This window comes from Bos indicus x Bos taurus, chromosome 15, assembly GCF_003369695.1.
Source record: "Bos indicus x Bos taurus breed Angus x Brahman F1 hybrid chromosome 15, Bos_hybrid_MaternalHap_v2.0, whole genome shotgun sequence".
In the NCBI taxonomy this organism is placed as follows: Eukaryota; Metazoa; Chordata; class Mammalia; order Artiodactyla; family Bovidae; genus Bos; species Bos indicus x Bos taurus.
Genome location: NC_040090.1, coordinates 48,857,029 through 49,131,792, shown reverse-complemented (window position 1 = coordinate 49,131,792; position 274,764 = coordinate 48,857,029). Strand labels below are relative to the sequence as shown.

General features: G+C 39.2%; 3 protein-coding genes, 1 long non-coding RNA gene, 1 other non-coding gene and 1 pseudogene across 6 annotated transcripts; 4 read left to right on the top strand and 2 right to left on the bottom strand.

Annotated features, from left to right (window-relative positions):
- Window positions 1-4,766: 4,766 nt before the first annotated feature.
- Window positions 4,767-44,999, bottom strand: NUCB2 (nucleobindin 2). Of its 2 annotated transcripts, none has more exons than XM_027563399.1 (14): window positions 44,858-44,999; window positions 39,553-39,706; window positions 26,140-26,283; window positions 25,447-25,554; window positions 21,523-21,649; window positions 16,043-16,146; window positions 14,632-14,817; window positions 14,244-14,334; window positions 13,599-13,657; window positions 13,409-13,501; window positions 12,173-12,262; window positions 5,672-5,842; window positions 5,317-5,399; window positions 4,767-4,907 (listed from the first exon to the last, which is right to left on the bottom strand). In XM_027563399.1, the coding sequence occupies exons 3-13, from the start codon at window positions 26,281-26,283 to the stop codon at window positions 5,325-5,327; spliced, it is 1,248 nt and encodes a 415-aa protein (XP_027419200.1). In that variant the 5' UTR covers window positions 39,553-39,706; window positions 44,858-44,999; the 3' UTR covers window positions 4,767-4,907; window positions 5,317-5,324. The 2 variants fall into 2 exon arrangements, with proteins under 2 accessions (XP_027419200.1, XP_027419201.1); XM_027563400.1 differs by having other exon boundaries at window positions 5,321-5,399.
- Window positions 45,000-143,256: 98,257 nt separating this feature from the next.
- On the top strand, window positions 143,257-250,497 carry PIK3C2A (phosphatidylinositol-4-phosphate 3-kinase catalytic subunit type 2 alpha). Its single transcript, XM_027563398.1, has 33 exons — window positions 143,257-143,394; window positions 179,307-180,441; window positions 193,066-193,169; window positions 198,021-198,178; window positions 200,157-200,277; window positions 200,896-201,007; window positions 202,155-202,234; window positions 202,367-202,430; window positions 210,301-210,444; window positions 212,082-212,130; window positions 212,211-212,421; window positions 214,908-215,030; window positions 216,095-216,262; window positions 224,183-224,294; window positions 224,668-224,813; window positions 226,950-227,138; window positions 227,605-227,698; window positions 228,194-228,288; window positions 228,642-228,822; window positions 231,405-231,509; window positions 232,351-232,443; window positions 233,863-233,992; window positions 235,953-236,089; window positions 238,959-239,128; window positions 239,959-240,115; window positions 240,792-240,901; window positions 242,868-243,075; window positions 244,260-244,384; window positions 245,570-245,687; window positions 245,777-245,849; window positions 246,077-246,186; window positions 246,274-246,399; window positions 247,337-250,497. The coding sequence occupies exons 2-33, from the start codon at window positions 179,371-179,373 to the stop codon at window positions 247,517-247,519; spliced, it is 5,067 nt and encodes a 1,688-aa protein (XP_027419199.1). The 5' UTR covers window positions 143,257-143,394; window positions 179,307-179,370; the 3' UTR covers window positions 247,520-250,497.
- Window positions 148,690-149,837, top strand: LOC113905715 (annotated as a pseudogene).
- Window positions 250,498-255,712: 5,215 nt separating the features above from the next.
- RPS13 (ribosomal protein S13) lies at window positions 255,713-258,500 on the top strand. The gene is made up of 6 exons (XM_027563397.1): window positions 255,713-255,819; window positions 255,966-256,014; window positions 256,189-256,267; window positions 257,230-257,399; window positions 257,715-257,815; window positions 258,423-258,500. The coding sequence occupies exons 1-6, from the start codon at window positions 255,797-255,799 to the stop codon at window positions 258,454-258,456; spliced, it is 456 nt and encodes a 151-aa protein (XP_027419198.1). The 5' UTR covers window positions 255,713-255,796; the 3' UTR covers window positions 258,457-258,500.
- On the top strand, window positions 256,985-257,074 carry LOC113906082. Its single transcript, XR_003514772.1, has one exon. It is a non-coding gene; the product is annotated as a small nucleolar RNA SNORD14 (small nucleolar RNA).
- An 8,752-nt stretch (window positions 258,501-267,252) lies between the features above and the next one.
- On the bottom strand, window positions 267,253-272,716 carry LOC113905712. The gene is made up of 2 exons (XR_003514711.1): window positions 272,221-272,716; window positions 267,253-267,766 (listed from the first exon to the last, which is right to left on the bottom strand). It is a non-coding gene; the product is annotated as an uncharacterized LOC113905712 (long non-coding RNA).
- Between the last annotated feature and the right edge of the window lie 2,048 nt (window positions 272,717-274,764).

Here is a 274,764-nt window from a genome sequence, read left to right as displayed (position 1 = left end):
TGCTCTCCTCCAATTAATTTTTTTACTTAAATATATTTGATATATGATACTGTGTAAATTTAAGATGTAGAACATGTTATTGTTTAGTTGCTAAGTCATGTCTAATTCTTTGCAACCTCATGGACTGTAGCCCATCAGACTCCTCTGTCCATGGGATTCCACCAAAGTGGGTTGCCATTTTTCTTCTTCAGTAAAACGTGTTACTTTGATATATTTAATGTATTGTAATACAACTGCGTGGATCACAATAAACTGTGGAAAATTCTGAAAGAAATGGGAATACCAGACCACCTGACTGGCCTCTTGAGAAACCTATATGCAGGTCAGGAAGTAACAGTTAGAACTGGACATGGAACAACAAACTGGTTCCAAATAGGAAAAGGAGTACGTCAAGGCTGTATATTGTCACCCTGCTTATTGAACTTATATGCAGAATACATCATGAGAAATGCTGGGCTGGAAGAAGCACAAGCTGGAATCAGGATTGCTGGGAGAAATATCAATAACCTCAGATATGCAGATGACACCACCCTTATGGCAGAAAGTGAAGAGGAACTAAAAAACCTCTTGATGAAAGTGAAAGAGGACAGTGAAAAAGTTGGCTTAAAGCTCAACATTCAGAAAACTAAGATCATGGCATCCGGGTCCCATCACTTCATGGGAAATAGATGGGGAAACAGTGGAAACAGTATCAGACTTTATTTTTCTGGGTTCCAAAATCACTGCAGATGGTGATTGCAGCCGTGAAATTAAAAGACACTTACTCCTTGGAAGGAAAGTTATGACCAACCTAGATAGCATATTCAAAAGCAGAGACATTACTTTGCCAACAAAGGTCCATCTAGTCAAGGCTATGGTTTTTCCAGTAGTCATGTATGGATGTGAGAGTTGGACTGTGAAGAAAGCTGAGTGCTGAAGAATTGATGCTTTTGAACTGTGGTGTTGGAGAAGACTCTTGAGAGTCCCTTGGACTGCAAGGAGATCCAACCAATCCATTCCAAAGATCAGTCCTGGGTGTTCTTTGGAAGGAGTGATGCTAAAGCTGAAACTCCAGTACTTTGGCCACCTCATGCGAAGAGTTGATTCATTGGAAAAGACTCTGATGCTGGGAGGGATTGGGGGTAGGAGGAGAAGGGGATGACAGAGGATGAGATGGCTGGGGATGGCATCACTGACTCGATGGACATGAGTTTGAGTGAACTCCAGGAGTTGGTGATGGACAGGGAGGCCTGGTGTGCTGCAATTCATGGGGTTGCAAAGAGTCGGACATGACTGAGCGACTGAACTGAACTGAACTGAACTGAATACGACTGCTAGGTTTCCCAGGTGGTGCTAGTGGTAAAGAACCTACATGCCGATGCAACCGTAACAGACACGGTCTCCATCCCTGGTTCAGGAAGATCGCCTGGAGAAAGGCATGGCAACCCACTCCAGTATTCTTGCCTGGAGCATCCTATGGACAGAGGAGCCTGGCAGGCTGCAGTCCATAGGGCTGCACAGAGTTGGACATGACTGAAGCGACTTAGCACATATGCAATACGATGGCTGTTGTATTGATATTTGTCACATAAAAGTACAATATCATTGCCTCCATTACTTTCTGATTTGACCCCAGTCCACCATCTAAAATGTTTTATCATATGTGAATCCCTGTCTTATCACAATAAAGTCATCAACAAAAGTATACCCCAGACCATTTAAAAATATTTCCTATAATTTAAACAACAGAGTTAGGAATTCTTCCCCATCTCTAGAAAAATAGCATTACTCTGCTGAGTGATTTTTGTAGGTTTTTTTTTAAGATACATATAAGTAGAACTTTTCTAGATTGCTATAGTCAATTCTAGGATCCATGATTTAAGGGGAAAAAATCTGAAGTGTTTGGAGGAGTATACAATGATTATTTTAAAGTTTATAAAATGAGAACTGTTTCTAAAATTATTAATGTTAAGAGAAGCAATTAAAATTTGGAATTATTAGTACAGATTTGTTCACTTAGCAGCTGTAAGCATGCTACAATAGGGGTAGGAAATTAAATATTATTTCCCAACCTCCCTTGCAGCTAGGATCCCATATATGATTGGTTCAAACAATTGGTTGCACTCACTTGAAACTTTTACTCAGAGCTGAGTTCCATGGGGAAAGAAGAGAAGCACGACATGAAGTATCCACTTGTGCTGATCTAAAGTGTGTCAATGGTGGTGTCTGGAGCTGGCAACTTCATGGCTTCCTAATCCAGTGGGTGGCTTCCTGATTTAGCAGACAGCTTCTCAATTATTCCCAAAGCAGCAGCTTCTTCGGCAGCCTAGTCTTGTGATGCAGTTCCTAGAAACTCAGCCTAAGTTCCATTCTTTCAGCCCTCCCAAAGATGCTGTGAGCTATCTATACACCCCTCCCACATTAATTCCATTCTGTTTGACAGCTGAAGAGGATTCAATGAGCTGCAACGAAGAATCTTAACCTATACAGAATTTGGTAACTAGAAGTAAGGTATAGCAAGTAAAGAGATAATAAGAATGGAACTTGCTTAGTTGAGGAGGTCAGGTTTGGGGCAGTGATATCTCATGCAAACTCAGGATAAGGTATCAGAGAAAATGGTAATAGAATTTCAGAATGCTAGCACGTGTAGGCTCTGCCTTCCCTCTTTCAGCAAAGTCCAACAAGACAGATGTGACTTAGGCTAAGGATGGTCAGGTCTAGAGAGATGGAAGGGAATGTAGCTTTGCTGAGAGAACTGCTCTCTATCTACCAAATAAATTGATAAAGTCCCAAATCTGGAGCCCTGAAGAACTAAAAAAGGCAACTACTGTACTACCATACTCCAGACTGAAACAATTATAAATAAAGGTTCTGAGGAAGTTGCTAAAGCTTTCACAACCTTTCCAAGAACCTTCCCTTAAGAATTTTCTGCCAAGTAATGGGAACCATCCTAAAGAAAAAGATCAGAGTAAGACTGTTGTTATCCCATCCCAGCCTACAGTTCAAAACAATACTAAGTAGGTCCCACTCATTTAAGACCCAAAGGGAGAGCAAGAACACAGAGGCCAGCAAGTAAAAGATGAGGTTCTTTGCTAAAAGCAATCTTCATAAGATCTTTGTGCTTTCTCATGGTAATAATTGAAGAAAACAGACCAGAGACCTACTAAGTTTTTAGGGAACTGTTTTTCCAAAAAGCAGAAGAAAACAAAAAACAAATAAAAACCCTAAGCCCAAGCTGAAATAGCTTGTAACTTTCTAAAACAATTCCCAAGGCCCTAAACCCATAATAACAGGAAAAAAAGTGTGAAAGCTGTCCACTCTTCAGGAAGGGGACACTTTTCAAAGGCCACTTGTGTCCTTGAAGGTTAGTGGGCAATAAAAACATCCCAGAGGGCAATGCCAAGGGCCCCTGAGGACATAAGACGAGGGAGTTCCTCCCAGAAAGGTGAAGCAGGGGTTGCCTGATAGAAAAACCAAAGAATGTATTTATGGATAGAGCAGAGAGCTATTAGCACCTTGCTATTTTTGCCACAGAGTATTTTTTTTAATTTCCATGGATATATGACTGCTATGTTTCCTGTTTTCCTCTTTTCTAAAAGGTTGATTTTACTGCAGTTACCCTGTACCTATTTTATTATGCATACGGTGCTCAGGGGGCAGACACACTGCTTTTTAGTTTGCACGTGGTGGGAATGTAAGAAACCACATTCTATCCTCATAAAGGGGACTATACTCAGATATCATAGGCTTGTGTTACAGTTATTAATGGATTCGATTTTGGTGGTTTCCTTTTGTGGTGGGGGATGTGAGAGTTCTCTGTTTCAGAAGAATGCACACAGATGTTTAGGTCACCAAAAGGCTGATTAAGTGTTCAGAGCTGTAGTTGCCCATCAAACATTCCCCCTTCCCTTCTGAAATGAAATTTTTCCCTAGTTAAAAAATCCTGATTTTTAGCTAGTCTCACTTACACTGGACTTCTCAGCTTCCCTAGCAGCTAGATGGCAATGTGACACAGCTCTGGCCAATGAGATGTAAATTCAAACTCTGTGTGGTTCTCTGAGAAAACCGAATCCAGGACACTGACTCAGCTGGGGAAATTTCCTTTGGTTGCCCTTCACCCACTGCTTCCAAAAGCCACTTTGGACAATGAAAATGAAATAACTTGAGAATAAAAACCATGCAATGAGGAGAGCAGAGTAGAAAGATGGGAACCTGGACACTACCTACTTACAGATTTCTTTTATGTAAAAGGCAAAAACTCTTCTTTAGTTAAACTAGCATTCTCTTTGGATTTTCTGTTACATGTAGCAAAACCTGATCTTGAATGATAGAGCATAAGGCAAAAATACTGTAAATGAAAAATGACCTTAAGGGGTAGGAGAGGCTGTTTGGTAGAAGAATTTCTAGCAGTTAATATTGCTGAAAGTTAAAAGTTTCAGGGAAAAGTTACCAGCAAACACTGGGGAATACTATGGTATTCTCAGGAGAAGAATCATTAATATCAAAGAGACTTTTATTGAGAGAAGGGATGATAAGCACCCATAAGAGTATCTATATTTATGAATAAGTGAGAGCAATTTATTTTAAAAGCAATGGATGGAGCTTTCTCACTTAAATAGTTACTAATAATTTCATTAAATTATGGCACAGGCTGCTTAAATAACTAAAGGAGAACAAGGGGAAAGGAAGGGAGGTATGAAAATGACAGCAGGTATTGAGTTTGCTTCCTTCCTGGTTCTGATAGGCTTCAATCCTTAAATATCTGTGTTAAAAGAAATATGTTCCCATTTAAAAAGTATCTTCCTTTATTCCACATATGCTTTAAAATATTTATTGAGCAGAGGAGAAGGAAGGGAGGTAAAAAGATGACACAGATGATGATTCAACAATTTTCTTCCAAGTTCTGGTGGACTTCAAACTTTAAATGTCTGTACAAAAGAAAAATAAATGCCCTCATTTTAAAGGTATCTTCCTTTACTCTGAATATTCTTTTACACATAGACATATTGAGTATTTGTTTCTTAACTATGCTTAACCACAGATCACAATTTAAAAACATGTTCTCTGATAATATCAATAATTGATTAGGAAGAATTATGAGTAATATTGGAAACCATCATTTCACCATGTATATGGCTATCAAATTACATAGCTTTTGAAATGTACTAATATATAAAGATTTTAGAGGCCTTTTCATTTTTCTATAATACAAATTGCTCTATTTCTACACATAAAGAGAAAGTAGCACAGATATTAATGATTTGAAATCGTATTTGTAACAAAAGTAAATTTCTATTTATTCCATTTTTAAAAATTTTCTCAAACAAACAAAATTACCTATGTGGCTAGATCTTTGATTCTCCACCAGGTGCTGATGGGGAAATCTGTTGTAATTTTTTTTGTTCCATCTGCTGTACAACCTAGTGAATGAAAAAAGAATGTCTTAAAAGTAAGTATTATTTGATTTTCTCTGCTATGGATGACCTTTGCCAAAGCACAACAAACTAATTAAAAATTGTTTTCCAAAATGAGATATTCATATTCTAAAATTTAGGGCAGTCAACAATGCCATTTAAAAAATACTAAAATTTAAATATAACATCTAATTGAAATATTATAGTACCAAAACAGAGGCATGTAGCAAAGACCCTAGAATCCTTTTCAATGCCACAAGCATTTTACAGAATACCACCTGATGGTATTCCAGCTTCTGAGCCTCAAGTTGGTCATGCTGACGTTGTAGGTCTTCTTTTTGTTTCTGAAGCTCATCTGCCTTTTTCTTAAGTTTACTTTCTTGTACAGAGATAAGATTTTCATATTCCTTCAGTTCTTCCTCTGTGAAGAACTGTTGATGGTCCAATGTCTAAAAGACAAAAAAAATGAGAAAAGAATAACCTTAGAAATAAAACAAAAAGCTCTGATTCAGCTTTCAAATTCTGTGATTAACAAAGTACAAAAGAATATCTATAGTATTATATCTTTGGGGTAAGAAAGAAGGGGAAAAAGAAAATACATACTTATATTTATCCGGGCAAAAAGTATGACAGGAAGGAAAAATCCAGAAACTACTGAGACTGGTTATTGGTCCATGAATCAAGGTAAATTGGAAGTGGTCAAACAGGACATGGCAAAAGAAAACATCGACATTTTAGGAATCAGTGAACCTAAATGGACTGGAATGGACAAATTTAATTCAGATGACCATTATATCTACTACTGTGGGCAAGAATCCCTTAGAAGAAATGGAATACCCTCATAGTCAACAAAAGAGTTTGAAATGCAGTACTTGGGTGCAATCTCAAAAACAACAGAATGATCTCTGTTCATTTCCAAGGCAAACCATTCAATATCACAGTAATCCAAGTCTATGCCCCAACCAGTAATGCTGAAGAAGCTGAAGTTGAACGGTTCTATGAAGACCTACAAGACCTTCTACAACTAACACCTAGAAAAGACGTCCTTCTCATCACAGGAGACTGGAATGCAAAAGTAGGAAGTCAAGAGATACCTGGAGTAATAGGAATATTTAGCCTTGGAGTACAAAATGAAGCAGGGCAAAGGCTAACAGAGTTTTGCCAAGAGAACGCACTGGTCAAAGCAAACACCCTCTTCCAACAACACAAGAGAAGACTCTACACATGGACATTACCAGATGATCAATACCAAAATCAGATTGATTATATTCCTCAAAGCCAAAGATGGAGAAGCTCTGTACAGTCAGTAAAAACAAGACCAGGATCTGACTGTGGCTCAGACCATGATTCCTTATTGCAAAATTCAGACTTAAATTGAAGAAAGTAGGGGAAACCACTAGACCATTCAGGTATGACCTAAATCAAATCCCTTACGATTATACAGTGGAAGTGATAAATAGATTCAAGGGATTAGATTGCCTGAAAAACTATGGACAGAGGTTTGTGACACTGTACAGGAGACAGGGATCATGACCATCTCCAAAAAAAGAAATGTAAAAAGGCAAAATGGTTGTCTGAGGAGGCCTTACAAATAGCTGAGAAAAGAAAAGAACTTAAAGGCAAAGGAGAAAAGGAAAGATATACCCATTTGAATGCAGAGTTCCAAAGAATAGCAAGGAGAGGTAAGAAATAGATGAAAACAATAGAATGGGAAAGACTAGAGATCTCTTCAAGAAAATTAGAGATACCAAGGGAACACGTCATGCAAAGATGGGCACAATAAAGGACAGAAATGGTATGGACCTAACATAAGGAGAAGATATTAAGACTAGGTGGCAACAATACACAAAAAACTATACAAAAAAGATCTTCATAACCCAGATAAACACGATGGTGTGATCACACCTAGAGCCAGGCATCCTGAAATGCGAAGTCAAGTGGGCCTTAAGAAGCATCACTACAAACAAAGCTAGTGGAGGTGATGGAATTCCTATTGAGCTATTTTAAATCCTAAAAGAGGATGCTGTTAAAGAACCACACTCAATATGTCAGCAAATTTGGAAAACTCAGTAGTAGCCACAGGACTGGAAAAGGTCAGTTTTCATTCTAATAGCAATGCCAAAGAATGTTCAAATTATCACACACAATTGCACTCATCTCACAGGCTAGCAAAGTAATGCTCAAAATTCTCCAAGTGAGGCTTCAACAGTATGTGAACTATGAACTTAAAGATGTTCAGGCTGTATTTAGAAAAGGCAGAGGAACCAGAGATCAAATTGCCCACATCAGTTGGATTATCAAAAAAGCAAGAGTTCCAGAAAAACATCTATTTCTGCTTTATTGATCATGCTAAAGCCTTTGACTGTGTGGATCACAATAAACTGTGGAAAATTCTGAAAGAGATGGGAATACCAGACCATTACCTGCCTCCTGAGAAATCTGTATGCAGGTCAAGAAGCAACAGTTAGAACTGGGACATGGAACAACAGATTCCAACAGGGTTTCAAATTGGAAAAGGATTACGTCAAGGCTGTATATTGTCACCCTGCTTATTTAACTTATATGCAGAGTACATTATGCGAAATGCCAGGCTGAATGAAGCACAAGCTGGAATCAAGATTGCCAGGAGAAATATCAGTAACCTCAGATTCACAGATGATACCAGCCTTGGGGCAGAAAGTGAAGAACTAAAGAACCTCTTGATGAAAGTGAAAGAGGAGAGTGAAAAAGTTGGCTTAAAGCTCAACATTCAGAAAACTAAGATCATGGCATCCGGTCCCATCACTTCATGACAAATAGATGGGGAAACAGTGGAAACAGTGGCTAACTTTATTTTTGGGAGGCTCCAAAATCACTACAGATGGTGACTGCAGCCATGAAATTAAAGGACACTTACTCCTTGGGAGCAAAGTTATGACCAACCTAGACAGCATATTCAAAAGCAGAGACATTACTTTGCCAACAAAGGTCCGTCTCGTCAAGGCTATGGTTTTTCTAGTAGTTGTGTATGGAGTTGGACTATAAAGAAAGCTGAGAGCTGAAGAACTGATGCTTTTGAACTGTGGTGTTGGAGAAGACTCCTGAGAGTCCCTTGGACTGCAATGACCCCAAACCAGTCAATCCTAAAGGAAATCAGTCCTGAACATTCATTGGAAGGACTGATGCTGAAGTTGAAACTCCAATACTTTGGTCACCTGATGCGAAGAACTGACTCATTGGAAAAGACCTTGATGCTGGGAAAGACTGAAGGCAGGAGGAGAAGAGGACCACAGGGGATGAGATCATTGGATGGCATTACCAACTCAATGGACATGAGTTTGAGCAAGCTCCAGGGGTTGGTGATGAACAGGGAAGCCTGGCATGCTACAGTCCATGGGGTTGCAAAGAATTAGACAGGATGAACAACTGAACTGAACTGAATGAGATTGGTTACCTACAGAATAAATAGAGAACTGGGTGGTAAGGACAAAGAAAATCATACTTCTTTGAATAAATCTTTTTTGCACAGATGTGATTGCTGGTAATATGTCAGTGTTTCACATGCTCAATAAATAAATAAAATTCATAAAGACAGAAAACTTTTCCATATTGAATACAAATAGAAACAAATAAATAATATTTTTAAGTGAACAAAATATTTCACAGAAGGGGGAGGGGAAAAAAACAACTAATCCAAGAAACTTGTGATCACAGTATTTAGACTATATGCACTTAGGCTAAAACAATGACAAAAAATGTAAACAAATATTAAAGTCTGGTTTTTCAGAGATATTGATTAGCAAGTCTGAAACTCTTTGTAAATCCTATGATTGAAGAAATAAGTAAATATTATTCCCATCAAAAACCTTACAAATATTCCCTTGGTCCTGGTAATACTACATTGAGAATCAATTTTATAAAATAATCCTGAACACAAAAAACTTTATATAAAAATGTGTTAATAGCAGCACTGTCTTTTTAAGTAACAATAAAAGACTGGAAATAACCTAAATGTCTAACACTCAGAAAACAGTTAAGTACCTCCAAAGTTATTAAAACAATGCTCACCAATACTTTTGATATGATGTTGAATGATTCTTTTTTAAGGATTCTGGCACTGGATTAGACAAGTTACTTTTCATATTACCAAAGGTAAAATAGTAATTTTACATTCAGAAAACCTGGATGACACCACCTTAACCAAATAATCAAAGTTAACCTAGCCAGTTATGGAAATAATCAGCAGCCTATGCTTCTTGACATGATGCCTTTAACATCAGTGATATTCCTACCAAAAGTAGGAATCATAAAGAAAACAGCAGACAAATTCAAACTGAGGGTCATTCCACATAATAACTGGTCTGTACTTTTTAGAAATATCAGTTACTTCATGACTTCGCTGATGGCTCAGAAGGTAAAGCATCTGTCTACAATGCAGGAGACCTGGATTCGATCCCTGGGTCGGGAAGTTCCCTGGAGAAGGAAAAGGCAACCCACTCCAGTACTCTTGTCTAGCAAATCCCATGGACAGAGGAGCCTGGTGTCCATGGGTCGCAAAGAGTCGGACACGACTGAGCAACTTCACTTCACTTCACTTCATGCAAATAGAGGGAGAAAAAGAGGGAGGTAGTGACAGATTTCCTCTTCTTGGGCTCTAAAATCACTGCGGATAGTGAATGCAACCATGAAATCGAAGACATTTGCATCTTGGCAGGAAAGTTATAACAAACCTAGATAGTGTGTTGAAAAGGAGAGACATTACTCCTCCAACAAAGGTCTGTATAGTAAGGCTATGGTCTTCCCAGTGGTCACATACGGCTGTGACAGCTGGACTGTAAAAAAGGCAAAGTGCCAAAGAATTGGTACCTCTGAACTGTGGTGCTGGAGGAGACTCCTGAGAATCCCTTGGACAGCAAGGAGATCAAACTAGTCAATCTTAAGAGAAATCAACCCTGAATACTCGTTGGCAGGACTGATGCTGAAGCTGAAACTCCAGTATTTTGGTCATCTGGTGGGAACAACTGATTCATTGGGAAAGTCCTTGATGCTTGGAAAGATTGAGGGCAGAAGGAGAAGAGGGTATTGGAGGATGAGATGGCTGGATGGCATCACCAATGCAATGGACATGAACTTGGGCAAACTTCGGGAGATGGTGAGGGACACAGAGGCCTGGCGTGCTGCAGCCCATGGGGTCACAAAGTCGGACCCAACTGGGTGACTGAACAACTTTTTAGAAATATCAATGCTATGAGATACAAAGACTCAGAAACTTTCAGATTCACTAGAAAGACAGTGCAACTAAATCCAATGCATGATCCTGGATTTTCCTTTGTGAAGGACAATACAGGGAAAATTGACAAATATCTCGACAAAATCTAGAGATGAGAGAATAGTATTGTGTGTAGCATTGATAATCTTACTGTGATTATATAAGATATTTCTTTGCAGAAAAAACACCCTCAAGTATTTAAGGTTAAAGCAGCATCATGCAGAACTCTCAAAACAAAAAGGTGTTCAGGAATTCCTTGTTTATTCTTGCAGCTTTTTTTGTAAATCTGAAATTAAGTCAACGTGAAAAAGGTATGTAATTATCTATTGATCCAGTTCAAGGGAATTCATGTTCAAATAATCTGAACATTCTTCTTCTTCACCCATGTCCAGAAATAGTTCAAATGTTAGACAAAAACTTAAAACCAACAAAGAAGCTGATTTTTTTAGTTTCAAACTAAGATGGCCAACTGTCCCAATTTGTCCAAGACCATCCAGGTTAAAACGCTGAAAAGTTACACATCCTGGGAAACTCCTCAATCCAAGGTAAACCAGGACAGTTGTCACCTTATTTCAAACTAACTAAAAAGGTAATTGTATTTTATATAGGAAAAGACAATGTTCTCCTTTCAGTCTACTTTGGTTGGTATCTCTCGACCATTCTTTTCAAGACGTGTCTGCACTCATACACAGTAAACTGTAATATAAATTCAAATACCTTTGGTGGGGAGCAATTTGGCAGCTATGTTTAGAAACTAAAACCTGCTCATAAAACTTGAGAAAAGTTCTATTCCTAGGAATTAATCTTAGGGAAATCATCACAGATGCCCCAAAATACATGAACAAATGGATAGTTATCACAATGTTATTTATCACAGCAAAAAAAAAAAAGTCTAAAACCTGGAAGAATGGCTATAAAAATTATGCTATCACACAACTGCATACTAAGTGGTCATTTTTTAAATCATGATTTTGAGACATGGCTTTGGAAATTTTTCATGAAATATCACTAAATTTTACAAAACAGAATTTCACAAAGTCATTTATATAGTATAAAGCCATTTAAAACATATATAGATATGAATTTATACATATATGTAAACGAAAAATGGGACAGACACTATTTATACACTGTATGCTATATATATGCATAATACTAAATACACAAAGGATTTCCAAACTTGCATAACACAATGCATAATTTGTGTCTACTTCTGGATGGTACAATTACATGTAACTTCCAATTCACTCTTTGAATGTATCCATATTTTTAATTTTCAAGAATGAACATTATTTTACACGTAAGTACAATTTTAAAAAGACTTCTAATTACATGCAATGTGATTATTAGTAGAGATCAGCTGCCACAGCTTTTCAAGAAATCGAGTTCATTATTTTATAGTGACATTTTATGTGAAAAGCCAAGATGGTATAACTATCCATGCAAACATAATGGCAAATAAAAGTTAAAAGGGAATAAACTGAAATAAATTTCTTGAACCATACATCCCATTTCAAGTAGGTTCTCTTACCTCCCAGCTATCCGGCTCTAAAAATTCCTTTTTTTCTGTAGCCTTTAAAAATTCATCTAGCGTCACCAATCGGTCTTTGTTAGTATCAACCTGATTAAAGGAAAATGTATATGGAAAATAAAATAACTCTTTCTCATTATTTAGACACTAGAAATTCTTCTAATAGATGCTGCTACATAAACATACAGCAATTAGCATTAGCCTAACATCCATAGAAACTGAGGAAAAAAAAACAGAACACTCAATATCATACTTGAATCAGAAAATAGATAACTTTCTCTTCTATATAATTCAAATTTGAAAATACCTGAAATCCCCAAAGATCACCAAGTTTGAGTCTGCTGATATGGCTGGTTAGACTAATATTATTTTCCTTCCTCCCTACACCATTTATAATTCCTTTTGAAGCTAAGTGCTTGGGCACTTAGTCCTCTTTCCAGAAAGAGGACTTTTTTAGGCAAGAATAAAGGAGTTTAAGTTAAATGCTCACAGCGTTTTTTTCCTAAAAACAAACAACTAACTAAATCAAAGATGAAGTTGACAACCTTTCCAAATCCTTTTCAGTGCCTCTTATAAACTATGGCAAATTCAGTTACAAAATTGAACTCTATGATGGCCAAAGAAATTCATTCGTTATGTAAGATGCCAGCACTCAACAGAAATCCCAGTTTACCATGAATAGCTCAAATATCAGGTGAAAAGCACTGAAGCAAAGCAGTGGGGCTTGGGGAATTCCCTGGTGGTCTAGCAGTTAGGACTCCACACTTTCACTGCCAAGGGTCTGGGTTCAAGCCATGGTCAGGGAACTAAGATCCCACAAGCTAATCACATAAGCTGTGCAGTACAAACAAAAACAAAAACCATGGGCTTAAGTTATCCTGTCTATGATAGTTCTTTGAGAGTTTTTAGCTTAATAACATGAACAAGAAATAAATATTTATTGTTATAAACCATTAAGGCATTGAGTTTTTAATTTCTTAGCAAAAATTAATTTTTTACTTCTAAAGAATGTTTTATAGCATTCTTTTATATGCAGAGCATCTTAATCTTTTAAAACACTTTAAAGTAGTTACAAAATAATTTTATTTACACTAAGGGAATATACTGACTTATAAATCAAAAATGCAAAATACAATTATATATCTATTCTGTATATTTGTTTTCCATTTAACAATAAGATTTATTGCAAGAACTTGAATCATCCACAGAAGTAACAGGTAAACATTTCAAACATACCTCATTCATTACATGTTCCCTCATTCTAAGCCTTTCTTCCTCCATTTCTACCATATCATCCTCTTCATTTTTGGGGTCATATACTTTCTCCAACTAAAAAGAAAATTTTAAAACCAACATAAAAGAAAGGAAGATAATAAAAGGAAAAAAGAGAGAGCAAAGCCACTGAATACTTAATGAACTCATTTACCTCTTTAGTAAATAGGGCTTCTAATTCTTGTTCATCTAGGAAGCCATCACTATTGACATCTAAAGTTTAAAAGTTACAAATGCAAAAACTGGTTTTAATGCCTTAGAAAATAGATAATTAAAGTACAACTAATTACAAGTGGTTTGCAAAAATATTACTTACATAAAGCAACAACATGCTACAGAAAAAGGTTTCTTTCTTTTTATGAAGCCTCCAATCAGTCCAACTGATAACAATTCACTACTTACTCATAATTCACCATAGTCATTGAGAAAAATACATGTTAACCAATTTTTCCCAAAATATAAAGCAATGTGCTTTAAGACTATATTTTAGTATTACAGCCTAATGTCTGTGAGATGCAACCTAGCTAGTCACAGAAATACCTTCACTTTACAGAGAAACTTGCAGGAAGTCATATAATGATTAAAAATAAAAGCAAGTATAAAGACAGCTACTGAACTAAAATATTTTATACTACAGACCAGTAATAAAGACTATTATACTACCCTTGAGAAAAACTCTAAAGATTTACTACCAATAGGACTCAACTAGAAAAGTTTAGCAGAAATCAATTAAGACTAAAGCATCTATTATTTTTCAAACAGAAGATATAAATATTAATATTTGTATCAACTCTGTTACCATGTAATTTGAAAAATGTCTTGGGGTCGAAGTCATTAGGATCCAATCCATCAGCCTCTTCCCACACTTCTTTAAGTTGATCTTTGCTTCCCTGTGAATCAATTTTTAAAAAAACACATAAGACAAACTGTAATCCATATATAGAGACTCAAATGCAAAATTGAAAAACTATAAAAAATTAACTCAAGATTTTAAGAACTAATAACATGATAAAATTCTACTATCTGGCACAAAGAACTATCTTCATTTAATTATGATTTTATATATATTTTGTTTTGTTTTAGTTAATTCATTTATTTTTAATTGAAGGATAATTGCTTTACAATATTGTGTTGGTTTCTGCCATACATCAACATGAATCAGCCATAGGTAAAGTCACAGTCCTTACTGGATGATTAACTTTAGGATGATTTTCATGTTTTTTCTTCATTTCTGCAAATTTAGATTCTTCTTCTTTTCTCTTTTCTTCACTCAGTGTTTTTAAATATTCTCTCCTTTCATGTTCCTTCATCATTTCATATTTTTTAAATTCTTCATGCCGAGCTTTATCGTAGTGTTCCAGATCACTTGTAGCCTATAAAGCAATATTTAAATTAAATAAGAAGATGTGCTTACAAATATGAATAAAATCTTCTTCCATATAGCATACTCTCTAACAGAAGGTAGTATTCAGTTCAGTTCAGTCGCTCAGTCGTGTCTGACTCTTTGCGACCCCATGAATTGCAGCACGCCAGGCCTCCCTGTCCATCACCAACTCCCGGAGTTCACCCAGACTCACGTCCATTGAGTCAGTGATGCCATCCAGCCATCTCATCCTCTGTCGTCCCCTTCTCCTCCTGCCCCCTATCCCTCCCAGCATCAGAGTCTACATACTCAACTTTTGTTTTAAATTCTACCCTTCTAATTCAGTCATTATTATTGTTAGAGATGGGCTTCCCAGGAGGCTCAGTGATAAAGAATCCATCTGCCAGTGTAAGAGACGCAGGTTCATGCTCTGGGTCGGGAAGATCCCCTAGAGAAGAAAACATCAACCCACTCCAGTATTCTTGCCTGGGAAATCCCACGGACAGAGGAGCCTGGAGGGCTACAGTGCATGGGCTCAAAAAGGAGTTGGACATGACTCAGCAACTAAACCAATCAACACTATCAGAGGTGTAGGCATTCAAAGAAGCTAAAAGTTCAAAGCTAGTTTCAACCTTAGAAAGTTCCACATAAGCAAGTAATATACAAATTTACTTTAAAAAGAAGAAAGAAGAGACTGTATCAAATCGGTATCATATAGAGAACTAGAATAGTTTCTAACAACTTAACTAAATGTAAGAATACCCAGACTAGAACATCTAGTCTGCTAACTCCATACAGTATAACACAGGAGGTCTACGAACTGCTATCTAAAATTCCTGAGGCCAGATATATTTCAATATCTTCAAGATTTTAGAAAAGATATGGCATATATGCAATATTATGTAACACTAATGAAGAGTATAAATAGATTAGTACTTCCTTATCAAAATCTATGAGTACTCATATTAAGTAAGCTAGGAAAAAAACTATAAACAGCCTTATTAGAATTCAAGCCAGGTGTCCATTTTTATAGTATTTTGGATTTTGGAATTGTTGGCAAGGGATTACATATCTGTATGTCCACATTATTATCTGTACTAATAAGGGTTATACTATCTCCCTTTAAAGATATTCTAGACAGTATATAAAAGTTATACTACCATTTCATGGAATTTGTCAAATTACAAAATCTCAAAGGTACAATAAAAACAATACATTTTGACAATTATTCTCACCGCTTTGATTAGCATATCTAAATCTGTAGATTCAAACTTGTCAGGATTCAGGTGGTTTAGATGATCAAATTGTTTTAGAAGAGCATGGTGGTCCATACCTGTATCTGAAAGAAAATGCGAAAACTGTAAACAATAAGCTACTAGAAGCTAGAATCATTAATATAAATGATACATAAGAATAAAAATTCATATTTTATAAGAAAATTTGACATTTTAGATTAAAGGTTAATTATTTTTTTAAGAATATTGCATACATTGTTATTCTAGGCAAAGATAATACCCCTGAATCTGGAATGGAATACAATTTAATGTGTGCATTTTAATGTTATTTCAAGAAAGACTAGTTGACTATCAGTGTAACTTCCAGTAAAATCTTTTTTCTTCTTTTTAATTTATTTTTTATTGAAGGATAATTGCTTTATAGAATTTTGTTGTTTTCTGTCAAACCTCAACATGAATCAGCCATGCTGCTGCTGCTGCTGCTAAGTCGCTTCAGTGGTGTCCAACTCTGTGCGACCCCATAGATGGCAGCCCACCAGGCTCCACCGTCCCTGGGATTCTCCAGGCAAGAACACTGGAGTGGGTTGCCATTTCCTTCTTCATGAATCAGCCATAGGTATATATATATATTCCCTCCCTTTTGAACCTCCCTCCCGTCTCCCTCCCCATCCCACCTCTCTAGGTTGATACAGAGCCCCTGTTTGACTTTCCTGAGCCACACAGCAAATTCCCATTGGCTATCTATTTTACTTATGGTAATGCAAGTTTCCATGTTACTCTTTCCATACATCTCACCCTCTCCTCCCCTTTCCCCATGTCCCAAATATCCATCAACAGGGTTCTGGTAAATAAATTATGATATATCTATATAATGGAAATATATGCAGCTGCTAAAAAAAAAAAAGATGGTCTCTGCATATTAATACAGAAAGATCTCCAAAATATATTATTAAAGGAAAAATACATGGCAGAAAATGTATATTGTATATATTGTTTGCATAAAAAGAGAGGAAAAATGAGAACTTTCATTTGTATTTGATTATGTATGAGTAAAGAAACTCAGGAAGGATGGTATTAGGGGGCAGTGGAAACTAATAATGTACAAAACTATCCAGGAACTTTCTTATACTCTCTTGTTTTAGGCCATATGAATCTATTGCCTACCTTAAAAATTACACCCCCCCAATCCCTGTGGCTCAGCTGGTAAAGAATCCACCCGCAATGCAGGAGACCTGGGTTCGATCCCTGGGTTGGGAAGATCCCCTGGAGAAGGGAAAGGCTACCCACTCAAGTATTCTGGCCTGGAGAACTCCATGGCCTGTATAGTCCATGGGGTCGCAAAGAATCAGAAATGACTGAGCGACGTTCACTTTCAAATTAAGCCCTTCTTCAAATTATCAGAAATTTTAACTCATAAATTGTGAATCAAGGAGAAAATATTTATAACCTTTCTAAGGATGTAAGTCAGTTTACTTTAGATAATGAAATCTAGCCCCTGTTTTGGAATAAAGAAAACATTGCCAAGATTAAGGAGATGGAAGTTGTCTAAATGCAAAGAAATCTCAAACCACCTTAAGCCTGGCTTCAAGGACAGAATTGCCTTGTGTGTCTGACTACAGGAAGTAGGATGGTATGAGTTAATTTACCTCTCACTGATGTCCTTAGTTTCAGGATAATGAGTATTTGGTACTTGTTTTCTAAGTCTATTCACCAGCAGAGAGTTTACCCTCTACACTGAAGTGAAGTGAAGAAGTGAAGCGAAGTCGCTTAGTCATGTCTGACTCTTTGCAACCCCATGGACTGTAGCCTACCAGGCTCCTCCATCCACAGGATTTTCCAGGCAAGAGTATTGGAGTGGGTTGCCATTTCGTTCCCTAGAGGATCTTCCCGACCCAGACGTCGAACCCCGGTCTCCCACATTGTAGGAAGATGCTTTACCGTCTGAGCCACAAGGGGTCGCCAACCTCCAGGACCTAATGCCTGATGATCTGAGGTGGGATGAATGAATGAATGAAAATCGCTCAGTCGTGTCCAACTCTTTACAACCCCATGGACTACACAGCCCATGGAATTCTTCAGGCCAGAATACTGGAGTGGGTAGCCTTTCCCTTCTCCAGGGATCTGAGGTGGAGGCAATGTAATAATAATAGAAATATAGTATACAGTAAATGTAATGCACTTGAATCATCCTGAAACCATCCCCACCACCTCCAGTCTATGGAAAAACTGTCTTCCACGAAACTGGTCCTTGGTACCAAAAAGTTTGGGAACCACTGCCCTACACAATCGGAGAAGGCAATGGTACCCCACTCCAATACTCTTGCCCGGAAAATCCCATGGACAGAGGAGCCTGGTAGGCTGCAGTCCATGGGGTCGCTAAGAGTCGGACATGACTGAGCAACTTCACTTTCACTTTTCACTTTTCACTTTCACACATTGGAGAAGGAAATGGCAACCCACTCCAGTGTTCTTGCCTGGAGAATCCCAGGACAGAGGAGCCTGGTGGGCTTCCGTCTATGGGGTCGCACAGAGTCGGACACGACTGTAATGACTTAGCAGCAGCAGCTCCACACAATTTCTCCAATATGACCCACTGACCAGAGGTACATGTTTAAAATGCATATTACTTATCCCCAGAATCAGCATATATAGAGGTGAGATTCAGTAATTTGTGTTTTTAAACTAGCTTCCCAGGTGATTTTTATGCAACTGGAGTTTAAAAACTGATACTCTGCCCTTAGTAAATATTCAGATATTTATTGATGACAATGAACCACCCAGATAACCAACCTATACAGGCATATTATAAGGATACAGGAGGCAGCTTGTAGGGTATCTCACTTGCCAAATCTGGCCCCTGGGTTTTGATTCATAATTAGAAAGGCCATTCCAAGACAATAAGGGAATTCATTTATGTTGTCAACTTTGCTTTTATGGTTTTATTTTCTACACTTAAATCTTTGATTTACATAAGCACTTATCCTGATATATATGAGATATAAATCTAACTATACCTTTTTCCAAATGGCTATCCAACTCTATTAAGACCACTTATCTCACTAATGAGATACCACCATAGCACATGAAATTCCATATGTATTTAATTTTATTTCTGGAATTTTTATTTTGTTTCACTGGTCCTTCTACTTACATGACAAAATTATAGAATTCTAATGTCTGATGCTCAGTGATATGTTTTGATATCTAATATAACAAGTCCTTCTTCTTTGTTCTTCTTAAGAGGCATATTGCTTTTCTTGTTTGTTTTCCTTTTCATATGAATTTTAAAATTAATTTGGCCAGTACCAGGGGGAAAATGTACATCTTTTTTATTTGGATCATGTTAAATTTATAAATTAACCTAGGAAGAATTGACATGTTTATAATACTGAGTTTTGTATCAGAAAAATGCTATGTCTTTCTTGTTTTTTCAAGTCTACTTTTGTGTCTTTCAGGAGCATTTTCAAGTTTTTATCTGTAAGTCTTTCATATCTCTTAATAGGTTTATTTTGGGTATTTTATTTTTGTTGGTATTGTGCAATAGTCTTCTTTTCCATTACATCTGCTAACTGGCTGTTGTTTGCACATATGAAAAAACACTGATTTCTATATATTGCTTGTGTGCATGCTAAGTTGTTTCAGTCGGATCCAACTCTTTGAGACCCTATGGACCATAGACCACCAGGCTTCTCTGTTCATGGGATTCTCCAGGCAAGAATATTGGAGTGGGTTGCCATTCCCTCCTCCAGGGGATCTTCCCTACACAGGGATTAAATTCGTGTCTCTTACATCTCCTGCATTGGCAGGAGGGTTCTTTACCACTAGCACCACCTGGGAAGCCCTCTGTATATTGTTTAACTTGCTGAATTTTCCTGTTGTATATACTAAGTTCTTCAGACAATTACATTGAGTTTTCCAAGTGTCTATTATCTGCAAATAGAGATGATTTTATTGCCTACTTTCCATTTACTTCACCTCCAATTTTTTCATTTGTATAATTGATTAGTACCCTCCAATACAATATTAATTAGTAGTGGTGACACAGTGAGCATTGTTTTGTTTCTGATTTTAGTTAAAATACATATTTGTGTTTCTCCAATAAGTATGTGTAGCTGAGCTGGACATACGTGATCGTGTTACAGAAGTATCTATTGATTACTACTTTATGACTTAAAAAAAATTAATTAGATGTGTTAATTCTTGTCAAATGCCTTTTCTGAATATATGGAGGTGATCGTATGAACTTTCTTTGAGATAGCTTCACATTTCAAAAACTCTGTTTCTTAGCTGTATAATCTCCTCATAGTCTAAATTAGAATATGGGAAGATAAATAGGCAGAGCCAGAGGAGTTTTAGGGCAGTGAAACTATTCTGTATGGTACTATAATGGTAGATACATGTCATCATAAATTCACGTGGACCCATAAACTGTACAACCCCAAGAGTGAAATATAAACTATGGATTTGGGGGTACCATGATGTGTCAGTGTAGGTTCATCAGTTGTTGGGAGATGTTGGTATTGGGGTAGGCTGTGAACGTTGGGGGACAGGAGGTATATGGGAAATATCCGTACCTTCCCCTCAATCTTGCTACGAACCTTCTATTCTACCAAAAATAATTATCTTAATTTTTTTTTAAAAATTGAGGAGAATTCCCTAGTAGTCCAGTGTTTTAGAGTCCACACTTTCAATGCAGGGAACCCAAGTTCGATCCTTGGTCAGGGAACTAGATCCCACGTGCCACAGTGAAGTTCAAAGATACCCCATGCCACAACTGAGACCAGGCACAGCCAAAGAAATGCATAAATAGATAAATATAATTTTTTTTAAATACAAACTTGAAAGGTTTATTCCAATTAATTATTTGTCCTTTGACTTTGCAAGTTCTTTTGTCACCAAAAAATTTTTTCTTCCTGTATCTACACATATAATAATTTATAATATTAGATTTCCTAAAAAGTTAATCTTGCATTCCTAAAATAAATCCACTTGCTATGACAGAGTATTCTTTTAATATCCAATAATTTTGGTTTTGGCATCAATACATGATAAGAGTGTGGAAGTTTCCTTCTTCATCTGTGCTCTGGAATACTTTAAATAGCACTGACAATCTGCCCCCTAATGGTTTAGTGGAATTGCCTTTGGTATTGTCTGAACCTGGTGTTTTTGTGGAGCTAACTCTGACAATTTTTCTATTTCATCTATGGAAATTATTCTAATTAGTTTCTCTCCCCTACTTTCTTTTGGTCTCCCTTGATGTTATTTTTCCTCTTTAAAGCAATGGCTTAATTCATTATTTTTCATTCTTCCTTTTTTGATATAATTATTTAAGGGCAATCATTTTGATTTTTGAATGACATTTTAAAAATTAAGAGAAGCCAAATCAATTCTAACATTAAATTTTGACTAAAGGAACATGGTCTGTAAACTGACCTCAAAACCAAATATTGGAATTTTCTGACCTTTTCTTTAGTACTTACCTTGAAAAGAATCTAATTTAGCTTTAATCAGCATTCTTAACCTTGCCACTTCTTGCCTTTTCAGTTCATCAAGTTTTGTCCTCACATGATGACTTACTAAATCCAGTTCTTTGCTTAGCCTCCCACTCTGTTAACAAAAATGATAAATTAATGTTATCTATTCCATTGGATTTTTATATAAGATACAATATATCTAAAATAGGGTTATGATAAAATAGTGATAAATGCTTTGACTCATTGAGATAAATTTGATATTACAAACAACATTTCTTTCAGAAGAAATTCAGTTTTTAACTCTAAATTAAGGCATCTAAAAGCCATAATTAAAGCAAAAACAAGAAACTCAAAAAGTAACTTAAATTATAAAATGGTACAGCCACTTTGGAAAACAATTTGACAGTTCCTCAAAAAGTTAAACACTGAGTTACCATATGATCCTGCAAATACATTCCTAGATATATACCTAAAGAGTAGAAACATATGTTCACGTAAAGTCTTAAATATGAATGTTCACAGCAGCAATTTCACACTAAAAAAAGTAGAAATAACCCAATTTATCAGTCCGTCAACTGATAAATTGATAAAATATGGAATAGCCATATAATGGAATATATCAATACATGCTACAATATGCTGAACATTGAAACCACTATGCTAAGTCAAAGAAGCCAGGCACAAAAGGCCAAATTTTGTATAATTCCACTCATATGAAATGTCCAGAACAGGCAAAACCACAGAGATACAAATTAGATTAATGTTGGCCAGGGGCTGAGGAGAGGAAAGGGGGAGAGATTGCTTAATGGATACAGGGTTTCATTTTAGAGGAAACAAAAATGTTCTAAAATTAGATAGTGGTGATAGTTATATAACTCTGTACATGTATCAAAACCACTGCATTGTACACTTTAAAGGGGCAAATTTTATGGTATATTAATTATATTTTGATAAAGCTTTTTAAAGTAACATAGCTTCCTTAAGCTTTAGTCATCCCATATATTAAAAACTTATCAAAATTCATCTTTTTTGGTTGTCTCCTTTGATTACTTTTTTCATAGATGAATATATACATGCTTCAAAATTTAAGAAACAAAATAGTTAGTGGTTTACTTTCTCTTGTTATAAATGCATTTGCAATCATAAACTGCAAGTCTAACTAGCAATCGGGCACACAAACCCTTCAGGATTGAGTCAAGGGGGCCTGCTGAGGAAGGGAAGGTAAAGAAACTCCACAAGAGAGACCAAGAAAGAATGTTCAGAGTGGGGAAAGGAGACCAAGAGAATAGTCTGCTACAGAAGAAAAAGAGTAGTATATTTCAAGGAGAGATGGTCACTATTATTGATAAAACAACAGTTCTCAAGCAGAAGCACCAACATCACTTGGGAACCTCAGATCCGCAGGCCCTAGACTTACTGAATCATAAAGTTGGGAGGTGGGGCCCAGAAATCCGTTTTAACAATTTAAAATTTTGAGAACCACTGAGATAAAATAAAGGAGTCTAGTAAGAAGAGGAATAGAATGTGTGCATTAGATCTGGCAATGAAGAAGTCATGACATCCTTCACAAAAGCACACTCAGGGAAGCGGCACAGGTATTGCCATGATCCTCCCAGTTAGCAATGTTTGGTAAGGGAAGAAATGCAGTATGAATCTCCTTTCAAAATGCTTAGCTGAAAAGGAAAGGACAACTTCTAACTTTTTTCCCAGTTTTTCCTGAGAAAAGAGGAATTGCCTAGCTGTTTGTAATGATTCTCTTGGGTTAGGTTTTGTCGTCTAGTTTTACTCATTTCTTTTTCATTAAATAACTGTTTAACTCACTCCATTTTGTCTCCCCCCCTTACCCGATACAACCCCATAAAGAAAAGGACCTGACTGTGAAAGGGAGACAGTTATAAAAGTATTCCCATACCAAATAAGACAAGCTAGTTGCCTTCCCTTCCCTGGTTATCTCTATATAGCAACTCCCATTATCCACATTTTTGTTAGCCCTCAAATAATGCTCTTAGTCCTAACTGAAGTATTGTAGATAAGAGACACTGAAAGCTCTATATTAGATATCATTCATCCCAGGAAATTAGTTCCATAGCTCAAATAAATTTTTCAAGGAAACACAAGATTATTCAGGAGATTGTGGGTATTATCTAAGTGAAATAAGTCAGGCAGAGAAAGAAAAAATGCTGCCTGACGTATGTGGAATCTAAAAAAACAGAACAAACCAACTAAACCAAACGAAAAACAGACACATGCAGAGAATAAATTGGTGGTTGCCAGAGTGGAGGGAGGCTGGGGAAGAAATGAAATGGGTGAAGAGGGGTCAAGAGGTACAAACTCCCAGATGTAAAATAAATAAGCCATGGGGATATAACATACTACATGGGGTGTGCAGTCAATAATATTGTATTAATTTTGTGTGGTGACAGATGGTTACTAGACCTATTGTGGTAACTATTTCCCAAAGTATACAAATGTCAAATCACTATGTCCTAAACATTAAACTAATATAATACCATATGTCAAATATATGTCAATTAAAAAAAAAAAAGGTTATTCTAAAATAAAATAGAGATAATTCAAGGGAATTATTGGCATAAGGCTGTTACCATTCTCCCAGAAATGTTCACAGCTTCCAAGAGGAAAGCTGTGAACTAAAAGCCACACACAGGCTCTGATAGTAGCCACAACCTTATGCACGTCAGACTTTCAAAAGGGGCCCAGAGCAGGGACAGAAACTAAAATAAGAAGGATGCTTGATCCAGAATGTTTCCTTCAAACAAAGTTCACTAATTCTGATTTTAGAAACAGCTGAGACAATTTTTTAGGAAAGTTAAAAACAGATAAAAATAACATAAGCAAACCAATAAAACTATCTTGAGAGATATAACTGAAAGTTTAAAATTAAATCATTGGATTTTTTTTTTTTTACTTCTGACTCTAAGATAAACCAAATTAAATGGATTCATTACCCTTCAAGGATGGGCTTCCCTAGTGGCTCAGATGGTAAAGAATCTCCCTGCAAGGCAAGAGACCCAGGTTCAATCCCTGGGTCAGGAAGATCCTCTGGAGAAGGAATGGCAACCCACTCCAGTATTCTTGCCTGGAGAATCCCTTGGACAGAGGAGTCTGGCGGGCTACTGTCCATGGGGTCACAAAGAGTCGGACACAACTGAGAGACTACACTTTCACTTTCACCCTTCAAGGATGGGCTTTTAAAGAATCTCTCATGTCAGATCTTGTTTTTTACAATCTCTTTTCTTTATTATGAGTACTAAGGAGAGGTCTAGGACTAAGATAATGTCTAATAAATGGACTAAGATAATGTCCAATAAATGCTTCTTAGGATAGAGGCAAATTAAACCTCCCCTATTGAGATAAGATATGGGCCATGACATCTTCTATTAATCTGGATCTGATTAAACACCAGAACTAAACTTATTCTAAACCTTTGAATAGCTTCCTGCTGGCCTCCCATCATGTTTTGAGTCTCTTACCATGATGTACAAGACCCTCTGTCATCTAGCCCATGATGCCTTCCAAGCTCATCTTTAGGCCAATCATGGCCTCCACTTCCCAGGCTAGCTTCCAGAAACATTTCCTACTCCCAGGTTTCTATATGTCTCCTGCACCTTGGCCTGGGATGCCTCCCAGTCTTTCTCCTTTTCTCAGCCACATCTTCAAGAAATAGACATAATCTCTAGGAAGAAAGATGACCCACATTCCCCCACTGCTTTATACTGAATTAGGTGTCCAATCTTATATCTCCAAAATACTTTATACACTTATCATATATTCATTGTAGTAATCTTTTTCTTGGTATTAGTCTCCCTTGAGTTAAGGGCTGCAAATGAGACTCATCTTTGTAATCCCAATACTTAGCTCAGTGTCTGGCATGCTTAAATATTTGTCAAACAATTATTTAATTACATTTACCTTTATTTCCTCTATGTCTGCTTTCTGGAGCTTTTCTCTGAAATGACTATCTGTTTCCAGCACATCAATCACTTGCTTGAGGTATTCATCATAATAAAGTCCAGTATCCTTCAAATTAAGAAACAAACAATAACTCTTCTGAAAGTTTTTCCTTCCCTGTATCTAAAGATCTCAATCCTAAAAAACAAAACAAACAAAAAAATGTCTAGAAATATGGTATTGAGACAAACCTACTTTGACAGTTTGGGCAGTCAAAGTTAAAAAACTATTTCTCAAATGAAGAATGTTATATCAGAACCAATGTCATGTTTTACTCCTATGTAAAAGCCAATTTTCTATACCACTTAGACAATGTAGACTTAACCAATAATATTAAAATTATTGAGTTTACCCCATTGTTACCTGTCTCGTTCATTGTTATCTGTCTCTTCTCTGAACATAATGTTTTCTTGGCTGGTTATCTCCATCTTGGAAATGTATTATGGTTAATTCTCTTATATACTATCTAATATACTAATTAGATATATGTATCTAATATAACTACATTAAATAAATTTTTTCTCATATTAAACAACAACATATTCATTATACTTTTTACTACTTTTTGAAAAATAGTTCCTAAATTTCCAATTTTATAAATAATAAATTTAGTTAAAGTTCTTCCCACAAGGTTATCTTTGTCATTTCACTTACTGGTGGTTCTATCTTTGCACTGTCCACAGGCTGAGTAGTTTTCACTTTTGTCTTGTCTATGTCTATAGGCACAGATTCAAGAGCAGGAAGCGCACACGTAACCAGGAGCAAACAGCACTGTGGAAGGATGGTCCTCCACTTCATCTGAAAGAAAGGTACAATTATATTAAGGTTCTGAAAAAACATTGTCAAACTATATATATATATACCACATTATCACATTAATACCACATTAATAATACCACCATTAATAATATAATATACTCAACTTTAGGGAGCTTCATTCTAGGAATTAAAATTTCTAGGAATTCTAGAATTCTAAGAAAGGGGTTAAGAATACATTATAACATCAAAAATAATGCTTAAAATAGATCACTAAAGAAAATCAGGAAAGAAATGCTTTTCAGCTAAGATTAAAAAGACAAGTAAACAAAATTTTAAAGTTTAAACTGCTTATATAAGAAAACATTTGGTTAATTTAAAAAGTTTCAAATAAAGATGGTAATGAGGAACTCTATTTTTAAAAAAATAAACAGCCCAAGTTTAAGAAAGGGAGAAGGGAAAACTATATATTTTTTCTCAATTAAAATACAAAAGAGCCAAAATTACTTCTGGATATGATATTTAAATTAGCTTTGATCTAATTTTGAAAGTAATTTGCTCTATGAACATAAATTGATTTAAAAAGACAAATAACTGACTACAAATATTCTCTTAACCTTACCAGACATTATTTTATCATAGCCAATGTTGTTCAGTCGTTAAACCATGTCCGACTCTTTGTGACCCCATGGACTGCAGCATGCCAGGTTTCCTCATCCTTCACTATCTCCCGGAGTTTGATCAAACTCATGGCCATTAAGTTGGTGATGCCATCCAACCATCTCATCCTCTGCTGCCCTCTTCTCCTCTCACATATGACAAAGTTCTTTTTGGTCATTAATTTTTCAAATAAATAGGTCAATAAAATATCAAGCAGGATGTAACAGGGTTGAAGCAAAAGAGTAACAACTAGTGCTGGTCCCACAATATTATTCAAATCTTGGGGATCCCTGGTGTTCCAGTAGTTAAGAATCCACCTTGCAAGGCAGGGGACATCAGTTCAATCCCTGGTCCAGGAAGATCCAACATGCCACTGGGCAACGAAGCCTATGTGCCACAACTCCTGAGCCCATGTGCTGCAGCTACTGAAGCCTGTATGCCTAGAGCCCGTGCCCGCAACAAGACAGCCACAATAATGAGAAGTCCAAGCGCCACAACTGGAGATAACCCCCGCTCTCCACAGCTAGAGAAAGCCTGCACATAGCAACCAAGAGCCAGTGCAGCCAAAAATAAATAAGTAAATCTTTAAAAGAAATACATTGTTCAAATCTTGCTTATTAATTTTCTACTTCATAAGGATATTTGTAGCTCTAATTCTACTACAAGAATTAGAATGAATGAAAAGCTCATACTTAATTTATTTGATATACATAGACTGATAACAGGATCTAAGTAAAAAATAATGGTCTGACCATCAATCTGGAATATGCATTATTTAATTCAGAGACTTCCAAACTTAGCTGACCATGGACTTAATTTTTTAAGTAACATGTCTTTATCCACAGAACACAGTTTGGGAGAATACACTGCCTCATTTTCACCACAACCCTAGGTAGGATATAGCAGTGACTCATTTTACAGATGAAGAAATTTTTAATGGAAATAATTCACCCACACAGCATTGTCTTGAATTAACAAAATCACTAGAATTCACATTTTAGTGCTATTTCTAGTATATCAAAATTTTTAGCATCATTATTGAGATACAATTCACTTGCCAGAAAATTCTCCCATTTAAGGTACAGGATTTGTCTATTCTATAAAGATGCTACTCAAAGTTTAGTTCTCAAACTTAAAGGATAAAATTATCTGGGAGCTTGTTGGAAATGCAAATTCTCAGGTTGCATCCAACACTTCTAGAGTCAGAATCTCTGGGGTGGGACCCTGGAATCTGCTTTAACAAACATTCCAAGTGATCCTTACATAAGTATACTCAAGTCCAAGACTCACTCTTCTCTAGGACACTAGTCCTTCAACACGACTGTTGTGAGTAAATGTTACTTATAATGAAATGTTGGAGAGATACTGGCTCAATGTAGTTAAATATGTTCCCATCTTCGTAAGACTTTGAGGACTTGTGACGGGCTACTCAGTGTTAGGAATCTCTAACAGAAGGATGATTTGTTTTTCCACAGAATCTTTTCCTGGCCATGAATCACCTCCTCTTCTCACAACGATTTTTTATGATAACAAAGGTTTATTTCTCATTCATGCTTCATGCCCACTATAGGTATATGTTTTGCCTTTGTTCTTTTGAGATATAATTTACATGCTATAAAACTTATCCTTTCCAAACACACAATTCAGTGGTTTTTAGTATATTCCAAAGGCTGTGCAATTATCAACATAATCCAATTTTAGAACATTTTCATCATACCAAAAAGAAACCACATACCTATTAGCAGTCATTCCCCATTCCCTCTATTCTCTCAGTCTGTGGCAACCACAAATCTACTTTCAGTCTATATAGATTTGCCTACTCTGGACATTTTATATAAATGGAATCATATAACATATGGCCTTTTCTGTATCTGGCTTTTTTCATTTAGCATTATGCTAAATGTTGTAACATGTTGTAACATGAATCAGCACTTCATTTTTTTTTTTTTTTACAGCTGAATAGATATTCTACTGTATGGATATTCTACATTTTATCAGTTCATCAGTTGATGAAAATTTGGGTTATTTCTGCTTTCTTTTTTTAATTAAAGATTACAATAAACGGTCTCCTTTTTTGTTTTTGCTTTAAAATTTTATTTATTTTTTGGTCACATTCAGTCTTTGCTGCTACGAGTGGGCTTTCTCTAGTTGCAGGGAGTGGGGGCTACTCTTCATTGTGGTGCACGGGCTTCTCATTGTGGTGGCTTCCCCTGCTGCGGGGCACAGGTTCTAGGCTCCAGGGCTCAGAAGTTGCAGCTCTCAGGCCCTAGAGCATGGGCTTAGTAGTTGTGCCACACAGGTTTAGTTGCTCCACAGCATGTGGAATCTTCCCAGACCAGGAATCGAGCTCATGTCTCCTGTACTGGCAGGCAGATTCTTAGCTACTGCACCACCAGGGAAGTCCTACTTGTACTTTTTTTGGCTAGTATGAATAATACTACTATGAATATTTATGTTCCAGTTACTGTGTTTGATGCAGCAACTTGAATTCTTTTTGTTGTATATCTAGGAGGAGAATTGCTAGATCAATTCTGTAACTCCATTTATAATTTCTTGAGGAACTGCCAAACTGTTTTCCATGGCAGCTAGATCTTTTCCCACTACCACCAGCACTACATAAGGGCTCCAATTTCTACATCCTTACTAACACACGCTATTTATTGTCTATCTTTTATTATAGCCAACCTACTGGGTGTGAAGCAGTATCTTATTGTGAGTTTGTTTTATTGGCTACTGATGTTGACCATCTTTTCAAGTGTTTATTAGCTATACCTTTTACCTTTTAAAAAACTAATTTAAAAAGTGTGAGTTAGTTTTTTTTTAATTCTGAATTGAAATTTTTGTTTACCTTTGCAAGTCCCCTATGCCACTGTAAACAGGCTGACCAATCTAATGACTATTAGACAACACTAGAGTTTTAAGTGTAATCACGACTGAAAAGCCCAAGTTATGACTTAACTGCTCAAGTCAATTTTGATGTTTTCTACATATACTTCTGGGGCTTAATTGAGTCTCAATGGCCCCTAACATGGTACACATATAGTTAGAAAATGAATAATTGCTAAAATGATTTGGGCATGCATGCTAAGTTGCTTCAGTCATGTCCGACTCTTTGTGACCCTATGGATTGTAGCCCACTAGGCTCCTCTCTCCATGGGATTCTCCAGATAAGAATACTGGAGTAGGTCACAATGTCCTCCTCCAGGGACTCTTCCCAACCCAGGGATTGAACCTGCATCTCCTGCAACTCCTGCACTGCAGCCAGATCCTTTACTGCTAAGCCATCAGGGAAGCTCAATGACTTGAATAGTCTCTACAATGTGCATGTGGAAAGTCAGCTCGGTGATACACCTCCATAACTTCACTTTGCAAACCCTACCAGGAGCTGTGACTGCTATCACTTGATACAGTAAATCCAGAGTTTAAAAGACCCTTTCACACAGACTCCTTCCTCCACCCTGGGTTCATCTCCCACGTTACTCAGGCTCTCCTTTTCCCACCATATAGCACATACATTAATAAACAGTTCTGCTTAGCAATTGGAAGCTAAGTTGCATGGTGTTAAATATGCCCTTTTTTACAGTGTCCACCTTTACTTCAATACACAATAGAAGCCTGAGAGTAATGAAAATAAACCTTAGTTAAATACAGTCTTGGAAGTGGAATCGCTTCACCAATTTGTCATTTCTACTCTCTCATTCTTTTTTCAAGTCTATCATAAAATGAAGAGAGTCATGGAGGAATGTGTGTATATGAAAATGTCTGTGTGCATGTGTCCTGATAGAATCTCCAAGTGACAAAAAGTCTCTGAGCATCTGCTCTAAAACAGTGGATGAGTTTATGGTGCATAAACATATAACTGAGTCCTGCTGCTGCTGCTGCTAAGTCGCTTCAGTAATGTCCGACTCTGTGCGACCCCATAGACAGCAGCCCACAATGCTCCCCCGTCCCTGGGATTCTCCAGGCAAGAAAACTGGAGTGGGTTGCCATTTCCTTCTCCAATGCATGAAAGTGAAAAGTGAAAGTGAAGTTGCTCAGTCGCCTCCGACTCGTAGCGACCCCATGGACTGCAGCCTACCAGGCTCCTCCATCCATGGGATTTTCTAGGCAAGAGTACTGGCGTGGCTTGCCACTGCCTTCTCCAAACTGAGTCCTAGGCTTATTATAAATAACAACAGAAACCATCTATTGAGTGTCTACTAAGTACTTCCCTGGTGACTCAGCTGGTAAAGAGTCCTCCTGCAAAGTGGGAGACCTGGGTTTGATCCCTAGGTTGGGAAGCTCCCCTGGAGAAAGGAACAGCTACCCACTCAAGTATTCTGGCCTGAAGAATTCCATGGACTGTATAGTCCATGGGGTCGCAAAGAGTCGGACACAACTGAGCAACTTTCACACACACACACACTACATACTAATCATGCTAAATTTTTTTATTACATTAATTTAATTCTTACAATGGCCCTGTGAAATAAATACTATCATTCCCATTTTAAAGTACAGGAATCTGAAACATATCAGTTAAAAAATTTGAACTGGGTCACATGGCAGTAAGTGGTAGATCCAGAGTTTGGACCTGGGAGTGACTGACTCCGAAGCCTATGTCTGCTTTTACACAGTGATTCTCAAAGCGTGGTGGTCCCTGAGCCAGCAGCACCAGCACCACTTGGGAATTTGTTAGAAATGCAAATTATTAGGGTTTACTCCAGATCATCTAAATCAAAGAATCTTTGAGGGAGGTGGGGGGGTGAGGGGTGCAAACTCTATTTTAACAAGCTCTACAGGTGGTTCTGAAGCAGCTAACATTTGAAAGCATACTGCTTCCCTTAGCTCTGTTATTCACAAACCTCCTCTGCAATGAGAGACAAAGAGAATGCTTATCTGAAAAGTAAATTTGGATCCTCAAGGAAAAGAAAAATGGATGATACTACCACGTGTAAAATAGACAGCAAGTGGGAAGATGCTCTCTAATACGGGGAGCTCAGCTTGGTGCTCTGTGATGATCTAGAGGGATGAGACAGGGGAGGTGGGAGGCTCAAGCGGAAGGGAATGCGTGCATGCTCAGTCACTTCAGTCGTGTGTCTTTGCAACCCCATCGACTGTAGCCCGCCAGGCTCCTCTGTCTATGGAATTTTCCAGGCAAGAATACTGGAGTGGGTTGCCATTTCCTTCTCCAGGGGATCTTCATGACCCAGGGATCAAACCCCACATCTCTTAAGTCCTGCATTGGCAGGCAGGCTCTTTACCACTAGCAGGAAGTAGAAGGCTCAAAAGGGAGGGGATATATGTATACATATAACTGATCTACTTTGTAGTACAGCAGAAACTAACACAATATTGTAAAGCAATTATACTCTAATTTTTGTAAAAGGTGTTATACCTAAGAAGAGTAAGGCAAATTAAATTTAGGTGTATACACTATCCACTTGCTATGTGATCATAGGTCAGTCAATTAACTTTCCCTGCTTGTTTCCTCATTTTTTAAAATAATGAATTTTTTAAAAGAGAATTCAATTAGACCTCAGTATTATTTACACTCTTAGATTCTATTATTAGTTAATTCCATTGAATAAAGTGTAGATCTTTTCTGCTACATTATCAGAAATACTAATAAAATTGTTTGTATTCACACCAATTGTAAGAAATGATTAAGCTATATGATTTATAAATGCCTTTTAAACCAAACACTGCTTATTCAGCCAGCTGAAAACTACCTTGGTAGGTCAAATAGAAGATTTAGGTGGTGGGATACAAAGAACACAAAAATCAACTACCAATAAAATTTCCTGTCTAGATATAGTAAAAATGAAGTAAAGCCAGGAACGTCTCACACTTTGGACAGAGTGTGAGACACTGTACACTTTTTAAAGAGTGAATTTTAAGATATGTGAATCATACTTCAACTTTTTTTTAAAGTAATGAAAAATAGAGCAAAAAACCTGAGCTTGTAAAAGAAGTGTGAGCATTAAAAAAGGAACAATTACAATTTCAAGCATAATTTACTCTAAAAGTATGTAAGTTTTAAAATTATCTAAGCTCTATAACTTTTCAATAATTATCCAGTTTTTACATTCTTAATCATTTTTGTCTAGATAAAATGACTATTATCATACTAGAAAAGTGAAAATCTTGCACTTTAATTTTGGATTTATCTGTTTTTCCTTATAATTCTGTCCATTTTCCTTTAAATATTTTGAGGCTGTGTTTTTAAATGTACACAAACAAGATTTTCTAGGTTTCTGGTAGATTTAATCTTTTTCACATTTGAGTGACCTTTATATCCTAATTTGCCTTAAGGTCTCTTTTGATAATTTTTAAACCAATTTTCTTTTGATTAGTGTGTAGATACACATACACACCCACACACACATTCTCACACGCTTTCTTAAAATTCAGCATAAAAATCTTTCCAACTAGAATATTTTCTCTGTTTATATTATCAAATTACTGACAATGAACTTAATTCCTCAGTTTAACATCTCAGAAAGCAGAGTGGTTTTCAATTAACAGAACATTAAAAAGTGGTTGACTAAGTGGCAGTAGCAACATAATCTTTACTGCCAGCACATACATGAACTTTATTATAGCTATTTCTACTGCCATTACTTTAGACTGAGTTTTTGCATTTTTTGGTCTCTCACAAATTGAATTTAATTGCCATTTAATACATCTTCAAAAGGATTAAATTATGATTTGGCATTAAAATGAAAGGCTATTTGGGGGAGTTCCCTAGTGGCCTGGTTTGACCAGTCAATCCTAAAAGAAATCAATCCTGAATATTCTTTGGAAGGACTGATGCTAAAGCTGAAGCTCCAATTCTTTGGTCACTTGATGCAGAGTCAATTCATGGGAAAAGACCCTGGCATTGTGAAAGACTGAAGGCAGAAGAAGAAGGGGACGACAGAGGATGAGATGGTTGGATTGGCATCACCAATTCAATGGACGTGAGTTTGAGCAAAATCTGGGGGATAGTGAAGGACAGGAAGCCTGGCGTGCTGCAGATCCTGCCTTCACCAAGAGGACACGATGAAGCAACTGAACAACAACAAGGACAACTGGTTGCCTAGTGGTTAGGACTTTGGGCTTTCACTGCCCAGGGTCAATCCCTGTTCAGCAAACAAGATGCCGCAAGCCTTCTGGCCAAAAAAAAAAAAGAAAGAAAGAAAGAAAAAGCTATTTTGTAAACATAGAAATGAAGTAGCTGATACTAATAAAGCAAATATTTGATGTTAAAGGAATAATTGCAACTTTACACTTTCTTGTAAAGGAACATCTAAGTGTTTCACCTGACTACAGACAGGAAGATACCCACAAATAGACAAAACTACCTTACATTTTGAGATAGAACAAGATTATTTATAAGCAGCCAAACAATGCAAATGAAGGCAGCAGAAACTATGTCTCCAATAAAAAAAATTATATAGAATATAAGACTGATTTCATGGATTCATGAACAAAGTCAACTTGTCAGAGACTTCCAACCAACACTGAACAGAAGCCACATAACTTCCAAGTAATTTTGAGGAAAAAACAAAGATGAATTTAGTCCATAGGAAATGCTGAAAAAATCCTGCTGCCCTTTTACAGGTCTCCAAATGATACAGTAATGCTAAAGGTGCTAAAGAGACTGATACTCCAAGAATGAGTTACACAAGGAATAGCACACTGTTCTTGCCTGGAGAATCCCAGGGACGGGGGAGCCTGGTGGGCTGCTATCTATGGGGTCCACAGAGTCGGACACGACTGAAGCGACTTAGCAGCAGCAGCAGCAGTAACACTGGCATAGGCATCTATGGCCAAAAGTTCTTGCCATATTAAAATTTAAACTACAAAAGAATTTCTCAAAAATGTTACTATACATGTAAAAGAGGGATTATGGCTAAGAAAGGAAAGTTAACTAAAGCTGGCTTGAATGTCCAAGAGCCTTTAGTAGCCTTTCAAGTGTGTGAGTTTAGTTCTGGATGCATTCTGAGGCTGCATACCTGAATATTTGAAGAATAGGTTGCCTGAAAGGTATCCCAACTGGATGTTATTTCTGATGCATGTCTAGACAAACTGTAACCCCTCAGTGGTAAATAAATCACTGATGGAGGGACTGGGGAAAGAAGATGAATCTGACAACTTTCCATCATCATCTTTTGAAAAGCACCAGCATCAAAGTTTGTAAGATGATGATCATCTTCAGGAATGCACTGGCATCAAAGCTTGCAAAATGAAGGTCAGAAGCTTAGAAGAAAATTCCAGGCAAATGGTTTTAAAGAAACTCCTAGAATTAAATCACCATCACTCTCCACAGTAGAGAGGAAAATGTCATGTGGAAAACACTGCTGCTGCTGCTAAGTCGCTTCAGTCATGTCCGAATCTGTGCGACCCCATAGATGTCAGCCCACCAGGCTCCCCCGTCCCTGGGATTCTCCAGGCAAGAACAGTGGAGTGGATTGCCATTTCCTTCTCCAATTCGTGAAAGTGAAGTCGCTTGGTCGTGTCCGACCCTCAGCGACCCCATGGACTGCAGCCTACCAGGCTCCTCTGCCCATGGGATTGTCCAGGCAAGAGTACTGGAGTGGAGTGCCATTGCCTTCTCCGGTGGGAAAACACAAACAGTCACAATTATGAATCAAGGAAGCATTTCAGAAGACTTAGGTTATGAAGGTGAAAGAGTCTTAGAAATACCTTAACTGATTTATTTAGCTTCTTTAAATTTCTTAATGTATCTGAAAATGCAATGTAAGAAAAATCTGTATGTTTAAATGTATCTTAAAAGCACAGAATGAAATTTTAAGTGATAAAGAACTCAGTTTTATGGGCAATATGTATTCTATATGGTATAAAATGGTGTGTCTTAATATCAGTGTGTTAGGGGAAGCACACTGACTGAAACCTTGCACCCTAGCCAGGCACCATAGTAACCATTTGCATGAGCTGTTTTAGGATAGGAGGTAGTAACAAACACAGAGCTAATAAGCCACCATCAATCAGAAGAGTTCAGGAAAGATAGAAAGGAGACACCACATGTCCGACCACCTCCCAGAATCCTTGCTGGCATCCATCTTGGCTAAGCAATGCGCGTGTCACCAAGGACCCTGAGTCAGAATGACTGGCCAAAGACAACCTGGAAACTAACCCCATGACCATAAAACCCAAGACTCAGAACCACGTGGCAGAGCAGTTCTCCTGGGTTCCTTTACCCTACTGCTCTCCCCTTGGGCTCCCTTTCCAAAAAAATCTCTTGCTTTGTCAGCTCATGCGTCTCCTCAGGCAATTCATTTCTGAGTGCTAGATAACAGCCCACTTTTGGGCCCTGGAAGAGGTTCTCCTTCCTGCAACAAATGGAGTCTTAGAGTCAATGAAACACCACCTTTTTGGGGGCTTTCTATGTATCTTGCCTCTTTACTATTTATTTCCTTTCCTTTCTTGCCTGTATTTAAATTTTGTTTTTGATTGATGAAGAATTTTTTAAATATACTTTTCCCTTCTATTACTTTTGAATCTTTTAGTGTTTATTTTATAAATAATTAGGACAATTAACTTACTGGAGCCTAAAGCTAATAAAAACATTTACTTCTTAATAAGGCCTCAATAAAAGTTAACTGTTATCATAACAAAAGAAATGAACATTTTTCTAGCTCATTAGGTATAAAAGTAATGTTATAAAAATCTCTTTAAATGCCAAGATAATGTCAAATGTGTCAGAGACAAGTTTCCAGATTTTCGTGAATCCAGTATACAAATGTCCATACAAAAGAAGGAGAGATGAATGACAAAGACAATCAATGGGGAAAAAAGGAAACTAATTTATTGATACTTTTCTTCCACTATCAGATCAGTAAGAATGGCCTTCTCCTTTCTTTTATCAACCTCTTTGTCCATAAGAACAGAGACCTAAAGAGAAAATACTGGGCTAAATGAGGTTGACACAGTAGACTGATCCAAACCAGGATAGGCTGAAATTAACAGTCTAAAGTAGGATAATGGAGGGAGGAGGGAGGAGGGTTCAGGATGGGGAACACATGTATACCTGTGGCAGATTCATTTTGATATATGGCAAAACCAATACAATATTGTAAAGTTAAATAAAATAAAATTTTAAAAAAAGGAAAAAAAAAGAAGAAAAAAATAAAAGTAGGATAATGTAAAATTCTAAATCAGGCAGTGATCTCAAGACAGCATGGAAAGCACTGATCCCAAAGGCATTAGAGCCTTAAGCAAAAGCACAAAATAAACAGAGTTCTTAAGCCTCTCCGAACATTCAGTAGATACAAAATAATTTCCCTCAATTTCCAAGTCCTAAAAATAAGCTTCTCTATTCTTCCCTGTCTCCACCAAAACAAAATTCCCATTCATACACAGAGGCACATTTCTCAACTACTGATTCTTACCAGTAATTATCTGGATTAAGTCTACCTGGGGTGGGTGTGGATGGGTGGGTGTGGGTGTGAGTGGGTAGGGGTGTCTGTGTGTGTGTATCTGTGTGTGTGTGTGCTTCCTGTTTTGCTTATAGGGACAAATATCCTGAGTGGTTAACAAGAATGGTCGTGGGTAAGAAGGGTGAAGAATACAGAAAACTGAAACTGGTTTGTCTCGCTTTGCTTTCAACAGTCTCTCTTCCTTCTTCATTTATCGGTTTTTCCCTCCAACCTTCTTCTTTTACTCCTATTGCTCTTAAATTTAAGACTGAACTGAAGTATGTTTTCTTTACTCTGTTATCTGTTATTTATTAATTTAACAAACACTTAACTAAGTACCTACTATATTCCAGACATTATGCTGGATACAAAGGTAAGTGAGATAGACATGGTCTCTACCCTCGTCGGGTTTTCAATCCAATGTGGAAGGCAGCCTATTAAGTAAACAACTGCAATTTGAAAAAAGCTGCTTACAAAACAACATATAGCATTATTCTTTCTATTAATTGAAAAAAATTTAAGGCATTAAAATTGTATTCAGCAACTAAGAGATTTTCGGTCAGATGACTTACAATGCTAAATGCTCCTTACAGTCTTTCTAATATCCCTAAATGATGGAATCTTTAAGTTCTTCCCTCACCAATTTCCATTCCCTAAATTTCAGTTTCCTTTTCTCAAAATTTTTTCAATTCACTGTCTTTACAGATAAAATGGCAATTGAGGCATTTCATGTGGCAAGTATAGGATATATTTGGGCTTCCCTGGTGGCTCAGACTGTAAAGTGTCTGACTGCAATGAGGGAAACCCGGGTTCAACACCTGGGTCGGGAATATCCCCTGGAGGAAGTAATGGCAACCCACTCCAGTACTCTTGCCTTGAGAATTCTATGGACAGAGGAGCCTGGTGGGCTACAGTCCATGGGGTCACAAAGAGTCAGACACAACTGAGCAACTTCACTTCACTTCTATCCAAAAACTTCTAGAAGGAAATAAAATATTGGTATACCTAAATAAGTTAGGCAAGGGACAGTAGTTAAGTAAAAGGAAATTTCAAGACAGTTAACAGTTGAGTGGTTAAAAAAACACACACACAAAACCACAACATCTTTTAACCAACAAAGGCAACAATGTTCCTTGCATGACAACATTGAACTTAAAAGTATCTTAAGGTGGATAACAATTTTCAACATAAATTTACTTACTGATGATTTATTATGTGATACTCTTTGGATAACTTATCTGTCTTTTTAGTACTTTGCATAAAGCAAGTGGCTCAATAAATGTTAGCTATACAACAAACATCTACTATTGAATATTTATGGGTAATTTTTTTAAATAACCAGAACAAATACCCAATTAAGACAGAAAGCCTTCTACAGTGAATCCTGGGATAAACATAAAAAAAGAAAAACAGTTTGTTAGATGAAAGTTATTTCCTTCTGGAGATAATGGCCAAACTTAAAACTCTCACATGACAAATTACTGAAGCTTCTTTAAATGCTTATCACAGCACACAGATCTCAGGGATGAAAGAGAAAAAGATTCATATTGTACAAACACTTCTATTTGCCAGTCAATATCCAAATCTTCCCTTCCTCTGCAATAACAAAAGCCCAATTTTATTCAAGGCAACCATGCATTCAGCTACATTTCTCTGCTTCCCTGGTACAGGATAATCTTTTGGTTATTATTATAACCAAAGGATAATTCCTTTGGTTCAGAATAATCTCCTTAAAGGGAGAGGTTGCATCTTTCTTTGTCTTTGCCTTGCTACCTGGAACTTTGTTTTGGTGGATACAGCTCTGGCAGCTATTTTGGACTATGAGGACCAGGGCCACATTTTAGGGATAACAGATCAAAGAAGTGGAAAAAGTTTAGGTCCCTGGAAACTTTATGAAGCTACTATCCTAGATTGCCTCCTTTAAGAATTATTTTACATGAGGAAATAAATTTTTTATGTTTAAGCCACCACTAAGTCTGTTTTCATTTTTGCTTTCTTAAATGATCCTGCAAGTGTGCTAAGTTGCTTCAGTCATGTCTGACTCTTTGCAATCCTATGGACTGTAGCCTGCCAGGCTCCTCTGTCCATGGGATTTTCCAGGCAAGAATACTGGAGTGGGTTGCCATGCCCTCCTCCAGGGGATCTTTCCGACCCAGAGATCAAACCCATGTCTCTTACATCTCCTGCACTGGCAAGAGGGTTCTTCACCACTGAGCCACCTGGGAAGCCCTCTTAACTGATCACTTACCTTCAAACAGGTAAAGAATTTCTATCTCCTTTTTACAGATGAGGCAACTGAGATCCAGAGAGGTAAGATGACTTGCACAATATCAAATTGGTGAAGAGGTGGGTCTGGCTCCTGTCTCAATGCTTTTTCACTAAGAACTGACTCTTCACAGGTTCTAAATATAAAAAATAAATAAAAATAAACATAAACATAAATTTAGGCTTATTACAGTGGTAGTAGCACATTACAGTGTATATATGTGTCAAATTCTGTGAAAATAAAAGGTGCCAACATTTCTATACTGTGGAAGGAGTCTATATCATATCCCAGTGGGGAAGGAAAAGAAATATATTATCCAAATAGAATCAAAGACCAAAATAAGCAAAGATATTTATTTATATGCCAAGGTTTTACCATATTGCTCTTCTTTTAAATAGTTAAGAAAAGTTCAAACTAAAAGCTTATTTTTTCCTCTTCAATGAGACTTCATTATACATTCTAAGTTTCCCCATTCAATCCTTAACTGAATTTTTTCTTAAAATCTTTATCTAGAATCCTTTTTTACTCTTATTACCACTTTTAAAAATTAAGCTTGGCCCATGCCTTAAACACAGAGATCAGTAATAAAGCACAACATCTCAAATTCTTTTTTGAAACCCACCACCCAACTGTAAAATATAAGGCAGTTATATTGCAAACTCACCAGTGAATATAATAAATTATTTCTAAGCAGTATATAAAGAAAATAAGGAAATAAAATATCTTCAAATTTTAAGAACACATATTTATTTCTTTTCATGGTACTATAATTAACATAAAATTATCTAAGCAGGAGAATGATCATATGCAACTTATGTTGGAAAGGCACATGACTTTTATTAGCATGGTCAAAAATAAACTGCAGATTGAATCCTAACCACTCCCATTTACTGCCAAGCTACTTGACTCTCTGAGTCTCGATTTTCCTATCCATAAATCAAACTAATACTTCTTCATAAGTTTTTGACTGGATGAAAATAAGAATGAATACAATGGAATTAGCACAGTACATGGCAACAGTAAATGCTTCAGAAACAGTAATGCCCTTCCTGTCTTGAAAATTTAATATCTATATATTTAAATAATAAAAATCTGTGTTGTAAACACCCAAAGTCATCGAACTTTAACAGCAATAAGCCAGTTTGACATATAACCTTAAAATGTCATTTTTTTTGGAAAGGCCATGTTAGAGCTCTCCCTAGAGCATGCCACAGCCAAAGTCTTGATGCAGGTCAATGAAAAAAATACAACCCACAAAAGAAGAATACAATCTCTTCCTCCCTGACATTAAAATAAAGTTTCTGAAAGAGACCCAGGTTTCTTCCTTCAAGTCAGGAAACTTGGGTTGCTTCAACCTACTTACTGTCAGTGTCAGAATTCCGACAGAGAAAAGGGGTGGGGTGGAGAAAAACAGATGGCTTCTAAATTTCTCCATGGCAGCAGCGAAAAGGGCAAAAGCCAACCTACGGCTCAACTCCATTTTTCCATTTGAAAGTGACAGTCAATAGGAAAGTGAGATTCACAATAAAACATCAGATGTATGACCAGCTGAGCTGTATTCTAACCCTTCCCTGTATCAAGATATCAGTATAGATCTTAGTGTCTTTGATGCTCGTATCTGTAGAAAAGGACACCAATCAAGAAAACCAGGATTTTGCCTTTTTTCTCAATCTTAACAGATGGCTATAGTGTTAATTTTTTTTAAATCAACTCTTTTTAAAAACTGAAGTATAACTAACTAATTTACAATGTTGTGTTCCTTTCAGGTACACAACAAAGTGATTCAGGTATATCTATATCTATATCTATATATATATATATATATATGTATATTCTTTTCAGGTTATTTTATATTATAGGTTATTAAGATATTGAATATAGTTCCCTATGATATACAGCAGGTCCTTGCTGCTTATCTGTTTTATAATTAATAATGTGTGTATTAATCTCAAACTCCTAATTTATCTCTCCCCAACCCGTACAGCATGCTTGATAATGAGTTTCTGAAAAACAAATACCATTGCTCATGTGTATATTCAATAAACATAAAAGCAACAGCAAAATTTTTAAATTTATTAAAATTATAATGTCTTCATTATTTACATGTACTGTACTTCAGAGCCTCTTGAAAGTGGAAGAGGAGAGTGAAAAAGCTGGCTTAAAGTTCAACATTCAAGAACAAAGATCATGGCATCCAGTCCCATCACTTCATGGCAAATAGATGGAGAAACAGTGGAAACAGTGTCAGACTTTATTTTTTGGGGCTCCAAAATCACTGCAGATGATGACTGCAGCCATGAAATTAAGACATTTACTCCTTGGAAGAAAAGTTATGACCAACCTAGACAGCATATTAAAAAGCAGAGACATTACTTTGCCAACAAAGGTCCGTCTAGGCAAGGCCATGGTTTTTCCAGTAGTCATGTATGGATGTGAGAGTTGGACTGTGAAGAAGGCTGAGAGCCGAAGAATTGATGCTTTTGAACTGTGGTGTTGGAGAAGACTCTTGAGAGTCCCTTGGACTACAAGGAGATCCAACCAGTCCATCCTAAAGGAGATGAGTCCTGAGTGTTCATTGGAAGGACTGATGCTGAAGCTGAAACTCCAATACTTTGGCCACCTGATGCAAAGAGCTGACTCATTTGAAAAGACCCTGATGGTGGGAAAGACTGAAGTCGGCAGGAGAAGGGGACGATAGAGGATGAGATGGTTGGATGGCATCACTGACTCAAAGGACATGAGTTTGAGTGAACTCTAGGAGTTGGTGATGGACAGGGAGGCCTGGCATGCTACAGTCCACGGGGTGGCAGAGTCAGACACGACTGAGGGACTGAACTGAACTGAACTGTACTTCAGATAACTAAAATACTGTATGTTAAAAAATTCTGCCACAAAATAAAAGAAATGCAGCTACTATTTAACTTTTCATTAGGTTGCTTTAGATTTTTAAAATCAGAGCATGCTGGAACCAGAAATGATCTTAGAAGTGGTTCAGTTCAGATCCTACTTTTATAAAAGGTTTAAGGCACAAGGAAGTTAACTGACTTGGCCAAGATCACCTGGCAGAGCCAGGATTGGAATCTGGCCTTTAGAATTAATTCTAATGAAATACACTTTTTACCAGATTGTGGTGGTTTTAGAAAATTTAGATTAATCATTAAAGTTATCAAGGTTTTTCCTTGAATAAATTATTTTAAATTGTTAGAAGCCTGTTTTTTAAAGTCTATAAACTAACTGCATGTATTAAGCATAAGAATAACAGTTTCCCCATTTTAGATCTTCAATTATTTTTAAAAAGTTAATCATCTTTCATGTCAAATATAGTCAACTCAATTACTTACAATACTTAGAGGAGTAATTACTTTCAGAATTATTTTTGATACATTTTTAAATTTTACACTTGATTCCTCTAGCTACCCAGTACTTAAAATGGTATTTTGCACACTTCAGTCACCCAAACAGTCCTTAGAATGTGGAAAACACTTAGAAAGTGCATATTCTAAATAACACAAAAATTAGTTTGGTATGTCTAGGAGGTATATAATATGCCCCCAAATAAAAAGACACTGGTATCAAGCATGCTACTGATATTCTATATTAGTGCCCATAATCAATTATCGCTGTTTTGAAGCATACCTTTATTGCCTTAATTGTGCAAGTCATTTTAACTGGTATTTACAGAACACAAACCAACTTGGCAAAAAGCATACTGAAAGGGTATATACAAAATGTGTGGTATAAACAATAAATACCTCAGGAAATCAGAGATATGTAAATGCAACATGGACTCCACCCTTGCAAAACAGATAAAGTTAGAATAGATGGAGAACAGCATGGATAACTACAAGGAGACACATGAATTTTTCACTCATCTTGGAAAGCTGGAGCAGGTCATGGGGAGTTTCAAGACCAAGGTGAGAAACAGAAGTTCCTATGTTCACCCTAACAACAAGAGGGATATTATTTGATATTTCATTTCTAATTCTAAATTTCCATGTTTTTTCTTAAACTTTGGACTCTACTAACTGAGGAAGAATTGTTGAAATATCTGTTTGTTCAACATTTGTTGAACTTAGTTTTCAAATTTTATAAAACAAGAAATACAACTTGGCTTAAATCTGAACTAATCCAAGGCATTATCTATGAGGGACAAGATGCAAAAATCTGGAGACTGCCTCACACTATTCAACCGAATTTATGAGGAAGGATCGTAAGTAACAAGTAATTTAAGTAGGCTGTTAAAAAATATATATACTATAAGCTACCCGATCCAAATCTATTATACCACTAATCATATTACTTTTCATGCATTCCTGAAAGCAACCATCTCATCAATTCAGTTCTTATAAGGAAAGTCCACAAAGTTTGAAAGTTCCTTCAAACAAAATTGACAATCAGATATAATTGCATTTAACCTCTCTTCTCCCTCCTCCTCCCTTTTCTAACGAAAGTAATACATAGTTTGGTGTTCATATTCACCCATGGATTTAATAGCTTTAATAAAAGGCTTAGATGGCAGCATTCTTATTCAATTGTGTAAATGGACACTATCCAGTTTAGGAGTTTGGTAGACACTTTGAGACTTTCAAGAGGTTTCTGTCTCCAAGAAACGAGAATGGTTCAATGGTTCAAGTTCATATTTCCTCTCTTACTTAACTTTATAAAAATAATTGTCATCCAAAACCACTGCCCGGAACCATCCACAACAATAACCACATTTAGTCACTCAGTTACCATTTAGCAGGTGCAACAAGAAAGTACCGTCTTTCTCAAACTCCATACCACCATCTTACATCTAAAGATTTGTCACTTAGGGAAAACAATACCACAACTGGCACCAACTTTCTCCTCTCCTGATGTCAGCGGCTGCCGGCTTAACAGAAGCGGCAGAAGAGCAGGATTCACCGGCCTAGCTTAGCTCGGCGTCGCGGGATGTGGTGAGCATCAGCCTGGAAGTGGTAGGTGTACCCTGTTCACCAGTGAGCACCTCCCTCGCCCATCGCCCTGCCAAGGCCAGGCTGGAGCCCACCCCGGGACTCGGTCCTGCACTTACCGACCCTCGCCTGCTCTTCTCCAAGAGCCTGCCCCTTGATAGACCCCAAAGAAAGCACCGGTGCCCTGCAGCGGGTGGAACGGAGAAAGGGACCCCGCGCCTCCAGCTAGAGCTGGAACCTACTCCCCACTGTGCCCGTCCATAGTGGAGCTCCCACCATCCTCACTGCTGGGGCAGGGCAGGCGAACTGAGCTTTATCTCAGGACCTGCCCCAGCCTCCCGATCCTCACCCACCTTGAGGCCGCCAGCTTTACGAAGCCGGGTCTCCAAGCGCGAGGCTCCGCCTGCTGAATGCTTGCAGGGAACAGGCTGGCCTCTAAAGCCCCCAGCCGCCGGCTCTGCACTGTACTTCTACCCACGGCGCGCTCCCGCCTCCTTGCTGCCATGGCGACAGCCCGGGTCCCCGGCAGCCGCTGATTGGTCCCACCGGGAGAGTGGAAGGCGCCGATTGGCTAGGGCGGAGACCAGGCCGCGCCGGAGGGCTAGGAGGCGGGCGGTGTGGAGCTCTAAGGCGTAGGAGCCTCGGGGAGGGTGAGCCAAGAGGGACGTGGCGCTCTGCGGCGCGGACTAGGAAGCCGCGCCCCTTCCTTCTCGGGCTTTCATGGAGAATCCTGTGGAGCAGGATTTGGGTGGGTGAGGTGCTTACCCGCGACCGGGACAAAAAAACAGGTGTCTCCTCGCCCTCGGCCGCCGGTGCGCGCTGGCAGCGCCCATACTGGTCAGGCGGTCAGGCGATTTTCGCCCGCAGGCCTCCTTTGGGTCTAATACCCCGGGCCTCCTCCTTGGCGGGAATCTTACCTGTATTTGTAAGCTCACCTACCCCGGTTTTGTTATGCCGTGGGCCACTGTGGCTTGATTGCTTTTTGTTTCACCTTCTCTCACACCCGTCTGCGGTATCTTTCTTTTCTCCGCACCCTCCTTATAGAACTAAGACATCTGCTCCACACCCATCATTTTAAAGATGGGGGAACTGATCCTCAAAGATACTCGTGGCTCGAGGATTAGAGAAACTTTTGGAGCCTCAAGGCTGGTTTCGATTGAGTCTGCTAAGTAATGGCATCTTTCTCTGAAGCTGTTTTCTTGCTTGTAAAAATGGTGTTTATCTCAGAGTTGTTAGTGACGCTTAGATGAGATTCCAGAAAACCAGTATAGAACCTGCTGCATATGTTAGTAATGTTAGCTGCTTTTTATCAGGAAATAATACAGGATAGTAGCTAAATCACCTATTTGGAGCCCAACTGCCCACGTGAAACCAATTCCTTGACTCGCTTAAGCGCTGTGTGCCTCACTCTCCTTGTCTGTAAAATGAGAATAATAATAGTATCCTCCTCTTTACAGCATAAGTAAATAGAAGAGTGACAGGCACATAGTAAGTGTTCTATAAATGTTAGTACTTCTCATGTTAGTGGCTGAGCCAGGGCTGCAATTCAGCTCTCTAGATTCCAAGACTGGCGATCTCTACTCTTACACAACTCTCATCTGTACATGAAGAACAGTGCCTAGAAATTCAGCTTTTTTTAAGGTTCAGGAGGAAGTGCTTGTCCCTTTTCTTCAAATCTCAAACTATCTCCCTTACTGTCATGAAAGTCCTAGTATGTTGTGACTGCCTCCACTGAAGGTTTAATAGCAGAGGCAAATGCAAGGAAAATAATCATAGTTCTGATGGAGATATTGAAGAATGAAAGCACTAGAATAAGAAAGGATGTTCAAAAAGTTATGGTGTAGGAACACTAAATCTCTATCTGAAAAATATAAATACTAATGTGAAGGTATTGGTAATATTAATATGTCATTAGTAACCAATGTTAGTGTTAGATTAGGAGACAAGCCACATCCCGTCTCTGTGGAAAATACTAAATTGTAAATACATCAAAAGCAGGAAGTATCTTCCACATTTTTATTACCCATTATCTACCACAGGGCCAAACACACTGTGCTTGATCTAAGCCCTGACATTTGAGATAAACCCTTTAAGGGGAAGCCCTGAAAGATCTGGTAATTTTCTACACTATTATCAAGATAAATATTATTTATTATTATTATCTAGTAACCCAATGGAAAATAAGAAATTGGATTAGTCCAACAACACAATGGAAAGAGAAAGAACCATAGCTGGGTGACTGAGATGTCAGCAATATTCTCAGCAATATTCTGGGGTGAAGGAAGAATAAAACAGGAAGACAGGGCAAACAGATGAAACAGCAAGATTCAGGATTAGGAAAGATCACTAAGGAAGATATTTCAGTATGTCGTGTGCCTGTAAAGCAGGCAACAGCATCTATACTAGTAAAGATGCTTTTGTGATGGAGAAAAATAAGAACATTAATCCTGAACCCTGGAACTATGGGCTGAGGGACTTATAAGGAAATGTTACTTTATTTAATAGGTAAAACTCCAAACTTGGGGCTTTGGCACTAATGGAAAATCTCCTGATGGGGAGAAGGACGAAGAACACACTACTGCACTGTTCAAGGAAGAAAACAAGGCTTTGGAGTCAAAACTAGGTCCCAACCCTGCCTAAATTAAAAACCCGGTTCTATCTTTATTAGTTGAGTGTCCTCTGCCAAGTAACTTAACCTTTGTCCATAGTATAGCTTCCTTATTTATAACATGGAGGCAATAATAGTTCCCACATCATAAACATGTGAGGATTAAATGAGTTCATATTTGTAAAGCAAAGAGGTTCTTGGCACATAGTAAGCCCATAGTCCATATATTAATGTTGGATAAAATACTGATATCAGTTTCTCTATCTGCAACCTGGGATCATAATAGTGAACTTACTATAAGGTTCAAATGATGTGTGTAAACTGTTAGAGAAGAGATGCTCAAAGACATTATTTCTCTGCCCCTCCATCCCTACAAGCCTCCAATCTGTTACCTCTGAACTCCTTTCTGATTCACACTGCCACTGCCATCAAGGGGCTATTGCTCAACCTGGTCTAAGCAGGGATAAAATATCATTGCATAATTTTTCTTGACTCAGGTGAAAAGCTCAAAATGAGTTTACTGGAGGCCAGGAGAAAATGAAAGGGAAACAATTCCAGAGAACCAGCTGATGTGAAGCCTACCCCCATACTTTGGGTCCTCCAGGAAAAAACAAAAACAAAAAGGTGTCGGGGGGATTCTGGCTTTTCAATACTTCTACTTTCCCCTTCTCACTGTTTCTAGGGTCCCACAGGATATAACCTGACCAAGTTCCTCATTGCATTTAGAATGGAAGAGAGGGAGGCAGTAATACTTATAAGAAACAGTAAGTAATCTGAAGGAAGAAAACAACAGTACACTCTACATGGCCATCAAGACTTAGTAGTTTTATACGGTCTAGGTCAGTGGTCAGCAAACTATGGCCCTTGGGCCAAATTACCCAACTGCCTGTAAGGTATAGTTTGGGCCGAGGCAGAAAAGAAGGAGAGACGACCTCAACGGAAGTAGGTTACCTTTATTCAGGCAAGGAGGAGTGACAGTCAGCCTAACGACCAGGCTGAGTGCAAGAGGGATCAGGGAGGCTTCATATTTAAAGGGAGGTTTGTGGAAGCGATAAAGGAAACATTAGTCAGGTGGGATGTTTTGGGTATTCTTTAGTTGAGATGGCATTTGTAGTTGGGCAGGGGGTGATAAGTCCCCTGGGCAGGGGGTGTTAAGTCTCAGTTAGATACAACCGGCCTGGAGCATCAGGGTGAGACCTAAAGTTCGGTTTTGTTTTCTCTGAAGTTAGATGATTCAGCGAGGGCCTTTGACACTGTTGTTTTCTTTTCTAGGCCCAAAGACTCCTTCATTCCAGACCCTGAAATCATAAAAAATGGGGGAAAGGGCACTGTATCTCTCTGGCTACTACCTGCTCAATAGGGGTGACGATTTTGTGTCTGGAACAGAGGATTGTCCTAGGGCCCAGGGTCTCCTTTTCCTGAGCTTGGGATGAGGCTCTTGAGAAGAAGAATGGTCTTGACCTGGTCTCAAGAGATGGCCCGAGTCAGTTCTTGGAGAAATCTTTGAAACAGATTGAAGAGACAGGGTCCAAATAAGAGGAATAAAATGATAAGTACCAATGGTCCCAGGAAAGGGAGCAACCAAGGGAGGGCCTGTTGGAACAGGTTTTGGGGACTATAAAGGTTTTGTAACTTTTTTCTGTAGCGTTCAATTCTAAGTTCTTTGACTCTGCCCTGGACTATGCCCTTTTCATTAACAAAATAGCAGCAGTCCTCTCCTAGGAAAAGGCAGGTCCCTCCCTTTTTCACGGTGAAAAGGTCCAGGACTCGCCTATTTTGTAGGGCCACAGAAGCTAATGAGTTAATTTGTCTTTGAATTGAAACGAAGGACTCCACTACCTGCTCCATGTCTTCATTAAGTTCTTGGGATATGCTAAGTCACTTCAGTCGTGTCCAACTCTGTGCGACCCCATAGACGGCAGCCCACCAGGCTCCCCCATCCCTGGGATTCTCCAGGCAAGAACACTGGAGTGGGTTGCCATTTCCTCCTCCAATGCATGAAAGTGAAAAGTGAAAGTGAAGTCGCTCAGTTGTGTCCAACCCTCAGCGACCCCATGGACTTCAGCCTTCCAGGCTCCTCTGTCCATGGGATTTTCCAGGCAAGAGTACTGGAATGGGGTGCCAATGGGCCGAGGTCGAGATGCCCCCAGTCCCAGTGCCTAGGGCTGCTGCTATGCCGGTACCAATCAGGAGGGGGGCTATGACAGCTCATCTTTTCCTGTTGGAAATTTCCCCTTGTGGGTAGACTATTTGTTCTACCTCTTCTTCTTTGAGGAATGTTAGACCTGGGGTCAGGAAGACCAAGATGCAAGGTCCAAGGGGGTCCGGGGGAGACATGAATATGCATAGGTCCTGCAGAGAATGAAGAGTCTCAGATTGGTGCAATTATTTGTGCTGTTCCAGAGAACCCAAGTGGAACAGAAGGAGGGAGCAGAGTTTGTAAGACCAGTGTAGTTGGGACTAGAGTAGTTGATACAGGTTAGGTTTCAAAAGGCTGAGAGTAGGACATTGTCAGAGACTGGTCCAATGAGTTGTGTAGTTTTTTGTTGGGAAGGGGAGGTATAGTTGCCCTGTGACAGCCAGGTTGAGGGTAAGGGAATTGCTATGTGTGGTGAGGGAGACAGTGACATGCATATCCAACACTGGGATGTGTGTTGTGTGTAAAAAGAAGAGTTGAGAAGGTGGGTAAGGTGTTGGTTGCCAGAGAGAGGTTTTAGGAGAGGCCATAATTGGGAAAGGAGGTCTAGGCATTTATAAGGTTCAGGAGTCGCCTGTAACCAGGAAATTATGTTCTTTATGACTTGTTCTTGGTTTTTTTTTCCCGATTTTGATCTAGTACCCCCCGCGTCTGAGTACCCCCAGTGGGTAATGGAATAGAAGCATGTTTCTTTCATTTGGCTTACAGCAGGTGCTCATGAAACTCCTCTTTTGTACTTTAACAATGAGTAGGGATTTGGACTCCCCCCCACCGAGGTTCATGGTGCATGGTCTTGGAGCTGTATTATAACATGAGGAATTAACGTAAGAATAAATGTCTGAGCAGCGGCAGGGAGTAGCCAGAAGGCTGGGGAGTGCAGAAGGATCAGGAACGAGGGAGTCATGGGGCTGTTAGTTAGGCAGTGCGGAGGAAGTAGCACCCTAGGAGTAGAACACAGCTAACAACGTAGGCGATACCTACGGAAAGACGAAGAATAGGTGACCAGTCCTGAGGGGAGACAGTTACTAGGCATATAGCAAGGACTAAAATTAAGAGGGCAGTTATAGTTAGAGAGATGGGGAGAGGCCAGTCAGGGTGAGGGGCAGAAGGCCCCAAGTTGGAGGTTGCTTGAATCTGAGGAGGAACAGTGTTCATTAGGATGTAGAATGATGTAGAGAATGAGAGTAAAGAAATCAATTTCGTCTGGAGTCAGGTCATAGAAGGTTCCCTGAAGCCTTGAGACACCAGTTGAGACATCAGTTTGGTCAGGTCTTTGAAGGAGGTTCCTGTCGGGGCGCTGGTCCAGAGGTCTTGTAGTAGTTGGGTCGGAAACAGTTGTAGGTTGAAGAGAGTCCAGGTCATGCAGTGTCTTCTTGGATGGTTAACAGGTGTTGTTTCCGGGTGAATTTTAAGGAGGTGGGTCCTGTGAGGGAGACCTGATAGGGGTCAGTTAAGGAGGGCAGTGCAGGATTGGGGGTGACCCATTTTAGTTGAGAGAGGTGTACCCAGGAGGTGATCTTTTCGAGTTTAGCTGCAGTTGGGGTAAGGAGGATGATTTTGAATGGTCCCTGCCACTTTGGGGTTAGGTCACCCTGGGGATTATTACACAGATAGACCATGTCCCCAATTTGTAAAGGGGGCAGGGAGGCTTGGGGTCAGGGGCAGGGAAGTTGTGGTTGATGTATTTCCAGAGGGCATTGCGGAGTTCTGCCAGCAGAGGGGAATGTAGGAAGCTTGGTATGGGAGGAGGTTCAGGGGGTAGTCCAGGAGGGAGTATGGGCCTTCCAAACATTACCGCAAAGGGGCTCAGCCCTAGGGGCTTTCTGGGCAAAGCCCGTACTCTGAGAACAATCGGCAAAAGTTTAGTCCAATCCAGATGTACCTCGAGGGTTAGTTTGGTAAGAGTTTCTTTGATTATTCTATTCATCCTTTCTACCTTTCCTGAGGACTGGGGATGATATGGAATGTGAAATTTCCAGGGTATCTGTAAGAATTGGACAAGTTGTTGGGTGACCTTGGACGTAAATTCCGGGCCATTATCAGACTGTAGGGATGAAGGCAGGCCAAACCTGGGGATAATTTCTGTGAGGAGGATTTGGGCCACGGTGTGGGCTCTTTTGTGTGTAGTGGGAAATGCTTCTACCCATCCTGAAAATGTGTCCACAAGGACCAGGAGGTATCTGACTCTCCAGACCGGGGGCATATGAGTAAAGTCTATCTGCCATTCCTATGCTGGGAGGCTGCCTCGCATTTGATGGGTTGGAAAGGATGTTGATTTAAGGTTGGAATCGGGATTAGTACGTTGACATGTTTGACAGGAGCGGGTAAGGTTATCTAAATATTGTTGGTCAGCAGTGGATATGGGGAAGTGGTTATGGAGGAACTGTTGGAGTGTCTTGGATGAGGAATGAAAGAGTGAGTATAGATAAGAGAGGATTTCTCTGGTGGTGGGAGGGTCGGATGGAGTCAGGGCTAAGAATATAGGGGACTGGAGGGAAGGATGGAACAGGGCTATCTCCTTTGCCTTCTGGTCTGCAGCATTATTGTAGGCTGATATGAGACTTCCTTTTTGATATCCCCTACAGTGGAGGATGGTGGCTTTGTTTGGTAAGAGTGCTGCCTCTGGAAGTTTGTGGATCAGGTCTGAATTAATAATGGGGGATCCCTTTGGGGTTAGGAAACCTCTTTCCATATTAGGATGTTTGAGTGAAGTATGTTATAGGCATATTTGGAGTCTGTGTGGATGTTAACCCTTCGATTTTTAGCCAGAGTCAAAGCTCTGGTGAGAGCTATCGGTTCTGCCTGTTGGGAGGTGGTGTGAGGTGGCAGAGGTGAAGCTTCAATTGTCTGGGTCCCATGATTATGACAAAGATCTCCCAGATGATGGCATATCGTACCACGAAGGGTGGGGATTTTTGAGAGCTGCCATCAACGAACCAGTGTGAGGTGTCTGGGTCTAGGATGGGCTGATCTGTTAAATTGTTGGAAGGGATTTTGGGTAAGATCTACTGTTAGGCTGCAGCTATGTAGAAGGAGGTCTGTTGTAGAAGATGTGGGTAACAAGCTGGCGGGGTTAACGGGAAAGCACGGGGAGAATGAGAGCTGAGGGTCAAGGAGAAGAGGCATGTAGGACCTGTACCCTGGAAGGGGGAAGGGAGAGGAAAGACGGATGTGATAGTAAGTCTCGGAAGGTGTGTGGAGAACAAACTGTTAAAGGGGCATGCCTAGAGAGTTTATTTGCTTCTGGTATAAGGGCTGCGATAGCAGCCATGGCCTGTATACAGGGAGGCCACCCCTTGGTCACCATGTCCAGCTGTTTTGATAAATAGGCTATGGGAGCCCAGGTGCCTCCAACCTGCTGACATAGAAGTCCCAGGACCTGTTCTTGGTTGGAATGGGCAAAGAGAAAGAATGGTCTGGTGTGATCCTGCAGGTAGAGAGTTGGTATTCGGAGGAGGCTCTGGGTGAGCTGGCGAATAGGATTGGCCAGCAAGGAGGGCTTAACGAGGGGCTTATCCAGATATCCTTTAGTTGCTTCACAAAGTGGCTTTGTAATGAGGGAGAAGTTAGGGATCCAGATACGGAAAAAGTTTAGGAGGCCAAGGATAGACAGGAGTTCCCTTTTTGTTTTTGGAAGTGGACAGTTAATTAAGGCCTGGATTCTATATGGGTGAATAGTTCTTTGTAGGTGGGATATGGAGAGCCCCAGGTAGGTGACTTCTGTCTGGGTTATTTGGGCCCTGGATCGGGACACCCGATAACCCCAGGATCCCAGGGCCCCAAGGAATTTGGCAGTATGTTGGAGGCAGAGTTTTCGGGTTGGGCTATAAAGGAGGAGGTCATCTACGTATTGGAGGAGATGACTCGGGGCTAGGTCGAGTGTCTGTAGGTCCTTTTGTAAAGCCTGTCCAAAAAAGTGGGGGCTGTCTCTGAACCTCTGGGGGAGAACTGTCCATGTTAGTTGTTGGGAAACATGAGTCTCGGGGTCTTTCCAGGTGAAGGTGAAAAGGGGTTGGGAGAGGGCATGGAGGGAGATGGTGAAAAAGGTGTCTTTGAGATCTAGTACTGTGAAGTGGGTTGCAGTCAGAGGTATGGCAGACAGAAGGGTGTAAGGGTTAGGGACTACTGGGAATGTTGGCGTGATGGCCTCATTGATTTTTCGCAGATCCTGGACCAGACTCCAAGAGTTTGGTCCCTTCCTTACTCCCAAAATAAGGGTGTTGTGTGGTGAATGGGTAGGAGTTAAGGTACAGGCTTGAAGAAGACAGTCTATGATAGGCTTAAGTCCCTTGTGGACCTCCGGGGTGAGACAGTACTGTTGTTGGGTGATTATAGTCCAGGGGTCCTTTAGGGTAATGTGGACTGGGGGATGATGTTTGGCTATAGATTGGTGATCAGTGTCCCAGATTTGGGTGTCTAAGGTGGGTAGATCCAAGGGAAGGTCAAGGGTGAGGGATAGGGATGGTCCAGGTGCCATCTGCATGCAGAATATAGAGCCTGTATCAAAGTGGGGTATGGTAATAAAGACCCCCATTTTGGATAATGAATCTCTCCCTAGGAGTGCCATCAGGCACTGAGGCATTATGAGGAATGAGTGTATGAGGGTCGATTTTCCAAATTGACAGAGTAATGGAAGGCTGATTTTTGGCCTTCAGGGAACTCCAGAGACCCCCTTGATTGTGAGTTCTGAGTCTTGAGTTGGGCCAGAATAGGAAGTTAAGAGAGAGAAAGCAGCTCCAGTGTCTACTATAAACGAGGTCTTTTTTCCCACCACTACCCTATCTACCCTAAGTTCCAAGCTCGTGTCTGGGACACAGGCCGGGGGACTGGAACCTGGACCTTGTCATTGGAACAACTCTCATAGGGTTGGGCTGGGGTTTTGGGGAGAAGTGGGGATATCCCCAGGGGTGCCAGGGCGACCCTGTGGACATTCCACTCTCCAGGTCTGGGAGGTGGGGACATCCCCAGGGGTGTCAAGGTGTCCCTGGGGACAGTCCATCTTCCAGTGTCCCCACTGGCTACAGGTTGGGCATGCTTTTGTTGGGGGGCCATGGGTTTGGGCATGCCTTTGACCAGTGTCCCAACTGGTTGCATCAGAAGCAGGGTCCCGGGAGGCATCTTAACCCCCGTTCTGGGAGACTTGGGCCAGGCTGATCTCTTCCCTTAATTGCTGCTGCCAAAAAGGCATATTTAGCTTTTCTCTCATGGTCTTTTTCTCTCTTAGCCTCCTCCTCTCTATTATTGAACACCTTGAAGGCTACTTCTAGAAGGTCTCTTTGGGGGGTCTCAGGGCCCTTCTCTAGTTGAAGCTTGCATCTAATGTCAGGGGCTAACTGACTGATGAATTGAACACGAAGGTAGAGGAACCCAGCAGGGGTGGTAATATCTAGGTTGGTATACTTCTGGACTGCCTCTGTGAGGCATGCCAAGAATAAAGCTGGATTTTCATCTGCCCCTTGGGTGATTTCCCTGACTTTATCATAATTGACATGGATATGAGTATTTTTCTACATTCCTTTTAGAAGGCAGGTAATCATATGATTGAGTCTCCTGAAACCTGGGTCACCAGGCTGGTAGGTCCAATGGGGATCTAACTGAGGTACCGCTTCATCAGCAACTGGGCCATCTGGTCTTGGTTATGTAAGTGATCAGCATGGGCTTTTGCTGCTTGCCAGATACGGTCTTTCTCATCTGGGGTGAGAGTGGCATTTAGGATATAATGTACATCACTCCATGTGAGGCTATAGGCCTGGGAGAGTCTCAAGAATTTTTTTCTATATCTGGTAGGATTTTCAGAAAATGATCCTAACTTTTCTTCTATCTGACTCATGTCTGACAATGAAAATGGCACATGGTTGTGGGGGGCGGGGGTCCTAAGATGGCAGAGGAATAGGATGGGGAGACCACTTTTCCCCCCACAAATTCATTGAAAGAGCATTTGAACGCTGAGCAAATTCCACAAAACAACTTCTGAATGCTGGCAGGGGACATCAGGCACCCAGAAAGGCAGTCCATTGTCTTTGAAAGGAGGTAGGACATATTTTGTCTTTTATATTTTAAAAGATAAAAACAGAGACAAAAGAGTTAGGGATGGAGAACAGTCCCGGGAAGGGAGTCCTAAAAAAGAAGTTTCCAAACACCAGGAGACCCTCTCATCGGCGGGTCTGTGGGGAGTTTTGGAATCCCAGAGGGCAACATAACCAGGAGGAAAAATAAATAAATAAAACCCACAGATTACATTCCTAATGGCAACTCCCAGCAGAGAAGTAGCCCAGACTCTTGCATCCGCCACCAGCAAGCAGAGGCTGAACAGGGAGGCACAAGCTGCACTGCTTAGGATACCGGGCCTGAATGCCCTGTGGGCAATCTATGGGAACTGACGTGAGATAGCAACCCAAACTGTGGGATAGCCAGAGAGAGAGAAAAAATAGAGAGAGAGAGAACTATCCCACAAAAAGCCCTAACCTAAGTCACTGCCAAGCTCACAGAACAAAGGACTGAGCAAATATCAGAGGAGAGCTAGTCGTGGATCAGCCCATCCCCCACCAGAGGCAGGGAGGCAGGGAGGCAGGGGGACCGGGGTGTGCAGCCAGACCCAGAAAGGGGCAATCTTGGCCCCAGAGATGGCATCCTCTACCAAACTTCAAGAAGGTTCCCAGTTGTTAACCAAGACTTCTTGGGGTTCTGGACATTTGACATCTACCAGGAGGGTTGCAGCCAGAGATCAGCCCTCCAGAGGAGACACATGGCACATCTGAGACAGGCACGCCCGCTGCCACCCAGGAAACCGAGCGGCTGGAACCAGGGAGGTGATAAGACGCACTGCACCTGGGGAGAGTGCGCTTGGCAAGCACCTGGTCGCCTGAGCTGCTCGAACCTGGGAAGGGCACAAAATGCAGGCCCAACCGAGTCTGTACCTTTGTGGAGTACCCAAGAACCTGAACCTGAGCGGCTTAGACCTGGGAAGTGCACGCAAGCCAGGGCCCACCTCAGACAGTTCCCCGGCAGAGCAACCTAGAGCCTGAGAAGTGTAGACTGGGAAAGCACATACACCATGAGCGGGGGCAAACCCAGTGAGGCCGAGACACTGCATGCACTCCCCACACACGCCAGTGATATTTGTTTGCAGTGTTCCTCCCTTCCCATAGCACGACTGAACAAGTGAGCCTAAATAAGTGACCACCTTCGCCGCCTTATGTCAGGGCGGAAATTAGACACTGAAGAGACCAGCAAACAGAAGAAGCTAAAATAAACAGAGAGAACCACTTTGGAAGTGACAGGTGCAACAGGTTAAAACCCTGAAGTTAGCACCGACTACATTGGAAGGGGCCTATAGATCTTGAGAAGTATAAGACAGATCAAGGAACTATCTGAAACTGAACTGACTCCACACTGCCCACAACAGCTCCAGAGAAATTCCTAGATATATTTTTACTATTATCATTAAAAAAAAATTTTTTTTAGTTTTTTTTATTTTTAGGTTCTCTATTACTCCTTTAATTTTCATTTTCATAACCTATTATTACCTTGTGACTGCAGCCATGAAATTAAAAGACGCTTACTCCTTGGAAGGAAAGTTATGACCAACCTAGATAGCATATTCAAAAGCAGAGACATTACTTTGCCAACAAAGGTTCGTCTAGTCAAGGCTATGGTTTTTCCTGTGGTCATGTATGGATGTGAGACTTGGACTCTGAAGAAGGCTGAGCGCCAAAGAGTTGATGCATTTGAACTGTAGTGTTGGAGAAGACTCTTGAGGGTCCCTTGGACTGCAAGGAGATCCAACCAGTCCATTCTGAAGGAGATCAGCCCTGGGATTTCTTTGGAAGGAATAATGCTACAGCTGAAACTCCAGTACTTTGGCCACCTCATGTGAAGAGTTAACTCATTGGAAAAGACTCTGATGCTGGGAGGGATTGGGGGCAGGAGGAGAAGGGGATGACAGAGGATGAGGTGGCTGGATGGCATCACTGACTCGATGGACATGAGTCTGAGTGAACTCCGGGAGTTGGTGATGGACAGGGAGGCCTGGCGTGCTGCGATTCATGGGGTCGCAAAGAGTCCGACACGACTGAGCGACTGATCTGATCTGATCTGATTACCTTGCAAAAAAAAGACCCTATTTTAAAAGCAAACTTCATATATCTATTTTATAATTTTTTTAACTTTGTTTGTTTTTTTTGAGATTGTATTTTCAAGAGTCTAACCTCTACTCTAGATTTTTAATCTTTGCTTTTTGGTATTTGTTATCAATTTTGTACCTTTAAGAATCTAATCTTTAGTATCCATTTTTACTTAGGGGTGTGATTACTAACTTAATTGCTGTCTTCCCTTTTGATTCTCCTTTTTCTCCCCCAAGTCACCTCTATCTCCTCCCTCCCCCTTCTCTTCTCTACCCAACTCTGTAAATTTCTTTGTGTGTTCCAGGCTGTGGAGAACACTTAGGGAACTGCTTATTGGCTAGATCTGTCTCTCTCCTTTTGATTCCTCCTTTTCTCCTCCTGGTCACCTCTATATCCCTCCTCCCTCTTCTCTTCTCGATGTAACTCTGTAAACTTCTCTGGGTTCCCTAACTGTGGAAATCTTTTCATCATTAACCTACATGTTTTATCATCAGTGCTGTATGGATGGAGAAGTCTTGAGGCTACTATAAGAATAAGACTGAAAAACAGAGGCAGGAGGCTTAAGTCCAAAACCTGAGAACACCAAAGAACTTCTGACTCCAGGGAACATTAATCAATAAGAGCTCATCCAAAAGCCTCCATAACTACACTGAAACCAAGCACCACCCAAGGGCCAACAAGTTCCGGAGCAAGACATACCATGCAAATTCTCCAGCAATGCAGAAACATACCCTGAGCTTCAATATACAGGCTGCCCAAACTCACACCAAACCCATAGACACCTCAAAACTCACTACTGGACACATCATTGCACTCCAGAAAGAAGAGATCCAACTCCACCCACCAGAACGCTGACACAAGCTTCCCTAACCAGGAAACCTTGACAAGCCACTCATCCAACCCCACCCACAGTGAGGAATCTCCACAATAAAGAGGAACCACAAACTGCCAGAGTACAGAAAGGCCACCCCAAACACAGCAATCTAAGCAAGATGAAAAGGCAGAGAAATACTCAGCAGGTAAAGGAACATCATAAATGCCCACCAAACCAAGCAAACAAGGAGTCTACCTGAAAAGAATTTAGAATAATGATAGTAAAAATGATCAAAAATTTTGAAAACAAAATGGAGTTACGGATAAATAGCCTGGAGACAAGGATTAAGAAGATGCAAGAAATGTTTAACAAGGACCTAGAAGAAATAGAAAAGAGTCAATCAATAATGAATAATGCAGTAAATGAGATCAAAATCACTCTGGAGGGAACCAACAGTAAAATAACTGAGGCAGAAGATAGGATAAGTGAGGTAGAAGATAGAATGGTAGAAATAAATGAAGCAGAGAGGAAAAAAGAAAAAAGAATTAAAAGAAATGAGGACAACCTGAGAGACCTCTGGGACAATGTTAAATGCCCCAACATTCAAATCATAGGGGTCTCAGAAGAAGACAAAAAGAAAGGCCATGAGAAAATACTTGAGGAGATAATAGTCAAAAACTTCCCTAAAATGGGGAAGGAAATAGCCACCCAAGTCCAAGAAACCCAGAGAGTCCCAAACAGGATAAAGCCAAGGTAAAACACCACAAGACACATATTAATCAAATTAACAAAGATCAAACACAAAGAATAAATATGAAAAGCAGCAAGAGAAAAACAACAAATAACACACAAGTGAATTTCCATAAGGATAACAGCTGATCTTTCAATAGAAACGGTTCAGGCCAGAAGGGAATGGCAGACATACTTAAAGAGATGAAAGAGAAAAACCTACAACCCAGATTACTGTACCCAGCAAGGATCTCATTCAAATATGAAGGAGAAATCAAAAGTTTTACAGACAAGCAAAAGTTCAGAGAATTCAGCACCACCAAACCAGCTCTTCAACAAATGCTAAAGGATCTTCTCTAGACAGGAAACAAGAAAAGGTTTATAAACTTGAACCCAAAACAACGAAGTAAATGGCAATGGAATCATACTTATCGATAATTACCTTAAATGTAAATGTGTTGAATGCCCCAACCAAAAGACAAAGACTGGCTGAATGGATACAAAAATAAGACCCCTATATATGTTGTATACAAGAGACCCACCTCAAAACAAGGGACACATTCAGACTGAGATTCAAGGGCTGGAAAAAGATATTCCACGTAAATGGAGACCAAAAGAAAGGGGGAGTAGCAATACTCATATCAGATAAGATAGACTTTAAAATAAAGGCTGTGAAAAGGGACAAAGAAGGACACTACATAATGATCAAAGGATCTCTCCAAGAAAAAGATATAACAATTATAAATATATATGCACTCAACAAAGGAACACCGCAATATGTAAGGCAAATGCTAACAAGTATGCAGATGACACCACCCTTATGGCAGAAAGTGAAGAGGAACTAAAAAGCCTCTTGATGAAGGTGAAAGAGGAGAGTGAAAAAGTTGGCTTAAAACTCAACATTCAGAAAACGAAGATCATGGCATCTGGTCCCATCACTTCATGGCAAATAGATGGGGAAACAGTGGAAACAGTGTCAGACTTTATTTTTTGGGGCTCCAAAGTCACTGCAGATGGTGATTGCAGCCATGAAATTAAAAGACACTTACTCCTTGGAAGGAAAGTTATGACCAACCTAGATAGCATATTGAAAAGCAGAGACATTACTTTGCCAACAAAGGTTCGTCTAGTCAAGGCTATGGTTTTTCCAGTAGTCATGTATGGATATGAGAGTTGGACTGTGAAGAAAGCTGAGTGCTGAAGAATTGATGCTTTTGAACTGTGGTGTTGGAGAAGACTCTTGAGAGTTCCCTGGATGGCAAGGAGATCCAACCAGTCCATTCTAAAGGAGATCAGTCCTGGGTGTTCATTGGAAGACTGATGCTAAGGCTGAAACTCCAATACTTTGGCCACCTCATGTGAAGAGCTGACTCTTTGGAGAAGACTCTGATGCTGGGAGGGATTGGGGACAGGAGAAAAAGGGGACGGCAGACGGTGAGATGGCTGGATGGCATTACCAACTCTATGGACATGAGTCTGAGTGAACTCCGGGAGTTGGTGATGCACAGGGAGGCCTGGCATGCTGCAATTCATGGGGTCGCAAAGAGTTGGACACGACTGAGTGACTGAACTGACTGAACTGAACAAGTATGAAAGGGGAAATTAACAATAACACAATAATTGTGGGAGACTTAATACCCCACTCACACCTTTGGATAGATCAACTAAACAGAAAATTAACAAGGAAACACACCTATACACCAACAATGAGAAAACAGAAAGAGAAATTAAGGGAAAAATTCCATTCACCACTGCAATGAAAAGAATAAAATACTTAGGAATAAATCTACCTAAAGAAACAAAAGACATATATAGAAAACTATAAAACACTGATGAAAGAAATCAAACAGGACACAAATAGATGGAGAAATATACCGTGTTCATGGATCGGAAGAATCAATATAGTGAAAATGAGTATACTACCCAAAGCAATCTATAGATTCAATGCAATCCCTATCAAGCTACCAACGGTATTCTTCACAGAACTAGAACAAATAATTTCACAATTTGTATGGAAATACAAAAAAACTCAAATAGCCAAGGCAATCTTGAGAAAGAAGAATGGAACTGGAGGAATCAACCTGCCTGACTTCAGGTTCTACTACAAAGCAACTGTCATCAAGACAGTATGGTACTGGCACAAAGACAGGAATATAGATCAATGGAACAAAATAGAAAGCCCAGAGATAAATCCATACACCTATGGTCACTTTATCTTTGACAAAGGAGGCAAGAATATACACTGGAGAAAAGACAATCTCTTTAACAAGTGGTTCTGGGAAAACTGGTCAACCACTTGTAAAAGAATGAAACTAGAACACTTTCTAACACCATACACAAAAATAAACCAAAAATGGATTAAAGATCTAAATGTAAGACCAGAAACTATAAAACTCCCAGAGGAAAACATAAGCAAACACTCTCTGACTTAAATCATAGCAGGATCCTCTATGACCCACCTCCCAGAGTAATGGAAATAAAAACAAAAATAAACAAATGGGACCTAATTAAAACGTAAGCTTTTGCACAACGAATGAAACTATAAGCAAGGTGAAAAGGCAGCCTTCAGAATGGGAGAAAATAATAGCAAATGAAGCAACTGACAAATAATTAATCTCAAAGATATACAAGCAACTCCTGCAGCTCAGTTCTAGAAAAATAAGCGACCCAATCAAAAATGAGCCAAAGAACTAAACAGACATTTCTCCCAAGAAGACATACAGATGGCTAACAAACACATGAAAGATGCTCAACATCAATTATCAGAGAAATGCAAATCAAAACAAAAATGAGGTACCATCTCATGCCAGTGAGAATGGCTGCTATCCAAAAGTCTACAAACAATAAATGCTGGAGAGGGTGTGGAGAAAAGGGAACCCTCTTAAACTGTTGGTGGCAATGCAAACTCGTACAGCCACTAAAGAGAACAGTGTGGCGATTCCTTAAAAAACTGGAAACAGAAGTGCCATATGAGCCAGCAATCCCACTGCTGGATATACACATCTAGGAAACCAGAACTGAAAGAGACACATGTACCCCAATATTCATCACAGCACCATTTATAATAGCCAGTACATGGAAGCAACCTAGATGTCCATCAGCAGACGAATGTATAAGAAAGCTGTGGTACATATTCACAATGGAATATTACTCAGCCATTAAAAAGAATACATTTGAATCAGTTCTAACGAGGTGGATGAAACTGGAGCCTATTATACAGAGTGAAGTAAGCCAGAAAGAAAAACACCAATACAGTATAATAACTCATATATAAGGAATTTAGAAAGATGGTAACGATAACCCTATATGTGAGATAGCAAAAGAGACACAGATGTATAGAACAGTCTTTTGGACTCTGGGAGAAGGTGAGGGTGGGATGATTTGAGAAAATAGCATTGAAACATGTATATTATATGTGAAATAGATCACCAGTCCGGGTTCAATGTATGAGAAAGGGTGCTCAGGATTGGTGCAATGGAATGACTCAGAGGGATGGGATGGGGAGGAAAGTGGGATGGGGGTTCAGGATGGGGAACACATGTACACCCATGGCTAATTCACGTCAATGTACGGCAAAAACCACTACAATATTGTAAAGTACTTAGCCTCCAATTAAAATAAATACAATTTTTAAAAATTGGAAAAAAAAATGGCACATGGACTTGGGTGGGGCCCTCTGATGCTGCCACCTCTCTCAGGGGAAACATGTGTTGGGTACATGACTATGTAGGGAGGAGGGGAGAGAAGGGGGGAGGGGGAGTCAGGGAGATGGGGTAGGGTAGCGGGGTCTATGGGGAGTCAGGAGATGTTTTGGGGTCAGCAGGTGAGTTGGATGAGGGGGAAAGAGAGGGTTGGTGGGGTGGCGGGTAGGAAGGGGGCTCATCCTTGGGGTCGAACTCCTGGGGTGTGGAAAGTTGCAGTCGGCTGTTAGTTGAAGAAGAAGAGCCCTTTTACTTGGGAAGCAAGGTGCATAGAAGGATATCGTGAGTGGAACGGCCTTGCATAGAGAGGGCCTGCTCCGAAGGGCCCAAAAGGCTTAGGCATATGGGACCTTCGACCACTCACCATTCTGTTTAAGGAAGTTGGTGAGATTTTGAAGATTGTTAAAGTCAAATGAGGGGCGGCAGTGAGGAGTTACCCCTCGTCCAAGGTAAGGAGCAGTGGCTGTGCTTTGCTGGAGCAGCCCCGAAGAGATACCCCACGTCCAAGGTAAGAGAATCCCAGGTAAGACGGTAGGTGTTGCAAGAGGGCATCAGAGGGCAGACACACTGAAACCATAATCACAGAAAACTAGTCAATCTAATCACACAGACCACAGCCCTGTCTAACTCACTGAAACTAAGCCATGCTCTGTGGGGCCACCCAAGATGCGCAAGTCATGGTGGAGAGGTCTGACAGAATGTGGTCCACAGGAGAAGGGAATGGCAAACCACTTCAATATTCTTGCCTTGAGAACCCCATGAACAGTATGAAAAGGCAAAATGATAGGATACTGAAAGAGGAACTCCCCAGGTCTGTAGGTGCCCAATATGCTACTGGAGATCAGTGGAGAAATAACTTCAGAAAGAATGAAGGGATGGAGCCAAAGCAAAAACAATACCCAGCTGTGGATGTGACTGGTGATAGAAGCAAGGTCCGATGCTGTAAAGAGCAATATTTCATAGGAATCTGGAATGTCAGGTCCATCAGTCAAGGCAAATTGGAAGTGGTCAAACAGGAGATGGCAAGAGTGAATGTCGACATTCTAGGAATCAGCAAACTAAAATGGACTGGAATGGGTGAACTTAACTCAGACGACCATTATATCTACTACTGTGAGCAGGAATCCCTTAGAAGAAATGGAGTAGCCATCATGGTCAACAAAAGAGTCTGAAATGCAGTACTTGAATGCAATCTCAGAAACGACAGAATGATCTCTGTTCATTTCCAAGGCAAACCATTCAATATCACAGTAATCCAAGTCTATGCCCCAACCAGTAATGCTGAAGAAGCTGAAGTTGAATGGTTCTATGAAGACCTACAAACCTTTTAGAACTAACACCCAAAAAAGATGTCCTTTTCATTATACGGAAATGGAATGCAAAAGTAGGAAGTCAAGAAACACCTGGAGTAACAGGCAAATTTGGCGTTGGAATATGGAATGAAGCAGGGCAAAGACTAATAGAGTTTTGCCAAGAGAACACACTGGTCATAGCAAACACCCTCTTCCAACACCACAAGACAAGACTCCACACATGGACATCACCAGATGGTCAACATCGAAATCAGATTGATTATATTCTTTGCAGCCAAAGATGGAGAAGCTGTATACAGTCAGCAAAAACAAGACCGGGAGCTGACTGTGGCTCAGATCATGAACTCCTTATTGCCAAATTCAGACTTAAATTGAAGAAAGTAGAGAAAACCACTAGATCATTCAGGTATGACCTAAATCAATCCCTTATGATTATACAATGGAAGTGAGAAATAGATTTAAGGGCCTAGATCTGATAGAGTGCCAGATGAACTATGGACTGAGGTTTGTGACATTGTACAGGAGACAGGGATCAAGACCATCCCCATGGAAAAGAAATGCAAAAAAGCAAAATGGCTGTCTGGGGAGGCCTTACAAATAGCTGTGAAAAGAAGAGAAGTGAAAAGCAAAGGAGAAAAGGAAAGATATAAGGATCTGAGTGCAGAGTGCCAAAGAATAGCAAGAAGAGATAAGAAAGCCTTCCTCAGCCATCAATGCAAAGAAATAGAGGAAAACAACAGAATGGGGAAGACTAGAGATCTCTTCAAGAAAATTAGAGATACCAAGGGAATATTTCATGCAAAGATGGACTCGATAAAGGACAGAAATGTCATGGACCTAACAGAAGCAGAAGATATTAAGAAGAGGTGGCAAGAATACACAGAAGAACTGTACAAAAAAAGATCTTCATGACCCAGATAATCACGATGGTGTGATCACTCACCTAAAGCCAGACATCCTGGAATGTGAAGTCAAGTGGGCCTTAGAAAGCATCACTACGAACAAAGCTAATGGAGGTGATGGAATTCCAGTGGAGCTATTTCAAATCCTGAAAGATGATGCTGTGGAAGTGCTGCACTCAACATGCCAGCAAATTTGGAAAACTCAGCAGTGGCCACAGGACTGGAAAAGGTCAGTTTTCATTCCAATCCTAAAGAAGGGCAATGCCAAAGAATGCTCAAACTACCACACAATTGCACTCATCTCACACTCTAGTAAAGTAATGCTCAAAATTCTCCAAGCCAGGCATCAGTAATAAGTGAACCGTGAACTTCCAGATGTTCAAGCTGGTTTTAGAAAAGGCAGAGGAACCAGAGATCAAATTGCCAACATCCGCTGGGTCATCGAAAAAGCAAGAGAGTTCCAGAAAAACATCTATTTCTGCCTTATTGACTATGCCAAAGCCTTTGACTGTGTGGATCACTATAAACTGTGGAAAATTCTGAAAGAGATGGGAATACCAGACCACCTGACCTGCCTCTTGAGAAACCTATATGCAGGTCAGGAAGCAACAGTTAGAACTGGACATGGAACAACAGACTGGTTCCAAATAGGAAAAGGAGTACATCAAGGCTGTATATTGTCACCCTGCTTATTTAACTTCTATGCAGAGTACATCATGAGAAACGCTGGGCTGGAAGAAGCACAGGCTGGAATCAAGATTGCTGGGAGAAATATCAATAATCTCAGATATGCAGATGACACCACCCTTATGGCAGAAAGTGAAGAGGAACTCAAAAGCCTCTTGATGAAAGTGAAAGAGGAGAGTGAGAAAGTTGGCTTAAAGCTCAACATTCAGAAAACTAAGATCACGGCATCCGGTCCCACCACTTCATGGGAAATAGATGGGGGAAACAGTGGAAACAGTGTCAGACTTTATTTTGGGGGGCTCAAAATTACTGCAAGATGGTGATTGCAGCCATGAAATTAAAAGACGCTTACTCCTTGGAAGGAAAGTTATGACCAACCTAGATAGCATATTGAAAAGCAGAGACATTACTTTGCCAACAAAGGTCCGTCTAGTCAAGGCTATGGTTTTTCCAGTAGTCATGTATGGTTGTGAGAGTTGGACTATGAAGAAAGCTGAGCGCCGAAGAATTGATGCTTTTGAACTGTGGTGTTAGAGAAGACTCTTGAGAGTCCCTTGGACTGCAAGGAGATCCAACCAGTCCATTCCAAAGGAGATCAGTCCTGGGTGTTCTTTGGAAGGAATGATGCTAAAGCTGAAACTCCAGTACTTTAGCCACCTCATGTGAAGAGTTGACTTATTGGAGAAGACTCTGATGCTGGGAGGGATTGGGGGCAGGAGGAGAAGGGGTCGACAGAGGATGAGATGGCTGGATGGCATCACTGACTCAATGGACGTGAGTTTGAGTGAACTCCAGGAGTTGGTGATGGACAGGGAGGCCTGGCGTGCTGCAGTTCATGGAGTCGCAAAGAGTTGGACACGACTGAGCGACTGAACTGAACTGAACTGAAAGTCAAATGTGCCAAATTCAGGTCAGCGGTCTTGATTGTCTAATTAGTATTGAGGCCAGATCTGTATACAGAGTTGTTTTAAGTGGTTAGCTTTGAGTTCAGTGAGTAAGAGCGACTTGAGATTTTTGAGAACATAGGCCAGAGGGGAATCTTTTGAGACAGATTGGCCAGACTCCTTAATTGAAAGGCAAGCAGAGGCTCCTATTGGGAGTTCGAGTCATCACCCGTAGTCGAAATAGGAGTTATGAGAAGAGAGCTCTGTGTTGAGGTGGAGTGTCCTCCACCGTCACCTACAGAGTGGCCCTAGACCAGGGTCCCCAAGACCCGGAGAGGACTGAGTTCTAGGGCACCTCTAGAACACGGTCCAGATCTTACCTTAATCTAGGGGCCGGCTTGAGTGGAGTGTTGCATGTAGAGTGGTCGAATGGCAAGAGTTCCCTATTTCACTGGTCATCAGAGAGAGAGAGAGAGAGAAAGTGGGTAGAGCCGAGGCCTGGGGGTACGCAAAGCACCGGTAAAGCCTTAGAACAAGGCTTGTACCACTCACAAAGGCACTAGGCATCCCCGAGGGGATCTTATGAGCCCTGGCAGAAAGTGAGCTCGGTGGGTGTTCATGCTCCCAGACTCCAGGAAAAGGGAAAACAGTGAGAGGGAGGGAGTGTAAGAGAAACAGAGAGAGTGAGACAAGTGCCTCACCCTCTCCCGGGTTTTGGCACCAAGAATGTAAGGTATAGTTCGGGTCAAGGCAGAAAAGAAGGAGAGAGGACCTCAACGGAAGTAGGTTACCTTATTCAGGCAAGGAGGGGCGACAGTCGGCCTAACAACCAGGCTGAGTGTAAGAGGGATCAGGGAGGTTTCATATTTAAAGGGAGGTTTGCGGAAGCGATAAGGGAAACATTAGTCAGGTGGGATGTTTGGGGTATTCTTTAGTTGAGATGGCACTTGTAGTTGGGCAGGGAGTGATAAGTCCTCTGGGCATGGGGTGATAAGTCTCTGGCAGATGTAGAGGGTGGAAGGTTTCTGGACAGGGGGTGATAAGTCTCAGATAGATATAACCAGCCTGGAGCATCTGGGCGAGACCTAAAGTTCTGTTTTGTTTTCTCTGAAGTTAGATGATTCAGCAAGGACCTTTGACACTGTTTTCTTTTCTAGGTCCAAAGACTCCTTCACTGCCTGTTTTTTATAAATAGTTTTATTGGAACACAGCCATTCTCAGCAGCCACACTCACCTGCCTATGTCGTGTCTCTGATTACTTTTGTACTACAAGAGTAGGGTTCAGTGGTTATAATGTAGAATGTATGGCTCTCAAAGCCAATATATTTACTATCTGACTCTTTACAGAAAAAGAAAGAAAATTGCTAACCTCTGATCCTGACAATTCACCCAGAATTATCTCAGTATTCTGATTGCAAAAATTTTCACCTTCATCAAAACCCCTAATCCACTGCTTCTCAAATTTAAATGAACATACAGATTACCTGGGGGTCTTGTTAAAAATGCAGATTCTGATTCAGTAGGTCTACAGTGAGGCCTGAGGTGCTGCATTTCTCATAAATACCAAGGTGATACCAGTATTGCTAGTCCCTAGATCAAAATGATAACCACAATATCTAGTTAAATGTCCATCACCACACCTAGATAAGATTTTTTTTTCTTGTGATGAGACTTAAGATTTACTCTCTTAGCAACTTTTAAATATGAAATACAGTATTTAAACTATATAAACAACTGACTGTATAGCACAGAGAATTCTATGCAATAGTCTATAATTACCTATATGGGTAATTATAATTACCCTATGGTTTTTCCAGTGGTCTTGTATGGATGTGAGAGTCGGACTGTGAAAAAAGCTGAGCGCCAAAGAATTGATGCTTTTGAACTGTGGTCTTGGAGAAGTCTCTTGAGAGTCCCTTGGACTGCAAGGAAATCCAACCAGTCCATTATGAAGGAGATCAGCCCTGGGATTTCTTTGGAAGGAATGATGCTAAGGCTGAAACTCCAGTACTTTGGCCACCTCATGCGAAGAGTTAACTCATTGGAAAAGACTCTGATTCTGGGAGGGATTGGGGGCAGGAGGGGAAGGGGACGACAGAGGATGAGATGGCTGGATGGCATCATTGACTCAATGGACGTGAGTCTGAGTGAACTCCGGGAGTTGGTGACGGACAGGCAGGCCTGGCGTGCTGCGATTCATGGGGTCGCAAAGAGTTGGACACAACTGAGCAACTGAACTGAACCTGTGTGGGAAAAAAATCTTTTAAAAAAGCGGGTATATGTATATGTATAACTGATTCACTTTGCTGTTCACCTGAAGCTGCTGCTGCTGCTGCTAAGTCGCTTCAGTCGTGTCCGACTCTGTGCGACCCCATAGACGGCAGCCCACCAGGCTCCCCTGTCCCTGGGATTCTCCAGGCAAGAACACTGGAGTGGGTTGCCGTTTCCTTCTCCAATGCATGAAAGTGAAAAGTGAAAGTGAAGTCGCTCAGTCGTGTCTGACCCTCAGCGACCCCATGAACTGCAGCCTTCCAGGCTCCTCCATCCATGGGATTTTCCAGGCAAGAGGACTGGAGTGGGGTGCCATTGCCTTCTCCGTCACCTGAAGCTAGCACATTATAAATCAACTATACTCCAATGAAAATTAATATAGAATAATAAAAATAAGCTATAGTCACCATGCTTTACTTGACATCTCCAGGATTTATTTTATAATTGGAAGTTTGTACCTTTTGACTACCTTCACCCATTTCACCTGATCTTGATCCACATTGCCTCTGGCAACCACCAATGTGTTCTCTGTATCTGTGAGTTCCTGTTTTCATGTTTGTTTTTTAGATTCCATATATAATGAGATCATATGGTATTTGTCTTTTTCTGTCTGACTTATTTCACTTAGCATAATGTTCTCAGGGTTCACCCATGTTGTCAGAAATGGAGGAATTGTCTTCTTTTTTGTGGCTCAATAATATTCTATTGTTTTATATGTTTATTTTATTTATCCATTCATTCATTGATGGGCATGTAGATTGTTTCCATGTCTTGGCTATTGTAAATAATGCTGCAGTGAACACAGGGGCGCAGATAACTTTTTCAAGTTAGTGTTTTCATTTCCTTTGGATAAATACCCAGAAGTAGAATTGCTGGATTATATGGTAATTTGTATGGGGGTTTGCAACATTGTTCAGGAGGCAGTGATCAAAATCATCCCCAAGAAACAGAAATGCAAGAAGGCAAAATGGTTGTCTGAGGAGGCCTTGCAAATAGCTGAAAAAAGAAGAGAAGTGAGAGGCAAAGGAGACAAAGAACAATATACCCATCTGAATTCAGAGTTCCAAAGAATAGCAAGGAGAGATAAGAAAGCCTTCCTAAGTGAACAGTGCAAAGAAATAGAGGAAAACAATAGAATGGGAAAGACTAGAGATCTCTTCAAGAGAATTAGAAATACCAAGGGAACATTTAATGCAAATATGGGCACAATAAAGGACAGAAATGATATGGACCTAACAGAAACAGAAGATATTAAGAAGAGATGCCAAGAATACACAGAAGAAACATACAAAAAATGATCTTCATGACGCAGATAACCACAATGTTGTGATCACTCACCTACAGCCAGACATCTTGGAGTACAAAGTCAAGTGGGCCTTAAGAAGCATCACTATGAACAAAGAGGGTGGAGGTGATGGAATTCCAGTTGAGCTGTTTCAAATCCTTAAAAATGATGCTGTAAAGTGCTGCATTCAATATGCAAGCAAATTTGGGAAACTCAGCAGTGGCCACAGGACTGGAAAAGGTCAGTTTTCATTCCAATCCCAAAGAAAGGCAATGCCAAAGAATGTTCAAACTACCGCACAATTACACTCATTTCACATGCTAGCAAAGTAATGCTCAAAATTCTCCAAGCTAAGCTTCAACTGTACGTGAACTGAGAACTTCCAGATGTTCAAGCTGGTTTTAGAAAAGGCAGAGGAACCAGAGATCAAATTGCCAACATCTGTTGGATCATAGAAAAAGCAAGAGAATTCCAGAAGAACATCTGCTTCATTGACTACGCTAAAGCCTTTGACTGTGTGGATCACAAAAAGCTGTGGAAAACTCTTAAAGTGATGGGAATACCGGACCACCTTACCTGCCTCCTGCAAAACCTGTATGCAGGTCCAGAAGCAACAGTTAGAACCAAACATGGACTGGTTCCAAATTGAGAAAGGAGTACGTCAAGGCTGTATATTGTCACGCTGCTTATTTAACTTATATGCAGAGTACATCATGAGAAACGCTGGGCTGGAGGAAGCACAAGTTGGAATCAAGATTGCAGGGAGAAATATCAATAATCTCAAATATACAGATGACACCACCTTTATGACAGAAAGTGAAGAGCTAAAGAGCCTCTTGATGAAAGTGAAAGAGGAGAGTGAAAAAGTTGGCTTAAAGCTCAACATTCAGAAAACAAAGATCATGGCATCTGGTCCCATCACTTCATGGCAAATAGATGGGGAAACAGTGGAAACAGTGTCAGACTTTATTTTTGGGGGCTCCAAAATCACTGCAGATGGTGATTGCAGCCATGAAATTAAAAGGCGCTTACTCCTTGGAAGTAAAGTTATGACCAACCTAGATAGCATATTGAAAAGCAGAGACATTACTTTGCCAACAAAGGTCCATCTAGTAAAGGCTATGGTTTGTCCAGTAGTCATGTATGGATGTGAGAGTTGGACTGTGAAGAAAGCTGAGCGCCGAAGAATTGATGCTTTTGAACTGTGGTGTTAAGAAGTCTCTTGAGAGCCCCCTGGACTGCAAGGAGATCAAACCAATCAATCCTAAAGGAACTCAACCCTGAACATTCATTGGAAGGACTGATGCTGAAGCTGAAGCTTCGATACTTTGGCTGCCTGATATGAAGAGACAACTCACTGGAAAAGACCCTGATGCTGGGAAAGACAGAAGGCAAGAGGAGAAAGGGACAACAGAGGATGAGAGGTTTAGGTGGCATCACCGACTCAATGGACATGAGTTTGAGCAAGCTCCAGGAGATGGTGAAGGAAAGGGAAGCCTGGTGTGCTGCTGTTTTTAGTTGGACATGACTGAGCAACTGAACAACAAAATGGTAATTCTAGTTTTCATTTTTTGAGGAACCTCCATATCATTTTCCATAGTGGCTGTAACAATTTACATCCCCATCAACAGTGCACTAAAGTGAAAGTGAAAGTGTTAGTCACTCAGTCATGTCCAACTCTTTGTGATCCTGTGGATTGTAGCCCTCCAGGCTCCTCTGTCTATGGGATTCTCCAGGCAAGAATACTGGAGTGGGTTGCCATTCCCTGCTCCAGGAGATCTTCCTGACCCAGGGATCGAATCCAGGTCTCCAGCATTGCAGGCAGATTCTTAACAATCTGAGGCTACAAAGAAGCCCTAGGTACACTAGGGTTCCCTCTTTTCCATATCCTTACCAACACTTCTTTTTCTCTTTTTAACTGAAATATAGTTGATTTACAATGTTGTTAATCCCTGCTTTACAGCAAAGTGCTGAAATTATAAATACATATATATTCTTTATACACATATATATATATATCTTTTTCCTCTATGGTTTATCATAGGATACTGAACCAACACTTATTTCTTATCTTTTTGATAACACCCTTTCTAGTAGATGTGAGATAATCTCATTGTGATTTTGATTTGCATTTCCCTGAGGATTAGTGATGCTGAGCACCTTTTCATATAGCTGTTGACTGTTTGAATATCTTCTTTAGAAAAATGTTTACTCAAGTCCTTTGCCCATTTTTAAATTGGATTATTTGATTCCTTGCTATTGAGTTGTATGAGTTCTTTATATATTTGGATATGAACTGTTTATCAGATTTAGGATTTGCAAACATTTTCTCCCATTTCACAGGTTGCCTTTTTGTTACTGTTTTTCTTTTTTGACCCTGCCACAATGGCCTGTGGTTTCTTAGTTTCCTGACCAGAGGTAGAACCTCTGCCCCTTGCAGTCGAACCACGGAGTCTTAACCCCTCAACCACTAGGGAGGTCCCTGCAAATGCTTTTTAATTTGATATAGTCCAACTTATTTATTGTTGCTTTTATTACCTTTGTTTTTTAAAAAAATCATCAATAAGATTGATGTTCAGGAAGTTACCACCTGTGTTGAAGTTCTTCTAGGAGTTTTATTGTTTCAGGTCTTACACTCATGTCTTTAATCCATTTTGAGTTCATTTTTGGTTATGGTGTAAAACAGTGGGCTAGTTTTATTGTTTTGCATGTGGCTGTCCAGTTTTTCTGACCATTTATTAAAGAAACTGTCCTTTCCCCAGTGCATATTCTTGTCTCCTTCGTAAACCTTATTTCTTGGCTCTCTATTTTCTTCCATTGATCTGTTATGTCTATTTTGTACTAATATACTGTTTTTATTGCTATAACATTGTAATATAATTTGAAATCAGGACGTGTGATGGCTTCAGCTTTGTTCTTCTTTCTCAAGATTGTTTTGGCTACTCAAAGTCTTTTGTGGTGGTTGTTGTTCAGTTGCTAAGTCATGTCTGACTCTTTGCAACCCGATGGACTGCAGCATGGCAGCCTTCCCTGTCCTTCCCTATCTTCCAGGGTTTGCTCAAACTCATGTCCAGTGAGTCGGTGATGCCATCCAACAGTCTCATCCTCTGTCATCTCCTTCTCCTCCTACCCTCAGTCTTTCCCACCATCAGGTTCTTTTCCAATGAATCGGCTCTTTGAATCAAGTGACCAAAGTATTGGAGCTTCAACTTCAGCATCAGTCCTTCAGATGAATATTCAGGGTTGATCTCCTTTAGGATTGACTGGTTTGATTTCCTTGGCTTCCCTGGTACTTATGATAAGGAATCTGCCTGCAATGCAAAGGCCTGGGTTTGATTCCTGAGTCAGGGAGATTTTCTGGAGAAGGGAATGGCTACCCACTTCCATATTCTAGCCTGAAAACTCCATGGATAGAAGCCTGGCAGGCTACAGTTCATGGAGTTGCAAAGTCCGACAAAACTGAGTGACTAACACTTTCACTTTCACTTTTGTGGTTACACAGACATTTTAGGATTGTTTGTTTTGTTCTGTGAAAAATGACATTAGAATTTCATTAGAAATTGTATTCAATCTGTATATTGCTTTGGGTAGTATAAACATTTTAATAATATTAATTTTTCTGATTTATGAGCACAAAATATCTTTGCATTTATTTGCATTTGTGTGTATTTCCAATTTGTTTCATCAGTGTCTTGTAGTTGTCAGTAAACAGATCTTTAACCTCCTTGGTTTAGTTTATGCCTAGGTAATTTAATCCTTTTGATGCAACTGTAAATGGGATTGTTTTCTTAATTTCTTTTTCCCACCAGTTTTGTTTTCAATTCTCTTATTATTTCTCTTGTTATCCACCTTAATTTCTCTGGTTCATCAACTCCTTTGCCTTTCTTTCCCTCTGTTGCTTTCACCTGACAAAAACTCAGTTCTGGATGAACCCAAATTATGCCTTCTCTTTATCTGTACCAACATAGCTCTACATAGCAGGAGAAATATCAATAAACATTCCCCTGGAGAAGGAAATGGCAACCCACTCCAGTATTTGTACCTGGAGAATCCAATGGTTAGAGGAGCCTGGCAGGCTATGGTCCATAAGCTTGCAGAGTCAGACACAACTGAAGTGACTTAGCATGGGCATCTCTAAATTCAGTCACTGACCTTAGACAGACCCTCCCCATTGCTCCTCAGTTCTCCAGTTTCCTTAGCATGCTCTCTCTTCCACACTGTCAAAGTCCATTCCACACTTCCCCTTGCTGCTCAGACCTCCCATTCTTCCTTCCCACTCATTATGCGCTGATCCTGTCAGATTTGTTGAGAACCTCCTTGTCCAGATTAAAGAACCCCTGTTTTAAAGCAGGTTTTTTCAACAGCACTATTTATACTTTGGGCCAAATATGTTTTTGTTATGGAAGATTGTCCTAAGTGTTATAGGATGTTAACAGCTTTCCTGGTATCTACTCAAGATGCCAGTAATACCCCAGGTGTCAAACAAAAATATCTCTAGACATTGCCAGGTATCTGTTGAGTGGTAAAATCTCCCCTAATCACAACCACTGGTTTAAAGCAACAGAAATCAATTCCAGCTAACTTCAAGAAAAAAGTATTCCCTGGTATTCCAGTGGTTAAGAATCCACCTGCCAATGCAGGGGACATGGGTTCATGGGTTCAATCCCTGGTCCAAGAAGATTCCACATGCCATGGTGCAACTAAGCCCATGTGCCTCAAGTACTGAGGCCCATGTGCCTACAGCCTGTGGTCTGCAAAAGAAGCCCTCATACCGCAACTAGAGAATAGCCTCCTCTGCCCACGACTAGAGAACGCCCATGTGCAGCAACAAAGACCCAGCAGGGCCAAAAATAAATTTTAAAATTAATTCAATAAATGGGAATTTATTGGAAAGATAGAAGAGTAATTCATAGACTGAATGGGAAAAGAATCCCAGGGCCAGGAGATTCTGGGTTTTCATTCTAGAGGTGACAATTAGGTGTCTCCTTCTGTATTTTGGTGTTCCTAATTAAGTTTAAAATTCTCAGTAAGAAAAATCTAAGTCCTGTTAGGTCAGGTATTCATTCCTGTGGCCTAGGGAATAGAGTCTATAACCAGAATCAAGCTAGGGAGGGCTGTTCAGCAGAAAAAAGAATAGCTGTCACACACCTCCCATATTCTGTATCTTTATTCACCTAAAATGATGGAAAACCTGATGACAGAAGCTTCAGTGAACTGAAGTTTAATTTTCTATCATAAAGGTAAGTCTGGAGGTAGGTAGTTGTTGGCATTGCTTCAGTTGCTAAACAATATCATCACAGTCTTTTTCCTTTTCTGAGCTCTGGCTTTTCATCTTCAAGTTTATGGAAAGTTGAAAGATGGCTCTCATACTTCCTGACATCATGAATCATGACCACATTCAAAAGTAGGAAAAACACAAGGGTGGAGGAAGCAACAGAGGACCTTATGTGAGAAGTTCCCTCTCCTTTTATCAGCAAAGGAAAAGCTTTCATTGAAGCCCCCTCAGCCAAAAACCCTTAAGATCTATTGACCAGAAATAGGTTATATGGCCATTCTCTTACCTTCAAGATATGATGGGATAGTTAGTATGTGGCAGAAGGGAATGTAATAGTCATGACTGACTTAGACCATTGTTAATCCTCCTGATCTGGGCTTGTTGGTACCAAATTTTGGGTTCTATTAGCAATAGAAGAGGATCTAAGCTGTTAGTTAGCCAATGGTATAGTGCTTGCTAAATTTGCTCAACATTAAATCCACAAACCTACATGATTCAGTAACTATTTCCTCTTTTTTCCATTCTGTAACAGCAAAGTTCAGTTTAGTTGCTCAGTCGTGTCCAACTCTGTGACACCATTAACTGCAGCACACCAGGCCTCCCTGTCCATCACCAACTCCCAGAGTCCACCCAAACCCATTTCCATTGAGTCAGTGATGCTATCCAACCATCTCATCCTCTGTTGTCCCCTTCTTCTCCTGCCCTCAATGTTTCCCAGCATCTGGGTCTTTTCAAATGAGTCAGCTCTTCGCATCAGGTGGCCAAAATATTACAGTTTCAGAATCAACATCAGTCCTACCAATGAACACCCAGGACTGATCTCCCTTAGGATGGACTGGTTGGATATCCTTGCAGTCCAGGGGACTTTCAAGAGTCTTCTCCAACACCACAGTTCAAAAGCATCAATTCTTCAGTGCTCAGCTTTCTTTATAGTCCAACTCTCACATCCATACATGACTACTGGAAAAGCCATAGCCTTGACAAGACAGACCTTTGTTGGCAAAGTAATGTCTCTGCTTTTTAATATGTTGTCTAGGTTGGTAATAACTTTTCTTCCAAGGAGTAAACATCTTTCATGGCTGCAATCACCATCTGCAGTGATTTTGGAGCCCTCAGAAATAAAGTCAGCCACTGTTTCCACTGTTTCTCCATCTATTTGCCATGAAGTGATGGGACCAGATGCCATGATCTTCGTTTTCTGAATGTTGAGCTTTAAGCCAACTTTTTCACTCTCCTCTTTCACTTTTATCAAGAGGCTCTTTAGTTCTTCATTTTCTGCCATAACAGTGGTGTCATCTGCATATCTGAGGTTATTAATGTTTCTCCCAGCAATCTTGATTCCAGCTTGTGCTTCCTCCAGCCCAGCATTTCTCATGATGTACTCTGCATAGAACTTAAATAAGCAGGGTGACAATATACAGCCTTCACGTGCTCCTTTTCCTATTTGGAACCAGTCTGTTGTTCCATGTCCAGTTCTAGCTGTTGCTTCCTGACCTGCATACAGGTTTCTCAAGAGGCAGATCAGGTGGTCTGGTATTCCCATCTCTTTCAGAATTTTCCACAGTTTATTGTGATCCACACAGTCAAAGGCTTTGGCATAGTCAATAAAGCAGAAGTAGATGTTTTTCTGGAACTCTCTTGCTTTTTCAATGACCCAGCGGATGTTGGCAATTTGATCTCTGGTTCCTCTGCCTTTTCTAAAATAAGCTTGAACATCTGGAAGTTCATGGTTCACTGAACCATGGCTTGCTGAAGCCTGGCTTGGAGAATTTTGAGCATTACTTTACTAGAGTGTGAGATGAGTGCAATTGTGCGGTAGTTTGAGCATTCTTTGGCATTGCCTTTTTTGGGGATTGGAATGAAAACTGACCTTTTCCAGTCCTGTGGTCACTGCTGAGTGTTCCAAATTTGCTGGCATATTGAGTGCAGCACTTTCGCAGCATCATCTTTCAGGATTTGAAATAGCTCCACTGGAATTCCATCACCTCCACTAGCTTTGTTCATAGTGATACTTCCTAAGGCCCACTTGACTTCACATTCCAGGATGTCTGGCTCTAGGTAAGTGATCACACCATTGTGATTATCTGGTAACAACAAAAGACGTCTCTTTGCCTGTACTGTGAATCCTGTTCCATTCCCTCAGTTCTCAAAGACTTCATTTTTTTTTTTCACTTGGTTATCCCCTTTCTTTCCTGTATCATTCATCTTCCCTAGCTATTGAATCATATTCTAAGCATACAAACATGCTCTAGGAATGTTATCCATCTTTAAAGAGTCCTTCCTTATGGGTAGATAAAGGGATATGATAAAGCAAGCATAGTAAAATGTTAATTACAGAGCTCAGTGAGACTGCAACATTCTTTCAACTTTTCTGTATGTTTAAAACTTTGATAATAAATATTCGAAATAAAATCCTTCCCTTAACTCCCAGTCACCTTCAAACTTGTTCCTCTGCTTATTATTTATTCAGATTCCTTTTAAAAGTTATTTTCTCTGCTTGCTTCCGTCTCTTTACTCTCAGTTCAGTTCAGTTCAGTCACTCAGTCGTGTCCAACTCTTTGCGACCCCATGATCACAGCACGCCAGGCCTCCCTGTCCATCACCACCTTCCAGAGTTCACTCAAACTCACGTTCATTGAGTCGGTGATGCCATCCAGCCATCTCATCCTCTGTCGTCCCCTTCTCGTCCTGCCCCCATCCCTCCCAGCATCAGAGTCTTCTCCAGTGAGTCAACTCTTCACATGAAGTGGCCAAAGTATTGGAGTTTCAGCTTTAGCATCATTCCTTCCAAAGAACACCCAGAACTGATCTCCTTTAGAATGGACTGGTTGGATCTCCTTGCAGTCCAAGGGACTCTCAAGAGTCTTCTCCAACACCATAGTTCAAAAGCATCAATTCTTCAGCACTCAGCTTTCTTCACAGTCTAACTCTCACATGCATACCTGACCACTGTGAAAACCATAGCCTTGACTAGACGGACCTTTGTTGGCAAAGTAATGTCTCTGCTTTTCAATATGCTATCTAGGTTGGTCATAACTTCCCTTCCAAGGAGTAAGCGTCTTTTAATTTCATGGCTGCAATCACCATCTGCAGTGATTTTGGAGTCCCCAAAAATAAAGTCTGACACTGTTTCCACTGTTTCCCCATCTATTTCCCATGAAGTGATGGGACCAGATGCCATGATCTTCGTTTTCTGAATGTTGAGCTTTAAGACAACTTTCTCACTCTCCTCTTTCACCTTCATCAAGAGGCTTTTGAGTTCCTCTTCACTTTCTGCCATAAAGGTGGTATCATCTGCATCTCTGAGGTTATTGATATTTCTCCCAGCAATCTTGATTCCAGCTTGCGCTTCTTCCAGTCCAGCGTTTCTCATGATGTACTCTGCATATAAGTTAAATAAGCAGGGTGACAATATACAGCCTTGATGTACTCCTTTTCCTATTTGGAACCAGTCTGTTGTTCCATGTCCAGTTCTAACTGTTGCTTCCTGACCTGCATATAGGTTTCTCAAGAGGCATATCAGGTGGTCTGGTATTCCCATCTCTTTCAGAATTTTCCACAGTTTATTGTGATCCACACAGTCAAAGGCTTTGGCATAGTCAATAAAGCAGAAGTAGATGTTTTTCTGGAACTCTCTTGCTTTTTTGATGATCCAGCAGATTTTGGCAATTTAATCTCTGGTTCCTCCGCCTTTTCTAAAACCAGCTTGAACATCTGGAGTTTCACGGTTCATGTATTGCTGAAGCCTGACTTGGAGAATGGGAACAGGAGACAGGGATCAAGACCATCCCCATGGAAAAGAAATGCAAAAAAGCAAAATGGCTGTCTGAGGAGGCCTTACAAATAGCTGTGAAAAGAAGAGAAGTGAAAAGCAAAGGAGAAAAAGAAAGATATAAGCATCTGAATGCAGAGTTCCAAAGAATAACAAGAAGAGATAAGAAAGCCTTCCTCAGTGATCAACGCAAAAAAATAGAGGAAAACAACAGAATGGGAAAGACTAGAGATCTCTTCAAGAAAATGAGAGATGCCAAGGGAACATTTCATGCGAAAATGGGCTCGATAAAGGACAGAAATGGTATGGACCTAACAGAAGCAGAAGATATTAAGAAGAGATGGCAAAAATACACAGAAAGGAAAGTGAAGTTGCTCAGTCGTGTCTGACACTTTTCAATCCCGTGGACTGTAGCCTACCAGGCTCCTCTGTCCATGGGATTTTCCAGGCAATAGTACTGGAGTGGATTGCCATTTCCTTCTCCAGGGGAATCTTCCTGACCCAGGGATCAAACCCAGGTCTCCCTCATTATAGACAAACACTTTACCGCCTGAGCCACCAGGGAAGTCCTAAGTGACCAAGATAATCACAATGGTATGATCACTCACCTAGAGCCAGACATCCTGGAATTTGAAGTCAAGTGGGCCTTAGAAAGCATCACTATGAACAAAGCTAGTGGAGGTGATGGAATTCCAGTGGAGCTATTTCACATCCTGAAAGATGATGCTGTGAAAGTGCTGCACTCAATATGCCAGCAAATTTGGAAAATTCAGCAGTGGCCACAGAACTGGAAAAGGTCAGTTTTCATTCCAATCCCCAAAAAAGGCAATGCCAAAGAATGCTCAAACTACTGCACAATTGCACTCTTTACTCTCAGCTTATATCAGTTTGGCTTCCATCTCCACCACTCCTCTGAGATGGCTCTTATTAAGCTTGCCTTTGAATGGACATTTTTCTGGCCTCGTCTTATTCAACTGTTCAGCATCCTTCTTTGCTGCTGACCTGTGTCTCCTTGAAACAATTTGTGCCTTGGCATCTGACACCACTTGTTCTAGTTTTCTTTCTACCTTTCTATGTACTCCTTTTTCAGTCTGCTTTGCCAACTTCTTCTCCATTGTTGTTTAGTTACTAACTCACATCCATCTCTTTTGTGACCACATGGACTATAGCCCACCAGGCTTCTCTGTCTGTGAGATTTCCCAGGCAAGAATTCTGGAGTGAGTTGCCATTTCCTTCTCCAGGAGATCTTCCCCATGCAGGGATCAAAGCCACGTCTCCTGCATTGGCAGGCAGATTCCTTCTTGCTGAGCCACCAGGGATCTTCTCCATTACCCAACTTCTAAGAGTTGGAATGTCCCAAGGGTTGGTTCTAGGACTACTTCTCTATCTACAGCCAATTTCCACACACAGGCACTTTTGGCATTTTCTGCTGGATACTTCTTCATTGAGTAGGATTTCCCACGCATTCTAGGGTGTGGTGCAGTCCTAGGCCCTGTGCACTAAATGCCAGCAGTGTTCCTATTGTCCCTTCAGTCAATGTGTCAACCCGAGTTGCCTCTTAACAGTCCCTACGGAAGTGATATTTCTCAGGGTTAAAAACTATTTTGTCTCTTAATAGGAGATACCAACCAGTCTATGGGGTCGCACACAGTCGGATAAGACTGAAGCAACTTAGCAGCAGCAGCAAGCAGTCTGTGACCTTAAATGTCATATATATGCTAATTTTCAAATATCTCTGCCCCAAACATCTCTTTTGAACTCTCAACTGTCTCCAGGTATGTGCATGACATTTTTATTTGAGTGGTCTATTTAGAAGCTCAATAAGTATTTGATGAGTGAATGATCTAATTAATTGTCTTAGTCCCTCCCTCCTATTGAAAACTAAATTCTTGATCTTTTCCTACCTGTTGTTCCCTGTGGGGACATGGAGATGTGCTTACTCAAATCCCTCTTCAAGAAAGGACTGGCTGGCTGCCCAGGTATGAAGCATGTGGTTAGCTGAGAGCTTCCAGTTCTTACCTGCTTCAGGGTCCACCTCACCTTTAAAGCCAACATTATACGCCATATAACTGATGGCATGCTCTTCTTGGGGAGATTCCCAGCCAATGAATGAGCAAAGTGGTAGCAAAAGGACCTAAAGCAGTGTTAGACACCAAGCAGTCTAACACAGAACTCTACTAACTAGCAGCCTTTGCTCTGGTACTTGCCACTGGGCTGGCAGAGACTGTCAGGTTTCATCACTGCTTACAACTTTCCCTGTACCATTCTGCTCCTGCTTCTTTTCCTTTTACAAGTGTTCTTTCCTGAGAAACTTGTGGCACACCTAACTCTGTTTCAGCATCTGCTTTCCAGAGAACCTATTCAGCACTCTGTCTTTTACATTTCGGTAAATGGAATGTACCTAGTTGCTTAAGCCAAACCCTGTGAGTCATTTCTGATTCTTAATGCTCCTTCATACTGTATAACTCATCAACAAGTTCTGTTGACTCTACTCTGACATACATAATCTACTTGTCTCTCTCCTCCCACCAACCCAGTCCAAGTCATCATCATTTCTCACTAGAATACTGCAAATAGCTACAAAAGTCATGTCTGAAACTCACTCTGATCTCCTATATCCCATTCTCCACACAGTAGTTGTGGGGAAGTGGTGGGTGGGGGTGGGGGTGATCTTTAAAACATAGCCTGGCTTTACTTGAAAACAATGGCTTCTAATCCAAACTCCATCCAGCATCTATCAAGACTCTTCATGAGGTCTCCTAGCTTTCTGTTCAGCCTTATTTCTCACTAATATCCTTCTCAATCACTGTACTCTAGCCATGTTTATTGTTGTTCTGAGAAGCCATTCCTAGCAAGGCCATTGCCCAAGCTATACCCACTTCATAGACCACTCTTTCCTCTACATTTTACATAGTCAGATCCTTCTCCTTCACTAGTACTTAAGTGCCATTGCCTCAGAAAAGCCCACTCTAACCACTCAACCTAAAGTAATTTTCCTCTCCTCCTTCCCATTATTCTTCCTAATAGTATACATGTACATATGTATGAAATTCATTTATATATAGGTATACATATATTTGGGCTTCCCTGGTGGCTCAGTTGGTAAAGAATCCTCCTGCAGTGTGGGAGACCTGGCTTCAACCCCTGGGTTGGGAAGATCCCCTGGAGAAGGGAAAGGCTACCTAATCCAGTATTCTTGCCTGGAGAATTCCATAGACTGTATAGTCCATGAGGTTGCAAAGAGCGACTTTCACTCACTCACTCACTCATACATATATATGCACTTTTTTCTTTAATTGTTTTTGTTTTAATTTGATTAACTTATTTTCGGCTGTGCTGGGTCTTCATTGCTGCTCAACTTTTCTCTAGTTGTGGCAAGCGGGGGCTACTCTCTGGTTGTGGTGTGAGAGCTTCTCATTGTGGTAGCTTCTCTTGTTGCAGAGCATAGGCTCTAAGGCAGAGCATAGGCTCTAAGGCGCGTGGGCTTCAGCAGTTGCAGCACATGGGCTCAGTCGTTGTGGCTCCTGGGCTCTAGGTCACAGGCTCAATAGTTGTGGAGCACCATGGGGTTAGTTGCTCAGAGATATGTGGAATCCTCCTGGATCAGGGATCAAACCCATGTCTCCTGCATTGGCAGGTGAATTCTTTACCACTGAACCACCAGGGAAGCCCCTCCTTAATTGTTTTTTGTCTGTCTCTGTCACTTGGCCAGAAAATCTGTAAGACCATGGACAATATTTGGTTTATCACCATTTACCCAGAGTCTGATACATATAATAGGCAATTAATACATATTTGTTGAATGAGCAAATAAGTGAATAAAAGGAAAATTACCAAATTATCTTAGGTATTCTAAGGATGTTTTTCTCAGTATTTTGACAAGGGGATTTGATTTTGATTTTTATCTTTTTAAAATATTTTATTTATTTATTTGATTCCACCGAGTCTTAGTTGTGGCATTCAGGATCTTTAATTGTGACATGTGGGATCTAGTTCCCTGACTAAGGGTCAAACCTGAGACCCCTACATTGGGAGTGTGGAGTCTTAGCCACTGGACCACCAGAGAAATCCCTGCTTTTATCTTTTTTCCTTTAGAAAAAGAATGGAAATTGTATCCTCTGCCTGCTGATATTAGTGATCATCACATAGGAGACACATATTAATAAGAGTAAATCAAACAGTAAAAACAGTATCTAGATCCATGTTACAATGACAATAATTTCAAAAGTCCTTTCAGTTCAGTTCAGTTCAGTCACTCAGTCGTGTCCGACTCTTTGTGACCCCATGAATCGCAGCATGTCTGGCCTCCCTGTCCATCACCAATTCCCGGAGTTTACTCAAACTCATATCCATTGAGTCGGTGATGCCATCCAGCCGTCTCATCCTCTGTTGTCCCCTTCTCCTCCTGCCCTCAACCCCTCCCAGCATCAGGGTCTTTTCCAATGAGTCAATTCTTCACATGAGGTGGCCAAAGTATTGGAGTTTCAGCTTTAGCATCAGTCCTTCCAATGAACATCCAGAACTGATCTCCTTTAGAATGGACTGGTTGGATCTCCTTGCAGTCCAAGTTTTATTTTACAAATTAAACTATCTCTACTGAGAATGCTTTATAATATCCTAAGAACAATAATTTTACTCCCACTTAGCAATCCCTGGGTTTCCCTGGTGGCTCAGACAGTAAAGAATCTACCTGCAATGCCAAAGACCTGGGTTCGATCCCTGGGTCAGGAAGATCCACTGGAAAAGGGAAAGGCTACCCACTCCAGTATTCTTGCCTGGAAAATTCCATGGACAGAGGAGCCTGGCGGGCTACAGTCCATGAGGTTGCAAAGAGTTGGACATGACTGAGTGACTAGCACTGCTGCTAAGTCGCTTCAGTCGTGTCCGACTCTGTGCGACCCCAAAGACGGCACCCCACCAGACTCCCCCATCCCTGGGATTCTCCAGGCAAGAACACTGGAGTGGGTTGCCATTTCCTTCTCCAATGAATGAAAGTGAAAAGTGAAAGTGAAGTCGCTCAGTTGTGTCCAACTCCTAGCAATCCCATGGACTGCAGCCTACCAGGCTCCTCTGTCCATGGGACTCTCCAGGCAAGAGCACTGGAGTGGGGTGCCATTGCACCCCATGGTGGGGTGCACTGGAGTGACTAGCACTAGCAATCCTTAAAAAAGGAAAGAACAAACTAGAAACAAAGTAGTATGAAGTATTTGTTCCATAGATTATAAGAATTTAGTGAGAAAAAAATTCAGTCATGCTGCAGTAAGGAACATTATCAAGTAGTGTGTGCTACATTCATAATTTTTGTTTCTGTTCAGCAAAAAACTAAAATGTGCAATGACTGTAGTTATATAAATCTTATTCCCAATCACTAGATTTTTATTTTTATTTTATGAAGTTAAAAAAAAAGATAACCTCTTGTTCCCCTAAGGAATAGACAGAATATCCAGAAAGTAGTCACTTTAGAGATCTCCTATAAAACTTCACTATGAAAGATGTTTACCTGAAATACTTGTAAAACTGAGTTTGTACTTTTACTCACTCTAAATAGATCTGACTCACAGCATTTACGCATCCTTCTCTAACTTTTATGATTCTTTTTAAAAAGTATTTATTTGCACCAGCTCTTAGTTGTGGGACACAGGACCTTCAGTCTTTGATGTGGCATGTGGGATCTTTATTTGTGGCATGCGAACTCTTAGCTGCAGCATGTGGGATCTAGTTCCCTGACCAGGGATCGAACCTGGGCCCCCTGCATTGGGAGCATGGAGTCTTAGCCACTGGACCACCAGGGAGGTCCCTCTAACTTTTATGATCCTTTTAATGTAGACATTTTCTAATGACATCATGAACTTTCCCAAGCAACTCACCCTTTTGTGGTGCCATACAAATACACTGGACATGATACAAAGAAATTGGCAAATGATTGCAGTAGTATGAAGGCATTAGTTGACATTCCAAAGTGGTAAGGCAATTCATGAGGTAAAGGGTGTGGCCAGGCAAATTCAGAAATGTAGAAGATTGTTAGTATAGTTCCTGCTATCACAAAAGAGGGGTAAAACTTGATGCTTAAAGGGGTGGACAAACTGAAATTACTAAAGGGTAGTGCAAAATAATTCTTGACAAGAGGAGAAGGATGAGGCCTTATTTGGGAAACTAGTAATGTCAGAAGGAGATGGAACAGTCCTTTATTCCTTTAAACATGATATCATAGAAAACTAGAAAAGTTGTAGGGCTGAGGTTACCAACTGGTGCCCAGGGGTACAATTAGACCTATAGACACATTGTATTGGCCTGCCTACAGAATTGGGGTTTTTCCCAACTAGTTACCAAATCACAAGTTTTCATAATAAAAATTAGGATGTCTGGCTTCTCTTGAAAATGTTGGTGTTCTGACAGTCCTTAGCCTGCATTCCTACCTGGCAGCAACTGGCTGGAGCAAAGTAACAGCTTCTCTCTTTGGACAAGGCAGATAGTTGTTACAATCCCCACTTGTCAGCTTTACTTACATCATCCACCTAGCACTTGTAGGCATTTAAGTGTGTGACACTGGTTTGGGGAATTCCATGTAATAAAGAGATGAATCAACGTTGTAGGAGGGGAATCTATGACATAAGATATATAGACCTTGGAAAATTCATTGCGACAAGAGTAGAAGCATCAGAATATTTATATCCTGCCATTTTAATCCCAATAGTATTCTTTCTAAACCTGCAACTCTAACCTCAGAGCATTTGCCTCCATCATGCAGTCTATGCATCAATCAAGGAACTAAACTGGATCAATGAAATTTAATTTATAAGATATTTGCTTTCCTCCCAAATTTACTAACATTGGCATGATTTTTATTATGTGCTATTGTCAGGTGTCCTTTGTGTCAAACATCTTTGGGTCAAGTTTAGAACAAATCTCATTGTCCTCAAGTGTAATAAACCATTATGTCTCCAACAGATAACACATTTCAAAGCATCACCAACTATTTGTCCTTGGGGTATCCAATTCTCCTTACTGCCTGCATGGCTTGGCACAGAGTGCTTTTCTTGTAATGTCTTTCTCTCTCACTAAACTCCTAGTCATTTTTCAAAAAAAATAGTGGATAAATCACTTCCCCTAACTACACCCTCCTAACATTAAAAAATAATTCCTCTGAGGAATTATTTATTATTTTAGGCTCTGAGAGAATTTTTTTTTTTAGGCAAGGAATATGACTTTATTTGGAAGGCCAGCTGACCAAGAAGATGGAAGACTGATGTCTCAAAATAACCATTTTATCAGCGTCTGGATGCCAGGTTCTTTTTGGACAACAGAGGATGAGATGGTTGGATGGCATCACCGACTCGATGGACATGAGTTTGAGCAAGCTGTGGGAGTTGGTGATGGACAGGGAAACCTGGCGTGCTGCAGATCATGGTGTTGAAGAGTCGGGCACAACTGAGCAACTTAACCAAACTGAAAGAAGAGGAAGTGAAGAAGTTAAGTAAAAAGGTCATTAATTTTGCAAATATCTTCCAGAATGGCAAGCTTTGGGGAGGGGATGTGTTAATCTCTTCTTTCTTGCATAGGCTCTCATAGAATTTTAATTAATTAATTTATTTATTTTTGGCTGTGCTGGGTCTTTGTTGCTGCGTGGCTTTTGTCTGGTTGCAGCAAGTGGTGCTACTACCTGGTTGTGGCACACAGGCTTCTCATTGCAGTGGCTTCTCTTGTTGCAAAACACAGTCTCTAGGGTACACAGGCTTCAGTAGTTGTGGCACATGGGCTCAGTAGTTTCCACTTCTGGACTCTAGAGCACAGACTCAATTGTTGTGGTGCATGGGCTTAGTTGTTCTGTGGCATATAGGATCTTCCCAGACCAGGGTTTAAATCTGTGTCTCCTGCACTGGCAAAAAATCAAATCTCTCATGCTTATACAGTGGAAGTTAGAAATAGATTTAAGGGACTAGATCTGATAGACAGAGTGCCTGAAAAACTATAGATGGAGGTTTCTGACGTTGTACAGGAGACAGGGATCATGACCATCCAAAGAAAAAGAAATGCAAAAAAGCAAAATGGCTGTCTGAGGAGGCCTTACAAATAGCTATGAAAAGTAGGGAAGTGAAAAGCAAAGGAGAAAAGGAAAGATATACCCATTTGAATGCAGAGTTCCAAAGAATAGCAAGGAGATATAAGAAAGTCTTCCTCAGTGATCAGTGCAAAGAAATAGAGGAAAACAACAGAGTGGTAAAGACTAGAGATCTCTTCAAGAAAATTAGAGATACCAAAGAAACATTTCATGCAAAGATGGGCACAATAAAGGACAGAAATGGTATGGACCTAACAGAAGCAGAAGATATAAAGAAGAGGTGGCAAGAATACACAGAACTGTACAAAAAAGATCTTCATGACCCAGATAATCACGATGGTGTGATCACTTACCTATAGCCAGACATCCTGGAATGTGAAGTCAAGTGGGCCTTAGGAAGCATCACTACAAACAAAGCTAGTGGAGGTGATGGAATTCCAGTGGAGCTATTTCAAATCCTGAAAGATAATGCTGTGAAAGTGCTGCACTCAACGTGCCAGCAAATTTGGAAAACTCAGCAGTGGCCACAGGAATGGAAAAGGTCAGTTTTCATTCCAATCCCCAAGAAAGGCAATGCCAAAGAATGCTCAAACTACCGCACAATTGCACTCATCTCACACTCTAGTAAAGTAATGCTCAAAATTCTCCAAGCCAGGCTTCAGCAAGCCATGGTTCAGTGAACCATGAACTTCCAGATGTTCAAGCTGGTTTTAGAAAAGGCGGAGGAACCAGAGATCAAATTGCCAACATCTGTTGGATCATGGAAAAAGCAAGAGAGTTCCAGAAAAACATCTACTTCTGCTTTATTGACTGTGCCAAAGCCTTTGACTGTGTGGATCACAATAAACTGTGGAAAATTCTGAAAGAGATGGGAATACCAGACCACCTGATCTGCCTCTTGAGAAACCTGTATGCAGGTCAGGAAGTAACAGGTAGAACTGGACATGGATCAACAGACTGGTTCCAAATAGGAAAAGGAGTATGTCAGGGCTGTATAATGTCACCCTGCTTATTTAACTTATTTGCAGAGTACATCATGAGAAACATTGGGCTGGAGGAAGCACAAGCTGTAATCAAGATTGCCAGGAGAAATATCATTAACCTCAGAGATGCAGATGACACTACCGTTATGGCAGAAAGTGAAGAACTAAAGAGCCTCTTGAAAGTGAAAGAGGTGAGTGAAAAAGTTGGCTTAAAGCTCAACATTCAGAAAACTAAGATCATGGCATCTGGTCCCATCACTTCATGGCAAATAGATGGGGAAACAGTGGAAACAGTGTCGGACTTTATTCTCGGGGCCTCCAAAATCACTGCAGATGGTAACTGCAGCCATGAAATTAAAAGACGCTTACTCCTTGGAAGAAAAGTTATGACCAACCTAGACAACATATTAAAAAGCAGAGACATTACTTTGCCAAAAGAGGTCCATCACGTCAAGGCCATGGCTTTTCCAGTAGTCATGTATGGATGTGAGAGTTGGACTATAAAGAAAGCTGAGTGCTGGAGAATTGATGCTTTTGAAGTGTGGTGTTGGAGAAGACTCTTGAGAGTCCTTTGGACTGCAAGGAGATCCAACTGGTCCGTCCTAAAGGAGATCAGTCCTGAGTGTTCATTGGAAGGACTGATGTTGAAGCTGAAGCTCCAGTACTTTGCCCACCTGATGCAAAGAGCTGACTCATTTGAAAAGACCCAGATGCTGGGAAAGATTGAGGGCAGGAGGAGAAGGGGACGACAGAAGATGAGATGGTTGGATGGCATCACTGACTCAATGGACATAAGTTTGGGTAAACTCCGGGAGTTGGTGATGGACAGGGAGGACTGGCATGCTGCAGTCCATGGGGTCTCAAAGAGTCGGACATGACTGAGCGGCTGAACTGAACTAAACTCCTGCATTGACAGGCAGATTCTCTACCATGGAGCCACCAGGGAAGCTCACTCTCATAGAATTTTGAAGATATCTTTATTAAAGAACTTATACCATTATTTTAGAATTTCAGTAGTTTTTTTTTTAATGTATTAATCTTTGGGGATAGAATTAAAGACTGAGTTACTTAAAAGCAGTATTTTAGTGTCTCCAGAACCTAGCAATCTAAAGACATTTAATAAATATGTGTTGAATGAATGGTCATAAGCAGGTAATAGAAATCTACTAGGTCAAGTGTTATGGGATGAGGCCATAATGTGACATGCTATTATGTAATAAAAATTTGCCATAAGGGAATAAAGCAGAATATGACATCATGAGAAAAAATCTGTGAGAATTTATCTGTTGACAATAGTCTGGAAACGTTGACTACAACAGGAAGAGGAGCTGGACCATGCATTTAGCTCACTAGGGCGATGCAAGCCTCTCTGGAATCCTGCCATGCCCAGATAAGCATTAACACTTACATAGTGCCTGGAGCCTAGTAAACCTGCAATAAATACTTGTTGAATAAATTAATGTGTGAATGATCTGGGAATGATCTAGCATATTTTGGACTCTGGGTCATCATAAATCAGACTTTTGTTCTATTAATAATCTGGGTTAGTCAAGGGTGGTTTGGTTTCTGTGTCAAGCTGGACTGGCATATAACTGTGTTTTGAGTTGGGCTGATCTCTTTGCTGAGGACATGGTGGTCTATCTATGTCAACACAACTCTGAGTACTACGTTGTATTAAGACAGTACCAGCTGTGAGTCTGAGTGGATTGTAAACTAGTTTCTGAACTGATATGCTAGGATTGGTCAGCAGGTCTAATCCTGGATGTAAGGAGGAGGGGAGGAAGGAGGAGGGAAGAAAAGGACAGAAGAAAGGAAGGAAGGCAGAGTGGAGTGCATAAACAAATTAGCAACTGTAAGAAAAGTTTGTCAGATGTACACACTGCTATATTTAAAATGGATAACCAATAAGGACCTGCGGTACAGCACATAGAACTCTGTTCAATGTTTTGTGGCAGCCTGGAAGGGAGGGGAGTTTGGGGGAGAATGGATACATGCATATGTATGGCTGAGTCCCTTTGCTGTTCACTGAAACTATGACAACATTGTTTTTGTCAATCAGCTATGTGCTGTGCTGTGCTTAGTCACTCAGTCACGTCTGACTGGGACCCATGGACTGTAGTTCTCCAGGCTCCTTTGTCCATGGGGATTCTCCAGGCAAGAATACTGGAGTGGGTAGCCTTTCCCTTATCCAGGGGATCTTCCTGACCCAGGGATGGAACCCAGGTCTCCTGCATTGCAAGTGGATACTTTACCATTTGAGCCACCAGGGAAGCCCAAGAATACTAGAGTAGGTAGCCTATCCCTTCTCCAGGGGATCTTCCCAAGCCAGGAATCGAATTGGGGTCTCTTGCATTGCAGGTGGATTCTTTACCAGCTGAGCTAGAGAATAGCCCATTAATCAGCTATGAAAGTGAAAGTGAAAGTCGCTCAGTCCTGTCTGACTCTTTGCAACCCCACCAACTATAGAGTCCATGGAATTCTCCAGGCCAGAATACTGTAGTGAGTAGCCTTTCCCTTCTCCAGGGGATCCTCTCAACCCAGGGATCAAACCCAGGTCTCCCACATTGCAGGAGGATTCTTTACCAGCTGAGCCACAAAGGAAGCCCATTAATCAGCTATACCCCAATATAAAATAAAAAGTTAAAAAAAAAAAAACAAAGAAAAACTTGTCATGCCATCAAGTAGTCTTCCAGCTGAAATCTCTGTAAGAAAAGAAACAAGTAAAATGAATAAATTAATTAAAATTTTAAAAAGAAAAGAAAAAAGAAAAGCAACAAGTCTCTCACGAAAGGGCCTACCTTATTATCCTCGCTGTGCTCAGTCATCAGCTAGGGAATCATGGACGTGTGAGTTGCCAAGCACAGCAGCGGAGGCCTACAGTCAGTCATGCTCCCTGTAGTGAGAGACCCAAGAGGCACCTTCTCATCGCTGCCATAGTGCACCCATTGTACCACGCAGACCCACTTGTCTATTCAGGTTCAGGGGCACCTCCTCCATGCTGCCCATGGGTCTCTCTTCTTGAGGGAAACTTCCTTCCTGTGGGAAGTGTGTTGGAAGAACTACAGCATCTACTCCTGCATTTGTTCTCAAGGTCTCAACTAGTACTCATCCTCTCCTCCCTCCATTATGGGTTCTAAATTCCCCTCACCCTCAGCTACCACCTCAGCAGGTCTGCATGGCCTTCCTGATCCTGCAACTCAAACTTCTATGTCTGAGGGTCCTGAACCCATTGGTAATCATACCCCTCTCACTCCACGTTTGCTACATGTAACCGTTCGTAGTTATAATGGAGCAAAAGGATTCCAGGAGGTGCTCAAGCTGATAGAAGAGGCCTGATACACTCAACCTGCCCCAAAATGGCTGACTGGTCTCTTGGAGGAATAATGTCATAAAAGCAAGCAGTTCAAGACAGGGTGAACGTCACTAAAGCCCTCGTCCATTTCACAGCTTCCTTTCAAACTCAGGTAGCATAAATCAAAGTGCTGTGGTCTGAATGATATATCGTGTCCTCCCCCCACCCCTGGAATTTATATGTTAAAAACCTAACACCCAAAGATGATAATATTTTCAGAGCTGCAAACGTTGAGAAGTGCTTAGGGTGGAATGAGTGCCTTATGAAAGGGACTCCACAGGGATCCCTGGCCCCTTCCACCACGTGAGGACACAGGGAGAAGGTGCCTGCTAATGTTGTGATAGTTTCAGTGAACATCCCTTTTCAGCTTCTTAAAGTGGCAAATGAACATGTTTATTATCATGACCCAAGTTACAACCTCTCTACAGCACATGAGGTCTGGTGAGGTCACCCTCACCAGAAAGTGACCTTTCTGGTCACTCCAAGGTCAAAGTGACCTTTGGCACTTGATCTTGGACTTTCCAGCCTCTAGAACTGTGAGCAATAAATTTCTGTTGTTTGTAAGCTGCCTAGTCTGTGGTATTTTGTTAAAACAGCCTGGGTGCATAGGCAAATAAAATTAATTTTTAAGGTTTGTGCTGAATTATGCCCTTTAATATTCTGGAACTAACTGACACTCTAATAATGTTTAGTACAGTTGTTCTCTCTTGAATCCATGAGATCAAAGCTATTTTATGGTAATACTGTGATGTTATTTACATTATCATACATGGAGTCATCTTTGCTAAATCAATCAATCAATGAAAAGGTCTTTAAACTTCCTTTGGTTCCATTTCCAACGTGCTAAGTGTTCAGAAACCTAGAGACGAAAAAACCAGAGGACTTCTGCTTTAGGACAAAAGCTTTTTCTTTTTCCCTCTTGCAAAACAAAAAGACATTCACAGTTTTATTTCTCTATTACTATTGCTTATAGAATGCTGCTGCTGCTAAGTCGCTTCAGTCGTGTCCGACTCTGTGCGACCCCCTAGATGGCAGCCCACCAGGCTCCCCTGTCCCTGGGATTCTCCAGGCAAGAACACTGCAGTGGGTTGCCATTTTAGTCCCAACTATTTATGTTGACTACCTTTAACCACAGCAACTAATTTCTGTTGTATGGACAAAACCAGGGGATGGGTAAATAAGAACTGCTTCTTGTACAGGAGCATTTTAGCAGATGAGCAAAGCTCATGAGCACATATAATACAACTTTCTACAACCACATACATCCCTTTTCAGCTTCTTAAAGTGGCAAAGTGAACATGTTTATTATCATGACCCTCTACAGCACATAAAAATAAGCAAAACTATGTATACTTAAAACTATGCCTAGTAATAATCAACAATCCAGTATTCTACATTACTGAGGAGTTGTCTAGGTATTCAGTGACTATCTATTAATTTATCTAATACCAGTCCAGTGTTTTTGTTTGTTTGCTTTTTGTGTGTGTTTTGTTTAGGGCTGCATCTCATGGCTTTTGGGGTCTTAGTTTCCTGACCAGGGAACTAACCTGTGCTCTCTGCAGAGGAAGCACTCTGGAGTCCTGACCACTAGAATTCCCAGTCCAATGTTTTAAGCTAAAAAGAACTTAAACATTAACTTCAGGTTACTACAAACATACATACTACAAAATGTAATTACTATTGAAATAAAAATGTTGTCAGTGTGATGATTCAATGTATTTGATTACAAATTTACATTTCACAGTCTTAAATATTGTTTATGCCCTTCAGGCAAAGACCATCAGGAACACTCCTGTAGTTGAGCAAGTCTGGTTTGTAACTCACTGAAGCAGAAGAGAATATATATCATAGGGAACTGTGGGGCAACTCAGTACAAGAGTGTAAGAAAGGACTTACAGTACTAGAGATTTGGTTGGGTGATTTTGGAGAAGGTACAGGAAGAGAGGGTTTACTCTCGGTGAAAGAGGGGACAAACTAGAATTATCTCAATACCTCTTATTCCTAGGGAGGGCGCACTAAGCCTAGAGCTATCATTGGTGAAGCAGCATCAGTTACTCACACTAGCTGGTACAGGCAGATATTTGGTATTTTACAGCTTGGACAATATTCTTGTTTTGTCTGTGTTCAGACATTATTGGAATGGGCTTGTTATTGCCCTAATCCATCCTGGTCACAGGGTGGTCTTGTCTGTTGTTGATTGTTCGTGTCCACCAGGAGCACATTAAGATCTAGCTGTGAGTGCCAAGCCAGCCTGCATTGGCAGGTGATTCTTAACCTATAGATTTAAATCTACAATTTCAGCTGTAAGTCAAGAGTAAAAACAGAAACCAAAAAACTTACTAGTTTGGATGTCAAAAAGCTGTTTCCCCTCCTGGTCAAAGGTTGTTCTCCTTCCTAGTTTGCATGGTCTTAAGATGGACAAATAGATAAACAAATATGACGAGCAAAATTTGGGGAATAACTTAGCCATAAGCAATCCAGAAACAAAAATAAATCACAGAACTAATAGTGGCTACAAGATACTAGAGAAACATGTGTTACCTAACTCGAGTTTGGCTGATTGCCACTCAAAAGCCAATTCTGAAGAGACAAATGTTGGTTGGAAAAGAAAGATTGCTTTATTCAGGAGGCCAGCAACCTGGGAAGAAGGCAGACTCGTATCCAAGAACCAACTCTCAAGATTCTGCTTGACCATGAACATTTTTAAAGAGAGAAAGGGGGATTTAATCACAGTTAATCATTTAGGGAGGCGGTCAGAGTCTTTTATCGTCCACTGTGTGCAGATTTTTTCTGGCTGGTTAGTGGTGAGGTAACAGGGCGGGGCCCCAGGAATCTTGTACTCAGATGAAGTGTACTCACCAGGTGGGAGCCTTAGCTCCTGCTGAAGAAGCCGAATATATTGTCAAATATATTCCTTGAGGAAGAACCAGGATGATGCTTTTTACTACACTACTGTTTCTTGACTGCTCCTCGTTTGTTTCTTCACTCCCTCCCTTCCCTGATAAGCAACTCTTTGAATCTGCCCTTTGGTATTCAGGGAAGGTCTAAGAGGCTGAAGCCTCTTAAAAACAAGAAATGGGGAGACAGAAAGGATGTGTACCTGGGAGAGCTCCATAGTGTCCATATCAGTTCCGCATAGTGGCAGCAAAGTTCATGTTCTTTTGCCACTTGGCATTCATCTCTAGAAGCCAAAAAATAAGTGTCTGAGTTTAAGACACCCATGAGGTTCCTTCTCCAGCAATATAATACACCTGGCCCTTTGATGTTAATGCACTGGACATCATGGTGGATAACCTCCATAGCCTGTGGCACAGGTTCAAATTCCTGGTTGAGGAAGTAAGATCTTGCAGGCCAAGTAGCATGCCAGTTCAGTTCAGTTCAGTTGCTCAGTTGTGTCCAACTCTGCGACTGCATGGACTGCAGCATACCAGGCTTCCCTGTCCATCACCAACTCCTGGAGCTTGCTCAAACTCATATCCATTGAGTCAGTGATGCCATCCAACGATCTCATTCTCTGTCATTCCCTTCTCCTCCTGCCTTTAATCTTTCCCAGCATCAGGGTCTTTTCCAATGAGTCAGTTCTTTGCATCAGGTGAACAAAGTATTGGAGTTTCAGCTTCAGCATCAGTCCTTCCAATGAATATTCAGGACTGACTTCCTTTAGGATGGACTGGTTTGATCTCCTTGCAATCCAAGGGACTCTCAAGAGGCTTCTCCAACACCACAGTTCAAAAGCATCAATTCTTCGGCACTCAGCTTTCTTTATAGTCCAACTCTCACATCCATACATGAGTACTGGAAAAACTATAGCTTGCCCCATCCCCCCCAAAAAAATTTGTGTATGATATTATCATATTTATCATATACCGTATATGATATACTATATTTCTTAGTCAAACCCTGAGGAGGGGAAGCATATCTTACTGTCTACAATAATATGATTTTGTGCTATTCCTGTCTTCATTAGCTTGATTTCGTTATTCTTCTGTGTTCATTAGCATCACTTAATTTCCAGGAGTCTCCCATCCAGATGAATGGCTTGAGTGTTCATTATAGTAAATTCTTGAAAGGACCATCAATACTTTGATGGAAAGCATCAATAGTTTGCCCCTTAAGATTCTTTGAATTCCTCCCCTCAAAATTCTCCTCTTGGCTGTTTCTACCATTCCTCAACTGTTATACCATGATCCTTGCCTAATTGTAATTAAGCACTTATTTTGAAAGACTCACCCTCAATCAAACCTCCAATTCTCCATAAAGTCTGTCCTTGCTTTTTCCCTTCAAAATACTGCCAAAGCTTTTTGGGGTGGTATTCTCCTCTATGCAATAAGCTCTACTTGTCTTACTACAGATTGTATTGGTGGTATATGAGGAGCCACATGTAAAATGCACATATAAAAGCCATCAGGAATACTGACAAGACTCATTTAGTAAATGCAAAACTGACTTCCTCCACAGTGGAGCAGGGAAATTGAGTGAACCTCTACCCAACAAAATTAGTGAACAAAACAATGAAGGTCAACAATTCCACATGCAGCAACTAAGACCTTGTACAGCCAAATTAATAAATAAATAAAAATTTTAAAATCTATATTAAAAAAAAAACCTATACACCAGGGCTTCCCTGATGGCCCAGTGGTAAAGAATGCACCTGCTAATGCAAGAGACATGGGTTCAATCCGTTGTCCAGGAAGACCCCGCATGTTGCAGAACCACTAAGCTCACATGCCACAAGGAGTGAGCCAGCGCCCTAGAGCCCGGGAGCCTCAGCTGCTGAAGCCCACACACCACGACTACTGAAGTCCTTGCACCCTAGAGCTGTGCTCCACAGCAGGAGAAGCCACCACAGTGAGAAGCCCGTGCACTGCAACTAGAGCAGCCCCCACTTGCCACAACTAGAGAAAATCCCGAGCAGCAACAAAGACCCATCATAGCCAAATAAATTGTTTAAAAAAAAATACCTATACACCAAGGCAAACTCTTTACAAAAGCCTTGAAGATTTTCTAATAGTTGCCACCTCGCTTCTGAGTCTCACCAGCTTCTCTGTTCTGCTTCCGGTGCCAGGCACCTTCCTCTGCAGTAAAGTCTTGCACTTACACTTACCTGCCAAGCTTGCTCATACTTCCTTCCCTTTCCTTAAATGTATCATTTTGCCCAAGATTCTCTCCACTCTTCTTTCAATGTATGTTCTTTAGAGTTTTCAAGGCTGATTTCAAAATTAGTCCTTTACAGGAAGTCATCCTTGATTGACTCATCCCAAAGCCCTCCTCTGTATTCCTCTTGGTAACTTCTCACTTTATCAAGTCCAGTCTTCATACAATTCTTAGTCTTCTTGGCCTCTTGGCCGCATTTGATGCTTTTGGACAGTCCCGTCTTGGCACTCTCTCCTCCATTGGCTTCCTTAATAGGTCATTCTTCTTCCTTCCCTGACCTTTCTCCTGTTTCCTAGCCTGCGTTCTGTCACCTAAATGGAGAGATTCTCCGGTGATATGCTTGAGTTGAGCAGACTTGTTTATCTGCAGTGCCCGGCACCTCACTCAACCTCTCTTGCATTATTTGTACTATTTCCAGTGTTCACCACAGTCATCTGGCGAAGAAAGAGACCGACTAAGAGCAAACATGGACGTCCACGTTGTACTGAGACTTGCCTTGAGAAATGCCCCATGGAGCCCTTGTTAGGGCTGCAGCATGGTGTGCATTGGCCAGTGGGGAAAGCACCGCCTTTGTAGGGGAAGAAAAACTTTCCTAGGGTCCCTGGCTGGATCTGAAAATTAAACTGAAAAAGACAGACTAATAGGAGAAAAGCAAACTAACTTATTTGATACTTATGTGTCACAGGAGCCTGCATAAAGAAATGAAGGTTTAAGGAAACAGAGCTGAGTATTTTATGCTAGGTTTGAGGGAGCAAGGACTGTTATGGAGGAATGTGATAGATTAAGGAGTATGAGGTAAATACAGTAAACTGGGAAAAACTTACCAAGGACTGTTTGTTAGGATGCTTCTTGGCATCCCTTTGTCTTCAGGTAAGGATGCTCCTTCCCTCTGAATATAAGGAAGGTAACTCTCACATGAACGTTTTACGACATTTCAGGGGAAAAGGATGAGGGGAGGGTCACAGTGACCTTCCTACTTCTGTCATTTTCTCAAAACTCCTTCAGTTTAAAGTATTCAGGATGCTAAGGTGCCATATTTTGGGGTAGTGTGTCCAGCATTCCATTGCCTTCCATGGGTTAGTCTTGCCAGTACTTCTCTAACATAAGAAGTGGGTGTAGCCAAAAGAACAAATGTCCCCTCTCAGCACTTGCTTTATAGTCCTTTCTTAATGGGAAAGCAAGGCACGGACTTGGGAGAAGACCACCTGGACTCTGCCACTTACTAGCTGTGCGATCTTGGGCAAGCTACTTATCTTTTCTGTACTCCAGTTTCCTTATCTATAAAATGGGGATAACAGTAGTGATGATCTCTCATAGAGTTGTTACAAGGACTAGATGATCTAATATTTATTTGGAAAATACTTAAAACAATGCCTAGCACATATTAAGTGTTATACAAATATTATATAAAGATATGTGAATAATTTTGCTGCCTAGTTAATCCATTTTCAAATAATATGTTCAGGTACACTAATGCTAAGTATAAAGTGAAGTGAAAGTGTTAGTCGCTCAGTCATGTCCGACTCTCTGTGACCCCCTGGACTGTAGCTCGCCAGGCTCCTCTGTCCATGGGATTCTCCAGGCAAGAATACTGGAGTGGGTTGTCATTCCCCTTCTTCAGGGGATCGACCCAGGGATTGAAGCCGGGTCTCCTGCATTGCAGGAAGATTCTTCACCATCTGAGTCACCAGGGAAGGCCTGGTGCTAAGTATTATGAGAATGTTAAAACTTTCTCAAAGGAAAAGGAGTGGGGAGGGACGAGGTATATCTACAAAAAATGGGTGGGTATTTTTAAATATTATTTTTTTATTTGGCTGAGCTGGATCTTAGTTTCAGCGCTCAGTGTCTTTGGATCTTCGTTGCAGTATACAGAATCTTTAGTTGTGGCATACGGGATCTAGTTTTCTCACCAGAGATCAAGCCCAGGCCTCCTGCAATGGGAGCGTGTAGTCTTAGCACTGAACCACCAGGGGAGTCCTAATGGGTTTTTTCACACCACCATCCCTTTCCTATTCTCTGGTTGTGAGTAATTTTGTTGAGAACACCTGACATCCCTGCTCACATATGTGTGCAGAGGACAGACTCTTGTTCGGTTCCATTGCAAGATATTCCATAGCCTGCTTTGTCCTCCTGAAAGTAACCTTCTTTTCAGTTCCTCTCCCTAATGCTGCAGACCTGCTCCTTTGCCCCAGCCCTGCCCACTGTGCCCCTGAACTAGGGAGACAATCTCCTAGATGCAGAATGCCTGCCTGGCTAACCACACAGATGCAGTGGACATGGCTTCAACCTTCCAGTCACTCACAGACCAAGAGGATCAGTACTGTGAAGTCTTGAAACTAGCCATTTTGGTAGTAAATGAGAACTTAACTTGCTTTCATGTGGTTCTCTAGCATAATTTTGGAGAAGGCAATGGCACCCCACTCCAGTACTCCTGCCTGGAAAATCCCATGGACGGAGGAGCCTGGTAGGCTGCAGTCCATGGGGTCGCTGAGTGTCGGACACGACTGAACGACTTCACTTTCACTTTTCACTTTCATGCATTGGAGAAGGAAATGGCAACCCACTCCAGTGTTCTTGCCTGGAGAATCCCAGGGACAGGGGAGCCTGGTGGGCTGCCGGCTATGGGGTCACACAGAGTCGGACACAACTAAAGTGACTTAGCAGCAGCAGCATAATTTACATCCACACCTCTGACCATAATCAGTCAGTTATGACTTACATTAAGTTACCCAGAAAAACACCCACTTCCTTAGAGGAAATTATGTTAGACCAACGTCTTCTGTGGTTTTTTCCTGGTGCATTTTTATTTTAATTTCAGAGAAAGAAGTTCACCTCTGAAAAGAATTAAGTCACTTGACTTTGTAGAAAATGTCCTGAGCTGGAAGTCAGGCATTTTGAATTATAATCCTTGTTCTCCCCTTTTAGTGCCAGGAGTGAGTTGCTTCACCTTTTCAGGTCCCCACTTACTGAAACATTCAGTGGTAAAGAAAACCACAAATGCTTTTTGATGCTCTCACAAAATCAAGCTTCTGTATCAGTGAAGCACTGGGACTGGATACCAACTAGTCTAATCTCTCATTTTACAGAGGATAAAATGAGGCTTGATACTTGATAAAGTGGCTTACCAAGGTCAGAATCTAGCTAAGATCAAAGACAAGACTGTGTGATGAAGAACTGTGTTCTGTTCTTTGCTAGACCTCAAGCCATTGTGTGCCTACTGGTTATTATGTAGCAGCAAACAAGAATATGCTTAGCTTAAAAACACACTTTTCTTCTTTTATCTAGACAGTTTCCTTTGAAGGAAATAAAGTCCTTGCATTCATTGTGGTGTACTTTGAGGGATTACAGCTTTTATCTTATGTTGTTGATTGTAATAATTAAAACTTTGAATAGCTTTAAACATTATTTGTGGCATACAAAAAAATTAAAGTAAAAGTTTCTTTAAGATGAAAAATGTTTAATTTTGTAACTCAACAAGATGCTTAGCCTGCAGAAAAAAGAGAATATTAAAGTATCTTTATTTGAATATAAGAATCATAACAGGATTTCCCTTGTGAGAGAAAAAAAACATAGGGACAAGTTTTAAAGACTTGAAGGTTTTTTGATAGTTAACACAGTGGTAATTAATTTTCTTCTGATTTCTTGCACTTTATTATTGTATAACAACATTCATCTAAAGACTATACATGAGTTTTAATCTTGTCTATACTTAAGTTTCATACAACCTGCTTTTTAATCTTTTATTGAAGTATAGTTGATTTACAATGTCATGCTAATTTCTGCTGTACAGCAAACTGACTCAGACACATACATACATTCTTTACTATATTCTATTCCTTTATGGTTTATCTATAACCTATTTATTTCTCTTAGCTTTCAGATAACCAAATCAAAAATTTCAAAAGCAAGATACTCTCAAAAGCCCTGCATTGCCTGTTTCTTACTTTAACAAACTCACGCCTGGATATGACTTGATTCAAATTTAGCCTTGCCTGTTATAGGAGTGATGATTCCATCATGCAGCCTGCAAGTTCAGGCTTTGCCAGATAAGCTGAGATCTCCTAACTCCTAAGCAATCACCTACCACCATCTTTTCACCCCTTTCTCAGGTTCTCTTCCCATTCCCTCAAATAACTTTACTTCAGCTTCCTCTGGTTTGCCTTAGGGCTTCCTGTGGGACCCCTGTTCAACCACCTTTTTCTCTCTCTCAGCTTCAGTCTACCTCAAACAAGATACCTGGCTAAAACAGCCTGAGCTAGTGCCCTGCCGTGGTTTAGAGAGAGGGAGATTTAGACACCCATTATTGCCCAATGTATAAGGCAAGGTATGCCCATAACTCTAAGTATGAGGGAACAAGAAGAGGAGGCAAGTCAAAGACTTGCTCCAGCGACCTCCCTGGTGGTCCAGAGGCTAAGACTCCATGTTCCGAATGCAGGAGGCCTGGGTTCAATCCCTGATCAGGTAACTAGATCCCACATGCCACAATCAAGAGTTCACACGCCGCAACTGAAGATTCCACATGCTGCACCGAGACCCGGTGCAGCCAGATGGATAAAAATATTTTAAGACAACAACAACAAAGGCTTTCTCCAGTCCCTGGATGTAGAGTACTTGGGCAGCAAGCATTAGGTTCCGGGTTGGAAACTTACAACCCCCAAAAGAAAGAGATGATAAATACTGTTCCTGAATTCTTGTAGAAAGTAGAAGTGCACTGGAAGCGGGGATGTGTTTTCAGCAGCTTTGTCACTCAGTGTGATTGAGGGACCAGCAGAATAACCATCACCTAGGAGCATCTCAGGCCCCACCCCAGGTCTTCCGAACCCACATCTGCATTTTATAAGACCTCAAGGTGATTGGTATGCACACTGCCTAAGGTGAGTCTGGCTCCATCTGACCTTTACTATGAAAGGCCTCAGAATGTTCAGGGCTGAGAGACAGACTTGGGCACCTCAACATGTACCAGAGTCAAGTGCTAATCCAGTCATCCACAGAGAGACTCACTGCCACAGGGCTTACATACTTGGAGGCTGAGTGCCTGCTCATTTCTCCCTATTGGCAAACTTAACCTAGGTGGCTAGATCCTCATCAAGTTACCGGGAGAACCTGGGATATTTACTCTCCCCTCCTAAATAATTCAGTGTTCCTCCAAATACATTATTTCCAACCTAAGAACTTTTCAGTCTCCTTCTTTCACTTGTGAAAAACAACTGTACTTTGCCTCATTTTCTCAAGCTTTGGGGACATCTCTGAGTAACTCCCAAATACTTTTGATACTTATAAGTCAGTTACACAACCTCATTAAATCCTTATAACAGCCAACTATTCAATAGGTACTATTATCCCCATTTCACAGATGCAGAAACTGAGGCTCAGAGATGCTAAGCAACATGTTCGAGGTCACACATCAGAATCCTTGCTGACTCCAAAGTCAGTGGTTTTAGCACCTGCAACATACACAACCACCTCTTTAGCCTTTTCCTCAGACAAGTTCCAAAGCTGCTCTGCAAGCTGTTATTTACAGACATATGACTTGTTTTCCTGCTCCTTCGCGTGGTTCATTTGTCATGTGTCAACCTCTTCATTATGATTACTATCATTTTCATCATCATCAATTAACATTAGTTGAAAGCTGTTGTGGTGCTGGGCACTATACTTTTAATTCCTTGTCTGCAGTCTCTACCTATATACACTTCCTTTTAAGTAACCACATTGCTAAGAATATTTTCTTTTGAAAGTATGACAAACCATGCAGATGCTGAGGTACCTGTTTCAGTGCTGGAAACTGGAGGAAAAAAGACATTTACTGAGTTATTCACTGTGTACAAAATCTGAGCAATTGATGTCTGCTTTCACACTTCATGTTTGATGACTTCAAAGATCAAAATAAATCCTTTCAACCAGAGGAAAAATAAATCCATAGGAGCTTAATCTGTGGTTTATCACTGTTTAATGTTGAACTCATATGCTTTTACTCTATTCTGAATTCTTTTTTTATTTTTATTGGAGTATAGTTGATTTCCAATGTTGTGTTGTTTTCAGGTATAGAGCAAAGTGAATTATACACACATTTATGTGTGTGTGCTCAGTTGTGAAGTTGTGTCCAACTCTCTGGGCCCCATGGAGTGTAGCCCACCAGGCTCCTCTGTCCATTGGATTTTCCAGGCAAGAATACTGGAATGGGTTGTCATTTCCTTTTCCAGGGGATCTTCCCAAACCAGGGATCGAGCCTGTGTCTCCTGCAGCTCCTGCATTAGCAGGCACATTCTACATGTATTCAGTCTGTTTTAGATTCTTTTCACATATAGGCCATTATAAGTATTGACTTACATGTGAAATGTATTGGGTAGAGTTGCCTGGGCTGTATTTATTTTAAAATTTTATTTTTTTCTAAGACATTTTATTTTATTTTTACACTCTCTTTTTTTAATTGAAGTATAGTAGCCTCCTAAGTGGCTTAGTGGTAAAGAATCCATCTGCCAAGAAGAGATGCAGGTCCAATCCCTGGTTGGGAAGATCCCCTGGAGAAGGAAATGGTAACCCACTCCAGTATCCTCGGCTGGGAAATCCCATGGATAGAGGAGCCTGGTGGGCTACAGTCCATGGGGTCCCAGAAGAGTCAGCCACAACTTGGCAACTAATAAACAACAACAACAATCCAAATCTAGGGGAAAAGTTCGGTGGGTGTACAAGTGAAACAAAACTGGCTAATATGTTGATAATTGTTGAAGCTGGGTGATGAGTACCTAGGGATTCATTATACTATTCTCTCTACTTTTGTATATCTGAAATTTTTCAGTTAAAAGAATGAAAAAAAATCCTCACAGGTCCCATGAATGTTAGAAAATATACGTGAGAGTGCTGTAGTTTGGAATAATGCCATTTTCAAGCACTTAGTGTGTGCCTTAAGCCACAGAACACTTTATGTACATTATTTCATTGAAGTATCAGAACAGTTGCATGAATTAGGTAATTGTTATTATCCGCATTTTAGAGATGAGGAAAAAGACACAGAATCTAAGCAACTCACCCAAGGTCACATAGCTAATTTACCAAAATCAGATTCAAACCTTAGCGGACCTCCAGAGCCCAGGCTCCACTGCCTCTCATCTGATGAGCATTTCAGTAATAACCAATAAGAGCTGCCATTCTTTGTGTTCCATCTAATGCCTCCTCGACATTATCTCTGACTTGTTCACTTTTTCCCTTTTCCTCCTTATGCCCACTGTTTAAAAGTATCTTTCCTAAACAGTGGAGAAACAAAATAATTTCCTTGACATCATTAGCTAACAATTCAGGAGTATTGATCAAGAATATTATATTTCTCAGAGAGGAAAAGGTCAGTAAGGCTTGAAGAAGTAAGAAAAAACCCTTCTGGACTTGGAGCTTCAGCATCCCACAGACTCACTTTGAGAAGCTGAGAAATCTCTGAACCTTCTTCCCCAGAGAAAGCACATGTATACATATACACATGAAATTTGCATTGCATATCAAGAAGCTTGTGAATTCCCTGAAAGCCATCTGTGAATCCCTGGCCTAGATAAGAGAGGGGAGAATATTCCAGGCAAAGGTCACAGTACTATTAGTTACAGGAAGTGAGGGGAACCATCTGCTGGACCGCTTAGTGCTTGTAAGGAAATAGGAAATCAGACCAGAGGGGCAGAGAGGTAACCAGGCAAAGAGGACACTGGAGAGCCCACTGTTCTTACACTTGGATCCCACCCCTGGGAATTTATCTTAAGAAAAAAATTCATATAATCATTATTTCCAACACTAAAATATCTACATAAGATAGTATCACAATACAATCTAATACTGTAACTAAGAAAAAACTGGAAACAACCTAAATTTTGATAATAGATATTAAAAATTAGGGTGCTTCAAATTGCTAGAATAATGTTTAGCCATTAAACACAGTAATTCTAAATCCTTTGCATAAGTGTCTAGAAAAATTGGCCAAGATTTTAAAATAGGCAGAAGAGATTACTGGCATCCTTTCTGTGGAATGCTAGGCATTATCTAGTGAATCAGCTGAGGATAAATTGATTCTGTAGGGATGTGCACTTCCAATTGTCTTTCTTCTAACCAGGCTATTTTACAGTTCTTTGGGAAGTTAAATTATATAAAACTGATAGTGATGCAAAAGATCTTTGTTCACAAAAATGCACATGAATTTTGTTGATAGAAATATAATTAATTTCCACTCTGTAAACAGATGACCCAAAACATTATATTGCCCTGTAAGATATTAATCAGATTTTCATCTCTTAGCAAATTTATTTCAGCATTCCTAATTGCCTCTGTTTATCTACTCTTCAAATTCTCCTTTGAATTGGTCTTAATATCTTACTGATCATGTTAATTAGGTGAAAAATCCTTAGCATCTGTGTTAGTTATTTATTGCTTCATAACAAATAACCCCCACTCTTAGTGGCTATAAGTGGTGTGTGCTAATTTGTTTCAGTATTGTCTGACTCTTTGTGACCCAATGAACTGTAGCCCATCAGGCTCCTCTGTCTAAGGAATCTTCCAGGAAAGAAGACTGGAGTGGGTAGCCATGTCTTCCTCCAGGGGATCTTCCTGACCCAGGGATTGAACCTGTGTCTCTTATTTCTCCTGCATTGGCAGGTGGATTCTTTACCACTAGCATCACCTGGGAAGCCCAGTGGTTAAAAAGCAGACATTTATTATGTCATAATTTCTATGAAACACAAGCTGGAATCAAGATTGCAGGGAAAAATATCAATAACCTCAAATATGCAGATGACATCATTCTTATGGCAGGAAGTGAAGAAGAACTAAAGAGTCTCTTGATGAAAGTGAAAGAGGAGAGTAAAAAGGTTGGCTTAAAACTCAACATTCAGAAAACTAAGATCATGGCATCCAGTGCCATCACTTCATGGCAAATAGATGGGGGAAACGATGGAAACAGTGAGAGACTTTATATTTTGGGGCTCCAAAATAACTGCAGATGGTGACTGCAGCCATGAAATTAAAAAATGCTTGCTCCTTGGAAGAAAAGCTATGACCACCTAGATAGCATATTGAAAAGCAGAGACATTACTTTGTCAACAAAGGTCTGTCTAGTCAAGGCTATGGTTTTCCCAGTGGTCATGTATGGATGTGAGAGTTGGACTATAAAGAAAGCTAAGTGCCAAAGAATTGATGCTTTTGAAGTGTGGTGTTGCAGAAGACTCTTGAGAGTCCCTTGGACTGCAACGAGACCAAACCAGTCAATCCTAAAGGAAATCAGTCCTGAATATTCATTGGAAGGACTGATGCTGAAGCTGAAACTCCAATACTTTGGTGACCTGATGTGAAGAACTGACTCACTGGAAAAGACCCTGATGCTGGGAAAGGCTGAAGGCAGGAGAATGGGATGACAGAGGATAAGATAGTTGGATGGCATCACCGACTCAATGGGCATGAGTTTGAGCAAGCTCCAGGAGTTGGTGATGGACAGGGAAGCCTGGCATGCTGCAGTCCATGGGGTAGCAGAGTCGGACATGACAGAGCGAATGAACTGACCTGAACCGAATTTCTGTGAGCTAAGAATCTGCAAGTAACTTAGTTGGGTGTGTGTCAGGGTATCTCATGAGACTGTAGCCTTCTCAAGGCTTGACTGAGAAAGGGTCCAATTCTAAGCTCATTCATGCAGTTTTTGACAGGTTCCAGAAGATCTACTTCTAAACTCACTCACGCGGGCATCTTCACAGTGCTGTCTCATGATATGCCAGCTGGCTCCTCTCGGAGCTGAGGGATCCAAGACAGACACACACACGCAGAGAACACACCACGTGAAAGCCACAGTCTTTTTATAACCTGGTGTGACATTGTCATTTCTGTCATACTCTATTCGTATGAGGCTTCCAGCTAAAATTTGTTTCGAGCTGAAGATATTTGATAATAAACAGGTACAAGAAGAGGTTTTTTCTCCCTGAACTCCCTTTGTCTGCCTAAAAGCAGAGCCTCCCAATAGAAGCTTCTTCCAAGGAAGAAAACTAATCAGGGAAGGTTGACCCTATCACCAGAGAGGGCTGACAGCACCAGGATAAGAGATTACCTAAACAGACATTTGATAGATTTTATCTTCTTGGGCTCCAAAATCACTGCAGATGGTGACTGCAGCCATGAAATTTAAAAAATGCTTGCTCCTTGGAAGGAAAGCTATGAAAAACTTAGTTGTGTTGTGTTAGTTGCTCAGTCATGTCTGACTCTTTAAGACTGCATGGACCGTAGCTCGCAAAGCTCCTCTGTCTGTGGGATTTTTCAAGCAAAAATACTGGAATGGGTTGCCATTTATTTTTTAATTGGCCATGCTGTGCAGCTTGCTGGATCTTAGCTTCCCAACCAGGGATGGAACCCGAGCCCCCTTCAGTGGAAGCACAGAGTACTAACCACCGGAGCCAGGGAATTCCCTGCTTCCCCTATTGAGATGGTATACAAGCTCCAAATTCTAACTGCCTCCTTGACTCACATTTTCCTGTGTGCCCCTGCAAATATATGTGATTTAGAATTTGTCTTTTCTCCTGTTAATATGTCTTTTATCAGTTTAATTCATAGGCTCCCAATCACTAAATCTAAGGGAATGGAGGAAAAGGTTTTCCTTCCTGACACTTAGAAGCCAGTCAATAAAAGCAGCCAAGCTCAAGGTGAGGGGACTACACAAGGTCATGACAAGAAGGAGGCAGAAATCATCGGGGTCATTTTAGAAGCTACGTCACAACACGTTTGCACAAAAGTCAGGCTTTTAAGTCTGAAATACTGTAGCACAAAGAAAAGATTTATGATATAAAATCACACAAAAAGAACAGACTATGAAAATGAATACATACCATTATTTCAAACATCGAAATAATACTATGCCTATGGACAAGTACTGGCAGAGAAACAGAAAAAGAAATATCTAAGAATGTAACAGCTATGTGAGAGCAGAGTTTAAAATCTGGGGTTCTCTTTCATTCTTTCATTAATTCTTTTTTTTCTTTAAAATTATTTCAAATATTATTTTGTTTTCAACTCAAAAGCAAAAATCAAAAGAAGGCTTGATCTTATCAGGATACAAAATATGAAGTCCTAAATTGATCAAACAGGAATGCATCAGGATGAAAGCAAGATTTCTTTAAGTGAGAAAAAAAGAAACTGTATTTCAGGAAAGCAATCAAAGGGTAGTCACTTGAGATTTGAATGTGAAAAAAAGAAAATGAAAAGCGATTTCACTGTACTATTGGAATCTTTCTTCTTAGCAAACTTTGAGTCAGAACGATAGGCAGATTGGAATAATTGAGAGGAAGGAGGTCCCCTGGGGAGCCGCCTCAGTCTTAGAGAGCCCAGGCTCTGAGCCTCAGCACATCTGTGATCACCTGTGAAACATTCTCCCACCAAAGCTGCAGAAGAAATCCAAGTCAGGAGATGGAAATCTTAATTATTCCAGCTGTGAAAACAGCATGTCCTTTGAAATCTTCTAATTGATTTGCATACCACTGGGTTCATTGAGTTTAAGATACATAGCCACCATTGCTGCTCCAAAGCCAGTTCTGAATAAAGGAATTGTCTTCAGTTTCTGTTGCATTTTCTCTAAATTAATAAACTGAGGCAAATTTAGAGCCGGAGGGACTAAGTACTCTGAACTCTTTTTGAATAAGTGAGTTGGCTAGGTCTGCTCCCTAGCCAACACATCAATAATGGATAGAGTGCTAGTTCATGGTTAACAGCTGTTTTTCTGAGAGGTGGAGACAGAAAAGCCCTGAGCTGTGGCATTTGCTGGGATAATACTCCTAGTAGGGGCATGTTTGCAAAGTCATTGAGTGAAGAACTGGGGAGAGATATGCAGTTATTATACACTGTTGTACAGGACTTTCACCCTGCAGAATCAGTCAATATAAATACCTTCAAGAAGGTAGGTAATGGCAAAATGTAGCAGAATAAGGAAGTGGTGAGTTTTGATTGTTTTTTGGTCTTTGTTCTTGATGAAATTATTTAATTGTAGTGTATATAAGTTAATTTTTAATAATGGCATTGTTTAACAGCTGGCTCACAAAATTCCTGAAAATTGAACAGTTGGCTCTCGTGAGCTGTTATTAATATAGAACAGTTCTAACATAACACTAAAAGCCAAAAGTTTGCTCTCTATCAGTTAAGTAATAGTGAAAGGTAAGTGGTTATTGGCAGCAAAAATCATTGGCCTAAAAATTAGGAATTTGCAGAAGACAGTTTTATCACCAGATTTCTTTTCATTTAGAATTAGTTTCCCAGGTATAAATACAAATGTATGTGTTGATCTGAGACTTCAATTTGGAGGAACTTGTGAGTGGAGACATGAATGACTTTAGAAAAAGGTAATTTCTGCTAGAATCTAACAACCAAATGGCTCTAAAATACAACCCATCAAGAGATCTAAATAGGAAGTTCATAGAAAAGAACTAGAAAGGCCCTTCATCATATAATAAAAAGACTCATCTTTCAAGAGAATGAGAAGACAAGCCACAGACTGGAAGAAAATATTTGGAAGAGACATATCTGATATAGGAATGTTACTCACAATATACAAAGAACTCTTTAAACTCAACAGTGAGAAAACAGTCTAATTTAAAAATGAGCAAAAGACCTGACAGCTCACAGAGAAGATATACAGATGGCAAATAAACACGTGAAAAGATGCTCAACATCATACATCATTGTGAAAGTGAAATCGCTCAGTTGTGTCCTACTGTTTGCCACCCCGTGGACTATACAGTCCATGGGATTCTCCAGGCAAGAATACTGGAGTGGGTAGCCTTTCCCTTCTTCAGGGGATCTTCCCAACCCAGAGATTGAACCCAGGTCTCCCACATTGCAGGGGAATTCTTTACCAGCTGAGCCATAGTGAATTGCAAATTATAACATCAATAAGATACCATACTATACACCTATTAGAACAGCCAAAATCCAAAACACTAATAACACCAAGTTCTGAAAAGGATGTGGAACAATAGGAACTCTCATGTATTGTAGTGGAAATGCAAAATGTTAAGTCACTTTTTGGAAGACCATTAGAAAATGAAATGTATTCATCATATGATCCAGCAATTGAACTCCTTATCAAAATGAGCTGAAAACTTATGTTTGTACAAAACTCTATATGCAGACATTTCTAGCAATATCATAGTTTTATTCATAATTGGCAAAACTTGGCAGCAACCAAGATATCTTTCAATAAATACATGAATGAATAAACCGTGGTACATCCAGACAGTGGAATGTTATTCAGCACTAAAAAAAAAATGATCTACCAAGCCATGAAAAAATAAAGAGATATCTTAAATGCATATCAGTTTGTGAAAAAAAAAGCTAATCTGAACAGTCTACATACAGTGCGATTCCAACTATGTGACATTCTGAAAAAGGCAAAACTATGGAGAGAGTGAAAAGATCAGTGGTTGTCACAAGTTAGGAGGGTGGAAGGGATGAATTAGCAGAGCACAGAGTATCTTTAGGGCAGTGAAACTACTCTGTAGGATACTATAGTGGTAGATACATGTCATCATAAATTTGTCCAAATTCAAAGAATGGGCAAGAGTGAACTAGAATGTAAACTATGGAATTTAGGTGATGGTGATGTGTCAGCATGGATCAGTTGTAACAAATGTATCACTCTCGTGGGAGATGATGCTAGTGGGGGAGGCTATGCCTGTGTGGGAGCAGGTGATATAGTATAATGGAACTCTGTGTCTTGTACTCAATTTTGCTGTGAACCTAGAAGTGTTCTAAAAAAAATGGCTCATCTAGACTAAAAAAGGCAATGGCACCCCACTCCAGTACTCTTGCCTGGCAAATCCCATGGATGGAGGAGCCTGATAGGCTGCAGTCCATGGGGTCACTAGGAGTCGGACACGACTGAGCAACTTGACTTTCACTTTTCTTTTTTTTTTAATTTAATTTAATTTTATTTTTAAACTTTACATAATTGTATTAGTTTCGCCAAATATCAAAATGAATCCGCCACAGGTATACATGTGTTCCCCATCCTGAACCCTCCTCCCTCCTCCCTCCCCATACCATCCCTCTGGGTCGTCCCAGTGCACTAGCCCCAAGCATCCAGTATCGTGCATCGAACCTGGACTGGCATCTCGTTTCTTACATGATATTTTATTCACTTTCATACATTGGAGAAGGAAATGGCAACCCACTCCAGTGTTCTTGCCTGGAGAATCCCAGGGACGGGGGAGCCTGGTGGGCTGCTGTCTATGGGGTCGAACAGAGTCGGACACGACTGAAGCAACTTAGCAGTAGCAGTAGTAGACTAAAAAAAGAACTCATCTAAAAAAAGAACTCATCTAGACTCATAATAGACATCAAATTAGAACCACTGAAATGTTATCTCCTACTATCTGATTAGCAAAAAACAGAAAGTTTGATAACACACTGTGGTGAGTCTGTGGGAAAACAGACACTTGCTTACTTCACTGATAAGACTGTCAATTTCTATAACCCCAGTGGAGGACAGCCTGGCAATAACTCTCAAAATTACAAGTGCATGCACCCTTTGACACAACAGTTCCATTTCAGGGAACTTACACTAAGGCTCTGCTCCTCCATGTGTGAAATGACGATGGACAAAGGTATCCATTGCAATGATTCTTGTGGTGGCAAAGATTGAAAAGAGATAACATGTTCATCATTAAATAAAGTTCAAAAAAGACTTCCCTAGGAATGCAGAAGGTTTTGAGGTACTAAAACAGAAATATTTCCTGGATGGATTAATAGAAAAGGAAGAGGCAAAACTGAGTGGTTATCTGTTTTAAGTTGAAAAATGAAACACTAGGAGATACATTCACATTCCTATATATTATCAACATAAAGAATATCTCTGGAAAGATATACAATTAATAATAGTAGCTACCTATTGGGAGAGTGTGGGGATTGAACAGATAAGGGAGGGACAGAAAGAAGACTTCTCTGTATTTTTTTAAATCATGTGAATATACTTACTATGCAATAAAGCAAATATATAAGCACAGACTCAGAAAAAATATATACATAGCCCATGCCCAAGCCGTAAATATACATGCCACCCCTAATAAAGTGGAAAACATCTCAAATATCAGTTTTTCTTTGAATTTTATAGTTGGAATTTTGGATGATTTTCATAGACATATGCATGTATACATATGCACACATGTACACACACACATGCATACATATATATAGGTTTAGAAAAGAAAAAAACATCCTTTGACACCCAGGAACTGATCTGGTACTACCAGCTGCTGGACCTTAGAGTTATTAATACTATGAGCTGGGCTGACACTCACAGCTAGGTCTTAATGTGCTCCTGTTGGACATGAACTATCTCATAGAACATCAACATCAGACAAGGCCACTCTATGACCATGATTAATACAAAAACAGGACCTCTCCATAACCAAGTCTGAACACAGACAAAACATGAACACTATCCAAGCCATAGAATGCCACACATCCTCCTAGCCTGGCTAATGGATGCTGCTGTTGCTGTTCAGTCTCTCAGTCGTGTCCGACTCTTTGCGACCTCATGGACTGCAGCGCTCCAGGCTTCCCTGTCCATCACCATCTCCCGGAGCTTGCTCAAACTCATGTGCATTGAGTCGGTGATCCCATCCAACCATCTCGTCCTCTGTTGCCCCCACTCTTCCTGCCTGAACCTCTAGGCAAAGTAGGATATTTCTTTTTCACTGATATAATTTCAAACAATGACATTTTGGATGCTCTATGATGTTAGAAAACAAGGTTTTTCAGTAAGAAAATAGTGGTCACTCCAGAACGGGACCATTATAACACTTTGTAGTTACAGTGTGTCTTTGGGAGAAACTATGGTTCTTGCCAACTTTGCAGCAAGCTTTATCTGTGTCTGTCCTCCCAACTCCCACCTTGCCTGCCAGCTTGATGAGCTGCAGGACAGACTTACTTTCTCAGATTCCATCTGTGCCTCTGACTACGCATTTTCACACGAGTAGCTTGACCTCTCATACTTCAGTTACCTCCACTGTAAACTGAGGATACCGACTACATAGGGCTGAGAATTAAACAAGATAATGTTTGTAAAGAGTCCAACATGTTACATGAATATAGTGTATACTCAAAAAAAAAAAAAAAAATCGTCTGTCTCCACACAACTTAGTGGCTGAACAACAACCACAGAGGTAGACTTCATAGGCCAGATAAGTTGTTAACTCCTGGTCTAGGATATAAAAACAAATCCTGTCTAATGAAAGTCTGTTAGATTTCATCCTGCCATATGATACTCTGTTTACTGAGTGCCTGTACTCTTGCCAGCAATGAGGAGAGAAACTTCATTACACAAGGAAAAGTTCAGCCCTTTGTCAGAGCCATCAATGCAATCTGAAAGGTAAAGAGTTTACCACTCAGGGAAATGATGGATGCAGGATTCTTTTTTTTGTTTTCTTTCAATTTTACTGAGATATAATTGATATATAACACATTCATTTTCAGTTCAGTTCAGTAGCTCAGTCGTGTCCGACTCTTTGTGACCTCATGGACTGCAACACGCCAGGACACCCTGTCCATCACCAACTCCCAAAATCATGTCCATTGAGTCGGTGATGCCATCCAATCATCTCATCTTCTGTTGTCCCCTTCTCCTCCCGCCTTCAATCTTTCCCAGCCTCAGGGTCTTTTCAAATGAGTCAGCTCTTCGCATCAGGTGGCCAAAGTACTGGAGTTTCAGCTGCAACATCAGTCCTTCCAATGAACACCCAGGACTGATCTCCTTTAGGGTGGACTGCTTGGATCTCCTTGCAGTCCAAGGGACTCTTAAGAGTCTTCTCCAATACCACAGTTCAAAAGCATCAATACCTCGGCGCTCAGCTTTCTTTATAGTACAACTCTCACATACATGACTACTGGAAAAACCATAGCCTTGATGAGATGGATCTTTGTTGGCAAACTAATGTCTCTGCTTTTCAATATGTTATCTAGGTTGGTCATAACTTTTCTTCCAAGGAGTAAGCGTCTTTTAATTTCATGGCTGCAGTCACCATCTGCAGTGATTTTGAAGCCCCAAAAAACAAAGTCTGCCACTGTTTCCACTGTTTCCCCATCTATTTGCCATGAAGTGATGGGACCGGGTGCCATTATCTTAGTTTTCTGAATGTTGAGGTTTAAGCCAACTTTTTCACTCTCCTCTTTTACTTTCATCAAGAGGCTTTTGAGTTCTTCTTCACTTTTTGCCATAAGGGTGGTGTCATCTGCATCTCTGAGGTTATTGATATTTCTCCCAGCAATCTTGATTCCAGTTTGTGCTTCCTCCAGCCCAGCCTTTCTTATGATGTACTCTGCATATAATTTAAATAAGCACAGTGACAATATACAGCCTTGATTTACTCCTTTTCCTATTTGGAACCAGTCTGTTGTTCCATGTCCAGTTCTAACTGTTGCTTCCTGACCTGCATACAGCTTTCTCAAGAGGCAGGTCATGTGGTCTGGTATTCCCATTTCTTTCAGAATGTTCCACAGTTTATTGTGATCCACACAGTCAAAGGCTTTGGCATAATCAATAAAACAGAAATAGATGTTTTTCTGGAACTCTCTTGCTTTTTTGATGATCCAGCGGATGTTGGCAATTTGATCTCTGGTTCCTCTGCCTTTTCTAAAACCAGCTTGAATATCTGGAAGTTCACAGTTCATGTATTGTTGAAGCCTGGCTTGGAGAATTTTGAGCATTACTTAACTAGTGTGTGAGATGATCATGAACTCCTTATTGCAAAATTCAGACTTAAATTGAAGAAAATAGGGGGAAACACTAGACCATTCAGGTATGACCTAAATCAAATCCTTTATGATTATACAGTGGAAGTGACAAATAGATTCAAGGGATTAGATCTGATAGACAGAGTGCCTGATGAACTATGGACGGAGGTTCACTATATTGTACAGAAGACAGGGATCAAGACCATCCCCAAGAAAAAGAAATGCAAAAAAGCCAAATGGCTGTCTGGGGAGGCCTTACAAATAGCTGTGAAAAGAAGAGAAGTGAAAAGCAAAGGAGAAAAGGAAAGATATATGCATTTGAATGCAGAGTTCTAAAGAATAGCAAGGAGAGATAAGAAAGCCTTCCTCAGTGATCAGTGCAAAGAAATAGAGGAAAACAATAGAATGAGAAAGACTAGAGATCTCTTCAAGAAAATGAGAGTTGCCAAGGGAACAATTCATGAAAAGATGGGCACAATAAACGACAGAAATGGTATGGACCTAACAGAAGCAGAAGATATTAAGAAAAGGTGGCAGGAATACACAGAAGAACTGTACAAAAATGCTCTTCACAACCCAGATAATCACAATGGTGTGATTACTTATCTAGAGCCAGACATCCTAGAATGCGAAGTCAAGTGGGTCTTAGGAAGCATCACTATGAACAAAGCTAGTAGAGGTGATGGAATTCCAGTTGAGCTATTTCAAATCCTAAAAGGTGATGCTGTGCAAGTGCTGCACTCAATATGCCAGCAAATTTGGAAAACTCAGCAGTGGCCTCAGGACTGGAAAAGGTCAGTTTTCATTCCAGTCCCTAAGAAAGGCAATGCCAAAGAATGCCCAATTCCTATTCATTTTAGGTGTACAGTATAAACATCAGTATTCTGATTAATAACAGTTTAGCATACCTCCAGTTCCAATAGCTACTAGAATTTACATTATATGCTGTTTTAAGTGGGGTTTCCCAGGCGGCTCAGTGGTAAAGAATCCACCTGCCAATGCAGGAGATGCAGGAGACGCAGTATGATGATGAAATGGCAACTCACTCCAGTATTCTTGCCTGAAAAAAAATCCCATAAACAGAGGAACTCTGGGGTCCATGGGGTCTCAAAGAGTCACACAAGACTGAGCACACACACATGCTGTAATAATATGTTGTTAAAAGAAAGAAAGAGAGAGAGGGAGGGAGGAAAGAAAAGAAGAGGGAAGGAGGAGAAAGGAGAGAGGGAGACTATAAACACAAGCCCAGAGATGGATTTTCTTTGTGATGTCCTAGAAGGCAGAGCACTTCTGATAAACTTGTATCTGATCCTACCTGTAACATTTCTGAACCACTTTATCTTAAGCATCTTCTAAGATTTGATCTTTTTCTTTTTGTCCTGAACTATACATAATTAAATCTGGTTGACCTACGATCCAGCAATCCCACTGCTGGGCACACACACTGAGGAAACCAGAATTGAAAAAGACACGTGTACCCCAATGTTTATTGCAGCACCGTTTACAATAGCCAGGACATGGAAGCAACCTAGATGTCCATCTTATCCAATGGACATCTATTGGATGCCCATCTAAAACATCTATTTCTGCCATCCATCTAGACAAATGGATAAGAAAGCTCTGGTACATATACACAGTAGACTATTACTTAGCTATTAAAAAAAATGCATTTGAATCAGTTCTAATGAGGTGGATGAAACTGGAGCCTATTATACAGAGTGAAGTAAGTCAGAAAGAAAAACACCAATACAGTATATTAATGCATATATATGGAAGTTAGAAAGATGGTAACGATGACCTTATATGTGAGACAGCAAAAGAGACACAGATGTAAAAAACAGAGTTTTGGACTCAGTGGGAGAAGGTGAGGGTGGGATGATTTGAGAGAAGAGCATTGAAACATGTATATTATCTTATGTGAAATAGATCGCCAGTCCAGGTTTGATGCATGAGACCGGGTGCTCAGGCTGTTTCACTGGGATGACCCTGAGGGATGGGGTGGGGAGGGAAGTGGGAGGGAGGGTCAGGATGGGGAACACATGTACACCCTTGGCTGATTCATGTCAATGTATGGCAAAAACCACTACAATATTTTAGAGTAATTAGCCTCCAATTAAAATTAATTAATTAATTAAAAATAAATAAATAAATCTGGATAACTGACCATCCAATTCTCTAATACTAGCTGCATTCAAATGTAGCCAGGAAAAAAGTACAAAATACATCATGACCATTTAAGTATGAGTGTCAAATACATCTTTGAAGAAAACTCATCAAGCAAAAAAAAACAAACCTTCTTTCAGCCTAAAAAATATTTATATCCTTTGACTTAATAAAAATATATCTGAAGGAAAGAATTACAACTATGCAAACACTTTTATGACAAAATATTTACCAAACATTATTTATAATGGTGGAACATTGGTAACAATCTAAAGATACAACAGTTGAAGATTTATTAATTAGGGTATTTCAACTGCATGGGCTATTATGCAGCCATTTTAAAAAGTTTTATTTCTGAATAATTTATAAGCCCCTAGAAAAATGCTTATATAAAATTGTTATTTAAAATGCAGAAAGTAGGGACTTCTCTGGTGGTTCAGTGACTAAGACTCTGTGCTCCCAATGCAGGGGGAGCAACCCTATGAACTGTAGCCTGCTGGACTCCTCTGTCCATGGGATTTCCCAGGCAAGAATACTGGAGTAGGTTGCCATTTTCTTCCCCAGGGGGTTTTCTCAACCCTGGGATCAAACCAGTGTCTTAGGCATTGCAAACAGGTTCTTGCATTGCAGGCAGATTCTTTACCACTGAGCCACCAGGAGGGCTGAGATTATGTCCCTCATTTTTTCCACATTTTGGTATTTTTGCAACTTTTTTGTGATGAGCACACTATATTTTCCTCTTGCTGTTTCTTCATCTATTTTTTATTATCCTTACATAACTCTTAAGAGCCCTGAGCAACAGCACCCTCAAGGAGTTGTGCTGTGGAGAAGCGAGTACAATACTAAAGAAATGGAGGCTAGAACTCACCATCCTAAGAACTCAAGTAGGACGCATCCAAAGCTAACTAATGTCAGGCATTGTTTTTCACATGAGACTTTAATTTGCTTAGAATTTTTTTAAGTTACTGTAATTCCAACTCCCAGAGAGAGTTAGAAGGGAAGTCTAGATAATAAATATGTAGCAGGTTTATAAGACAACACATCTAGATTGGAAGTGTACAAGAACAGGAGGCTCCAGGAGGAGTATCTCCAGGAAAGCATGGAGATCATGAGTTGTCTGATATGTTTGGTTCTATAAAATCCTATAATAAGAAGCTGCTGTAGTATATGGCAAGAATTAACAATTGATATAGAGAAAATTGAGCAAATAAAATAATTATTAAATCTGGAAAAAAGAAATATGTATCAGAAAAGAAACATAATTTATGTATAATTCATGCTTCAATAGTCAATTATACTTAGTCATGTTGGATTAACTAAACTTGTCTACATAATTATATTGGAATGATGGGAGGAGTGGAAGAAGAGAATAGTTGAAGAATGCTAAATCTCTGTTTGCTGCAATTGCAAACTAATGTAATAATAATAATAAGTGAAACAGATAAATCAAGAAATAACAGTCTTAGCATATTATTTAGGACCATGGAGTTGAGGACCAGAAGACCAACTGAAATAGATGGGGAAAAAAGTTGGTCTAATGAGCAGGATTGGGGCAGAAAGGGATGGGATAGGAATGAGGACATTAAAGCCTTTTAGAATCACATTATTTGACTTTTTAACTTCATATAGCCATTAAAAATGGTTTTATTTTTATTTTTTTAAATTAACCACAGAACCACAATGAGATATTACCTCATATTTATTGAGATGGCTACTATAAAATGAACAAAAGCAATTAGAAAATAACAAGTGCAGCTGAAGATGTGGAGAAATAACAATCCTTGTGCACTGTTGTACACTGTTGGTAGGAATGTAACATGGTGCAGCCACTATGGAAAACAGTATGCAGTTCCTCAAAAAAATCAAAAATAGAATTACCATATGATCCAGAAATTCTGCTTCTGGATGTATAACCCAAAAGAATGTATACCAAGGTCTCAAAGAGATATTTGTATACGCATGTTCACAGCAGCAGTATTCACAACAGCCAAATGGGGGAAGCCACCCAAGTGTCCATAAATGGGTAAATAAAATGTGCTATATACATACAATTGTATGTCATTCAGCCTTAAAAGGCAAAGAAATTCTGACACATGCTACAACATGGATGAATCCTGATGACATTATACCAAGTGAAATAAGCCAGTCACAAAAAGATAAACACTTCTGTATCATTACACTTATATGAGGTTCCCAGCGTAATCAAATTCATAGAGACAGAAAGCAGAAAGGTGGTTGACAGGAGCTGAAAGGAAGGGGAATGGTTAGTTGTCGTTTAATGAGGGTAGAATTTCAGCTTTGCAAGATGAAAAGAGCTCTGGAGATTGCTTGTACAACAGTGTGAACATACTTAATGCCATGAACTATATACTTAAAAATGGTTAAGATAGTAAATGACATGCTATGTGTATTTAACTGCAATTAAATTTTTTTTTTAATTAATCAAAGTAGTTGGAATTCAGACTGCATAGGATTAAGATATGTGCTCTGCTGTTATACTCTCCTGTGGAGTGTAATAATCTTTAGCTGAGCTCTGGAATGCAACTGCACATATTAAGACAGCAAGAAATTACAAACATACCCCAAGAATATGCAATATATTTTCCTTTTAAATGATGAATAGGCTTAGAGTCAGGTCAGTTGCTCAGTTGTGTCCGACTGTTTGTGACCCCATGGACTGCAGCACTCCAGGCTTCCCCGTCCATCGCCAGCTCCCGGAGCTTGCTCAAACTCACGTCCATCGAGTTGATGATGCTATCTAACCACCTCATCCTCTGTTGCCCCCTTCTCCTCCTGCCTTCAATCTTTCCTAGCATCAGGGTCTTTTCCAATGAGTCAGTTCTTCACATCAGGTGGCCCAAATATTGGAGTTTCAGCTTCAACATCAGTCCTTCCAATGAATATTCAGGACTGATTTCCTTTAGGATTGACTGGTTTGGTCTCGTTGCAGTCCAAGGGACTCTCAAGAGTCTTCTCCAACACCACACTTCAAAAGCATCAATTCTTTGGTGCTAAGCTTTCTTTATGGTCCAGCTCTCACATCCATACATGACTACTGGAAAAACCATAGCTTTGACTAGACAGACCTTTGTCAGCAAAGTAATGTCTCTGTTTTTTAATATGCTGTCTAGGTTTGTCATAGCTTTTCTTTGAAAGAGCAAGCATCTTTTAATTTCATGGCTGCAGTACCATCCGCAGTTATTTTGGAGCCCAAAAAAATAAAGTCTGTCATGATTTCCATTGTTTCCCATCTATTTGCCATGAAGTGATGGGACCGGAGCCATGATCTTAGTTCTTTTGATGTTGAGTTTTAAGGCAGCTTTTTCATTCTCCTCTTTCACTTCCATTAAGAGGCTCTTTACTTCCTCTTCTCTTTCTGCCGTAAGGGTGATATCATCTGCATATCAAGTTATTGATATTTCTCCCAGCAATGTTAATTCTGGCTTGTGCTTCATCTAGCCCAGCATTTTGCATGATGAACTCTGCATATAAGTTGAATAAGCAAGCTTACAACATCTGACCAAATTTAGAATGTAAAAGGAAGTAGTTTTAGTCATCCTAACTAATACCTGGAAACTAGCTTGACATCAAGCTAACATCAGTGTCAAATTAATTGATGGTCACGTTCAATATTCATTCAACAAATGTTACTTGACCACTGACGATGTGCCAGGCACTGTGCTGGACACTGAAACTATCTTGTAATTCATGAGCCAACTTAAGAAAGAGAGTTTAAATCAGGAAGAGCAAGGTCTGAGTGCCTATGGGGTACCATGCACTCTGCCAGCTTTATACACATTATCTCCACTAAGTTACAATCCATGATATACATGGAGTTATACTTCATTAGTTATCAAACTATAAGCCAATTACTTTTATGCAATAGGCATCCTGGATGTCTATGATATTTTTTCCAGTCAACATATAATGGATTTATCTATTACTGAAGAACACATATCTAAGTATGCCCCATCTTCTAAACCACATTTACTTTAATGCCTTTCTGGTTTTCAGGTTGACAGTTTCTGCTTCAATAACTTTTCTTTGCAATCCCACCACAGCTCCTCCTTAATTCCCATAGCTGGATGTTTTCACACTTCTGTGCTTTATAGTTTTGAATCTCCTTTTCGTATTGCCCCTGAGTTGCAGGGATCAGGGGTTGATGTGTTCACTGCAAGTGTCTCATCTCACAGAGACAACTAATTGTTCCATTTTGCCCCAGAACTGAACAGGTTCTCAGGTCGTGACTCAGCTTTAAAACTGAGAAAGTACTCGGCAAACTCACTTTCAGCCAAGTGAAGTCCCATGTTCTGGGAACCCCTTAGTCCTGAAGTTGGTCATCCTAACTCTCAGTTTTCTCTTCTCATTGTCTGTCTTGATCTTGTGTGTGTGTGTGTATTTATATAAAGTCAAGGGCTCAGCTGAGCAGGAGAGAACTGAGCTACCAGATATTCAGAGTGCTCAATTAAAGCAAGAAGCTATTAATAAAATAAAAATAAGAGTCAAGCCTTTCATCACTTACTGTGATATTATAAGCAAGAGACTAAAACCAAAGTTCTGACTCCCTCTCCTTGCATTTTCCCCAGGGGAACACGACAGGTCAGGTAGATCAGCACAGATATGGGGGGTGAGGAGTAAGGGGGTTTATAGGATGGCTAGGAGTGGAAAAGTACTGAGTCACAGTGGGAAAGTACTAGTACTGAGTCACATGGAGAAATTATCTTCACTGCCTCTCCCTCCCACTTCTCCCACCAATAAGGAAACCTAAGCAAAGGCACAAGGAAAATCTTAGAGAAAAAGACCTCCAAGTGATGGCTCCTTGTCTAGAAATGCAGATATGTAAAACCAGGGACAGCTCATCCTTGACTAAAACTCCCTTCAGAGGCTGCAGTGTCCTGCCTGTGCAAGTCTAGTAGGGGGCAGTATTCCCCTCAAGACTTGCCAAGTAAGGCCTTTGTAATTGCCTACGGCTGGGCCTGGAAAAAAAAAAAAAAATTACACACAGGTTTTTGGCCAAGAGCTGGAATATTAATATATCTCTCTTTCTCTCTATGACCCAATAGAAAAATGGTCAAAGATTAATATCAAATGGTCCACACACACGAAAAAAAATGTTAATAATTCTTAAATACATGGAATGATATTTGAAAGTGATACAAATTAAACCTGCCCTGAGATGATAATTTTTTACTTAACACACTGTGATGGTAAAGAAATGGGGAAACAGATACTCCTGTTTTACAAAGGCATATATACTGGTAACCACTGCCTCTACTTCGAGCAATTTCACACCTTCAATCACAATTACAGATCCAGGTATCTTGGACCAGTAAATACATTCTAGGACTTTATCCTGCATATAGGCCATACCTGTGGAGGACGACATATACACGAGTTTTTCCTTGCCATTTATTGCTTATGATAGCAAAAGGTTGGAAAAAACTTAACAGTTAGGGACTGGTAAAACACAAATATAATACATCCATACACAGAAATACTGCACAGCCATTCAGAAGATACGTATTTTAACTGATTTTTAATTTTTGGCTGCACTGGATCTTTGTTGCTGCGCGGGCTTTCTCTAGTTATGGTGATCAGGCGCTACTCTGTACATTGTGGAGCATGGGCCATAGGGCGGGTGGGCTCAGTAGTTGTGGCCCACGGGCTTAGTTGCTCTAAGCATGTGGAATCTTCCCAGACCAGGGATTGAACCAGTGTACCCTGCGTTGGTAGGCAATTAACCACTGGACCACCAGGAAAATCCTATCGTTGTGTTTTAAAAGCAAATATGAAACTGTATGTACCATATACACAGTTTGTGTGATAATACGGAGGAAATAAAATGTATTTTCTGCTTGGATATAGAAAGATACATAAGAAACTAATAGCACTGGTTTTCCGGGAGAGAACTAGGTAGCCGGCAACAATAATGGAAAGAGCCATTTCATCATATACTATTTTACACCTTTTGAATTTTGAATCATTTTGAATGTAAATCAGAATTTAAGGGACCTCCTTGATGGTCGAGTGGCTAAGACTCCACACTCCCAATGCAGAGGGCCTGGGTTTGATCCCTGGTTAGGGAGCTATATCCTGCATGCCTCAACTACAGATACCATATGCTGCAACTAAGACCCAGCACAGTCAAGTGAACAAATACGTTTTTGGAGAAGAAAATGGCAAACCACTCTAATATTTTTGCCTGGGAAATCTCATGGACAAAGGAGCCTGGCGGGCTACAGTCCATGGCATCTCAGAGAGTCAGACACAACTTAGCAACTGAACAACAACAACAACACAGAATCAGGCAGATTGTGATTCGGGGAAATAGTTCTTGATGGAAATGCGGCATAAAATGGAGAGCGAAGTGACCTAGCAATACGGAATACACAGTTTTGTAAGAAATTAAAATTTGTGTATAGAATAATGGTTGCAAATACTCAAACAATAAAATCCATGGCTAACGGGGAAAAAAAGAATTTAAACAACAACAACCAGCAAACCAACCACAAAAACATGGGCTCTCGTGTCAGACTGCCTAGCTTAAACCTTTCTCCATCACTTACCAGTTGTGTGTGACCTTAGGCAAATTACTTAACCTTACTTTTCTTTCCACATCTATAAAATAGGCACAATGATAGCACTTATTTCAAAGAGTTGTTGTGAGAATTAAAGTCGATCACGGGAGTCAAATATCAGATCAGTGGCAGAGACTCTGGAGCCAGACTTCAGGGCTCAAATGCCGGCTCCACCCCTCCTATGTTGCGTGACCTTGGGCAAGTTATTCAGCCCCACTTTTTCTCAGTTTCTTCATTTCATTTGCAAATGGGGATAATAATCAAATTGTGTGAAGATTAAATTGGATAATACTTATAAAGTACTTACAACTGCACTTGGAATATATTAAGTGCTATGTATGTATTTGTTGAGTATTAAATATTTATTTAACACAAATATTAGTTATTACGATTAGCTGTTACCCATCATTGTTGGATTAAACCCTTCTTAGGTTACTTTTCAGAATTATCTTACCTACTCTCAACCTTGCTCCTCTCCTAACTATAATTCTACAAATACACTGCATTTGCTCATATTATTCTGATTCTGGAATGCCATTTCCAACCATAACCGACTGGAGAATGCTAAACTTTCCTTCAAAATCCAGTTCAAAGGTGTCTTCCCCGCTGAAGGCGGTGGCTCTCTCCTATGACCTGCCCCATCGCAGATCTCTAGTCTGACGTTTCCCACTTGGCTGAATCGCCTCCTGCCCCAGACCAGCAGGCGGAGCAGGCAATAATTCATGCCTGTGGGGATAGATGGGTAAATGGAATACTGACATTTTCAAAGGAACTCAAAAAGGTGAAAGTTTTCTGCTGTGACAAGTATCAACTTCATTATTATGCTCAAAAGTCTCTGACTGAGACAAAAGAAAGAGCTGTTCGGGGACATTTAAAGGAAAGTAGGAATAGAATACTTTGGAAACTAGAAGGTATTTTTTTAGGTGACTTTTTTGGGGGCTTGAGGCGGGTTCTGGTTTGTTTTTTGCCTTTGATCAACGTGGACCTGGCTCCCCCTGCTGGATTTAAAGTAAAATATGAATGGACTTGGAGAGTATTGGTGAAATGTCAGACAAATACTGTATGATATCACTTACACATAGAATCTAAAAAATAAAACAAACTAGTGAATATAGCAAAAAAGTAAAAATCACAGATATAGATATCAAGGGAAGGGGGAAGGGCAAAATAGGGGTAGGGGATTAAGGAATACAAACTACTATGTATAAAATAAGCAAATTACAAGGATATATTGTACAGCGCAGAGAATATAGCCAATATTTTATAATAACTATAAATGAAGCATGTATTTTAAAAATTGTGAATCACTATGTTGTATACCTGAAACTTGTATGATATTGTACATCAACTGTACTTCAATTTAAAAAATCAATTCATTTATGTAAATGAAGGCAAAGGAAACAGAACTTGTCGCATATTTAAAGTAGTATCTAGAGCTTTCATCAAGGTTCTTATTACAGATGACATCGTTGTAGCTATGACATTCCAGCATTCCCATAATGACTGGCTACATAACAATTACAGTTACCTCATGTAACTAGTGAAGTGACTTAGCAGCAGCAGCATGTAACTAGGGCAAGAGGTGTGGCTTTGAAATCTAAGCCCAGGACTGCAGGCCAGAAAGTCCTGAGTGTATATCCTGCTTTGGCAACAGCTGCAAAAAGTGGCCTCTGGCAAATAATTCAGCTTGTTTTTCTTTTTAATTGCACTGTTAATTTTTATTTTACTGTCTGAGTGATGGGCATAAGAATGCTAGTATCATCTTGTTACCATTGAAGCACTTGAATGATATCAATTGTCAATTGAATACAAGATGTCTCCTATGTGCACAGCAACACTCAGGGCCCTGAGGAATGCAAGAGCAGTACAGTGTTCCTCCCCTCAAGGATCTGTGTGTCCTAAGGGAACACGGAGGCTCTGTATGGTGCTTTGAAAGGTGTCTGATGTACAGTAAGTCTTCGAGAAACATACATTCACTTCCTTCTTCCACCCTTAAATATAGCTTCTGCTCAGAGCTAGAATCCGTGATTCCAGGCCTGATAGAACACTTTCTGAGGTGGATTCCTCCCATCTAGATTGCTTGGATTGACTAGATTGTCAACGCCATGACAACAGGAACCAGGTCTTATTCACACTCCATTCCTAGTACCAGGACAATGGCTGGCACATGAAATGTGCTCAGTACAGTTAGTTGAGTGAATGATTTTCCAAGGAAACTCATTCTATTTTTGGCTTACCCTCATTGTTAAAGAAATGAGCTGAAATCTGCCTCCCTGTCACTTGCCTTCACTAGTTCTTATCTTCCCTAATCTAAATAGTTCTCAATAAATGTAAGCTCTCTTTCTACCTCCCCTTCTTGCCTTTCTGTCATCACTGCCCTCATGAATATCACAAGAGACTATTTAGAGCCCTTGCTAAAATCTAGATACTACTGGCTATACCTCCAGCGTTCCTCTAATCCATTAGCCAAATAATTTAAAACTCACAATGTAATTGAGGAAATTCATTCCGAAACATGAAACAAAGAGGAATCAAAGCCCTTAAATGTGATGAGTGATTGTGGTCAGGGAGGAGTAAATTCGGGAGTCCAGAAAATGAAACTATCCTTAAGTATAAAAGTGTGAGAAGAGATTTTCTGCAGTTTTGGTGCTGAAACGTTTATTCATTCATCTTAAGACCTAGATAAGCAAACAACACGGTACATCCTCTCACACGTTCACTCTCTAGTGGAGGAGACAGTTAACTAGCAGGAGAATTAATCAAATGAACTTAAAAGGTGGTGCTATGAAGAAAAAGGCCGCGTGCTGGGAGGGAAAAAAAATGAGGTGAGGTAGGTAGGGGACAAACATCAGCTTTAGGAAGAACAGGGATCAGAAAGCCTCTCTGAAGAGCCATCAAGAAGGAGCTTGAGGGACTTCCCTGGTGGGTGGTCCAGTGGTTGAGACCTTGCCTTCAATGCAGGGTGTGCGGTTCGATCCTTGGTCAGGGAGCTGAGAGCCCACATGCCTCCCGGCCAAAAAACCAAAACATAAAATGGAAGCAATATTGTAACAAATTCAATACAGGCTTTAAAAATGGTCCACAGCCAAAAAAAAAGAAGCTTGAGAAAAAGCAAGGGTGGGAGGGATTGAAAGCTTAAATTAGACAGATGTTAGAAGCAGACAAGTATAAGAAAAGAAACGAACATGAATTCCAAGAAAAACTTGTATGTAAGCAAATATCTAGTTCAAAATCTTTTGTTTCTTATTGCAGATATTTGAGCATGCCAATAGTTTATATGCTCCCAAAACAATTTGAAGAAACTTATAGAAATATAACAGGAAATTATACAGAAATTAGGATGAAGGCAAAAAGTAAAGACAAACAGGAGAAGAAAAATAAAGTCAATTGTTAGAACTGACATGCAAAAGTGCATATTATACAGTTCTAAACAGTGGCTAGGTCTGGGCTGTATATTTGATTCTGAGCTTCCAGGAACAAAGCAATAGGGAAATACGAACAATTATGAAATTCAGTGTGCCAGTAATAAAAAAAAAATGAAGTAGTTCTAAGAGAATTATAACTTCCTGGTATTAGTATCTGAGAGAAATGTTCCTTCATCATGAGTCACTCTATGACATAATGGTCAAAGTCCTTAACAAAGCCCCACAATAAACTCAACAGCAAGATTCTTAGGGCCATTTCTCAGAACTAGCTTCAGTACATAAAACCAAAGAGCAACTAAGTAAAAGCAACTCTATAGGAGACCAGAGGCAATCCAGCTACACAGCTGATAGCAGCTGCTGTGAATCAGGGATAACATTTAGAATGTCTAGAGAAATGGATGGATTACTTATCTTTCAAGTTATGCTCAATGAATATTACTTCTTTTACCTGAACTTTTGATGAACAATGTGTAGTAGAGAATTTGAAGTCATTTCTGTGGCAAGAAACTAGAAGAATGGAAATGATCGTGCTGCTAATTAGTAATTGTTTTGAAAATCAGTGGTGCTGACTAACATTTTTTCAGGGAAGTAAGGGGTCTAACAATGCGATAGCTTGAAAAAATGCCATTTGGAAGTGGACCTAACGTGTTCCTCAAAAAATAGATCTGGACCCACATAATCACATGGATGGAGGAGGGGATGGGAACCCACTCCAGTATTCTTGTCTGGAGAATCCCATGGACAGAGAAGCCTGGTGGGCTACAGTCCATAGAGTCGAAAAGAGTTGGACACAACTGAAGTAACTTAGCATGCATGCAATCACATGGACAGATAATGCCTCAGGCTCCAAAGTTCTTCCACTCACATGTGGTCAAGATCATCTTAGCCTCCGTTAGTCAAGAGAAAACCTTAGTAAATAAGTTAAGAAATTTTACTTTCCAGATAGCTGCATAGTTTATGTGCTGATAAATTTTTGGCAATAAATCAATTAAATGTTGGAAGATAGCTACCAAAAACAATATTCAATTGTAAGAAGAGCTGATCTCAAGCCATGCTTTCTGACAGTAATTATATAGAAAAAATCAGAGCCTGCTTAGTGGTAAAAATACAGTATCTTCAGCTTAAAGGCGAATAATTATCTTTCCCTTCTTTAAAAAAAAAAAGCCATGCACTAAGCTCATTTAAAAATGGTTTTAGAGGAGGGAGGAGTTTCTCTGGAGGTTCAGTGGTGAAGACTATGTTCAGGGGGTACAGGTTCCATCCCTGGTCCAGGAACTAAGATCCTGCATGCCATTCAACATGACAAAAAAAAAAAAAAGTGGTTTTAGTTCTTAATGAGCATATTTTGAAAAAAAAAAAAAAAGGGAAGCTTCCTGCTTGAACCAATAGTTATCTGATCTGTTGGCTTGACAGAGACTGGCTAGCTTGTTGCTGTAGCCCACCAGGCTCCCCAGTCTATGACATTCTCCAGCCAAGACTGGAGTTGATTGCCATGCCCTCCTCCAGGGGATCCTCTGGACCCGGGATTGAACCCGCATCCCTTACTTCTGCAATGGCAGGTGAGTTCTTCACCACTAGCACCACCTGGAAGCCCTTAGCTCAACCAAATTTCCCAGCATCCCTTGAAGTTAAGTTTAGGCAAGAGAATTCTGGCCAGTTGAACTGGGTGTATTTCACCTTCAGGATGATGCAAGAAACCTCAGAGTGACTTTGGATGCAGTGTATCAAAGATGACAGACCTTTCTGTCAGTCTGAGTCATTTAACACCCAAGCCCTTACTGAGCTTACGTGAGAAAGAAATAACTTTATATTGTGTCAAGCCACTGAGATTTCAAAGTTGACTGTTAACAGCAGCTAGTGTATAGTCAATATGACATTTAAATCAAATCATGAATATGCTGCTACCTCTCTGTACCTCAGTTTTCTTGACTGTAAAATGGAGATATTAATAGCATTCACCTATTAAATTTGATCTAACAATTGAATATGTTAATGTATGTTAATGTTTCAAACTGTGTCTAGCACATAGTAAACATTCAATTCATGTTAACTATTATGGTTATTATTATTACAAATTTTCCTGGTACTATTAAAATGCAAGTTCCATATAACTCAGATTTCCTTTGACCATTCAGATTGTTGTAACAAGTGATGTCACGTTTATGTTACCGACTGCACTGTGCTGATCTATGCCCCCATGACTGCAGGGTTTCAGTACATTTCTTGGTCCCCTTGGGTTGTCCTATACATGCTCTGAAATCATTCTCCTCTGATCTCCATTTCGTTCTCTGCTAACCACTGTTGAAGTTACTGGCAAGGAGGGGTGACAGAATGAGGAAGGCTTGCTGTCATCGTGTGGTGACCCTGAGGAAGGCACTGTCTCTCATTTGTCCCAAAGCTGTAAACCCTCAAAATGCCAAAACAGACTCCCATCCATTTGTTTCTTTCTTAAAATTTTATTAAATTTTTTTAAATTTGTAAACTCTGTGAAATAACATACTGCATTTCAGGAAATGTCAGAAGCACATTTAAAGAGTTGTTTGCAAATATCACAGAAAAAGTTGTAATTTATTTAATTTTCCATTGTCAATCAATGTCAATCATTCAGCCCACACCACTGAATCCATGAATTTTCAGTCAGTTGCCAGGGCCTCTTTTTAACCCACTTCTTGTCCATACAGTAGGTCATCACAGTATACCCAGAAACTGCTCTTAGGTTTGGCTCACAGGAATTTTTAACCTGAGGCCCACAGACCTCCTTACCCAGCTGGAATAATCCCCAGGATATCCATGGACAGAAATCAGGAGGCCTGTGATCTTGGATGAGAAAAAAAAAACCATGTTTTAACTTTTACTAATCTCTAATAGACATTTAGCAATCCCTTTCATCACTAATGAAGGCAACGCTATAGTACAATTAGCAGTATCTGTGACCTTATCACCAATAGCTATACCAATAGATATTTCTATGTCATATTATAGCAGTTAAAAGTATTCTGAAAGATCACTTATGTTCACACTACTATGAAATTACAGTAGTCACTAGAGTTGCCACTGTCCTCCCATTTGTCTTATTTCATATGTCAATAAGGATGTATATTATTATAGCAAGGGCTGGGTAATATTCTGAGAACTATATTTTAATTTAATTGGCTTCCAGATGTTTGTATGTAAAAACATTATTCTGGGAAAGGAGTCTATAGACTTCACGTGACTGCCAAAAGGGTCTACAGCACAAAAAAGAAGAATTTTAACTCCACACTCCCATGTGTTTTTTTTAACTTTTTTTTTTGTATTGAGGTAGCCAATTAACAATGTTACAGTATTTCCAGTGAACAACAAAGGGACTCAGCCATACATAAACATACACCCATTCTCCCCCAAACTCTCCTCCCATCCAGGCTGCCACGTAACATTGAGCAGAGTTCCCTGTGCTATATAGGAGGACCTTGTTGGTTATCCATTTTAAATATAGCTCGATGTGTACATGCTGATTCCAAACTCCCTAACTATCCCTTCCCCTCATTCCTCACCCCCTGGCAACTATAAATTGGTTCTCTAAGTCTGTGAGTCTCTTTGTGTTTTGTAAATAGGTTCATTTGTATTATGTCTTTTCAGATTCCACATGTAAGCAATCATCATATAATATTTCACCTCTCTCTGACTTAGTATGACAATCTCTAGGTCCATCCAGGTTGCCCCATGTCTTTTTTCTTACTCACTCTCCTCTAGTCTCAAAGAGGACTGTGCTGGTAACAGACAATCAGACACATTGAAATGTCATGCCCTAGGACAGCATGGTAGGTGACTGAGTTTGGGCACTTGAGTCAATTTGTTCTGCTCCAGCATTTATTAACTGTGTGACCCAGGGCAAGTTACTTAACCTCTCTGTGCCTTATGTCTACAAAATGGGAATTATAATTGTTTCTTCCTCATAGGGTTATTGTGAAGAAAAATGAGTTGATCCATTAAATCTCTTAGAGTCTACCACATAGTAAGCTCTCAGAAAATGTTAGCTGCTCTTTCAAGTGCCTGTCACAGCTGTTTCTTTATGATATTTTTAGGGAAAGGAGAAGAGGAGAGAAAAGAGTAGGTTAGCCATTCCTCTTGTGAGTCATAGCCTACACATAAAATAACTTGTATGATGCACAAAATTGATATCTTTTTTAAAGCACACGAAGGAAACTGTTGATAGTTCTTCCTTGAAAAGTTTCCAATTTAATTTTATATTCTATATAGATACTCCCAACTGAATGCTTTTTTTTTCCAACTGAATCTTTTTTAATGCTTCAGAGGCAGTACAAATGTTCCCTGCCTTTGATTTACAAAGCAGGGCTTATATTTAGACAATATTAAGGTTGGTACAAAAGTAATTATGGTTTTGCATTGTTGAACGTTGCTGTTTGATATTGGAATACATTCTTAAACAAAGGTGGCTATGTTATGCATCATTTTAATGTACATTTCTTGCTTTATTTATTTACTTTTTGCTAATGACATTACTTGCTGTGTATTTTATATTTATTTTAGACTATGGAAATGATGTTAGACAAAAAGCAAATTCAAGCGATTTTCTTATTTGAGTTCAAAATGGGTTGTAAAGCAGCAGCGACAACTCACAACATCAACAATCCATTTGGCCCAGGAACTGCTAAGGAACGTACAGTGCAGTGGTGGTTCAAGAAGTTTTGCAAAGGAGACGAGAGGCTTGAAGATGAGGAGAACAGTGACCAGCTATTGGAAGTCAACAACAACCAACTGAGAGCATCATCTAAGCTGACCCTCTTACAACTACACGAGAAATTGCTGAAGAACTCAAGCTCAAGCATTCTAAGGTCGTTTGGCATTTGAAGCAAATTGGTAAGGTCAGTAAGTGGGTACCTCATGAGCTGACCAAAAAAAAAAAAAGTCATTTTGAAATGTTGTTGTCTATATTTCTAGGCAACAACAACGAACAATTTCTCAATTGGATTGTGATATGCGATGAAAACTGGACTTTATTTGGCAAATTCTGATAACCAGCTCCATGGCTGGACCAAGAAGAAGCTCCAAATCACTTCCCAAAGCCAAACTTGCACCAAAAAAATGTTATGGTCACTGTTTGGTGGTCTGATCCATCCCAGCTTTCTGAATCCTGGTGAAACTATTATATCTGAGATGTATGCTCAACAGATCGATGAGATGCACTTAAAAGTGCACCACCTACAGCCAGCATCGGCCAACAGAAAAGGCCCAATTCCTCTCCATGACAACACCTGACCACATGACAGCCAAGGCTTCAGAAGTTGAACAAATTGGGCTACGAAGTTGTCTTATCCACCATATTCACCTGAACTCTCACCAACTGACTGCCACTTTTTCAAGCAACTTTTTGCAGGGAAAATGCTTCCACAACCAGCAAGAGGCAGAAAATGCTTTCCGAGAGTTCCTCCAGTTCCTGAGGCACAGATTTTCCCACTACAGGAATAATAAAACAACTTATTTCTCATTGGCAAACATGTGTTGATTGAAATGGTTCCTATTTTGATTAATAAAGATCTGTTTGAGCCTCATTATGATTTAATATTCATGGTTCAAAACCACAATTACATTTGCACCAACCTAACAGTCTTTCAAAATTCATGCTCATTTCTAAGCCTTTAAAAGGTGAATATTGGCTATGTCATTTTAACTGAAGGACAGAAGACACTAAAAGTAAATGGAAGTAGATTCATTCATTTATGCATCTAACAATTATTACATTCCTGCTCTGTGCCAGGCACTACTCTAAATGCTAGGGAATTAGTGATACAAAGTCCCCACTGTCATTGAGTTTACATTCTAGTGTGGACAGTGAAAAGTATCACGAGGTGATCAGTGCTTCACAGAGCATTAAAATAAAGTGATGTTATATGCATAAGAACCAGGCAGTGATTTTAGTCTGCGCAGTCGGATATTCTCCTTAATGAGGTGTTAAGCAGAGCTCTAAAGAACAAAACAGAGCTAGCCAGCAAGGAGACAGCATTCCAGGCAAAGGGAATAGTGCAAATTCACTGGAGCAGGACTGAGGTTACCTATTCTTACCTCTTTAGGAATGTAGAGAAGGCTGATATTGCTTCCCAGGTGGTGCTAGGGGTAAAGAACCCACCTGCCAATGCAGGAGACATAAGAGACATAGGTTCAATCCCTGGATCGGCAAGATCCCCTGGAGGAGGAAATGGTAACCCACTTCAGTATTCTTGCCTGGAGAATCCCATGAAGAAAGGAGGCTGACAGGCTACAGTTCATGGGGTCGCAAAGAGTTGGACACGACTGAACACACAAGCATGTTGCTAGAACAATAAGTGTGCAAGGGGTGGAGCCATTCAGGAGAGGTAAACAGATCAGATAGTGTGAGGTTTTGCAAGTAAAGGCAAGGTTTTCAGTGCGATGGGAAGCTACTGCAGAGTTTTAGTCAGAGGCAAGGTGATCTGATGTGCCATTTTAAATCACTCCAAGATACGGAAGGAGGGTTGAAAAACAAATAAAATAGACTCCCAGTTACTCATGGGGAATGGATTTAGTGGGGCAAAACTAGATATGGGAAGGCTGGTTAGATGGTGGTTTGGACCAGGATTACAGCAGAGAGATGGCAAAGAGGGTCAGTTTACCCATTAGAGTATATTTTGGAGGTAATGCCAGGAGTATTTACTGATTGGGATGTGAAGAAATGAGAGGAATCAAGGATAACTCCTGAGCTGTTAGCCTATATAATTGTATTGATGGTGCCAAATAGAGGTGGATAAATCCTGGGAGAATGAGAGGATGAGGAAGTGAGAACAAATATGATGTAATGAGTTGCAATCTCTCATTTTGTGCTCATCTTAATTTTGAGTTGCCTATCAAATATCCAAACGGAGATATCAAATATACAGTAAACACAAGTTTAAAGTTCGGGGGATAAGGCAGGGACTGGAAACATAAGTTTAAGAATCACTGGCCTAAGAATGGTATTTAAAACCAAAAGAGTTGAAGTGTCTTGGGGCACTCCTAACTTTGATAAAGGGGAAGGAGCTGATAAAAGACTAAGAAATAAGCAGAAAGACAGAAGGAAAACAAGAGGAACCTGGTATCATGGACACTTTGAGAACAAAGTGCTTCCAGGAGGGAGTGATAACTACTGTCAGGAAATGCTGAGTGGTTCTGTCTTTGGCCAGATGTATGCCAATGGTGACTTGGTAGATGTTTCAGTATATGGAGGGGATGAAAGTCCAGTGGGATGAGAAAGTAAAGTCAGCAAATATAGATAGTTCTTTTGAGGCTCTGAAATCAGGTGGAAGCTGGAGTTGGTGTATGATCAAGGGAGAGAGGAAAGTTATGTGTACAAGGGGAGGGCTGGGTAGAGAAGTTGTGAAAAGGGAAAACATAGATCTAAACTTTATTTTCTGCCCTCAGGGAGTTTATGATCTTATCTGGGAGAAGTTGAGGATAGCATTGGTCAAAAGGTCAAAGGATAGCTTTGGATTAAATACAACAGTATCCATTAACGCTAAGCATGATGCCTAACAGTAAGAACTCAATAGATGAGAGGAAGCCATAATTACAAAACAATTTGAAAACACTCTAAGATATGAGATAATTAAGGATTAAACTGGGTAGGTAATTAAATGTTAGGATTCCAGAAAATGGAGAGATTACTGTCAGCCACAATGATGGAATTCCCCAATGAAAAATCAGAATCTACCATATGATAGTGGCTTAAAAAAATCTGTTACTATATGTATGTGTACAAATTTGCAAAGCTCTACAGATTTAGAACATTTTCAGCCACCTACTTAATTGCCTTTATTGGAAATATTTAAATTTCATGTATCCCCAAATACCCTGAGCCTTTTTGAGGCCTCTGCACCTGTGCTCATGCTTTCTCCTCTGCCTGAAACCCCATTCCCCATCTTTACCTTTCTGACTTCCGCTCCTCGGGGCTACTTCCCCTGGGAAGCCTCCCTTGCCCTGCCCTCCCCTCCAGCAGGGCTGGGAGGTCCTGTGTTGGGACCTTGTGTGCAATTTTACCACAGCTTGTACCACAGAGTACTGACATTTTGTATTTGTGTACCTGTTGTGTTTTTTTTCTGTTGCTTTGGGGTTTAACTGACAGCAAGCTTTCCAAGGGCAGTGTCAAGATTGTATTCACCTGTTTCCTTTGCACCCAGCCCAACTTCTGGCTGGTCTCAATCAATGTCTATTGAACCAACTGAATTTACTATTAGGGCTAGCGTGGAATATCCTGGACACAAGTCCCTGAAGGTCTGATAACTAACTTAACACCCCATGTAAGGTTATAACAGGTTTATAGCGTGAGAACCATTCAGGACCCCATCCTTCATCAGTCCCTCTGAGTCTGCACAACTCCACACACTTCTTGAGCTGTTTTAAATCACTTCCCAATAAATTTTTTCAAAAATCCTATTCTTTTATTATTCAACTTCTAATCAAAATGTATTAACATCCAGTACAGTCTAACTATACTTCATGTTGTTAAAGTTGCAAAGTTGCCAAGTTCTCTTATTTTTTTTCTCCCCTATTTGAAAGGAATACATGCTCATAGCAACAAAGCCAATCCGTATGAAAGGAATATACAGTAAGAAGGAAGGCTCCATCCTGTTTGCTGATCCACACTCTGCCAGGTCCTCTTTGTAGAGGCAGCCATTACTACAAACTTCTTGTGTGTCCTTCTAGAGGTACACTATGCTATTATAACACACTCCATTTTTTAAAACATAAGCGCCAGCATTGCACAAATTATTTGTAACCTAGCGTTTTCCTTTAACAGAATGTACTGGAGATTATTCTATATTGGAGATTTTTCCTTACTAGTACATATTTTCAACAGCTCTATAGTATCCTAGCTCCCATTTTATGACATATCAAATCTATTTGACCCATTCCCTATTGATGGAAATTTAGGTGGGTCTCACTCTTTTCCTACTATGTGATTATTATAGACTAACCTGTGCTACCCCCCAAATTCATATGTTGAAGTTCTAACCCTTAGTATCTCAGTAAGTGAACTTACTTGGAGATAGAGTCATTATAGTCAAATTAGAATAAGGTCATTAGGGTGGGTCCTAATCCAATATGACTGATGTCCTTATAAGAAGAGGAAATTTGGAAGGAGACACTTAGGAAGGAAGAGATCTAAAGCCACAGGAAGAAGACAGTCATCTGCAAGCCAAGGAAAGAGACCTAGAACATATCCTTCCCTCACAGCTATCAGATGAAACCAACCCTGCCAGCACCTTGATCTCAGACTTGTGGCCGCTGGGACTGTGAGACAATAAATTTATTGTTTAAACCACTCAGTCTGTAGTACTTTGTGGTGGCAGCCCTGGCAAACCAATTACAATGATGCTTTGATGAATATCTTTGTACATATATTTACAGAAGCAAATTTATCATCTTTCAATCATGGCATTTTATCTCCTGGTCAATTTCTTCAACTGAATCAGTGATATTCCCTAAGTCCACCTCACCTGCTCATGGAATGACCAACAGCAGACCCTTGAACACGTGAAATTCTTTCATAACTCTGTATCTTTGCACATATCCTTTGCTTAGAATGCCCTTCCTCCTGAGATGTTCTTGAAAAACTCCAGTACAGTCACTTCAAGTGCTGCCTCCTCTGTGAAACCTTTAATCAGCCTCTGGGATGGCACCCTGTGATTTCCACCTCCTAGTATTCAAGCCTTTGTGTATTCTCCATCTTTGTGTATTGCCCTTCTCTTTATTGTGGACTGGACTTACTGTCTCACTTCTAAAGAACAGAGTACGGCAGAAGTGATGGGACATCAATTAGATTACAAAAAGACCTTGGCTCCTGTCCAGAGGTGATTGCTGTCACACACGCTTGTTCTCTCTTCTTCTTTCTTGGTCACTAACACTGAGGGGAGCCTGATGTCATACTGTGAGGAGGCAGCTTTGTGGAAAGGTTCTTGTTTCAAGAGATCAAGTCCCTTTAACAACCACATGAGTGAAAATGGAAGTGGATCTCTCCTCTCATTCAAGCCTTTAGATGAAACTAGACACAGATAGCTTGACTACAACCTCATGAGAAAAGCCTTGAGGCAATCCCACCTAAGTCATACCTGGATTCCTGACCAAAGAAATTATGAGATAGCAAATCTTTGTTGCTATGAACTGCTAAGCTTTGGGATAATTTGATATGCAGCAGTAAATAACTAGTCTACTTTCCATCCTCCTGTCTTTTCCCCAAGTTCCTTAGACGTATTTCCAGTAGTGCTCTTAGCACACTACAACATATTTGTTTTGAAATCTTTTCCTCCAATTGCCTAATTCCAAGGACAGGAATCCTGGCTCAGTTAGCTTTATATTTACTGTGTCTTACACAACAAAGTTCAAGCTACCATCATCCCTTCCCTAGACTGTTTCAATAACCTCCAAACTGAGCTGTCCAAATCCCCTCTAGCCTCTGACTAATCCATTCACTACCTAGCACTAAGAACCTTTTTAAAATGCAATTTGGGTTATCTGAGAGCTTAAAATCCTTCTCCTCATTCTTAGGATAAGGACCTAAATTTGTAATACAGCCCCCCAGGCCTGGCAGGGTCTGCCTGCCTCACCACCACATCCAAAGCCACTTCCGCATTGTTCCCAGCATGACAGCAACACTGGTCTTTCAGTTCCTCAGTTGAACCATGCTTCTTCCTCCCTTGCTATCTTTGCTCACACTGTTCCCACTGTCTGGGATGCTTTTTCCCCCTCCTCCTCAATTTCTACTCATTTCTCTAAATCTGAGCTCAATACCTTTCTGCCTTCCCTTCTAAAGCAAAGAACCCTGTAGTTTTCCTGCATATCACTTTTCACAATTGAGATTAAATGACTTTAATTAGATGTTTAATATTTGTCTCCTGTGTTGGACTCTGAGTTCTATGAGGGCAGGGACACCTTGTCTTGTTCACTATTGTATCCCCAGCACAGACCATGGTGTCTGACCTATTGAAAATAAGGGCTCGGTAATTTTTTCCCTCTATTTTTTTGCTGAATGAAACACAGGACAAACACTTCCTATTCTTTACACAAACTTGAAATCTTTTCATCATCTACACATTTAATCTTTTGAGTGTCATCCCTCTATGCAACAAATAGAGGAAAACAATAGAATGGAAAAGATTAGAGATCTCTAGATACCAAGGGAACACTTCATGTAAAGGTTGGCACAATAAAGGACAGAAATGGCAAGGACCTAACAGAAGTAGAAGAGATTAAGAAAAGGTGGTAAGAATACACAGAAGAATTATACAAAAAAGGTCTTAATGACCCAGATAACCACGATGGTGTGGTCTCTCACCTAAAGCCAGACATCTCAGAGTGTGAAGTCAACTGAGCCTTAGGAAGTTTTACTACAAACAAAGCTAATGGAAGTGATGAAATTCCAGCTGAGCTATTTCAAATCCTAAAAGATGATACTGTGAAAGTGCTGCACCCAGCATGTCAGCAAGTTTGGAAAACTCAGCAGTGGCCACAGGAGTGGAAAAGGTTAGTTGCCATTCCAGTCCCAAAGAAAGGCAATGCTAAAGAACATTCAAACTACTGTACAGTTCAGTTCAGTCACTCAGTCGTGTCCAACTCTTTGAGACCCCAAGGACTGCAGCACACCAGGCTTTCTTGTCCATCACCAACTCCCAAAGCCTGCTCAAACTCATGTCCATCGAATAAGTGATGCCATCCAACCATCTCATCCTCTGTCATCCCCTTCTCTTCCTGCCTTCAATCTTTCCCACCATCAGGGACTTTTCCAATGAGTCAGTTCTTCACATCAGGTCACCAAAGTATTGGAGTTTCAACTTCAGCATCAGTCCTTCCGATGAATATTCAGGACTGATTTCCTTTAGGATTCACTGGTTGGATCTCCTTGCAGTCCAAGGGTCCAAGGGACTCTGAGGAGTCTTCTCTAACACCACCGAACAAAAGCATCAATTCTTCTGCGCTCAGCTTTCTTTATAGTCCAACTCTCACACCCATACATGACCACTGGAAAAACCATAGCCTTGATGAGATGGATCTTTGTTGGCAAAGTAATGTCTCTGCTTTATAATATGCTGTCTGCGTTGGTCATAGCTTTTCTTTCAAGGAGCAAGCGTCTTTTAATTTCATGGCTGCAGTCACCATCTGGACTGATTTTGGAGCCCAGAAAAATAAAGTCTGACACTGTTTCCACTGTTTCCCCATCTATTTCCCATGAAGTGGTGGGACCGGATGCCATGATCTTCGTTTTCTGAATGTTGAGCTTTAAGCCAACTATTTCCCTCTCCACTTTCACTTTCATCAAGAGGCTTTTGAGTTCCTCTTCACTTTCTGCCATAAGGGTGGTGTCATCTGCATATCTGAGGTTATTGATATTTCTCCCAGCAATCTTGATTCCAGCTTGTGTTTCTTCCAGTCCAGCGTTTCTCATGATGTACTCTGCATAGAAGTTAAATAAACAGGGTGACAATATACAGCCTTGACGAACTCCTTTTCCTGTTTGGAACCAGTCTGTTGTTCCACGTCCAGTTCTAACTGTTGCTTCCTGACCTACATACAAATTTCTCAAGAGGCAGATCAGGTGGTCTGGTATTCCCATCTCTTTCAGAATTTTCCACAGTTTATTGTGATCCACACAGTCAAAGGATTTGGCATAGTCAATAAAGCAGAAATAGATGTTTTTCTGGAACTCTCTTTTCTATGATTCAGCGGATGTTGGCAATTTGATCTCTGGTTCCTCTGCCTTTTCTAAATCTAGCTTGAACATCTGGAAACTCATGGTTCATATACTGTTGAAGCCTGATTTGGAGAATTGTTCCATGTCCGATTCTAACTGTTGCTTCTTAACCTGCACTACTGTACAATTGCACTCATTTCACATGCTAGCAAGGTATTGCTCAAAATCCTTCAAGCTAGGCTTCAACAGTTTGTGAACTGAGAATTTCCAGATGCTCAAGCTGGATTTAGAAAACGCAGAGGAATCAGATTAAACTGCCAACATCTACTGGACCATAGAAAAAGCAAGGGAATTGCAGAAAAACATCTACTTCAGCTTTATTGACTATGCCAAAGCCTTTGACTGTGTGGATCACAACAAACTGTGGAAAATTCTTAAAGAGATGGGAATACCAGGCCACCTTACCTGCCTTCTGAAAAACCAGTATGCAGGTCAAGAAGCAACAGTTAGAACTGGACATGGAACAATGGACTTGTTCAAAATTGGGAAAGGCTGTATATTGTCACCCTGCTTATTTACCTTCTATTCAGAGTACATCATACGAAATGCCCAGCTGGATGAAGCACAAGCTGGAATCAAGATTTCTAGGAGAAATATCAACACCCTAAGATATGTAGATGATTTTACTCTAATGGCAGAAACAGAAGAGGAACTAAAGAGCCTCTTGATGAGGGTGAAAGAGGAGAGTGAAAAGGGGGCTTAAAACTCAACATTCAAAAAACTAAGATCATGGCATCTGGTCCCATCACTGCATGGCAAATAGATGCAGAAAAAGTGGGAACAGTGACAGATTTTATTCTTTTGAGCTCCACAATCACAGCAGATGGTGAATTAAGCCATGAAATTAAAAGACGTTTACTTCATGGAAGGAAAGTTATGACCAACCTAAATAGCATATTCAAAGACATTACTTTGCCAACAAAAGGTCCATCTGGTCAAGGCTATGGTTTTTCCAGTGGTCATGTATGGATGTGAGAGTTGGACTATAAAGAAAAGTTGAGTTCTGAAGAATTGATGCTTTTGAACTATGGTGTTGGAGAAGACTCTTGAGAGTCCCTTGGACTGCAAGGAGATCCAACCAGTGAATCCTAAAGGAAATCAGTCCTGAATATTCACTGGAAGAACTGATGCTGAAGCTGAAACTCCAATACTTTGGTGACCTGATGTGAAGAACTGACTCATTGGAAAAGTCCCTGATGGTGGGAAAGACTAAAGGAGGGAGGAGAAGGGGATGACAGAGGATGAGATGGTTGGATGGCATCACTGACTCAATGGACATGAGTTTGTGATGGACAGGGAGTTTGTGATGGGAGTTGGTGATGGAGAGGAAGGCCTGGCATGCTGCAGTCTATGGGGTCGCAAAGAGTCAGACACAACTGAGCAACTGAACTGAACTGAACTGGAACTGTCATGGCACCTCTGGGTGTGTCACTTCACTTAGTGATTGAGGATCAAGGTCTAGTCTTGTCTGCCATCAAGGTCTAGTCTTGGTCCCATTTGATTCTAATCAGTTTATGTTGTGTCCTCGGGCTACGTCATTCTTTCAAAAGTTGTGCCCTGCCCCTTTCCCTCCTGTTACAGCATCACTGACTTAATGGACATGAGTTTGAGCAAACTCCAGGAGACAGTGAAGGACTGGGTAGCCTGGAGTGCTAAAGTCCATGGGGTCACAAGGAGTTGGACATGACTTAGCGACTAAACAACAGACTATTGAGTAACTGTGTAACCCTGGACAAATTATTTATGTCCTCTGTTCCTCAAATTCCTCAGCTATAAAATAAGGATATCATAATGGTATCATTTTATAAGCTTGTTGGAGGGATTCTTGTAATTTCCTCTCCATGACTCATAAAGCACTAAGAACAGGGGCTGGCCTTCAAAAATGCTCAATAAATGTCAGTCAGTATTGTTTACCTGTGGCAAAACAGGGTTGTCCATTTCTCATTTAGTATTGAAAGAAGTTTAGGGATATTTATGGTGCTGTGACATTCTCTGTTAGGATTGGAAGGTTAGGATTGGAATGTTAGGGAGGTTAGGATTGGAACACTTAAAAATATAATGCCTCCTCATCAATTCTTTCCTCTACCTTTAAATCTTAATATTGAAGCCAGTGGGAGAAGGGAAAGAGGAGAAATGGTGCCAGCTATGTCCTATTTGGTTCCAAAAGATAGCAGCATCAGTTGGCACTTTCTCCTAGAAGTTTGTTTCTATTGTTCACACATGCATCTTCATATGCTCATTGTCAGAGATGAGATGAACTAAGAGAGGGCTACCATTTCAGATTCTTGACACTTGGCAGTTTGTGAATGCTGCTTTTTTGGAATCTGGAGAACCATCAAGCTGCCTTTCTTCTTCTTATTATTAGGACCCTTTTGATTGATCAGAGCCTATGAAGGAAATATTGGCTATTCAAGAGCCATAATAAAACAGTAGTAAAATAATGAAGTCTGAATTGCAACAAGGAGCTCACTCAAGCAAGGGCCCTCTGCTGCTGGGTCCCAGAGAAAATATTTCTCATAAGAAAAATATAAGATACAAAAAAGTCAAACAGATAACCTTCCCTCAAAACATGTAAGAAAGATACAAAAACGTCAGATAATCTTCCCTCAAAACACAGTGTTCTCTAAAATCCCCTTCCTTCTTTTAGAAGGCACACTCAGTTCTGGAACAGAAGCTAGGAAACCAGCCTGAGACAATTAGTTTTCCCCTCCCCTTTTAATCTCTTGAGAAAGAGCTGCCAATTTTAGAAATTCCTCCTTTGATCAGAAGATAAAGCAGAACAATGCTGTAGCACTAAGCGGATTCCTAAGGGACATTTTTCAAGGGTGTGTAAAGCCTGCCTGGAAGTGTGTATACAGGGAGGGAGAAGGGGAGTTGGTGGAAATGGAAGGGTGGGTAGACTAGAGATGATAGTCACAGCGAGAATGAATAATCATACAGTTGCTTCTAGATTCCATAGAGGAGCAACTCCAGTCAGTCTTATTTCCTGGGAGTCTTAGGCATGTATATTACAATGATTAAAGGGCTTCATCTAATTAACATCCTCCCTCAAAAAAAAAAAAAAAAAAAAGGAAGAAAGAAAAAATCAGATTTATTTTTCACCGTTTGTCGGAGGTGACTTTTTGTTCTTGTTTTTACTGAAAATTACAAACTAGTCTATCACATTAAGATTGTGAATCTCTGAAAGGAGGTCTGTTTAAAAGATAAAAATACTATGGGTTAGAGCTAGGACTAAGTTTGAATCATGCCGCCAACTTCACTGTCTGTAAAACGGGGGTAATTTTCCTATCTGTTTAACATGGCCATGTAATTTTTTTTTTTAATGTAACACTTGAAGACTAAATATTTTATGAGCATAAGCTCATTCAATTCTCATGAGGAAGGTATTATTATGGAGACTGTATGTAAAGATATTTTGTGATGTAGAAAAGAGCCGTCTGGTTATGAGTTATCATTGGGCCACCTTCTCACCTGGCTGTTGTGAGGATTAAATATGATGCGAAAGCACTTTAAACACTCCACGTGATGGGCGGACTACTAATTACACACTCCGCAGCACCTGATCCACTGTGAGGAAACGGTAGACGCTGGTTGGAGTGAACGATTTTATATCTTCCCTGTTCCTTTCAATCCTCCAATCACAAGCTAATGTCCGCAGGCCTGGGGCCAAAACCACGAATCTGGGAGCTGCCGTCCGGATGGAGACGAGCGCAGAGTCCAAGAAGAGGGCACGGGAACAGTAAAGTAGTTCAGTGGCTGGGGGGCGCTTTGGACGCTGGGTTTGAGAGGTGGCCGACTGGGGTCCCCGGAGTCCCTCTCCTCTGGTCTGGGGCTGCACAAAGAGACATCCCAAGCCTGCTGGGCACTATACCCCAGGAGCCCGACTCATTCGCAGCTACGGGAGTTAGAGCCTCACGCGACTCACCCAAGCCCCGCCCACTACCTCAGGTAGGCCCTCCGCACCAGCCAATCCGAAAGAAGCCTGGGTGCGGAAGGCGGTGCTTTCCCGACCGGAAGTGACGTCTATGCTTGGCTGGCCGCGGTGTCCGCCGAAGCTCTCGGCAGCGGCTGAGGCGACTGAGTGGAAAATGGCTCGGATTTTTGCGGCTGTGGCGCCTTGGGTTGTGGTGGAGGCAGAGGCTCAGGCAGCGTGAGGTGAGGAACAGTAGGTGCGGCGGGGGCCGGAACCGGGGACCCTGCTCTCCAAAGGCGCTGAAGGGCCCCTGGGGTCTTGGATGGGAGAGTCTCTTGCCGCGGCCCCAAGTCCCCCGGGTGTCCGCTTCTGACCCTCCATCCCGTACTCTTGGCGCTGCCCCAGTCCGACTCACCTCTCCCTGGGCCTTGCTTCCATCCGGGCCGTTGCCAGCTTCCCCTCCGAAGGTGCCCGCATCCCACCAGGACCCTTTTGTCGGGGGTGGTGGGTGGAGGGGGCTCCTGGGAGTTAGTATTGTCCGAAAGGGCGAGGGGAAGCCACCCCCTTGTTCTCGGGACCGGGCTGGAGCCGCAGTGGCGGGTCCTATTCTCTGGTCGAATTGTTGAATTCTGCCGAGTGCGTGTGTTGCACTTCTCAGTTGTGAACCGTCCCCCGTCCCCTCCCCGCTTCTTTTCGCCTCCTTGTCCCATCTCCGGCTTTGGGGGCTACAGATCCTTTTTCTTCTCCACCCACCCCCCTTCCCCGGTTGCTTTTTTTTTTTTTTTTTTTTGCCGCGAATCCAATCCACTTGCTTCAGGAAGACAGTATTATTTCTGTGTGTATTTAGCGCATCATCTTTCTGGGAGGGCGGTCAGATTAAAAATATTTGCCTAAGTCTTCTTGAGTGACGGAGGAACAATAAATAATTGAAGGAAAAAGAGCGCATGCTTTATGGTTTGGCTTTAAAAACGAGATTCTGCAGCTTTGGAGTTTTTTGGGGGGGCGGGTGGAGCAGGCATTGCGGAGGGAAATGAGAAAGGAGAAAAATAAGGAGTAAAGTCTGGAGATAAGGAACGTGGAAGAGGGAGCCTGTGCTAGTTCTTTCCTTCTGTTAGTCTGATGGGAGTTCAGGTTGTAATTATATTTTTATTTTGAACAGTGGGTGTTGAATTGAGTGTAAAGAAGGAGACCTTTGTTTTTGAACAAGATTATTTATTAAAGCAGTACCCCCAAATCTTTGCAGGTTGGTGTCAGGCAGAAAGATGCTGTTGGAAAAATTGTGTAACATTGGTGCAGCAAAGCCACAGATTAGAAGAGATTCAGAAAAAAGAAAGCTATTCTTAGAAGAGTGGTGAAGGAAGGCTGTAGGGAGATCCAGGAACACTGATTCCAGGCTAGACTTTGTACCTTTGCCTCCTTGGCTTGTGGTTAAGTTTCCACATAAGACGCCTCTCAGCAACTCAGCCAGGGCTGGGGCTGATGCTCTTATTCAGAGGAGCAAATTAGACCGAAGTGCTTTAGTTGAGGTCTGTACTGTTGAAGATAACTGCTTGTTTAATATTATGATAGTCTTTAAGTACTGAAAAACATTTTGACTGGATTATTTAACTCAAACCTATTTCAAGAGTGATTTTACATAGGTACAAAGTACATATAGAGCTGCTTCAAGTAATTTTGCCTAAATTAGTAGATTCCAAACCAGTTTTTTTCTTAGGAAAGTCTCTGTTGTGTTGTGTTTTGTATGCATGTCGCTTGCAGTTTTTCTTGGCAAGCAATATATGTACATTGTTTTCATCCATAGATTTTACAGTTTTTTCTGTTTCATGGGATATAAAAGTTGGCATGCTTGCATTTAGGAATTCTAGAAACTATAACTTTATGTAATAATTAGTTGTATATTAAGCATATGATTCATTGTTTCTTCCTTCTGCTGTAAATGATTCTAAAATTTTCAATTAATTGAAGATTGGTACATCAGTTCCCATGTCCAGGAATCATTCTTTAATCCAGCCCAGTGTTTTTGCACTTAGTAAGCACATTCAGTAAATGAACTTATACCTAACCAAGAATGTTGAATTTCCCAAGAGTTCAGAGTTCTTATCAGAGCATTGGACCAAATTTTTCAGAGCAACAGGGCGAAGCAGTTTTTTTTATGCTGTGTAACTTGTGTTTCTTTGATAGTATAAATTACCCATTTTATTGTATTTGCCATATTCCAAAAATAATTTAAGGCATGTAAATTATAAAGGTGAATATTTCAGTACAGTTCATTTACTTGATTTGTGGTGTACCTGACTAAGGCTAAAAGTCCATTTTATGGAAGATCTGGTTGTATCCAGAGGGCCTACAGGGTGCCTGGTACAGCAGTGGTTCTAGGAATAGAAAAACGAATGAGATAGTACTTGTCCTCAATAAGTTCTCTAGTCCATTTGGGGAGACAAACACAAATTATAACAGTATGGATATAATGGCATGTAAGGATGGTGGATCCAAAATACTAAGAATGATATGATCACCTGGCTTGAGAGATGGAGAGAGAATGAGTGCATCTGATGAGGATGGAGGTGCTCAAATTGAGTATTAAAGGATTAATTCTTTTTATTAATGAGGGAAAGTTAGACGTTATCAGCTTCCAGACCCTGCCGAGATACTACCAAGCTGTTTAATACCTCTGGTATCTTGTTTCTTTCATGTGAGAGTTGGACTACATCTAAATCACTGCTGTTTAGTAGAAATATTAAATGAGAGCCACGTAGGTAAGGTATTTTACATTTTCTTGGTAAATCTTTGAAATCTGGTGTTCATTTTACACTTAGAACACATCTTACTTTGGACTAACTACTTGTCAAGCTCTCAGTAGCTGTTGTGTTTATTGTTTAATTGGTAAGTCGTGCCCACTACTCTTTTGGGATCCCATGGACTGTAGCCCGCCAGACTCCTCTGTCCATGGGATTTCCCAGGCAAGAACACTGGAATGGGTTGCCATTTCCTTCCCCAGGGGATCGTCCCTACTCAGGGATTGAACCCGAGTGTCCTGCATTGGCAGGTGGACTCTTTACCATTGAGCCATCTGGGAAGCCCTGTTTGTGTTTAGCATATACAATACTGGACAATACAGTTCAAGAATATGAAAATTCTGCTTTTCTGTCTCGGATTCTTGCTTGAAAAGAAAAAACAACTCCTATGAGAATAGTATAAATGTAGTCATTTATAATTTCTACTCCTTTTGATAGTATTCATACATGCCTTTAGATTGGAATTATACTTGAAAGTGATTTGCTAAAAAAAAAAAGAAGAAGAAGAAATTGATTTGCTGTAGGATATCGTTCAGGTTGTTCATAGAGTTTTTTTTGGGACTGTTTTCCCTGTGTCTGGTGCAGTCAGGTTTTGAAACATCTTTCTTTTGTGCTTTTATGTATACTTTGTATCTCTCTTGGTCTCTGCAGTCTGTTCTTTATAACAAGTGATGGATTCAAAGCACAGTGAGAGAATGTACATGGACATTTTGCTGCTGCTGCTAAGTCGCTTCAGTCGTGTCCGACTCTGTGTGACCCCATAGACGGCAGCCGACCAGGCTCTCCGGTCCCTGGGATTCTCCAGGCAAGAACATTGGAGTGGGTTGTCATTTCCTTCTCCAATGCATGAAAGTGAAAAGTGAAAAGTGAAAGTGAAGTTGCTCAGTCTTGTCTGACTCTTAGCGACCCCATGGACTGCAGCCCACCAGGCTCCTCCATCCATGGAATTTTCCAGGCAAGAGTACTGGAGTGGGGTGCTGTTGCGAATGGAGATTTGTACAATTTTAAACAACTTTTTGGATTTCTTAAAAACATTTAAAAAATATTTTTATTTATTTAGTTTTGGCTGTACTGGGTCTTTGTCGCTGTGCGGGCTTTTCTCTATTTGCGGCAAGTGGGAGCTAGTCTCTAGTTGCGGTGCAAGGGCTCCTCACTGCGGTGGCCTCTTGTCGCTAAGCATGGCTCTAGGGTATGTATGTTGCAGCTCTGGGGTCTAGAGCACAGTTCAATAGGCTCAGTAGTGGCGCATGGGCAGAGTTGCTCTGTAGCATGTGGAGTCTTCCTGGACCAGGGATTGAACCTGTGTCTCCTGCATTGGCAGGCAGATTCTTTACCACTAAGCAGCCACCAGGGAAGCCCAGAGTTTCTTAAATTTTTTAATTCAGCTATTTGGGTACAAAAGTGAATGGGGTATTTAAACACTCTTGATTGTAATAGATTTGAAGGCAATTATTTAGCAGAGTATTTATCTTTTCACCTTGAGAATGAATTAATATACTATAAAATTGACAACCCTATTGTTAAACACATAGCTTTCATTAGTCTTATAATACAAAAGTTACTTTATTGATGAATAAATGATGTACAATGCTGATTCATTTAATTTGTTGTGCATTGAGTTTGGTTTTAAAAAAAAATAGGCTTATTTTAGTCATGATAACTATGACTAACAATGATAAAGTAAATAACGTCCTTACATTTGTGTTGATTGATGATTATAGAGCCTTTAATTCTCCCCCTCCACCAGCCTTATTCTTTGTGAAGTAAATAGAGCAGGTATTTTTTTCATTTTCTTGAAGAGGAAAATGAGACCCAGTGAAGCTGTGACTTGTTTTGGATAATACATTACAGATACTGCTTGAACATAGCAGGCTTACAATGCTAGCCTAGAGTTCTCTTCATTGCATCTCTTCTATGGTGCTTGAGTGTTTAGATACATAGCCCTTAACAGATTTTGGAGTGTATTGATGGGTAATTCCTGCCTTGAAGCAGAAAGTAGTTTAGTTATTAAAAAATTATTAATGGGAAAGAAAAATGTAAGGGGTGGTATTGTTGTTTAGTCGCTAAGTCGTACCCAACTCTTTTGCCACCCTATGGACTGCAGCCTGCCAGACTCCTTTGTCCATGGGATTTCCCAGGCAAGAATACTGGAGTGGGTTACCACTATGGTTTAGTTACACTTAAAATTGGGCTTCCATCGTAGCTCAGGTGGTAAAGAGTCTGACTGCAATGCAGGAGAACTGGGTTTGATCCCTGGGTTGGGAAGATTCCCCTGGAGAAGGAAATGGCAACCCACTCCAATATTCTTGCCTGAAGAATCCCATGAACAGAGGAGCCTGGCTGGCTGCAGTCTATGGGGTCGCAAGAGTCGGACGTGACTGAGCAACTAAGTGCACGCACACACACTTAAAATAGATGAGAGATAACTAGGCAAGATTTTTTATTTTGAGCAAAGAATTTAGATTTTAAACTATTATTGTAGGAAGAAAGTGATGAAGTGTCAAGGACAGAGCTATATCAGTGTTCAGGGAACAACTTGGGGAAAACTTAGATAAGAGAAGAAATTTAGCTTTAAGGAAGGATTTGCATGGCTCATTTAAAAACATAAAAACGGGGGGCCGCCTGCATGCAGGGTGTGTGAGGACGCGCTCCCCGGTCGTGGAGTGCTTGAGCTCAGAAGCGGTGGCTGTGGTACCTGCTGCTGCCACCTGTGCGGACGCAGAGCATCGGACATGAGCGCTGTCGAGTGGGGCTGGAAGGTGAAGCTATGATGGCCATCAGTGAAAATATTCTCTTTGGAATGGGAAATCCTCTTCTTGACATCACTGCTGTAGTGGATAAGGATTTCCTTGGTAAGTATTCTCTTAAACCTAATGACCAGATTTTGGCTGAAGAGAAACATAAGGAACTGTTTGATGAACTTGTAAAAAAATTCAAAGTTGAATATCATTCTGGTGGCTCTACCCAGAATTCAATTAAAGTGGCCCAGTGGATGATTCAGCAGCCACACAAAGCAGCAACATTTTTTGGATGCATTGGGATAGATACATTTGGGGAGATCCTGAAGAAAAAAGCTGCTGAAGCCCATGTGGATGCTCATTACTATGAACAGAATGAGCAGCCAACAGGAACTTGTGCTGCATGCATCACTGGTGGCAACAGCTCACTTGTAGCTAATCTTGCTGCTGCCAACTGTTAGCAAAAGGAAAAACATCTTGATATGGAGAAAAACTGGATATTGGTAGACAAAGCGAGAGTTTATTATATAGCAGGTTTTTTCCTCACAGTTTCTCCAGAGTTGGTTTTAAAAGTGGCTCACCATGCTTCTTGAAACAACAGAATTTTCACTTTGAATCTGTCTGCACCATTTATTAGTCAGTTCTACAAGGAATCATTGATGAAAGTTATGCCTTTTGTTGACATACTTTTTGGAAATGAGGTGGAAGCTGCCACTTTTGCTAGAGAGCAAGGCTTTGAGACTGAAGACATTAAAGAAATAGCCAGAAAGACACAGGCTCTGCCAAAAGTCAACTCAAAGAGGCAGCGAATCGTGATTTTCACCCAAGGGAGAGAGGACACCATACTGGCTACAGAAAGTGAAGTCACCACTTTTGCTGTCTTGGATCAAGACCAGAAAGAAATTGTCGATACCAGTGGAGCTGGAGATGCATTTGTTGGAGGTTTTCTGTCTCAGCTGGTCTCTGACAAGCCCCTAACTGAATGCATCTGTGCTGGCCACTATGCTGCAAGTGTCATAATTAGGAGGACTGGCTGCACCTTTCCTGAGAAGCCAGACTTCCACTGATGGAAAAGCATGAAACTGCATCCCAGGAGTACAGACACTGCCTTGATTGTTTCCTGAGAATTCCCATATTAATAAAGAAGAAAATGCCACCTTTCCTACTATAATAATGTTGAATCTTAATATAGGGGGTACAGTAATACACAATAGAATCTTTATTCTCTCAACAACCTAAAGTAGGAGGTTTATTTCCATAGTCTGATAGTGCCAGGTAAATGTCAATTAAACAGAAATATAGTATTTCAATTGAAATTTTTGTTTCATTTTCCATTACATTGTAAATTCATGTGTACTAAGCAAAGTGATCATTTTTTTACATTTCTGCTTTGAATGCAGATGCAATTTAATAGAATAGATTTTTTTAAAGGAATTAAAGATAATACATAAATCTTTAGCTTTTATACAAGTATATTTAATTCAGAAGTGTTTGTACACATATACACACACATGTGTTCATATATGTACCACATATATACATGACAAATGGTTAAGGTACAGAAATATTTATCTTTCCAAGTTATGCCAAGTAATTTCATCAGTGTGTACTCAAATATGTAATAAATTTTGGATAATTAATTTGCCAAATTATAAGCTATATTAAAATATTCAAGTCATAATCTTATATTTACTTATGGTACTCTGTATTTGATACAAATAAAAACTTGTCATAAAGGGAAAAAAAATAAAAACATAAAAACAACACAGGTGAAGTAGGAGATGAGGATAAATAGACATCTGCAATAAATATTTAGAGGCCAGTGGTCAGAATTTTTATATTATTTGGATGATTCAGGAAATCTTAGCACGTGCTCTAAACTTGTGGCTTGAGTAGTGTGGAAGACATGGCTAAGAGTATGGAAAGACAGGTTGTTGACTAATGAGCAGCAGAGTAATTTGAGTTCCTATTGTGAAATCAGTAGGGATTTGATAAGAATTTTACTATGAGAAAAGAATAGGCAGTGTTCATAAAGGAGAATTGGTTTAAAAATTTGCAGTATGGGAAATTCTAATTGAAACAGGTAATTTTTAGAAGTATTTTCCTATAAAAAAACTGAAATTGACAATTTACTTTCAGAAAATGCTCAGAGAAACAGGAAGATGTTAAGTATTGTTAAAGTTCTACTGTGGAGTGGGAGGAAAAAGCAGACGATCTTTCTAGATAAAAGGGGAAAATGAGAAGAGACAATAGAAGGAAGTCAAAGATAAGGGGTACTTACCTTCTGGTGAGGTGGGAAAAGAACTTGGATATTGTTGGGAGAGCTACATCCCATTGGGCTTCCCTTGTAGCTCAGTTGGTATAGAGTCTGAAAGCAATGCAGGAGACCTGGGTTCAATCCCTGGGTTTCGAAGATTCCCTGGAGAGGGAAATGGCAGCCCACTCTGGTATTCTTGCCTGGAGAATCCCGTGGACAGAGGAGCCTGGCAGGCTATACCATTTATGGGATCGCAAGAGTCAGACGAGACTGAGCAACTAAGCACAAAGCATCAATACCTGTCTAATTAGGGAATGGGAGAATACTTTTTCAAATGTTTTATTTGCAGTTTTGGAAATCATACAAAGCAGGTATACACCCCACGTCAGCCCCCATAAACTCTGAAGGAGTTGCTGCTGCTGCTGCTGCTAAGTCACTTCAGTCGTGTCCGACTCTGTGTGACCCCATAGACGGCAGCCCACCAGGCTCCCCCGTCCCTGGGATTCTCCAGGCAAGAACACTGGAGTGGGTTGCCATTTCCTTCTCAATGCATGAAAGTGAAAAGTGAAAGTGAAGTCGCTCAGTTGTGTCCGACTCTTAGCGACCCCTTGGACTGCAGCCTACCAGGCTCCTCCATCCATGGGATTTTCCAGGCAAGAGTACTGGAGTGGGGTGCCATTGCCTTCTCCACCCCAGCCCCCATAAACTCTGACGGAGTTACCTGTAATTAAAACCATAGTGCTGTGAGTAGCCATAACCAGATTGATTTATTAAATCACTTTGTATGTGTTCATAATGTAATTTATAACTGTTCTGACTTTTCTTTTTTGTTTAGTGTGTACATGAATTGAGCAAAGCACTCTTTGGCTTGAGAATGTAGCCTGCTTTCATCTGACTAGATTGCATGATGATATTTATCAGACTAGAATTCTGCGTATATTAAAATACATGACATGAGATTGTAGCTGTACAGGTTTTTTTTTAAAGACAGTTATTAATATATAATTTACTTATAGTAAAATGCATCTGTTTTGGGTGTACAACGCTATTGTTGTTGCTAAGTCACTTCAGTCGTGTCCTAATGTGTGTGACTCCATAGACGGCAGCCCACCAGGCTCCCCTGTCCCTGGGATTCTCCAGGCAAGAACACTGGAGTGGGTTGCCATTTCCTTCTCCAATGCATAAAAGTGAAAATTGAAAGGGAAGTTGCTCAGTCGTGTCCGACTCTTTTCGACCCCACGGACTGCAGCTTACCAGGCTCCTCCGTTCGTGGGATTTTCCAGGCAAGAGTACTGGAGTGGGGTGCCATCGCCTTCTCCGAAGATGCTATAAATTATAAGAAATAGTAACAGTATGTAACTGCCTCTACCACAGTTAAAATATGAAATAATTGCATCACTTTAGAAAGTGTCCTTATGCCCTTTGTAAATTGGTCCCTCCCACTCACCCTCCAGTCTCTGGCAGCAACAGATTTTTCTTTTGCATTTCTATAGTTTTGCATTCCCAGAATGGCATATAAAATTGGCATCATCCTATACCTGTAGCCTTCTGAATCTGGCTTCTTTCACTTAGCATGTTTTGAGATTCAATATACCCTTTCAACAAAAAGCCAAATTTTTATAACAGTTTTAGACTACAGAAAAATTGTTAAGATAGTACAGAGAATCCCGACAAACTCTGGACCTGGTTTCCTGTATTACTTTTTATGTATGTAAACTATATTTGCTAACTGTCAAGAACAAGATTCTAGAATTAAGTTTTTTGTGTGGAAGGTGTGTGAAGGTTTCTGTCAAGATAACTATCTAATAACTTTTTATTGTAAATTATATATACCAAAATTTGTCATTTAATCATTTTTAAGTTATATTTCAGTGACATTATATTTACGATGTTAATGCAGCCATCACCGCTTTCTATTTCCACAGTTTTTCATCACCCCAAACAGATACTCTGTACCATTAAGCAGTAACTACCCAGTCCCTTTCTTCCTGCTGCTGCTGCTAAGTCACTTTAGTCGTGTACAACTCTGTGCGACCCCATAGACGGCAGCCCACCAGGCTCCCCCGTCCCTGGGATTCTCCAGGCAAGAGTACTGGAGTGGGTTGCCATTGCCTTCTCCACCTCTTCTTCCTAGCTCCTGGTAATTGCTAATCTACTTTTCTGTCTCTTTGACTTTACTTAATTGCCAGGATATGGAGGCAACCTCAACTGCCAGTCAACAAATGAATGGATAAAGATACTCTGTGTGTGCGTGTGTGTGTGTGTGTGTGTGTGTGTGTGTGTGTGTACACACCATGGAATACTACTTGGGCATAAGGAAATTTTGTCATTTGTAACAATATGGATAGACTTGGCAGATATTATGTTAAGTGAAATAAACCAGACAGAGAAAGACACATGTATATCACTTAAATGTAGAATCTAAAAATTCAACAAACTATTGAATACAACAAAAAAAGAAACAGACTCACAGATATAGAGAACAAATAAGTGGTGAAGGGCAACATGAGGGTAGAGGATTGAGTGTTACAAACTATTATGTATAAAATAAGCTATAAGGATATATTGTACAATACAGGGAATATAGCCAATATTCTATAATAACTATAGAGTATAACCTTTAAATAATGTGGGGACTTCTCTGGTGGTCCAATGGTTTGGACTCTATTGTCACTGCTGAGGGCTCGGGTTCAATCCCTGGTCAGGGAACTAAGATCCCACAGACCACACGGAGTTTTGGGCCAAAAAAATGGGGAAAAAACAAATTGTGAATCACTATATTGTATACCTGTAACTTATGTAATATCATACATCAACTATACTTCAATTTTTTTTAAAAGTGTTAAAATGTGGCTGCAACATTTTATATTCCTATTGGCAAAGTGTGAGGGTTTCAGTTTCTCTATATCCTTGTCAATGCTTCTTTTCCTTTATTTATTTATTTACTTATATTGAACTATAGTTGATTTACAATCTTGTGTTAACTTCAGGTGTATGTGGTTATCTTCCCTGGTGGCTCAGCAGTAAAGAATCTGCATGCCAACACAGGAGATGTGGATTTGATCCCTGGTTGGGGAACATCCCCTAGAGAAGGAAGTGGCTACCCACTCCAGTATCCTTGCCTGGAAAAATCTCATAAACAGAGAATCCTGTGGGCTGCAGTCCATGGGGTTGCAAAGAGTCAAGCATGACTTAGTGACTAAATAACAATGTACAGTTATACACACACACACACACACACACCCACACACCCACATATATTCTTCAGGTTCTCTTCCCTTCAGTTCAGTTCAGTTCAGTCACTCAGTCGTGTCCGACTCTTTGCGACCCCATGAATCGCAGCACGCCAGGCCTCCCTGTCCATCACCAACTCCCGGAGTTCACTCAGACTCACATCCATCGAGTCAGTGATGCCATCCAGCCATCTCATCCTCTGTCGTCCCCTTCTCCTCCTGTCCCCAGTCCCTCCCAGCATCAGAGTCTTTTGCAATGAATCAGCTCTTCGCATGAGGTGGCCAAAGTACTGGAGTTTCAGCTTCAGCATCATTCCCTCCGAAGAAATCCCAGGGCTGATCTCCTTCAGAATGGACTGGTTGGATCTCCTTGCAGTCCAAGGGACTCTCAAGAGTCTTCTCCAACACCACACTTCAAAAGCATCAATTCTTCGGCACTCAGCTTTCTTCACAGTCCAAGTCTCACATCCATACATGACCACTGGAAAAACCATAGCCTTGACTAGATGGACCTTTGTTGGCAAAGTAATGTCTCTGCTTTTCAATATACTATCTAGGTTGGTCATAACTTTTCTTCCAAGGAGTAAGTGTCTTTTAATTTCATGGCTGCAGTCACCATCTGCAGTGATTTTGGAGCCCCCAAAAATAAAGTCTGACACTGTTTCCACTGTTTCCCCATCTATTTCCCTTGAAGTGATGGGACCAAATGCCATGATCTTCGTTTTCTGAATGTTGAGCTTTAAGCCAGCTTTTTCACTTTCCTCTTTCACTTTCATCAAGAGGCTTTTTATTTCCTCTTCACTTTCTGCCATAAGGGTGGTGTCATCTGCATATCTGAGGTTATTGAAAAATACTGAGTGTAGTTCTCTGTGCTATATAAGTAGGTCTTGGTTGATTGTCTATCCTTTTTAAAAATTATAGTCATTCTAGTAGGTGTGAAATGGTATCTCATTGTGGTTTTGATTTGCATTTGGGTAAACTCCAGGAGTTGGTGATGGACAGGGAGGCCTGGCGTGCTGAGATTCATGAGGTCGCAAAGAGTCAGACACGACTGAGCGACTGAACTGAATGAACTGAACTGAACTGAATGAGTAGTGGTGTTGAGCATCTTTTTATATGCTTATTAGCAATAAGCAGCCTTTTTTTTTTGGAATCTTAACCACTGGACCACCAGGGAAGTTCCTAAGCTACCTTTGTTCTAATATTTGAACAAATGTAATGAAAAGACTCTGATGCTGGGAGGGATTGGGGACAGGAGGAGAAGGGGATGACAGAGGATGAGATGGCTGGATGGCATCACTGACTTGATGGACGTGAGTCTGAGTGAACTCCGGGAGTTGGTGATGGACAGGGAGGCCTGGCGTGCTGCGATTCATGGAGTCGCAAAGAGTTGGACACGACTGAGCGACTGAACTGAATGTATTTTTTAAATGCCTTTTATATATATTATATATGTATATAATATTATTATATATATATTATTTTATCTGATCCTGACAACACTATATCTGTGCTTTACATATGAGAAAACTAAGAAAAAGACAGATTAAATAAATTATTTAGGAATACACAGTTAATAAGAAGGAGTTATGATATTTGAGCTTGGGTCTACTCAAAAAAAATGCAACTTCATTTTTTCTTCTTTGTTATCACTTGTTTTTATAAAACTAGTAATTTTCATGCATTACTTGAAAAAAATTACGTATTTCGAAATGTAATTACATTACATTTCACAAAAACTTGTGAAAACAAGTTTTTGTTAGCCATAGAAATTGACAGTTTGGGAGAAAAATTTCAGAAGTATTCACGTCATTTTCATTATTATTCCTTATTTGGGGGCTCTCAGTTGTATTTTTTCCTACCTTAAACCATGTTGGAAATGGAAGCATATACCATAACAACGCAAAAAGCTTACTGTTATTTGCCATGTTGGAATTGGGGTAATATCAGAGTATATTTAATGATTCATGTTAAATGAATGAACAATAAAGTAGTCCAAAGTTCACTAATTATCTTCACAAAGCAGTACTACTGTTGGGATTCTGGGTTAGATTGAAAACTGCTTTGTCAGTAAAGTGTCTTTGTACAGGACCTCTTGCTAATAACAGTGTTTCCCTCTCTGTCCCCCTCCCAAACACACACAGTGATACACATATGCAGATACAGAAAGTTGCTCTGGGCGAATGCTCTGATTGTGAATCTCCTATGTGTAGAATGTGCTAAGGGCTGAAGGTGATACAGTGACTGCCAGTGCTTATTAGACTCCAGTGTAGCTGTTGCTTTTTGTCAAAATGGAAGAATTAAGCCCTTTATTAGTTGTTTATAATCCTTGGGCAAAGCATAATTTTAAGTGTGGTATAGAGGTTAAAGAATACAAGATCCAGGCTAAGGCCATACATCTTTAAACTTGTGGAGAACCTTGGGAAGACTGTTAACTTTTCTCCATGACTTCACTGGTTTCTTATGTCCAGGTTATGGCTCCAGTTTCATCTTTTCCCTCATTCCACTATTAAAAATACTATCCCCTATCTAAATCACTCTCTATCACGCTACTTTCCCCCCCCACTTTATTTACTATCTAAACTTCTTTTCATTTGTTTAAACGAAGCCACTTATTTCCAGAATTGTCATTCTAATTCAGGTTATTGCTAATTTTTTCCTATACCGGTTCAGTTGTTTGTTAATTGGTTTCCTGGTTTCTGTTTTTGTTTTTCTTACATCTGTTTTTTGCAGAGCAAATAGAGATCTTTGAACAATGCAAATCAGATCACGTGAATGTCTGTGCATAAAACATACCTTCAGCTTCTTAATCTAATAATTGAGTATACTGGTTTTCCCCTCCTTGGAGGTATATTAAGTTTGACTATAAAAGTTCATATTGGTAGATGGAAATTTTAGGTTTTTTTTTTTTTTAGAGAGGATTTTTAGGTGGAGAGAAATTGAGCTTGATGGTTTAACTTATTCTTAATTTTTATTTAAAAAATTTCACTAAAAATCTACAGAGTAAAATTAAGTTAGGTTGAAATGAAGAAGTTTGATTGTGGCATACCCTAAACCTAGAAATATAACTCTACACATTTAACATATCTAAATTTGGAGAAAAATGATTAAACTGTACCAGAGAAATTATTATCGAAACCTCCCTGGTTTCTTTAGGAACAGGCTCTGTAGATAACTATATTGATTTGACCTAAACTCCACCATCTATGGGGTCGCACAGAGTCGGACACGACTGAAGCGACTTAGCAGCAGCAGCAGTAGCAGCCACCAATGTCAGTAAAAACTGAAGCCATTTCTTTCAAGTAGTTTAATCTACATTCCTCTGCAACCCCATTAGATTAATTCTCTGGTATATTTTTATCCTATTGGGCTTCACTCAACTTAAATTTGTTTGACTGATGACCTGCTTCACTTATAGAAAGTTCTTGGTCATTTTCTCTTCAAATATTTGTTCTGTTCAGTCTCTCCTCGCCTGGGACTCCAATTACATGCACAGTGAAAGTTACTCAGTTGTGTCCAACTCTTTGCGACTCCATGGACTGTAGTCTGCCAGGCTCACCTGTCCATGGAATTCTCCAGGCAAGAATACTGGAGAAGAGAACTGGGTAGCCATTCCCTTCTCCAGGGGATCTTCCCAACCCAAGGATTGAGCCCAGGTCTCCTGCATTGCAGGGGGATTCTTTACCGTCTGAGCTACCAGGAAAACCCAAGAATACTGGAGTGGGTAGCCGTTCCTGTCTCCAGGAGATCTTCGCAACCCAGGGATCGAACCCAGGTCTCCTGCATTACAGGTGGATTCTTTACTAGCTGAGGTACCAGGGAACCCCCCAATTACATGTATGTTAGACCATTTGAAATTGTCTGGTAGAATTCCAGCATTCTATTTTACTTCTCCTCCTTTTTTCTCTTTTAGTTGGAATATTTTCTATTGATTTGTCTTTGAGTTTGCCAGTCTTCTTTGTTGTTAAGTCCATGTAATTAATTCTTCATTTCTGATACATTTTTATTTCCTAATATATTTTTTGGGTTCTTCCTTTTAAAAAAAAAAAAAAAAAGTGTATTACTCTAATGAAATTTTCCCCTGCTTCATGTGTATCATCTATCTTTTCTGCTAAATTTAGCATTTTCATCCAGATTACTTTAAAAGTTCTCATTTGACAATTTCAACATTTGGGCCTATCTGTGTCTGCTTATTTTGACTGCCTCTTGCATGGGCCACATTTTCTTGTTTGTCTTGTAATCTTTGATTACATGCCAGACAGCTTGTCTAAATTTGGATCCTGAAATTTATTTATTACTTACTTAATATTTACCTTCAAAATACTCTTTATTTTGTCAGGCCACTAAATTGATAGTCTGATTTATAAGTCAGAGGGGTCTGTGCTTTGTTGCAGCTTTTAATTTGATTCGGTTCACTACTGCATTGAAATAGTTTGGGGCAGAATCATAACTTTCTCTTGAGTAGAATTTGAGATCTGAGCATTGTCTTGATTCCAGAGATTGGTTTTGTAGCCTTGCTGCCAGCTGTTTAGGTTGCTGGGAGTCTCTCTTGTCTAGTCCTGCTTTCTGTGTCTCATTGGATCTCTGCTTTGTTTCCGTTATCCCAGCTTCTGGAGGGCAGCTGTCTTAGAGTGTGCAAAAGTCTAGGATGCCTTGGAGGGCTTTTTCTTAGCTCTCTGCCATGTCCAGAGCCATCAGTAGCTGGAAACTTGGAGAGCTCTGATAGGTTTCTCCCTGCTCACCTCCCCAGTCCTTTTTGGCAAGTGGCTGCCTTGTACTTTACGGAGGCCCACACACCTCACCAGGGGATCTCTTTCAGCTTTTCTGTCCTGCTTCCAGCTTTTCAGTGTGCTACCTATGCATTTAGTAAAGCCCCATGGGAAAGAGTTGATGAGTGGGTATAGACTTGTTCCATGTCTGGGGTTCCATGTAATTCTTTATCTAGTATTTTAGACCACTCTGCCTTGCCTGATTTGAAGGGTTTATCACTTTCTGGAATTTAATTCATTTGGTTTTTTAATGTTCTCTACTCTCTGATGTCTTAAAACTATTTTTTTTAAAGCATTTTTGGCTTGATTTTCATTGTTAGGGTGAGAGTGACAGTCTCTTGCCACTTTGTATATTCTAGTAAGAGAAAATTTATATTACGTATTTATGACATTCATTTTAAAATAGTAAAGCTTGAAATATCTAAAACTCTACCAAGGTTTAGATGAAAGTGAAAGTGTTAGTCGCTCATCACGTCTGACTCTTTATGACCCCATGAACTGTAGCCCACCAGGCTCCTCTGTCCATGGGATTCTCCAGGCAAGAATACTGGGTTGGGTTTCCACAGGCAGGTTCTTTACCATCTGAGTCTACTTTCTATCATTGGCTCTTCCCAGTCCTCCATTTTCAGGTATTCTCTTAGTAATTCCTTACCTCTGTCACCTCAGTCTGCTAAGGTAACTCTTCCTTTCCAAGTCAGACCCATGCATCTGTTGCTTCTGATTCTCTTATTCATCTGCACCCAGTGTCTGAGCTAGTACTAATATTTATCTTCTATCTCTTGTGCCTTTCAGTCTTTGTGCCCTGAATCCTCTTCAACCTACCACATGTTGAAATTGCTTCCCATTTTCAACAGCCATTCCTGACACCTCCTCCTATCTATCTAGTTCCCTTTACTGTCAAAGAATATGCCCTTTTTACATGTAATTCCTTGCTTTTTCAGTTTTCATACCTGTCTAAATCACTAATGAGAGTCTGAGAGTGGGAAATTAGGAGTGACTGCTAATGGGTAAGAGTTATACTGGGGGGTGATGAGAATGTACTGAAGTCTGATAGTGGTGATGGTCACACAACTCTGAATATATCAAAAATAACTATGGATGAATTTTATAAGTTAATTACATATCAGTAAAGTTGTTAAGATAATCCCAAATGACGTTTTAAATCTAGTTTTTTCAGTCCTCATTCTGTATCAGTCTCTGTAGCTTCTCCATTTTAGGACATCCTGTTCCCTTAGTTTTCTGTTACCAGTCTTTACACCTATCTGTTATTTTCTTTTGACCTTTTGTTTCCTGTTTAAGTATTTGTGGCCCTCATGATTTCTCTTTTTCTCTCTTCACCCTGAACATTATCTCCATGCAGTCTCAATTACTTTCATGACTTCAGGCCTTTAGTTTTACATAGATAACAACTAAAGGTCATCTCTAAATTGCTCTGTTGAGCCCAAGGCCAGTATTTTAAGTCAGCAAGCAGACATGAACTGTACATCCCACATGTACTTAAAATAATAATGTGTTTCAGTCTGTCTAAAAAGCATGTGGCTCTGAAGAACAGTTCTGAAAATATGTACACATGATTTTCTTCCCTCAGAGAAAGAAATTCATGGTTGTTATTTGCCACACTTGAGATGATTTCTAAGTACTTTAAATGAAAACAAATGCAACAAGAGTGGATTAAAAATCTGTTGTGTCTCTTAGGTTAAAATGTTTGTTTTGAGTATATTTTTGTGTACTCTTGAGTATGTTACAGAATACCGAAGACACTCCCCAGTGAAGAACTGCTTCTTGCTTGTCCCAAGACTGTTCTAGGTGCTTAGGGATATGAATGTGAATCCAGAAGTTAAATTCCAGCTTCATGAAATTTGTAGTCTAGTGGGGAAACATAGATAATAAAATAAGTAACATATGCAATATATAGGATGGTACTATGTGCTAAGAAGAAAATAAGTAAACTGCATAGGCAGTTGAGTTAGAGAACATTGGGTTATAACTAGGTTATCAGGGAAGACTTTAATCATATGTTACCTTCTCGATGGAAGACTTGAAGGAGGTGAAGAGGGAGCCATTCAGCTCTCCAGGGGAAAAACAGTCCAGTCAGAGGAAGCAAAAGAGCAAAAGCTCTGAGTGAGAGGCATATGTGTTTGAGGAACAAGGAGACCAGTGTGACAGTAGCAGAGAGGTGAGTTTTAGGAGAGAAGAAATAGGGTGACTAGTTTTAGAGTGCCTAGAGGACTTTTACAAAGATTTTATCTTTTCTCTGAGTGAGACAGAAACAACTGCAAGTTCTCAGCATAGGGGTGAGATGACCTTTTTCAGTATCATTCTGGGTGCTGTGTTGAGAATAGTGTGAAGGGGTAGGATTGAAGGGTGATGCAGACAGATTGGGAGGCTATTTTGGTCTAGGATGGTAGCAAGAATACAATGAAGAAATGCCTAAATTCAGAAATATTTGAAAGTATAGCCTCTAAGATTTTATACACATATCCATAACTATTTCATAGAGCCACCACCAAACATTACTGCTTTCCTGACATGCTATAATTGAATTAAGATTTTGTAGTTTAATTCAAATAAGAAGCAAAATAAATATACTGGACATGCATACAATGGTGAGTGTATACAGTCATCCCTCTCACTGATAGGAATATCTTACTATGTGTTTTTAAATGCAGTTAATATTTTTTAAGTGCATTGATCATGTTATGTGCAGTGCCTATGAAGTGATTCACAGATGGTGAAAATTTGAGAAACCGTATTTTATAGTTTGTTGTTTTCTTTTATCCCTTAACACTTTCCCCATATCCCTTAATGACTTAGAGCAGTATCCTTAATTTAGCCTAATAGATTGGCAAATGAAAAAGGATAATATAGCTGTTACTTGTATTTTTTTTTTCTATGGCATCACTAAAAAGGCGAACTTCTTGTGTTCACATAATTTGCTGTGTGGGGGTAAGGAAAAAAACTCACATGCAATTCATAATGCAGATGTTCTTTATTTTTCACATACCACATATAATATAGAAAAGAAAGTTCAGTTTTTTAAATATGTGGGAAGTGGATTCTTTTTTATTGTGAAATAACAGAAAAAAGTTCACAAATCGTGTATGATTGTTTAACAAATAGTAATTGTAAAACAAACTCTTGTTTAACCAGTTGTGACTTTACAGACTAAAATACTGCTGATATTCTGGAAGTCCCCAGTGTTGTTCTCCCTTATAAATCTCTCCCTCCCTCCATGAGCAGCCACTATTCTAACTTTTGATAATCTTTTCCTTTTCTTTGAGGTTACACTGCTACGTAAGCATTCTTAAACACTAGACAGTGTAGTTTTTCATGTTTTTGAACTTTATACGGATGAAATTTTCGTATTTTTGTCTCTCCCTTTGCCTCTCTGGTGGCTCAGATGGTAAACAATCAGGCCTGCAATACAGGAGACCTGGGTTCAATCCCTGGGTTGGGAAGATCCTCTGGAAAAGGGAATGGCAATGCACTCCAGTATTCTTGCCTGGGATATCCCATGAACAGAGGAGCCTGGTGGGCTCAAAGAGTTAATTAAGAGATGACTGAGCGACTAACACTTTCACTTTGTTTAACATTATTTTTCTAAGTTTTATCTTTTTTTTTTTTTTCAAGAGTTTGTTCTGAGGCCAGCTATACTGTCACTCTCGCAGAACTCCTTCCCTCACACTTTTTATAGACTCTTGTGACATTGGCTACACTTGCCTTGGGTTTAATTCTATTGCTCCTTGAAGATAGGGACTGTATTTCTCATGTGCCTCTTCATATTATATCCATCGCATCTTGTACAATGCCTTGCAATGGTGGTGGTGAAGTCGCTAAGTCCTGTCCGACTCTTGCAATCCCATGAACTGTAGCCCACCAGGCTCTTCTCTTAATGGGATTTCCCAACTAGAGTACTGGAGTGGATTGCCATTTCCTTTTCAAGGAAATCTTCCCTACCTAGGGATCGAACCCAGATCTCTCTCCTACATTGCAGGTAACCTCCTGCTTTACAGGCAGATCCTTTACCAACTGATTCTGAGCCACCACAGAAGCCCTTGTCTATTTTTTTATAGTTCTAATTCATTCTTTGGCACTGATGTACAGAATTCCGTTGAATGAATTACAGTATAAAGAAAAGTAAATGTTTGGTCTTTGTCCCTAGTTCCTGTCATGCAACTCCTAAAACTCTTGGAATCTCCAGACCATTTTCTTTTGTATACTAATAAGATGACTATTGTCTGGGATCCCTGGATAGTTTCTGAATGAGGGCTAGTTGCCAGGAAGACCAAGGTGTGACTGCTGGGTTGGAACTTCCAGCTCCACCCCCTGACCTCTGGGGAAGGGACTCTCCACAGCTGGAAATTGAACTAATCAACAGCCAGTGATTTAATGAACCATGCCTATGTAATAAAATCTCTGTAAAAGCTCTATACAGTCAGCAAAAACAAGACCAGGAGCTGACTATGGCTCAGATCATGAACTCCTTATTGCAAAATTCAGACTTAAATTGAAGAAAATAGGGGGAAACACTAGACTATTCAGGTAAGACCTAAATCAAAACCCTTACCATTATACAGTGGGAGTGACAAATAGATTCAAGGGATTAGATCTGATAGACAGAGTGCCTGAAGAACTGTGGGCGGAAATTCATGACATTGTACAGGAGGCAGTGATCAAGACTATCCCCAAGAAAAAGAAATGCACAAGGGCAAAATGGTTGACTAAAGAGGCCTTACAAATAGCTGAGAAAAGAAGAGAAGCTAAAGGAAAAGGAGAAAAAGAAAGAAATATCCATCTGAAGGCAGAGTTCCAAAGAATAGCAAGGAGAGATAAGAAAGCCTTCCTAAATGATCAGTGCAAAGAAATAGAGGAAAACCATAGAATGGAAAGATTAGAGATCTCTTCAAGAAAATTAGAGATACCAAGGGAACACTTCATGCAAAGATGGGCACAATAAAGGACAGAAATAGTATGGACCTAACAGAAGCAGAAGATATTAAGAAGAGGTGGCAAGAATGCACAGAACTATACAAAAAAGATCTTTATGACCAGGTAACCATGATGGTGTGATCACTCACCTAGAGCCAGACACCTGGAGTTCAAAGTCAAGTGGGCCTTAGGAAGCATCACTATGAATAAAGCTAGTGGAGGTGATGGAATTCCAGCTGAGCTGTTTCAAATCTTAAAAGGTAATGCTGTGAAAGTGCTGCACTCAACATGCTAGCAACTTTGGAAAATTCAGCAGTGGCCATAGAACTGGAAAAGGTCAGTTTTCATTCCAATCCCAAAGAAAGGCAATGCCAAAGAATGTTCAAACTACCACACAATTGCACTCATTTCACATACTAGCAAAGTAATGCTCAAAATTCTCCAAGCGAGGCTTCAACAGTATGTGAACCATGAACTTCCATATGTTCAAGCTGGATTTAGAAAAGGCAGAGGAACCAGAGATCAAATTGCCAACATCCTTTGGATCATTGAAAAAGCAAGAGAGTTCCAGAAAAACATCTTCCGTTTTATTGACTATGTCAAAGCCTTTGACTGTGTGGATCACAACAAACTGTGGAAAATTGTGAAAGAGATGGGAATACCAGACCACCTTACCTGCCTCCTGAGAAATCTGTATGCAAGTCAAGAAGCAACAGTTAGAACCAGACGTGGAACAGCAGACAGGTTCCAAATTGGGAAAGGAGTATGTCAAGGCTGTATATTGTCACCCTGATTGTTTAACTAATATGCAGAGTACATCATGAGAAACGCTGGGCTGGAAGAAGCACAAGCTGGAATCAAGATTGCCAGGAGAAATATCAATAACCTCAGAGATGCAGATGACACCACCCTATGGCAGAAAGTGAAGAGGAACTAAAGAGCCCCTTGATGAAAGTGAGAAGAGGAGAGTGAAGAAGCTGGCTTAAAACTCAACATTCAAAAAACTAAGAGCATGGCATCCGGTCCCATCACTTCATGGCAAATAGATGGGGAAGCAGTGGACAGAGTGTCAGAGTGTTTTCTTGGGCTCCAAAATCACTGCAGATGGTGACTGCAGCCATGAAATTAAAAGATGCTTGCTCCTTTGAGGAAAAGCTATGACCAACCTAGATAGCATATTAAAAAGCAGAGACATTACTTTGCCAACAAAGGTCTTGTCTAGTCAAGGCTATGGATTTTTCCAGTAGTCATGTATGGATGTGAGAGTTGAACTATAAAGAAAGCTGAGCGCTGAAGAATTGATGCTTTTGAACAGTGGTGTTGGAGAAGACTCCTGAGAGTCCCTTGGACCCTTGGACTGCAAGGAGATCCAACCAGTCAATCCTAAAAGAAATCAGTCCTGAATATTCATTGGAAGGACTGATGCTGAAGCTGAAACTCCAATACTTTGGCCACCTGATGCAAAGAACCAACTCGTTGGAAAAGACCCTGATGCTGGGAAAGATTGAATGCAGAAGGAGAAGGGGATGACAGAGGATGAGATGTTGGATGGCATCACCGACTCTATGGCCATGAATTTGAGCAAGCTCTGGGAGTTGGTGATGGACTGGGAAGCCTGGTGTGCTGCAGTCCATGGGGTCGCAAAGAGTCGGACATGACTGAGTGACTTGCACTGACCTAAAAAGCTCTTAAAATGATGGGGCTCAGGGAGCTTCCACGTTAGTGAGCACACTGAGGTGCTCAGGGGATGGTACCTCCAGAGAAGCCATGGAACCTTCAAACACTTCCCTACCCCCAACTTTGTCCTATACATTTCTTCCATTGGCTGTTCCTGAATAGTTTACTCCGTAATAAACTGGTAATGGTAATAAGTAAGCTGTTTTCCTGTGTTCTGTGAACCTTACTAGCAATTTATCAAACCTGAGGTGGGATCCTGGGAACCCCTGATTTGAACCTAGGCTAAACAATAACGTGGGTAACCTCGGAATCCAGTACTTGAAACTGAGTTCTGCAGTGAGAGCAATCATTGTAGAACTACTGTGCCTGTAAACCTGTGGATTCTGACATTAACTCTGGGTAGGCGGTGTCTGAATTGAATTGTAGAACAGCCAGTTGGTATATGGAGAGTTGGAGAACTCTTCAGAGTGGGAAAAAACCCCATGTATTTGGTGTTCGGAGTGATGTGAGTAGAAACAGACCATGAACGTATTCTCTTTCATCCATGTTTAGATTGGTGAAAATTAGGGTGGTTTTTTCCTGTTTGGGGCTATTATGGGCCATGTTATTTTAAAGTTCTTAGACATATATTTTGTGCACGTATGTGTGAGTTACTCTAAAATATATACACTGGAATGTAATTGCTGGGCTTTAGAGTAAGGGTATCTTCAACTTTTCTATATGACCCATGTTTTGTTAAACAACTTTACCAATTTACATTCATCCTAGCAAAGTGTCTGATTTCCCGTTGTTTCACATTCTTGTTATCGCTTAAGTAAGTAAGATTTAAACTTTTCCCCCAGGTTTATGTATGTGTCATGATATCTTACTGAAGTTTTAATATGCATTTCCCTGTTTACTCCTAAGATTTAACCTTTTTTTCATATATTTATTGTTTTTTTCATATATTTATTGATTATTGGATTTCTTTTTCATTAAGTTTTTGTCTTTGCCTGTTTTCCTTTTAGATCATCTGTTTTTCTTTTTAATTTGTAGGAGTTATTTAATCCAGGATTTGAATCCTTGGATGCTCAGTCACTCAGTCGTTGTCCTGCTGTTTGCCACCCCATGGACTATATAGCCAGCCAGGCTCCTCTGTCCCTGGAATTTTCCAGGCAAGAATACTGGAGTGGGTTGCCATTTCCTATTCCATTGAATCCTTTGGTTGCATGTTAAAAATATTTTCCTTTCTGTGGCTTGTTTTTATCATTTTCTTTGTTTTTTTTTGAAATACAGTTGATTTATAATGTTGTGTTAGTTTCAGGTGTACAGATCTCCTTGGTGTCTTGATGGATGAAAGTCCTGGATTTTACTCTAGTCAAATTTATTACTTTTTTCCTTGTGGTTTGTTCTTTCTATATCTTACTTAAGAAATTTTTCCTTTCTCTGATTTTAAAAGCTTTATAGTTTTTCCTTTCAAAGTTTGGTATTTGGCTTCCCTTGAGTTGATTTTTTGCTTAAAGAGTTCAGGAGGAGTCCATTTCATTTTTCCTGCAATTTGTTCTAGCACCATTTATTCTGAAATGCCTCTTTTTTTTTTTTTTTTTAAATCAGGCATCTGTGTATGTGTGTCTGTTTCTGGGCTCTTAACATGATATTTAGATTTATCTCTTCCTGCATAAATACCGTACTATCTTTAGTAAAATGAGCTTTGTAGTAAGTCTTTAATGGATAGCTAGCGCAAGTCCTTTCCCTTTGTTCTTTTTCAAGAAAGTCTTGGCTGTTTTGACCCTTTTGGTTTGTATAAATTTCAGAACATCTTGTCAAATTTTATATTAACAGAATGTATTTTGATTGGGACTGCACTGAACCTGTAAATCTGGTTCAGGAGAAGTGGCATCTTTATAAAATTGTCTTCAAATCTGTAAACATGAGAAAATATCCATTACATTGAAATAGTCGATATTTGTCAGTAAACTTTTATAATTTTCCCTACAACTTGTGAATTACATATATTATTAGTGAGTTTCATGTGTGTGAACTTATTAGTATAAATATTGCTTTTTTGAAAATTGCCTTTTCTAGCCATTCCTTATGGGTATATGGAAATATAATTAATTTCAATATCATTTCCAGCAACCTTGTTAAGCTCCGACATGTAATTCTGTTAGTTACCTGCATATTCTTTGGATTTGTTGGTTTATCAGAAAACAGTGTTTTGTTTCTTCCTCTTTGATCCTGTCGTGTTTCTTTTTCTTGCCTTTCTGTGCTGTCTCAGTTCAGTTCAATTCAGTTGTTCGTTAAGTTTTCACCTTTCTACTTTTCTAGCATCATTTAAAACAATAATTTTTCCTTTATCTGCTGTTATATGTACCTAACAAGTTTTCATATGATGAATTTTTTCCCCTCTGTGTGTTTGTTATCAGTTTGATATAAAATCAGGTTTAGTATAAGATTGCTATTACCTCAACATGAATAAGGGTAGGTGTCTTTACTTTTTTGTGACCAGCCTATTCAAACTTTTTGTCCATTTTCCTATAAGGTTGTTTTTCTTTATGGGCTTTATGTTATGAAAATAGTTCTTTCTGTGTGATATAAGTAGCACATTTTTTCCCCCAGTTTGTTCTTTCATTGACAGTCTTAATGGTTACGTTATTTTTATGTAACTTTTCAGCACCTAGAACAGTGCCTGGTGTTGAACATACACCTGCTGCTACTGCTGCTGCTGCTAAGTCGCTTCAGTCGTGTCCGACTCTGTGCGACCCCATAGACGGCAGCCCACCAGGCTCCCCTATCCCTGGGATTCTCCAGGCAAGAACACTGGAGTGGGTTGCCATTTCCTTCTCCAATGCATGAAAGTGAAAAGTGAAAGTGAAGTCGCTCAGTCATGTCCGACCCTCAGCGACCGCATGGACTGCAGCCTACCAGGCTCCTCCATCCATGGGATTTTCCAGGCAAGAGTACTGGAGTGGGGTGCCATTGCGTTCTCCTAACATACACCTAGTGAATATTTATTGAAAAGATGAATAAATTCAGTGGTGCTTGAATGACAAATAAAAGTAATTTTTTAAAAATACGTATTTGAATATTCTCTCATGACTTCTAGGTTTTTTAATCATATTACTAACAGCACCCTTTCTTATGTTGATGTTATGTAGGAATTCGGTGTTTCTTCAGTTTTATGATTCTACGTTTTAAGTTTTTTTTTTTTAAGATTCATTTTTTTATTTATTTATATTTTTTTGGCTGTTGTGGGTCTTTGTTGTGGCATGCGGCTTTCTCTAGTTGTGGCAAGCGGAGGCTACTCTTCTTGCTGTGTGTGAGCTTCTCATCGCAGTGGCTTCTCGTTGCCGAGCCTAGGCTCTAGGCACTCGTGCTTCTACTGCTGAAGCGTGTGGGCTCAGTAGTTGTGGCACACAGGCTTACTTGTTCCATGATATGTGGGATCTTCCCGAACCAGGGATCAAACCAGTGTCCCTTGTGTTGCAAGGTTGATTCTTAACCCCTGGACTACCAGGGAAGCCTCCTATGATTCAGTTTTTTTTTTTAAACAGTTAAATATTTAATCTTTTTGTAATTTATCCTGTGTGATTAGTTGTGAACATGTTTCTCTATGAAATGTTAAGTTTTCTAATTGTAAAAGGCTAATTGGAAATTATATACTTTAAAAATAGAAAAGCTGCAAAGGATGATAAGATAGTCCTTAGTAAAACATCCCATTTATATTTTTCATATTGACTATCTATTGAAATAATAATATTCTGGATATAATGGATTAAAGTTTATTAAAATTAATTTCATCTTTCTTTTAATTAATGTAGCAATAAAAATTTTAAATTCCATATGTGACTTGCATTCTATTTCTGTTGGACTTTGGTACTCCAACCAAACATATCCCTGAACACTGTGTTTTGTTTTTTGTTGTTTTTTTTTTTGTCTTTGACAGATTTGTATAGTGCCTAGTACCAAAGTACTTGATTTTTTTTTTTTTTATTATGAGATTTTTTTCCCCCCTCCATGAATGAATTAGATGGGAGAGTATTCTTTTTTTTTCATACTATATATGTTATTGAAGTTCAGTTCACTTGCAGTGTTTCAGCAAGGTGATTTGGTTATACATATGTATTATTTTTGAAATTATTTTTCATTATAGATTATTATAAGATAGTGACTATAGTTCCCTGTGCTATGCAGTAAATCACTGTTGCTTGTTACATATCTATTTTTTTTTAATTAGAAATCTAGCATTCTATTTATACTAAGTGAAGTGGAGTCAAAATGTCAAATTTTTTAGTTAGGCAAAAATTTGCAAGTTTTCTGAGGTGTATGTTATACATACTATTTATATGTATGTATATAAAAGCTTTAGTACACTTGATAAAGGCTTGAGAAAGAATATAAAAAACAGAGATGGAAAAATTGGAAAACATAAACTCAATGAAATGGGAGCACTGAACATGAAAAAGAAAAAGTGAAACAAACTAGATAAAAGTAAAAGATCATCATATAGCCCAGTTCTTTTTAAACATGGCTGTTCATTAGAAAGATATCTGGAGCTTTGGAGGGAAAAAAAGCGGTATCTGGGCATTTGTATTTTTCAAAAAATTCCAAGGTAATACTGATACATCTGGATTTTAAAAAGTGATTACAGTTTTTTTCTATTAAATGGTAGTTTTGGTGATATAGAATTCTGTTATTTTTCTGTTGACCAATCATTATACAATGGTATTAAGTGAGTAATAGTTGCATACTCACAATAGTAAAAGATGTTTATCAGTTTTCACAATCAATAGCCAGACAAAAAATAAAAAGGTAATTACAATTGCAAGCCATAACGGGGGCTTGATTAACCTAACAATATAGAATGCTGCTGCTGCTGCCGCTAAGTCGCTTCAGTCATGCCCGACTCTGTGCAGCCCAATGGACGGCAGCCCACCAGGCTCCCCCGTCCCTGGGATTCTCCAGGCAAGAACACTGGAGTGGGTTGCCATTTCCTTCTCCAGTGCATGAAAGCTCAGTCGTGTCTGACTCTGTGACCCCATGGACTGCACCTACCAGGCTCATCCATCCATGGAATTTTCCAGGCAAGAGTACTGGAGTGGGGTGCCACTGCCTTCTCTGAACAATATAGAATAATTACATGCAATTTGGGGCAGGGATCAAGCAGAGTGATGTGGTAAGTGGAGGTGCATACATGCACATATTTTCATCCACCCAGCCAGTCTGTGTCCTTTGGTTGGTGCATTTAATCCATTTACATTTAAGATAATTATCGATATATATGCTCTTGTTACCATTTTTTTCAACTGTTTGGGGTTTATTTTCTGTAGGTCTTTTCCTTGTCTTGTGTTTCCTACCTTGAGAAGTTCCTTTAGCATTGTAAAGCTGGTTTGGTAGTGCTGAATTCTCTTAACTTTTGCTTCTCTGGAAGGCTTTTAATCAAATCTGAATGAGAGTCTTAACTGGGTAGAGTATTCTTGGTTGTAGGTTCTTCCTTTTCATTACTTTAAGTACATCATGCCATTCCCTTCTGGTGTGCAGTTTCTGTTGAGAAATCAGCTGAACCTTATGGGAGTTCCCTTTTATGTTATTTGTCATTTTTCCCTTGTTGCCTTTAATGTTTTATCTTTGTCTTTAATTTTTGTCAGTTTGATTACTGTGTGTCTTGATGTGTTTCCTCCTTGGGTTTACCCTGCCTGGTACTCTCTGTGCTTCCTGGACTTGGTTGACTTTCCTTTCTCATGTTAGGAAAATTTTCAGCTATTATCTCTTCAAATATTTTCTCGGGTCCTTTTTCTCTCTCTTCTCCTTCTGGGGCCCTTGTAATGCAAATGTTGGTGTGTTTAATGTTGTCCCAGAGGTATCTTAGGCTGTCTTCATTTTTTTAAACTCTTTTTTTTCCTATATTCTGTTCTGTGGCAGTGATTTCCACCATTCTGTCCTCCAGGTCATTTACATGTTCTTCCCCACAGTTATTCTGCTATTGATTCCTTCTTACGTATTATTCTGGAGAGGGCAATGGCACCCCACTCCAGTACTCTTGCCTGGAGAATCCCATGGATGGAGGAGCCTGGAAGGCTGCAGTCCATGGGGTCGCTGAGGGTCGGACACGACTGAGCGACTTCACTTTCAGTTTTCACTTTCATGCATTGGAGAAGGAAATGGCAACCCACTCCAGTGTTCTTGCCTGGAGAATCCCAGGGACAGGGGAGCCTGGTGGACTGCCATTTATGGGGTCGCACAGAGTCAGACACGACTGAAGTGACTTAGCAGCATGTATTATTCATCTCTGTTTGTTCTTTAGTTCTTGTAAGTCTTAGGTAAACATTTCTTGTGTCTTCGCCATTGTTTTCCCTAGACCCTCGGTCATCTTCACTGTCATTATTCTGAATTCTTTTTCTGAAAGTTTGCCTGTCTCCACTTCATTTAGTTGTTTTTCTGGGGTTTTATCTTGTCCTTTCATCTGGGAAATAACTTTTTGCTTTTTCATCCTGATTAACTTTTTGTAATGTTGTTTTTGTTCTAGCTGTAAGATTGTGGTTCTTGCTTCTCCTGTCTGCCCCTGATAGAGGAAGCTAAGAGGCTGTGTAAGCTTCCTGATGGGAGGGACTGGCAGTGGGAAAAACTGGGTCTTTATCTGGTTTGCAAGGCCTTGCTCAGTAAAGCTTTAATCAAATTATCTGCTCATGGGTGGAATTGTGCTCCCTCCCTGTAAGTTGCTTGGCCTGAGGTGACACAACCCTGAGGTCTACTGGCCTCTATGGTAGGGTTAATGGGGACCTCAAAGAGGGCTTCCCTGGTGACTCAGACAATAAAGAATCCGTCTGCAATGTGGGAGACCTGGATTCGATCCCTGAGTTGGGAAGATCCCCTGAGGACGGCATGACAGCTCACTCCAGTGTTTTTGCCTGGAGAATCCCCACGGACAGAGAAGTCTGGCGGGTTATAGTCCATGAAGTTGCAAAGAGTCGGACATGACTGAGCAATAATCACAATGCACAAGACGGCTTAGGCCCGAGAGGCCTTCCAGGACCCCTACTATCAGTGCCTCATCCCTGTGGCGAGCCCCTGCCGACCCATGTCTCCACAGGAGACCCTCCAACACTGGCAGGTGGTTTTGGTTCAGTCTCCTGTGAGGTCACTGCTCCTTCCTCTGGGTCTTGGTGCATGTAAGATTTTGTTTGGGCCCTCCAAGGCGGGAGGCTTTGTTTCCCCCTGTCCTGTGGAAGTCCTATAATCAAATCTTGCTGGCCTTCAAGGTCAGATTACCTGGGGATTCCCAGGTTAGGAAGCCTGATTTGGGGTCAGAACTTTCACAACAGTAGGAGAACTTATTGGTATTATTGTTCTTCAGTTTGTGGGTCACCTACCAGCGGGTATGGGATATGATTTCTGTGATTGTGTCCCTCCTGCTGTGGCTTCTTCTTTGTCTTTGGACGTGGGTTTTCTTTTTTTGGTAGGTTCTAGTGTCCTCCTGTCGATGGTTGTTCAGTAGCTGGTTGCGATTTTGGTGCTCTCACAGGAGGAGATGAGCATATGTTCTTCTACTCTGCCATCCTGAAGCAAAAGTAGGAGAGTATTCTCTTCTAATGCAGTTTGTTTTTAAGCACAGACGGAGTTCCTTTCTCCTATGGTTACTTTTCTATTGCCATCTCTTTCCCTCCTAGTTTTCAAGATAATTTTTCTCCCACCACTTGTTTATTCTGAGCTCAGCCATGTGATTTTTCCATTTCAGTTGAATTATTAATAAATTACTTCTTTTAGTCTGTTTTATTTATTTGTTTCAGAGTTTAGTTTTTCTGATAAAAGATATGGTGTCTTAGGTTCTCTAATCATTGATGCATTATGCAGCAACTGTAGCTTAAGTTTGAGTGAAGTGAAGTGAAGTTGCTCAGTCGTGTCCGACTGTTTGCGATCCTGTGGACTGTAGCCTGCCAGGCTCCTCTGTCCATGGGATTCTCCAGGCAAGAATACTGGAATGGGTTACCATTTCCTTCTCCAGGGTAAGTTTGAGAATAGAGGGTAAATAAGATAGGAATTCAATGAAATTATAACTTTGCTAGTCATCTGGTGATAATAATATATTAGCTGATAAATTGATGCATCATTTCAGTTCAGTCGCTCAGTCGTGTTCAATTCTTTACAACCTCATGGACTGTACAGCATGCCAGGCTTCTCTGTCCATCACCAATTCCCAGAGCTCGCTCAAATTCATGTCCATTGAATCCGTGATGTATGTTACAGCTAAAAAGTGACACTAACTACTTCATGATAGAATTAAAAGAAACAAAATTTATTAATGTAAACAGAAATATCCCTAGGATTGAGAAAGAAAATTGATATTTTTAAAGGATAAGATATGTCTGGACACTTACTGATTCCATTTACCTGTTAACATAAAAACACCGTCTGAATCTGAGTCCTAATTTCACCACTTGCCTAGCTGCTATGAGCTTGGGCACATTATATTAATATGACATTTGTATACTAGGGATAGTAGTAGCAGCTACTTAATAGAATTTGTGAATGTTAAATTAGTTAATATATTGCTTAAAGCAGTGCTTGACATATAGTACCTATATATCTCCAATCACAGGTCTATGTATTTGTTGTTGTTTAGTCACTAAGTTATGTCCAACTCTTTTGTGATCCCATGAACTGTAGCACACCAGTCTCTTCTCTCCATGGAATTTCCCAGGCAAGAATACTGAAGTGGGTTGCAATTTCCTTTTCCAAAAGATCTTCCCAGCCCAGGAATCGAACCTGCGTCTTCTGTAGCGGCAGGTGGATTCTTTACCACTGAGCCACCAGGGTAATCGAGGTCTCTGGGTAGGTGGAGCTGTATAGATATTTTCTAGAATTAAAAAAAAACATTTAACTGCAGTCTTCATAATTTTATTTTTAGTAGTGGCATAAATTCAATCCATGGAGGTACCATAACTTATTTGTCTTTGATTTTCATTTTCAAGGAGAATATTTGTATTGTTGAATTCAAATAATTGTTTTTCCATTTTCTTAGGTATTTTGAATTTTAAGATCAGAAAGCATTTAGATGGATAGCAGGACTGACTTGTTTTATTTTTGTCTGAGATTTAAATTTAAATTGTAAATGAGTGTCAGTAGAAGCCAACAGCTTTTAAATTAATTCCTTTGGGTCTGTGAATGGTTTCCAAAAGTTTAACTGAATAGTTTAATTGCCCTCTTTTAAAGAATTTTAAAGTAGCTACAGCCTTGTCATCTGCACTGAGTTACTTTATGTTGGGAAATTTTTGGCAGATGGTATACAGTCATCATTCAAAAACAAGTTACATTGTCTTTCCCAGCTTGAATTAGTGGAACATTAGCATTGAACTTTTCATTTTGAATGAGCATGTTGGAAATTATTTCCTGCTAAATGTTTGTCATCAAGTGAAGTTTCATTTTAAAAAATTAATGGAGCATATCAGTGCAGCAGCCTTAGAAAAATAGCTGAGGCACAGGGTTACTCTTGGACAACCTTTTAAGTTCCTTATTATCATTTGAGTATACATGCTTAATAATCTTCTGGGAAACTAAAATACGGTATTTTTTTAAGACCAAAAACTTTAAAATATGATATTTGGCTGCTAACAGACAGCTGTTAATGACTACTTAGAGTTGTATTTACTTTCTGGGTTGGAACTAGGGATAGAGCAAGCAAATGAATTGATAATGTGAGAAAACACTACGTTCATTGTTAAAATATATTTTAAAGTATTAGTTTTATACCTTTATCAGTAAATAAAAGATGACATTAATTTGAAATAATTGGAATAAGTGTGCAATCCATTGAATTAACTGTATCTCAAATGTACTTTAAAAAAAATCTAGATTCCCTCTTTGAGAACAAGCCCTATCATTAGCGAATAGGGTAGCCAGAAGAATACTTAAATAACAAATTGGCATTATGTTTGTGGAAGATGAATTGAATTCCCTCATATCTCAGTTGGTAAAGAGTCTGCCTGCAGTGCAGGAGACCCGGGTTCGATCCCTGGGTTGGGAAGATCCCCTGGAGAAGGGAATGGCAACCCACTCCAGTATTCTTGCCTGGAAAATCCCATGGACAGAGGAGCCTGGTGGGCTCCAGTCCATGGGGTCGCAAGAGTCAGACACAACTTAGTGATCAAACCAAACCAAACCAAATCTTTGTATTTCAGAATGTTGTTTTGTTCTAATCCACCTAGCTTTGTGAAAAATAGGCAGTGTGTTGTGTTGGCTAACAGGTAGTTAGATTTGACTCATTTTTCTCATCATATACCCATATTTTTGTACCATCTGGAATCCCTTCTCTAAGACTTTTTAATAGGTTTCATTCCTTCCTATTAAAACACATGTTCATTACATTAAGTTCCATATTTATTAAGCAAAGTGTGTTTAAATGTAGTGGGGAGGGAAAATAAGCAAACTAGGCCTCCTCACAAGCTTATTCTAGTCTGTTTGGGTAGACATACAGGCTACAGATTCTGTGTTAAGATACTTTTGGTTATCATGGCAAAAAGTAATTTTAAACCAGCTTAAGCAAGGAGAGGGATTTATGGGCTTACATAAATGAAACATTTGCCTTGGACATGGGTTAGATCCAGATATTTAATGTAACATGTAGGATTTATCTCATTTATCTTAGCCCTACTTTCTTCTGACTTGGATTCATTCTCAGACAGTATCTCCTCAAGTGGTGGCAAAGATGGCCCAAACAGGGCCAGGCTTACATCCTGTCAGCTTAGCAACCTCAATGATAAGCTTCCTTTCCAAATAGTTCCAGAAATTCTGGCATTAAGTCTGGTTTGGCCACACTTGAATCTTCTGGAGTCGGGGTGTTGTGGGGGGGTGGGTTGTGGAGTGAGGATGGTCTAGCTCAAATTCAGAGTAGATGAAACAAAAGAAAGACAAGTGGTTTCCAAAAAGGAATTTAGAAATTCTGCTACCAGAAGGGAGGATGCTGAGCAGGCAAAAGCAGCATACAAAAGTAAAGATAAAAATTTTTAGTTGAGCTATAATAAAAAGATAAATTCTGACAGAAGGTGCTTAAGTAAAGCTTCAGATAGGAGACTGTATTTTGAATTGGGCTCTGAAGGGCAAGTAGAATTTTTTTAAGGCAGAGTGAGTAAAGAAAGGACTTTCTAGGTCACTCATTCGAGAAGCTTGGCAGTGAAAGGAGAAAAAACGAAAGCTACTAGAGTAAAGGGAATGTTCAGATATTTCCCCCCTCAGTATGGAGAACATTTGAACATTTTTATGGTAGAGGAGCAGAAGCAAGTAAAGGAGAAATTAACAAAGGACTGCAAAGGAGGCAGTCATTGATAAAGAAGGGAAATTCAGTAGGATCAAGGATGTAAGTGGAGGGGGCCTCCTTAGAAAGGAAAAGGGATTGTTTATTCTCTGAGGACATGTAAAGGAAAGTAGTAATGGTGACTACAGAGGTTAAAACAGAAATTTGTTATTAAATATGTAAGTGGCTTCAGTTTTGTTTTCTAAAAGTAAGAAGAAAAGGTTTACCAGTTATCTATTGCTATGTAACAGACAATTCCAGAATGATTTTGTGCATTAGCAATTTGACTTGAACTCAGGCTGGGTAGTTTCTTCTGCTGGCCCTAGGTCACTCATGCGGTTGTGGTTGTCTCGGCTGTGGATGGATGGTCTATGATGGTGGCTGCACTCACACGCTTGTTGGTTGATGCTGGCTGTTACCTGGACCTCTCTGTGCGCTCTCATCCTCATGAGCATTCACATGGCAGTGGCTGCACTCAGGGAAGAAAGAGCTGAAGCAGTCAGCCTAGATGGTAGACTTAGGTATGAAAGACTTATGATGGACTTAGAACTCCCACAGTGTCACTTCTTTCACATTCTGTTGGTCAAGGCAAGTCACAAGGCCAGCTCAGATCAAGTAGAGAAATAGACCCCACCTCTTTATGGGAAGAGTAATAAAGTTGCATTGCAAAACAGATGTGTATATGGAATGGGAGGAATTTCTGCCTATCCCTCCCCCAACACTGTATTGTGAAAATTTTCAGTCATGAAGCCAAGTTGAAAGAATTTCAAAGTGAATATCCACATATCTACCCCCTAGATACTACTGTTAACATTTTACTATACCTGCTTTATTATATATTTATCCATCTATCATTCTTTTATCAATTTATCTTATTTTTTGATGCATTTCAAAATGTAGGTATTAGTTCTTTTCTCTTAAGTACCTGCTGCGTGTATTTAGCAAGCCAATATTCAGTTTTTTCTTTTGATAAAAAACATTTACATACAATGAAGTGTACAGACATTAAGTGTATGTCACACCTAGTTTTGTAGCCTGCCAGAGAAGGGGAAAATTTGGGATAACTTTTCAGTGAAATGACTCAAATTCAACTATAGTTGTATAGAAAAATTGCAAAAGGTATCTTTCTTGAAAACCTTTCTTCATATCCTTATTGCTAATAATTTATTCATTTAATATACCTCAACACTTAGGATTTGCATTTGTGTTACAATACTAAAATTTCTCCTTTATTTGAATTCACTTTGGACAGTTCTCTGCCTCCTTTCACTAAACATTTATAAGGATATAAACAGGTGCTCTCTTGCTTTATAGGTATTCAAACTATGTGTATCTCAAATCAGGTTAGATTAACAGCACGTACCTTCTCAGTCATGTCCGACTCTTTGCAACCCCTGGGACTGAGCCCGCCAGGCTTCTCTGTCCCTGCAATTTTCCAGGCAAGAATACTGGAGTGGGTTGCCATTTCCTACTCCAGGGGATCTTCTCAACCCAAGGATTGAATCCGCGTCTCCTGCATTGGCAGGTGGATTCTTTACCACAGAGCTACCTTGAATACAACTGAGTGACTAAGCATTCATGCATGCATGAAAAAGTTTTAATAAACTATCTTCTAGTTTATGAATAGTTTAGCAGTTTGAAAAGGAGAAATTTTAGTATTGTAACTATTGATTTAACTTTAGATAATCAGAATAGAAGTGTGATGAGAACTGTGTGGCAAATTCAGCTGTAATTTAACCTTTGAGTGGAGTATTAGAGCTTCTTATAACCTAACACTTGCCTTATTATTCTAATCTATGTTACCGTATACATTTAAAAAATTTCTGGAATATTATAAGTCCTTAGTTTTTCATGTGATGATTTGATAAAATAATAGTTAACTTAATTTTATTTACTAGGTATTGAACACTTTTATTGCTAATTGGCTTTTGAGCCTTTTTACAGATAGCAAAAGGTTGGAATCATTTTGACTTGCTGTTTGCATTCCAGTAAACCCTGTCAGAGCTCTTGAAAATATGTGACTAGCACTTAAGCCATTTCATGCCAAGAATTCTGCCGGAAATGCAACTGGTTAATGACACTCAATGTGACAACTGAAGTGAAAGCTTGAGTTAACAAGTGTATGAGATGTTTTAAAAGTGTTCCTTAACCCAGATTTTCTCTATTTCATTTCATTTCATGGTGTAAATGGCATGACATCCTAAATCATATGTGAAAGTGAAAGTCGCCCAGTTGTGTCCGATTCTTTGCGGCCCCATGGTCTATATAATCCATGGAATTCTCCAGGCCAGAATACTGGAGTGGGTAGCTGTTTCCTTCTCCAAGGGATCTTCCCAACCCAGGCATTGAACCCAGGTCTCCTGCCTTGCAAGAGGATTCTTTACCAGCTGAGCCACCAGGGAAGCCCTAAATCGTGCGTGCTGGGTTACAAACTAAACAAATTTGTGTTTAAAAAATCTAATTGAGTGTTGTATTTATTTTTATGTACAGGTCTTGCTATTTTGGAAACTACAAGAGAAAACTAGATTGGGGAGGTTTGGATTGGTAAGTGGACATGGCTCAGATATCCAGCAACAATGGATTTAAGAAATGCTCATCTTCCCCTCCGGAATCAACAAGAACAAGGGATGTGGACAAAGAAGAAGCATTACAGATGGAAGCAGAGGCTTTAGCAAAACTGCAAAAGGACAGACAGGTGACTGATAATCAGAGAGGCTTTGAGTTGTCTAGCAGCACTGGACAAAAAGCACAGGTTTATAATAAACAGGATTATGATCTCATGGTGTTTCCTGAATCAGATACCCAAAAAAGAGCAGTAGATATTGATGTAGAAAAGCTTACCCAAGCTGAACTTGAGAAACTATTGCTGGATGACAGTTTTGAGACTAGGAAAACACCTATATTGCCAGTTACTCCTGTTCTGAACCCTGCATTATCAGCACAACTGTATCTTAGACCTGCTGTTCAGAGAGGACAGTGGCCACCTGGATTATCTGGACCTTCCAGTTACACTTTACCTTCTATTTATCAGTCAACTTACAGTACTAAACAGACTGCATTCCAAAATGGCTTCAACCCAAGAATGCCTACTTTTGCATCCACCGAACCTATATATTTAAGACTTCCAGGACAGTCTCCATATTTTTCATATCCTTTGACACCTGCCACACCCTTTCATCCACAAGGAAGCTTACCTATCTATCGCCCAGTCATCAGTCCTGACATGGCAAAGCTGTTTGACAAAATAGCTAGCACATCAGAATTTTTAAAAAATGGAAAAGCAAGGACTGATTTGGAGATAAATTCAAAAACTACAATCAGCAATCTGCAGGTATCTCCAAAGTCTGAAGATATCAGTAAATTTGATTGGTTAGACTTGGATCCTCTAAGTAAGCCTAAGGTGGACAATGTAGAGGTAGAGGACCATGAGGAAGAGAAAAATGTACCAGATTTGCTAGCAGACGATCCCTGGGATGCTGTTCTTCTTGAGGAGAGATCACCAGCAAGTTGTCACCTTGACAGAAAGGTGAATGGAAAATCTCTTTCTGGAGCAACAGTAACAAGAAGCCAGTCTTTAAATATTCGAACAACTCAGCCTACAAAAGTCCAGAGCCAAATATATCAGGTATAGTCTTTTCTTACGAACTTCTCAAACTTAGTATAACACAGAATTCATGCTTGTATACATAATTTATTAGGTGAAAGAAATATTTTTTTGAGTTTTGTTTTCTTTTATTCTTAAGTACACTGTGCATCTTAGATTGTGTGATAAAGGATTAAATGTGTTTAGGCCAATTGAAAAATTAATTGCTATTAATATCTTTTTCTAGGATTGTGAGTTTTGAAAACCTAAGGATCTGGCTGTTGCTTATAGGCTTTTAGGATAATTTTTATCTGTCTCTCCCTCTCCATTCATTATATGTGGTCCTACTTTCTTTGCCTTAGCACCTTTATTTTTCAGAGGAGATGAGGAATTTTGGTTTTTAACTCCATTATAGAAATTCTAATGTATATTGTTTTATTGTTTTTAACCATGAAGGAATAGAAGAACAGGAGGGAGAAAGGGAGGTGAAAAAGGAAGAAAGGAAGGGAGGCCTCAGAGAGATGGGAGAAAAGCCATTTAAAGGACTCTGTTTAAACACTTATATTGATGCAAATGAAGAATAGAACTATAATCTATATAGTATATTTGCTGAGTTCATATAGTCTTACTGTCTGGAAGAATTAGATAAGGGTGCATGGAGCAGAATGTCTTCTCTTACAAGAGGGGGCAGTAAGGTTTAGACTTTTCCTTTCCATATATAGTATACCACTAAAGATTTTTGTTTTGCTTTTTATATCATCTGTGGATTCTAGGAATGTTTAAGCTTCATTCTCACCTTAATGTGAATCATATCATTCAGTTAATTAGATCAGCATTTAACTACTCTTTAGGCAGTGAGAATCAGCTAGGATTTTGGGAAGGAGAAGCAAATTTTGCATGATTGGGATGGATTTATGTTGAATTATTGATTTTTAAAAGCCATTTTAGGTGTCTGGGGAGAAAGCAGTAGATATTAAGGTTAAGAAAAAAGGATGAGGATGTTTTTGGATAACATGATCAGAATCCAGAAAAATCTTAACCAGTGCAATGTGTTCCAAGTACATTTTGACTGTAGCTCACACTGAGAAATACATGTTCTTAAGTTCTCTTCAGTTTTTCAATACTATTTGCACATTTAGTAACATAATTTCTTAACACCTTTCAATTTAAAAGTCACAGGTTAATTTAACATTTTAAATTGGAATCATAAGTATAGTATCAGATTATTTTCTCTTAATATTCTATGTTGTCTTGGTTTTTGTTTTTACAAAGCATCTGTCATTTCCTAAAATATTTGTCAGGAGAAGGGAAGACTGAGCCAAATCAAAAAATGTGGGGAAGGGAGTGTACACCTAGGAGTGGAATTGCTGGCTAGTTTATGTTTAGCTTTTTGAGACCAGCAAACTGTTTTCCACAGTGGCTGCATCATCCCCTTTCCAACTCCCACAGTATATGAGAGTTCTAGTTTCTTTACATCCTTGTCAACACTTGTTATTTTCCATTTTGGGGGTTATAACCTTCCTAATGGATGGGAAGTGTGAAGTGGTATCTTATTGTGATTTTGATTGGGGTTTGCCTGATAACTAGTGATGTTGAGTATCTTTTCATATGCTTATTTGCAATTTCTTCATCTTTTTTGAAGAAATGTATGTTTAAATCATTTGTCCATTTAAAAAATTGGGTTGTTCATAGCAGCTTTATTCAGAAGAGCCAGAAAATGAGACAACCCAAATGTCCATCAGCTGATAATGGGCAAGCAAAAATGTGTCCATACAATGGAATATTATTCACCCACACAAAGGAAGCAGCATAGATGAACCTTGAAAACATTGTAAGTGAAAGAAGCCAGATACAAAAAAAACATGTAGATTCAATTTATATGATATGTCCAGAAAACACAAATCCATAGAGGAAGAAAGCAGATTAGTGTTTGCTGAGGGACTGAGGGAAAGAGGAAATGAGGAATGATTGCCTAATGGGTACAGGGATTTGGGGGCAAGTGATGAAATGTTCTGAAATTAGAACATTGCAGTGTTCTTCCCATAATAGTGATGGTTTACACTCCATTATGAATGTATTGAGAGCCAAAAAATTGTACATTTTTAATTGGTTAATATGGCAGATTTTATGTTCTAGGAATTTTTACCTCAGTTTTTTTTTTTTTTTTTTTTTAAAGAAAGACACTGGTCCCCTGATCCTCCTGTTATGCTTAGGCCACGTTCCTGCTTGATTCATATTTGGGTCAGTGTTCCAGTAGAGAGATCCCTCTCCAACTGTGGATCTCGTTTTTATGGACTTAACCATGATGGCATGTGTTTGACACTGTGTAGTCTGGATTAGCGATATCAGCTGTTTACAGAAATTGTTAGGAAAAGGGTAGCTGCCTAGAACCTGGAGATCTCATGACCTGTGGAAAGTTGCAGTCTCTGCTATCGGGGATAGAGTCTCCTCTGGTCCTCTGTGGAGCAGTTTAGACTCAGGCCTCCCATTGGTGGAAGGCAGAGCCCCTGATAGTCCAGGCAACCCAGAGTGAGCATCCAGGTCACTTTCAAATAATCTTCCTGCTTCTTGCATCACACTTCATATGAATGTGTTTGCACCTCTACAGTATATGTGTTGTAGCCACAGGATAATAGATTATCCTGAATTTAATAAAATATTTATAAATGACTTTGGTTTATTTCTTTTTTTACAATCACTGAGAGAGTAGAGACTTCCTTAGAATCCTGTGAGATCAGAGTGATTCATGCCTATTTCACTGTTGAGGAAACTGAAATGTAAAGAAGTTAAATAATTATTAATTTTTTCATGTAATGGCAGTGTTGTTATTAGTTAAATGAACTCATTTTAGAGATGTGTAACCATAGTCATATAGTCTAACCAACTTCATTTCATGGATCCAGAAACTTAGATCCAGAGAGTGACTTATCTCCAGTTAATGTCAGTATTTTCTTTTTCAGTTTCTTTGTAACTCAAAACCCATAGCATAGATTGACAGTGCTTTTGCTGCAAAGCACAGCTTCCTTTCCCTGTTGCCCTCTATGGTTTAGACGGGTCATTTCTGGTTAAACTGATGTTTTTTCCACCCTTTCATTTGGTAGGGGCAGGGGTGTGATACTCATTTATGTTCCTTTCATTCTCTCTCTGCACACATCTTTTCCTACTCATTTTTAATATTTGTCACAGTATCATCTTGATATTTCCCAATTTGGGGTGCTTTCAGAAATCATCTTGCAGGACTGATGAGGACAGGTAGTTTTCTAAAGATATGTTTCCCCCAGCAAGATCTGTGAGTTCAGATCACATGGGAGTGCAGAGAATTACTAGTCACTCAGACTCTAGGAATTAACTAGGTTTCTGGGCAAGTTTTAGCAGAAACATATTCTTAGATTTTCTTTAAAGTATAGGGGAAAGGATCAAGGAGTAAGCAGATTGGCTGCGAGAGGCATGAGTCAAAGCCAGGTAAGCAAAAATACCATGACTTGATCAGCTGATCAGTCAGAGATGGGAGCTAGATTATTACAGTGTACGTCAGAGCTTTACTAAATGACACAGTGTCTGAATTGAGGTGGCTTAGGCTTCTTAAAGGAGTCTAACTGTGGCATCGTGAGGTGTTATATAGTTGTTGATCATTCTGTTATATTCTACTCTGTTAATACTTATGTTTGACCACCACATTCTAAGAGGGACCAGTGAAAGTGTGTCTTGAAAAGAAAAAATTACAATGTTCAGGATCTAGAAGCTGTGCTATTTAAGGAACTGTTGAAAAGATTGGGCATATTTTACCTGAAGAAGAGAATATTAATTGGAGATAATTCACACTCTGAATCTGAGTTTCTTCATCTTTGATATAAACCTGGTTTATATCAAACCAGACTAGATGATTTCTGAGATCCTTTCAGGAATAATATTTCAAGTTTAGAAAGTTGCCATGTAAAAGAGGAAGTTGAAACTTTTTTTCTTTTAAAGTTTTACATTTTGGACATATGTTCTCAAAACAGTTCAAGAAGTAGACTATCTGAAAATCATGGTATGCTTGTAAAAAAGATAAAAGTAGTTTATGTACTAAATTTTCCAATTTATTGTGTTGCATTGTACAAATAGCTCTTTGTGCTAGGTTTTAATAGATAAGTGGTAGCAGGTGCTGAAAGTTAAAATACCTTTTATAGAAAGCTTAAAATTATACAAATCCTATTTGTTTATATTTTTTTCCTGTGAATTGAGAAATTCAGTTTAGTTTAGTTTTAAAATTCAGTGTTCCAAAAAGAAGAACAAGGACCAATGGGGAAGAAAACTCAAGGAGGCAGGTTATATAGTTAAATATCAATAACAAAATTTATAAATAGCCATTTGGTAATGGTTGCTCTCAGGGGGTCAGTGTATAGTTATTGGAGGTCTTCAATCAGAAGTTTAGTGTGAATTTGTTACAAATGCTATAAAAGGGATTTTGTTAACTCTTAAGATTTCATCATTTTGTTTGTGTACATGAAGATTAAGTTTGGTTTCATTTAGGCCAAAAGGGTAAACAGAATACTAATAGTAAGCTGACTTTGGAGGTCTATGGCACAAACATTGGCATGGAACTTTTAATTTTCACACACCATTCATTTCTATTCAATAAACTTTTCCCTGAGATTCCTGTTTTTTACTGTGAAGTAAGATTACAGTGCCTATTCTTTATAATTACTTTATGTACGTAAGTATTCATTTCCTGTAGAATTTTATGCTTTGTGGTAAAAACTCTGAACGGTGTTTTTCTTCTCACTCAGCAGTCTTACTTCCTATTTCCTTCTAGTGTCTTTTGTTCATAATAATCTAAATACTTTAGTTTAAATTTTTGTTTCCTAAAGGAAAAGACACGGTACTTAAAACTGTCTTCTGGCAATTTAAATTTAAATCACATTTTTAGTTAACAGCTGTAAATTTAGCTACTTCGAGTAGATTTCAAAGATTTTAGTAATGAATCAAATTATTTTCATAGAAATGGATTTGCAGAGTACTGATTCTATTAACATTATAAACATTTACATCCTAATTAGCACAATGTCTAACAGTAATTTTGAACACGAAGTAAAGTTGAATAAAATGTGGTTTTCCACTGTCTAGTTGTATGTATTTGAATAGATTACTGAAGTCTACAAACTTTAAAAAAAATTCAATTAAGGAAATAACCGACTTTGTTCTGAATAGCAACTGATTCGTTTATATTTAATGCTTAAAATATGTTTATTGAAAACTTGGTGTTCCATCTAATTTCTGGGATAAGATGGCATGAATCTGGAACTTGTTTAGATGTAAAGCTTTCCCTTATTCTTATAACTACTTTATAAAGTATGCACTGGTAAGTTTTCATGAATTATTTCAAACCTGTATCACTTTCCTTAAACCTCTAATTTACCTTTTCCATTACCTTTTAAGAAAATTGAATTATGGTTGATCTATAACACTGTTAATTCCAGGTACACAATATAGTATAGTGATTTGGTATTTCTGTACATTACAAAATGATCACCATGATAAGCCTAGTTACCATCTGTCACTAAATAATTACAATATTATCGATAGTATTCCTAAAGCTGTACATTCATCCTCATGACTCATTTAGTAACTAGAAGTTTGTACCTCTTAATTTCCTTCACCTATTTCACTCCCTCTACCACCCCCCCAATCTGTTCTTTATATCTATCAATCTGTCTGTTTTATTGTATTCATTTGTTCGTATGTTTTTTTATTTCACTTAGTATAATACCTTCTTGTCCACCTATATTGTCCCAAATGGTGAGATATATTTTATGGTTGAATAACGATCCATTGTGTGTTTGTGTATCCTGTACCTTCTTTATCCATTCATCTGTTAGTGGACATTTCAGTTGCTTCCATATCTTGGCTATTGTAAATAATGCTGAAATGAACATAGGGGTGTGTATATCTTATCAAATTACTGTTTTTGGTTTTCTTCAGAAAAATACCCCAAAGTGGAATTGCTGAGTCATAGGGTAATTCTATTTTTAATTTTTTGAGGAACCTCTCTGGTGGCTCAGACTGTAAAGAGTCTGCCTGCAGTGCGGGAGACCCAGGTTTGATCCCTATTTTGGGATGATCCCCTGGAGAAGGAAACAGCAACCCATTCCAGTATTTTTGCCTGGAAAAATCCCATGGATGGAGGAGTCTGACAGGCTCCGTCCAGTCCATGGAGTTGCAAAGAGTTGGACATGGCTGAGTGACTTCACTTTCCGCATTGTTTTCCAGAGTGATTACCAATTTGCATTCCTGCCAATAGTCCAGTAGAGTGCCCTTTTCTCCACATCATCACCAACACTTATTTTTTGACAATAGCCGTTCCTACAGGTATGAGATGATACCTCATTGTGGCTTTGATTTGCATTTCCCAGTGATTAGCAACGTTGAGCATCTTTTCATGTGTCTGTTGGCCACTGTATATTGTCTTTCAAAAAATGCTCATTTTAAAAATCAAGTTGTTTGTTTTTTGATAGAGTTGTATGAGTTCTTTGTATATTTTGAGTATTTAGCCCCTTATTGGATGTATCATTTATAAATATCTTCTCCCATTCAGTAGACCACTTGTTTGTTTTGTTGATGTTTCCTTTGCTATACAAAAAATTTTAGTTTGATGTAGTCTCATTTATTTATTTTTGATTTCCTTACCTAAGGAGACATATTAAAAAAAATATTGCTAAGATTAATGTCAAAAAGCATACTGCCTGTTTTCTTCCTGGAATTTTATGGTTTCAGGTCTTACATTTAAGTCTTTAATTCATTGTGAATTTATTTTTCTATATGGTATGAGAAAATCCAGTTTGATTCTTTTTTTCCTGTAGCTGTCCAGTTTTCTCAGCACACTTTATTGAAGAATCTATCTTTTCCCTGTTGTATGTTCTTGCCTCCTTTGTCATGGATTAATTCACTGTGTAAATGTGGGTTTATTTCTGGGCTGTTTTTTCTGGTCCAGTAATTGATGTGTCTGTCTCTCTGCTAGTACCATACTGTTTTGGTTACTGTAGCTTTGTTGGGTGGTTTGAAAGCAGGAAGCATGATACCTCCAGCTTTGTTCTTTCTAAAAATTGTTTTGACTGTTGCAGGGTTTTTTGTGTTTCCATACACATTTTATAATTGTTTGTTTTAGTTCTGTGAAGAATGGTATTGTTTGTTTGTGGGGTTTTTTTTGGCTGTATGGCATATGGGATCTTAGTTCCCTGACCAGGGATTGAACCCATGCTCCCTGCAGGGGTAGTGTGGAGTCTTAACCACAGGAGAAGTCCCACCATTGGTATTTTGGTAAGGATTGTGTTGGATCTATGGATTGCTTTGGGTAATATGGTCATTTTAACAATATTAATTCTTTAGTCCATGAGGACAGTGTATCTTTCCATTTGTGTTGTCTTCACTTTCTTTCATCAGTGTCTGACAGTTTTCTAAATACTGGTCTTCTACCTGTATCAGTTAAATTTGTTCCTCGGTATTTTGTTATTTTTGATACAGTTGTAAATGGGATTGCTTTATTAATTTCTCATTCTGTTAGGTTTTGTGTATAGAAATACAACAGATTTATATATATTAATTTTATATCCTGCAAAATTCATTTGTATCCTACTGAAATCATTTATTAGTTCCAGTAGTTTTCTGATGACATCTTTAGGAATTTTTCATATCGTGTCATCTGCAAACAGTGACAGTTTTACTTCTTCCTTTCCAAATTGGACTTCTTTTCTTTTTCTTGTCTGATTGTTGTAGCTAAGACTTCCAGTTACTTGGGTTTTTTTTTCTTTTTTCTTTTTTTATATAGTGAGGTCAAGGTTATTCTTAGTATGTACTTGTCCACCTCAGATTAATTTGCCTCTTTCTGGTTTGGAGGGAAGAGAGATTCCTTCTCTTTTCCCAAATGTAACTCATCTCTCTTTTCTTGTTCTTGTTTCCCCAAAGTATTTTTCTACCATTATTCTTTAAAGAGGAATTTGTACTTACTGTTTTTCCAGTTCCTCACCATCCTCTCTTGTTCCTATCATATTGCAGAAAGTTGTTTCTAGGAGTATGAATACTGATTTTCAATACAGTGATCATACTTACTGTCCAACCTTGTTGCCCCATTTGCAACAATGTACCATATTTTTTTTCTTGAAACTTCTTCCATTGCCCTGGTTAAATCTACTTACTAGTTTTCTTCCTATAATCTTTGACTTCTTTTACTTGTCTAGCTTCTAAACATTGGTATTCCCCCAAGGTTTTGTTCTTGATTGTATTTAATATATCTTATTTGTTCTCTTTTAATCAGTACTTTATTCTTGAGGTTCTGAGATAGATATAGAGTTTGAAAGCTACTAGTCCAGATCACTTGGCAGCCTTTATAATCACATGAGCTAATTTCTTATAATAAATCTCTCTTTCTCCATTCTTATATGTCCCATTTTGATGCCCAGTAAGTGTAATTGCTTATGTATCCCTCAGCCTCCTAAAGAAACTGTCTCCTATTGGTGGAACTTGGACCCAAAATCCTTTGGTTTGCCTTGGTGATCCTGATGGTTGCTGACAACAGTTAGCAGAGAGAAATTTCCTTATAGAAAATTGCAGAAATTGGATGATTCTCAATTCAATATGTTTAACTCTGGAATAGAAATTTGTAATAGAATATTTCTCGATGATGACCAAACATCTATATGGATTTCCAAACCCAAAATATTTACTAGAGAACTCAGTATCTTCCCCCACAAACCTTTCTTTGTTTCATGTATTGGGTAATGACACTAGCAATTTTTCTTACTATCATTTGCCTCTTTCATTCATAGAAAAACATTTGAGGACAAAATGTGTGGGTTACAAATAATGACCATTCTTAGATCTCATCCTTAAAGAACTTGGGTTAGAAGGGGAGACAAGATGTGTGTATATAAGTGGAGTATGAAAGCCTTGAATGCTGCATAAAAGTTTGTGCTAGACAATTGAAGAAAAGAAATGATTTGATGCTTAAGTTGTTTGCAGTTTGAAGAAGGGATTGGGAGCAAGAGTTGAGGGAGTAGGTGTGAAATTGAAAAAAAAAATTTTTTTTGGTTTCAGAAAGAATGGAGAAAAACAAGAAAATGATGACATTGATGTACAGAGAAATCGTTGGGAGCCCAGCTGTTTTTTACTTTGTGGACAGAACATTGAGTTAACTTTCCAGATTCTATTATTACCTTAATGTATGACTAGATAATTGATTATTATAATCTGTTTTTGCCACTGTCAGTTGAAACTCATAACCTGCTTGAAAGGAAGGAACTAATACATGAAAGGCACTGTAAAAAATATTTTTTTATTAAAAAAAAACATCTAGGAATGCCATTAAGGAGATTCAGAATCTGTTAATAGGTGGAACATGAAAAACAGAGATAAGAAAAGATAGTTATAGGTCAACAAAAATACAGGTTTTTTTTTTTTTTTCTTTTAATAGCATTGCTTGTACTAGGTCTCAATGCTGTCTTTCTCTCTCTCTCTCTTTTTTTTTTTTTTTTGATATTTATTTATTTATTTGGCTGTGCTGGGTCTAAGATGTGGTGCTCGGGATCTCTAGTTGCAGCATATGGGATCTAGCTCCCCGACCAGGCCCCCTTCCCAGAGTCTTAGCCACTGGGAAGTCCCTCTCTCATGTTTTAGAGGGGTTTTTTTTTGTTTTTTTTTTTTTTAAGGAGACTTTGTTGTAAGGTGATTAAGCTAGGTTGCCTAGGTTGAAATACTAACACTTTTTCAGTCCTGTGACCTTGTTGCCTCTTTAACTTCTCTGTGCCTCATTTTTCAATGTGTAAAATGGGGATAATAGTCATGTTACACATCTACTAGAACTTTGTGAAAAATAAATAATACATACATATGTACATAAATGACCAAGTTTCTCACAGCAGAACCTGACATGTAAGAAATGCTCAGTAATTGCTAGATATTTTTGTGTGTGGCATCTCACTGTATTTTAGGTATTATAATAATTATAAGACTTATTTTATAGAATACATTAATTATGAAAATTACTGCTATTTTAGGAAATAATTGAAGGAACTACCAAGTGCCTTATAATTTTTCAGTGTTTTATGATCACTATGGCAAATTCACTGGTTGTATGAAAGTAACTTTTAACTTGTTTTTAGTGGGAATAAAACATTTAACAAATTAAACCAATGGTTGAGTGCCTTCTGAATTGGATGTAAAGTTTTAAAAAAAATAATGAAATTCAAATTAAATTTCATTCTTGTACTCAAGGAGCTTTCATATTAGGACAAATATAAAACAGGATATAATGATATGGTATTTGGTTCAGACTAAGTATTTAGAAATGTTAGGAGGGAAGAAATGCTCCATACTAAATTCTCAAAAAAGACAGTGTAGATGAAGTGGCATTCCACTGGGCCTTAAAAAATTAATGGATCTTGGACTTGTGCTATGAGGGAAAGTTAGGAGGAAGCTCTGAAGACAAACAGCAAGGATTTAGAGGCAAGATAATTCAGTTTGTACTTTATAGGAACAGGATATGATTCAGGTTCACTGGCTATAGTATTCATTTGGGAAGTTCTGGGAAATACAATTGGATTAGGTTGTGGCAGACTTGGAGTGGCAAACCAGAGGCTTTGTTTAGAAATGCATTTTTCTAACCAGAAAATATTTATATATTTGTTCTCTAATCTTGCTTGTTATATCATCTCTTACATCTAAGTAGGATAGTATTTTGAATGCTAGAAAGAAAATTAAGTCTCTGTATAACAAAAAAAAAGACAATTTTCTTTAAAACAACAAACATTTATTTATTTTTGGCTGTACTGGGTCTTCGGTGCTCTGTGGGCTTTTCTCTGATTGCAGGGAGTGGGGCCTGCCCTCTAGTTGCAGTGCACAGACTTCTCATTGCAATGGCTTCTCTTGTGTAGCATGGGCTCCTGGGTGCGGGCTTCAGTAATTGTGGCTCCTGGGCTCTCGAGCACAGGCTCAATAGTTGTGGTGCATGGGCTTAGTTGCTCTCAGGCATGTGGGATCTTCCTGGACCAGGGATCGAGGCGGATTCTTTACTACTGAGCCACCAGGGAAGCCTGACGTTTTCTAATTCTAATGAAACTTCTGTGTTTAAACCATATTGTTCCTTGGTAATAGAGTATTAAAAGTCTAGAAATATGAAAATCCGTTCTTAGAATAGTATGGTCTATTTGCTATAATACTTTTTTTTTGGTAACACAAATTAACTTCTGTAACTGGTACCTATGGGATTGATGTCAGTATAATGGGGAAGTAGCATTTGTTTTAAAATCATCTTTCCCAGCATATTAATACTTCAAAGCAGTCAAGAACAAACTCTCTCATAGTTAAAGGGAAAGCCTTAGTAATTCAAGAAAATACTAGAAAAACACTGAAAGTTCTACAGAAGTAAAAAACGGTGGCTTCAAGAACAGTTCCACATTCCACAGGGGCAAGCATTCTGGTGAAGCAGTGAGTGTAGACAGAGAAGCTGTAAAGACATTTCTTTTTGCATTAAGAACTTTGGTGAAGAAGTCTATATCCTGGATTGTATTTTTAACTTCATTGAAATTCTGCTCTTCAGAACTCATATAACAAAGTAGGAAGCAGGAGCTCCAGGATTTAAAGAGGCTTCAAAGAATAGAAGATCATAATTCTAGGTGCAAATTTAAGTAGAGATTTAACTGTGCTAGTATTTTTGTAAGGACTTCTCGTTGTTTTAGTTAGGACTTTGATTACACTGACTTTGGGTAGTCTGCCTTTATTTTTATCCATGAACTCTGTTTTTTGTAGTAGCAGCTTTTCTAGAACTCCAGGCTGGTCACTTCACCATGTATATATCATATTATAGCAGAAAAGGCTCTGCCATGTTTTAAAAGCAGTAAATTAATAAAGGAATTGTTGCCCTGAATTTTCAGTTTAATTATCTGACAAAGCCTTGTGTGCTGTGGTTATTGAAATCCACCACAACTCTTGAAACTTATACATGGTGTTCTCCTTCACTCAATTTCAAGTTGAGAATGTTCCCATTCTAATTTTAAGGGAAATTTACATTTGAAATTTGTGCTAAATCAAGTATTTTTATGTAGTAAGTCAAAACACCTCTAAATGGACTCTGCTGTTTGACTATGCTTAGGTAGTGAATTTTTGTCCTTAAATGTTTTTGATCAGAAATTTGATCACAGAAATTTTGGTCAGACATAAACTTAACTTTTGAAAGATTGTCAGGATGTTTGTACCAGTTTATTAACATAGAAAATGCCCACTCACTCCTAAAACTCATTCTTTATTAGAGGAGTCCCGGTTCCAAATGGGCTTGATCTCTTCCTTTTCATAAAACAGAGTGTGGTCCTTTGATTTCATTTAGCTGTTGACTTTCTGAAGTATCCATTTCTGAAAGATTTTGAATAGAAATGTATTTAGCATTCCGTTCTTACTGACCAATACTAAGTACAGCCTATGTCTATTTTTGAACAAGTAAAACCAATGAGCTTTAAAATAAGGCTCAGTTGGCATTGCTTTTATAGGGATAGAAATCCATACTTCAAAATTTTGTTGCTGATATGGTTTATTTAACCTCCATATATTTGTACATATTTTCATAAAAATGTGTTTGTGCTATTTGCTATTTAGCATTTTGGGGATCTTTTATTTTAAAATAAAAAATTTTTTTCATTACAGAAAGACCCAAATGGGACCAGTACTTTGCCAACTGAAAGTTCTCTTCTACAAGAAATTGAAGTACAGAATGAGGAAGTAGCAGCTTTTTGTCAATCCATTACAAAGTAAGACATTTTTCTTTATAAATTAAAGGTTATTCTTATTAAATAAGTTTTAAAAATTTAACTTCAAAACCAGCCTAGTGCTAATAATTCTAAAATTTTTAAATATTTTCTCTCTGTCGCTAAAACATCAAGACAGTTAATTGGTACGTTAACACAAACTACACTTGAACCTGTTAAGTTTCTGAGTGTTTAGAAGGAAAAATTAAGGTCAGTCAGTAGACTTCTGATACTGTATTACTGAGGGAAAATACGGCTTAAATATAGAAGTTTCTTTAGAATTAGAAAATGGCTTTTTTTGTTGTTACAAGGAGACTTAGTTTTGCTGTGAACCTTCTAGCATTCAAAATACTGTCCTATTTAGATGTAAAAAATGCTATAATAAGCAAGATTAGAGAAGCAAACATATTTTCTGAAGGTTAGAAAATTGCCTTTCTGAAATGTTCTTTTAATCTTAAATGTGTCCAGTGTTCTTCGTATATGAAGAAACTGAGACTTGGAGAAGTTACCTACTAAAGTTTACGTTACTTGGCTAGTCTGTAACAAACAGAGCCAGGTCTCCATTGCCTCTGTTCAGTGTGTTTTCTTTCCATTATATTACTATATTAGTCAGCACTTCTGTTATGAGTGCAAGAAACCCATTACTATGTTAGTCAGCACTTCTGTTATGAGTGCAAGAAACCCGTCTTAAACTAGCATAAATCAAGAAAGGTTATGTATGGATTCATAAACCCATATAGAAGAGGGACGGTGGGGCAGAGCTCAGTGACAGCAAGACCCAGGGACTCACGCACTGTAGTCGATGCCTCCTCTCTTTGGACTTTGCTTCCTCCCTTTTCTCCCCCTGCCCTTTCACCATGCTTGTTTACTTCTATTACAGATGGGGTTTTGAAGCCACTGATAGCTTAGACTTGGTATTCCAGTGGTCTTGCTGGCGGAAAGGAAAGAGTCCTTTCAGCCAGCACCAGATAGAAAAATCCCACGGAAGGAAAGAGTGGACAGCAAACATTGCAGCCAACAGGGTGAGATCTGTTATCAAAAGAAGGAAAACTAGGTCACTCCTGGAAGATTTATTCTTTTTTTAAAAAAAATTTTATTTTGTACTGGAGTATAGCCAATTAACAAACAATGTTGTGATAGTTTCAAATGAACAGCAGAGGGACTCTGCCATATATATACATTCTCCCCCAAACTCCCCTCCCATCCAGGCTGCCACATAACATTGAACAGAGTTCCATGGGCTGTACAGTAGGTCCTTGTTGGTTATCCATTTTAAATATAGCACTGGGTACATGGCCATCCCAAGGTCTATCCTTTCCTCTCAACCTTCCCTTCTGGCAACTATAAGTTCATTCTCAGTCTGTGAGTCTGTTTCTGTTTTGTACCTAAGTTCATTTGTATTGTTTCTTTTTAGATTCCACATATAAGGGATGTCATATATTTCTCCTTTAACTTACTTCACTCAGTATGACGTCCATCCATGTTGCTGCAAATGGCATTATTTCATTCTTATTAATGGCTGAGTAATATTCTGTTGTATATATGTACCATATCTTCTTTAGCCATCCCTCTGATGGACATTTAGATTGCTTCTGAGCGATTTATTTTGAATCCAGTATTTTCCCATTGTTTAAGCAAAGCAGAGTTTGGAGTTCCTAGATCATTTTTGAGTGTATTCATCATTTTTATTATAAGGGACTTATTAATATTAAACTAGACTTTCTAGACTATTGGTAATGTTTGATTACAGTTCTTTCTTTCCTATGTATCACTTTCTAACCAGCGTTCTTTTTTCTTCAGAATACCTTAAGGGAGAAAGAAGAATATCAGTAGAGTCACTGTTTATTTTCTGTGCAAAGGTTACTCTTAACTGGATTTTTTAAACTCACATTTTTCAGTAGACATTTGGTGACTTAGAATGCAAATTGCATGTATCAGAAATTACCTATGCCTTTATGCCACATATACATACCATTATGTGTGTGTGGTTAAGAATTTGGAAATAATCTTTTAATGGTTGAAATTAATCTGATAAATGTTCATCCAGTTTCTTTAATTTTCTCTCCACACAAGCCCTATTAGACTGTGTTGAGTGACTATTGCATTTAAGTTTTGCATGTTGAGAAATTAGGCTTTCTGTGATCTGCCTTTTTTTCCCTGCATTTGAATCTTATTGTTATTTATATAAATTCTGCCACTAAGCTGATCTTTTTTATTTACATGCATATGCACACACACAAACACAAATGACTTATGAATATTAAAACCTCAGATGAATTAGAATGTTATTTCTGTTAGAGTGGGATTGTAACAAATATTTCACAGAACTAAGAGGCAGAGGTGTTTTGAAGTTATGTTTTAGAAAATTCTCTGTTCCCCTCTTGACCTTGGAGATTGGAGTCACATATCACTTGAAGAAATTAATGGCACTTTCTATTTTTTCCAATATGCAGATTTTAAAAACAAGTATTTATACTCTTAGTTAACTCTCTATTTTTTTTGAAATCTCCTAAAATGATTATATTAATTCAGCTGTGATATTAGTGTGAGATTGTCATTATGGTATTTGTTTGTAGTTAAGCCTACTATAAATAGAATTTAGTGCCAGTTCTAGGCCTTGTTTTTTTGCTCCTGTGAAATTAGGGAGTTGGATTAGTGATCTCCAGGGTAGCTTTCAGTTTAAAGTTCTGTGAAATACTTTGATTCAGGACATTGCATTTTTTAAGTTTTTATTTCTTGTTTTTTTGACTTTCACACTCATCGTAATTGACAGAGCTTGCTGTATCTACCAGTTACTTAGGTCTCCAGAGAAAGTACTGAGAGGAATATTAGATACCAGTGGAAATTTTTCATGCTTCATTTCTGGTCTTCTAGGACAAGATGAGTATTACACTTTACACTTGTCATTCTGAGTAGCCTTTAGTTTCCTTTCTTCATTTATGGTTCCTATCTGATATTTATAATCTAAAAAGTGTCTTGAACCCAAGGAATCAAGGACTTCACCTCTGCATTTAGTTTATTTTATTCTAGATAATGCTGACTCAACTTTCTTATAAAGTAATATCAATTCAATTGAAAACCCTCACTTTTTTATTTGCCTTTTAAAACCCTCATTTTTATGTCTTCTGTCTTTCTGGTTTGGCTCTGTCTATATGTAACCTTAACTTAATAGCACATAGTATGAAATATACCATAAAGGATTTTGGTATTTGCATAAGGATAATTAATTTCCTGAGCTATAGAGCCACATTAAGCAAACAAAGCTGTTGCTTTGGTGATGATTGAGAAATGGACCCTGAATATTCATTGGAAGGACTGATATTAAAGCTCCAATATGTTGACCACCTGATGCAAACAGCTGTTTCATTGAAAAAGACGCTGATGCTGGGAAAAATGAGGGCAGGAGGAGAAGGGGGCAGCAGAGGATGAGATGGTTGGATGGCATCACCGACTCAATGGACATGAGTTTGAGTAAACTCCAGGAGACAGTGAAGAACAGGAAAGCCTGGTGTGCTGCAGTCCATGGGGTTGCAAAGAGTTGGACACAATTTAGCGACTGAACGGGGAAAATGGATGGTTTAAAGAAAATGAAAATTAGTATTAAAAAATGCTCTTTGTAGGTAATTACTTAAGAACATCAAACTACAATGTGTGGTTTAGAGTGTTCATAAAATACTTTATCTAGTCTGTTGCAATGGAGAAGGCAACGGCACCCCACTCCAGTACTCTCGCCTGGAGAATCCCATGGACAGAGGAGCCTGGAGGTCTACAGTCCATGGGATCGCTAGGAGTTGGACGCGACCAAGCGACTTCACTTTCACTTTTCCCTTTCATGCATTGGAGAAGGAAATGGCAACCCACTCCAGTGTTCTTGCCTGGAGAATCCCAGGGACGGGGAAGCCTGGTGGGCTGCCATCTATGGGGTCGCACAGTCAGACACGACTGAAGCGACTTAGCAGACTGACTATAGAAGCTGTGCATGAATACTTACACTTGCTGCCTCTTCAGAACCTTTCTTATTGTCAACTCAGACTATTTTATTCTGTTCCAATCACTTGATTATTTTAATCTCTACATGGAAGTGAATAGATAAAACTTACAGCATTCATTCTATTTACAGCCCTATGAAAAGAAGATGTGAGGATTGGAACTTGTCCTCTAACTTCCAGAAGAAAGTCAGTTAAAGGAAGTCCACAAGTTTAAAGAGGCATCAAATCTTCCTTTGTCTTCAGATAATAGAAGGGCTATCTGGAGATGAGCTGTACACCTGGCTCATATATTTAAACTATTTTGCTACTGTGAATACCAAGAATACTTCACAGACAATTTTCTGCCATTCCCTAAGTTTTAGTTTTATCCACTTTGAGGGAATAAAGCCCTCATAGCACAGTAAAAACCCATTGCCTATGTTTTTCCATCATGCTAAACAACCAAAATCAATATGTAAGAGAAAGGACATCAGAAGAAAAGATTTTTAAAAGACAACAAATTTTCTATCCTTCTGGCAATTACAGTTTAGGGCTATCACCTATATCATGGTTCATTAAAAACGTATCATTTTGTGAAATTATACTGCTTAACAAAAAATCAGAAACAGAAAAACTCATTTAATGTTGTATATCCATTGTGTGCTTGGTTAATGTTGGTAGCATTCTGTTGAAGTACTTAATCTCTTTTCTTGGATTCCTTTCATTTAAAAGGCAGACAGGAGTCCATTCATTGCATTTCTCCTGAGCTGCTCTAGAATTGGACAAAAACACAGAACTGAATGGCTGTAAGCATGCAAAGCCTTATTCAGGGTTCTCAAATGCAGCTTTCAAAAGAGAATTTAATTTCTTCTTTTTTTGTGACTAGATTGAAGACCAACTTTCCATATACCAATCACTGTACAAATCGGGGCTATTTGTTAAGTCCAGTCACAGTACAAAGAAACATATGTGGAGAAAATGCTAGCGTGAAGGTCTCCATTGAAATTGAAGGATTTCAGCTACCAGTTACCTTCACATGTGATGGTAGGTTCATAGTTCCCGAACCATCTTGTTTTGCTCTATGTTAATGTTATTCTTTTGATAAAGTGACTCATTTATCATTAGTTTTGTGTGTGTGTGTTGTGTGTGTTTGTGTGTGTGTGTGTGTGTGTGTTAAAATACTTAATATGCATTAGTTATCCTTTTCCAGAAATTGGCATTCATATGGGTAGTTTTTTGGTATGGACACCACACTCCAGTACTCTTGCCTGGAAAACCCCATGGATGGAGGAGCCTGGTAGGCTGCAGTCCGTGGGGTCGCTGAGGGTCGGACACGACTGAGTGACTTCACTTTCACTTTTCACTTTCATGCATTGGAGAAGGAAATGGCAACCCACTCCAGTGATCTTGCCCAGAGAATCCCAGGGACAGCAGAGCCTGGTGGGCTGCTGTCTATGGGGTCGCACAGAGTCGGACACGACTAAAGCGACTTAGCAGCAGCAGCAGCAGTGAGAAAGTTTACCTTTATGCTACATATTTCTTTGAAAAGTGTTGAGTATCTTGGTTAATTAGTGGCTCTTGGCCAAAACCTGAAAGCATTAGCTAGAAAGGCTAATTATGTTCTTATTCCTTATATTCTAAAAGAAGACTTATTCTTTTTAAACATCCCTTAAATTTTGATTTAGGGAATCATTGAAGTATTGAGTAAGAATTAGTACTAAAATTGAAGGAAATAATGGTCCATAACTTCTTGATTGAAGTAAGCATTGATAAGCCTTGAGAGTAAGTGTTTTAATTTGTATCAAAGTTTTACTTGATATATCAAGATTTGATTCATTTAAAAAATATATCAAATGCCTATTGTTTGACTCTATAAATGTACGCATTTATAATGTACATCTCTGTTAAGAAATATAACCACATTATGGTAGAAGTGCTTTGTGTGTTTAAATGGTAACTGTTACAATACATATAAATGTGTTCAGAAATGTAGCTATTGTATTAGAGGTTTTATGGCCTTTTCTGTCAAGCTGTTGATTTTCATGAATTTTGAATATAGTCATTGTCTTCTAAAATAAGAGCTCTAAGTATAGAAATAGGTTACTTGTAATGGTTTGTAATCTTGGTATCCAGCTATTGCAAAGTATGGTAATTAAATAATAGGTCCTACTTGCTATATTTTTATTCTTTATTGGAAAATTTACCAGGCAAATGTCAGCTGTTTAAAATGGTGATTCTTTTTCCTTATAATTTGGTTTAAATAATTGCTTGCTGCTGCTGCTGCTAAGTCGCTTCAGTCGTGTCCAACTCTGTGCGACCCTAGATACGGCAGCCCACCAGGCTCCCCCGTCCCTGGGATTCTCCAGGCAAGAACACTGGAGTGGGTTGCCATTTCCTTCTCCAATGCATGAAAGTGAAAAGTGAAAGTGAAGTCACTCAGTCGTGCCCGACTCTTAGTGACCCCATGGACTGCAGCCTACCAGGCTTCTCCGTCCATGGGATTTTCCAGGCAAGAGTACTGGAGTGGGTTGCCATTGCCTTCTCCAATTGCTTGCTAGAAACTGCTAAATCTTATCCTCTTTGGAGGAGGCTGTAAAACAGAGGTGGCTTTCTTAGCTTAGATCTGCCCTGTCTAATACAATAACCACTAGCCACATGTGGGATTACTTGAAATATGGCTAATATAAATTGAGATGTTCTATAAGTATAAAATACACACTGGATTTCAAAGACTTAGTTTGAAAAGAGAATGTAAGATATCCTATTAGTAAATTTTAAATACCAGTTGCTATATATTGAAATGACATTTTAAATATATTAAATAAAACATATTATTGAAAATGGCTTCTTCTGTTTCTTTTTACTTTCTTCAATGTGACTACTAGAAAATTTTAAATTGTATATGTGTCCTGCATTATATTTTTCATATATAGTACTGTTTTAGACTGTGAGAAATAGTCTGAATAGGTATATACTTAGAGTTAAATGAGTAAAATGAAAATAATGACTAACTCTTTTACAGTGAGTTCTACTGTAGAAATCATTATAATGCAAGCCCTTTGTTGGGTACATGATGACTTGAATCAAGTAGATGTTGGCAGCTATGTTCTGAAAGTTTGTGGTCAAGAGGAAGTGCTACAGAAGTAAGTTTTTTCATTTAATTACTGAGCAACATTTTTGGAAATTTCATTTTAATGGATTAGATTAAAAAAATTTTCAAGTTAAATTTATAATCTAAAGCCACATTGGGTTCCAGTGAATTGATTTATTGGGTCAATTAACTTATATTGAGATATGCATTATCTGACACGATCTTGCCCTTAAGAAGCTGATAGTCTTAGATGGGAAGAATGGTGGGTAATTGGTTGACAGATGAATTTAATTTTTTTTCTTTCTGCAGAGAGGCAATAGTTACTTCATTATGAACTCCATTTTCCTTTTGTGGCATGTAGTATATCTTTAGCCACAATGTTTCGCTGTGGTTTCTTTTTAGTTGCCTGAAAATATCATTATATGAATCTTTTTCTGAACCTACCAGAAATTCTCTGTCCCTGTCTTTTTCCCTTCTTTGTCTTCATCTTCTTTCTTCTTTGCTTTAACACTTCTCATGTAGAATTATTCCTCTATTTAAATGCTCATATTTGATTTAAAAATCTTTGTCATCCTCTTCAATTTCTGATGCATAAACAATTCATATTTACTCTCTATTATTTCTAATTTGAGGAGAATAATGTTGATGAATAACTAATATATTTTAACAGTAATCATTGTCTTGGAAGTCATGAACATATTCAAAACTGTCGAAAATGGGACACAGAGATTAAACTGCAACTTTTGACCTTCAGCGCAATGTGTCAAAATCTGGCCCGAACAGTAAGTGTATACCCTATACTGAATTGCGTTTGGTTGAATCTGAATAACATTGTTAATCAGCCAGTTTGCAGTTTATACCTTCTTTAAGAGATTTGGGTTTGACTGTGAGTGAGGAACTGTGAGTGATGGGGGGAAACTTTCAATCATGGAGGTTTAGGTAGCATAATACTCAGAGCTGGAAGCATGTGTGAAAATCAAAGTTTTATAAGAGTTTGACTTGTAATAGTTTTACCCAAGTTGCACAATGAAAACATCAGCATCAGTCAAGGAGAACTGAGGAAAAAAGATTTTGAATGCTAAATATGGATTGGGGGAGAAAAAGATACATATTGACATTTGCACCAAACTGAGGAAAATATATTATTTTTCACCACATGAAAACTAATTCTCTGTTCTAAAAGTATAGTACTTTATTTTGAGGTTAAAGCAAAATAGAATATAAGAATTTAGGCCATTTTATTTCTTGATGAATTTTAATATGTAAGGAGAGATAATCTTTCTTCATTTGGTAGAATTTGGGGAAGAAAAATATCTGTCATTTCTGCTTTCTCTTTTCTTTATTTTCCTCAGTTTTGCTCCTATGTTAAGTAGAGTTTATTTCACTTGGGTGAAAACTGTTTCACAAAATTCAGTACATTTTATCATATCATTAGTAACTTTTCTTTTCAGTTTCCTAAGGAGTGATGTTCTTGAGTACTTTGCATAGTAAGGGTTATCGTTGAAAAGACCAGAACCTCACTTATTGAGGGTGAGGTAGAAGGAAATTTGATTATCATTAGAAAATATAATGCAGAAATTTAGATGATCTCTTGTCATCTGGTTCCCACCTCACCTTCATTTGGCTGTCAGCCATCTTTAAAAGTGTTTTTAACTCTTCATTCTCTCTCAATAGAACAGAAGTGGTTTTCCTTTGAAAAAATTTACATATCAGAAAATAGACTTCAAAGTATTTATGTTTTTTCCACTTAAAAAACAGGTTTTTTAGAAGACAGTCACTTTTCTGAGTCAATTATAAATATTTAAAGCCTCAGTTCTGAAAAATCACTTTCTTTTCAAGAGTTTATCATATGCTTAACCCTGTTTAACTTGGCAGCAGAAAGACTAATGGATTTCATTATTTGATAAATGTTTGTATGTGTTTATTTAGGCGGAAGATGATGAAACACCTGTGGATTTAAACAAACACCTGCATCAAATAGAAAAACCTTATAAAGAAGTCATGACGAGGTGTGGCATCTGAAACATTAATTTCAGATTTTCAGACTTTACTTTTGGATGTGAATGCATTTATTTTAGTAAATAAAACAATCATTCTTGTATATAGTATCTTTCAGCCACAATAACTGTTCTTCATTTTAGACATCCTGTTGAAGAACTTTTAGATTTGTATCACAATCAAGTGGAGTTGGCTCTTCAAATTGAAGTAAGTTCTAATTTATATTTTGGCATGATGGTTTAAAGATTCTTTTCCCTGTATTCTCTTAAATACTATTGTTGAAATTGGATTAAATATTTTAGAAGGACTATTTAAACTATATTCTTGATGTTGCTATTTGAGAACTTGTTTTCTGATCCAACATATTAATAGAAATTTAGTACTTGGGTTACTTCAGCTTTATTACTAAGAGGAACCTTCAGTTCAATTCAAAAAGCATTTATTGAATGCTTGCTAGATGTGCTGGGGTTGTGAAAATGAATGACCTGAGCCCCACTTACCAGGAACTTAAACAGAGACTTAAATAGAATTTCAATATAGTAAATGTAGAATAGGGGTATGCATTGAGGTTTTTTGAGAGATCAAACAAGAGTACTTTTCCAGTCAACTTGAGAGTTCAAGGAAGAGGCCTCTAAGAAGGGTTGTTGCCAAGTCTTAAATGGTATGAGTTAGCTAGAAGATAGTTGGAAAGGGCATGTGAACAAAAGTATATAGGTGTGAAACATATGGGGAAGTATAAACACTTATCTAATACAGAGTATGAGGTGAAGATTGAAAGATGACATTGGAGATAGGCCAATATAAATTACCACCCTGTAATCCATATTATGTTTTCCTTTATTCTCCAGATCAGGGGGCCATATATAGTCCACTTCCAATTCTTGTAAATAAAAATTTGGCGGGGGCACAGCCACATCCATTTGTTTACATGTTTTCTATGACTGCATCTGTGCTCTAATACTAAAGTTGAGTAGTTGAGATAGAGACCATATGCCCTGCAAAGCCTAAACAAGTTACTATTTTCATTTTATAGGAAATGTTTGCTGACCCCTTCTGTAATCATTTAAGGTGTTATTTAAGGTGTTTTAAGCTGAGGGTAGGAGGTAGAGTGGGATAGAGTAGTTGACTTGTTTAATCTTGATCTTTGAAGTCCCTCTGCCTAAAGGAAGTTAAATTTAGGGTTGCCAGGATTGGTCTCAGGGAGACTACTTAGGCAAGACTTTTTATAGTGGTCTAGGTAAAAGACAGGCTTCCCTGGTGGCTCAGTGGTAAAGAGTCCACCTGCCAATGCAGGAGATGTCGATTCAGTCCCTGGGTGAGGAAGATCCACTGGAGAAGGAAATGGCAACCCACTCCACTATTCTTGCCTGAGACATCCTATGGACACAGGAGCCTGGTGGGCTATAGTCCGTGGGGTCATGAAAGAGCTGGACATGACTTAGTGACTAAACAACAACAGCAGGTAATATATAATGAGTATGGTGACAGTAAAGAGAAGGGACTGATTAACGATATTTAGGAGATAAAATTGGTTAGATTTTGATAGATAATGAGATATAAGTGAAGAAATAGTGTAGGATGACTTCCAGATTTCTAGCTACTAGTATATATTTTTTATCAGTATATAATTATGTCAGTTTATTTAATAGATATTTACTGAATTCTCTCTCAAGTCACTGTTGCAGGTGTTGAGCATATAACAGTGGATAAAAGAAACTGTAATCCTTGCCCTTTAGAGAATTTACATTCTAGTTAGAGGAAACAGAAGTTTAGTAATAAACTGGCAAGGTATATATCAGGTGGTAAGTGCTGTTAGAGAAAAATAAAGGGGGGAGGGTAATGTTGCAATTTCAAATAAGATAATCAGAGAAGGGCTCATTGAGAAAATGAATTTGAGTAAATTACCAGAGAAGAGAGGAAGAAGCTACCTGGTTATCTGGGGAAAGGGTATGCCTGGTATATAGAAGGTCTGCCAGGCTAGACTAGAATGAGGAGAGGGGCAAGAGTAGAAACAAATCAGTGAGGAGAGAGAATGATGGCTTAGACCAGAGTGATAGTAAAAGTGATGAAAAGTTAATGCTAGGAAGATTTACCAATAGATTGGATGTGGAACATGAGAGAGAGAGATGAGTAACTTCAGAATTTTCTACCTGAGCATGTTGGAAGTTTGGAGTTGCCTTTAGTGAGAGGTAGTGTGAGATGAGTGCAATTGTGCGGTAGTTTGAGCATTCTTTGGCATTGCCTTTCTTTGGGATTGAAATGAAAACTGACCTTTTCCAGTGCTGTGGCCACTGCTGTGTTTTCCAGATTTGCTGGGATATCGAGTGCAGCACTTGCACAGCATCATCTTTCAGGATTACCCTAGGGGCTTCCCTAGTGGCTCAGACGTAAAGAATCCACCTAGAATGCAGGAGACCTGGGTTTGATCCCTGGGTTGGGAAGATCCCCTGGAGGAAGGATCATCTCCCTCTCCAGTACTCTCGGCTGGAGAATCCCATGGACAGAGGGACCTGGCAGGCTACGATCCATGGGATCGCAAAGAGTCAGACACAACTGAGCAACTAACACTTAAATCCCCTACCTAGGTTGATCATCACTTCAGATTCAGATGTCTGATACTTAACTTTTTATATAAATGTCTAACATCTCAGATTTAAGATGTATAAAACCATGTTTTTATTCTACCCTTTATATCTATTCGTCAGTCTTCCCCTTCTTAATAAAATGGCCGCTCTGTCCTTCCATTTGCTCAGGCCAAAACTTTGGAGTCATTTTTGATTTCCCAAGAAAAAGATAATTCACATCTCACATGCAGTTCCATTTCTGTCAACTTTACCTCAGAAATACATTCAGAATGTGACAACTCTCTCCACTACCAGGGCTATACTCCTAGTCAACTATAAGAGTTAACAGCGATTGCCTACTGGTCTTCCAACTTCTACCTGTCCTTCTATAGCCTGTCTTCAATAGGCAATCAAAATTATATTTTAAAAACAAATCACTAAATGCAGTGTGGTATCCTGGATTATATCATGGAAGAGGAGAAATACATTTGGAAACACTGGTATAATCTGAATAAAGCCTGCAGTTTAGGTAATAATAATGTAGTGAGTATTAATGTCTTAGTTTTGACAAATTTAACATGGTTATATAAGAAGTTACTTAACCAGTTTCCTTTAATGTTGAATGAGAACTCTCTGTACTATTCTTGTAAATCTAAAATTGTTCCAAAATAAAAAAAAATTATTTTTAAAAATGAATATAAGCACAGAAAGCAAATGTAAAATGAGAGAAAATCAAAGCCAAAAAATGGTTGTTTGAAAAGATTAATCAAATTTATAAACCCTTAAGAGTATTAAACCATGCCACTATTTTGTTTAATATCCTGTTTACCATCTCAGTGAAATTTAAATCTTAATTATGATTTCAAAGCCCTACACATTCTGAGCTCTCTCTGATGGCTTCCTACCTACCCCTTTCTTTAAATGTGTGTGTGTGTGTTTTCTTTTCCTTTTTCTTTTTTAAACTGGAATGGGGTTGCCATTTCCTCCTCCAGGGGATCTTCCCAACCCAGGGATCAAAGCTGCGTCACCTGGAATAGTGCTTTTTTAAAAATATATTTTATTTATTTGACTGCACCAGATCTTAGTTGCAGCATATTGCATGTTTTTCAGTTGAGGCAGGCAGGATCTAGTTCCCTCGCAGGAAATGAACCTAGACCCCCTGCATCCCTGCTTTGGAGCGTGATGTCTTAGCCTCTGGACCACCAGGAAAGTCCTTTCTACCCCTTTCTTCCTTTGTTCTAGTTGACCTGCAGGTATGCTTCCCAACTGGGACCCTTGTACTTGTTCCTTCTTTTAATGCTGTTTCTCCAGATACTTGGGTAACTTATTCTTTCAGTTCCTTAGGGTCTGTGCTCTGATGTCTAATAAGAGAGCTCTTCACTGACCATCTAATGGGAAATAGCAACTCTCTATCATATCTATTCCCCATATTTTGTATTGCTTTATTGAGATACAATTTATGGATCATAAAATTTATCCATTTAATGTGTACAATTCAATGATTATTTTAGCAGATGAATCAGTTCAGTTCAGTTCAGTTGCTCAGTCTTGTCCGACTCTTTGCGACCCCATGAATCGCAGCACGCCAGGCCTCCCTGCATCATCAATTGCCAGAGTTCACTCAAACTTACGTCCATCGAGTCGGTGATGCCATCCAGCCATCTTATCCTCTGTCATCCCCTTCACCTCCTGCCCCCAATCCCTCCCAGCATCAGGGTCTTTTCCAATGAGTCAACTCTTTACATGAGGTGGCCAAAGTATTGGAGTTTCAGCTTTAGCATCAGTCCTTCCAGTGAACACCCAGGACTGATCTCCTTTAGGATGTACTGGTTGGACCTCCTTGCAGTCCAGGGGACTCTCAAGATAGAGTTGTATAATTGTCATTACAGTGGTGTTTTAGAACATAAGTTTCCATGTGCTACTTTCCACTCATTCTCCCATTCCCATCCTCAGCCCCAGACAACTACTAACCTGGTTCCTATCTCAATAGATTTCCCTTTAATGGAGATTTCCTGTAAATGGAATCATACCCTGTGTAATCCTTTATATCTGATTTCTTTTACATATCATAGTGTTTTTTTTTAATTGGAGGATAATTGCTTTATAATGTTGTGTTAGTTTCTGCTGTACAACAATGTGAATCAGCTGAAAGTATACATATATCGTCTTCCTCATGAGCCTCCTTTCCCGTTCCATCCTACCCATCTAGGTCATCACGGAGCACCGAGCCAAACTCCTGTGTTATACAGCAGCTTCCCACTAGCTAACTGTTTTATACCTACCATACTGTCTTAAGCTTTGTTCATGTAGTGTGTATCCATTGTTTTGTTTTATTGCTGAATCCTTCTGTTGTTTGGCTGTACCATGTTTTATTTATCTAGTCACCAAGTAACTGACATTTTTAACTGTTTGTACTTTTTGCTTTTATTTTTTAAAACTGTTTATTTAATTTCTGGTTGCTTTGCTTGGGCTTTCTCTAGTCATGGTGAGTGGGGGCTACTCTCTAGTTCTGGTGCTTGGGCTTCTCATTGCAGTGGCTTCTCTTGTTTTGGGGTACAGGATCTAAGCACATGGGCTTCAGTAGCTGTGGCACGCTGGCTTAGTTGCTCTGTGGCATATGGAATTTTCCTGGACCAGGAAGATGAACTCGTGTCCCCTGCATTGGCAGGCAGATTCTTATCCACTGTACTACCAGAGAAGCCCCTATTTGCAGTTTTTGATTAATATGCATAATGTTGCTATAAACATTCATGTGTAAGTCTGTGTAGATGTATGTTTTAATTTCTCTTTAGGCAAGTTTATGGGAGAGATCAGGAAGTTGCAAAAGTTTTGATTCCTCCTTGTCTTAGTTTTCTAGGGATAAGATGTTAATTTATTTCACTAAAATGAAGCTAGATGTTTTGAGGTAAGGAATAATGGTTTAGCTTCATACTCTAAGGGAAATAGAAAATAAAGCTGACCAAGGGCTTGTAAATGTTAAGTGGCATGCAGATGCTGGCTGAAATCTGAGATGATTGGATCTTTAGGATTGTGAGCTATTCTGTAGATGTACGTGCTGCCTGGTAGAAGAAGTAGAGAAGTCTCCGAGCTCGGAAAATAGGTTTGGTCAGAATGAGAGTGTGTGGGCTGGAAGCAAAGGAGACTGTGATCAGAATATGATACTGTTAAGATTCTGATAGGGCACACAGTTTGGGGGTTGAAAATGTTGTGAATTTGCCACGTGAACAGTTAACTGAGGCTTCTTTTAGGGTATAGGATAGAAAGTCAGATAAATGTCCAGAGCAAAAATAAGGCAGATAGTAGAGGTAATACATGCCAGTAGCAAGGCAGATCAGTCAGTCACAGGCCAAGTCAGGCAACAGAAACTATAGTAGATTTTTGAACAGGGAAACTTAAAGAATTGTTAATTAGTAAAAGGTAGTTAATTACTATAAGGGATAAAAGAGGGCTAAAGCAGGAGTTGCATATTAATGCCAAATCTGGCCATTAATCCAGTTTTGTAAATAAAGTTTTATTGGAACACAGCCATGCTCACTAATTTATATATTAGAAAGTGAAAGTGAAGTCACTCAGTTGTGTCCAACTCTTTGTGACCCCATGGACTGTAGCCTACCAGGCTCCTCAGTCCATGGGATTTTCCAGGCAAGAATACTAGAGTGAGTTGCCATTTCCTTCTCCAGGAGATCTTCCCAACCCAGGAATTGAACCCAGGTCTCCCATATTGTAGGCAGATGTTTTACTGTCTGAGCCACCAGGGCCTCAATTTATATATTACCTATGTCTGTTTTCATGCCGAGTTGAATTGTGACAGACTGGCCTACAAAACCTAAAACATTTGTTCTCAGGTCTTAAAACAGTGCCAGCCTTGCTCTAAGAGGTCCAGAAGTAACAGGTGCCAGGTGCAAAGAAGCAGTCATCAAGTACAGGTTGAGGAACAGTGGAAAGTGAAGGAACTTTGAGGATTTATGACAGAGCCTCTTCCCCAAGCCCAGGCTGAAATTCAGCCTCTTTGAAATGGGTATGGCTGTGTTGCCTATAGCAAAGAAACTTGTTAGTGCTCTCAGATGGGAAGAGCGTGGCCTGAGGGTGCAGCTGGAGCTGATCTTTGAGGACCACTGGGCTTCCACACTGAATTTTAAAACGGAGGACTGGAACCCTGATGAAAATATTTTCCTGCTGCTCTTGCCTTTGAGTGTCCTTTCACTGCTCTCTAGTCACAACACCTAACATTGTGCTAGCTGGCAAGGAGGATTGTTTATAAGGTCTAGTTCTAGAATTACAAAGTAGAGCAAAGGGTAGATTTGGAATTGGCACACAATAAATTGATAACTGCCACATAAAAGTGGTGGAGAATAGTATAGGAGAATGACATGAGCCTCAGAGGTTTTTGCATGAAAGTGGAAGAATAAAAGAAAGCAGAAGCACGAGCAAGCAAAAATGGAAGCCTTCAGGATCTGAGGACTGCAAGGTAATTAGGTGTTTGAGAAAATGAGGTGGTTTCATTTAAGCATGCACACAAAGAGAACATTGGGTGTAGCCAAACCTCAAAGCTGGAAAATTTTAAATTTTTAAGGGATTGTACAGTACTGAGTTTCAGTCCTTTCTAGCAGTACTTGGCATTTAAGTTTGGCATAAGTATTTTATGAATTAATTCATTATATAAAAATGTGTCTTAATGAGATGTACTCTAAAACAGTGATGGGGTAGTGAAGAAGTATTTTTAAATCATCCTCATCATGTAAGTTATTTTATAATGTATTTGTACATGTACTTTAGATTCACGGTAGAAAGGACTGTGGTTGAATAGTAAGGAAGGATTGTGCTCACAAGTGTTTTCATCATATAAAACTTAGAAAGTGAATGTTGTATAGATTTAAATGTCGCTGAAAAGTTGGCTCACTTTTAGTAACTGTTGCCCTGTGTTATTTGTGACCAGTCTTATTAGAGATTGGTCACAAGTTAATTGGTCTGTGTGTGGGTTTTTTTTTTTTTTTTTTGTCTCTGGTTTTTGATACCAAAATTATGCAGGAGAGCGAGAATAGTTTTTAGTGTGTTTTTAGTGTGGAAATTATTCCCAAATGAAAATTAAAAAGATGACTCAAGTTTTTTAATGATTTCAGAATTTGTTAGTAATTTATTACTTTTGCTCCTGACTCTAATAAGAAATTAAAAGGGATTTGCATGTGAATAATTATATCAGGCAAAGTGAAAATTAACCAGGCCTGCTTTTCCTACTTCAAAGTAAAGTATGTAATTGGCACTTCCCTGACAGTTCAGTGGTTAAGACTCAGTGCTTCCACTGTAGGGGTGTGGGATCCCTGGTGGGGTCAGGGGGTGAAAACAAAGTAAATTATGTAATTGAAAAGCTATCTTGTTTCTTTTCTTTTTCATCATAAAAGCGTAAAGGATACCTGTTCTTAGGCACATCTAAAATGTTTGCTTTTTCCCTCATCCCTAAAATTGATCCTTAAAATTCCACATATTTATGTTTATATTACTTTTTATTTTTAAAGAATCAGCACAGAGCAGTAGATCAAGTAATTAAAGCTGTAAGAAAAATCTGTGGTGCTTTAGATGGCGTGGAGACTCTTGCCATTACAGAATCGGTAAAGAAGCTGAAGAGGGCAGTAAATCTTCCAAGGAGTAGAAGTGCTGAAGTGAGTATTTTTTAGTCGTTAGCATTTTATCACATGCAAATATGTACATAAGTGAGCATCTGTCATTTAAACTGGGAGATTTTTGCTTCTGCTAGACAAAATGTTACCATTTTAACTCTAGCTTTTACTTTTGAGCTGATTTGGTCACTTATTTGGTAAGGTGAGGGAATTTCCAAGAGGAGATGGACTGCCTTGAAGAATTTTGTGAGAGTTGACATTGAATAAATGGATATCCAGCTGAACTTTTTGTGTGTAGAGGAGAAACTCTGGCAAAAATGAGTTGGTCGAAGATTTTAAGGTAATACTGCCCTTGAAGGAGCTGGATATTAATAGCTAACATTTCTCCCTCTGGATGAAAATGTCCATGGTTGTCAATGGGGAAGTTCTGCTTTGGAGTAAACCTCCTTCCTATTGGAAAGACCCAGAAGTCTCCGTAATAGTGACTTAAATTGCCTCAGAAGCAACCAGATTAGGAGCCCTCACTTGATATCATACTGTTGTATTTAGTAAAAGTCCTCCCTGTGGTATTTTCCACTGGGATTTAATTAACTGTTCAGAGGGATGTTCATAGCTCTGATTGGAAGGATGAAAGAAGGATCACAAGACATGATAACTTTCAAGAAAGGAAAAGTTATGTTGATGGTATGTTCTTCAACAAATGTCTGGGAAATAACTCAATCCATTTATTGTCTCAAAGACCCTATCCATATGGTATACAGAAATTTGAGTCTCTCGTGTTTTGTTAGTTTGTTCTTATTATGTGCTTGTTTTTTAGAAATTAAAAAACATCTGAAATCATTTGGAGGCAATAAAATGCCATGGTCTGGGATTTCCCCAGTGGTCCAGTGGTTAAAGAATCAGTCCTGCAATTCAGGGGACATAGGTTCAGTCCCTGGTTGGGGAACTAAGATCCCACATGCTGTGGAGCAGCTAAGCCTGCCAGCCACAGCTACTGAGCCCAGGTGCTCTGGAACCCATGTGACACAACTTTAGAGAGTCCATGTGTTGCAACAAAAGATGCCACATGTTGCAACAAAGATCCTGCATGCTGAAACTAAGACCTGATGCAGGCAAATAAATAAATAAGTATTTCTTTAAAAAAAAAATAAATGCCATGGTCCTAATGCTGTCTGAGGCTTCTATTCATTATATTCATTTGCTGGGTAAATGAGCAGAGAGTAGGAGATAAACTCAGTTCAAATAATTATAAGGGCTTTTTTGAGACACTAAATGGTAATAAGTAGATTTCTAGTTTCTTTAAGGATATGCTTATGCTAATCATAGAGCAAGTAATGGAAAATAAAATACTGTATTAATATATTTAGCACATTTGAGTTTCAAATATTAATTACCAAAAAATGATTTGATGAGGCAGATTTTGCTGAGTTTATTTTGTAGTACTTTTCATTTATTGCATGGTTTTCTTGATATTGAAAGTATCTTTTTATTTGGTTTGGGACATTCACTTTCTTTTTGCATTCTTTTTTATTGTTTTATTAATTCTTCAGACACTTGGAAAGTTTCTCCAGTGAAGGATTTCTTTGATATAGAGTTTAATAAGTGTATTGAAATTAAAAGTAAACATTTTATATTCCATCATGGGTGATTTTCTGACTAATCTGTATGTGTATAAGCAGGCAACTTCACTGTCTGGAGGAGGAGACATTAACAGGAGTTCAAGTAGGGGTATGTATTTAAGTTCCTTACATTTTAGGAGTAATTGTTGCTTTTACAGAGAATTATATTAACAATTTCTTTAAATCTAGGCTCACTGAATCCTGAAAATCCTTTTCAAGTAAGCGTGGACCAGTTAACTGCGGCAATTTATGATCTTCTCAGACTCCATGCAAATTCTGGTAGAGGTTCTGTAGATTGTGCCCAAAGTAACGGGAACATTAAGGAAGCATGGACTACAACAGAACAGCTCCAGTTTACAATTTTTGCTGCTCATGGTATTTCAAGTAACTGGGTATCAAAGTAAGTAGCTATTTAGAAGAAGATATGTACAACTTTACCTGGAGGCTAATATAACCTTGTAAAACATCAGCATCCACTGTTACCTTGGTCTTTAAATGGATACTTGATCCACCAAATACCTTTGTGTTTTTCCTAAGAATTACAAAGATGTTTGATGCTGTTAGTAAATATTATTATCACTCTCACTACATGCAGAAAAAGCAGGAAAATATATTTAAACTAACAAGGGCAAATGTTAATAAATTAGTTAATTTATGACTGCTGTTTCTGGCTTGCCTTTAGAACCAGGGTAGTGGGACTAGACTTTTTTAGCACATTTATTTTTCCTCTTTAGTAGTTTTTACAGTTTACTCTTGTTAGACTTTGAAGTCTACAAGAGCATATTTCTTTTGTTGAATTTTTAATATGGGTTTTTCTTTTTTGATTTTTTTTTTTTTTTTTGTCAGTACCAAAAAGTTTACCACCTTCAGCTTATCTGGAAATGACTAGTATAAACTGAAAAGTCCAAATTGGATATATTTAATGAAATAATTTTTTTTTTTGAAATAATTTTTATAATAGTTTAATGCTATAAAAGACAAGTTGTTGCTGTTGTTCAGTTGCTAAGTTATCTCTGACTCTTCTCGACTGCATGGACTGCAGCATGTTAGGCTTCCTTATCCTTCAGTATCTCCTGGAGTTTTCTCAGATTCATGTCCATCGAGTCAATGACACTATCTAATCTTCTCATCCTCTGCCGCCCTCTCCTCCTTTTGCCTTCAATCTTTGCCAGCATCAGGGTTTTTTCCAGTGAGTCAGCTCTTTGCACCTGATGGCCAAAATATTGGAGCTTCAGCTTCAACATTAGTCCTTCCAATGAATATTCAGGGTTAATTTCCTTTAGGATTGACTGGTTTGATCTCCTTGCTGTCCAAGGGACCCTCAAGAGTCTTCTCCGGCACCATAATTCAAAGGCATCAGTTCTTCAGCACTCAGCCTTTATGGTCCAATTCTCAACATCCGTACATGATTACTACTGCTACTACTACCAGCCTAGTTATGAGATACCAAATGTAAATTCTGCTTTAGAACATAAACTGAACATTAGATACTATATAATATAATGACTTGAAAATGGTATATTAATTCAGTCAGTAAATATTTACTGAATACCATCTGTGGGCAGTGTTCTTTGTACTAGGGACTCAGCAGTTAAAAGGCAGCGAAAAATCTTTGCCCTCTTGGAACTTGCATTTTGATGGGTACTATTGCTGTCTTAAGGTATTTCATTCTTTTAAATAGTTACAGGGATAATATTATCCACATTCTTCATACAAAAACATGTATATACACAAATTTAGGGACACTAATGAGAACAAATACTCAGCAGAAGACAATGCAGTGATAATTAAAATGAATTTTTTTTTTTCCCCCTGTGCTGTACAGCTTTTGGGAACTCAGTTCCCAGACCAGGCAGTGGTAATGAAAGCCCGTATTTGAAACTACTAGGCAGTGGTAATGAAAGCCTGTATTTGAAACTACTAGGCCACCAGGGAACTCCCAGTACAATGCTGATTTTAAAAGAGGTTGAAAAAAGCAATCAGATAGCTATGTGAACCAGTGAGATTAGATTTGAAATATATTTTGAATGATAAACAGATTGTATGAACAAAATGGACGAACAAAATGTTTAATGGGTAAGCCTAGCAGTAAGTTAGAATACTAGTAGAATACAGTTTTATTGAACCCGAAACTCCCTACAAGATTGCCTGACTATATATTACCCAGGTCTGTAATTGTGGCAGTTAGGGACTAAATCATTGCTTTCCCATGAAAGATTACAGTAGCATCTGTCCCTATGGATGGTGCTGCTGCTGCTAAGTCGTGTCAGTCGTGTCCGACTCTATGCGACCCACAGGCGGCAGCCCACCAGGCTCCTCTGTCCCTGGGATTCTCCAGGCAAGAATACTGGAGTGGGTTGCCATTTCCTTCTCCCCATGGATGGAGCCCTCCTAATCAGGAAGATCAGCTCAGTGTAGCTCAGGCCCATGCACCATTAATATGGTAAACGGACTCTACTTCAGTGGCTCACCAAAGGAAAATGGCACCTAGGGAACATAAATGCTTATACTGTTACTTCCTAGAATGAATATACCTAGAAATGAGGAATTATTCAGTGTCATTTAACTAAAATTTAATGCTGGTAACTAACTGTTACCAAATTGAGATAAATTCTCCAGTTGGTATCAATATGGTTCCTTTAGACTGACACCTAGGAATATATGTTCCCTTCTGTATTCCCTCTGCTCTGCCTCTATTTTTGTAGGATTTGCAATAGTTAAATTTTAGATGTTTTTCCAAAAATTCACTGATATAGTAACCAAATTATTTCAGATAATAGTCACTTAGGGAAGAATGGCTAATGGCAAATATATATATATATTTGGTTAGTTAACTCATTTGTGTTTATCAAATAAAAATTAAATTAAACCCTTTTATTTTCTCAGTTATGAAAAATACTACTTGGTATGTTCCCTGACTTACAATGGAAAGAATCTTTTTAAACCTATTCAATCAAAGAAGGTTGGCACTTATAAGAATTTCTTCTATCTTATTAAATGGGATGAACTGTAAGTGAGACTTTTGGCTTTTTATTCTTTCAGTATGTCCTGTTCTTTACCTTTTTCCATGTATGCTTCCAGCTTTCATTTTTAATTACAATTTCCATTAAAATTAGATTCTTACTGATACCTTAAAGATTCTTCTAGATACGATTTTTAGAATGGACTGAAGCTCTTATTTAAAATCTGAAATACTCTTGAATATTCATATTGTCAAATTACAGAACCATGCCATCAATTCTTCCTAGCCTTTGTCTAGTTAAAGTCATGTGTAATTATGGTGTTTTATAATATTGCTTTAGTTTAGTATTTATTCTGTGACAATGTATCTAGGAAGCGTAGTTCTTGGTTAACAGATTTTAAAAATTATTTTCAGTCCATGTATAAGATGATATTTTGAACTGTTAATATTTTTAAAATATTATCTTTGAACTAAGGGAATGCTTTCATTATTTAGGCAAATAGGCAATTGCAAAACTTTATTCTGCATTTATTAAATAGTTTCCTAGTTTTCTTTTTTTTAATTACAAAAGTAGCACATGTTTGCGTAAACAGTCAAATAATGTAAAAATGCATATAGGGTGAAAAATGTCATTTTACTTCCAGCACTTAACTGTCTCATGACTCCTCAGAGTGACCACTCTTGACCTCATGTGTCCTTTCAGATCTTATTAAAAAAAAAAAGCACCAGTAAACATATATGTCTGTCTGTGCATGTATGTGCACACAAACATCTAGAGTCAGAAACACTCATGAACATTCATCTAGCTTTTCCTAAAAGAAATAAAGATGATGGTTATCTTGCCTAAAAATTGACATTGCAAGTCTTAAATAAAAGGATTAACAAATTTTTGAAGAGAGAAATGTTATATGTTTGAAATTTTAGTGAAATTTATTTAAGATCTTTTAGTATTTGTTAACCAAGCTTGCTACTTACTTACATAAATTTTACTCAGAATTAAAGATTATTTGAAGAGTCAAATAAAATACCTAAAATTGTCAGTTTCGTTAAAGGGTTAAACTTCTTATTCAATCTAATTTGTTTTTTCTATTAATACATTTCCCCCCCATAGAATCATTTTTCCCATCCAGATATCACAATTGCCGTTAGAATCACTTCTTCACCTTACTCTTTTTGGAATTTTAAATCAGAGCAGTGGAAGTTCCCCTGATTCTAATAAGCAGAGAAAAGGGCCAGAAGCTTTGGGCAAAGTTTCTTTACCTCTTTTTGACTTTAAACGGTAAGTGTTGCTGAGTTGTAATGGTGAGTTACTGTGAACACCCCTGCAGTATCAGTATTGGCCAGAGAATGGAATGAAGAAAACTGACATTCATGATGAGATAATGAGTTGTCACCGTTTCCCGGTGTGATTAAAAGAGGTCATTTCAGAGATACAGAGAAAACCAAAGTTGTTCTGGTGTCATTTGAACATATCTATATGGGTTTTCAAAGGATTCTTCGCTGGTCACTGTTCCAGAAGAAAAGCAGCAGCCAATTCATTCTTTTTTTTGAATTCATTCTTTAATTGTCATTTATGAAAAGCATTATATTATTGACATAATATTCATGGTCTTAGACGTTCCTTTGATTAAAACAACAAAACTCCATTTTCCATCTTCTCATCCTTTCCCCATCCTCCTCCTGTTTGAGTGTACAGCTGCATATTATTGCCTTCTCTTTACCCTTACTCTTGACCCTTACTGTTATGGGCCCCTGGCCTTTAATCTTCAAAAGTCCCACATGTATGCAAAACTTGCTGATCCTTAAGGTAAAAGACATTCCTTTTGAGCTTTGTGTCTACTAATAGCCTTTGGGATAGTATAATCTACCTGGCTTTTCAGCTGACTGTTTTGATTATGTTTTAAGTAATAATATGTTCCTTGAGACCATGAAGTGTCTTCTTAAATGAAAAGAAAAATCATTGACTAAGTTTGGGATGCTTGATATAGAACATGATAACATTTTGGAGAGTGATAATGGACATTATCATATTGGAGTGTCTTAAGTTCTGCAATCAAGGTGCTGTGTTTAATAATATTACTGTAATAACAAACACATAGCATGTACTCTATGCAAGCTATTAGTTTGAATGCTGTATACATAGCCTTATATACCTCAGAACAACCTTATGAAGGTAGGTATTATTATCCCTTTTTACAGAGGGGGAAATCAAAGTGGTTTGCCCTTGGGCACTTAGTTAATAAATGGTAGAACTGAGTTTGAATCTAGGGAATGTGGCCTCAGGGTCTGTATTCTCAACATTAACCTATATTGCCATTCTCAGATTTATTTGATACCATGATACTTGTTTTGATTTAAAATCCATCTTTGAAACCATTTTGGGAAATGATTTAATAATTGATCTATTTAACTTACAAGAACTGCTGGAAGATCCACTGGAGAAGGGATAGACTACCCACTCCAGTTTTCTTGGGCTTCCCTTGTGGCTCAGTTGGTAAAGAATCTGCCTGTAGTGCAGGAGGGAGACCTGGGTTCGATCCCTGGGTTGGGAAGATCCTCTGGAAAAAGGAAAGGCTACCCACTCCAGTATTCTGGCCTGGAGAGTTCCATGGACTCTATAGTTCATGCGGTCACAAAGAGTCGGACACAACTGAGTGACTTTCACTTTAACCTACAATAAAATGATTAAAAAATATTATTTTCCCATGTACTTAAATATAGCATTTTTCATATATTTTTTTCTTTTGTCTCTCCCCCTATATGTGAGAAGGCCATGTAAGATTTTTTAATTATATACCTTTCATTGGGCTCCAATTTTATTTGACACCTGACATAATTCTGAACTGACAAACACTAGAGAAGAGCAGTTAAGAGATTGCTATTAATGATACATATTTAGAACTCCTTGCTAAATACAGTCCATAACTACTCTAAAACAGAATATTGGCCACATAAAGGAGGGGGATTGTGTTCTCAGTCGTCTTTGATAAATAAGTGTCAGGTATAGTTAATGTGAGAAAATCAAATGTAATTGTGTCTAAATGAGTCAGTTTTGAAAACCTTCGTGCACTTGAAAGCAACAAGAGTCTGCTTAATTCAAGGAGTATTATCACTTTTTGCCATTTTATTTGCTTATTAATAAGTGTTTTTATTGAATTAATGACCTTCTTTCAAGATTCAAAAGAGTAAAGGGAAGGGCAGTTGACTTTTGTTAGACAATTAAATAGTTTGCATGTGTCCAGTGCTCAAGGGTTTAAAAGAATGAACTGATGTCATTAAGCTTGAGAGTTTGCCAAGCTGTGTAGTCAGTCTAGATAATGTTAGGATTTAACATTCAAAAAATGCTCAGAAATTAAGAAGAGAGATGACTTTATATATAAATACATAGAGAGAATCTGTGTTAATGATTTAGTTGCGCTCATGTGCTATAGTATAATGATCAGAAATCCTGGTCTTGAAATTCTTTTAAAATTAATTATGTTTAAGCTACAACCTGCATACAGCCTGATGAAGTTATTATAAGAGCCAAATGATTTACAGGCATTTCAGTCAACCTCAGCAACAAATGAGTTCTTAACTCATTTTTAAATAAATGGAATCAAGCGTTTAACCTGCTGTTCCTTTATAGTTGAATCTCAGGATTACCAAATAATTGATGTGAGAAGGTTCTTTGTAGAAAAATTTCAGCTAATAGATGCAAAAAGAATGACAGAATATCAGAATTTTGCAATTTCTGTTGTTATTCAGTCGCTCAGTTATGTTCGACTCTCTGCGACCCTATGGACTGTAGCATGCCAGGCTTCCCTGTCCTTCATCTCCTGGAGCTTGTTCAAACTCATGTCCATTGAATCAGAGATGCCATCTAACCATCTCATACTCTGTCGTCTCCTTCTCCTCCTGCCTTCAATCTTTGCCAGCATCAGGGTCTTTTCTAATTGAATTGGCTCTTCGCATCTGGTGGTCCAGAAGTATTGGAGCTTCACCTTCAGAATTGGTCCTTCCAGTGAATATTCAGGGTTGATTTCCTTGCAGTCCAAGGGACTATCAAGAGTCTTTTCCAACACTACAGTTCAAAGGCATCAGTTCTTTGGAGCTCAGCCTTTATGGTCCAATTCTCACATCTGTACATGACTACTGGAAAAACCGTAGCTTTGACTAGATGGACTTTTGCCAGCAAAGTAATATCTCTGCTTTTTAGTACGCTGTTTAGGTTTGTTTTAGGTTTTCTTCCAAGGAGCAAGTGTCTTTTAATTCCATGGCTGCAGTCACCATCTGCAGTGATTCTGGAGCCCCAGAAAATAAATTGTGTCACTGTTTGCATTGTTGGCCCATCTTTTTGCCATAAAATGATGGGAGTGGATGCCATGATCTTAGTTTTTGAACGTTGAGTTTTAAGCCAGCTTTTTCACTCTCCTCTTTCACTTTCATCAAGAGGCTCTTCAGTTCCTCTTCACTTTCTGCCATAAGGGTGGTGGTGTCTACATATCTGAGGTTGCAATCCGTACTGAAATAATAGATTTAGGCCAGGAAATCTCAGTCTTGGCACTGTTGACATTTTGAGCCAAATGATTCTTTGCTGTGGGAGATTGTCCTGTGCATCGTAGGATGTTTGGCAGTACCTTTGACTTCTGCCCTCTAAATGTCAGTGGTACACCCTAGTTGCCAACCAAAAAGTCTTGAGACATTGCCAAATATCTAGTGGAGTCAAAAGCATTCTTGGTTGACACTGATTTAAGTCACTTCAGTTCAGTCGCTTAGTCGTGTCCAACTCTCCGCAACCTCATTAACCGCGGCACGCCAGGCCTCCCTGTCCATAACCAACTCCCGGAGTTCACCCAAACTCATGTCCATCGAGTTGGTGATGCCATCCAGCCATCTCATCCTCTGTCTTCCCCTTCTGCTCCTACCCCCAATCCTTCCCAGCATCAGGGTCTTTTCCAGTGAGTCAACTCTTTGCGTGATGTGGCCAAAGTATTGGAGTTTCAGCTTCAGCATCAGTCCTTCCAATGAACACCCAGGACTGATCTCCTTTAGTATGGACTGGTTGGATCTCCTTGCAGTCCAAGGGACTCTCAAGAGTCTTCTCCAACACCACAGTTCAAAAGCATCAATTCTTTGGTGCTCAGCTTTCTTCACAGTCCAACTGTCACATCCATAAAACCATAGCCTTGACTAGACGGATCTTTGTTGGCAAAGTAATGTCTCTGCTTTTGAATATGCTATCTAGGTTGGTCATAACTTTCCTTCCAAGGAGTAAGCGTCTTTTAATTTCATGGCTGCAGTCATTATCTGCAGTGATTTTGGAGCCAAAAAAAAAAATAGTCTGACACTGTTTCCACTGTTTCCCCATCTATTTGCCATGAAGTGATGGGACTGGATGCCATGATCTTAGTTTTCTGAATGTTGAGCTTTAAGCCAACTTTTTCACTCTCCTCTTTCACTTTCATCAAGAGGCTTTTTAGTTCCTCTTCATTTTCTGCCATAAGGGTGCTGTCATCTGCATCTCTGAGATTATTGATATTTCTCCTGGCAATCTTGATTCCAGCTTGTGTTTCTTCCAGTCCAGCGTTTCTCATGATGTACTCTGCATAGAAGTTAAATAAGCAGGGTGACAATATACAGCCTTGATGTACTCCTTTTCCTATTTGAAACCAGTCTGTTGTTCCATGTCCAGTTCTAACTGTTGCTTCCTGACCTGCATACAGGTTTCTCAAGAGGCAGGTCAGGTGGTCTGGTATTCCCATCTCTTTCAGAATTTTCCACAGTTTATTGTGATCCACACAGTCAGAGGCTTTGGCATAGTCAATAAAGCAGAAATAGATGTTTCTCTGGAACTCTCTTGCTTTTTCCATGATCCAGCGGATGTTGGCAATTTGATCTCTGGTTCCTCTGCCTTTTCTAAAACCAGCTTGAACATCTGGAAGTTTACGGTTCACGCACATAATGCTGAAGCCTGGCTTGGAAAATTTTGAGCATTACTTTACTAGAGTATGAGATGAGTGCAATTGTGCAGTAGTTTGAGTATTCTTTGGTGTTGCTTTTCTTTGGGATTGGAATGAAAACTGACCTTTTCCAGTCCTGTGGCCACTGCTGGGTTTTCCAAATTTGCTGGCATATTGAGTACAGCACTTTTACAGCATCATCTTTCAGGATTTGAAACAGCTCAACTGGAATTCCATCACCTCTACTAGCTGGGTATGGTTTTTGCTTTGGCTCCATCCCTTCATTCTTTCTGAAGTTATTTCTCCACTGATTTCCAGTAGCATAATGGGCACCTACTGACCTGGGGAGTTCCTTTTTCAGTATCCTATTATTTTGCCTTTTCATACTGTTCATGGGGTTCTCAAGGCAAGAATACTGAAGTGGTTTGCCATTCCCTTCTCCAGTGGATCACATTCTGTCAGACCTCTCCACCATGACCTGCCCATCTTGGGTGTCCCCACAGGGCACGGCTTAGTTTCATTGAGTTAGACAAGGCTGGGGTCCGTGTGATTAGATTGATTAGTTTTCTTTGATTGTGGTTTCAGTGTGTCTGCCCTCTGATGCTTTCTCACAACACCTACTTGGGTTTCTCTTACCTTGGACATGGGGTATCTCTTCACGGCTGCTCCAGCAAAGCACAGCCGCTGCTCCTTACTTTGGATGAGGGGTATTTCCTCACGGCCGCCCCTCCTGACCTTGAATTTGGAGTAGCTGCTCTCAGCCCTCCTGTGCTGGCACAACCGCTGCTTCTTGGATGTGGAGTTGCTCCTCTCAGCTACCGCCGCTGACCTCGGACGTGGGGTAGCTCCTCTCTGCCGCTCCTGCGCCGTCACAGTCTGGCGCTCTCGGCCGCTGCCCCTGGCCTTGGGTGTGGGGTAACTCCTCTCCGCCGTGCTTCTGTGCTGTCCGTCGCCTCCTGATTTAAGTAATGATTTATTAATGCCTGTTAAGAAACCATTGTGATTAACTTTTCTGGAACTTTATAATAAATGGTTTAGACTGATAGCACTTGAACAGATTATCTTAACATCACAGAAGGAGAGATACACCAAACAATGCATGCTTTATTTGATGCATCAGGAATTAGTAGTATACAATTCCAGCTGTAAAACATTACGTATTCTTGCCAGATTACTAACCTTCAATCAGCTCAGTTCTTTAGATCTAAATATTACAGAAAACATGGGAGATAAAGGGACATACTAAAATGATACCAGGGGAATGCGGTCAGTAAAAGCCAGGATACAGAAAAGTTTTCACAACAAAAGACTTGGATTATTCAACAAGTAATGGGATAAAAAGGAACAATGTATAGGGTAAAACAAAAGTTGGTTAACTTTCTGTAAAGAGAACTAGACAGAAGTAGTTGAGACTTTGTAGGTCATGTAGTCTCTGTCGCAACAACAAAAGCAGTGATAGGCAACATGTAAATGAATGAATGTGGCTTTGTTCTAATACAAGTTTACTTACAAAAGCAGGTGACAGTCTGGAGTTTGACCTTTGACTTAAAAGATAACTTAAAAAGACATATCACCCAACACACATGTCGGACCTGCTTGTATCCTAATTCAAACCAGCTGTTAAAAATTTTTTTAGAGCCACTCAGAGAAATTTGAATGCTGACTGTATAGCCGATACCTTTTATTAATGTATTATTAATTATTTGGCTGTAGTGGGTCTTTGTTGCTGTGCACAGGCTTTCTCTAATTGTGGTGAGCAGGAGCTACTCTTGTGGTGCGTGGGCTTCTCATAGCAGTGGCTTCTGTTGCAGAGCACAGGCTCTAGGTGTGTGGGCTTCAGTAGTTGCTGAGCCTGGGCTTAGATGCCCCATAGCATGTATAATCTTCCCAGAATAGGGATCAAACCCCTGTCCTCCCTGCATGGGCAGGCTGATTCTTAACCATTAAACCACCAGGGAAGTCCCTAGCTGATAACTTACAAGTAGTTATTTTTAATTATTTTGTTGTAATTATGTTTAAATAACAGTATTTATCATTTGGAGACTCATAAAAGTGTATACAAATAAAGTGATATAATCAGAATTTGCCTACAGATAATCTAGCTGATGGTGAGGGTGGCTCTAGAATAGATAGAATATAATGTGTGAAGATCTTTTTTGTGGCCACCCCACATAGTTTGCAGGGTCTTGGTTCCCCAACCAGGGCTCAAACCTGGGTCCCCTGCAGTGAAAGCACAGTCTCATAGCCGCCAGGGAATTCCTGTGCCAAAAATTCAAAAGCTGTTAATCTGCTAGAGAAAACGTAAACTGGAGTCTAGTTTTGGAAAGGATATTTACTATTTGAATAAAATGAACAAAGTTTGATGAAGTTTATAGTTTCCTACTTTTATATATCATGTTATTTTTCAGAAATTTCATCTGTGTGTTTCTAATTTCAGTAGATTATAAATTGGTAGTTTAGGGCAAGGGTCAGCGTACTCCAGCTCACTGCCTGTTTTTTGTTTTGTTAGAACACAGCACACAGTTTTAAAATGTATTATTCATGGCTTCTTTTGGCCCTGTAATAGGAGAGTTGAGTCTGACAGAGATTGTATAGCCCAGCTGCTAGTGCTGCTAAGTCGCTTAAGTCATGTCCGACTCTGTGCGACCCCATAGACGGCAGCCCATCAGGCTCCCTGTCCCTGGGATTCTCCAGACCAAGAATACTGGAGTGGGTTGCCATTTCCTTCTCCACAGAAGACCCCAAATATTTGCTGTCTGGCCCTTTATAGAAAAAGGTTGCTGACCCCTGGTCACAAACAGGTTAAACTTCTCATCTGGAACAATCTGTACTTTGACACAAAGTAGATACTAGTTTCCTTGACATGTGTTTTTATTCTTATGGTAGAATTCAAGGAGTGGTTATGAAATCCAAACCACCACCTTGAGATATGTTTCCCTGTAGATGATGTTCAAACACTGTCCTATTTATAGAAGTTGTTTTGGGGACAGGTGACTCTGAGACTTTACCCATCTTTTCTTCTGTCCCGAGCCCCATTTCATCTTCCCTTCTTTTGTTCTAACTTCCATACTTCAGTACATTTACCTAAAGTGAAAATACACTATAGAGAGTGACTCCTTCTAATATGTTCTTTCTATATAGACGATGTTTAATAAATATTTGATTATTAACATTTCAAATACATTACCATGTGTTGTGAGCTTTTAATTAATTATTAAAATGAAAACCACAGTATTCTTCTGTTTACATTCATGAAGGTTTTTAACATGTGGAACTAAGCTTCTGTATCTTTGGACTTCATCACATACAAATCTTATTCCTGGAACAGTCCCCAAAAAAGGATATGTGATGGAAAGAATAGTGTTACAGGTAATGATACTTGCTGACACATGGAGACGTTTAAGTTTTAATTTCTTTATAAAGAATATATGTATACCATGGTCTCAGTTGTTACTAAAGAAGCCTAACTGATCTTATTTAGATCTTAGGATCTGTATTTAAGTGTTAATAAGCCATTTCCTATTTCTGAGAAATAGTAAAAGATGCATTTATACCAATCCCACAAATATATGTGCTATTGAGAAGTACTAATAACGGTAATCACTCTTAATAAAAGGACAGAAGCATTAATTTAATATTTGATATTTTCACCATTATGGCTAAGACAAATCAAAAATAAGTAAATGTAGCAAATATGTGGAGTTTTCAGCTGTAATTTGATCAATTTCTGTTGATTTTTAAGGTTGATTTTCCTTCTCCTACGTTTGATATCATTTATACCGCTCCTCAAGTGGACAGAAGCATTATACAACAACACAACTTAGAAACGTTGGAGAGTGATGTGAAAGGGAGACTTCTTGATATTCTTCACAGAGACTCATCACTTGGGTATGCTCCTTTAATTCTCTTGCCTTATTATCTCTTACAATGTAAAGTTCAAGTTAATGGTTTATTAAATGTCCTGATTTAGTTCATGATTTAGCAATGTTCCTGATATGGAAAGTCTTATTTTTCTGTTTTTAGTTGTATAAAAAGACTATATAACTGCATAAAATTTAGAAATTTGTGTAAGTCAAACTTTTCTGCATAATCAAATGCAAATAACAGACTGGGGACTATAATCTATTTCCTTAATATATGAAGAACCTTTTTATGTAAGGAAAAAAACCGACAACACAGTGGTAGACAAAGAATATGAATAGGTTTTTCTTCGGAAAAGAAATACAACCCTTTTAAACGTATGAAAAAAATGTTTAGCCTCTCAGTAATCAAAGAGTTTTAAAGTAATACAAGCTACCATTTCACACGTCAGATTGTTGAAAATTAAAATGTCTCATTATATGACGTATTGATAGAATACAGAAAAACAGGAATTACACTGTGGGCAGAACTCTGCAAGTTTTGGGAGAGCAATTTGGCAGTCTGTTAAGGCCACAGTGTCCATAATCTGTGACCTAACAATTCCACTTCCAGTTACAGTATTATTTTAAAGAAAACCCTTTTATATTTGCTTGTGGAGACAAGAATATTCCTTGCAGTATTTCTTTGGGTTGTTGTAAAATGGATATACATGTTCATTAATGGGTTAAATTATGGTACATTTATCTAATATCGCTATGTAACTATTAAGAATGAAGTTATGGCTGTTATTAATATAAAAGATATTAAATGAAGAAAGCAAGTAGGATAGTTTGTATAGTGTGTTCAGTTCACTTCAGTCACTCAGTTGTGTCCAACTCTTTGCGACCCCATGGACTGCAGCACGCCAGGCCTCCCTGTCCATCACCAGCTCCTGGAGTCCACCCAAACTCATGTCCATTGAGTCGGTGATGCCATCCCACCACCTCATTCTCTGTCGTCCCCTTTTCCTCCTGCCTTCAATCTTGCCCAGCATCAGGGTCTTTTTCAGTGAGTCAGTTCTTCTCATCAGGTGGCCAAAGTATTGGAGTTTCAGCTTCAACATCAGTCCTTCCAATGAACACCCAGGGCTGATCTCCTTTAGAATGGACTGGTTGGATTTCCTTGCAGTCCAAGGGACTCTCAAGAGTCTTCTCCAACACCACAGTTCAAAAGCATCAATTCTTCGGCGCTCAGCTTTCTGTGTAGTCCAACTCTCACGTCTATACATGACTATTGGAAAAACCATAGCTTTGTCTAGATGGACCTTTGTTGGCAAAGTAATGTCTCTGCCTTTTAACATGCTGTCTAGGGTGGTCATAACTTGCCTTCCAAGGAGTAAGCGTCTTTTAATTTCATGTTACCATTAACATAAAGGAAAGAAGAATTCGATATATGCACCTTTGTATATGCTTCTATAAAAATAGACTAACTCTGGAAGAATATACTAGGTGAGGCAGTTGTCACTGGGAGAGGAACTGGAAGGAGAGAAACCTAATTGTGTGCCTTTTTACAGTATTTGATTTTTTTCTTCATACTCCACATGAAATGAATACATTTCAATTCATTGCATGGATTATAAACACAAAGGTAGATAGATAGGTAGTGAAATAGTGAAATATTTCATTCACGTAAACATTTGTCGTTAAGAGTAAATTGCAATCTCCAAAACAGGTTTTTATTTTGAATATTCCTCAAATGAGCTCTATATTCATTGTCTAAAATTTTGTAGTAGTATTTGATTTTGACATGACTTTTGATTTTACTTGTATAAAATGATGAAATCCTTGCTGTCTTTTAGAGTAGGTTCTCCTTATTCAACTCTAATTTCTAGTGCCTGGCATCTGGTTAGAGCTCAATAAATTTTATTAGGCTGAATTATCCTTCAGTTTCTTAACTAAGACTCTCCTCTCAAAGCAGAATGATTTCTTTCTATCCCCCAAATTAGGGTACATTAGTGGTGTTTGATGTACATTGCGTTTTTCTATCCCAAATTAGTATTAATGATTCTACCAAGAAGTAGCTGTCCTAAAAGGAATGAATTTCTGCTTTGTATTTTTAATCATTGAGATTATAACTGTCATTATGGTATCACTGAAAAGTAATTTAATTGTATTATGTATTTAGACTTTCTAAAGAAGATAAAGCCTTTTTGTGGGAGAAGCGTTATTATTGCCTGAAACACCCAAATTGTCTTCCTAAAGTACTTGCAAGTGCCCCAAACTGGAAATGGGTTAATCTTGCCAAAACTTACTCATTGCTTCAGCAGTGGCCTCCATTGCATCCACTAACTGCCTTGGAGCTTCTTGATTCGAAGTAAGTTAGCTGTGGTTGAATTTATTTGTTCTGTTTTATTGTTGTCAATTTTTCAGGCAAGATATTATTTACAGGATTAGTTCCCTTTGTTTTAATGTGAAAGCAGTGTCACATAAATGTGTAAATGCATATTTCTATAAACACATCTTTTGTGTTGAGGTTATTAAAAAGGGATGTCATATCATTGAAAACTAATCTAGAGAGGTTGTAAATTTTCAATAATTTGTTTCATTTTTATGATATGGGTCAGAATTTATTTTCATGATCTTAAAGGTTTCTAAACAGTCACAAAATTGTATTTGTGTATAGGACAATATGATTTTTTCCTAAGAAAAAAGATGTAACACATTGCTTTTCAATAGCTATTTGAGCGTTCTTTGTCAGGAATAAATTGAGATTGTGTCGTCAGGGAAAATAGGTTCATTAGAAATCATTATCAAATCTTGATTTTGTGGTATGCTTCTAGATTTGCTGATCAGGAAGTGAGGTCCCTAGCTGTGACCTGGATTGAGGCCATTAGTGATGATGAGCTAACAGATCTTCTTCCACAGTTTGTGCAGGTGAGTTTTTTTACTAGGTTATCTACCCTTCTTACGCTCTCTCCAGTTTTTATGAGTAGGGAGGGATCTTGCTAAGGGATCTCCTTTCTGTTTTGATTAAAAGTACTGAATACTTTCGTTCAGTTGGGATGTTAAAGTGCGTTGCATTTGAATTGAGTGTGAAATTTTTTCTACTATTGTCAGCTGCCTTGCTTGAATACTATATATATATGTACCTAGAATTTTAATTATCAGAATAAACCAGACTTGAGGTTTTCTTTCTTTTTTTTTAAATTGGCCACTTAAACATAGCTAATGAATGTTATTCCCAAGTCAGTGTACTTTTCTGCTTGATTTCATTAATTTCACCTAAATTAATTGTTTCATTTTTTATTAGTATCATCTTTCCTCAACAAGAGTAATCCTTGATTTATATAGTTTATATTTTGATAATTTTATCCTAACAATGTAGTATGGGTTTGACAACTACTCATTCTTATTTTTCTTTGCATGTAGGCTTTGAAATATGAAATTTACTTGAATAGTTCATTAGTGCACTTCCTTCTGTCCAGAGCGTTGGGAAATATACGGATAGCACACCATTTATATTGGTAAGATTTAAATTTTCTTAAGTACTTTATTTCTGTTCCTATTTATACAAATGACACTCAAAGTCTAAACAGTATGCTCAGACCATTTGCTGTTGATACCAGGTGTTTTATTGGAGTGACTATTGTAAAGAAGCTAAGTTTTTATGTATTTAGAAATAAAACCAGAAGTAACAGAACCCTCTATTTCAGAATTACTTGGCATGTTAGAGCTCTGTAATATTGAAAGAGTTTTTCTTGCTTGTATAGCTTAAAATTAATTCCTAGATACCCCAAATTAAACTTTTTAAATAAATTTTTGAGAGACATTAATCTAGTTCTTAGAAGTGGCTGACATCAATATTTTGCTGTATTAGGCTCCTCAAGGATGCTCTGCATGATGCACAGTTTGGTGCCCGATATGAACATGTTTTGGGTGCTCTCCTCTCAGTAGGAGGAAAAGGACTCAGAGAAGAACTTTTGAAGCAGACAAAGCTTGTACAGCTTTTAGGAGGAGTAGCAGAAAAAGTAAGACAGGCTAGTGGATCAGCCAGACAGGTATGTACCCACAGAGGGAACATAAATGTTTTGATGTTAAAGAATCTTTGCAGTACTGACAAGTTAAGCTTTTATTCTTTTTCAGTAGACATCCAGTAGAACTCATCTATGCTGTCTTAAGCAGATTGAATTCAAAGGTTGCTTAAAATCTATTGGAAAAGATATTTTATATCCTAACTCAGTTCCCTTTCATTTCCATGCTTATAAATTTCTTTCCGATTAAAATTGTTCTCGAGTTTCTTTCTCATTGTTTTGCTTTTTAACTTTTTTGTGATTATAAAAGTAATAAAAGTATGAATTGACGCTACTGTTGAAGAAGTTCAAATGAATATGCTTATAAGCTTAAGATTCATTTATATTCTAGCAGGTGTATCTAATAGTGTTCCATTGTGTAAATAATAGCACATTTTTTTTATACATTCATCTGTTGATGGACATCAAGCTTGTTTCTATTATGTGACTATTACTGAATAGTGCTACCGTGAATATTTGTGTGTTTTTTTTTGTTTGAACATCTGTTTTCACTTTGCCTAGGAGTAGAATTACTGTATCGTATAGTAATTCTGTGTTTTTTGAGGAACCACTGAACTCTTTCCTAAAGTAGCTTCACCATTTTATGATTCTGGTATAATACTTGTAAGGTATGAAGGTTCAGTGGTAAAGAATCCGTCTGCTAATGTAGGAGATTCGGGAGACATATGGGTTCAGTCCCTGGGTCAGGAAGATCCCCTGGAGAAGGAAATGGCTACCTACTTCAGTATTCTGCCCTGGAAAACCCCGTGGACAGAAGAGCCTGGCAGGCTACAGTCATGGCTTCCCAAAGAGGCGAACATGACTTAGTGACTGAATAACAAAAAAACAAATGAGGGTTTCATTTTCTCCATATCCTTACCAAAATTTATTTTTAGTTTTTTTAAACTATAGTCATCCTAGTGAATGTGAAGTGGCATCTCATGGTGGTTTTGATTTGCATTTCCCTAATGTCTAATGATTTGGAGCTTATTTTCATGTGTTTGTTGGCCATTTGTATATCTTCTGTGGAGAAATTTCTAAGTCCTTTTTAATTGGTTTGTCTTTTTGTTGTTGAATGTTAGAGTTCTTTATGTATTCTGGATACTCTCAGATATACTGTTTGTAAATGTTTTCTCCCATTTTGTGTATTTTTATTTCCTTCATGATGTACTTTGATGCACAGAAGATTTTAATTTTATGAAATCTAACTTTTTTTTTCTTTTGTTGCTTGTTCTTTTACTTGTTCTTGTCCTATCTAAGAATTCATTGTCAAATCCAAGGTCACAATGATGTACACTTATGTTTTCTAGGAGTTCTATAGGTTCACTTTTTAAAAGTCTTTGATCCATTTTGAGGTTATTTTGTTGTTGCTTGTTTGCTTTGTTCTATGAGCCAAGCGTCCCAACTTCATTCTTTTACATGTGGTTATCCAGGTGTTGCTGCACCATCTGCTAAAGGAACTGTTCTTTCCTATTGAATAAACTCAGCACCCTAGTTGAGAATCAGTTGACCATAGTTGTATGAGTTTATTTCTGGACTCTCAGTTCTGTTCCATTGATCTATATGTCTGTCTTCACACTATACTTTTTTCATTACATAGCTTTGTAGCAGGTTTTGAAATCAGAAAGTGTGAGTCCTCCAGCTTTTTCTCTTTTAAGATTGTTTGCCTGTTTGGAAGTCCTTTATAATGCTATATGAATTTTAGTATCAGCCTTCCCATTTCTGCAAAAAGAGCAGTTGAAGTTCTGATAAAGATTGTGTTGAATTTGTAGATCAATATTTGGGAAATATCACAATCTTAGTAATTAATAAGTCTAAAAGTTCATGAACGTGGGATATCTTTGACCTTTAATTTCTTTTAGCAATGATGTTTTTTTATTTGTAAATTGCTTTTTTTTTTGACTTGGAGAATTCATGTCAGTACATACAACTATACTTTTTGTTTAATAATGAGAACATAGTATTACAAGGTACGGTAGCATAAATTATGAACCATTACATCTGTGCAGGTTGTTTATACATTTTTTCTTTTCCTGAACAGTTCTGTGATGAACTTGAATGTGTAAGTGTTTGTCCCTTTGCTGGTATTCCTTTATAGGATAATCCTACAGATGAAATAATTCAGTCAAGAGCTATATACATTTTCAGTTATAATAGTTTATATTAAATTGCAATATCAAAAACAAAACTTAACCAGTGAAGACCCCACTCCCCACCAATAGATTATGAACGTATCTATTTCCAACCCTATTGCCAGCACTAAATGTTATCTTAAATTTTTCGTCTATTAGATAAAAATTGGTATCTCGTTATTATTTAATTTCTGTTTGTTTATTTGACTGTCAGTATTAACGAATATGTTAAATATGAGCATATGTACTTCCCCCTTATGTTTATAGTCTTTGCTGTAAATTTTATTTTTATAGTATATTAACTTTCTTTAGCAACAGCTGTTTTTGACTGCATGACAGTTGGGCATTTAAAAAATTGGGTCCACATCGTGTTTTTGTTGTCTGAAAAATAGGTCTTCATTTTCATTATGTACTTACAATATCAACTTCTTTAACTAGGTTATCCTCCAAAGGAGTATGGAACGAGTACAGTCCTTTTTTCTAAGAAGTAAATGCCGTCTTCCTCTCAATCCAAGTCTTGTGGCAAAAGAATTAAATATTAAGGTGACATAAAATACTTTAGTTCATATTACATTTTCAAATATTGTGTAATAAAAAGGCAGGTGGGCAGGTATGCTTAAGGCAAGTGCAGTGCGTGGGTTGGTTATAAGTGCGTAGGTTGGTTATAAGTACTTCTGGTTGTGTGTTTGTGTAAAATCTGTTTTTATCTCAGTATATGCCTATCTAATTACCATTCTTGAACAAAACAGAATGAAATTATTTATTGACTTGAAATAAATTATTTTTTGCTGTGGTATAATAGTTGCATATGTTATAATTCCAGTGGTAAAACTCCCTAGCCACAGGTAGGCAGTTTTTTACCTTCCTTGTGAATGGCCACTTGGACTCTTCAAAGGTTTATAACACTTTTTAGAGTCATTAAAAAGTAGTTGTAATATCAAAATTGAGTAATTGTATTTTTAATTGGGCTAATAATAGTACAAATAATGGATTTTTCTCTAACTTGAGTTCAGCAAAAGTAACCAGTAAATTCATCCATTAGAGTCTGTTGTTTTGAAAGGAGTCTCAGATTTAATTTTTTTTTTAAGTTGACATATGGCTACTCTTCATTGGACTATAACAGTGGGTGACAGGGTTGTGTAATTATGTCGCTGAAGGTGGGTGTAGCAGGGATTACATTTTCCCTTTGGATTTTGTTTGTTGTTTTCTTTAAATTACTCTTACAGTCTTAAATTAGTTTTTTAACCAGTTTAATTTTATTTTATTTATTTATTTATTTATTTTTAACCAGTTTAATTTTAAATTTGATGTCTGCTAATGAATTTGTTCAGTTTATTTTTATTTCAGTATTATCATTTTAACGCTTAACATATTGTATTTGTAGTCGTGTTCCTTCTTCAGTTCTAATGCTGTGCCCTTGAAAGTCACAATGGTGAATGCTGATCCAATGGGGGAAGAAATTAATGTCATGTTTAAGGTGAGCAGAATAAGGTGACTTTGTTTGTTTGTTTGTAATTTAAAAATTCTTTTCTCACATTCCTTTTTCAGAATTGCAAAAGTAATTTTATTTAGTGTTAAATGAAATTGAATAACTGTGAAAAATTATTACTGCTATAAACTCTTTTCAAATGGATTTGGGAACAAGGGCAACTCTGGGCTAGAGCTGCTGCATATGGCCATCTTATGCTAGTTAAGTATATCACAGCTCCAGGTAGTGCCTTTCACCCAGACTATGATATAAATGGTACACCTTAGAGATGTGCAGAGTAAAATTGCAAAACTATGAACTGGCACTGTTTCTGAAAACATGTAACTTACCTGTGGGAATCTGTTACCAATCAGAGCTTCCAGGTGCATGGTAAAGGGGCAGTAGTAAAGAATATTCCTGCCAGTGCAGGAGACTTAAGAGACATGGTTCGATCCCTGGGTCAGGAAGATCCCCTAGACAAGGAAATGGCAACCCACTCAGTATTCTTGCCTGGAAAATTCAATGGACAGAGGAGCCTGGCAGGCTACAGTCCATTGGATCACAAAGAGTCAGACAGACACAACTGAGCATGCACACACATGCATTAGCAATCAAAGTTTTCTTTGTTGCAGTCACAGTTAGTATTATTTTTAGGAAAGAATGTAGAGATTTAGTTAATTCAATGAGTTTGATTAGTCAACTACCTTTGATATATATAGCAAGTTCCCATATACCCAGATCTGGTTTTGGACTCCATTTTATTTTACTGATGTCTTTGCCTTTTCCTAAAACAGTCTCATCTTTTTGAATACAGTAATTTTGTATGTTGTAATTTTTTTAAGGCAAATTACCTCTTTTTTTTTTCCCCATAATTTTCTTGGCTCATCTCAAAAATGTATTTATCATTATGTGTTTTAAAGTTATTTTATCCAATTTAAGAAGAAAATGAAAACTTAAATGTAATTCCAGTTGGAATTCATTTTTGGAGAGCTAACTTTTTTTTAAAGTAAACTGATCGTTGTAGATTCATAGTTCACTTTAAGAAATTACACAGAAATCCTGTGTACCCTTTACACAATGATATTATCTTGTACAATATTGCAGTTAGGATATTGACATCGATACAGTTAAGATATGAAATATTTTGATCATCAAAAAGATCACCCATATTGCCCTTTTAAAAAATTGAATATAATACTCATACTGTAAAACCTAGTCTTTTAAAGTGTACAGATCAGGAAATCGAGACGTAAAGAAGTTAAGTAACTTTCTCTGGGATGCTGCAGAAGAATAAAAAAGTGGTTCGGTTTGTCTCATTCTTTACTCTTTTCTCTATTCCCTTCTCCCCACTCCTCCCCCCTTTTTTATATGTAATCTATTAAGGCTTTTGGAAATGTACGAGTTTCATTTTGTTTCCTTAATTTCAAGGTTGGTGAAGATCTTCGGCAAGATATGTTAGCTTTACAAATGATAAAGATTATGGACAAGATCTGGCTTAAAGAAGGACTAGATCTGAGGATGGTAATTTTCAAATGTCTCTCAACTGGCAGAGATCGAGGTAAATCTGTTAGATGTAGTCTTTTTTTTTTTCCCCCTTGGATAACGCTCAGAGTGTTCATGCTCTAACGGTCCTGATGCTGGTCTGTGATCTCAACCATATTAGAATGTACAGACTTTATTTTATCAAAAGGAAATCAGGTCAGAGACTTCCCCCATGGTCCAGTGGTTAAGACTCTGCCTTTCCTCTACAAGGGGCACAGGCTTGATCCCTGGTCAGAATAATTCCTCAAAAAAGGGGCAGTCAAGTCTATTTAAGAATTCTTATTGATATTCAATAATAACTCAATGAGTAGCCCTAATCTTGCAAGACAGTACATCTTATGAAATGGAAGTCACTTTATCAAGAGAGATTGCTCAATAAGAGCCTGTCATTTGCTTGGATTAGTTTTTCTGTCACCATACTTATTTCATATAGTTGAACTCTTCTCTTTTATGGAATTCTGTGTAATTTTGTAGGCAGTGAACTTCCTCCCTTTATGTTGTTTCTAACTGATGGTTGAGTGCTTACCTTGTGCCTTGCCTTGTGCTAAAGCTTTTCATTTGTGTTATCTTTCAGTGTCCTTATTTTTCAAATGAAGAAACCACATTCACATGGTTAAAACCTGAAGTTTTTAACAAGCACCTTAGCCTATAATAATCAGTGTATAGTAATCCTCCTTTCTCCAGGTTCAGCAGTTGTCTTTGATACTTACCAGACATTGCCTCTTCTCTGCTGGATTCATTTTAAGTTCCCTTAGAGGATAATTGTACTTTGTATCATTATGAACTTTTATCCACTGTTTTGTACATAGTAGTTTGTATGTGTGTATATTTGTTAAAGAAATTAGAAATTTGTATGTATATTAAAAATTTGACAAATCATACTCATAAAATCAGGATGCAGGTATTCATTGAAAAAGGATGTCACTGTGAACTATAAATCAGATGATGTAATTAAGCAACATAAAAGATTCAAATGAATTCACTCTGCCATGTGTGACTATACTACTGGGGTTACAACCTAGCCCTGAATGCTTTCTTTTAAATGCCTTCTTTTGGAATGGCCTTCAGGCCTTAGCCTTCTTGGTTATATCTAGTCCTTTCTTCAAAGTAGGTCTCTGTATCTGTATCTTTTATTCTGTATACACATACAGTAAAATACTCATATAGCCTGTAATAGAATAAATTGGAGTCTAAATCTTAGTTTTCACCCACACCTCCTTGGCAGCCTGGCCCCAAAATATAACCATTTACATAGCTTTATGAGACTACTTTTTTTTTTTTTTTTCCATATCGCCCAGCATGCAGGAATCTTAGTTCCCTGACTAGGAATTGAACTTGTGACCCCAGCAGTGAAACTGGACCACCAGGGAATTCTCTTTCTGAGACTATTTTGTGTATGTTCCAACATGCATAATCTTTCTTTTAAACACAAAAGGTACAGTTCTCTATGTGGATTTGTGTTTAAAAACTTTTCTACATAAGTACAGCATTTACATTTCAGTAAGGAAGAGAAAATATGTAACCTGAGACTCAGACACATCACAAAGACCATCTTAATCTGTTCTTCTCTTGAAAGGGCTTCCTATACTCTGAAACACTCTTACATTGCCCGGATACGCGCTACAGAGAAGGTTCTTTTGTGCTGAAATGGGACAGCATGTATCTTATAAGTAGCTTTATTAGTGGAATCAGTTTTACCTAGTTTGTAATTAAAATTATTACTCTTTGTGGGAGTAGCACATGGATATACAGATATAAAGTCTCAAATAGTCAAATTCAGTTTTATATCTTGGGTACTTCTGAAAATAAAATTGGTTTTTATATTGATAGTTTTGATTGCTCACACTTTCTAGTATGGGCTGCCAGAGTTGATTTTTTAAAAATGATTATTCTAAACTGGTATCTTACGTCAAACATCGAAAGCTGTGCATTTGCAGGGACACATTTTCACATGTCTTAATGTTTTGTTGCTAAAGGCATGGTGGAGCTAGTTCCTGCTTCAGATACCCTCAGGAAAATCCAAGTGGAATATGGTGTGACTGGATCCTTCAAAGATAAACCGCTTGCTGAGTGGCTGAGGAAATACAATCCTTCTGAAGAGGAATATGAAAAGGTAATTAACTAGTCTCCATATTCTCAAGTACTTTCATTTTCCAGCTCTTGTGACTAGTCATTCAGTTTTAAGTTGTGAAAACAGTATTTTTCTACAAGTAAAGAAAAGAATAAAAAACAGAATGCTTTTAATGGCAAGGATCTGAGTGAAACCAATGCTAAATTACAAAAAAAGAAAAAAATTCCAAACATATATTTAGAGGCCAGCAAAACCAGAGGTATTTTTATAACCCAGACTGTTGTATTTCATGAAAATATGATAATAGAAGAAGATTGTAAAAGTAGAAGAAGATTCAAGCTCTCTGAGCTTGAATTCAGGTCCCAAGTCACTCAAGAACTGTAAAGATCCGTTGACTTAACCTCTTGTGCTTCAGTGATCTTTGCTATAAAACAGTATAGTATATATTATGACTGTAAAAAATAATGTATAAGATAATTGTGAGAATTAAATGAATTAATATATGTAAAGCACTACATAGAATAAATTCTGTAATTGATATTCTTCCTGTAGGAGGCATCAAGTTTTTGTTTAGTATACTTTTGAATTACATAATAGGAAAGGGAAATCTCGTAGCACATAAGGCTTCTAACAATCCTAAATTGGTCTAAGGAAGACTCAAGAAGACTTTCAATGGTGATACAGATCTTAGTTTTAATGAGATCCTAGTTTATGTCAAATCAATAATATATTACATTTGCAGATAGATATGTACAAATGCTACCTGTTGCTACCAATGCTACCTGTTGACCCTATGAAAGTAAATTACAGAAATCTTGTCCTCTGTTGGTCTTTACACTATTTAAGAGCTCTCTCTTGTAGTTTGGGACAAGAAGCCAGTGTTTATTTATAGTAATAATAGCTCTGTGATTCTGGATAAGTTGACACAAAATAATTGTCAAGTTGTTGTTGTTCAATCACTAAGTCATGTCTGACTCTTTGCGACTCTGTGGACTGCAGCATGCCAGACTCCCCTGTCCATATTTTAAGTGGATTTTATGCACTTGGCTCTTTCATGTGCTTTGCTTAGTAAGAGGGAATATAACACAGTGGGATCTCATTGCCTGGGTTTAAATCTTGATTCTGCCACTTAACAATGATGTAATCCTGGGCAGATAGATAATTTCTGTTTTCTTCAGTTTCCCTCATGCGTAAATGGCAAGATTAGTAGTATTTACATCACCATTGTAAAATTTTAAATGAATTTAATATGTACATATACACACATACACACAGTTTATATGAATGTGTGTGTGTATATATCATATTGAATTCATTTAAAATCTTATAAAAAAGAATGATCTAAATACTTACTTACATTAATGTAAATAGTATTTGTGTATATGTAGAGAGAGACTAGTGCAGTGCCTGGTTTGTGATAAGTGCTGTGTAAACGTATGCTCTTATCATCATCATCATCATCATCACTAACAATTTCTAGGGAGTTATGGAATAAAATTAATCCCATGAGCATGTAGAGCCTTATGACTTTCACTCAGAAATGTGGTGTCTTGAGAATAAATGCATGTGCTTTTAACTCAACATTAATAAAACTAAGATCATGATATCTGGTCCCATCACTTCATGGCAAATAGAAGGGAAAAAAGTGGAAGCAGTGACAGATTTTTATTTTCTTGGGCTCCAAAATCACTCGGGTTGTGATTGCAGCCAGGAAATTAAAAGATGCTTGCTCCTTGGAAGGAAAGCTATGACAAACCTTGGCAGCATATTAAAAAGCTTTTTAATCACTTTTAATCACATCACTTTTCCCACCAATGTTCATATACTCAAAGCTATGGTTTTTCCAGTAACCATGTATAGATTTGAGAGTTGGACTATAAAGAAGTCTGAGTGCCAAAGAATTAATGCTTTCAAATTGTGAAGCTAGAGAAGATTCTTGAGAGTTCCTTGGACTGCACAGAGATCAAACCAGTCAATCCTGAAGGAAATCAATCCTGAATATTCATTGGAAGGACTGATGCTGAAGCTCCAATACTTTGGCCACCTGATGTGAAGAGCCAACTCATTGGAAAAGACCCTGATGCTGGGAAAGACTGGAGGCAAAGGGGAAGGGGGCAGCAGAGGATGCGATGGTTAGATTAGTATCACTGACTCAATGGATATGAATTTTAGCAAACTCTGGGAGATAGTGGAGGACAAAGGAGTGGGATGTGCTGCACTCTGTGAGGTTGCAAAGTGATTGAACAACAACATGTGCTTTATATTAAAATATGCATTGTATACAATGTATCCTTCTATGTGATATTATATTATTAATTTAATCCCTAGGACAGGCAGGGCTAAAATGAAAGTTCTTCCAGCTTTGAGAAACTTGATGATGACACATAGTCACTAAATGGATGACAAAACACACTCATCGTATTATTAGATGTTTAAAGATATAAGCTTACTTTCTTTACACATGCCATTCCTACAAGCCAAAAAAGGAAAAAAATATTCCTTTATTTAGATTAATCTTTGTCCCAATGTTAAACAGCTTGTGGTAAGGAGCAGAGTCTGTGAAGAGCAGGGTTCCACAAACATGATGCTTAAAAGATGTTCAAAGGCAAATTATACCCTAAGTAGAGATTGGCAGAATCTCTACCTGCTGTGAAACAAAAGCTAGACAGAAGGGGCAATAACTCTTAGAAGGGTGTTTACTTTTGAAAAACTGGTATCTGTTACCATAAACCAGTTTACAAACTATTGAGAAAGAATAGAATTGTGTTTTCAATGAGTGATAAATTACTTTAATCTTTGTAACTCTGCCTCCTTTAAAAATAATCTTTTTCCTAAGATAATTTTATTTTCCCTTTATTTTTCCTTCCTAAGATAATTTTATCTTTCCTAAGATAATTTATCTTTATTATAGGCTTCTGAGAATTTTATCTATTCTTGTGCTGGATGCTGTGTAGCCACCTATGTTTTAGGCATCTGTGATCGACACAATGACAATATAATGCTTCGAAGCACAGGACACATGTTTCATATTGACTTTGGAAAGTTTTTGGGCCACGCCCAGATGTTTGGTAGCTTCAAAAGGTACTACTATTGTTATTATTGCTAAAGAAAATAGAGGCACTTCCTATTTCACAAATTAATGTCCCAAACTATTATCATATAAAATAAGCTACAAGGATATATTGTACAACATACGAAATATAGCCAATATTTTATAACATAAATGGAGAATCTTTAAAAATTGTCAATCACTTTATACATGTAACGTAATATTTTATATCAACTAAACTTCAGTTTAAAAAAAATGTTCTTGCTGTTCTTTGCCTTGTTGCTCCCTTTTAGCATAACTAGGGATGAAAAAGGCTTTAAAAGATGAGTTTACCATGTAGTAGAGAAGAATGTGTATGTGTGTGTAACCTTTGTTGAAATGAATTAAGGTGTATTTTGTCTTATCTAGTTAGGGTACCTATTAGAAATGTTCCCAATTGTATAATGGCAACAAACAGAAGAGTTTTCTCTATATTCATTTGTATGTACTGTTTGATCTCTGGTTGTGTGTAGACTGATAATCACCTTGGAAAATATCATATATAAATTCTACCCAAATAATGAGATTATATGATGGCTTTCCTTGAAATGTGAATTTTTTAGAATTATGTAAAATCAGAACTTCCTGATATTAAGTTGCTGCTGCTAAGTTGTGTCAGTCGTGTTAGACTCTGTGCAACCCCATAGACGGAAGCCCACCAGGTTCTCTGTCCCTGGGATTCTCCAGGCAAGAAATTGCTATGGCTCAGGTAGCTTTAGTTCAGTAACCATGTAATAGCAATAGCACTTATTTGCATATCTTCTGTAAATAATACTTTGTGTATACTTTCTTTTCTTTTCTTTTTTTTGTACTTTTAAAATAGGGATCGGGCTCCTTTTGTGCTGACCTCTGACATGGCATATGTCATTAATGGGGGTGAAAAGCCCACAATTCGTTTCCAGTTGTTTGTGGACCTCTGCTGTCAAGCCTACAACTTGATAAGAAAGCAAACAAACCTCTTTCTTAACCTCCTTTCACTGGTAACTCTGTTATTTACAAGCATTTAATTAATTTTGTTTCAATTCTTCCATGTTTCAGTATCTAAAGACAGATATTATGTGATTTTTGGAATAAAATTTATTCTGGTTTTAAATGTCAGGTATATTACTACTGAAATATTTTAAAATGTTGCCATGTGAAATATGCCAGACACCATTTATATGTCCATGCAATAAAAAAAAAGACCCTCAAGTGGATACCCTGGGGATGAGCGGTAATAGTATCTGAAAGGGACCCTGCGAGTGTCATATGGGATGCTGGTGAATATTTTTTGTCTTTACCTGTATATGTTCAGATTTTGGATATTTATTAAGCTGTGCTCTTAAGATTTCTGTGTTTTTTTGGATGTATATTTAGAACAAGCCAAAAAAAACCCCTATGATTATTGTGACTGAAATTGATATAGAAATGGAAGACTACACAGAGGGTTTGGATTTCACAGTTTTTATTCCATAGACTGTGACTTCCAAGAGTTGACCTCCTTGGCCAAGACTCTTCTTATTTCTGAGAGATTTAGGTCCCTAAAATACTAACAAACACCTCAAAACTCTGAGTCATTTATTTGCTTTTTTTCTGATTACTTGGCCAGCTTTTAGGGAGGGGTGCGGAACAGACTTGTAAAAAATTTGAGTCACAAGCTCTTTTTCCTTTATATAGATGATTCCTTCAGGGTTACCAGAACTTACAAGTACTCAGGATTTGAAATATGTTAGAGATGCACTTCAGCCCCAAACTACAGATGCAGAAGCTACCATTTTCTTTACTAGGTAAGGTATAATTTAAGTATATTAGAGAAGACACACCCTGTTTAGCTTTGATTTGTTTTCCTTAGTTTAAACAAATGCTATATATCAAAATTCTGACTTAACAAGAAAAAATTATGATTTACAATAAGCAAGTAGTAGGTTTATCAAAAGCTTGTTTCAAAAGTTTATTTACTGAATAAATGTGAAGGATTGGCAATAGCACTTTAAAAAATCCATTTGTTTTGGAAATTTGCCTGGTGGTCCCGTGGTTAGGACTCAGTGCTTTCATTGTGGTGACCTGGTTTCAATCCCTGTTCAATGAACTAAGGTTTTGCAAGACGTACAGTGTGGGCCCCCCCCCCCCCCAGATTATTTATCTCAAAATATGATCTTATATTTAGAATATATATGATTTTAATTCTAAACATTCCATTTATGAACAGTTTTTGCAAAACATTTTTTCTACAGTGCCGGATACAAGGGTTTTTCCTAAAATGATATCTATACCACTGTATCTTTTAGGATTCTGCCATAACAATTTTCATGGGTACTGTAAGTGCTTAAAACAGTGACCTCTGGGACACTGCTGTTAAATTGTTATTACATGATGTAGTGCTTGAAACACATATTCCAGTGACTGGCATTTGAATTTGTGATTATTACTTTTAAAGAAAATCTTCCTGTAGGCAAATATGTTCTACACATCTGGTGACCAGGTTGGTCACAGACTGGTGATACCACCTCATTAAATGCCACAGAAGGGAGGAAGGAGCGCATAGGCTCGTGTTCTTTTCTTTCCTTTTTCTCTTGCCTTCTTCCTCTCATTGGAGAAGAAGTAGCATACACTGGGCTGGACTTCCCTAGTCTTATGAGTCTGGGCTGAGTTGAATTGAAGGAAGCTGACTTTTGTATAGCCTTCCAGACTAATGTTGATAATTTAGGTATTGATGAGTTTTGTTTTGTTTATTGAGACTTGTTGGCTCCCCTGGGCCAAACTGTAAAGCAGGCATTAAGTGTTAGTCAGTTGGCCTGCCATACCAATATACCGTATACCATAGACAGGGGACTTAAACAAAGGAAATGAATCTTCTCATCGTTCTGGAGGCTGGGAAGTCCAAGATCAAGGTGCTAGTCAGTTTGCTTCCTGGTAAGGATTCAAGCTTGAAGATGACTGACTGCCTTCTCGCTGTTTCCTCGCATGAAGGAGGAAGGAGAAGAGAAAGGAGGAAGAAAGTCATTATAATAAGGACACTGTCTCCATAAAGGCCCTATGAGTTGGGGCTTTAGCATATGAATTTTGGGGGACACAAACATTCAGTCCATTAACAAGGACAAACTCTTTTGTGTGAGGTTCCCTCACACAAGAGAGTTTCTTTTGACACTGTTTCTTTGTGTATTCCTTTATTCTGTTTTCCTTTGCTTGTCTAAAATGATTTATTCAGGCCTGCCTTCCAAATTTATCCCCACCAAACTCTGCGTCTTGTCAAAACTTCTTTTTCCAACTGAGAGAAATGATAACTTTCTGAAGAAGGAATAAGATACCAGATTCTACTAGTCAACTATTTGATAGAATGGGGTTTTGGAATTTTGGATTACTTTGGTTGCTTTCTTGTATGTCTGTTTAGTTGCTGCCTTCCATATTTATTAAAGTGAATAAATGAACCGTCTTTTGGCATCATACCAACCATCTTCTCTCCCTAATAGCTTTTAAAATTAGTATTGGACCCCACAGAGCTTAAGAAATCCAAGCATCATTTCTTAGAGACAGTGGGATGAGATGGAATGGAGACTTTCCTGTGCTAAAGTATTTTTGTTGGGGTGAGATACATTGTAACAGGTTTTTGGCCTATGGGGCAAAGGAAATCCTGACAAAGTGAGAATCTACTTACTATTTTTAAAAGGAATGAAAAAAAATAAATAAAAGGAATGGAATTGTTTATTTAAATGAGAATGTTTTCTCAGTGTGTTAACACATTTTATTTTGTAGACTGATTGAATCAAGTTTGGGAAGCATTGCCACAAAGTTTAACTTCTTCATTCATAACCTTGCTCAGTTGCGTTTTTCTGGTCTTCCTTCCAATGATGAGCCGATCCTTTCATTTTCACCCAAAACATACTCCTTTAGACAAGATGGTCGAATCAAAGAAGTTTCTGTTTTCACTTATCATAAGAAATACAACCCAGATAAACATTACGTAAGTTTGGTTTGGTATCAGTAGAGACTCATGCATGCAGTCTTGTTCTCTCCTACTTCCTTCACTGACTCTGCTAAAGTTCAAGCATTTGTTCTTTTCATACTTCTTTCTTCCATGGATGGTCCCAAACCCCTAAATGTACTTGGAGCATCCCTAAACTGTTTTTTGGTGTTTATTTCTTGGTAAATTTGCTCCAAAACCGTGAGGGACCAATGTTACTCTTCTTTTCAGAGACAAGACTGAAAGGGTGATGCTATTTTACTTTTCTCCTTATCTTCAATTTGTTCTTAATTTCAAAGGTAAAGCTTGCTCAGTGTAACAAACTCAACCAATATAGAAGTATATAAATTAAAAATCTAAGTTCTCATTCCACTCTCTAGGGACGAAGTATTATAACATATGCACATAAAGTTTGTTTTTTTGAACAAACCAGAATCTTTCAGTGTACTTTTTTTCCCCCTTCAATAGTATAGCATTATTATCTTTTTTGCTGTTATTTTTGTGCTAATATTTTTGCTGGATAATATTTACAGTACTGTCAGTCTTTAAATTTTTGACAAATTGATAGAGCTTAGAAAGTGACTTCACTAGTATTTTGATTTTCAGCTGTTATTAGTAAAGTTTTATATGTTCACAGAATATTTTAGGACACCATTTAATTGAATAATTCATTGTTTTCCCCAGTGATTTATAATATCTTATTTAAATATACTGAGTTATATCCGTGAATTTATTTCTGGTCGTCTGTAGATATAAATGACTCTGTGCACCAGTATTTTACTCTGTAAAGTATGTTATAATGCAGTTTAAATATCCAGTAAAACAGGTTTTCCCCATCTCCCTGTCACACTATATTTTGCCGTCTCCTTTGCTCTCCTTAATGAATTTACTTGCTAATATTTTCATTGAAAATGCACTGCACTTATAAGTTTGGAAAGTACATTTATTTAATCCGAGAAATAGAATGCCTTTCACGTTCCAATTCTTATTTATCTTAGACAATAGTAAAAGATACTCTTAGAAGGTAATTAAATACATTGGTTTTTATATTTGTTATTTTCTATTGTGACATACATATTACAAAGTGAAGACCCCTTAGTACATATAATGATCAAGCTGAAAATTTTCTATCAAGAAAGGTTATATTATAAATTTAACATGTTTGGGATGTGATTTCCTTTCAGATTTATGTAGTCCGAATTTTGAGAGATGGACAGCTTGAGCCATCATTTGTGTTCCGAACATTTGATGAGTTTCAGGAACTTCACAATAAGCTCAGTATTATTTTTCCACTTTGGAAGTTACCAGGGTATGTTCTCATTCTTGTTCGTTAATGTTGTTTTAATAGGAAACAGTTTCTTTATTACCAAGTACAGGTCAAAAGCTTTGTGTTAAGTTACTGTAAAATGGACTATGTGTGACTATGGACTGTGTGTGACTAATTTTCCTTGGTATCACAAGAGCCTAATACGTACAAGACATAAACAAGGAACTAAGTTTTTCTTGAATGAATAAATGATCACGATCTTAAAATATGGGGTTTTCTAGCTTTCTAAAGCACTGCAGGAATAATTATTGTGGTTATACTGAGCTTCTCTGAAAAATAAGAAATTGAGACACTGCAGTAATCAAAATGATAGTGTTTAGGTTTGTTTTTGATGCCCTTTGGAAACCTTCAGTTTTTAATGTAGGTAATGACCAGTAAATTCCTGTGTTGAATTATTCACATTGTTCTCAGACTAGATTTCAAAAGTAAGGAGGCAGAAAAGTGGGTATGAGTTTATTTCCACGTGCAGTCTCATTTTTCTGTTGCCACCAAAATTAGCAGTTAAGATGATTTGAGCTCTGTGGCATTTGTGGATTTTACTGGTATCTACAATAGTTGTGATTAATGAATAACGGTTGTTTTGGAGGATAAGATCTGCATATTTGTGAGTGGTTAATCTTGAGAAGAAATAAGTAGGAAATAAGTAATAAATATGCTGCTGCCGCTGCTAAGTCACTTCAGTCGTGTCCGACTCTGTGCGACCCCATAGACTGCAGCCCACCAGGCTCCCCTATCCCTGGGATTCTCTAGGCAAGAACACTGGAGTGGGTTGCCATTTCCTTTTCCAATGCATGAAAGTGAAAAGTGAAAGTGAAGTCGCTCAGTCGTGTCCGACTCCCAGCGACCCCATGGACTGCAGCCTACCAGGCTCCTCTGTCTGTGGGATTTTCCAGGCAAGAGTACTGGAGTGGGGTGCCATTGCCTTCTCCAAGTAATAAATATAGTGTATTAACAAAACAATATTCCTTTTGTACCAAAGTCATAAAAGGATGATGTATACTTGAACTGTTTCATCTCCAGTACTTAGAAAAGAAATCAAAAAATTATAGTGAATTAAGGCTCCATTTTCTATTTCAGTGTATAAAAGAGTATTTCTGAGTATTGATTCTATAAATACTCCCAAATGAAATTACTTAAATCCCACTTCTTTTTGTCTTTCTTTTGTAGCTTTCCTAATAGAATGGTTCTAGGGCGAACACACGTAAAAGACGTAGCAGCCAAGAGAAAAATTGAATTAAACAATTATTTACAGAGTTTGATGAGTGCGTCAATGGATGTAGCAGAGGTGACTATCCTAACTGAAAAATAATAACACACTTTTTTGTGTGCTGCATAATATTTAAATTAATGAACCTTTCTTCTCTTCCACTTTAGTGTGATCTTGTTTGTACCTTTTTCCACCCTTTACTTCGTGATGAGAAAGCTGAAGGAATAGCTAGGTCTGCTGGTGAGATTGTTTTTTTCTTTATTGATACTTCATGGCTCCCCTATGACCTGCAAGCCTGTAACTTCTCTGTGGATGTGGTGGAGTGACAGTGGGGTTACTGTCTATAACCAGTGAGAATGAGATTTTCTCCAACATGTGAGGATCCGGGAATTAAAGCAAACACTTTTGTTGCAGCTTGAACCACTGCAAGCAACATCGCATAAAAATGAACATCTTTGTATTTTCAGATGCAGGTTCCTTCAGTCCTGCTCAAGGCCAAATAGGAGGAGCAGTGAAATTATCTATCTCTTACCGAAATGGTACTCTCTTCATCATGGTGATGCACATCAAAGATCTTGTGAGTGATTACAAGTAATGATGATTGTAGAAGAAACCTATTCTGTGGTAGGAAGCATTACTGTTAAGGGAATGCTTTTCTTTACAGGTTACTGAAGATGGGGCTGACCCAAATCCATATGTCAAAACATACCTACTTCCAGATACCCACAAAACATCCAAACGTAAAACCAAAATCTCAAGAAAAACTAGGAATCCAACATTCAATGAAATGGTAAGTTAAAAATCTATTAAAATCTGCTAACTCTTAGTCAACTACTATTTGGGCATAAACACCACATTATTTATGTACGTTAACATTATATCCACATAAAAATATCCGGATAGAGATTTGAAAGCAAATAATACTGAATTTTCATGAAGGATATAAATTTATGAAAACCATGGAATACCCTTTCAGTACTTTAAAAGCATATAAAATATTTGGTGAAGATAGTTGGTATTATTCTCACAAAGTAGTGAGAGTTTTTTCTAGTTAGTGTTATATACTTTCACAAAACTGAAATGAGGTCAGTTTTTCAGTTTTCTTAGTCAAACGGAGAAGACTTGATTAAGGAGATAATGCCCAGAAGTTAAGAGACTAGCTTTACAACACTCCAGATTTGCTATAAACTGCATTTGTAGTTGGCAAGTTTGCACGGAGTGATGGATAATCAGAAATTACCACCTCATGGTATATAAAATCCAGAAAAAGGACAATCTCCTATTAGGAGATTGTAATTGCTTACTTTTTATAAAATTGTTACAGTTACTCTTTCCCAGCTTGCTTCCTTCTACTCTTTTTCTTCCATTCTCTTCCTTCCATTTCTCTTTTAAAGATGATCTATTAAATCATCTTAAGGGAAATCATCGTAATTTCCCTTCCCCATACCTCCATTTCAGAAAAACCATGTGTTTAATTTTTAGCCAATAGTAATTTTCTGCTTTGTGCATTTGAATGTGAGACACTGGGAGGAATGACAAGATAAAGTCCAGGACTCCTGAAGTACAACATGTGCATCTAAATACGAGACAGACTCTACTCGATGTGTCATAATCAGTGTTACCAATTGAAGGCACTCTAATAACCTTTCTTATGTTTTTACATAAAATAATCCTAAAAACCAGACAAATGATTTGTAATCTGCTGTTTCTTTCTGTCTTTGCTATAGCTTGTGTACAGTGGATATAGCAAAGAATCCCTAAGACAGAGAGAACTTCAGCTGAGTGTACTAAGTGCAGAATCTCTGCGGGAGAACTTTTTCTTGGGTGGAATAACCCTGCCGTTGAAAGATTTCAACTTGAGCAAAGAGACGGTTAAATGGTATCAACTGACTGCAGCAACCTGTTTGTAAGTTAGTGAATTTCTGAGCTTTGGAAGCAAGAACAGTTATATAAATATGTGTACACACACATGTGAACTTTTTTATACTTGGACAGAAATTATACAGTAAATGTACTTGCTGCATTTCAACACATCTGGTGGACCAACAGTCACTTAACTAACTTTTATGACTTTGTTGACATCATTGCTATTTTAAAGTCATTGTATAGAATGCTGTAAATCTTAAACTTAATATATAATAAGTCCTAAAAAAGACTTTGAGTTGGTGAAGGAGTTAATCCTTTCTTGAGTAATTGAGTAATAGCTTTAGTGTGGTCTGATACTATTTTGTCAGTTCAGCCATCTATTTCATATTGGTCTTACACAGACACAGCACGTTTGTTTCCCTGTTTTGCACCTTTTACAGCCTTTACCACTGTGTATGTTCATAAACACCAAAGGAGAGCAAAGGTGCAGAATGTTACCATAAGATGCAGCTGCTACTCATAGGGCCGAAAAGCAAAGCACAAATAATAAATAGTTAAGAACTACTAAGTAGTGTATAGAGTAGGGAAAATAACACTGCTTTTTATTATATTCATGTCTTTCAAGCCTTTTTCAGAATACGTGCCAGTCACTGAAGTTGTAAATAATGGTGCCTTAACTTCATATGCTTCTCTGGTACTTCATTCTGAGTTTTTTCCTGACTTCATAAATAGTTCAGTAGTTTCCACTCACTTTTTACTAAAATAAGAAGTAATGTACACTTACTAATGTTTTTCCCACAGATAGATAATTTTCTATACTTCAGATGTATAACTTATTTAAACATCAGCCATTTGATACATGTTTTTATTGCCCAGTAACTGAATGAGATTCATCAACATAACTGTACACTAAATTCCATCATTCCATTATAATCCTACTTTTATTCCCAGGAGTGTGAACTGAAATTTGGTAATTTCACCCCCATGGATCTATACTCCACTCTCTCATTAAACAAGAGAAAATGTGTGCACCCAAGTGTCCATTCCTGTTCTGTAGAAGAACTCCACAAGTAGGGCAGACTCTTCACAAGACGCCCAGGACGAGAGATCCAGGGTCCACACTAAATTTTAACGTATACCTTTATGGCACAGTTTGTCTGGTTTACTCAAAATATGTGAATATTTTACATTCACATGAATTACTTTCCTTAATACAATATTTAGAATCATTAGGGACATGATTGAAATCATTCTCTAGTAACCATTAAGAATAGGGTTCATTTTTATTAGTTATTCATTCAACTTTACACATAAATTGTTTAGTTTGGATAAAAAGGTATATATAATATTAATTCTCATGGCTAGAATAGGAATTCAGACACTTAAAAGTTACCACTTTTAAGTAGTAAGAGATTGTAGCAATCTAGTTGCTGTGAGATAACTGATAAAATATGCAATGAAAAATACCAAGAAAGGAAGGACAATCTCTGATTCAGTTGCCCAGAACAGAATTTTTATAAACTGTGCAGATATTTAATGTAAATGGTGATACCTGCAGAGCAGACATAGAAGAGTTGAGATGTATCAGTGGGACAGATTAAATAGAAAACTTGAATTTTTGGTGCCTAACACTAATGGTCCATTTGTAGGATACCCCATATATGAATGTCTTTTTTTATATTAAAATGTGTTGTCTATTTAATAAGTTAATTAAAATGCAGATCAGAGCACCACCATTTATTTGCTTTTTCCATATACAGTTAACATTTCCTTAAAGTGTGTAAGTAGCTTTGCAAATGTAAAAAAGTACTAGATATTTTCACTTGTTTTTAAGACCTAATTCCATTCCATGAATTGTCACTTAGCCACTGTTTTTAAAAAAAAAAAAAGTACTGTCTTGGTAAAAGGTCACTGTTACTTGGACTCAGTGTATGCTGCCTACTTGCAGTCTTGTTACGGCAGTGTCTTTTACAAGTAGAGCTAGAGAATGGGATGTCACTTTTCAATTATAAGAAATAGGGATTCTTATCCAAAAGTGTGTATTATATGCTCTGTATAGTTAACCAGAGTTCAAACAAGTGGTAATGTTTCTCTTAATTTAACTCATTATGTGCCTTCTTTGGACATTAAAAAACACATATATTAAATGTATTTTAAATATAAGTTATTTCTTTGTGAACGCTAATCGTCAGCCCTTACCAAAAAAATAAATTGACAGAGGCACCTCTTTGCACTACTTACTATCAATAAACTTTAAATTGGTTGTTTTTTGAAACATTTTTTTTTAAAGCTTGCATTAAAGTAAATCTGAAACAAATGTTTAAACAAACTAGCTAAGACACTAATTTTTATGTATAATCACAATGTTTCACACCTATCTTTATTGAGTAAAAATAGTTATGCTACATGTAAGACTGTGTGTAAAGAATAATGGAGCTAAAAATACATTTTGTAATGATCATAGTGTAACTTAAGCAGAAATTTTTTCCCCTTGCAGTGTTTTAGAATTTGAAAATAATGGTTTCTCAAAGAACCTATTAATTTCTGTACTGAGGAATCCAAGACTTGCACTGATGTTTTTATTACTGCCTTTATAAGAATCTATAGGTATGTCAATGTTAAGGCATGTATGATCTTTGATAAAATATTCTTTTATCTTTTCAAATTAATGTTATATGAAACTTTCAATATTTTGCCTTAAATTGGTTGACTGTTTTTTCTATGATTCACGTGGCATTTAAAAAAGAAAACATTCAATTTGATACTTAAGATTTAAGATCACAAATGGATAAAGCCCCACTACCATAGTCCATGGATTTACTTACATGCTGTTTGACTAGCAGTGCAAATAGGAATATATATGGCAATTAGTCTCATCTATAAGAACCAAATAATTTAATTATATTAAGGTAGTGAATAAAGATGTATAATATTTTTATTAATACCTTAAAATATTCAGTGGATTGAATGTGACTTCATAACTGTACTATGATTGTATTAAAATATTTCTGGAACAAAGGAACTGTGGTGTCATTTTCTTCATCAATATGTTAACACTTTTGGTTTCAGACTTTGATAATGAGCTCACTGTTGCTCTCTTTGCATCTCACCCAGGAGTTTATTAGGTTCAGGTAATCCTGAATTTCAGAACTGGCCTGTGATTTGCCCTTAAAAATGTCCAGAGAGTGTCTGACATTTAAGTGTGGTTCTTGGAAGGTCTGGATTGCCACTTTGTTAGAGTTCCATCACTATTTCATTGAAGTGAAATGCTTCTATTAGTATGGTCCCTGCCTTTGGTAGTTTATTTAAATACTAGAGTATAGTGACAGCCATGCTTGTAGACATATCTTCAGAACAGAGAATGTAGTTCTTAATACCATACCTCCATCCTGGAATGATACCAGTGAGGTTGTGGTTCTCTAATCCTAGAGGTAACATGTAAAAGAGCCAGAGACCATGAAAAAGCAGTAACTTAATTACAGCCAGCTTATTTTTTGAAACACTTTGTCATGCAAATTTTAGACATACAAAGTTAGACAACAGTTTAATGAGCTCCATGAATGAATCCCATCACACGCCTTCAACAGTTACTATCTTAGGGATAATCTTGTTTGGTCTGTATTAATGAGGATGTACCTAGGTATAGACACCTTTTTATATTTTTCTCTTTAGGATTCTTAAATATATAGATCAGTAACTTTTTTCAGTTCTGAATAATTTATTATGAATTCTTTTCCATTTCACTACTTCTCTTTTCAACTGTTTAACCCCCATCCATTGAGATTTTAATTTTGGTTATTATATTTTCACATCTGTTTGGGTTTCTTTTTGTTTGGATCACAAACCAAAAGACAAAGGACTTCCAGGATCAATGAGGAAAGAGTAGTATTTTTTTTTTCAACAAACCGTGTGAGGACAACTAGATAACCATGTACAAAAAATAAAGTAGGACTCTTAGAACATAAAATTTAATTCAAAGTGGATCAGAAACTTAAACATAACTGAAGTTAAAAATCCTAGAAGAAAACACAGGTGTACATCTTTGTAGCCTAGAATTAGACAGGTTTTCTTAAGTATGTCACAAAAAAGGACAGGCAACAAAGAAAAACAGATAAATTTGATTTCATCAAAATTAAATACGTATATGCATAATAAAGTAAAAGGACAACTCACAGAATGGGAGAGAATATTCACAGATCGTGTATCTGATAAGGACCTGGCATCTTGAATACATAAAGGACTCATAAAATTCAAGAGAAAGCAAAGAATTTTTGAATAGACATTTCTTTGGCCAAATGTCACAGGAATAGATGCTCCAGTCAGTTGGGCTTCCTCAGTGGCTGAGATGGTAAAGAATCCGTCTTCGATGTAGGAGGCACAGGTTCGATCCCTGAGTTGGGAAGATCCCCTGGAGAAGGGAATGGGAACCCACTCCAGTATTCTTGTCTGGGAAATTCCGTGAACAGAGGAGCCTGGCGGGCTATAGTCCATGGGGTTGCAAAGAGTCAGACATGATTGAGTAACTAACACTTTCACTTCATCTCAGTCTCTAGGGAAATACAAAACAGGCATGTGAAAAAATGTTCAACATCACTAATAATTCAGTTCAGTTCAGTAGCATCCGACTCTGCAACCCCATGAATCGCAGCCTCCCTGTCCATCACCAACTCCCGGAGTTCACTCAGACTCATGTCCATAAGTCAGTGATGCCATCCAGCCATCTCATCCTCTGTCGTCCCCTTCTCCTCCTGCCCCCAATCCCTCCCAGCATCAGAGTCTTTTCCAATGAGTCAAGTCTTCGCATGAGGTGGCCAAAGTACTGGAGTTTCAGCTTCAGCATCATTCCCTCCAAAGAAATCCCAAGGCTGATCTCCTTCAGAATGGACTGGTTGGATCTCCTTGCAGTCCAAGGGACTCTCAAGAGTCTTCTCCAACACCACAGTTCAAAAGCATCAATTCTTTGGCGCTCAGCTTTCTTCACAGTCCAACTCTCACATCCATACATGACCACTGGGAAAACCATAGCCTTGACTAGACGGACCTTTGTTGGCAAAGTAATGTCTCTGCTTTTTAATATAGCCATCATCAAAAGCCTAAAAATAAATGCTGGAGAGGGTATGGAGAAAAGGGATCCCTCCTACACTGTTAATGGGAATGTAAATTGGTGCAGCCATTATGAAAAACAGTATAGAGTTTCCTTAAACTAAAAAAAAAAAACATATGATCCAGCAGCCCCACTTCTGGGCATATATCCAGAGAAGACAAAGGTTTTAATTTGAAAAGTACATGAACCCTAATGTTCATTGTTGTTGTTCAGTCTCTAAGTCACGTCCAACTCTTTGAGACCCCATGGACTGCAGCATGCCAGGTTTCCCTGCCCTTCACTATCTCCAGGAGTTCGCTCGAACTCATGTCCATTGAATTGGTAATGCCATCCAATCATCTTGTTCTCTGTCACCCACTTCTCCTCCTGCCCTCAATCTTTCCCAGCATCAGGGTCTTTTCCAATGAGTCCATTCTTCTCATCAGGTGACCTAAGTCCCAGAGCTTCAGCTTCAGCATCAGTCCTTTCTATGAATGTTCAGCATAGATTTCCTTTTGGATGGACTGGTTTGACCTTGCAGTACAAGGGATTCTCAAGATTCCTCTCCAGCACCACAATCAAAAAGCATCAGTTATTCACCACAATTAAAGAAACTCAGCCTTCTTAATGGTCCCACTCTCGTATCTGTCCAGGACTACTGGAAAAACTATAGCTTTAACTATATGAATCTTTGTCAGCAAAGTGATGTCTTTACTTTTCAATATGCTGTCTAGGTTTGTTAGAGCTTTTCTTCCAAGGAGCAAGCACCTTTTAATTTCCTGGCTGCAGTCACTGTTTGCAGTGATTTTGGACCCCAAGAAAATAAAATCTGTCACTGTTTCCACTGTTTTCCCATCTATTTGCCATGAAGTGATGGGACTGGATGCCATGATCTTAGTTTTTTGAATGTTGAGTTTTCAGCCAGCTTTTTCACTCTCTTCTTTCACTCTCTAGTTCCTCCTAGCTTTCTGCACCAGAGTGGTATTATCTGCATATCTGAGGTTGTTGATATATCTCCAGGCAATCTTTCATTCAGCCCTGCATTTCACATGATGAACTCTGCATATAAGTTAAGTAAACAGAGTGACAATATACACCCTTGACGTATTCCTTTCCCAATTTTGAACCAGTCCATTGTTAGCGTCCGGTTCTAACTGTTACTACTTGACCTGCATACAGGTTTCCCAAGAGACAGGTAAGGTGGTCTGGTATTCCTATCTCTTTAAGAATTTTCCTGTTGTGATCCACACAGTCAAAAACTTTAGCATAGTCAATGAAGTAGATGTTTTTCTGGAATTTCCTTGCTTTTTCTATGATCCAACGGAAGTTGGGATGTGGGCAATTTGATCTCTGGTTCCTCTGCCTTTTCTAAATCCAGCTTGTATATTTGAAAGCTCTCAGTTCCTGTACTGCTGATACCTAGCTTGAAATATTTTGAGCATTACCTTGCTAGCACATGAAATGAGCACAACTGTATGGTAGTGTGAGCATTCTTTGGCATTGCCTTTCTTTCGGATTGAAATGAAAACTGACCTTTTCCAGAGTGGTACTATTTACAGTAGTCAAGACATGGACACAACCTAAGTGTCCATCAACAGAGCAATGGATAAAGAAGATGCTGTGTACATCCTAGCTCAGTTGTGTCTGACCTTGCAATCCAATGGACTATAGCCCGCCAGATTCCTCTGTACATGGAAGTCTCCAGGCAAGAATACTGGAGTGGGTAGCCATTCTCTTCTCCAAGGGGTCTTCCTAAGCCTGGGATCGAACTCATGTCTCCCACATTACAGGCTGAATCTTTACCACTTGAGCCACAAGATAAGCCCCAGTGTGTATTACTCAGCCATTAAAAGAATGAAATAATGACATTTCAGCAACACGAGTGGACCTAAAGATTATAGAGATAAATACTACATTACTTTGCCAACAAAGGTCCATCTAGTCAAAGCTATGGTTTTTCCAGTAGTCATGTATGGATGTGAGAGTTGCACCGAAGAACTGATGCTTTTTAACTGTGGTGTTGGAGAACACTCTTGAGAGTCCCTTGGATCAGTCCTGAATATTCATTGGGTGGACTGATGCTGAAGCTTCAATAATTTAGCCACCTGATGTAAAGAACAGACTCATCTGAAAAGACCCTGATGCTGGGAAAGTTTGAAGGCGGGAGAAGGGGCTGACAGAGGTTGAGATAGTTGGACAGCATCACCAACTCAATGGACATGAGTTCGAATAAATTCCCAGAGATGGTGATGGACAGGGAAGCCTGGTGTGCTCCAGTCCTTGGGGTCGCGAAGAGTCTGACACGACTGAGCGACTGAATTGACTTATATATGGAATCTAAAAAACAGTACAAAGGAACTTACTTTAAAAACTGACTAACATATATAAAACAAACTTTGCTTACCAACAGGGAAAGCAGAGGATGGATTAGGTACTTGTTTTTTTAAAAAATGTAAAATGACTGTGAAATGACATAGAGGTCAGGACCAGACAGCTTGTAGTCAGGCACCCCTCCCCTGAAAGGTTACAATTAGAGATAAGAAGTGTTACCAGTTGGCTAAGGGCAGCCCTTTATCGTCATGCTATTGTAAGCTTTTTTAAGCTTTTTTTTTTTTTTTTTTTTTTTAATTTTGGCCATGCTCTGCAGGCTTGGTGGATCTTGCTTCCCTGACCAGGTATCCAACTGAGGCCTTAGGCAGTGAAGGCAAGTATCATAACCACTAGCCGGCCAGGGAATTCCCCCTTGTGAATATTTTAAGGGGAGGGACAGACTTGAGGTAACTAGTGTCAAGACCAGCCTGGGCGCAGCTGAGTGGATGAGCAATAGTGTATGGATGAACTTTGCCGCCCAAACTCGCTGGGCCACGGGGACGCAGATAACCACCTTGCCCAAGGCCGGGGAACCCCTGCAGCTCTATGTGCTCCAAGCGCACTCCCAGTCCAGCATCCAAATCCGCAGTATCCTGGATAAGCAGTGTCTCGTCTGGATTCCACTGCCCAAGCCGGAAGCGGATCCTTTTTTCCGCTCCAGCCTAGTGCCGCCTCAAACACCGATGCCTGCCGGGAAGTGTAGTCCACGTCGAAGTACATTTCCCGGCGGACGCCGGGAAATACGCAGCGAAGCTCCGCCTCCTGCAGGGGCGGAAGCCAGGACGTGTGAGGCCACTTCCTGCGTGGAGGGTGGCTTCCTGCGGCTCTCCCACCCTCTCTCTCCTTTTGCTACCACACCGCCGCCATCATGGGTCGCATGCACGCTCCCGGGTGAGCTAGGGTTTATGAGCGGGTTGCAAGGCTGAGTCTAGGGGTGGAGGGAAAGGAAGGAGCGTAGGCAGTGGGTCGAGGGGGTAAGGTTTGGGGCTGCTCTGGCGGGGCTCGCTTCTTCACCCCGATACTGCTTTTCTCTCCAGGAAGGGCCTGTCCCAGTCGGCTCTGCCCTACCGCCGCAGCGTCCCCACCGTAAGTAGTGTGCGGGTACCGAGGAGAGGCCGGGAGGCGGTGGGGGTGCCATCAGTTGCTCGGAAGATGCGGACCACGTGTGCATGAGCGCAGTTTTGAGGGTGGAGAGGGCCGCTGCGCTTCGGTTCCATTCCGTATTTCTCGTCTTAAGGCCGCTTTCTCTCCCGCGAACAGTGGCTGAAGCTCACTTCTGACGACGTGAAGGAGCAGATCTACAAACTGGCCAAGAAAGGCCTGACTCCCTCACAGATCGGTGAGTCAGTCTGTTTAATGTAGCCCCTTCCTCCTGACCTCGTGTAACGTGCTGAAAAACAGTGGGGCTAAATGTCTCACATGTGGTTTGAAAAATTTTTGCTCGTTTTCCTGACTTTACTGTTGACCGAGGCCTAGCCCTCCTTTGCTGAACTCTCAAGGTCTTATTTGAAAGACGGTAAAATAATTAAAATGTGTTCAAAATTTTAATGAGTACTTTCTTTGGGCTGGGCACTCTTCTTACGTGCGTGGTTCTAAGCGCTTTCCATTTTATGACCCGAGTTAATTCTGACAGCCATAGTTTCAAATAAATAGTAGACGTTTTCCTGAAGTTGGGGTAACTGAGGCACGTTGCAGCTGTATAAACAAGCCTCAGATCACACAGCTGTTAGTGAAGCTGGGACTGGCTGCTCTGAGTGCTCATTGCTTTCTAACAGATGTGGTTTGAACCTCAGCTGTGTGTGACTTTGTGCAAATGGCTTCGTTCTGCAAATGTTTGCCAGCTGTGTGATCCCCGATCCTGAGAATACAGTCATTGTAAAAAAGCACCATAGCCTTCTGTTGAGCTTATGGTCTAGTGGAGATGTTATACATAATCAGAGGTGTGTGTGTGTGTATATATGTAGAGAGAGAGACTGTGGGGTAATCAGGTGGTGCTGTTTTGACGACTCCTTGATTTTTTTTTTTTTTTTTTTTGGTGGCCTGTAATCTAGCAAGCTCACTATAATGATGGTCTTCCAACATTCGCAGTTTCCACCAGAAAGGTTTTCCTTAGTGTTGGGTAAACCTTCCTTGGATGTCTGAGTGAGCTTCGCTTGTGCATTCTGTTGTTGGTGTCTGATGTATAAAAAGTAAGCTGTGTTTTGCAGATGGGAAACTTGGAAAGTGACTTGATCTCAGTCTTGACATCACATGCTCCAGTTTGTATGTATGATGTGGGAATTTATATTATTCCCTTTCCAGGTGTGATCCTGAGAGACTCTCATGGTGTTGCACAAGTACGTTTTGTGACAGGCAACAAAATCTTGAGAATTCTTAAGTCCAAAGGACTTGCTCCTGATCTCCCTGAGGATCTCTATCATTTAATTAAGAAAGCTGTTGCTGTTAGGAAGCATCTTGAGAGGAACAGAAAGGTAAGAGGATGAGACTGCTTGTACTAAATTCATATTAGTAAAATATAGTGCCTCCGATTTGAATTATCCAAGGGGCACAAACAAATCAGTGTTTGCTTTGAAATGTTTCACCAGAAGAGATTTCTGGGGTGGGGGTGGGGGTTAGTTCCCTAAATTCCCTTAAGGACCTAATCTAGCCACACAAACCCTAGGCTCTGGTTCTATTAACAGCACTAAGCAATTTTTCATTAAAGTGCAGGGTGTCTATACATTCTTCTGTTAAAATGATGTTTAGTTTTAAGTGGTTTTCCTGAATTCTATCAATTTTATTTCTAGGATAAAGATGCTAAATTCCGTCTGATTCTGATTGAGAGCCGTATTCACCGGTTGGCTCGATACTACAAGACCAAACGAGTCCTACCCCCTAATTGGAAATAGTAAGTTATCAACCCTTTTTGTTGACAAAAATAGGAGTTGGCCAAGTATTAAATAGAGTAGTAATTACAGTAAAAGGACTGCTCATAGATGTTTTAGATTGAGCCTATATTCACTTCTTAATTATAGCAAGAAAACAGTCATAGACAGGTAGAGCGGTTGTGTTTTGTTGATACAAAGGGTGGTTCTTCTGTAGACTCGTTTAGAGCACAAACGTGCTCTTTAAATCACTTTCACATTGTGGGTAAAATTTAAGTTCTTTTGCTCCCGGGTGCTTATGTTGTTTTAATTTTTGCATAGATAACTCACTGTGATGATTAACATCCTAGCATTCACAGTTTCCACCAGAAAAGTTTTTCCTTGTGCTGGCCAGTTCTTGGAGGCCTAAGTGACCATCTTCATATTATGGTTGATCACAATGAACTGATTCCAGGAACTGATCTGTTCGGTGCATTTTATATATTGGGGATTTATTTTAACTGTTAGGAAATAGCTGTTTTCAGAGAGTGTGAATGTGGAGGACTTTTTTTTAACAGATTATGTATAAATATAGAGGACTTTTTTTATTAACCCAGCTCTCCCCCCCACCCCCTTTTTTTTTTCTTTCAGTGAGTCATCCACAGCCTCTGCCCTGGTTGCATAAATTTGTGTATTGTACTAAAGCAATAAAATCATTGTTTAACAGAACCATGTTTTGTAACTTTTTTTGGTCCAAAAATTTGTGTATTTATCTGTTTAATGTGGATGTGTATTCCAGCATTAGAATTGTGTGATTCCACAGGGAGCAATAAGATAGCATCTATCCATTGCATCCCTTCACTGCTCAACTAGTCAACTAGTTGACTACTAGCAGCTTGTAACTTCACTGTGATTGGTGGGTACTGGAAGAAACCAGAAAGTGGTAACATTATTTTCACAAACGTCTCTAAGTAATTTGGATACATTTGATGTAGATCTCTCATGTTATCTACAGTGTAGTATCAGAAATAGACATGAAAGTGTCTCTGGAGAGGAGGGCATCTCTAGTATGGAGGGACTTTAGAAGTAATATTTGATCCCAGTCTTGTGAGTGATGCTCAAACATAAGGAAGAATGGCTTCAGGGAACAGGAAGAACCATGAGATGAGCTCAGCTCCATGAAGCTGGCAACTTTTGGATGGGTTATGATGATAAAAATTACTTAGTTGGGTGTTGTCAGAATATTTAATTCTTAAAACCTAGTGAAAGCTGCTCAGTCATGTCCATCTCTTTGCGACCCCATGGACCATACTCCATGGAATTCTCCAGGCCAGAACACTGGAGTGGGGAGCCTTTTCCTTCTCCAAGGGATCTTCCCTACCCAGGGATCAAATCCATGTCTTCCACATTGCAGGCGGATTCTTTACCACAAGGTAAGCCCTTTGAGTCAGAAAATTCAAGCCATTTGTATGTACCACTTTTTTGGTATTTATCACTTGAATAAATGTTTAATCCCTTAAGCTTTAACCAAAGCAGTAATCAAAGTTGTGTTCAAAATCACATGGTCGGGCAAAGCCCTTTGTTTTTAAGAGACTAGTATCATAAGTAGCATTGATGTCTTGTGGGATGCTGGGCTCTGAGGGTAGAGACACCCACTTCGTCTTCCTTGTTCTTCAGAACACTGCATATACTTGCCTACCAGCTCTGTTGGGTGCAAACTGACTAAGCCCCACATCCTAGTGGGGAAAACAGGTGTGGAAATTCTACTTAATTCTTTTTAAATTTATTTTAAATTGAAGGATAAATGCTTTACAGTATTGTGTTGGTTTCTGCCAAACCCAATTCAAGCCCTACTGTTAGATGTAATTTTCTAATCCCCATGCTGCTGTGTTTATGTCTTAAAAGTGGTTAACTGTCATAAACCAAGAAATAACGTAAGGCAAACTTCTCCAAGAGTAACAACTAAACAAGGTTAGCAGGAAGATCTTTGCGAACTCCAGGTAAGGTAGGCAAAGTTGGGTATTGATGGCTCTGGACTAAAAACTAGTTGGTAGTATGTGGAGCATTTGATGTATCAAAGCATCTCTAGGTTTTCTTTAAATTACATGAAGTATTTACATATGATTTTGCCTTCAAGCCAGCAGTTTACTCTAAATATTAAACAGGACTATGTGTTCATGGGAAATAGATGGGAAAACAGTGGAAACAGTGTCAAACTATATTTTTGGGCTCCGGAATCACTGCAGGTGGTGACTGCAGCCATGAAATTAAATGACACTCCTTGGAAGGAAAGTTATGACCAACCTAGATAGCATATTCAAAAGCAAAGACATTACTTTGCGAACAAAGGTCCATCTAGTCAAGGCTATGGTTTTTCCTGTGGTCATGTATGGATGTGAGAGTTGGACTGTGAAGAAAGCTGAGCGCCGAAGAATTGATGCTTTTGAACTGTGGTGTTGGAGAAGACTCTTGAGAGTCCCTTGGACTGCAAGGAGATCCAACCAGTCCATTCTAAAGGAGATCAGTCCTGGGTGTTCATTGGAAGGACTGATGCTAAAGCTGAAACTCCAATACTTTGGCCACCTGATGCAAAGAGTTGACTCATTGGAAAAGACTGATGCTGGGAGGGATTGGGGGCAGGAGGAGAAGGGGATGACAGAGGATGAGATGGCTGGATGGCATCACTGACTCGATGGACGTGAGTCTGAGTGAACTCCGGGAGTTGGTGATGGACAGAGAGGCCTGGCGTGCTGTAATTCATGGGGTCGCAAAAAGGAGGACACGACTGAGCGACTGAACTGAATGTGTTTGGAGGTATTTTAATTCCTTCAAAATGTAAAAAACCACCTGCAGTCTTTTTGACTGGGCAGAAAATTCAAATTTGGCTTTCAGAAACAGTCCTGCTACTTGGTGGCCATGTGGTTTGGGAGGTCCAATTTCATGAATCTTATGAAAAGTTACTGTGAGGATCACATGAGTTTCTTAATATGTGGCAGTCATGCAGGGCTTCTCTGATGGCTCAGATGGTAAAGAATCCACCTGCTATGCAGGACACCTGGTTTCCATCCCTGGGTCATGAAGATCCCCTGGAGAAGGGCATGGCAACCCACTCTAGTGTTCTTGCCTAGAGAAACTCCATGGACACAGGAGCCTAGCGGTCTACAGTCGACTACAGTCTATGGGGTTGCAGAGTCAGACACAACTGAGCAACTAAGCAGTTGAGTCATGAAGAGAAAACCCTAAGTCTCTCCAAATCACTATGTGTTATTGAGACACTTGCACATGGACATCACATCATGCTGCAAATACCATCCCATAATCTTTACCCGTTATGTCCTGGTTGTGGGTTCTTATTCCATAGAAGATGTTATGTACTCTAATTTGCCTTGTAGTTACCTTGAGATACTCCCAGATGTTACTCTTTTCTGTTACAAATACTTCCCCCAATTTATTCTCTGCCTTTTGATTTGTGTTTATGGTATTTTTGCTATAGAAGCTTTAAGATACTGTCTCTGACGTTTTCCCCTAATGATCATTTTCTTTTTTAAGTGGATTAGTCTGTTTAAATATTTTTTTTTTTCTGTTTCTCCCTTCTGTTACAGTATCATCTGTCTTCATCTGTCTTCCTGACTTAGACATTTATCCTTTCTTTCCAAAGGTTGCGATATGCTTTTTCTTTGTAGTATCTATTTTGACAGAGTTGGAATCAGCATATGGATATAACTCCAGATCTACCCATATATGAGCTCCTAGGATTTCAAGGTTTCCTTCAACAACTGTTCTCTTTATTTAAAAATCATCTTTTTTTCAAGTGATAGATGTTGATCTTATTTTTTAGCTGAAGTTATCCATATATCTGGTTTTAAAAGTCATATACCATTTTCTTGGACTTCACTATAAACAGCCCCTTCCACTTTGTAGTATAATGCCTAGGACAACCCCTTTCAGTTTTCCTGACATGTAATGATTTCTAAACATTGTTTTTAAAAATTGAGGTGAAATTGACATATCATAAAATACATCATTTAAAAGTGAACAGTTGTGTGGCACCTAGTACATTCTGCAACCACCACCCTTACCTAGTTCTAAAACATTTTCATCACCCCAAAATAAAACACTATACTCAAAAAGCACTCTTTATTCTCGCCCTGCAGCTCCTGGTAACCACCAGTCTGCTCTCTGTTCGTAAGGGTTTACCTATTCTGGTTATTTCCTATAAATGGAATCATGCAATGTATGAACTTTAATGTCTAGTTTTCACTTAGTATGGTATTTTGGGAGCTCATTCACATTGTAGCATGTTACCTAGGTTATTTATTTTATGGCTGAATAATATCCCACTGGATAATAAGGTATGTATATACCATAATTTGTTTATGTGTTCATCAGATGATGGCTATTTGGATTGCATCCACTTTTTGGCTATTTCAAAAAGTGCTGTTACGAACATTCATATACATGTACTTGTTTTCAATTCTTTTGGATATACATGGAATTGCTGTAACATTTTTCTTTTTTTTGGTGTTAGTTGCGGCATGTGGGATCTAGCTCCTGGTGAGGGATTGACCCTCCCTTGCCGCCTTGGAAGTGCAGAGCATTAGACACTGGACCACTAGGGAAGTCCCAGTAACATACTGTGATTTCTTTTCCTTTTTTCTTGGCCATGCCACACTGCTTGTGGGATCTCAGTTCCCTGACAAGGGACTGAACCTAGACCTCAACAGCAAAAGCCCAGAATCCTAATCACCAGGCCACTGGGGAACTCTATTATGATTTCTTGATTTTTAGTTTATACCTCTTCATCTGGAATTCTCACAGTTAGATAATGTTTTATATAATATGTATAATTTATACTTAGAATGTTAGTAATTACCTTGTTCTTCCATCTGCTTAGCATTCTGCGTTCCTGTCTCTAATTCATCCCCAGATGTTGAACTATAGTTTAAATTTCAGTATGTTCAATCAGATTTGTTTTTGTGTTTTGATGATATCCTTTCCAGGACACTCATCCTCTAGCTCCAGCTAGATTACTCATGAGACCTATAGTTCTGGAGTCTCCTTTGCTGTCAGTAGGAGATTCTTTCTGCCTCCAGTGTCAAGAGTCCCCAGTTCCACATCATGTATGTTCCTCTTTTCTCAGTTTACTCCTTTTTGGTGAAACATCCTCTGGTAGCTCTTAAAGAAGGCTCAATCCTTGGACCTCATTTCTTTGTTTATGCCAACTCCGAGGAAATTCCATCTAGTCTGTGGCTTTAGAAGCTTTCATTGATGTTGTTTAGTCACTGAGTTTTGTCCAGCTCTTGTGACCCTATGGATTGTAGCCTGTCATGGGAATCCATGGGATTTCCCAGGCAAGAATACTGGAGGGGGTTGTCAGTTTTTTCTCCAGGAGATCTTCCTGATTCAAGGATCAAACCTGTGTCTCCTGCATTGCAATGCAGAGCAGTGCTCAGTTGTGTTCGACTCTTTGTGATCATGTGGACAGCAGCCCATGTTGCAGGTGGATTCTTTACCACTGAGCCACGAGGGGAACCCATCTTTGCTGTTACTACACTAAAATTCCTACTTCCAGCACAGACCTTCTCTGAAATCCAGTCTTAGATATGCAACCACCAATTCAGCATCCCTAGTCAGATCTCTAATACACACCTGGCCTTTATCCCAAACTGAACTCCATTTTTGCAGCTCAAACCTACTCTCTTCCAAGACATACCTGTCTTAACAAATGGCAGCTTGATTCATCCTCACACCAAATTCCTAAATCATCCTTGCCTTTTTTTCTCTTATACCACATACTGACTTGGTCACCAAATCCTCTTGGCTTGATCTTAATAATATATTCCCCAGTTTGATCACTTATAACCTCTACTACAAACACCCCAATCTGAGTTACCTTTTCTAACCCTTATTATTGTGAAAGCCCTTTCCTAACTGTTCTCTTTACCACATGTGACCCCCACCAAAGTCTTTACTATTGATACGCCCAGCATGTAGAGTGGACTTTTTCCCACATACTCAAAAATCTCCACTGGTTTTCCATCTTCAGAATAAAATTTAAAGTTTCTTTATCTAGCTCTACAAGGGAGTGTTAGGATCCTGGCAGGAAAACAGGTGGATATCACACTCAAATTGCGGGATTTGGAGAGTGTGTATTGAAGGAACTCTTCCCAGAGGTGTGAGGGGTTTATGGAAGCCACCAGGCTCGCTGCGTGCCATTCCCTGGAGCTGGCAGCCTTGGAGAGGTATTAGGCACCCACCCCCCGACCCCCCACTTCCAGCCTGAAGTACACAGGGCAACTCCAAGCTGCTGAAGGTCATCTGACAGAAGTGGGGCTCTCAGTAAAGACGTCCACCCTCTGAGTTCTTGCAGGGGCCTCCCATTGGCCAAATCTCACAGGAAGCCAGAGGTCAAGGGAGCTTGTTGACTGGGCCATAAACAGCTTCCCAGGGAGCAGAGAAGAGTGGAGAGTGGGTGTGGGGGGACTAAAGGAAAGCAGCCAACACAACGGGCACCGTGAGCTGGCCTCTACTCGTCTCCTGCCACTCTTCCCAGTCACACAGGCCTCCTTTCACACTTGCCCAGGCCGCTGCCCTTGTTCATCTGCCTGGAAGGCTCTTCCCCCAGACATCAGCATGGCCTGCTCCTTTGTTGAGGTCTCTGTTTAACTGTAACCTCAACCAGAGAGGCCCTGTCTAAAAGAGCTCCCTGCTACCCCAGCACTCCACCCCCGAGTCCTGCTGTTCCCCAGAGTACTGATTACTACCTGATGTGCTGCGTGATACTTTCAGATTATGAGAAAGCCCCATTAGAGCAAGGACCTTGTTTGTTCACTGCTTCCCTAGAATTGAGAATAATGTCTGGCACATAGTAGGTTCTCAAACATTGGTTAAATGAACGTACGCAAGGGATGAAAAAAACTTTTGAGATCTTGGAAAAAGTTTTTCAACTCTCATTGTTGAATGATGGTATTTGGGAATAGACTCTTAACTGGAAATAATTTTTCCTAAAAAGCCTTAGCACTGCTTATTGTTTTTAGCTAAAAACAAAAATGTCATTCTTTTCCCCATGCTTTTGTTATAACCTTTGTTGACAGAGGCCATAAACAGCTTCCTAGGCAGCAGAGCAGAGTGGAGGGGGTGTGGGAGGACAGAAGGAAAGTAGCCAACTCCACTTTCTTTTCTTGACCTGATTTTTTTTTTTAGGATCATCTCTTTATTGCTTAGTGTTCTGAGATTTGCAATAATGCCTTGGTTTAATCTTTTTTTACTTGTTCTGCACGGTACTCAGTGAGCTATTTGTTTCAAAATTTTCTTGCAGTTCTGGGAAATTTTCTTGAATTATTCCTTTAATATTTCTTCCACACTGTTTTCTATGTTCTCTTTCTAGAACTCATTATTTGCACATTAGATTTCTGGACTGAGCCTCTAAATTTTTTATCTCTTACCAACAGTTGTCCATTGCTTTTCCTACTTTCTGAGAGGTTTCAACTTTATCTTTCAATCTTACTAAGTTTTTCCGTTTCTACCTTTATACTTTTAATTTCCCAGAGCCAGTGGTACATTGGTAAATACTGTTACATGTATGTTCGGCTGTGTGTGTGTATATATATATGTAACATTATATTTATGTATGTTGGTAAATGTTTAACTCTCGGGGGTGTGGAGGGGAAAACCTGATCTATAGCGTTAACCAACTGTGGGATGTAAAATCTCCCACTATGGCTGATTCCAGGCTACCAGTGGGATGTCAGCGTGGAGCTGGGAAACGTTGCTTAGTAGTATACCAACTATAGATATTTTGCCTATATAAAAACAATAAACATAAATGACTTCAAGGCTATAGATGATAATAAAACAATATAAACTAATTGATGTAAACTAATTGGGAAGTGATGAGCTTTGAGTATTTCTTACGTTTGTTTAAATATAATTTATCTTTCAGTTTATATAATTTAATTTTTGATAATGCCCTGCGCCTATTTTGCAAAATTCCTCAAAAAGTAACAGTTGGTTCTTGTGAGCTCTTTTTAGCCAGATCCAGCTCACCAGTGCTCAGAGCTCATCTTTGTTCCCTGAACTTTCTTTTTATAGAAGTTTCAGAGATAGATCTTCGTATCTCTGAATACACTAATGATAATCTTAACCTTCTTGTCCCTGTATAATGTCTGCTTTCTCTGAGCTCATTTTTCGTTTGTTTCTCTTTTATATTAGAGGTTTTCTTCAAATGTTTAGTAACCCTGGTGAGGATCTGAATTGTTGATGCCCACTGTGCAGTACAGTATACTGTTCAGTCACTAAGTTGTGTCTGACTCTCTTGCGACTCCATGGATTGCAGCATGCCAGGCTTCCCTGTCCTTCACTATCTCCTGGAGTTTGCTCAAACACCCATGCGTTGAGTCGGTCAGGCTATCCAACCATCTCATCCTCTGTCACCTCCTCCTCCTCCTGCCCTCAATCTGCCCCAGCATCAGGGTCTTTCCCAGTGAGTTGTTGTATCCAAATGCAGTTACTCTTTTGACCACAAGGGGCATGTGTGCTGGCGAAACTAACTACCTATACCTGCAGCTACTTATAATTTAAAAGCATACTCACATTTGTTGTTTGATTTTCACAACTTCCCAAAAAGTTTATTCTAGACTTCTTTGGAAGAAGGTTTGACATAAATTCATTTAATTAAGAAAATTATCCCCATTTTAAAGATGAGGAAGTTGGGGCTCAAAAAAGGTAACTCAAACTAAGGCCCTTTGGATGTTTGGGGTCCTTATCACTACACCTCCACGCCTCTTATCCATTTACTCATTTTTTAAAAAAGAGAAGTGTAAATAATAAAGACCTGTGTTCTATATTTAAAAATTATTAACAGTAACATTTTTGCTAATTCCTAATATATGACAATATATCCATTAGAGAAATCAAAATTTTAAATCTCTGGAAGTCTGTGAATTTAAGTACTTTTTAATATTGCTTCTGTCTCTATTATTATTATTATTTTTGCCACACTGCGTGGTCTGCAGGATCTTGTTTCCCAACCAGGGATTGAACCTGGGCCCTCAGCAGTGAAAGTACAGATTCCTAACCCCACTGGACCACAGGGAATTCCCTCCCTCTCATTTCCTCACCTGTGAGTAAAAATTAGTGTTCTCTTAAACTAAGGATAAGCGTGGCCTTTCAGCTCTAAACTGGTGCTGGTCCCAGTTTCCAGCCTCGCCTGCAGTCACGCTGCTTCGTGCACTACTACCGGTTGCTGTGCCGTGTGTAACAGCAGATTCAGAACGATAAACCCCCAGAGCAAGACAGTGACTCCGCCAGGGGGAGAGGTGGACAAGATTGGGCAGGGCTGCACAGAGAGTTTCAACTGTGTCTGTCATATTTATTTCATAAACTGGGTGGCAGGTACAGAGTTTGTTATTTTCTATGTTTTGCATGCCCAACATAATTCATTTTAAAAGTTTATGAGGTCTAGAGTAACAAACACAGTTCATTCACTCCACAAATATTTATTGAGCATTTTTGTGACAAGCATTCTCCTAGGTAGTGGTGAACAGCAATTTAGGGTCTCGATTCACTAATTCATTCAACACACATGTGCTATGCTATGATGAACTCAGTGGTAGGGAGAAAAAAAGCTGGGAAAAGAACTAGCCAAGCTACTGGACTATTCTGTAGGAGACATGGAGGTATTTGCTGTTGGTGAGGCCAGGAAGGCAGGGGAGTGGTGGGATGCTCATACAGCCTGGGTGGGTGCAAATAGGACTTGGAGAAACAGGAGCAGGTGGGAGATCACAGGACTGGAGTCCACACGACCTCCTGTTTCATTTGGGCTGGGATCTCCTTCAGTTTCTGCTTGAACTCCTCCAAGGACGGGAAGCTCACCACTCAAAAGAAGTTTAGATGTTACTGCTGGGTAGCAGTTCCCCACATGTCTACTGGGCCTCACATGGAGCTCCACTTCAAGGCCATGGTGCAGGGGAAGGAGAAACAAGAGGAAAAAGAACCTGGAAAGCACAAAGCGTGCTGTCACTCCAAGGCGACTGTCCTCCCTGCTGCTGGCAGTCAGCGTGCCTGAGGGGGAGCTGGGCTAGGGGAGCTGAGCAGGGAGAGGCTGCCTTGGGGCTCTGCTCTTCTCACTCAGGCCTGGCCAGCGGGCTGGAGGTTGGCACTTCTGAGTTGCCTCTGTGGTGTCCCAGTGGGAATCCACCATGCTGGGCCTGGAATTCAGGGAGGACAGAGAGACCACCTAGTGCTGGACGTGTGGGATGCTCCTGTGTCACCTGGGGTCCTGCTCTGCCAGCCTCTGCTCTTCCAGTCTAGGGAAAGGGCACTTTGGACTGATTGGGATCCTCTCAGCCAGGGCCATCAGCTCTGGCCCTCACACCCTGCCAACACGGCTTTTGGCTCAAAGTCTGGGACAAGACTGGTCCTCATGGAAGACTGATTGGGTATCCTATGCTCTCTCAGATAGAAACCGCCCCCATCCCCCACTCCTGCATGTTCCCAATTGCCCTAAATCTCTCTAGCCAACCTGTTGCAGTGTCTGAAATCCCATAATCGGAGTAGCATATACATCTCCTAGAGCTTCCCAGGTGTCTCAGTAAAGAATCTCCCTGGCAATGTAGGAGATGCCAGAGACATGGGTTCGATCCCTGGGTAAGAAAGATCCCCTAGAGAAGGAAATGGCAACCCACTCCAGTAATCTTGCCTGGAAAATTCCATCAACAGAAGAGCCTAGTGGACTACAGTCTGTGGGGTCACAAAAAGCCTGACATGACTGAGCACATATGCACACATACATCTCCTAGAGGGTCTAATGCATTATTTGAGAGTCAACACAAATACAGTTATTTATTAACAAATTCACAAAGATTCAAAGGGCCCGACTGCTTCCATAACTGTAAAGCCCTACACTAAAACAAAGAAAATGAACTAAAGTGCTATTATTTACAAATTACCCCAAGTGCTAACCACCTCTTAACTCAGGATTGAGCCCTTATGATCACATTTTTGCCTCCATAATCTCACTGGACCCTTACAGCAACCCTGTACCTCACAAATTATTAAACTTCTCTTTGCCTTGGTTTCCTCTTGTAAAATGGAGGTAAAGTCCCGTGCTCAAGGTCACATGGCTAACATGAGGCCACCCACCAAGACTGGACGCTAGATTTTAGAAACAAAGTCTCATTTCTTCCTGTTTTTTTCTAAGCAGCTTGAGGTGTGACACACTCAACGTTGCAGAAAGGATTACTGTCTGAGCAGGACAGGTCTCTGACCTTTGAAAGCAAGGTAAGGAGTGGTTGGGACTGGGAACGGAAGTCAGGGGTCACCTGATGTTTTGGCAGGAACGTCACTGAGGAGGCTGCACTGGGACTTGGGGCTGTGGTCTGTAGGCCCTTTAGGTGATGAGACTCAGGTCCCCTGTACTGCAGGGGGACGAGCCAGGGACGGGGAGTCTGCACACAGTAGAACTGGGGTGGAAACCAGGCTGCTGGTGCCTGAGCCTGGCCTTCTCCATCTCTGCACTGTCCCCCACACTGCTCTGTGAACTCCGGCAAGTCTCCCTGCCTGGCTGATCCTTAGAGAAAAGGAGGAGGTTGGACCAGCTAGGTTCCAAGCCCTGTCCCTGGCAGTGCCATGCTAAAGTAGATGAAACTCTTCAAGCAGGAAGAGTTGAAACTAAAGCCGGTGAAACTCTTCAAGTCTCCAGCACCTCCGAAGAGAGGCCCTGGGGCAGGAAGGATGTGTTTCCAGTCCTGACTGAATCACTTTTTCTTACATCATAACAGATTCCTTTCTGGGCCTGCAACTGCCTGAAGGTTGGAAAATCAGCTGTATCTGTGAGTCATCTCCTGGGCTCTGCCCAACCTGCCCTTTTATTTCTTCATTCAGCAGCATCTTCGAGATGCTAATAATGGGCCTGGCCCGTCTCCTCTCTCATCCATCCATCATCATTCCAGTCAACAAATATTTACTGAACCGTGTGTCAACTGCTATGTTAAGCTTTGAGATGTAACAGTGAGCATAACCAATATGGTCCCTGCTCTCATGGAGCCTGCAGGGGTTTGGAGGGGAGAGATATTAAAGAATCACCATACAAGTGCAGGTGCCAATGGTAACAAGTGCTACAGAGGAGCCGGGCCTGGTGCTTTAAGAACTGAGGGTGGTGGTGAAAGTGAAAGTCGCTCAGTCGTGTCCGACTCTTTGCAACCCCATGGACTATATACAGTCCATGGAATTCTCCAGGCCAGAATATGGGAGTGGGTAGTCTTTGTCTTCTCCAGGGGATCTTCCCAAACCAGGGGTCAAACCCAGATCTTCCCCATTTCAAGTGGACTCTTTACCAGCGGAGCCACAAGGGAAGCCTGAGGATGGTGGTGGGATGGGTGAATTTCACCAAAGAGGGCAGAGAAGGTTTCCCTGAGGAAGTGGCTCTTGAGCTGTTATTTGACGTAAGGGGGAGTGAAGAGGGGGGATTGTAGTGGGCATTCTAGGCACAGGAAATAGCCTTTATAAAGGGCTTTTGGCAGAGAGAGCCCAGTGAGTTGGGAAGGGAAGGACAGAGGCAGGGGCCAGATTCACAGGACTTCATAGGCCTTTGAAAGGAATTGTTTGGGCTTCCCAGGTAACTCAGTGGTAAAGAACCGCCTGCCAATGCAGAAGACACAGGAGACATGGGTTGGATCCCTGGGTCGAGAAGATCCCCTGGAGGAGGGCATGCAACCCACTCCAGTATTCTTGCCTGGAGAGTCCCAAGGACAGGGGAGCCTGGCAGGCTACTGTCCATGGGTCACAAAAAGTCAAACATGTCCTAGCACAAACACATGCTGCTTATCTGACCAGAAAAGTAGCCTCATCCAAGGCAATGGCACCCCACTCCAGTACTCTTGCCTGGAAAATCCCATGGACAGAGGAGCCTGGTAGGCTGCAGTCCGCGGGGTCGCTAAGAGTTGGACATGACTGAACGACTTCACTTTCTCCACTTTCATGCATTGGAGGAGGAAATGGCAACCCACTCCAGTGTTCTTGCCTGGAGAATCCCAGGGATGGCGGGGCCTGGTGGGCTGCCGTCTAGGGGGTCACACAGAGTCGGACACGACTGAAGCGACTTAGCAGCAGTAGCAGCCTCATATGCAAGACTATAAAATGCAGATATAGACATGGAAGTAAATATATGATGAATAGACAAATAGGGCCTCCAGGTGGTGCAGTGGTAAAGAATCTGCATGCCAATGCAGGAGATGCCAGAGATGTGGTTTCAGCCCCTGGGTTAGGAAGATCCCCTGGAGTAGGAAACAGCAACTTGTTCCAGTATTCTTACCTGGAAATTTCCATGGACAGAGGAGCTGGGAGTTGCGGGGGCGAGGGGGAGGGTGGCTACAGTCCATGGGGCCACAAAGAGTTCGACACAGCTGAGCACGCACATCTTTTCTTTAGAGCAGCAAGGATAAAGGGTTTTAATCAGGGTAAGTACTGTCATTAACTTTACATTTTTAAAGTATTCTGGCTGCCCACTGGGTGAAGAATGGATGAAGGGTAATGGAAGGGGAAGTGGACCTAGTGAATTTGAGACATCAGAGAGGAGCCCAGAGTCCAAAGCAGAGATGACTGTGGCTTGGACTAAGGTGTCAGTATAGAGAGGGAGAAGAGTAGAGAAGTTGGAGAAATATCTAGACAGCAAACCTGTCAAGACTTGGGGATGGGTTGGATGTTGGGAGTGAAAGAGACAGAGGTATGAAAGATGACTGCCAGTCTCTGGCATGGGCAGGAGGGGGTGAAGGTCTATTCAAGAAGACAGGGAACTCTGGGTGGGCACAGGTGTGAACAGCACATTATGAGTTCAGTTTTGGAGATGTTGAGTTTGAACTGTCTATAAGATATCCAACTAGGTCAAATAGTAAGTAACACTCAGCACTTACACGTGTGAGGCATTTCATTAAAGACATTGTATTATCTCATTTAATTCTTTTAAAAAAATATTTAATTAATTTACTTTTTGGCTGTGCTAGCTCTTCTTAACTGCAGGGCTTTCTCCAGTTGCCACGCACAGGCTTCTCACTATCGTGGCTTCTCCTGCTGTGGAGTGCAGGCTCTGGAGTGCAGGCTCAGCAGTTGTGGTGCATGGACTTAGTGGCCTTGCAGCATGTGGGGTCTTCCTGGACCAGGGATGGAACCTGTGTCCCCCACATTGGAAGGCTGAGTCTTATCCACTGGACCACCAGAGAAGTCCTATCTCATTTAATTCTGGTGGTCACTCTATTAATAGAGAGTATCAGCATCTCAATTTTCCAAAAGACATCAGGGCACAGAAAGAGAAAGCAGGCAGGTAGTTGGACATAAAGGTCTGAAGCTCAGAAGAAAGCTCTGGACTGGAGACGTAGAGTCTTCAGGGAAACTGAAGCCACAGTCAAGTGAAACTGCCCAAGGAGAGACAAGTTCAGCTTCTCTCCTGTCTTACCTCCACCCATGTCTAGCTGGTCTCTGCTCAGGTCCACGGCCCCGTGCTGGGTAGGGGAGACCCACACTCTTCATTCTCCGCTCAAGAGCTGGGGTCTAGTCATCCTCCCCATTAATCTGCCAGGACTGTGATTTGCTTCTAAATAATAGAATTCAAAAGGAGTGACAGTTCAGAACTTCTGAAGCTAGGGCAGAAAAAGTCTTGTTACCTGGGACACTCAGGTTCGGGGTAGGAAGGTTGACCCTGAGACCTCTAAGCTGAGAGCCGAGGTCACACAGAGGCCATGTGCAGGTGCCCTGGAATCCGCCACACTGGAGGCCTGGACACTAGCCAGCATACCTGGGCTCCTGGGTAAGGGTGTCTCCATGTGACTCCTGGCCCAGCCCTGAAGTCTCCTGTAGCCACCCAACCTTCTCAGCCGAGGCCCTGAGCCAGTCCTGTCATAGCCTTTCTGAATTCTTTTTTTAATATTTATTATTGGCTGCATTTCAACGGTATGTGAACTGTGAACTTCCAGATGTTCAAGCTGGATTTAGAAAAGGCAAGGGAACCAGAGATCAAATTGCCAACATCCACTGGATCATCGAAAAAGCAAGAGAGTTCCAGAAAAACATCTATTTCTGCTTTACTGACTATGCCAAAGCCTTTGTGTGGATCACAACAAACTGGAAAATTCTTAAAGAGATGGGAATACCAGACCACCTGACCTGCCTCTCTTGAGAAATCTGTATGCAGGTCAGGAAGCAACAGTTAGAGCTGGACATGGAACAACAGACTGGTTCCAAATAGGAAAAGGAGTACGTGAGGGCTGTATATGGTCACTCTGTTTATTTAACTTATATGCAGAGTACATCATAAGAAACGCTGGGTTGGATGAAGGACAAGCTGTAATCAAGACTGCTGGGAGAAATATCAATAACCTCAGATATGCAGATGACACCACCCTCATAGCAGAAAGCGAAGAACTAAAGAACCTCTTGGTGAAAGTGAAAGTGAAAGAGGAGAGTGAAAAAGTTGGCTTAAAACTCAACATTCAGAAAACTAAGATCATGGCATCCGGTCCCATCACTTCATGGCATATAGATGGAGAAACAATGGAAACAGTGACAGACTTTATTTTGGGGGGCTCCAAAATCACTGCAGATGGTGACTGAAGCCATGAAATTAAAAGACACTTGCTCCTTGGAAGAAAAGCTATGATCAACTTAGACAGCATATTAAAAAGCAGAGACATTACTTTGCCAACAAAGGTCCATCTAGTCAAAGCTATGGTTTTTCCAGTAGTCATGTATGGATATGAGAGTTGGACTATAAAGAAAGCTGAGCGCCAAAGAATTGATGCTTTTGAACTGTGGTGTTGGAGAAGACTCTTGAGAGTCCCTTGGACTGCAAGGAGATCCAACCAGTCCATCCTAAAGGTAATCAGTCCTGAATATTCATTGGAAGGACTGATGTTGAAGCTGAAACTCCAATACTTTGGCCACCTGATGCGAAAAGCTGACTCATTTGAAAAGATCCTGATGCTGGGAAAGATTGAGGGTGGGAGGAGAAGGGGATGACAGAGGATGAGATGGCTGGATGGCATCACTGACTCAAAGGACATGAGTTTGAGTAAACTCCAGGAGTTGGTGATGGACGGGGAGGCCTGGTGTGCTGCAGTCCCTGGGGTCATAAAGAGTCGGACACGACTGAGCAACTGAACTGAACTGATTGGCTGCATTGGGTCTTAGTTGCGTCAGGCAGGATCTTCATTGTGGCGCAGGATTCTCTAGTGGAGGCACCCAGGCTCAGTAGTTGTGTTGCTCAGTCTTAATTGCCTCTTGGCAGGTGGGATCTTAGTTCCCTGACCAGGGATAGAACCCATGTTCCCTGCATTGGAAGGCAGATTCTTAACCACCGGACCACCAGGGGAGTCTCTTATCTGAATTCTTGACTGCAGAATCCTTAGAATAATTCAGTGATTGTTTTAAGGTACTAAGTATTGGGATAATGTGTTTCACAGCAAAAATAACAGGCGGGAACATTTTACTGAGGATGGGGAGGCCAAGTTTCTACAGCTTCCTGGCTGGTAGAGGGACAGGACAGCGGGTTCCCGGCCATTCTACACTTACCACGACTCCTAGTTCTCACTTCATCTCACCCTGAACTGGAGTCACGTTCGGATGGGTCTGTCTGTCTGTCCTATATGACTGGCTGTGGCCCTGCCCAGGGAAGACGGCAGGACCTTCCAGTTGCCTTGAGTCTTCAGTGTCCAGCACAGAACCTGACATGAGGGAATCAGTAAGTGCTCGCCTGGTACCTGCAGCTCGCAGTTGGTCTGACGTTTATTTCACCAGGAGCAGGGATCTCAAACTTCGTCTTTGTTCACCAGGAGCAGGGATCTTAAAATTCTTCCAAGGACATGGGATGCTAGACGGAAGCTCTTCCTGGACACCTCACACAGAGACGTGGCATTGTGCTGAAAGCAGTTTTTCTAAAAGCATTTTTGTGGATACAACATTTGGATTGAAACAAAGACCTGATCAAAAATGAGTATTCCCCAGT

What these genes read in the sequence shown, in the direction of transcription:
- NUCB2 (XM_027563399.1), bottom strand. Translation starts at nt 26,283, where the DNA reads ATGAAGTGGAGGACCATCCTTCCACAGTGCTGTTTGCTCCTGGTTACG. An exon ending in TAGATATGCTAATCAAAGCG is followed by an intron (nt 14,818 to 16,042) that starts GTGAGAATAATT and finishes ATTGCTTTATAG; the next exon opens with GCTACAAGTGATCTGGAACA. An exon ending in ATCCTAAAGTTAATCATCCA is followed by an intron (nt 14,335 to 14,631) that starts GTAAGGACTGTG and finishes ATTGATTCACAG; the next exon opens with GGAAGCAAAGATCAACTTAA.
- PIK3C2A (XM_027563398.1), top strand. Translation starts at nt 179,371, where the DNA reads ATGGCTCAGATATCCAGCAACAATGGATTTAAGAAATGCTCATCTTCC. An exon ending in TAACAGGAGTTCAAGTAGGG is followed by an intron (nt 212,131 to 212,210) that starts GTATGTATTTAA and finishes CTTTAAATCTAG; the next exon opens with GCTCACTGAATCCTGAAAAT. An exon ending in ACAACCCAGATAAACATTAC is followed by an intron (nt 243,076 to 244,259) that starts GTAAGTTTGGTT and finishes ATTTCCTTTCAG; the next exon opens with ATTTATGTAGTCCGAATTTT.
- RPS13 (XM_027563397.1), top strand. Translation starts at nt 255,797, where the DNA reads ATGGGTCGCATGCACGCTCCCGG. An exon ending in CCTGACTCCCTCACAGATCG is followed by an intron (nt 256,268 to 257,229) that starts GTGAGTCAGTCT and finishes TTCCCTTTCCAG; the next exon opens with GTGTGATCCTGAGAGACTCT. An exon ending in ATCTTGAGAGGAACAGAAAG is followed by an intron (nt 257,400 to 257,714) that starts GTAAGAGGATGA and finishes TTTTATTTCTAG; the next exon opens with GATAAAGATGCTAAATTCCG.